General features: G+C 54.3%; 12 protein-coding genes and 1 long non-coding RNA gene across 47 annotated transcripts; 7 read left to right on the top strand and 6 right to left on the bottom strand.

The window, feature by feature from the left end:
* Positions 1–16,180: 16,180 nt before the first annotated feature.
* Positions 16,181–22,182, top strand: sult3st1 (sulfotransferase family 3, cytosolic sulfotransferase 1). The gene is made up of 6 exons (XM_088606474.1): positions 16,181–17,058; positions 18,010–18,212; positions 19,271–19,397; positions 20,251–20,345; positions 20,604–20,784; positions 21,270–22,182. Exons 1-6 carry the CDS (start codon positions 16,905–16,907, stop codon positions 21,401–21,403), a joined length of 894 nt encoding a protein of 297 aa, XP_088462600.1. The 5' UTR covers positions 16,181–16,904; the 3' UTR covers positions 21,404–22,182.
* Positions 22,183–22,451: 269 nt separating this feature from the next.
* On the bottom strand, positions 22,452–33,967 carry eif3d (eukaryotic translation initiation factor 3, subunit D). 4 transcript variants are annotated; one of them, XM_088606464.1, is made up of 16 exons: positions 33,836–33,967; positions 32,482–32,609; positions 32,332–32,377; positions 31,624–31,760; positions 30,719–30,804; positions 30,010–30,082; positions 29,408–29,529; positions 27,429–27,561; positions 26,626–26,773; positions 26,387–26,517; positions 25,773–25,858; positions 25,002–25,131; positions 24,692–24,834; positions 23,722–23,914; positions 23,113–23,212; positions 22,452–22,556 (listed from the first exon to the last, which is right to left on the bottom strand). In XM_088606464.1, exons 2-16 carry the CDS (start codon positions 32,602–32,604, stop codon positions 22,543–22,545), a joined length of 1,665 nt encoding a protein of 554 aa, XP_088462590.1. In that variant the 5' UTR covers positions 32,605–32,609; positions 33,836–33,967; the 3' UTR covers positions 22,452–22,542. The 4 variants fall into 4 exon arrangements, with proteins under 4 accessions (XP_088462590.1, XP_088462593.1, XP_088462592.1 ...); XM_088606467.1 differs by having other exon boundaries at positions 23,119–23,212; XM_088606466.1 differs by having other exon boundaries at positions 29,408–29,523.
* LOC148648680 (protein CutA homolog) lies at positions 33,886–39,719 on the top strand. 5 transcript variants are annotated; one of them, XM_088606482.1, is made up of 7 exons: positions 33,886–34,016; positions 35,864–35,932; positions 36,758–36,906; positions 37,521–37,580; positions 38,106–38,151; positions 39,295–39,344; positions 39,493–39,719. In XM_088606482.1, the coding sequence occupies exons 2-7, from the start codon at positions 35,867–35,869 to the stop codon at positions 39,590–39,592; spliced, it is 471 nt and encodes a 156-aa protein (XP_088462608.1). In that variant the 5' UTR covers positions 33,886–34,016; positions 35,864–35,866; the 3' UTR covers positions 39,593–39,719. The 5 variants fall into 5 exon arrangements, with proteins under 5 accessions (XP_088462608.1, XP_088462606.1, XP_088462607.1 ...); XM_088606480.1 differs by lacking the exon at positions 33,886–34,016 and adding an exon at positions 35,150–35,287; XM_088606481.1 differs by lacking the exon at positions 33,886–34,016 and adding an exon at positions 35,246–35,333.
* A 125-nt stretch (positions 39,720–39,844) lies between these two features.
* On the top strand, positions 39,845–52,735 carry LOC148648679 (uncharacterized). Of its 2 annotated transcripts, none has more exons than XM_088606472.1 (14): positions 39,845–40,608; positions 42,701–42,812; positions 43,461–43,551; positions 43,924–43,978; positions 44,173–44,227; positions 45,183–45,320; positions 45,993–46,121; positions 46,893–46,932; positions 48,191–48,228; positions 48,558–48,610; positions 49,258–49,626; positions 51,094–51,177; positions 51,698–51,827; positions 52,424–52,735. In XM_088606472.1, the coding sequence occupies exons 2-14, from the start codon at positions 42,707–42,709 to the stop codon at positions 52,522–52,524; spliced, it is 1,389 nt and encodes a 462-aa protein (XP_088462598.1). In that variant the 5' UTR covers positions 39,845–40,608; positions 42,701–42,706; the 3' UTR covers positions 52,525–52,735. The 2 variants fall into 2 exon arrangements, with proteins under 2 accessions (XP_088462598.1, XP_088462595.1); XM_088606469.1 differs by lacking the exon at positions 39,845–40,608 and adding an exon at positions 40,982–41,321.
* A 1,102-nt stretch (positions 52,736–53,837) lies between these two features.
* On the top strand, positions 53,838–61,928 carry adsl (adenylosuccinate lyase). Its single transcript, XM_088606468.1, has 13 exons — positions 53,838–54,198; positions 56,601–56,804; positions 57,130–57,174; positions 57,478–57,557; positions 57,643–57,814; positions 57,974–58,020; positions 58,210–58,300; positions 58,514–58,583; positions 58,936–59,083; positions 59,689–59,779; positions 60,243–60,332; positions 61,304–61,480; positions 61,647–61,928. The coding sequence occupies exons 1-13, from the start codon at positions 54,019–54,021 to the stop codon at positions 61,731–61,733; spliced, it is 1,482 nt and encodes a 493-aa protein (XP_088462594.1). The 5' UTR covers positions 53,838–54,018; the 3' UTR covers positions 61,734–61,928.
* A 130-nt stretch (positions 61,929–62,058) lies between these two features.
* On the top strand, positions 62,059–77,011 carry dlgap5 (discs, large (Drosophila) homolog-associated protein 5). Of its 6 annotated transcripts, none has more exons than XM_088606451.1 (19): positions 62,059–62,797; positions 65,401–65,652; positions 66,470–66,678; positions 66,925–66,993; positions 67,689–67,770; positions 67,971–68,063; positions 68,918–69,010; positions 69,221–69,255; positions 69,685–69,998; positions 70,507–70,656; positions 71,025–71,113; positions 71,576–71,736; positions 72,079–72,180; positions 72,285–72,498; positions 72,760–73,357; positions 73,882–73,939; positions 75,117–75,324; positions 76,186–76,244; positions 76,464–77,011. In XM_088606451.1, the coding sequence occupies exons 2-19, from the start codon at positions 65,403–65,405 to the stop codon at positions 76,569–76,571; spliced, it is 2,892 nt and encodes a 963-aa protein (XP_088462577.1). In that variant the 5' UTR covers positions 62,059–62,797; positions 65,401–65,402; the 3' UTR covers positions 76,572–77,011. The 6 variants fall into 6 exon arrangements, with proteins under 6 accessions (XP_088462577.1, XP_088462581.1, XP_088462580.1 ...); XM_088606455.1 differs by having other exon boundaries at positions 65,401–65,656; positions 66,492–66,678; XM_088606454.1 differs by having other exon boundaries at positions 65,401–65,656; positions 66,486–66,678.
* A 1,720-nt stretch (positions 77,012–78,731) lies between these two features.
* On the top strand, positions 78,732–84,467 carry tmem150b (transmembrane protein 150B). Of its 4 annotated transcripts, none has more exons than XM_088606475.1 (7): positions 78,732–78,914; positions 80,671–80,753; positions 81,019–81,078; positions 81,473–81,540; positions 81,826–81,953; positions 82,048–82,225; positions 82,353–84,467. In XM_088606475.1, exons 1-7 carry the CDS (start codon positions 78,870–78,872, stop codon positions 82,553–82,555), a joined length of 765 nt encoding a protein of 254 aa, XP_088462601.1. In that variant the 5' UTR covers positions 78,732–78,869; the 3' UTR covers positions 82,556–84,467. The 4 variants fall into 4 exon arrangements, with proteins under 4 accessions (XP_088462601.1, XP_088462603.1, XP_088462602.1 ...); XM_088606477.1 differs by having other exon boundaries at positions 78,910–79,025; XM_088606476.1 differs by lacking the exon at positions 78,732–78,914 and adding an exon at positions 78,937–79,091.
* On the bottom strand, positions 84,348–144,284 carry sun2 (Sad1 and UNC84 domain containing 2). 7 transcript variants are annotated; one of them, XM_088606459.1, is made up of 21 exons: positions 144,115–144,284; positions 126,533–126,629; positions 124,326–124,400; positions 104,097–104,162; positions 98,244–98,370; positions 97,927–98,057; positions 97,135–97,302; positions 96,776–96,841; positions 96,308–96,437; positions 95,033–95,094; positions 94,798–94,907; positions 94,300–94,479; positions 93,953–94,030; positions 92,779–92,822; positions 92,455–92,605; positions 91,890–92,105; positions 91,417–91,501; positions 90,787–90,902; positions 90,236–90,403; positions 89,552–89,644; positions 84,348–88,595 (listed from the first exon to the last, which is right to left on the bottom strand). In XM_088606459.1, the coding sequence occupies exons 5-21, from the start codon at positions 98,366–98,368 to the stop codon at positions 88,479–88,481; spliced, it is 2,040 nt and encodes a 679-aa protein (XP_088462585.1). In that variant the 5' UTR covers positions 98,369–98,370; positions 104,097–104,162; positions 124,326–124,400; positions 126,533–126,629; positions 144,115–144,284; the 3' UTR covers positions 84,348–88,478. The 7 variants fall into 7 exon arrangements, with proteins under 7 accessions (XP_088462585.1, XP_088462588.1, XP_088462587.1 ...); XM_088606462.1 differs by lacking the exon at positions 104,097–104,162; XM_088606461.1 differs by lacking the exons at positions 124,326–124,400; positions 144,115–144,284 and having other exon boundaries at positions 126,533–126,551.
* Positions 144,285–145,967: 1,683 nt separating this feature from the next.
* On the top strand, positions 145,968–158,119 carry LOC148648674 (platelet-derived growth factor subunit B-like). 2 transcript variants are annotated; one of them, XR_015926422.1, is made up of 8 exons: positions 145,968–147,060; positions 152,299–152,395; positions 153,561–153,635; positions 153,755–153,954; positions 154,077–154,602; positions 154,991–155,124; positions 155,580–157,575; positions 157,698–158,119. XR_015926422.1 is itself a non-coding variant. In XM_088606473.1 (7 exons), the coding sequence occupies exons 1-6, from the start codon at positions 146,998–147,000 to the stop codon at positions 155,113–155,115; spliced, it is 1,086 nt and encodes a 361-aa protein (XP_088462599.1). In that variant the 5' UTR covers positions 145,968–146,997; the 3' UTR covers positions 155,116–155,124; positions 155,580–158,119. The 2 variants fall into 2 exon arrangements, 1 of the variants encoding a protein (XP_088462599.1); XM_088606473.1 differs by having other exon boundaries at positions 155,580–158,119.
* Positions 158,120–169,019: 10,900 nt separating this feature from the next.
* Positions 169,020–178,490, bottom strand: LOC148648673 (G protein-coupled receptor 146-like). 6 transcript variants are annotated; one of them, XM_088606444.1, is made up of 3 exons: positions 178,201–178,485; positions 171,312–171,451; positions 169,020–170,884 (listed from the first exon to the last, which is right to left on the bottom strand). In XM_088606444.1, the coding sequence occupies exon 3, from the start codon at positions 170,834–170,836 to the stop codon at positions 169,874–169,876; it is 963 nt and encodes a 320-aa protein (XP_088462570.1). In that variant the 5' UTR covers positions 170,837–170,884; positions 171,312–171,451; positions 178,201–178,485; the 3' UTR covers positions 169,020–169,873. The 6 variants fall into 6 exon arrangements, with proteins under 6 accessions (XP_088462570.1, XP_088462567.1, XP_088462568.1 ...); XM_088606441.1 differs by lacking the exon at positions 178,201–178,485 and adding an exon at positions 178,028–178,166 and having other exon boundaries at positions 169,020–170,887; XM_088606442.1 differs by lacking the exon at positions 178,201–178,485 and adding an exon at positions 178,028–178,161.
* Positions 178,491–179,567: 1,077 nt separating this feature from the next.
* Positions 179,568–194,591, bottom strand: csf2rb (colony stimulating factor 2 receptor subunit beta). Of its 7 annotated transcripts, none has more exons than XM_088606434.1 (14): positions 194,308–194,591; positions 189,714–189,866; positions 188,774–188,906; positions 188,302–188,474; positions 187,152–187,303; positions 186,711–186,870; positions 186,369–186,504; positions 186,105–186,256; positions 185,440–185,594; positions 183,611–183,866; positions 182,791–182,887; positions 182,281–182,350; positions 181,053–181,159; positions 179,568–180,700 (listed from the first exon to the last, which is right to left on the bottom strand). In XM_088606434.1, the coding sequence occupies exons 2-14, from the start codon at positions 189,790–189,792 to the stop codon at positions 179,893–179,895; spliced, it is 2,478 nt and encodes an 825-aa protein (XP_088462560.1). In that variant the 5' UTR covers positions 189,793–189,866; positions 194,308–194,591; the 3' UTR covers positions 179,568–179,892. The 7 variants fall into 7 exon arrangements, with proteins under 7 accessions (XP_088462560.1, XP_088462558.1, XP_088462563.1 ...); XM_088606432.1 differs by having other exon boundaries at positions 194,312–194,591; XM_088606437.1 differs by having other exon boundaries at positions 182,281–182,347; positions 194,312–194,591.
* A 3,678-nt stretch (positions 194,592–198,269) lies between these two features.
* Positions 198,270–219,750, bottom strand: ncf4 (neutrophil cytosolic factor 4). Its single transcript, XM_088606447.1, has 10 exons — positions 219,338–219,750; positions 218,197–218,281; positions 217,520–217,673; positions 214,054–214,124; positions 213,411–213,538; positions 212,464–212,512; positions 204,429–204,527; positions 202,312–202,478; positions 201,955–202,020; positions 198,270–200,384 (listed from the first exon to the last, which is right to left on the bottom strand). The coding sequence occupies exons 1-10, from the start codon at positions 219,367–219,369 to the stop codon at positions 200,180–200,182; spliced, it is 1,056 nt and encodes a 351-aa protein (XP_088462573.1). The 5' UTR covers positions 219,370–219,750; the 3' UTR covers positions 198,270–200,179.
* Positions 215,140–217,508, bottom strand: LOC148648671 (uncharacterized). Its single transcript, XR_015926421.1, has 2 exons — positions 215,345–217,508; positions 215,140–215,244 (listed from the first exon to the last, which is right to left on the bottom strand). It is a non-coding gene; the product is annotated as an uncharacterized LOC148648671 (long non-coding RNA).
* Positions 219,751–238,607: the final 18,857 nt, after the last annotated feature.

Raw genomic sequence — 238,607 nt, 5'->3', positions numbered from 1 at the left:
CCCCCCATAAATGCATGAAAGGGGTGTAAGAAACGCCCCCATTTCTCACAGCAGGCAGGGGGTTTGCTGCCGAGTCTGGAGGGCTCACCTCCTCACCCTGCACCCTTGCGGAGGACAGCAAAACTGGAATCTGCAGATTCCAAACCAGCTGATCCTGGACGGTAACCTCCGGGAAGGTATCGGAGCAGGGGGGGACGCGGGATCAACCCCCCCGGCGAGTTCGACACTCTGCGCCAGGACGTTCCAGCTCCTGCCTCTTCCCCGAGCTCGACGCGGGTCTTCGGCTCTCGGCTCGTTCGAAACCAACGGTCTCCTAGCAACGCTGTTTCCGACACCTGCCTCTGATCCCTGTTGAATCCATAGATCCGGACCCGGGGAATAGACCAAAAAAAAAAAAGGAAAAAGTGGCGTTGCTTGTGTCCCGTGTCACACACGTGGGGTCTCTCAGATCAGTCATGACCTGGGCCACATGCACGCGGTGATCTCTCGGCGCCAGCGCTTGAACTGGGACGTACAGTACCGAGGCCGGGCTGTCCGACTCCCACTGCCACAGCCAGTGTGTGCATCGCGCCAACAGCAACAGAGCAGGCAGGATCAACTGAGCTTCTCATCTCATTGCAAGTGCGTCTGTGCAGACGAGGGTTATCCAGTTCTGGTCCTGGGGGGCTGCTTCTGCTTCGGTCGCTGGCTTGTCGTTCCAGCACCTCACTTAAGGAGCGAAGCAAGCTCTTTCTGGCTTAATTGGACTAATTAAGCAACTTTTCTGGCTTAATTGGACCAATTAAGCAACTTCCCTCATCTCTTCAGATGCCGGCGCTTCAAAGAGACTTAGAAAAAGACGGACACGAGGGAGGGAAGGGGATCGCGCCCAGTATGTCTTGCGGTTCAGGGGAGGAAGGGACGTCAGGAGGGATCGCGAGTCACCGACAGCCGAGTCTGACTGAACTTGCCTTACAAACCCCATTAATCTCAAGACCCAGCCTGGGGACCCCCTGCCCTAGAGGTGCCACCAGAGTCTTTAACAGAGAAGCCGGGAGCCCGTTCATTTCTCTGGGAGCCAGGGGGGCTCTCCCTGACCCAGCGTTAGTTAGGGGAACATGAAAACCCTCAGACCGGAGGAGAGGGAGCTGAACACGAGGCCAGAGCAGGAATCAGGCGAGGAATTGAGGTTTTTTTATATATAATAATGCAAAAACCCCGTCTATAAACCACCAGCACGTTCCCTCCAAAGGAAAGAGCAATTTTGACAACAAAAAATCTCACCAGTCTCGCTGCAGTTTGTGTGTTCTTGACATTTCGGAAGGGACCGGGTTCAGCGCGTGCCCCACGGTACGTCCTCTGTCTCTGCGTCTGCGTCAGGCCCTGCGCGACACACAAGGCCACTCTGCTCCAGTGGGCACCTTGTGGGCGATGCACTTCCTGCAGAGAGAGAGAGAGAGTGTGTGTGTGTGTGTGTGTGTGTACCAGCGCCTGAAAGTGCGTCGTGCGCGGGCTCTTAATTTAACAGGCGGGAGAGCTCTGCAGCTCAGCTTGATTGGAACTAAATTGCATTCATTTCAAAAAGCTGATAAAAAACCCAGGAGCAAACAGATTTCTTTAAACAGCTGCCTGCGAAGCCGCATTGAAATGGATTGAGCTGGTAGGGAACAGATTACCTTCCTTACCAGCAGCTCCGTCACCCTGCAGCTCCCAGCCAGCAGCCCCACTGGAGCCCAGCAGGGTGAGCCTGGCCAGGACCTGGAGGGGAGACTCCTGGGATCAACTGAGGCTGCTGCTGGGAGAGGTGTGAGTGGGGCCAGCAGGGGGCGCTCACCCTGCCTTCTGTGTGGGTCCTGATGTCCCAGTATAGTGACGGGGACACTACACTGTAAAATGGTGCCGTCCTTCGGATGAGACGAAAAAACTGAGGTCCTGACTCTCTGTGGTCATTAAAAATCCCAGGGTGTTTCTCTAAAAGAGTAGGGGTGTACCTGCCATATCCGACCCTGGTCTTTACCCCTCATGGCCTCCTAATAACCCCCCTCTCTGAACTGGCTTCATCACTCTGCTCTCCTCCCCACTGAGAGCTGGTGTGTGGGGAGCGGACTGGAGCATCATCCAGGTGGGGTACACACTGGGGGTGGTGGAGGGGATCCCCAGTACCTGTGCAGCACTTTAAGTGGAGTGTCCAGAAAAGCGCCATAGAAGTGTAAGCAATTATTATTATTATTATTAACTTAATTGGGCTCTTAACTAAGCCCATAGTTTTTTGCAGGGAGGGGTTCCTGATTTCAAAGCTGTAGTAAGCAGAGAAACAACCCCTCAGCCCACCCCCAAATAAAAACTCATTTCCATTCCGTTTATTTATAAACCAGTAAAACAGCTGACTTTTGCCCCCGATGGTCTTGACGCAAGAGATACAGTACATCTGCTCGCTCCGAGCGCACGCAGGTTTCCCGCAAGCGGCCTGATGTCAATTTCATGAGCGCGCCGCTATGCAGAACTAGAGCGACACCGTCATCTCGATAAAAACAAAAAACAAAAAACAAAACAATTTATCCAGGTGGCAGCGAAGGTTCCTCCTCTGTCTCTTCGTGTAACAACCTTTTCCACCGGCTCTCCGACGGTGGCTGGGGGAAGGGAGGGGTGTATAGGCGGATGCTATCCAATTAACTTAGTGCATCATTTCTAATCAACTTTCCCGGGCGAGAAAGAGGAGAGAGAGGGACAGGACACGGCCCTGCCGGCCTGTCGTCTTCCGAGAAGACAGCATCGTAACTCTTCAGGAATGAAGCGGTGTTTCTCCACCCCCACTCTCCCTCTCTGTTTTTTTTAACCTGCAGAAATCCGTCTCCAGCGCCATCCCACGCGAGAGCCGGCGAAACCCGCTATCGACCGCGACCAGCGGCGTGGGGCGGCAGCCTCCCGGCTTGTAATTCACACCGGCGGAGGGGGGCGGATAGCACAGCCGGCAGGGGCTGTAAATTGCAGCGAGGGGGCGGCCAGCCCGATAAGCAGGCGGAGGCCAGCTGGTTCAATTCACTGCCCTTGGAGGAGGGCGGGGGTGGGAGCTGAAATAAGCGGCCATTCATGATGCCTCTCGCCCCCACCCCAGCAGCGCGTCTGCAGGAGACGTTAACGCTGCTAACTTGTAGCTGGACAGGGCAGGCTTAGGTGAAATCAATAAAGTGTCCCCTCGCCGACAGAGCACCAGGTACACGGGCATCTTACCCAGCGCCGTGAAATGTCCTCTCACCACTGAAGACAAATCGTCTTTAACGGCGTCACTCGTCCCAGAAGAGTTCCGTTCACCTTTTTGTGTGTGTGTTTTTTCCTCTTGGGCTGTGATGTGATGTGGGCGAGTTTTATTGCGGCGTGGCCACAGGTGGGAGACTTGAGCTCCTGGGTGAAGCACACCTCCGAAACCAACTGGGTCCTGCTCCGCTGATTGATTTTAAGTTGCTGTTTGGAGGGGGGGGGGGGGCGGGTGTGTTTTTAAATTTTGCTTTTTGGCTCTATAAAAGGGGCACCGGGATGGGAGTTGAATTTGGAAACCCACCCAGAAGCCATTTTTGAGTTTCAGATCTGCCTTCGTCCAGGTACGCTGCACGAAGTGTGATCAATTGGACCTCTTTTGGAAGCGAAAAAAAAAACACACGCGCGATGGGCGTGTCCCATATGGGACCCCGCCCAATAAGGGCGTGTACGGCACAGAATCACTTCCGCTGTGGGCGTGTCTCATGACATATCGCCTCCCCTTGTTTGGGTGTGTCCGATGTGTAAAAGCTGGTGAACGACTGTGGGAGGGCTTTTGCTACTGTCCTGTTGCTAATAATAATACTTAGTGCTTTTGGACACTCCACTCACAGTGCTGGACAGGTACTGGGGATCCCCTCCACCACCACCAGTGTGCAGCCCCACCTGGATGATGCTCCAGTCCTCTCCCCACACACCAGCTCTCAGTGGGGAGGAGAGCAGAGTGATGAAGCCAGTTCAGAGAGGGGTTATTAGGAGGCCATGACTGGTAAAGGCCTTTTCACAGTATAGCGTCCCCATTTCTGTACTTGGGCATTAGGATCCACACAGCAGCACCCTTAGTTTTTCCCAGGTCTCCCCTCCAGGTATTGGCCAGGCTCACACCCGCTGGGCTCCAGTGGGGCTGCCAGCCGGGAGCTGCAGGGTGATATGACTGCTGGCATAATAAGACACCATCGTCGCCCCCTACACCCACAACTGAGTCCGCCCGCCTTCCACGGACCAGCAACGTTTAAAGATGGCCAGATATTCACAGCAGCCTTTTTTTAAACCTAGGAATTATGTCCTGCTGTTAATAATCTCTCCGTCTGCCCTGCCAGCGCTCGGCATCGATTGCAGAAGTATTGTCGGAAGCCTGAAGGATCGCTCAGCCTTTAAACTGCCTGCCTGTCAATTCACTGAGTCCAGACGTCAGAGGAATGCTTCAACGCCTTCCTAGACAAAGCCCAGGCTAGGTATGTGGTACGCGCTGCTGGTGCGTAAAAGTCAGGATAGCAAGGGGAATCATTTGGGATGACTCATGTCGTCCTGCTTTATTCGGGCAGAAGCAGATCAATACTGGAGGGCACGTCGAGCTCTGTGCCTGGAACCTCAAGAATTGTGCCTGTGGCTGGGGTTGGTTGAGTTATTTTGCGCAAGTGCTACCATCCGTTTCAATAGTAGCGTGCCCAACGGTAGCACGCACTGTCCCGTCTGCAGTACCCAGTATGGAGCAGACAGTCAGTGTGGAGTATAAACCTAGTATTGCAGACAGCTATCCAAACCGAGGTTTCGCATTGCATGCACTGTACAGTACAACACTTTCATCATCCTCAGCGCGGGGAAGTGCTTCTCTCCAAACACCGTGAGAATTTAGTCCCAGTATTAACTGGAAACTGGAAATACCTGGCAGAGTACTCCTCCCAGTAAACTGGCCAGCAGTCTATATATATTTAATTAGCCACCACATTTCTCAGAAATTGGCTGGGGGTGTGTGTATATTTAATAAGGAGCCATATTCCGAATCGATTGCCCTAGAGTCTGTAAATATTTAATAAGGTGCCACATGCCTAAGAAATTGTCCAATTGTATGTACAGTATAAATCCTACAAGGCTGGAGTGGAAATTGCAGGTACTGTCCAAATAAATTAGGAAAATATAAATACAAACCATGGTCACCCCCTAACCACAAGGCATCCGTTTTCTAACTGCTCAATCCAATACAGGACTGCAGGGGAGCTATCCCAGCAAGCAACAGGTGCAAGGCAGGGTACACCCTGGGCAGGACAACAGTCACAGACAGACACACTCACATCTGGGTCCATCTTCCCAGAAGCCAGTTAGCCCAGCAGCATGTCTTTGAATTGTGGGAAGAAACAACTGAATTGAACTGAATTGTGGAGGAAACCATACAAACTCCACGCAGACGCTCCACATGTGTGTGCCTGAGAGTACCCCAATACCCATACATGTGTGTACCTTAGAGTACCCCGATATTCAGACGTATGTGTCTCAGAGTACTCCAATACCCACGCGTGTTTGTGCCTCAGAGTACCCCAACACCCGACGAACAAGAGTTTAGCCCCTAGGTTCCATGTGCTCTGTCTTGGGGCTGGCCTGTAAGGGGTTAAGACATTGTTGCTAAATAATGCACGCACACACAGACTAAATGAACTCCCCCCCCCACCCCCCAGCACACACACACACACACACCCCAGCTTCAATCACTTTGAGGGAATGAGTCATGTTGCTAGGAGACTGTTCTCTGCTAGAAAGACAAAGAGGGAAAAAAGGAAAGGTATTGAGAGGAGTGAAAGGAGAGAGCAGACGCAGAAGGGAGGAATCATGAGGACAGAAGAAAGGTTCCCAAGGAGAGGCCTTTCGGCCCGTCTGCACCTCTTGTTAATGTGTGACTACCTGTTCTGAGCAGCTCGTCCAGCTGTCCCTTGCAACGTGCCCGGGCAGCTTGTTCCACGCCCCCACCTCCCTTTGTGTAAAGGTATGCCTCCCATTCTCTGTTTTAAGTGCGCTAGTCTAAATGCACTTGAGAGAGCACAGTTCACACTTGCACTCTCGGTCCCAAGCAAAGCGCAAAACCTCCCACACTGAAATGCAGGGAGGGTGTGGTCGTACTGGTCATGCAGGTACGTCTGGCTGACGGGCAGGCAGGCTGTCTCTGCAGGAGCTACTGGAATCATGCGAGCCTCGTATAGAACAGCAGGCACAGCAGATGTCAGATCGAAATACATGTGCGCCTCCGTCATCACACATCGCAACACAACGTCGAGCGCCGTATACGGCAATTAAAATCAGGCTGGGAGCTCCTCTTAAACTGGCTCAAACTAAAACTTCAAATGCATCACTACTACGATGGACACTATGCAGCGAATGCACACTTTAGCATTCTCTGGCTGTGTTTACTAGTGTCTAGCATGGACTGAAGTGCTGTTCTGTGAAACAAAAGAGCAAATCACCTTAATTGGACACAGAAAGGTGATGTGGAGTCCAGCCACGGAGAGCCCGTCACAGTGTATCTCGCGGTAATGAGGGGACCGGCTGGCATTTGTTGGCTTCGCACCCAGTTATCACGATCTGCGACGAAGGTGAGATAAAACTAATCTCCGTCCGAGCTGTCCCTCCTGTGACGTGGTGTGAGCTCCACAGACATGCAGGAGGGGAGCCGCACTGCCGAAGCTGATGCCCTGGCCTCCTTCGAGACCTGGCTGGATTCGATCCTTGCACAGGCGAGATGGACTGAGTGGCCTCCTCTTCTTTCTATCTTTGCCTGTGTCCTTGTGTTTCATTTAGAGTTCAGCTCAGATGAAACGTGTCTGACGTTCTTAAAATATCTTAGAGATTGCCAACCGCCTGGAGCTGAGCTTCTTTCAATTCAGAGCCCTGTGTAATCTGAAATGAAACTCTGGCTGTGATCTCCAGGCTGTAGGGGCTCATCCTGGACTGGGACCCTGGCTGTGATCTCCAGGCTGTGGGGGCTCATTCTGGACTGGGACCCTGGACTGTGATCTCCAGGCTGTAGGGGCTGTAGATAAATGAAATACAAATAAATACCAAAATAAATAGAAAATCTGAAACCATTATGTTCAAAGCCCGCATGGCCCATAACTCAAATCAATACTTTTGATAGATGTTGTTTGTTTGAACTTTTGAGCCAGGCAGGAGCTGTCAGTAATCGAACATGATAAGGAGCTCTCAGTGAATTATGACTGCCTGGACCGATGAGCTGTTGGCTGTTATTGTCCCTCTGCAATGATTGATGAAGTAAAAAAAAAAAAAGGACCCTTTAATGTGAAGGATCAATCTCAAATCATTTCTGCATGTTATAGGTGTTTGCCTGCCTTTTTATTGCTTATTTATTTTGTATCTGGCTGCGCGATTCTCCAGAGTCGTCTTTTTTCTCCGTTTCGATTGCTCTTCGGAAATAAGGTCTAGGAAATGAAACATCTTTCCCAGCAGATGCCTCAAAGCAAACACTACACTGAGACCTGAAAAGCTGATTGTGAGCGAGGTAAAGAAGCAGAAAATCAGAGCCTTCAGAGAGACCAAAGGAGCAGGAGATAGCAAGGGGCTCCCTAGGTTCAGATCATTTATAGTAAACAGTGAGTTTCTACTATAAGACTGCGGGAGGCTTGCTGATAAACTGAAAACCCCAAGTGGATCTGGGGGGGAGGGGGAGCGGACCATTCAAGAGACAGGGGAAGAGCACAAGGCCGGGGGCACTTTTTTACAACATCAAATCATACCATAAGAAAAATGCCTTATATTAACAGCAACCCCGATTTCCTTGGAAATATCCCATCCTGACACCGACCATATCCAGCTTTTCCTTAGGTCCTGGGATGTGAAGGGATCAGGTTACAAGGTGGTAATACCGCCACCACATTTGCAAAGTCCAGCACACTGACACAGCCCAGTCACAGGGCTCTAGACTCTTCTAGTCCCTGTGGAGTCCAGCACACTGACACAGCCCAGTCACAGGCTCTAGACTCTTCTAGTCCCTGTGGAGTCCAGCACACTGACACAGCCCAGTCACAGGCTCTAGACTCTTCTAGTCCCTGTGGAGTCCAGCACACTGACACAGCCCAGTCACAGGGCTCTAGACTCTTCTAGTCCCTGTGGAGTCCAGCACACTGACACAGCCCAGTCACAGGCTCTAGACTCTTCTAGTCCCTGTGGAGTCCAGCACACTGACACAGCCCAGTCACAGGCTCTAGACTCTTCTAGTCCCTGTGGAGTCCAGCACACTGACACAGCCCAGTCACGGGGCTCTAGACTCTTCTAGTCCCTGTGGAGTCCAGCACACTGACACAGCCCAGTCACAGGCTCTAGACTCCTCTAGTCCCTGTGGAGTCCAGCACACTGACACAGCCCAGTCACAGGGCTCTGGACTCTTCTAGTCCCTGTGGAGTCCAGCACACTGACACAGCCCAGTCACAGGGCTCTAGACTCTTCTAGTCCCTGTGGAGTCCAGCACACTGACACAGCCCAGTCACAGGCTCTAGACTCCTCTAGTCCCTGTGGAGTCCAGCACACTGACACAGCCCAGTCACAGGCTCTAGACTCTTCTAGTCCCTGTGGAGTCCAGCACACTGACACACAGCCCAGTCACAGGGCTCTAGACTCTTCTAGTCCCTGTGGAGTCCAGCACACTGACACAGCCCAGTCACAGGGCTCTGGACTCTTCCCTAGAGCCGTGCTTTTCCGAAACAATCCCACGTGGATGTGAAGCCGCACATTCCTCGCGCTGCCCTCCCCCGCCGGCCCAGCGCAGAGGCTCCTTGAAAACAGAAGGAAAATGTCAAAATCAGCCCCTCGGCAATTTCCTCTGCACACCTACGTCAACCTAGTTATTGAATTGCGAACGCCTACGGGCAGCCGGTTCATGCAGTTTATGCAATCTGAAATAACCCATATCCCCGGCCAGCCAGGAAGGGTTTCGCTAATGGCATTTCATTGTGTCCGCAGAATGAGGTCCAGCTGAGAGTCAATCTCGCTGATCGAAAAATGTAAATGAATGTCGCCGTTACTAGATCTGTCGGAATATTAAACAACTCACCCGGTGCTTCTAATCAAAACTCCCCTTGTCAGGCCCTTTAAACGAACTCCAAGGGACCCATTCCTGCGACTCCCCCCCACCCCCCAGGCCGGGCCAAGCCTCTGTTATCGTCAGATCGGCCTCCCTCGTCTTCGCTGCTCAATCATCACCGCCCGCGCGGGAGCCCGAAGCGAAATCCGTTCTCGCCCGTCCTTTCGCAAGGAACCCGAACTCCCCTCCAGACCGCAGAGCTAGGAAAGGACAGCTTTTCCGGTCCTGCCTTGCTCCCTTTGCAATCGAACCTGACCTTTGTGGAATACGTTGAGTCGATACATTTTCTGGCAGGGGGCTCAATATTTTTAATCAGGATATGAAAAGAGAAGTACCCCCGAGAGAGTGAGTGTACTGCTACGAGATACATTAATTCTTTACTGACTAGATGCCCGATAAGTGGGAGACAACAGTAAGGGTTTTTAGTCCATTATATAGTAATCCCTTCCATTCTGGAGATCACAGTCCAGGGTCCCAGTCCAGGATGAGCTCCTACAGCCTGGAGATCACAGCCGAGTCCCAGTCCAGGATGAGCCCCTACAGCCTGGAGATCCCAGCCAGGGTCCCAGTCCAGGATGAGCCCCTACAGCCTGGAGATCACAGCCGAGTCCCAGTCCAGGATGAGCCCCTACAGCCTGGAGATCCCAGCCAGGGTCCCAGTCCAGGATGAGCCCCTACAGCCTGGAGATCACAGCCAGGGTCCCAGTCCAGGATGAGTGTTGCAACTTGCTACAGACAAGTCCCCTGTGTATTTTATTGTTGTTGTCTCCCTCCCTGTGTGAAATGATTTGCCTGATCTAACTGTAGCTGCAACACATATGTTTTTTAACTAAAAGGAAATAAATTAGTTTGACCCCATCTGTTATCTCTAAAAATGAGCTCACCTAACAGAGTGGAATGAGTGGAACTAGTTCTGCACAACACTCATTTTTTCATGAAGGGAATTATTCTTCATTCCAGGAAAATAATTACCAGGCCATGTTGTGGAGGCTGATATGCAAGGAGCTTATTAAAAAAATAGTCAATGTAGAGGAACATGATGACCAGTTATAATCCAGTCAGTGTGTCTGCAGCAGGGCTGTCCAGTCCTGGAGGGGTCAGTGTGTCTGCAGCAGGGCTGTCCAGTACTGGTCCTGGAGGGGTCAGTGTGTCTGCAGCAGGGCTGTCCAGTCCTGGAGGGGTCAGTGTGTGTGCAGCAGGGCTGTCCAGTCCTGGTCCTGGAGGGGTCAGTGTGTCTGCAGCAGGGCTGTCCAGTACTGGTCCTGGAGGGGCAGTGTGTCTGCAGCAGGGCTGTCCAGTCCTGGTCCTGGAGGGGTCAGTGTGTCTGCAGCAGGGCTGTCCAGTCCTGGAGGGGTCAGTGTGTCTGCAGCAGGGCTGTCCAGTACTGGTCCCGGAGGGTCAGTGTGTCTGCAGCAGGGCTGTCCAGTCCTGGAGGGGTCAGTGTGTCTGCAGCAGGGCTGTCCAGTCCTGGTCCTGGAGGGGTCAGTGTGTCTGCAGCAGGGCTGTCCAGTCCTGGAGGGTTCAGTGTGTCTGCAGCAGGGCTGTCCAGTCCTGGTCCTGGAGGGTCAGTCAGACACACAGACCCTGCAGGACCAGGACTGGACACCCCTGAAATACAATACGCAATTGGCCGCACACAAAGAGCCACGCACATTCACTCAAAGATGTAGACACACAAAGAATGCAAGGACTGAATTAGCCTCACATATCGCCATGACGACAGCCAGAAGTTAATGCCTTGGCGATAAAAGTCAGATGTGGGGAGGAGGTAAAAAGCTTGTTATCTGTTTGGAAAATTTTTATATATTTTTTTCGATCAGTGGATTAACAGAGATACAAAGCACGGCGAAATGGACTTTGATTTTTTTTTTCTTTCCCCAGCCAATTATCCAGGCGAGCTTTCAGACTGGTTCTATATATAAAATAAGACTTTCAATCTCAGATACAAGAGCTGCAGCTGCCTCCAAAGCGTGCAGGGAGGCTGGGGCTTGACAGCCTCACCATACAGTGAACACAAGAGCATGAGAACTTGAACAGCCCGGCTGGGCAGCTTGCCCCACACTCCCACCACCCTTTGTGTAAAGACGTACTGACTGGAGGATGCCATCCAGCTGTTTCTTGAATGAAACCAACAGCATGGCTCAGTGGCTTGTTCCATACACCCACAAACCTATGTGTAAAGAAGCCCTTCCTGTACTCAGTTTTGAATACATCGTGCTTCATGATCCTGGAGGCTCAAACTATGTAAGACTCACATACATTGGATAGGTGCATCTTGCTAATAATTATGCCAATTATAAATAAATAACAGGGACTTTAATACACCTACATAGGGTTGTCTTACACAGGTTAAAATAGTTTCAATGTAAGTTTTTTTAAGTTTTATGATGTGATCAGTTTTATATTTTTTTTTTGTTCCAGTTTCAAAATGTCCGTTTTTCAGACTGGTGGTGGGGAATCATCCACACTTGGATTTAGATCTCAGAAAGTGAGTTGGGTGTACAGTGAGATTTCAACAGACGTATCATCACATCTGTGAGCACGGATATTGATATTGACACAATGGCACTACAACGTCATTCCATTTTCTAAGCACTTCGTTTAATACAGGGTTATGGGGGAGACAGAGTCTATCCCAGCAAGCAATGGGCACAAGGCAGGATACATCCTTCATGGGTTACCAGTCCATCACAAAACACACACAGACGCACACACTCACACCAGGGCCGATTTTCCCAGAAGCCAATGAACCCGCCAGCGTGTCTTTGGAGTGTGGGAGGAACCCGGAGCTTCCAGAGGAAACCCACGCAAAGACAGGGAGAACGTGCAACGTCCACACCCCAGGTCTGGAATGGGGCGTGAGACAGCAGTGCAAAACCCTGCACCACTGACTTTTACAAATCCAGTTTACAGTCAAGTGTGAACTTGGCTTGTGTTTTATGGCAATGTCTCCATCTAGTGGGGAAAAAACATGTCAACACCAGCTAGACGAGCTCCGCTCCGGAGCACAACACTACACACCATGGCCACTCAGGGCTGGGCTCTACCGCACCTGACTCAGACCTACAGCCTTGCAACATGCTGTCTCTAACATCAGGATACATTAAACACCTTAGTCTTTGGACTACATCTGTGAGGTTTAATTTTACAGGACAATCGATTTCAAAGCAGAAAATCTGAACAGTACATTAGGCTCCTTCAGAAGGTTAGGTGGTCCACCATGCAGCCCCTGTTCCACCAGTGTTGTGCAGTGTGTTATCTTAGCTACAAAACCCCCCTGTCCTGTAGTGAAGACATCTAAAGGACTGACGGAGGCATGCTCAGATAAATTCATTTAGTTACAGCACTGGTTAGTGTTGTGACTGTGCTTTTACTCCAAATGCCTGTGGGGGAGAAAAGCTGGGGAACAACCCGAGTGTCTGCACAGGCCTGCCTTTCCTGGGTACTGCTGGAGCAGTGGGGCTGTCCCAGGTTCTGAAAGAGCTCTGTGCCTGTCCAGGATAACTGTCCTGGGTACTGCTGGAGCAGTGGGGCTGTCCCAGGTTCTGAAAGAGCTCTGTGCCTGTCCAGGATAACTGTCCTGGGTACTGCTGGTGCAGTGGAGCTGTCCCTGGTTCTGAAAGAGCTCTGTGCCTGTCCAGGATAACTGTCCTGGGTACTGCTGGTGCAGTGGAGCTGTCCCTGGTTCTGAAAGAGCTCTGTGCCTGTCCAGGATAACTGTCCTGGGTACTGCTGGTGCAGTGGAGCTGTCCCTGGTTCTGAAAGAGCTCTGTGCCTGTCCAGGATAACTGCCCTGGGTACTGCTGGTGCAGTGGAGCTGTCCCTGGTTCTGAAAGAGCTCTGTGCCTGTCCAGGATAACTGTCCTGGGTACTGCTGGTGCAGTGGAGCTGTCCCTGGTTCTGAAAGAGCTCTGTGCCTGTCCAGGATAACTGTCCTGGGTACTGCTGGTGCAGTGGAGCTGTCCCTGGTTCTGAAAGAGCTCTGTGCCTGTCCAGGATAACTGCCCTGGGTACTGCTGGTGCAGTGGAGCTGTCCCTGGTTCTGAAAGAGCTCTGTGCCTGTCCAGGATAACTGTCCTGGGTACTGCTGGAGCAGTGGGGCTGTCCCTGGTTCTGAAAGAGCTCTGTGCCTGTCCAGGATAACTGTCCTGGGTACTGCTGGAGCAGTGGAGCTGTCCTTGGTCCTGAAACAGCTCTGTTTCTGTCCAGGATAACTGTCCTGGGTACTGCTGGTGCAGTGGAGCTGTCCCTGGTTCTGAAAGAGCTCTGTGCCTGTCCAGGATAACTGTCCTGGGTACTGCTGGAGCAGTGGGGCTGTCCCTGGTTCTGAAAGAGCTCTGTGCCTGTCCAGGATAACTGTCCTGGGTACTGCTGGAGCAGTGGAGCTGTCCTTGGTCCTGAAACAGCTCTGTTTCTGTCCAGGATAACTGTCCTGGGTACTGAAGGAACTGTGGAGTTACTGAACCTCACACATAATCAGTGAAATGCCATGATGCACATAGAGCACTTCAGAGAGACTAAACTTTCCTTAAGTATTAATGGCAAAAGACTGACTACAAACTGCTCAGAGGACCTTTACAGCTGATTCAAAACAGGCCACTAGAGGGCGACACTGGCACGTTCATAACTCACATACAGCAGCACACATGAACCAACAGCACATTTAACAACTAGAGAATAAAAAAACTATCACTAATACATATATATACAACATCGATCCAACTTTTCTCAGTTGAGCTGTACAAAACGTTGTTGCTGAGATGAGGTCGCAGTTTCTTTCTTCTTTCTCCCTCTCCTACAATCTCTTCGGCTCCCTCCCACGTTACAGAGGCTTCTGAACGTAAACCACAGGCTGGAGGAAGAACGAGGAACCTTGTCACGAAAACGCGGCTCCCAGACAAGTCCAGCGAGAGATGTGTTGAAACTGAACTCTGAGCCGTGACTTTGCTGCCAGTGTGCAGCGAGGTGTGTGGTGTGAGCAGCTCAGCCCGTGTCTGTCTGTGACTAGGAAGGAGGAGACATGCTGTTTTCAGCACGAGGGGCCCTGAAGTCCTGATGCTCAGCCCTTGCAGACTTGCGCACTCAATTCAAACGGCCGTTCAGAGGTTTTATAATAGGTGATGAGCCTCACCTTTAGCTCTTCCTATGGTTTATACACAGACTTCTCTTACAAAGGACACTGAGCTGCACCGATTGTATTGACTAAGGCATGAATCAGAACAGGGGGCATAAATTGTTGTTGTCACAAATCTGAGTATGGAGTGGGGTTATTAGTTCCGATGGGTGTGTTATTGTGCATTATGTTTGTACCACTGAAATAAAGGAATACCTTGTGTTGAATTGACACACAAGGACTAGTTCATCAGTAACTTCTATCCTCACACCCTGAACACCAGGAAGGAGCGTTAATTAATAATTAATTAATTAATTAATAATCCTGCACACAAAGGCTTGTTGTGTTGTAAAGTAAAACAATATATAGGACATAAATCCGCTGTCCTTGTTCATATAATGTCTCGGAATACAAAATTATTTAAGCACTCTTAGCTTGCTGCAGCCCAATGCCAAGGTTCAAACAATTTGTTCAGAATTACGTTTTGAAATAACACTGAATTGGACAGAGGGAGTGCAACGACACTCCTCAGTCTGTGCTGTGAGCTGTACAGCAGATGGGCCTCAGAGGATGGTCTCCTGTGAGACTGAGAGTTCAGCAGCACTTCAACAACCCCTGCTCCTCTCTTCCTGTAGGCTGTGCACAGTCAGGGCTCTGGGAGTGTGAGCAGGCTGTGTGTTAGAACACCCAGGTCCCTCCGAGTACTGTACCAGAACATTGTAGCGGCTCAGACACACGGCTCTGCTCCCGAAACACAGGGACGTGATGGTCACAGACGCCTCCAGGAAATGAAGAACAGTGATGAATGACAATATTCCAGTTCCGATTGGCTAAGAGAAACAGCAAGAGCGATACTGAGTTTATACCTTTCGAGGAAGAGGAGTACAGTGATGAAAGTCTCCAGCTTCCTTCTCTACTCTTCTCAAATGAGAAAGAAACGCGAGACTTCCTTATTTCTGCTGTATTGAGATATTGGTTTGACCTCTGTAAATCAAAGCCCTTCACACTGTAAGTGGGAGTGGATCCTGCACAGAGCTCACAAGAGCTGCTCACCCAACTGGACAACTGGCGACGCTTAAACCCCAGAGTGAACCCTGTGTCTCACAATCGTCCTGCTGTATTGTGGACTGAGGAGCATGACAGTGAAGGTAATGCCCTCGGAATAGGCTCACACCTGCACTCACTCAGCCTCAGACACAGAGGCAGATTCTTGGATTTGCAGTGTTGTTAATCAGTCACTGTAAACGAATGCAAATGATGTATTTTTCTTCATTTCTGCCCTATACCTCCATTGTCATAAAAAGGCACTATAATCTTTTTCATTTTTGGTTCATCTGTTTCTTGCTCACCCTGTCAAACCTGGTTTCCTCCCGGTGTGCTTTAGAACTTGCTCGCTTCGCTGGAGCCAGGAGGACTGGAGGAGTGAGGGTGTCCTGTGATCCTGGACAGCTCCCTTTGTAGAGCTCAGGAAACCCAGCTGCGCTTCAGCCCTGAAACACGAGAAGAGATAGAAGACGGAGCTCAGCTTGGATGGTCTCTGCCGGGTCTTGCTCAGCTGGAGGAGAGGCTGGGTTTCTCTTTTATAATTTGTGTTAACTGTATTAAGGTTTTATATTTTGTGAATCTACCAGTCTCAAAAGCTGTGATGAACCCTGTGGCCTCTCTCCAACAGAACCATGTGATTTAAAATAGATGGCAGCTGAAATTATTTTGAAATCTTTTAGTGTGTCTGCAGCAGGGCTGTCCAGTCCTGGAGGGGTCAGTGTGTCTGCAGCAGGGCTGTCCAGTCCTGGTCCTGGAGGGGTCAGTGTGTCTGCAGCAGGGCTGTCCAGTCCTGGTCCTGGAGGGGTCAGTGTGTCTGCAGCAGGGCTGTCCAGTCCTGGCCCTGGAGGGGTCAGTGTGTCTGCAGCAGGGCTGTCCAGTCCTGGTCCTGGAGGATCAGTCAGTGTCTCTGCAGCAGGGCTGTCCAGTCCTGGTCCTGGTGGGGTCAGTGTGTCTGCAGCAGGGCTGTCCAGTCCTGGTCCTGGAGGGGTCAGTGTGTCTGCAGCAGGGCTGTCCAGTCCTGGTCCTGGAGGGGTCAGTGTGTCTGCAGATTTGCAGTCTAGCTCAGTTGTTAATGTTCAAAATCTGTGCATATTTGTCTTAATTTGGACAAACTGAACAACTGTTCCTGGCTTGTCCAGAACTTGTTCTTTACAGAGATCTGGAAACACAGACACAAAAAGCCCTCCAGCTTAAAAACATTACCGTATGCACCTTTTTTGTTTAAGAGTTTAAAGTAATTTGGTAAAACTTTCAAGAATAAAAACTAGAGGATAGATTAAAAAAAAACACATGGGCACAGAGAGGTGAACACCTGATTCACCAGTAATGTGAGATAACTGGTTGATTTTTTATTTCTATGGCTATTTTCCTCTATGATCTATCTTAATACTGGATGTGGCTGTAAACACAAAATAAACTTTAATTGCCAAGTTAAAAAAAAATTGTAATAGGTGTAACATTCCAAAAAATTTTTTTTAAAAAAGGAATAAAGTCACTCCTTCTTCAGTAACCGGCTGGCCACTGTACTTGCAATTTTAAAAAAAACACGTGCTGGGTGGGCGAGGGTGTGTGGAGCCCGGAAGTGGGCTTTGTTTTTTCCTCCGGGAGAAGAGGCGAAGTCCAGGCGTGTTCCCTCAAGACAGGCTGGAAATGGCGAGCGGGTCCGAGCGTATCGGCCCCTACCTGTTCCGCCACAAAGGCTACAACTTCGCCCTCGGAGAGACGACCCCCGAGTACATCGACTCCCTCCAGGACTTCGAAATCCGGGACAGCGACGTCTTCCTGGTCACTTACCCCAAGTCAGGTAGGAGTGCAGCCCGGGCTCTCTCTTCCGGGACCCGGCGAATCCCGAGCCGTCGGGTGACGCAGGAGGGAGTATCAGCTCTCACCGGGGAGGGAAACAGGCAGAATTCAAGCAGGGGAAAAAAAAACAGGTATCCCGTCTACAGTATTTGTAAAATTGTTTTATTTTTTGAGGGAGTGCCGCTCACTCTAAGCTGCTGCTCTCCAGCCTGACCTGTTATCTAAACCGGGTGCCCCTGTCCCCGTGTTCACTGCAACTCCGCCGGCCCGCTCCGCGGAGGAGTCAATTCTGGAACAAAGCCGCGATTGAATACGATGATGATGATGATGATGATGATGGATCTGCTCGTCCAACGCCAATGTTTTCCCCGAGTTAACGAACCCAACCCTCTTTAAAGAGAACAGGCCGTTTTAACATCTTCTCTTTAAAAAAGAAGAGTGCGGAGCGGTGGCGCTGTGGCTCAGGATCTGTGGCTGGAAGGTTGCCGGTTCGTATCCCGCGGCCGGCAGAGGAATCCTACTCCGTTGGGACCCTGAGCAGGGCCCTTCACCCCAGCTGCTCCAGGGGCGCTGTACAATAGCTGACCCTGCGCTCTGACCCCCAGCTTCTCTCCCTGACTGTGTCTCATGGAGAGCAAGCTGGGGTATGCCCCTAATGCAATTCCTAATGCAAGAAATTGTATATGGCCAATAAACTGATTTTATCCTAATCAGTATCTGAGCACACTGTAATTGTAACTGCAAAGGGGAGACCCCCCCAGGCCATATGTAGTCTTCTAGAGGTTTGAGGTTCCCAATCCGGCCTTCGAGGATGTGCAAAGCGATGCAACTTGAACTTTTTCCCATCTTTGAACCTGGATCATGCGATGCTCAGCTGTAGAGGCTGTGGAGGGGTACAGAGGTGAGCCCCGCTGAGCAGCCCCCCCTCCTCCTCTCGCTGTCTCTGTGCCAGGCACAGTGTGGACCCAGCAGATCCTCTGTCGCCTGTTCGAGGACGAGTGTCCCGAGCCGTACCCCACCAACCTGGACCGCATGCCCTGGCTGGAGTACCGGGAGGGGCGCCCCGACTACAACCTCCGGCCCTCGCCCCGGCTCTTCGCCTCCCATCTCAACCCCGCCCTGCTGCCCCGGGGGCTGAGGGAGAAGAGGGCCAAGGTACGTGGGCGCCCCCTGCTGGAGGGGGCCCGGCTGAGCACAGCGCCGGCTCTCTCACACACTTTCTGCACTGATGGGCAGTGTGTGAACTTGTGGCTGTTGGACTGTGGAGACGATACTGCTGCTGTGGCACAAGATTATTCCACTACAGGATTTCTGTCTAGAATAACATTCCATACGCTGACCCATTAAAGAGGGGGGCACATTTCCCATTTGCTGTGTAAGCAGAACCCCACAGCGTTGGAGTCACCAGTGTCTGTGGCAGACTGGTGATATATTTACAATCGCCTATAGAAATATAGGAAGATGAGCTGTCATGTTGCATTAGCTGGGACTGTATCGGTTCAGTCCGCCGACTACACTCGACACTATGGAGCTTTGAGAAGGGAAGAGAGACTGATCACTTAATGAATTATTAATTCATTTTCACGTCCTGCCGATGACTTTGACTTCTGAAAAGTACAAGCTGGAATCTGAAACAAAGGTCAATAGCCTGTGATATCCACTGAGCTAAAAGCACTGGTTCTAGATAGAGGACTTTGTCATGAGCAGATCTGTGGGCAGAGCTTTATGTAACATCCCTCTATTTACACTTGCATAACACTTGATAAGATATGAACTGTGCACCTGTTCCATGGAATAATATAGGCCACAGGTTCAGGACTGCAGACAGAGCACCTGTGGATAATTGTAGAAATAAGCACTTACAGAAAATCTCTTGCGTTTGAATGAGTTCAGTATAATCCTTCCAATGTCAGAGTATAGGATGAACACAAATAGCCTGCAGGTCACGAGCAGGTTTCCCATCTAGAACAAACCCAGAGATCTCCAGGCTGTCAGGGTTCATCCTGGACTGGGACCCTGGCTGTGATCTCCAGGCTGTCGGGGTTCATCCTGGACTGGGACCCTGGCTGTGATCTCCAGGCTGTCGGGGTTCATCCTGGACTGGGACCCTGGCTGTGATCTCTGGGCTGTAGGGGCTCATCCTGGACTGGGACCCTGGCTGTGATCTCCATGATTTGTGGCGTTTCACCCCGGAACACTTGGTTGTCTTGCAGGTTGTGTATGTCATGCGGAACCCCAAAGATGCCATGGTGTCCTACTTCTACTTCTCCCACGTCTGGGCCAAGCTGGAGACTCCCAAGAGCTTTGAGGATTTCATGGAGAAGTACCTGAATGGAGATGGTATATGAGGGAAACTGAGATCGGGTCCTATCTGGCATTGATGGGGTTTCCTGATTTAAGTGCAGAACGAGCCCTGTACGCAAGGCAGAGGCTCAAAGCCAAGCCATGCCTGCCGACTGGTTAGAAGAAACGCATTTTTCACGAACAAAGGCTCCAGCATCTGCCACTGCCTTGCAGTAGTCATCTAACACACGGTTTAGCATTGTGACGTCAACGCTGCAGCAGAGAGAAAAAAAAAGATTTTCTGCTTCCAAAATGACTTCCGGAAACAGAATTATTTTATTCTGCGGCAAAGAGATCTCATCTGTACGATAACACTGTCCGAAAACTTCAAGACCCATGAATTGTATCTGCAGTAGCACTTTCCCATAAATTACAAAGGCTGTGCTACAGTACAGAAGGGCAGTCTGCTACACTCCACTGCACCAGTGTGTACAAATAAAATTCTGTAACTTCCTAATATTATTAGAAATCTAGTGTCACACTACGTATTTAATACGGGTGTGATCACCCGGTCTGCCTCAGAGCTGGTAGCAGCAAGAACTGAGGAGGACAAGAATTAAAAATGGAGAAGTTGCTTTCTTATTGGAGTCTCTCTGAAAAGGTCAAAGGTCAATCCAGTAGCACATTAGTTCCTGAAGGCAACAACCCCAGCCTTGAGGAAGAGACGGGATGGGTCAGCTTTGAGCTGTAGGAACAACTTTGCTGGTCCAGGACAACCGCAGGAACAAAACCTGAACCGTGGTGGCAAAACGAGGGAAAGAGTTAACTCGCTCCTCCTCTGTCGAGATCCACCCTGCGTCAGGGCGGCGGTGAGCGATGCGTCTGAGTCTCGCGCCTCTTCTGTTCGCAGTGGGAGGCTCGTCCTGGTTCGGTCACATCCGAGAGTGGCACGCCAGCCGGGGGCAGTTCGACATCCTCTTCCTGGCGTACGAGGACATGGTGCAGGTGAGAGCGTGGGCGCGCCGCGGGGTCAGGCAGGCAGGGAGCGTGCGCGCGGGCGAGAGAGTCGGGCTGTCGGTCCGCACGGGAGCCAGTCATTCAGTACCGGAGTTCACACCTCCGCTGACTGGGGAGCTGCCTGCGTTCTCTCGAGCTTCAACCAAATCCGTGTCGGTGGGGAAGGCACGGGCGATTCTGGATCGTGCAGCGTGTACAAGTGTTCCTGCTCGTCCCACTGTGAGCCTCCCCCCCCTCCCTCCCCAGGACCTGAAGTCGGCCGTGCGGAAGATCGGCGCCTTCCTGGGCAGGAGCCTGGACGACGCGGCCGTCGACAGGGTGGCGGAGAAGGCCGCCTTCAAAACCATGAGGGACGACCCCCGAGCGAACTACGAGTTCCTGCCCGCGGACCTCCTGCTCAGGGAGAAAGGCGGGTTCCTGCGCAAAGGTGAGACGTCCAGCATGGGGGCCGCCCACGGCCGACGGCCGCTGGAGGAAATCGGTCACCCTCTCCACCCGGACTGTGCGTCCTCAGGCTGGCCTCTCGTCTACAGCCGGGCGCGCGCCCTGTGGAAACGAGGGTCTGGGGAAAGCCCTCTTGCGTTCGGGGAAGTTCTCTTCTTTCGGCAAGAACCAAGGGAAGGGCCAGGCTATCCCAGCCCAAAAAGCAACGAGACGGTTTCCTTGCGTTGCAGAGGCTCCTGGGGCAGGGAAGGCGGGGGTGAACGGTTTTATCTGGGTTGAAGGCGAGGCAGGAGAGGCAGGGGTGGGGTTAAAAGCCCAGTGGGGTTTTCTTAGACTTCGACTGGATCACTGGCGCTAGCCTTTGGGGACGCACACGGTGGGACAGGAAGCTAGGAGGGCCTCGAGGTCCCGTTCGGTCACCTCCCGGATTTGCAAGCCAGCCCACCACGCTCGTCTGTATTTCCGCAGGTACAGTCGGGGACTGGAAGAACGTGTTCACTGTCGCCCAGAGCGAGCGATTCGACCGGGTCTTTCAAGAGAGGATGAGTGACCTGCCTCTGAAGTTCACCTGGGAAATTAAGGAGCAACCTGTCCTTAATTAAGAACAGGCAGCATGATGGAAGGGGGGGGGATTCGAAGAAACGCTCGGACCCCGATGGCTGGGTTGGCTGTACCCCGCCTCACCCCAGTCAAACACAAAATACACAGTCAACGGTCTTCACTGGGTCTCCCAACAATAAGTTTCAGATCTGCTGCAGTGCTGTAATAATTAATAACTCCTAGCACTTCTATAGCACTTTTCTGGACTCTTCAGTCAAAAGCTTAACAGGTAATGGGGAATCCCACCCCCCCCACCAATGTCCACAGTCTAGTGGTTTCTGGCCATAAGCCTCTCAAACAGGACCTGATACAGATGTAAACAAGGGGTGTTTTGGGCTATTTTAAAATGATCTGAAAGTTCCTCTCCTATCAGAGACAAAATAATTCAAATGGCAACAAGGCTTGTATACCTAAACCTAACATGTCCTTGCGCCAGATTCGGCCTCTGACCAAATCTGAATGATCACACGTTTAATTCCAAGGAAGAAGGGAAAATATCCGTGATGTTTCAAAACATGAAGGATGCAACCATCCAGGACTTGGTTTTGCGCAAAAAGGACACATCATTATATCATCACCTGATCATTACCCATCTACCTCAACTCAAGGCAATTAGGCAACATCTTGACTGGAGACAAATTAATTTGATCTACTGATTGATTAGTGTCTCTTTAGGGGAAATGTATTCTGCATATTTACAAGGTCAAGAAGGTATTCAATCCTGCTGATGACGTAATGATCTGCTGCTTGCGATTCACGAATAAACTCATCCTGGTGTAAATGTAGTGTCAGTGAGTTTCACACGTTTACCTACAATGTCCTGAGTGCTCTTGGCGTTTCAGGAAAATGAACCCAACTGTAACTAACAACCGTAACACCAATCCTTTCTGAGGATTTACGAGTGTAGTGCACCTACTTTTTACTGGACTTCCGCCGACGTGTCCAACAGCCGGAGCCGACTAATTTGCAAAACCCCGAGGCCAGTAAAGCTCTGAACGGACCAAAGTGCCATTCGTGCGTCTTCGGAAAAAGACCAGTCAGGAAACGGGCTCTTATTTCTGATCTTTATTGGTTTTGACTCCCCTCCGCCAGCGTACAGCGTGGTGTTGCAGTGGCCCAGGTACCCCTCAGATGTGACTTCTCAGTTTTCCTCATCTGGAGGAAGACATGGGGGGGAGAGAGAAGGAGAGTTTCCAGTTACCACAACAGCTTCGCTCCCACTCTGAATAGAAGCCACAGAAGGATGATGTTACGTGTCTGTTTTTTTTAAATAGACAATATTTCATCTCTGTGGTGCAGTGCGTGGCCTCAGAATTACATCACATTTTCATTTAATTAATAATTCCTTACACTTCTACAGCGCTTTTCTGGACACTCTACTCACAGCGCTGTACAGGTAATGGGGATCCCCTTCACCCCCCACCAGTGTGTACCCCCACCTGGATGATGCTCCAGTCCGCTCCCCACACACCAGCTCTCAGTGGGGAGGAGAGCAGAGTGATGGAGCCAGTTCAGAGAGGGAGGTTATTAGGTGGGTACCCCTCCAGGTACTGGCCAGGCTCACACTGCTGGGCTCCAGTGTGATAAGAGCTGCTGGCTAAGAGCTGCTTTACCTTTTGCTTCAGTTTTACTGGGCAAGAACCAGTTTCCACCACAAACGCCCATACACGCAAAAAAAACACGTCGCTCCACCACCTCCACTTTGACCCACCCTGACCTTCATCCTCCTCGTCCTCCTCCTCCTCCTCCTCATCCTCGTCCTCGTCGGAGCTGAAGGTGCCGTCGGGGAGGCTGTAGATGCGGATCACTTGCTGTGGGCAGACAGGTCAGACACTGAACGCCGGCCCAGGGAGCCGGCCGCGAGCGGAGCAGGGACAGAGCCTTTACCGAGCAGAAGCACCGCCCTGCGGCGCACCTGAACACGGGAGCCGCACCTGAACACGGGAGCTTCACGGTCTGGGACTACGCACGAATAAATAAGAGCGACAACAAGTGCGCCTCAACACAGAGAGATCTAAGAAGGTGGCACGCTCACACGGTGGATGAGCGCCTTAAAACCTCCGAATTTAACAGCCCCGTCCTGGCTGGCCGGTTGAGCAGGGCTGCACACCTCCATTGTGAGCTCCGAACACCCCCCCCCACACCCCCAACCCTGCACCCCGGAATCACACTACCAAGCACGCAGCAGGGCAGTATTTCTCAGGGCCAGTGACACTGGGTGGTTTCAGGTCCCGGTGCAGCACTGCAGGACGGAAAACTGAGAAACGCAGTCGCGCTCCGGGCTCGGTCCGCACGGCGCCGCTGCCCCTCTCTCTCTCACCTTGTTGGGGTCCTTGAGGATGAGGTACTTGCCCTCGTCCAGCTTGCGGCAGATGTCGATGACGCAGCGCAGGATGCCCCAGGCGTTCTCCATGCTCAGGTTGATCTGGCTGGCGAACTCGTTGGGCTTGAACTGCTGGGTGCCCAGGATCACGTGCCGGGCGGAGTCCTTCACGTGGTACCGGGACACGTACCTTCGGAGAGCCGAGGTCAGAGAGAGGGAGAGGGGTCACGGGGAGGACAGGCTCCCTAATCCGAACTCGAATAAAAGCAGGGAGAGGTGGGAGGGAGGGAGGGAGGACGGGAGAATGCGGGTCTCCAGGTGAAGAGATCAGGAACACGGAGGATGGGATAAAAGCTGAAGGAAAGGGAGGCGGACGATCCCGGTCTCGCTCCAGTCCCGAGATCCTGCTAGTCCAGGGGTCTCCGACCCGGACCCTGGAGAGCCAGCCCCAGTCCCACAGGTTTCACAGGCAGCATTCACATCAGGCTATCAAGACCTGGAGCCACTTAATGGTGCTCAGTTACACAGGCCGGCGTGCCCAGTCACGTTACTTTATACATCACTTGGAACAAGAATCAATCAGAATTCCCTTCCCTGAAGCACCACTTGCTAAACTGGTCAATTGCTTAAAGAACTGTTCATAGGTCTTTATATATCAGGTGGTTTAGGATGACCCCTCCCCAGGACCAGGACGAGACTCTTGTGTTTGGGTGACCTAGAAGACTACCTGGATTGGGGCTCACTGGGACCCTGATTTAGGGTGACCTAGAAGACTACCTGGACTGGGGCTCTCCGGACCCCTATGCTGGGGTGACCTATAAGACTACCTGGATTGGGGCTCTCCGGTACCAGAGCGGGAGACCCCTGCGCTCGTCAGTCATTGACGGAAAGAACAGAGGAGGTGAAGCAGGAATGTGGGAATAGGAAGCTTGTACGGTCCGGTCAATCCCGACAAAGTAGGACTCACCCCAGTTTGAGGTACTCGGACCCCGCCAGCATGGCGCAGCAGGTCCAGCGGGCCAGCTTGTAGCTGTTGTTCTTCAGCTCGGTGGCCAGAACCGCGCCCCTCTGGGAGTCCAGCTTCTGACGCCAGTCCACACCGTTGCAGTGCTGCGGGGGAGGGGGGAGAAAGGGGGAGACGCTCTCAGAGGAGGGCCACACGCGCCCGGAGTGGGAACGCGGTCACGCACACTCCCCCTGCGGAGGGGGCCCCAGGCACGAGCCCGGGATAAAGCCCCCGACGGCAGCCGAGCGGGCAGGAGGGGACACGCGCTCACCCGGGAGTCCCACTCGTTCAGGGTCTTCACGTTGATGAAGGACACCTCCCCGTTGGCCCCCGTCATCACCCCGTCGTGCTCGCAGCGGACCATCAGGTCGATGTCGTCGCCCAGCTTCCACCGGCGGTACCTGCGGGGGATCAACCAGAGATGCTCACCAGTTAAGTACGCGTCCAACCGCAGCGACATCTACGGGGTGTGGGCAGCATGGGGCCCTGGGTTCAATCCTGGACCTGGGGTGCTGTCTGTGTGGAGCTTGCACGTTCTACCCACGTTGGTGTGGCTTTCCCCCCCCCCAGTCCAAAGACATGCTGGCAGCTTTACTGGTTTTGAGTGTGTGTGTGCCCTGTGATGGACTGGCCTCCGGTCCAGGGTGTACCCTGCCTTGTGCCCGCTGCATGCTGGGATAGGCGCCGGTTTGCCGTGCAACTCTGACTTGCAAGAAGCACCTAGAAACTAGACGGGATGGATCTGCTGGGCTTTTCTCCCTTTCCACAGCCTGGAGGTGGAGAAACTCCCAGGGCGGCTGGCTAAGCTGGTGCATGATGGCTTACAGAGGCCTGCTTCCTGTATAAGTGCAGCTGGTTCTGTTTTAAAGAGACGTCCTGTGTTTTTTTGCGTGTGTGGGCGTTTGTGGTGGAAACTGGCTCTTGCCCGGTAGAAATGAGGCAAAAGGGAAAGCAGCTCTTAGCCAGCAGCTCCATCACCCTGCAGCCCACTGGAGCCCAGCAGCTGTGAGCCTGGCCGCTCTGCCCGTGGAAGCGGACTCACCTGTACGCTACAGAAGCCACCTCGCTCTTGTCCATGTCCTCCTCCACGAAGGGGTTGGGGTTGGGGAACTTGTACTTCTCCGATCCCTGACACACAGAAGACACGAGAGAGAGAGAGTGTGAGCCATGCGCAGGCCCCCCACTGCCACCCCACCGCCCCGGGACCCCGGCGCATCCGCCTGGAGCCAGTGCCAGCGTGGTAAACACCGCACGGCCGCAGGCTCTGCTCAGGAGCAGGACAGGGCAACCGAAACGGGAAGGCAGACCCGCAGGGGCCCGGCCACACGGCGGCAGAAACGCAGCAGCCGCCGAGGTCAGGAGTACGCTGGTCGCCGGGCGAGGGACGAGTCAAGAGGCACTCCATCCCTCCTGCCCAGGCCCCCCCCCGCGCAAGACCGTTAAAACAAGCGGAGATCCCCTGCGGGGTAACAGGCCGCCGCGACCGGCATTCATAGGGAGAGATCCCGGGCTCCTCCCGGAACCACGGGTTCTAAGGAAGGAGAATCTACCGATTCCCCATCACAGTGTGTATCCAGAGGTGGGAGCCCAGGAAACGCACGCATGTGTGTGTGTGCGTGGCGTCGGTGATCCGGGGAGGGGTCCCCTGCTCCTCACCATGCGCAGGCACTGCTGGGAGAAGTTGTGGTTGATGTAGGTGGCCTCCATGGCCAGGTTGCGGGGAGAGTTGAAGGAGTTGCCCTCGTCCTGGGGGGGCTCGTTCGCCGTCTCGCTCACTGTCAGCAGGTCTGGGATCGGGGGGAGAGAAAGGTCAAATTAGGGTCAGCGCAGTCCCCCCAAAACAAATGCCCCCACTCCCCTTTACCGCGCTCCGGCGGAAGCCCCTCGGAGCTCACCGAAGTCGGAGTTGTCCCTCTTGTCGAAGAAGAGCTTGTTGCCCACCCTCTGGACGATGATGTCCCAGGAGTAGACGGAGCGGGTGCAGCACATCAGGGTGGCCAGGATGGCGTCCGTGGCGAAGACGTTGCCCTGCGTCTTCGCCAGCTGCAACGACACACACACACACACGCGGGAGGTCACTGGCACAGCCGGCAGACTCGAACCCGTCAGCGGGCCTGGTCAGCTCACATGGGCTTGTACAAAATAACCTGCCAACCAAATTCCTATGAACCCTGCGTCACGTAACTCCTTATAATCGACCCCCTTTATTTTCAATTGGTACTCAGACTGTAATGTGTTTGTACAGCTCGCACGGGCTTGTAGAAAAACTTCGGCCCCTCTGCAGTGCAAGCTGTGCTGCAGGGATGCAAGGATATCAACAGGAAACTAAATATCAACAGGAAACATTTTCCACACTTGCTAAAACTAAATCGGAGGAACCTTGGAGAACGGGAGATGATTCGATCTCTGTACAAGTACAGGTTCACCCCGTGCTGAAGACGGAAGAAAAGAAACAACGTTTCGCACCCGAAGAAGGGTCCGCGGCTGAAAGGCTGTTTCTTGTCTTCTCTTCCCAGCGTTGAATGAACCTGTACTTGTTCCTAAAGTCATGTACTATGCCACATGACAAAGGGCCACCACTGCCCGCTGGACGATGGTACAGTATTCACTCCCCGTGTGTTTGACCAGCGCAGTGACAACCCCCCCCCCACAGTGTCTGTGTCTGTGCCTGGGGGGGTAACAGGCAGCCCGGGGTCACCTTGCGGATGACGGGGTCGTCGGTGGTGGTGACGGTGTGGAAGATCCTCTTGATGCTCTTCAGGGGCCTCTCGTTCCGGGTGGTGACGCGGTCGAACGCCTTGTCGTAGTACTCCAGGGCCCCGCAGCACTCGCTGAGGGGCAGAGAGGGGTAAATACAGGGGTACAGGGGTATATACCCTGTCACAGCACTCGCTGAGGGGCAGAGAGGGGTAAATACAGGGGTACAGGGGTATATACCCTGTCACAGCACTCGCTGAGGGGCAGAGAGGGGTAAATACAGGGGTACGGGGTATATACCCTGTCACAGCGGTTGCCAAGGGGCAGAGAGGGGTAAATACAGGGGTAGACACCCTGTCACAGCATTCGCTGAGGGGCAGAGAGGGGTAAATACAGGGGTATATACCCTGTCACAGCACTCGCTGAGGGGCAGAGAGGGGTAAATACAGGGGTACAGGGGTATATACCCTGTCACAGCACTCGCTGAGGGGCAGAGAGGGGTAAATACAGGGGTACAGGGGTATATACCCTGTCACAGCACTCGCTGAGGGGCAGAGAGGGGTAAATACAGGGGTATATACCCTGTCACAGCACTGGCTGAGGAGCAGAGAGGGGTAAATACAGGGGTACAGGGGTATATACCCTGTCACAGCACTCGCTGAGGGGCAGAGAGGGGTAAATACAGGGGTACAGGGGTATATACCCTGTCACAGCACTCGCTGAGGGGCAGAGAGGGGTAAATACAGGGGTACAGGGGTATATACCCTGTCACAGCAGTTGCCAAGGGGCAGAGGGGGGTAAATACAGGGGTAGACGCCCTGTCACAGCACTCGCTGAGGGGCAGAGAGGGGTAAATACAGGGGTACAGGGGTATATACCCTGTCACGGCGGTTGCCAAGGGGCAGAGAGGGGTAAATACAGGGGTAGACACCCTGTCACAGCACTCGCCGAGGGGCAGAGAGGGGTAAATACAGGGGTACAGGGGTATATACCCTGTCACGGCGGTTGCCAAGGGGCAGAGAGGGGTAAATACAGGGGTATATACCCTGTCACAGCGGTTGCCAAGGGGCCAGAGAGGGGTAAATACAGGGGGTAGACACCCTGTCACAGCACTCGCCGAGGGGCAGAGAGGGGTAAATACAGGGGTACAGGGGTATATACCCTGTCACGGCGGTTGCCAAGGGGCAGAGAGGGGTAAATACAGGGGTATATACCCTGTCACAGCGGTTGCCAAGGGGCCAGAGAGGGGTAAATACAGGGGGTAGACACCCTGTCACAGCACTCGCCGAGGGGCAGAGAGGGGTAAATACAGGGGTACAGGGGTATATACCCTGTCACGGCGGTTGCCAAGGGGCAGAGAGGGGTAAATACAGGGGTATATACCCTGTCACAGCGGTTGCCAAGGGGCCAGAGAGGGGTAAATACAGGGGGTAGACACCCTGTCACAGCACTCGCCGAGGGGCAGAGAGGGGTAAATACAGGGGTACAGGGGTATATACCCTGTCACGGCGGTTGCCAAGGGGCAGAGAGGGGTAAATACAGGGGGTAGACACCCTGTCACAGCACTCGCTGAGGGGCAGAGAGGGGTCACCGCAGTCGCCATGGGGACCGGAAGAGCCGGGTCCCTTACAAAACACCCATCATGCCGACGCTCCCATCTGGCTTCAGAGAGAACGCAAACACAGCAAGTTCACAGGGCACCACGTCTATCACGACGGGCGCTGACTGCAACACGCCCTGCGGCCTTTCTCCTCGGTTAAGGAGCAGACATTCAGCTCCACCGAGCAGGACGAGGAGTGGTGTTCTTAAGGGGACCTATAATTTCCGTCACGGAACCAGAGTAAAACCTGTACTGCACCCTCCTCCGGGCTCCAAAACCCCACGTGGCTTCTGCATGTTCTCTGGGGGGGGGGGGGAGAGTTCTGAACGACCGACTGACGTGCAGAAAGAAAGGGAGGGGTCAAGAGAGGGGGTACTCACACGTCGACGGGGTCGGCCACCTCCATGTATCTCATCTTCATGAGGCGGGGGAAGTCCATCTCCTCCTTCACCTCCCAGTCGCTGCGGACCTCCACCGAGGAGTCACGGGGCTTCAGCTGTGCCTGCCGGAGCAGGGCAGCCTGAGCGCATATTCACCCGGAGAGGCCTCCACGCTCAGGCAAAAAACGAACCGGAAACACTCGGGATCGCTCTCAAGCGCAGCGGTCCCTTGCACCAGACTGCTGGCGACCCCCCGTCTTAATCATTCCGTGGGCATCAAATACTACCCGGGATTGAAAAGACTACAACATCAAGAAGCTGTAAAAGAGAACTGGCAACCCCCCAGTGCACCCAAGCAACTTGCGGCAACTTATTTCAACTCTTAAGCTCCGTTTCGCGTTCGCTTGGAAATAGCCTTGACAACTAACCTGCCGCATACGGTCGTAAAAGAAATGACCCTGCATGGGTGCACAATGTAATTCTATCAAGGCACGAGACATTACAGGCCAAGCAGGGGGCGTCGGCTCTCGTGACGTCCCAAGGCCACAGCTGCAGAGGCAGATGGGAATCCCGCTGCAGGTCTGTCCAGGAGCTCCCCTTACCTGTGATTTCTGGTCCCATTTCTGCCGCACGCCGAACTGCTTCTGAAACTTCTTCTGCAGCCGCATGCGGTCCCTGACAAGGGGGTGGGGGGGTTACACAAGAGAGTCAGCTCTCGGCCCAGAACCCCCAGCAGCCCCCCTGTGAATAACCTCACGACCATACCGGGCGCTGTCCTTCTGCTGAAGCCCAACACCCCCAATCCCGCCCCCCCCTTTCCCAAAAAACCGCTCTTCCCTTTTCAAACCCGAAGGGGCACGCTCACCGAGGGTCCCGCCCCACCGTGCAACGCGGACGCTGCAGAACCAGGTCAATTAGAGGAGACGCAGGTTCCGAACCCTGCTCCCTGCCGAGCTCCGCACAGAAGAAACTGTCCAGAGGCTGCAGGAGCAGCTGTGGAGTCGTGCCCAGGGACTTGGCCTTCTGAACCGTCACGAAGGCTGAAAGCCATCAATGTCTGAGGCACCGCGCATCTGGCAAACCTTTCAGAAGGGCTGTCCAGTGCCAGTGGTGGCACAACGCTCAATTTTAGCAATCGCATTTAGCAATATCCATTTACAAGGGCCAATACCGCACTACTCCTCTCGCTGCACTGTAAATGGACTTGCAGCTGCTTGCAAGGGTAACCGTCTGCAGAAACCCTGCGGGGTTCAGCGTTTCTAACACCACCCCCTCCCTCCCCTGTCTCCAGCCAGCTCGGTCTCCTCTCACCTCTCCTTCTGCTTGGCGCTCTTGGGCAGAGTCTGCATGTTGAACTGCATCATGTTCCTGCGGTCCTTGTCACGACGGAGATTCCTCTGCAACACAGACAGGCACAGACTGCATTAGGGACAGGAGCTCTGATCCTCAGGGACGGACAGACAGGCACAGACTGCATTAGGGACAGGAGCTCTGATCCTCAGGGACGGACAGACAGGCACAGACTGCATTAGGGACAGGAGCTCTGATCCTCAGGGACAGACAAGACAGGCACAGACTGCATTAGGGACAGGAGCTCTGATCCTCAGGGACAGACAGACAGGCACAGACTGCATTAGGGACAGGAGCTCTGATCCTCAGGGACAGACAAGACAGGCACAGACTGCATTAGGGACAGGAGCTCTGATCCTCAGGGACAGACAAGACAGGCACAGACTGCATTAGGGACAGGAGCTCTGATCCTCAGGGACAGACAGACAGGCACAGACTGCATTAGGGACAGGAGCTCTGATCCTCAGGGACGGACAGACAGACAGGCACAGACTGCATTAAGGACAAGACCACAGATTCTCAGAGACAGAAGCACAAGCTGTGAAAAAGCCAGACTGAAGTTTAAGGCCGACTTCAATCCTCTTTGACCAGAGGATGTTATTGAGTGACTCTCAAAGTTAGGGCGATGGCCGCCTGCTCTGTACCCACCACGTGGAGCTTCTTCTCTGCTTGGCTTGTCTCAAAAGACGCTCCACGACAAAAAACACGATAACGGATACAAACGGAACAAGCATCTGCTTCCTGTACCGTCACCTCTTCCGGAGACGGACGCAGTCTGAAAGTTGTACTGAGCTACCCAGAGCCCCTCCGTTCCTGCACGCCTGGCAGAGACAGACAGACAGACACACAGGGCCGGCCCCTCGTACCTGCGCGAACCTCATGCGGTTCCTCTGGTAGGCCGTCTTCTGCGTCTTGGCCGTATCCACCAGCTGGAAGCTGGTCTCGTCCTCCTCGTGGAAGTAGGCGTACTGGCTGCCGCCGCCAAACTGCGACGAGTACTTATCTGGGAGACGAGAAGACATGCGCTTCAGTATCCAACTCCGCGAGCACACTGCACTCGGGGGAAGCCGGGGAAACAAAAACACCACCAGACTCCCAGCTGCTCAGCATTCTTCATCCGTTTGAGGCTCCGCAGGCCGCAAACCCCCGTACTGTTTTCACTGCTGGAAGCCATGTCTGCGGCCGAGACGACCTCAAACTCCAGGACGCCCAGCAGGCCGAACCCGAAACAGCCCAGACTGCTCTGCTGTGGGAGTCCCGTCCTCCTCCCCACACTTCCAAAGTGAATCCACAATGGAAAAAAAGATGCCAACGCCGGACAAGAAACTGAGTATTCCAGCTCCAGGTAAGTCTTAACTCATTACAGATTCGATGAGTAACAATTAATATGTTGCTTTCAATATATGTAAACAAAGTGGCTCCAATGCATGGCCCTACATCAGTGCCCACTAAATAACTTCTCACACCTGAAGAAGGCTCCACGGCCGAAACGTTGTGTTTTCTTTCTCTTCAGCAGGGAATAAACCTCTTACTTGTTCCACTAAATACCTTCACACTACAGTCGCACCACTCACTTGTGTATCTTTTGTCTTGGTATGTCGCTCCTGTCCAGTCGGCGACCTGAAACACAGAGGAGGATGAGAGGGTGCAAGCCACACGCCCGCTCCCGGACCCTAAAACCAGGACGACAAGGGGAAAGTCGGGGCGTCCGCGGCGGCACTCACCTTGCCCAGGCGGTCCCCCTTGCTGAAGGGCTGGTAGGGCATGTCCTTGAACTGGTCCGGCACTGCGCACGGACCCCACCCGCTCGGGTTATCCTGGATCACCGGGGCGTGGAACTTCGCCATGATCCCTGGAAAAGGGGGGGAGAGAGAGAGAGAAGGCACCTACAGTCACGGCTCGGTGGGCTGTAGCTTGGAAGCAGACGCACAAGGGGGGAAAAAAAACACTCGATTGTGTGATCTCGGTATTACCCAGTTTAGGAGAAACCACAACACACCCACACCCACCCCCCACGGCCAGGCGCCAGGTCTCAGACTCTGTACAGCACTGTTTTCATCACTGGTCTCCAGGGACACTGTCAACCTGTCGGCTTGCGCAGTGGACTAGTCATCACCGACCTGACACCTGCAGTCGGCCCGATCGGGGACACGACTAGCTCAATGCGGCGATTCGGGGCTCAGGCAGGAGGAGACCCAGAATCCCCCCCGTCCCTCCAGGAGTGCAGCTGCGCCCCCCTGCTTCATCTGGGACTTCAGCCCCATGACTGAGATCCCAAGAGACGGGGCAAGAAGACGAGCCAACCCCCCCTCTCGGGTAGTAAAGTGTGAGGGTGTGAGCCTTCTTCAGCCTTCACACACCTGAAGAAGGCTCCACGGCCGAAATGTTGTGTTTTCTTTCTTCTTCTTTTTTTCCCCAACATGGAATAAACCCCATTAACTATTTCCCCACAGGCGAGGTGAATTACACGCCTCCCCAGTGGCGCTCGTAAACGCCAACAGGTCTGCTAGCAGGCACGACGCTGGCCGTGCCTAATGAATGACGTGTTGTTTTTCCCTGCAGAACAGCTCGATTCCTGGTCTTCCCAGAAACGCAAGACCTCAGCTGTTTCCGGAAGCGGCCTCGTCGACGGTGCCTGCTCCAATTCCTTTACAGCTCCTTTCTTTCTAACGTTAATAACGTCGCAGATCCAAACACCGGTCTGGCGGGGATTGCCGACAAGCGGACACTCCTGTTGCAAGCCTCTCCAACCGGCCCTGCTCCCCCAGGCGCGACCCGGCCAGTTTCCTGCCCGTGCGGAAAGCAGGGGACCCGCTGGATTTAAACCGCTACCCCACCTCAGACTGGACTGAGAGCCAAGAGCCCCTCGTATTCAATAACTGCAGGACGCCACACTTAACTATAGTTAGTACTGACACTGAATTCTTGCACAGACTTCCTGGGTGCGCTACCGCCCCTAGTTAATCTACATCGGCTCAATCCAACAGCGTTATTTGTATGAAGAACAACATCCATACCTTCAATACAGGCACCGACAAACGGGAAAACTCCCCTGTAACAGTTATTGGGGTTATTTACCTCCGTCTCGGTCTTTAACTCTTGGATGGTCTTGAGATTTTAGTCCCCGGTATCTCACAATTCAACACGAAGCTGTGGCGAAACGCCGGCGGAAGACAAGGGCCGTAAAGCGGATCGTACTTCCTGTCGTGGCCGGAAGCTGCTGCTGTCGAACCGACCAACTCCTTTACGACAGTTTCACGTATAATAATAATAATAATAATTGCTTACACTTATATAGCGCTTTTTCTGGACACTCCACTCAAAGCGCTTTACAGGTAATGGGGACTCCCCTCCACCACCACCAATGTGCAGCCCCACCTGGATGATGCGACGGCAGCCATAGTGCGCCAGAACGCTCCCCACACACCAGCTCTCAGTGGGGAGGAGAGCAGAGTAATGTAGCCAATTCATAGAGGGGGATTATTAGGAGGCCATGATTGGTAAGGGCCAATGGGAAATTTGGCCAGGACACCGGGGTTACACCCCTACTCTTTTCGAGAAGCGCCCTGGGATTTTTAATGACCACAGAGAGTCAGGACCTCGGTTTTTTACGTCTCATCCGAAGGACGGCGCCTGTTTTACAGTATAGTGTCCCCGTCACTATACTGGGGCATTAGGACCCACACAGACCGCAGGGTGAGCGCCCCCTGATGGCCCCACTAACACCTCTTCCAGCAGCAACCTTAGTTTTTCCCAGGAGGTCTCCCATCCAGGTACTGACCAGGCTCACACCTGCTTAGCTTCAGTGGGTTTAAAAAAAATCTTATTTTAGTGCCAAATGTAATCTTACAAAAATGTTTTTTAAACTCATTAAAGTTTCAGTATTTTGTTCAATGATTTCTTCTATTTTTTCCATGCACCTGTCTTTTATCAGTATTCAATATCAATATTCAATATCAGTATTTCTCGGGGAAATAACCAGTATTCTTTGGACATGGTGCTGAATACTAATCCCCAGTGACCACTTTTACCCTTAAAATTTGTCACAGATGCCTCCTTTTACGCTTTGTACGTAGTGGTTTAATGCTAAGTTAAGAATAAAACGCATCTAATCCTAAAACTAAAATTCAGTCATTGAGGACTAGAAATAAATAAAGCATAAAGCACTTGGGGGGCAAAATAAGAGGTTATTCACCAATGAATTGTAATAAACGTGCTTTCCTTTCTCTCACAAATATTCTACAAAGCCTTTACCTAAAGGCGGGGAAGAAATGTATTAAGTAGTAATTATTCATCGTTATTTCGAAATCAGTGGGATTCTTGTGACGAAGAACCGTTTTCAGCGACAAGGGAATGTTGTTGTTTTTTTTACTTTTAGTGCGCTTCTTGTTAAATAAAGTCAAAAGACACGAGATATATAAACCGCCGCTGGGCTGTCGGTCTTATCAGCGATGAGAGCTGAGGCGCCGCGACAGAACGTTTTGCTTTGCGGCACCCGTAGCAGAGTCGTGCAGGACCGGACTCCAGCAGGTAGAGGCAGCGCTCAGGACCCAGTCCAGAAACACGCTTTCAAGGGGTGGGGGGACGTACTTTTTCGGATGCAATTCCTAGTGTCTGCGCAGAATAAGCAGCGCTGGTCAGTGTTTAAAAAAAAAACTCGGCGCCAGAAGTAAATTAAAGGGGCTTCTGTAGATTTATGGTTGGCAGTACTTGCTTTAAGGCAAAGTCTTATCCCCGTGCTACTGCTCGGTAGCTGTTCTACCGCCTACATTGAGCGTGTGCTTTAAAAACATTGTTTTTTTTAAATCAGGCGGTAGTTTTATACGCAATTTAAAGAACGTCAAAAATAACGGCGGCAGTGGAGGAATGAAACGTTTATATAAACTTAGTTGCGTGTTGTTCTGTGGGTATTGTAGGTAATAGTTAAGCTCGCAGCACGCCAAACTACTGTACTGTAAATCTGACTTCTCTAGTTACAGACGCCAGAGCGAAGCTGGGACTGGCGCAGATTGCTTTATATGGGAGTCTTAACTGGTTTTGTCTGTCCGGCGCTGAGCTTGGTCTGGCTCAGGTTGCTCTGTAACTGGTCCGGTCTCTCCTGGGCAGGTGATGTTATTCGGACTCCGAGTTCTGGACGGATTGCAGAGCGGGTCAGCGGTCAGAAACACCTGTGCAGTGAGTATCCGAGAAGAGAACTAAATCCCCGCTCTCCCTTGTCAGCAAGCACTGCCTCTCCTGTCTCTCCTGCGTGGCAGACCCTGGCGATGTCTGTCTGGATACTCAATCAGTAGACTGTGCCTGCTCTGGCACTCCTGGGCCTGTTGTATTTAGTCTTTATAGGTACAGGTCTTTAAACAGGTGTAGGAAGAGGTGTTCTTTCCACAGGTCTTTACACAGGTGTAGGAAGAGGTGTGTTCTGACACGCAGTGCAGTCTGTAAGTATTTGGACACTGACAACATTTGTTGTTTTGGCTCTGCACTCCAGCACACTGGATTTGAAATGAAACAAGGACTATGAGATTGAAGTGCAGAATGTCAGCTTGAATTTGTCTGTATTGGGTGGACCGTATAGGAATCACAGCCCTTTTTATACAAAGTCCCCCCATGTCAGGGGACCAGAAGTAATTTAGGTATATAAATCGGTATAGGAAGAGGTATTCTTTCCATAGGTGTTTAAATAGGTATAGGAAAAAGTGCTCTTTATATGCGTATTTGAAGAACATACTGTACATGGGGAAGTGTCTTCTGTAAATACACATTTTAATGGGTATAGCAAAATGTGTTCTTTAAATGGGTATAGGGCAATGTGTTGCTTTAAACAGGTGTCTGATTAGGTATAGGGAAGGTCTTCTTTCTCTAGGCGTTGTAAGAGGAGGGGAATTAGCTGCCCGGACTGGCCAGGGGTTTGAGGACTGTGATTCAGAGTAACTTGTGGGCCTGCGTGTTAGTTTGAGGATGTGACCGGTCCTGGTGCTGTCTCTCTGTCGTCTCTGCCCCCAGGCTGTGCTGCTGAGCCTGTCGATGCTCGCGCTGCTGAGGCCTCTGGGACTGCGCACGTTCTCCATGGCGGCCGAATCGTACGTCTCGGGCACGCACTCCGCCGCCTTCGTCACCTGCCCCAACGAGCAGGTGGCCAAGGACCTGGCCAGGTGAGGGGCTGGCCCGCCCTCCCCCTGCGTCGCGTTTGCTAGTGTGACAGAGGAGGGCGCCGCACGTGCGGGGCGGGCTGTCTTTGCCCTGCTCTTTTCTCACGCCCTGATAAGAAGGGCAGTGTCGCCACCTCTCTGCCGCAGCCCAGCCTAGAGCATGACGGCACCAAACTTGAGTGGCCTTATCCGAGTCCAGACAGCTGAACATACCCGCCATTGACCACTTTCTATCACAAACCACTGAATCCAACTGTGTCCTTGTATACATGTTTGGAACTGCGTATGAAATTGTAACAGGAATGTACACAAAGAGAGACGGCGATCTTCCCCCGAGCGTATTCAGCGCAGGACCCACCTATTTAACAGGCTCCACTAGTGTGGAGACAGATTGCCATTAATACCGTGGGAAGAGTGTCCGATGTCACCACCCGGGACATTACTAATTCGGCCAGTGCAAAATCTCACCCCATAAGTTCACTGCATCTAATTGATGTTGAAATCCGATTTCTGTGCCCCCCCGCCCCCCCCGGCGGTGAAGCTGCGTGGCGGGAGTGGGGTTGCTGTGCCGACAGCTGAGCCCCTGCTTGTTGTTGTTGTCGTTGTCGTCCTCCCAGGGGGCTGGTGGAGAAGAAGCTGGCGGCCTGCGTCAACATCGTGCCCAAGATCACGTCGGTGTGAGTGCGCGGAGTGGGGTGGGGGACAGTGCTGGCGGGGGGCAGGCGTGTCCTCATCCCGGGCCAGAGCCTGTTCTAGCCCACCGTCACCGTGACTGGGACTGTTCCCCGAACGGCGCCGGACAGGGGGGCAAAGGGGTGATTCACCCGTGGGACGACCACAGATCTCCCTGACCCCCCCCCGGGGACTCGATCCCTAGACAGCTGATCGCTCCGTCCCGCCAGCAGACCGGTTTCTGGTCCGGATGTGGGGGGGTCGGTGCTCGGTGCTGGCAGGGGCGCAAGGGCGCAGTGACACGGGGACACCACAGGGGGGCGCTGTGGAGAGTGGTGGTAAAAGGATGAAAGATTCGTGCTGGGCTGGCTTTTCTGGAGCTGCTGGCCGCGGAGTCTCAGGCAGCTTGGCAGTTCCAGAGGCCGCTGGAGTGCTTCCAGAGGAAATGTTATGTGGGGGGGGGCGGAGGCGGGGATCAGCACCTCGGTTTCCGAAAAGGCCTGGCTTTGATTGCTGTCTGTGCGTTCCAGGTACGAGTGGCAGGGGAAGATCGAAGAGGACAGCGAGGTCTTGTTGGTGAGGGTCCCTTCCTGCTCTCCTACTGTGGCGTCTAGTTCCTTGTTTCTAGGGGCGTCTACCAGGATCCAGCCGGGACTGTCCCATGTGACGCCCCTGGAAACCTGCAGCCAAAGCTTTCTGCTCCAAGCGACAGGCGGCGCGGTCCAATCAGAGCATTCTGCAACTCCAGGCACTGTTGTCCAATCACAGCGTAGCTCCAGGCAGCGTTATCCAATCAGAGCAGTGTTGGGTGTCACATGACTTGGGTCAGTTGAGCTCAAGTGAGTGCCCCGTTAAAGGTGGACTCCGCAGAAAACAGTTACACGGCCTGAGGGATAGGGCAGCACTCTATATACAGCTTTTGGAAGATCGGTTATGCCCGGTATGCGTTTTCAGATTTGAAAGTGAATGAATGCAGGAATAATCAGCAGGAGAATAGTTTTGAAAGACCAGTTTCGCTCAGATATTTATGTACTTTCCTAACTTATCAATGGCCACGTCTTGCTAATATAAAGAGAAACAGGTCATCCATATGCCTACGGTGCATAGTTTTGTAATGTTTTTTATTTTTAAGACTCAAGATGGGGTTGGCTGTTGCTGGGATTCAGGACAGTGTGTAGGAGTTGGGCACCTGGTGTAGCTGTGTCTCATGGCACCACCAGGGTGACTTTACTGCCAGCAGACTGCTGGCTCCCATCACTGGGTCACGAGTCGCTTCACGAGGACCGGTGACCGTTAGTCACAGAGGACAGTCCCGGGACGTCCCGACTGGTTTCCGTCTCGCCATGGATTCCTTGTGATTCCCTCTCAGCAGCGCCTCCCTGTGGTTAGCGAGAGCAGATTGGCAGCCCAGCCTGGTCCAGCATCCTCCCAGCTCTTCGGGACCGTGTTCGGCGCCAGGGGCTCGTGGGAGGGGGGTGCGTCTCTCCCGGACGAGAACCAGAGGCAGCCGTCTGCTGGAACAGTGGGCAGGAACCCTCCGCTGTGCCTTCCCACGAGCCCTGGGGTCTCTCCTGCCCTCTCCTGTGTATATATAGCAAGTTAAACCCAATTCTCCTGCTCCGGGTTTTCAAAAAAAAGAAACATCCCCTGGCTCTGGCGCGCGTTTCTCTCCCGGAGGATGTTCCCCTGACCGTTTCCTGTTCCTACTTCGTTCCGCAGATGATTAAGACCAGGAGCTCCAAGGTCTCGGCCCTGGCAGACTACGTGCGGTGAGTCGGGTTCCGAATCGCAGAGCTGGGGCAGAGCCTTCTCCTCTGCCCTGAGCAGGGTCCCCTGCCTGCCACTGTTCCTGCAAGTTGAAAAACGGATCAATACACGCAGTTGTGTGAATGGAGGCTCTTCGTCCATGTCTTGTAGGTCAGTCCACCCCTACGAAGTGGCCGAAGTCATCAGCCTGCCCATTGACCAGGGCAACCCCCCCTATCTGAAGTGGCTGGGAGAGGCTGTACCAGAGTGAGGCCGGCAGCTGCTGCCACCTGCTGGACAGAACGCCGAACTGCAGGATCCCGCAGCACTTCCGCAGTGCCCGTGCAGCACATTACACATGTGACAAACGGAAAATAAACTGGAGTCATTTGATAAGACATCCGAGTATTTCTTTCTGATTTCAAAGTTAGGTGGATGTAACACTTGAATCGTAGGCTGTGCTGGTCGTTCTTCAACAGGAGTATGTTGTCATGAATGAGTCTGAAGCCAGTGCCACACACCTATTTGATTAAGAGACCAGTTGGATCAGGATGGTTTCCTATGCCTGTACAGTTCCTTGGTAAGACTAGCGCATTTCAAGAAGAAACGCAAAATTCTGACTCCTTTAAACCAACTTTTTACCATCCTCGTTCCTTAATAAAAAAACCGCCTGCGTGTTAATAAAAAACATGTTTTGAGTGTGAAGTACTGCAACTTGAGGGAGTCTTCCTGTTCACGAGTCAGGACTGAACACCGCGCTGGGCTCGTAGGTTGGACTTTTACTTTTTCGCTCCTTCCTCTAAGGAGAGATACGGAATAGACGCTCAAGCTTCAACTGGAAGCGCTGTGATTGGAGAGAAGCAGGGAGATGAATGGAGCGCTGTGATTGGACAGGAGCAGGGAGACGAATGAAGCGATGTGATTGGACAGAAGCAGGGAGACGAATGGAGCGCTGTGATTGGAGAGAAGCAGGGAGACGAATGGAGCGCTGTGATTGGACAGGAGCATGGAGTCCGAGGGAGCGCTGTGATTGGACAGGAGCAGGGAGACGAATGGAGCGCTGTGATTGGACAGAAGCAGGGAGACAAAGGGAGCGCTGTGATTGGACAGAAACAGGGAGACGAAGGGAGCGCTGTGATTGGACAGAAGCAGGGACACGGGGAAGCTCTGTGATTGGACAGAAGCAGCGGGTTTGAGGGTTGTGATTGGATGAAAAATGTCAGCCGCTGTCGGAGTGATTGTTTTGGCTGAGAAAACGCTTGAGGGATACATTTTTCTGCATCGAAGGTAGAGAATCTCAGGTTTTCTGGTCTCGCAAGACAGTTGACTTTAGTTCTGTCTGAGTTCTGAATTAAAATAACAGGTCTCATGTTTGTTGTAAAGGCGATATTTTTCTCCTAGTAGTTAACAAGTGTGAAAGGATTCGTAGTTGTTCCCACCTATGCCGGTTCCTCATAAACATCTATATCGAGCTGCTTGGATAGGAACAGTGGAGCAACTCCACTCAACATTCAAATTAACGTTGGAAATGTAAATAATGTATGATTTTTACTGATTAAAGATGTTTACTCTTTTACTGCCCCTGTCACGCAATACCGCGGGCTGTAGTGATTACTCCTGCACATCTACAGCGAAGGGGTGACGCGCGAAGGCCGCCGGGATTGGAGAGCCGTGCCGTCGTCAGTTCCGGTGGGGACGCGCTCGTGCGACGATTCGGGGTGGGAAGCCGCGCGCGGAGGGCGGCGTGAGGCGCTCGAGGGCCGAGAGCGGGATCCGCCTGCGGTTCGTCAGAACTAAAAATCAGACCGTTAACGAGCTGTAAAAGATAAAAAAAAATAACAACAAGGCATCGGATCTCCAGCCCCCGAAGTGTCAAAACCGTACTTGAAAACCGGGAGGTTTAAGCGTTTTCCATTCCCACGGGGTCGGAAGACCAGTGTCGGTACAACAGGATCGCGAGTCTGATTATTCGCTTGTAAGCAACGACTTTAAACGAGCAGGTAATCTTTTATCAGCTTTTTTTTTTTCTCTGAAAGATGACTACGTTGTAGTCTCACTAAACGATGAAGTAAAGGAAACGTTTGGTTTGTGTTTTTTTACTTGCTAGCTGAAGACTACTCTGTCGAGTAAGCGCCTCTGTAGAGACACCCCGGGAGGTCTTTTCAACACGCTTTTCAAAAGAAGCGGGAAAAAAAAAGACCATGAACTACACAAGCTGGTCAGACGCTGTTAAATTCATCCCCCTCACTGTGCGCGGCTCTCGCCTCATGCTCTCCTGGGTTCAACAGGAGTTAGACAGTTTAAAAAGTAGTCGAAACCGTCTGTTCGCTGCAGAAGAGGAGTGAAATCTGATGCGTCTAAGACGACGGTTAGCTCAGGGTCAACAAGAAGCCTCTTTTGGTTGGATACCTGCAGCCCCTGCCGTCAGAGCAGTGATATCTACAGCCCTCCACCACCTTTATAGGTCACTCTTAATCCTCCGTGCGTGTAGGCCTGGCAGCTGCTGTAACAGAGAGCAGAGGTCTGCAGCCTCCAGGTTTCACAGAATCGCCTTCGAAAGTGGGGTGGCACACGTGGTCAGCTCTGCTGCCTCTCAGCGCTGGGGCCCGGGGTTCAATTCCTGGGGTGCTGTCGGTGGGGAGTCTGCATGTTCGCTGCGTTTTCACACAGGTTTCCTCCCACAGTCCAGAGACATGCTGGTGGGTTAATTGGCTTTTGGGAAAATTGCCCCTGGGGTGAGTGTGTGTCTGTGTGTGCCCTGTGATGGACTGGTGTCCTGTCCAGGGTGTGTCTGTGTGTGTCCTGTGATGGACTGGTGTCCTGTCCGGGGTGTGTGTGTCCTGTGATGGACTGGTGTCCTGTCCAGGGTGTGTGTGTCTGTGTGTGCCCTGCGATGGACTGGTGTCCCGTCCAGGGTGTGTGAGTGTGTGTGTCCTGGGATGGACTGGTGTCCTGTCCAGGGTGTGTCTGTGTGTGTCCTGGGATGGACTGGTGTCCTGTCCAGGGTGTGTGTGTCTGTGTGTGTCCTGGGATGGACTGGTGTCCTGTCCGGGGTGTGTGAGTGTGTGTGTCCTGGGATGGACTGGTGTCCTGTCCGGGGTGTGTGTGTCTGTGTGTGTCCTGGGATGGACTGGTGTCCTGTCCGGGGTGTGTGTGTCTGTGTGTGTCCTGGGATGGACTGGTGTCCTGTCCGGGGTGTGTGTGTCTGTGTGTGTCCTGGGATGGACTGGTGTCCTGTCCGGGGTGTGTCCTGCCTTGTGTCCGTTGCATGCTGGGACAGACAACGGCTCCCCCCTGGATAAAGAGGTTGGGAAACGGACTGAACCCCGGGGCAACAACGAGACGCTCAACTGTTCCGATCTCTCTGGGCCCCACGCAGGTCCGCATGGGCGTCACGCGGGCGAAGAGGAGGAGCCCGCGGTGGAGGGGGAGGAGCGACTCGCCGCGGTGGGGGCGAGGCCGCTGGCCCGGCTCTGCGCCACGGAGGAGGGGTGAGGCCTCCGCCAGGGGTCGGGGGTCGGGGGCTGCCGTCTGGGAATTCCAGCCGTGTCGAGAACAGGCTCCGTTTTGTTCCGTTGTTCTCTCTGATCCTGTCCCGCTGCCCGTGCGTCTGCATCGAACCAAGAGCCGGGTGATGTCACTGGGTCGCAGGCTTGATGCCGGCGTTGCCTGCAAAACGATTTGCAACCAAACATGGTTTAATTGCTTTAATTGACTTGTCCTGATACTTTAATAAGGATCCCAATACTGGTCACCTGAAATGGAGGGAGGGGGGTTGGGTTGAGCACAAAAAGTGCTGTTATTCTGAAAAAGTACAACATGTATTGGAAGCACAGAAATACATAAATAAGTTCAGTGTGAGAAAGTGTTTCTTTCTCCGTTTTCATATCCATCTTTTGTTTTCACATTCGAATTGCTTGAATACGCAGCAAAAACAGCAGTTTTGAATTTGCTGTCCAAACACCCACAGAGGGCACTGTTTGTATTTAGGAAAAGGTGACTCGGTGTTGTCCGGCTTGGACGTGCGTCCCTTGTGTTTAGTCGTGAATGGGGGCGCAGAAAGGCTGATGGCCGAGACGTGTGGGGAAAGGAGAGTTAATTCCTGGCTGTCCTGCCCATTGTTCTGGGTCTCTGGGCAGGTCGGAAGGGGGTTCTCTGTGCAGCCCAGCAGGAAGCGAAGCAGAAACTGCAGCTCCCTCCCATCGACGAGTCGTCCTCCTCGCAGCAGGAGTGGGTATCTCTGTCCCCCGCCGTCTCTGAGTCTCTGTCCCTCGCCGTCTCTGAGTCTCTGTCCCTCGCCGTCTAGAGAATCCCTGCTAGAGCATAAAGAATTCACGTGCCTCCAATTATACCCACCGTATATCGGGTATACGGTTAGAAATCGCATACAAGTTGAATAATTATTTCGCTAATTGGACCGCTCGGTCGAATACCGATGTTCACCAGTTTTTCGTAACCCCCCGATTTGTAACAGTATCATTTTTTCAGTTGCTTTCAATAAAAGGATCCTTAAACGTCCCTGTTGTGCTGTGTGAAGTGTAAACGCAGGCCGCAGTCATACAGTGTAAATTAACGCATTTGTAAATAATTCTCATTCTCCAGATTCCTCATCCAGTCAGAGAGATCCCGAGGGCTGTCCAGACCGTCTCCTCAAAAAGTAAGTGCCTTTTACTAATCAATCACTTAAAGTCCGGTCTTTTAACAAGGGGATATTCCGACTGTGATCTGCTAAGAGCCCCTGCGGTATCATTTTTGAGCCCCACCCATGTCGTTTCTATTACTTTGTTTCGTTTTTTATTCTTGGCCTTCCTCGTAAAAGATGATGCCGGTGGTGGTTTTGTCGCGTTTCAGGAATCGCCGGGCGACAGCTGTGCAAGTGGCCCTGTCAACAGCGACGGTGTCTCAGGTGAGCGCGTGGGAGGTGCAGGGGGTCACACAGCTCGAGGGGCACGCTCTGGGGCCAGGCTTCGTGCCTTCGTGCAGTCCTGCCTCTTCGATCACTGGGAATAGGCTGCTGTTCGGGATCTCGCACGCTCAAGCTTGCGGTTTTTCACCTGCCCCTTTTAACTGTAAAGCTGGGTTCTTCTAGCCCTGGTCCTGGGGAGCCCCAATGTACTGAGTCTTACAGGTCCCCCTAAGTCAGGGGTCTCCCCAGCCCTGGTCATTGGGAGCCCCAGTCCAGTGAGTCTTATATTGTAGGTCGCCTGTTTGTAAAAACTGGCAACAACCTGTCAGCTATTGACGCAAGCAATCTGTCCAGTAAAGAGAACCCTGATTCTTGAGGGCCAGTTTCCGGAAGGCCTGCTGTCTTCTGGCTTTTCATTCCCTGGAGCTCTGTTACATATTGACAGAGAGCTAATGATTTAAACGATCAATTTAATTAATTGCAGAGGTCTACTGCAACTATTCTAACCAGGCTCTGAAAGAATTATTTAAACTCTCTATAAGCTAGCTACTGTATATAAATATAGGTATCTATGGCTGTACTGAGGAAAATGTTTTGAGTCATCAACTTTAAAAGAAAAATTCCTGCAAATGTTTTTATGAAATAATTGTCGATCTCTTGATGGGTTATTGAGGTTGGAGCAAAAATCAGTAGACAACAGGCACCGCAGGAATGGAGTTGAACTCCCCTGATTGAGATTTCAATCCTACGTGATCTCTGCATAGACAGATTACCTCTTTAATTGATCACGGCTGAGTTGTTCCTGACCTTTAGAAGCCTGTGTTTTGAGGGTTTAGCCGGAAAACCTGCTGGGTTTGGGCTCTCCAGGACCAGGGCGGCAGGGTCTTTCGAATAAAACGACAGGGTTTGTAACGTGCACGTATGTGTGTGGGTTTTCTCTTCGGCCGGGTGGCAGAAATGGTTCTGCCGTCGGGAGTTTCCACCTTCTTCCTGGCGTGCATGGATTCGGATTCTCCCGGCGCGCCGTCCCTCTCCCTGGTCTCGGAGAGCAGCCTGTCCTCTCCGGAAGTCTTCCGAAAAGCCGACGACCTGGGTATGTGTGGCACCTGGGCGTGGGGTGGGGGCAGAGAGGGAGAAATAAACTGCTGTGAAGACCGAGCTGAAAGCCCGTAGTTTGGTTCGGTGTCTTTTGGTCGAGGGAGGAAATCCTACGGCTTCTGCTGGGTTTTCCTGGCTTTGCCGCGGCTCCTTGCCTTTGTGGACAGATTGCAGGGGTGGCCAGCCCAGGCCCTGGAGGGAGACGGTCCAGCATACGGTCTCATACGGTGCTCTTTAATCGCCGCTGTGTTTGGAGTTCATGGGTAAGGTTCAGCGAGGCCCATGGCTCCTGAGAGCCAGAAGCCGTTGGGTGTTTTCATGTGGAGGGTCTTGACTTCAGTCGCCTCCTTACTTCTTGAACAGAACTAGAATCCCAGGCGTTTGGAAATTGATGACTTGCGGACCTGTAGGACCGGTGTTCACCGTCCCTTCACATTATACCACTGCCCCTTCTACAGTTCCTGTTTAAACAGCGCCCCCTGCGGGAAAGATATGGAAGGCACTGCCCCCTCCCTCTTCCTCCCCAGTGGGGCCATTTAGTTTTAAACCTGCAGGCCTTTGCGCTCCCGATCGATCGATCGATCGATCAGACACAGTCTTTGGAGATGCAGCCAGCGGTTGCCGGGGTTTGTAATGCGTCGCGCTGCCCTCGTGTTGACGTCAACAGGAGGCACGGCCGAGCTCACCGCGGGCGATGACGATCCCTGGGGGGGGTGCAGGAACTCCACCCTCCTGGACACCAGCCGGGCTGTCGCCATCAACATGAGGCAGCCCCCCAACGCCTCGGAGATTTTAGGTGAGCGTTTCCTCAACTCTTTTTCTTAAAAAAAAAAACCAAAAACAACAAGAACTAAGGTGACAGAATTGATTCACTTTTACGCCAGATGTATTTTTAACCATCGTTAGGCACGAATTCAGGTTTTCTGCTTCACGTGAACTCGGACTACACCCGTAATCCCCTGTACAGCAGATCAAGTTTCGTCTACATCGCTCCGGCGTCTGGTGGGTTCAGTTCTGGACCTGGGGTGCTGTCTGTGTGGAGTTTGCGTGTTCCCCCCATGTTCTCATGGGTTTCTTCTGGGTGCTCCAGTTTCCTTCCACGGTCCAAAGACAGCCTGGTAGATTAATTGGCTTTTAAGTAAAAACTGGCCGTGGTGTCTGTGTGCGCCCTCCAGTGGACTGGCATCCCATCTAGGGTGTATCCCGCCTTGTGCCCAATGCATGCTGGGATAGGCCCCAGCTCCCCTGCGACTTGTGCCCAATGCATGCTGGGATAGGCCCCAGCTCCCCCGCGACCCTAAAGTGGATGAAGGGGGTAGAGAATGGTTGGAGAAAACACATAGATTGTGTTCGTGCTGCATCAGTGGTGCATCTCGCAGTTAAATGCAGTTTAAAACTTACTGTGCACAGTCCGACCCGGAAGACTATTTCCTTGACTATTGAGCCATGAACGCTGGCGGTAGCTGCTTCTTCAAGCGATGATGACCTTTTTTCTGTTGCTCTTTTTAGCCATTCCTGTGTTCTGTAACTTGACAAACCTTGATTTGCTTACATTTTATTCTTCAAGAGCTGTCAGCGGGGAGAGAGACTGGCCACTCTGACAACAGGTAATTGTTTTGTTGGTGGGGGAGGGGAGAGGTGGAAAACCATGTCATTAAAATCATTAGATCGTTTTACTCTTAAAAATACCCCGTACAGCTGGAGGTTTCCAGCAGTTGAGATACTGGAGTGTTGTTATTCAATTGACGGAGCCTGCCCCAATGAAAATGTGTGTTCTGCTATCATCTTTTTAGTAGGATAGTAAAATAATTTTGTGCTTTCCTTTGTTCCTGTCAGATGTTTTCCAAAAGCACATTTTTTTGTCTGAGTTGGCATCTGTGGTGCAAACTGTGATGATAATAATAATAATAATAATTGCTTACACTTATATAGCGCTTTTTCTGGACACTCCACTCAAAGCGCTTTACAGGTAATGGGGACTCCCCTCCACCACCACCAATGTGCAGCATCCACCTGGATGATGCGACGGCAGCCATAGTGCGCCAGAACGCTCACCACACATCAGCTATCAGTGGGGAGGAGAGCAGAGTAATGAAGCCAATTCACAGAGGGGGATTGTTAGGAGGCCATGATTGATAACAGCCGATGGGGAAATTTGGCCAGGACCCCTACTCTTTTCGAGAAACACCCTGGGATTTTTTAATGACCACAGAGAGTCAGGACCTCGGTTTTACGTCTCATCCGAAGGACGGCGCCTGTTTACAGTATAGTGTCCCCGTCACTACACTGGGGCATTAGGACCCACATGAGCCGCAGGGTGAGCGCCCCCTGCTGGCCCCACTAACGCCTCTTCCAGCAGCAACCTTAGTTTTTCCCAGGAGGTCTCCCATCCAGGTACTGACCAGGCTTGGTCACTGATCACATTCAGTGGCTCTTTCCGTAGTCTACATGCTCGCATTCCCTTTCAGACAGGGGTGGTTGCTCCAGTCATTTGAAGCCAAGGCTGGTTGGTTTTTACATTTTGTAGTCCTTGTATACGTGTCATTTGAGGGAGACCTGAATGGACCAGTGGGTAATGACGTCACTGTGTCTGTCTGCTGGATGGGTTTCTGTAGGACTTTAGGTCCCGAGTGGCTCATTTTACCAGACAACAGGAAAAGTCCTCGTCTGGCACCCGTCTTGTTTGTCTGGGAAAACACAAATAATGTTTTTGTTTTTTGATGAAGCTTTGAAATACAAGTGGCTTTTATTTCAGCTGCGGCGAAGCGGTCGTGTAACAAATCCCTTGCTTACTAACTTCTCCACTTGTGTTTTTCTGATCCCCAAAACCCACCTTCTGAAAATCAACTGTCGGAAAACATCCAGAAGTTCAGTTCTTCCCACAGCTGCTGCTACAGTGTCAGGTATAAATACACGCGCAGCTGATCGCTGTATTAATATATCCTTGCGGTTGATCTGTTGGGTGAATTTGTTCCACACATCTTCTGTTCTCCTAATGGAAATCGAAATGGTAGCATGGTCTGATTTTTGATAGCTTTGTGAAATACGGTAATAAAAAGCTTAATTGAAGCATCGTCTGTATTTCTGAGACATTTGAGCACTTTATGTTTCAGATCATAAAAGCTAAATAAAACCATTGCAAACCATTGTATTTTAAACGGATGTACCCCTGGGGTCTTTATATACATGTAGCTGTGGTCAATTTGTTTTTTTTTGTTGTTGTTGTTTTTAGGGAAAAGGATTTCAAAATTGCGCCGGCATCGAGACGGAGCTCTTCAGTCTCAAGTAGGCCCAGGTTTTGACGTCTGCCCCGCTGAGCTGCAGCTATAAGTATGCTTAATGGGGGGGTGTCTGATATCGGGCAGCACAGTGGGATGGCAATTAGCACTGCTGCCACATGGCTCCTGGGTTCGGTTCTCAACGTCAGTGTGGTGTCTGCGTGTTCCCCCCACCCTTGCCTGGGTTTTCACCGGGTGGTCCGGTTTCCTTCCACCTCACGTAGACATGCTAAATTGTCCCTGTTTGTGTGTGAGTGTTGAGTACGATGGACTTGCTGCCCGTCCAGGTGTTGTCCTGCCCTGTGCTTCTGGGATAAGATCCAGACTGCAGCGACCCTGTTCCTAGTCAGCCAGTTCCTAACCTGGAGCCTGAGTGGTGAGGAATGCAGTAGAGTCTCTGATTATTTAGCAGAGGGTGTACACACACCCTCTTTGCCAGTGCCACTTACGTGAGGATCTGCGTGCTCCATCTAGTTTCTGAATCTTTTTATGGTGCTTTTTTTCCCCCAACAGTTCTCTCTTTTATTACGGGATCAAGTGATTTTGCTGGGCACGTATCCCGATTATCCGTCTTTCACGTTACGGCGTTAAGCTGGGAGCGTGTCCGCAGTTGTCGAGGTTCCCACGCGCTCTCTGACTCCGCACTTCTCGCAGAACCGAGCCGCCCTGCCTTCCCTGCCTCGGAAGAAGGTCTCCTTCGAGGAATCGGTGAGCTGGAAAATGCCCGGAAGTGCGGCAGAGGCCCACAAGGCTCAAACCACAGCCCGGACCGAGGGGCCGGACGTCGACCGGCAGGCGAAACCTGCGCTCCGGCCTGAGCCCGTCCCGGAGCGAGGCTCTGGCAGGTCGCGGAGGAGAGACCGCGGTGGCGACGCTAAGCGGGGGCGCAAGGGAAAAGTGGCGGGAAAGCCTGTCGGTTCCCGGGAGGAATCTGGGAGGCCCCCCCTCCCGTCTGCTCGACTGAGCCCCGGCCCTCCGGAAAACCACCCCAGGAGCTCCCGCAGGAGAGCAGCTGCGCCCCTGGTAGGCTGTCCTGCGGCACGCGCACCAGTACGTTACTGGGCACCGGCGACTGGGCCGTCGGCCCTGCTCACTCACTGGAGAGTTCCCAGTGACGAAACAGTGCAGATCTGAAGGACCTTGAGTGGGGGAGGGTGACAGCCCTGTTTTGTGTGCTGAACCCTATAGCGTAGACCAAAGTCAAAGCTGGAAGAACATCCCACTCTCTCCCCCACCCCCTCCAGGTCCAGGCCTGCTGAGTTCGAGTCGTGTCGAACTAAGCAGGACAGTGTCCTTGGATCTGTACTGACCAGTAGGCAGGACACCAGGGTTAACACTTCTCTGACGGACAATGGCCTGGGATCTGTACTGACCAGAGGGCAGGACACCAGGGTTAACACTTCTCTGACGGACGGTGTCCTGGGATCTGTACTGAACAGTAGGCAGGACACCAGGGTTAACACTTCTCTGACGGACAGTGGCCTGGGATCTGTACTGACCAGAGGGCAGGACACCAGGGTTAAACACTTCTCTGACGGACGGTGTCCTGGGATCTGTACTGACCAGAGGGCAGGACACCAGGGTTAACACTTCTCTGACGGACAGTGGCCTGGGATCTGTACTGACCAGAGGGCAGGACACCAGGGTTAAACACTTCTCTGACGGACAGTGTCCTGGGGTCTGTACTGACCAGAGGGCAGGACACCAGGGTTAAACACTTCTCTGACGGATGGTGTCCTGGGATCTGTACTGACCAGAGGGCAGGACACGAGGGTTAAACACTTCTCTGACAGACAGTTTCCTGGGGTCTGTACTGACCAGAGGGCAGGACACCGGGGTTAAACACTTCTCTGACGGACGGTGTCCTGGGATCTGTACTGACCAGAGGGCAGGACACCAGGGTTAAACACTTCTCTGACGGACGGTGTCCTGGGATCTGTACTGACCAGAGGGAAGGACACCAGGATTAAACACTTCTCTGACGGACAGTTTCCTGGGGTCTGTACTGACCAGAGGGCAGGACAGTTTCCTGGGGTCTGTACTGACCAGAGGGCAGGACACCAGGGTTAAACACTTCTCTGACGGACAGTTTCCTGGGGTCTGTACTGACCAGAGGGCAGGACAGTTTCCTGGGGTCTGTACTGACCAGAGGGCAGGACACCAGGGTTAAACACTTCTCTGACGGATGGTGTCCTGGGATCTGTACTGACCAGAGGGCAGGACACGAGGGTTAAACACTTCTCTGACGGACAGTGTCCTTGGATCTGTACTGACCAGTAGGCAGGACACCAGGGTTAAACACTTCTCTAACGGACAGTGGGATTTTTAAGTAGTATAGTTGGGTACTGGAAGGCACTGTACTGTGAATGTCAGAGACGAGCTTCTTGAGAAAGCTCTGCTAGAGATGCCAGGTCTGAAAAGATACACATAAGCATCACAAAATACAGATCACAGACTCCACACATTTCCTGCTCTGTTTCTTCCTGCCAGGCCAGTTGTGCTTCAGCGAGTCAAGAAGAGCCTTCTGTCTCTGCGCCGAGGAAACTCAAGCGGATTCCTCCAGTTTACATGAAGGTTTGAAACCTTTTTTTTTTAAAGGTTTAATTAATGTACCTGGACACACACACACACACACACCAAGGCTGATGATCTGAAAAGACAATTAACCTACCAGCATGTTTGTGGACTGTGAGAGGAAACCCATGCGAACCGAACACAGCAGGATCACGCAGACAGCACCCCAGGTCCGGAATTTAACCCAGGACCCCCACGCTGCGAGGCAGAAATGCTGACCTTTGCATCGCTGTGCTGCCCCTAATTAGAGACCCTATGAAACCAAGTAACAGTACTCTAGCTGTACAAGCAGTGACTAACGGCTGGTCATTTTAAAGAGATTGTAGTGAAATGAAGTGACTAGATTTATCGACGCTCGCGTGTTCCGGGTCGTTACAGACTGATGACTGAGCCAGGGTGAGTGAAATCGCTGCTGGATGGCGTTTCTCTGGGGGCAGGCTTGGCCACTCTGGGCGTGGCGGGTAATTCAGGAGACGCGTGTTCTGTGTCTGGAACCGAGTGCGTGTTTATGTCCGTGAAGGTGCCCTTTCGGGAGGAGGCGGCTCAGGTGTGCTGGATCTTACTGGCTCCGGATCCGACCGAGTTCCTGGAACGGCAGGGAGTCGAGGATCCGGCCGGCGTGTGCGAGCGAGCGCTGGCCGCGGGCTGCGGTAGGTGCCGCGCCCGAAAAGGGTGAATTTCGGTCCAGCTTTTCAGACACGGCCCCCGCTTTGCAGCACTTCACTGCCGACGAGGCCTAAACCATGAAAACTGAATTCAGTAGAATGACGAACCCTTTCAGCAGTCAGTGTTAAAACAGACGCCCTTTCCTCCTGCCATGTTGCAAAGACCTGGGGCTGAACTGATGCCAGTTTTCACTGAACAGGGCTTCTTCCTGGTTACATCCTGAATGCTGCTCAGTACAGCGTGCTCTCTCTCACTCTCTCACTCAAATATCGGGACTCCTAATAACAGTTATGTGGTAACGGGGTGGCCTGGCGTAGAGCCCTTTCTAGAGCCCTGGGCCACCCTTGTACCTTTTAAAGAAGGCGTCTTCCCCTATTTCCTGCTGTCCCGGGTCCCTGAGCTGGGTTTGCGTCCAGTTCCAGGGGGTGTTACAGGAGCCAATAGAGGCCCCTTGCCAAGCCAGTGGGGCTTCATACTACCACCAGCAGTCATTCAACTCCACAGGTCCAAGAAGCTCCCAGCTGCCCTCGTACAGACTCGCAACACCCGTCACGCCTGCTTCTCGCTGTGTTTCCGACAGGTGTGTACCTAGAGTACCAGGGCCCGCCCAGCCCCCCACTCGCCACGTGCTTTTTCCCCCACAAACCAGAGAAGCGCCGAGCTGGAAGGAACGACCTGTGAAGATCCGTCCTGTGAAGTGGAAAGTGGAAACGTGATGTGTAGCTTACTTCCCCTGCACCCTAAAACTCTTTTGTGTGTAAAAAAAAACGCTTTCAAGACAATGTGGGGAAAAAAGTGGTCAATAAATTTTTTCGTGACATAAAGCTTTTTGTTTACTGTATCGCAGCACACAGGGCTCAGCATTTATGCAATAAAAATGAGCTTAAAGTAAGATTTCAACATTTAATTTCCACTACGTAACTCAAAGGCTTAATATTTTTTTAAGCATTGCGCCTGATAAGTTTGTTTTCATTGTTTAGCAACAGTGTTAGGGTCTTGGTGCACCTCCTTAGGCTGTGGACAGAAGAATCTTGCATGTAGTTTTTACATGAGGTTTATCCCAGGTCGTTCCTAGTCCCCACGCCAAAATACCATCTGGGAAAGTCCCTTTCCTGAAAAACGCTAGGAGGTTGGCCACACCACAGCTGGGTGGCTTGTTCCACACTCCCACCGCCCTTTGTGTAAAGAAGTGCCTCCAGTTCTGACAGCAGGATTACCCAAGGGGCCGAATGGCGCCTCTTATTGGTAATTATTCTTCGGTTCTGCTGGGCCGCCAGGGTCCGGAGAGGAAGGGTTCACAGCCTGCTGGCTGTGTGGCTGATGGGTGTGACCATGTTTGTGCTAAACCGAGCACAAGCTACCAGCCCCAGTGCTACCCCTGACTCGGTCTTCACCCATAATGCATTGCTCTGGGGTCTGGTGGGTTCAGTTCGGGACCTGGAGGGGGGGTGCTGGCTGTGCGGAGCTTGTCTGTTATCCTAATGTTCGTGTCGGTTTCCCTTGGCCCCGGTGCGTGCTGGTAGGTTAATTGGCTGCCAGAGAATTTGGCCCCAGTGTTTGTTTGCCCTGTGATGGGCTGGCGTCCTGTACTGCGCCTGTCACTGGCTGGCTTCTCTCCAGGTTAATGTCCTTCCCTTGCCTCCACGCGGAGCAATTGAGCCACTCGGTGTTGAGTGACTGTCAGGTGTGCCCGAGACATCCAGGCTACTGAGGGAAGGATGTTGCTTACGAACGTCTTGCAGGTGCATCTGCTACCTGCAGACAGGCCAGCCCTCATCAGTTGTCTCTACCTGAGGGGTAGGGAAGGAGATCGCAGCTTTGCGCTGAGCTGTCAGACACAATTCAGCTAATTCTGAGAAACATGCGGGCGTCGTCTTTATTCAGGTGAAATAGGTGATGGAATGATATAAAAGCGGAAAGAGTTACGTAGTAGCTCGCTACGCTACAGATGTGACCTTCTACCGTATTCCGGGATGTTGACTGGAAGACCGTTCTTGTCGCACCAGCGTATTGTCGACCTCCTGCCGTATTCTGTCGGCCACTGTCGCGAAACTACTTTTTGACCCATGTGAGTTGAGTTATTGAAGGGGGTTGTTGTTTTTTTTTTGGTTCTACTTGTCTGGTTACTGTTGCGGGCTTCAGTCGGTGTCCGGAGAGGCAGCAGAAGGGTGGAAGATGGCGTCGGCCGACGGTGCAAGCAGCAGCAGCAGCAGCAGCAAAGAGGACGAATTCATGAGGTATCGGTCGCCGCTGGTGTCGCGGTACGCCAGCAAGGAGATGGCTTACAACTTCAGCGACAGGAAGAAATTCACCACCTGGAGAAAACTGTGGATCTTTCTCGCCAAAGCGGAGAAGGTTTGTCTGCCCGTGTCCGTGCCGCTCGCTCTCTCTCTCTCTCTCAGCCAGCAGTACCCGTGCGGCAGTGGTACTGTAGCTCTCCTGTGCGGAAACAGCCCTGGCTGTCCGTGTGCCGTCCTGCATCCGACACTCGACCCTGTCTCACCCTCGCAGCCCGGAGTCTGTCATCTATAAACAGCTGCAGGACCGGAGCTCCGAGCCCCAGCCTTACTCCCCTGTACAGCTGTAAAGAGGGAGAGTGCCGGTCGCAGTTGTATCTTTGATCTATAAATACGAGTCGTTGACAGCTAACGGGAAAACGGATCGGTTCGCTTCGGCACTGTTCGGGGGACGGCGAGGCCGGTTCGGGTTTTACGAGGTGCAGCAGCAGCAGCAGGACTTCGGGTATATTCCCGTTTTAACTGTGCGTGCATATTTACTCAAAATAAGCAGATCTGCCGGAAATATCCAGTCCCAGGTATCTGAAAGAGCCTGCAGCTGGCAAGACGCGGGATGGATCTGCTGGGCAGAAGCCCTGTTGCGTTGCCCTAACCCCGCTCCTGACGACCCCACATCCGGTCCGTCTTTGCAGGTCCACTGTTGGTGCAGCTCGGGATCACCTGGAAGCGATCGATACATTTTTCAAGGACACGGTCTTTTAAAGAGAACTCGCGACCCGCCGGGGTGGGGGTTGAACTATGCCGCAGATTTTGGCTCTCACGTGATCTCTCAACGAAAGGGGGCGGTAGATGGGGGGAGGGGGGCTCCCCAGGACTGGGGCTTGGAGACCCCTGTTCTAACCAGTCCAGCCTGCACAGCGAGGCTCTTGAGGAGAGGAGTGTCGTGCCGTGAGCTGAGCAGTGTTCACAATAACGCCAGTCCAGGGTGCTCGGTATCTCGGTATCTCCTCCGTTCACGGTCTCTTCTCAGTCTTGATCTTTGGACCGGATTGGTTATTCGCCCACGACTCCAGAGCTGGGAACAACACCTCATTGCAGAGCACTTCCGATCCATCCCGGGTTTTACCAGCTACCCGGTCAACACCTGTTTCTGCCTATAGGCCCTGATGCCCTGTGTTTGCCCTGCAAGGACACAGACATGCGATAATCTCATGTCACTGTGTAATGAACAGTGTGCATCGGTGCAGGTTGTTCTGAGGGCAGACAGCTGAGGGGGCCTGCGGTCGTCAGGAGGTCTTGATTCGACTCCTAGAGCCCAGAGTGGTCTGTCACAGTCAATCAGTTCAGTGTTAATGTCCCCCACGCGGTCTGTCACATGAGCGCCCTCAGCTGATTTCAGGAGAGGGGGCGGGGGAGGAAGAGGAGGAGGGTAGAGCAGAGCTCGTTGTCCTTCGTGTGGCGCTGGGGGGTCACAGGTCCCCCCCATCACAGCTTGTCGACTCGCAGGCCCAAGGAGTATGGCACAACGCCGGGCACGCAATGGAGCACAGCCAACACCAGGCACGTCCTGTAGCGGAGCATGCAGCCTGGCGGGGAGGAGCGGCCTGTCCGAAATAGCCTCTGTTCAGCGTCACGGTAACCGGAGAGCCTCAGGGCCTCGGGGTCTTCGTATCGGCTTTCCAGGGCCGACAGCAGCTGAAGGGAGTTTCCCTGTTGCGCTGTTTTTAAGAGGGAAGGGAGCCCTTTCTTGTGGGAAGACAGGCTATCGTCTTGCATTAATCCTGCTGTGCCCCTCTCTCTCCCTGGACCCCAGTCCTGTCCTGACCTGTGTTAATCCTGCCGTGTCCCTCTCTCTCCCTGGACCCCAGTCCTGTCCTGACCTGTGTTCATCCCGCTGTGTCCCTCTCTCTCCCTGGACCCCAGTCCTGTCCTGACCTGTGTTAATCCTGCCGTGTCCCTCTCTCTCCCTGGACCCCAGTCCTGTCCTGACCTGTGTTAATCCTGCTGTGTCCCTCTCTCTCCCTGTACCCCAGTCCTGTCCTGACCTGTGTTCATCCCGCTGTGTCCCTCTCTCTCCCTGGACCCCTGTCCTGTCCTGACCTGTGTTAATCCTGCCGTGTCCCTCTCTCTCCCTGGACCCCAGTCCTGTCCTGACCTGTGTTAATCCTGCTGTGTCCCTCTCTCTCCCTGTACCCCAGTCCTGTCCTGACCTGTGTTCATCCCGCTGTGTCCCTCTCTCTCCCTGGACCCCAGTCCTGTCCTGACCTGTGTTAATCCTGCCGTGTCCCTCTCTCTCCCTGGACCCCAGTCCTGTCCTGACCTGTGTTAATCCTGCTGTGTCCCTCTCTCTCCCTGTACCCCAGTCCTGTCCTGACCTGTGTTCATCCCGCTGTGTCCCTCTCTCTCCCTGGACCCCTGTCCTGTCCTGACCTGTGTTCATCCCGCTGTGTCCCTCTCTCTCCCTGTACCCCAGTCCTGTCCTGACCTGTGTTAATCCCTGGGTCCCCCTGTCTCCCCCAGGAGCTGGGGCTGGCCGTGACGGAGGAGCAGATCGCCGAGATGGAGAGCCAGGCGGAGGAGATCGACTTCCCGCGCGCGGCGGAGGAGGAGCGCCGCCTGCGGCACGACGTCATGGCGCACGTCCACACCTTCGCCCACGCCTGCCCCCGGGCCGCGCCCATCATCCACCTGGGCGCCACCTCCTGCTACGTGGGGGACAACACGGTGAGGGGGCCACGCCCCAGATTTGTCCGGGGTTTTCCGGTCGGACTCGGAACCGGCTCCTGGAGGATTCGTGTAGGCTGTAGTTGTCCACGCTGGGTCCAGAAGTGTTTCGGTTCTGTCTTCTTCACTTCACTGGTTATCCAAAGGGACCTGCATTCCCCACATGAAACCTGGAAAAACATCCGGGTCTTTAAGGCTGGGATTGAAGGAACGGAGGAGTTGGGGGGGGTTGTTTCCTAGGGATTGGGGCTGCTCTCCCTTCCCGAGAGCTGTGTTAATATTCCTCTGTCCTCCCCCTTACCCGACGTGTCTCTCTGTCTTTCAGGATCTGATTGTGCTGCGTGACGGTTTCGACATCCTCTTACCCAAGGTGAGGCAGGGAGAGTGGGGGAGAGGGTGAGGCAGGAGTAGAGGGGGGGAGGGAGGGAGGGAGGGAGCGAGCACTGGACTAAGGGCTGGCGCTGGATGTTTTTGTTTTGGGACATCTGGAACGGCCAGTGTTTGCTCGGGTCCGAGGCCACTGTTGCGAAGCTGCGCTAAAGGGCGACAAGGGCTGAAGCAAAACTGGAAGGGTTGAAGAAAAGTAATAAAAATAACCCCTGACCCTTGACCCCCGACCCTCGACCCCTGACCCCCCCCCGCTGGGGCTCTTCCTTCCCTGTTCTCCTCCCAGCTGGCGTGTGTGGTGAGCAGGCTGGCCGACTTCGCGGAGAAGCACGCTGACCTGCCCACGCTGGGGTTCACGCACTACCAGTGAGTACCTCGGCCTCCTCCTCCCCCTCCTCCGCCAAGACCCCGGGCCGCGCGGGGTGCCCTCAGCCGTCTCGCTCTCCCCCAGGCCGGCCCAGCTGACCACGGTGGGGAAACGGGCCTGCCTGTGGCTGCAGGACCTGACCCTGGACATGCGGAACCTGCAGCGCGCCCGCGACGACCTCCGTTTCCGGGGGGCCAAGGGCACGACGGGCACGCAGGCCAGCTTCCTGCAGCTCTTCGAGGGGGACCACGGCAAGGTGAGCGCGCCGCCGCCGTGGCGACCGGGGGAAGACGTTTTTGAGGCCGAGGCGGTTCAGGGCGGCTTTGTGCTCGGGCCCCGGAGACCGACGCGGGGACACGGAGAGGGTGAAACCTGGAATTCAGGCCTTAACTTTGGTGTCCTGACGCTCTCGCAGGTGGAAGAGCTGGACAGACTGGTGACGGAAATGGCCGGCTTCAAAAAGTAAGCGCTCCCCTTCGAGACAGCGGCTGTAACCTGGCGACGAAGCCCTGTTCTGGCTGAGCAAGACCGGTACTCCTTTTAACGGACCTAAGGGCAGAGTCGGAGAGAATCTCCCGGATTGTGCCTGGATAAGGGAGAAGACGACTCCAGCAGACAAATGGAGACTGTGTTTGTCCCCGTGTCCCGCAGGGCGTACCTGGTGACCGGACAGACGTACAGCCGCAAAGTGGACATAGACTCGCTGGCGGCGCTGGCCAGCCTAGGCGCCACTGTTCACAAGGTGAGGAGATTCTCCCATAGGGAACATCGCCACCCGCTGGTTGCTCCATGTAACTGCAGTGCCTCGAAGTTGTGCCCTTGAAAGGGGTAAAAGCTGGCAGGCCTGTTTCTTGGTTGAACCGCTCAGCAGTCCTGTCCTTTAATAAATGATGGCTGGGTCTCGTGTGGTCTTAGCCGGAGTTGAACTGAAGCTTTACTGTTCGCTTTTCCTCAGATTTGCACTGACATCCGTCTCCTCGCCAACCTGAAAGAGATCGAGGAGCCCTTTGAGAAGGAGCAGATCGGTGAGGCCCTGCAGCCGGGGGTGATGAGCTAGACTCCCATCGCATTGCAGCGGACGTCCGTTCCGGGGTTTGAGCAGCGCTAGAGAGGTGTCTGGATTCCGACTGTGTTCGGAGCGAGTTTCCCCAGACGGGGGAAATAACGATTGGTTCAGCTTCTCTTCCGAAGTCCGCTTGCACGAGAGCCCGGAACTGGTAGTGAAACTGGGGTGCAGAGGGTGTCTGATTTGCATCTGTGACCGTATCCAGGGTTGTCTACCTTGTTAGTGCATGTGTTTTCTGTGACCGTGTGGAGTTCTCGTGTGTCTGTCTCCCTGTTCTCTCCATCTCTCCATCCTCTCTCTCCTCCCCCCAGGCTCCAGTGCCATGCCCTACAAGAGGAATCCCATGCGCAGCGAGCGCTGCTGCAGTCTGGCCCGACACCTCATGACCCTGCTGTCCGACCCCCTGCAGACCGCCGCCGTGCAGTGGCTGGAGAGGACACTGGACGACAGCGCCAACCGGTACGGGCAGGGGAGAGGAGGGGAGAGGGGAGAGGGCAGGGGAGAGAGGGGAGAGGGGAGAGGGCAGGGGAGAGAGGGGAGAGAGGGGAGAGGGGAGAGGGCAGGGGAGAGAGGGGAGAGGGGAGAGGAGGGGAGAGGGGAGAGGGCAGGGGAGAGGAGGGGAGAGGGGAGGGGAGAGAGGGGAGAGGGCAGGGAGAGGAGGGGAGAGAGGGGAGGGCAGGGGAGAGGAGGGGAGAGAGGGGAGAGGAGGGGAGAGAGGGGAGAGGGGGGAGGGCAGGGGAGAGAGGAGAGAGGGGGGAGGGCAGGGGAGAGAGGAGAGAGGGGAGAGGGCAGGGAGAGGAGGGGAGGGCAGGGGAGAGAGGGGAGAGGGGAGAGAGGGGAGGGCAGGGAGAGGGGAGAGGGGAAAGAGAGAGAGGAGAGGAGGGGAGGAGGGAGGAGGTAGGGCACAGAGACAGGGCAGAGAGAGAGAGGGGAGAGGAGGGGGCAGTGTCTGACCCCCGCAGTCCGTAATCGCGGCCCGGCTTCAGGAGGGGCGGGTGTGGGCCCCTGTCCTCTCTCCTGCCCCTTTTCCAGCTAATTCTCCTCCCCCCCGCTCTGTCTCCCAGCCGGATCTGCCTGGCGGAGGCCTTCCTGACGGCAGACATCATCCTCAGCACGCTGCAGAACATCACCGAGGGGCTGGTGGTCTATCCCAAGGTAACGGCACCCCGGCTGCCCCCTGCGATGAGGAACAGCCCTGGGTGTATCGGCACACTGGGCGGGCGCGGCCGCCAGTGGTTCCTGGTTCGATTCTGGCCGGGAGGGTACCCTCTGTGTGGAGTTCGAATGTTTCCCCCTGCATCTGGGTGGGTTTTTTTCCCCGTGACGCTCCGGTAACTCCGGTTAAATGTAGGGAAACAACAGCACTTCTTTCGGGGTTTGTTTTAGGAGCGCACACGTGGCCCGTGTTGTTGGGGGGTCTGCTGGACCCCTGCGTGTCGCAGGTCGCTGTAGACCGCTCCCACGCTGCCCCGCCGGCTCGTGTGTCAGCTCAGCTGTCTCGTCCGCGGTGTCAAGCAGGGGTCACCCGTGTCGCTGGTGCAGAAATGTCCCCTCCCCCCCAGATATAAAATCCTGGCCCTCACACCCCGTCTCCCTGCTCTGTTTCGCCCCCCCGCAGGTGATCGAGAGGCACATCCGGCACGAGCTGCCCTTCATGGCGACGGAGAACATCATCATGGCCATGGTGAAGGCAGGGGGCAACCGGCAGGTAGGGCACCCCGACAGCAGGGGGCGCCGGTGAGACCGCAGAGCCTGCTGGGGGCTTGTACACAGAGAGAGATGGGGGTATGGGTATCCCCGACGTCTGGGGCAAGAGCCATGCTGGACGTTACGGTCTGGGATAGCGAGTGGCAGACGGACACGCTGAGGCTGTAGTAGACTGGGAGACACCAGTGAGAAACAGCGCTGGCTCACCCATCAGGGTGTCGGGCTGCCTGAGCGCCTTCAGTAGGCACAGGTGCCGGTTTCTTTCTCAGCCTGCGATTGCTCCGTGTGCAGCTGAGAACAGAGCCAGGAGGAGGAGCCGGTATCGCCTGGCCCCCAGGACCCTCTCCGCATGAGGGGCACAGCTCTGAGACCCCCTCCTGCGCACGGACTGCAGCAGTGCTGGTTTCACCCTTCAGCCACGTGTGGGAGGGCCAGGTGTCTGGAGAACAGGCCAGGCGCAGTCAGAGCTGACCTAAACCCTCTCCTCTCTCCTCTCTCCTCTCTCCGTCTCCATGCTCTCTCCTCTCTCCTCTCTCCTCTCTCCGTCTCCATGCTGTCCCCTCATCTCTCTCCTCTCTCCTCTCTCCTCTCTCCTCTCTCCTCTCTCCTCTCTCCTCTCTCCTCTCTCCGTCTCCATGCTCTCTCCTCTCTCCTCTCTGTCTCCATGCTGTCCCCTCATCTCTCTCCTCTCTCCTCTCTCCTCTCTGTGTCCATGCTGTCCCCTCCTCACTCTCCTCTCTCCTCTCTCCTCTCTCCTCTCTGTCTCCATGCTATCCCCTCATCTCTCTCCTCTCTCCTCTCTCCTCTCTCCTCTCTGTCTCCATGCTGTCCCCTCATCTCTCTCCTCTCTCCTCTCTGTCTCCATGCTGTCTCCTCTCTCCTCTCTCCTCTCTGTCTCCATGCTGTCTCCTCTCTCCTCTCTCCTCTCTCCTCTCTCCTCTCTGTCTCCATGCTGTCCCCTCCTCTCTCCAGGACTGCCATGAGAAGATCCGAGTGCTGTCCCAGCAGGCCGCTGCGGTTGTGAAACAGGAAGGGGGCGATAACGACCTCATGACCCGCATCCGCAACGACCCCTACTTCAGCCCCATCCTGGGCCAGCTGGATGCCCTGCTGGACCCCCAGACCTTCATCGGGAGAGCCCCCCAGCAGGTAGGGCATTACAGAAACCCACAGGTGCACTCGCCTTGGACTGTGGCCTGGGGTCCCCAGGTCTGGACCTGGAGGGCGGGGGGAGTATGTCTCGAGTCCAGCCGGGCTCGTTCCCCCCACGACTGGACCCGTGTGTCCTCAGAACTTCTCCTCTTCCCGCCTGCAGGTGGCGCGGTTCTTGTCCGAAGAGGTGCGCCCCCTGCTGGTGCCGTACCAGGGCAGGATGGGCGAGAAGGTGGAGCTGGAGCTGTGAGCACGCCCTGGGGTGGGGGTGGAGGGGGTCATCTCATCCCAGCGGGTGCCAGGAGGTCCGTCGGCTCAAACGGCGCCCCCAGCGGTCAAGGCTGCCCGATCCGATCCGATCTGCTTGTCCCTTGTGCTGAGGGGGTGTCGCCAGATGTCTTTGTTTGTTTCGTCCAAACCCCAATAAACGAGAGCTGAGTTCAAACCCTCGCAGGCTGTTGTGACTCGGACGCCCCTCTGTGCGTGTCCTCCTCCATCACTGGACACACACCCACCCTGGACAGGACACCAGTCCATCACAGGACACACACAGACACACACACACACTGATTTTCCCAGAAGCCAGTTAACCCACCAGCATGTCTCTGGGCTGTGGCAGGCAACCCACACAAACCAGGGGAGAACATGCAGACTCCACACAGACAGCACCCGGCAATCGAACCCAGGGCCCCAGCGCTGCGCCACCGTGCCTCACTGAGACCTTCAGGTTCGATCCTGAACAGCGGCAGGGCTGTTGCAGGCTGTCCAGCGACCCCCCCCCCCCCGGATCCAATGGGGGAGACGTGGAGCCCCAAGCCGAGCAAGCACGCCCGAGACGCAGGACCCGATGGCCGTAGTGTCTCTAATACCGCATCCATAAATATTGAAGAAATACACCAAACGCTGCCGCGACAAAACAGAATACAGTAAAACAGCAAGAAACCCTTCGACGACCTCGGAAAGGTGCATACAAACGGCTTTGGACCGTGGGGTTTCATTGTATTATTTTTATTTTATCAAACAGAGGACGGTAATCCGATCCAGGGCGCAAAGTAAAAGCAGCTGCGCCCCGACTGGAAGCTTTACGGTAGGGGCGCGCGCGCGCGGCGGAAGGGCGGTGTTCCAGAAGCGGCCAATGACGACGCGGCCTTTCCAGGGTTTTTTTTAACTCGTCCGCCAATGAGGAGGCGCCTCCCCCCCCGGCGGGCCAATCAGGGACGCGGCAGATGTTTCAAAAACTTTGCCCGCCATGTTGTCCTGAGAGAAGTTGTTAGACGGGAAGGCGGCGGTTGGCGGTCTTCGTAAATATATCGGGTAGGTTACGAAAAATAACGAATTACTCTCTCGGACGTTTTAATGGGGGGTCTTTAGGATAAACATTTGGAGGGGAACCACAACCGGGGACACGTCGAAATCCCTTTCCGGCCCTCTCAGTAACACAATTCCGATATTCGTTGCAGAAACACGGATTCTAGTGAGGGCGGTTCACTTGGGTTTTTCCACGATGAGGGCAGCGCTTTCCTGAGGCGAATTTATAAGCAACGGTACAAGTCCTCGGTTGAACGGAGGGCCGGTTTTCAACGAGTGAAAGATAACGATTACGCGTCTCCGGCTGGAAAACCAAAACAAGTGTTAGAGACTTGATTCACCCCGTGAGGGAAATCGCAGTGCAAACAAGCAGCCTGGCACGGTGTAACGCAAAGATACAATAATACGCAATACAATAGCGCAAGTACAGTCAGTGAGAAGTGCAGCAAAAGGGTTTTTTTTAAAAAAAAAACGTGTTGTAGCGCTGTGTAAAATTTCTGGCCTCGGAAGTATTTTTATTTTTAATTGAGTTTGTTGCTGTGTGAATCCCAGCGGAGTCCCGTGTGTCCTGTGGGTTTTTGGTCCCGGGTTAGGGTTTGCGTTTTGCGTTGCGCCTGATGTGGGTCTGGTCCTGGTCTCCTGTCTCTGTCCCCCAAGCCCGTCTTGTGAAGGTGACAGGGCTTCTCCCGCTGCGCCCCAGATCTCTGCGGATCTGTCCCCCAGAGAGGTCAGAGAGCCACCTTTCCCGAGCTCTTTCAAACCCGGCCCCAGAACCTTCTGCTTTATCGAACTGGGTCCGTGTCTGCCCGCTTGTTGTGATTGTGTTCATTCTGCTGCCTGCCCTCCTCGTTGTCATTTCTTTCACTTGATCGGCCGGATACAATTTCTTGCATTAGGAATTTGTCTTGTCGTAAACCCCAACTTGCTCTCCATGAGACACCCAGACGGGGAGAGAGAAGCTGGGGGTCAGAGTGCAGGGTCAGCCATTTTTACAGCGCCCCCTGGAGCAGTTGGGGAGCCACTTTTGAAGGCGCTATATAAAATAGTTGATTATTGTGACAGTGAGACTCACCGTGAAGCTGCGTGGGGGGGCCTGCGTGCTGTTTTCGGTGGTGGTGATGTCTGTAATTTTAGACACGGGTCCTGCGGTGTCCAATGAGATGGTAGGTTGCTGGTGGGTTGATTGGCGTCTGAGAAAACTGGCCGAGCGTGTGTGTCTGCGTGTCCTGTGATGGAGTGGCGTCCTGTCCAGGTTGTGAGTGTGTGTGTTCTGTGATGGACTGGCGTCCTGTCCAGGGTGTGAGTGAGTGTGCGCGTGTCCTGTGATGGACTGACGTCCTGTCCAGGTTGTGAGTGTGTGTGTCTGTGTGTGTCCTGTGATGGACTGACGTCCTGTCCAGGTTGTGAGTGTGTGTGTCTGTGTGTGTCCTGTGATGGACTGACGTCCTGTCCAGGTTGTGAGTGTGTGTGTGTCCTGTGATGGACTGGCGTCCTGTCCAGGGTGTGAGTGAGTGTGTGCGTGTCCTGTGATGGACTGACGTCCTGTCCAGGTTGTGAGTGTGTGTGTCTGTGTGTGTCCTGTGATGGACTGGCGTCCTGTCCAGGTTGTGAGTGAGTGTGTGTGTCCTGTGATGGACTGACGTCCTGTCCAGGTTGTGAGTGTGTGTGTCTGTGTGTGTCCTGTGATGGACTGGCGTCCTGTCCAGGTTGTGAGTGAGTGTGTGTGTCTGTGCGTGTCCTGTGATGGACTGGCGTCCTGTCCAGGGTGTGAGTGAGTGTGTCCTGTGATGGACTGGCGTCCTGTCCAGGTTGTGAGTGTTTGTGTCTGTGCGTGTCCTGTGATGGACTGGCGTCCTGTCCAGGTTGTGAGTGTGTGTGTCTGTGTGTGTCCTGTGATGGACTGGCGTCCTGTCCAGGTTGTGAGTGAGTGTGTCCTGTGATGGACTGGCGTCCTGTCCAGGTTGTGAGTGTGTGTGTCTGTGCGTGTCCTGTGATGGACTGGCATCCTGTCCAGGTTGTGAGTGTGTGTGTCTGTGTGTGTCCTGTGATGGACTGACGTCCTGTCCAGGTTGTGAGTGTGTGTGTCTGTGTGTGTCCTGTACAGGTAGCACACACACACACTGAGAACACCTGTACAGGTAGCACACACACACACACACACACACACACACACACACACACACACACACACACACACACACACACACTGAGAACACCTGTACAGTTAGCACACACACACTGAGGACACCTGTACAGATGGCACACGCACACACACAAGGTAAGGATGAAGGAGGGAGGGGTACTTCAGTTCACGGTGGGTCACAAGGACAGTGCAGCAGACACTGACAGCTGTTTACAGTGGCTCCTCATGAGCCCTCTCCGCTATTGACGCTGCCAGGCTGGTCTCTGGTCACGCGCCGACCCCGGCCTGCCTTGTGCGGCCCCCACAATAGGTTGCTTGCTGGGGTGGGCGCCCCTGAATTGGGAGGAGCGGTGTGAAAATGGAAGGGTGAATGCCGACGGCATCCCCGAGAGGGGGCAGAATCCGAAGGCGGGGGCCCGGTTTTCCGGGGGGGGGCTGGTCTGATGTTGCCTCCGGTTCCCTGCAGCCATGGACGGGGACACAGGGGAATCGTCTCGCTTCGCCCGGCTGTACCGGCGCGACTCCAGCGCGTCTCTGCTGCGGGTCAAGATGGCGCGGCGCCGCTCGCAGTCCCAGAAGGAGAACCGGGAGCGGGCCTTCAGCCGGAACCGCGGCCTGGAGCCGGGCCTGGGGCCGCTGTCCGAGAAGGAGCTCTCGCTGCTGGACGGCCCGGAGGGCGGCGAGGACGGCCGGGCGCCGGCGCTGGCGCCGCAGGGCAGTGAGTCGCGCGTGAACGTCTGTCGGTCCGATTGCAGGGGCTTGATTGGCACGGCCCATGAGTGACACCGGTGTTGCCACAGCAAAACTAATTTCCAATTTTCAGACATTTCCAATGAAGACACAATCACAAGATGTTTCCATACAAACTTGTGGAGCGTTACTGGGAGACGGGCTCAGTGTTCCTCAGGCTGGGACAGGAGGTCACATACTGGGCTGCCAGTTCCACTGAGCTCCCCTCTCCCAGTAGGATTGGGAGTTGTTGTGATTCTGACAGGTGTGGGAATTCTGGGATTAGATGTGTAAATTTGGGGAAGACTGTTTCTCTAATCCCAGGATCTTTGTATCGGTGCAGTAGGAAGTGCACCTCATTCCAGTTTGTTCCAGTTTCTGTCCCTCTCACCCTCTGTGCCCGTCTCTCTCTCTCTGTCCCTCTCGCCCCCTGTGCCCATCTCTCTCTCTGTCCCCTCTGTGCCCGTCTCTCTCTGTGCCCATCTCTCTCTCTGTCCCCTCTGTGCCCGTCTCTCTCTGTGCCCATCTCTCTCTCTGTCCCCTCTGTGCCCGTCTCTCTTGGTCTCTCTCTCTCTGTCCCTCGCGCCCCCTGTGCCCGTCTCTCTTGGTCTCTCTTTCTCTCTGTCTCTCTCGCCCCCTGTGCCCGTCTCTCTCTGTCCCCTCTGTGCCCGTCTCTCTCGGTCTCTCTCTCTGTCCCTCTCGCCCCCTGTGCCCGTCTCTCTCTCTCTCTGTCCCTCTCGCCCCCTGTGCCCGTCTCTCTCGGCTCCTGTGTGACGGCTGTTTTCACCCCCTGGCCTGGCTCTCAGAGGGCGCGAGCAGCAGCAGCAGCAGCAGCAGCAGGGCCGTGGAGGAGCGGAAGAAGATGCTGGAGCGCTACAGGGAGGCCAAGCTGCTGCAGAAGGAGAAGGAGAGGCGGGAGAAGGAGCGCAAGGGGGTGTTCAAGGTGGGGCTGTACAAGCCCGACCCGGCCGGGTACCTGTCCCGAGCCTCCGCCCAGCCCGCGGCCCGGAGCAAGGTCAGTCCGAAGGGCCCTGCGGCCTTCCGTGTGTGCGGGGGCGCGCGTTGGGGTGCACTTGAAGCCAGGCAGTCAGCGGATGCCTTTGAAAGCTGGCCAGCCCAGTGCCCGATCACCTGGAGGGATCCTGTGGTGTGGCGTCGGCCGCGCGATCGTCTGTCCAGGCCCGTCCCGGCGGCCCGCCTCCAGGTGTGGGCTGGCAGGCGGGGATGTGGGCCTCGGTGACGTCCTCCTCTGTGTCCCCAGGCCCCGGCGGTCCCCGCGGCCCCCACTCGAGTGACGCGCTCCATGCGGCAGCAGCAGGAGGCCGGCCAGGTGAGCGCAGAGGGCAGGTCCAGCTGACCTGAACACCGTGAGGCACACTGACCTGAACACTGGGACTACACACACCGTGAGGCACACTGACCTGAACACTGGGACTACACGCACTCTGAGGCACACTGACCTGAACACCGGGACTACACGCACTCTGAGGCACACTGACCTGAACACTGGGACTACACGCACTCTGAGGCACACTGACCTGAACACTGGGACTACACGCACTCTGAGGCACACTGACCTGAACACTGGGACTACACGCACTCTGAGGCACACTGACCTGAACACTGGGACTACACACACTCTGAGGCACACTGACCTGAACACTGGGACTACATGCACTCTGAGGCACACTGACCTGAACACTGGGACTACACACACTGAGATATACTGACCTGAACACTGGGACTACACACACACTGAGATATACTGACCTGAACACTGGGACTACACACACACTGAGATATACTGACCTGAACACTGGGACTACACACACACTGAGATATACTGACCTGAACACTGGGACTACACACACACTGAGATATACTGACCTGAACACTGGGACTACACACACACTGAGATATACTGACCTGAACACTGGGACTACATGCACTCTGAGGCACACTCACCTGAACACTGGGACTACACACACTGAGCTCGTGAACTCACTCTTGTGTCTGTGTCTCCAGGCTCAGTCCAGGCAGGCGGCTGGGGCGAATCCCCCTCAGACACGGGGGGACCCCTCCACCTCAGCCACAGCGCCCCGAAAAGGTGAGGTTCTGGGGCAATGGGGAGGGGGCTGTCTAGTCTGCTCGAACTACTGCAGCTGAGGGGTTTGGGGGTCCCCCGGGAGGGGGGGGGGGGTAGGAGACGCTGGGGTCTTCAAAACGCAGACCGCGGCACCCGACAGGTTAGTCCTGTCTTCCTCTTTCCCTTCATCCTCCCTCGTTCTCTCCCGTGTCGGCCAGCAGAGCAGGCAGCCGTCTCCAGCAGGGGTCCCCAGACCCGCGCGGCCAGCAGAGCGCAGGCAGCGCCCCCCGCAGGCCGGGCCAGAGCAGCGCCTGGTGAGTCTCCTGCTTTTGTTTTTCGTTTTGGCTGAAGTCTTCCCCCAAGATAAAGCACACAGTACAATACAAGTGTACAAGTGCTGAGGTTATACATGCAGTGGAATATGTTGAACGCTTCTTTATTAGCCCTATACAATTTCTTGCAAGTTACTGACCGCTGAATAATTACAGGTCATTTTAATTTGGGCCAGTTAATCTTGGAACTGTTACCAGGTTTTTGCTAAGTGGCGGTTTCTGTCTGAGCGCCGCCTCTGGGGCGTTTTCTCCCTCTCGTCTCCCTTCCAAGAGCGTAGGAGCAGCCTACGAGCGAAAGTGAGCCCCTCGGCCTGGGTCTGGTTTACTTGGTCGTTAAACAGTTCAGTTTGTAGTTGGATCCTAACCAGCTTCTGCTTGAAAGGAGCCAGAATATCGGTTCAGACCTGGGTGGCTTGTGTCAGGCCCCTTCCTCTTCTCTTGCTTTAATTGCTCTTCCCCTCAGTTTATGGATCGCAGGATCTTGCCCAGCTGTTTCTGAAAGGAGACCTGGGTTTTGCCTTCAGCAACATGGCCACTTGTTCCCCACTCCTCCAACCCTTTGTGCACAGGCTTTCCTCCTGGTCTCGGCTTTCGTCCCCTTGATTCCGGCTTGTCCTTCCACCACCCTTGTGCTCTCATGCGCTTGTCTCTGTGTCTCCAAGCTTGCCTGGTCCCATGTTTCCACCACTAGGCTGCACTCACCAAGTCTCTCTCTCTCTCTCTCTCTCTCTCTCTCTCTCTCTCTCTCTCTCTCTCTCTCTCTCTCTCTCTCTCTCTCTCTCTCTCTCTCTCTCTCTCTCTCTCTCTCTCTCTCTCTCTCTGGTGTTGACCCGCAGAGCCTGCAGGCAGCTCCAGCCGAGCCCCGCAAACCAGAGCTACCAGCAGGACCCAGACAGCGCCCCCCGCAGGCAGGGCCAGGGGTGCCCCCGGTAACTATCCTCACACACACACACACCCTTCTCTCAGTCCGCGTCAGAGCACTCTCTCTGAACCTGTTGTGATGTGGCTTAGAATCCAGGTTTCGGGGGATAACTCTCGGCGCTGTGTTTTGCGCCATTCCTGTGCGCTTCACCTCGCGTTTTTCCCTTCGTTTCTATATTTTTATTTTTTTTCTTTCTTTATTTTTTCTTTCCTCCCAGGGAAGGAGCAGCCGAAGGAGGCCGAGGAGGAGAAGGTAAGTGTGAGGGGCTCCTGCTCCCGGTTTGGCGAGGGTGAGACGGAGACGCCGGCGTCTTCCTTGGGCTCTATCCTGGGGCTGGGGTTGTGTCGGGGGGGGCGTTCGAGTCTCGAGTCGCAGCGCAGGTCAGTGAAGGTTTGCGATGAGCTGAATCGTAGTGAAAATGGCCACCTCCCGGAGAACACTGCAGGAGACGCCCTCAGGGTGCGTTTCCCACAGTGCCCCGGATCGCAGGCGTGCCGCAGAGGGTCTTGTAGTCCTGTTCCCCCTGTGTTAATGCCGCCAATGGGGGTTTAAGGGTGCTCATTCCTGCAGTGGCCCCAGTGGCTGTTCCTCCGGGCTGCCAGCAGGGGTTGCTGTGTCAGGTTGCCTCGTGACCCCGGGCCGGAGTCGGCCAGCTGCCCCGCTCGCTCTCGTTGTCCGCAGAAGCCCGGCGAGCTGCCTGGGAGGAAACGGCAGGAAATAAGCCAGGACCCCCCCAGCCTGGGATCAGCGGAGGAGGAGACGGACAGCGGGGCGCCGGAGGGGACCCCGCCCTCCTCGGCCACGGACGCGGCCCCCGGCGCCGCCGGCCAGGCGGAGAGTGTGAAGACGCCCCCGCCTTCCTTCGCCCCCCAGGGCTTCGTGTTCCAGCCCCCCCAGGGCCTGGGCGCCTTCTCGCTGAACCCCATGACGCCCCGCAGCGCCGACGCCTTCCTCACGCCCACCTACCACTGGAGCCCCCGGATACACCCCGCCAGGTCTGAGGCGCGCCCTCCCCCTCTCTTTCTCTCCTTGTCGCTGTGCAGCTGCACGTCTGACAGGGAAGGTGGGGGGGGTGTCCCGTCGTCTTGTCTCGCTCTGCCTCCTTGAGAGCCTCAGCCGTTAAAGAGCACCGCGTTCCCCAAAACCACTGCAGGCGGGGAGAAGATGGGGCGCCACCCCATTGTCACCCAGTTGTCTGCAGCACCCCTGAAGAAGCACTGTTGTGAAGCCTGTCACAACTGGGGGTCTTGATTTCCCCCCAGACTTGTACGAGCTTCAGTCAAACTGACCGCTGGGGCGTTCATCCCTGTCTCCTCCTCTCTCTTTTTCAGCACGTCCTCTAGAAAGGAATTATTATTATTATTATTATTATTATTATTATTATTATTATTATTATTATTATCTCTGAGGATGACAGTCCGCTTCCTGTCCCGTGCAGGAAGCTGGCGTCTCATTTGAACGCCCTGACGTGCGTTTTCTCCTCCCGGTTCTGTCTCCCCGCAGCAATGGTCTGACCCCGGTGTCGCCGGCGGCCCCCGCCTCCCCCCGTCCCGCCGTCCCCAGCCCGGCCCCCGCCGGCGAGGAGCTGACCACCCCGGAGCCCCTGGACCACCCCGTCCAGCCTGCGCCCCAGCACGATGTCCCCTACTTCAGGTGCGAGCTGGAGACCGAGCGGGTCTGGTCCCGGTCCCCCCCGGGAAACCAGTCCCTGAGAAAGATGCGTCTTGTAAGTGTCTGTGTAGCAGATTCCCTGCGGTCCTCCGCTGACCGGCTGGATCAGATCCTTGGATCAGCGAGCTCCTCGCAGGGTGATCGAGAGTCACTGCTGCAGAAACATCTCATGTCATGAAACACGTATCATAGAACGAACATCCCTCAGTGTAGCGGGTGTGGGAGGTGCACTCCCCCCCCGAACAGTAAGTTTTGTGTGTTGTCAAAAGCCAGACGACCCCGTTATGTGCTGGTGGGGGGGCGGAGGTGGTCCGTGACAGCCTGACGGCGCGTGCCTGTCTGTCCCCCAGGGCGGCGATGCGGAGCGAGGCGGACAGGCTGGCGGAGCTCTGTGAGCGGTGGGGCGGGCGGACGGAGGACCCCGCGGTCCCGGAGGAGGGTGAGTCTCGGCCGGAGGGGCGGTCGATAGCAGCCGTCGTACAGGGCCCGTCCGTGACCCGCACACGCGTGCGGCCTGTCGCCAGCTGCACGCCAACGCGCTTGACGGACCCTGCTGGCAGGACCTGTGCGTTACTCTGTACCCATATAGTGGTAGGAGCTGTGAACTCCTGCTGAATTCACGTGCTAGACTCGAACCTTCACGCTTGCTTGAGCTCAGATGCGTCTCCCTCCCTGGACCGAACTCCCATCTCCTGTGCTAAACTCCCTGACAAGGAAGGAATGTTTTAAGTGCTTTCTGAGTCCTGGAGTTTCTTGGGAAAGCTAGCTCAAAGACGGGAGGGGGAGGGTGTAGAGAAAAGTATGTATGAGCTGTGTAGAGTATCCCTGTTCCTCGGTTTCCCACAGCGTCCCGCCTGCCCGTAGTGCTGATCGTCTCTCTCCTCCCCCCCCCCCCCTCCAGTGCAGGACCTGATCCGGACCACCGTGGGCCAGGCCCACCTGCTGATGGCCGAGCGCTTCCAGCAGTTCGGGGGGCTGGTGGACGACTGCGAGTTCGGCCGCGGGGAGAAGGAGACCACCTGCACCGACCTGGAGGGCTTCTGGGACATGGTCTACTTCCAGGTCAGGACAACCCCCCTCTCTCTCTCTCAGTGCAGTGTTCATGTACTGGAGTGTCCAGTCAGTGTGTCTGTATGAACCCCTCTCTCTCTCAGTGCAGTGTTCATGTACTGGAGTGTCCAGTCAGTGTGTCTGTATGAACCCCTCTCTCTCTCAGTGCAGTGTTCATGTACTGGAGTGTCCAGTCAGTGTGTCTGTGTGAACCCCTCTCTCTCTCAGTGCAGTGTTCATGTACTGGAGTGTCCAGTCAGTGTGTCTGTATGAACCCCTCTCTCTCTCAGTGCAGTGTTCATGTACTGGAGTGTCCAGTCAGTGTGTCTGTATGAACCCCTCTCTCTCTCTCAGGTGGAGGACGTCAGTAGGAAGTTCAGCACTCTGACAGAGCTGGAACAGAACAGCTGGCAGCAGGTGCAGAAGCCGAAGCCCCGAGCGAAGAAGACGGCCAGAGTAAGGCAGCCCCCCCCGTCCTGCGCCGCGGCGCCTCCCTTGCTGTGCTCACTGCCGCGGGCCCTGCAGCTCTCGCTCCTCCTTGTCTCTGCTGCTCCCTCCAGAAGCCTGCTGCGGCCGCCCCCTCGAACCCTCCGGGCCCGTCCAGCTCCGCGGCGGCGAAGAGCCGGCTGGCGGCGGCAAAGGCGGCGATGCGGGCCAGGAAGAACGCGCCGGCCGGAGGGGCCCAGCCGGACGCCGCCGCCGCCCCCCCGGACGCCCCCACCGTGGTGTTCGACGCCGGCTTCTTCCGGGTGGAGAGCCCGGCCAAGCTGCACGGTGAGAGCCGGGCTGGGGGGGCCACTGTGTTTGTGTCTGCGGCCTCCTTTCCGACCCACAATCCCCCAGGGTTCAGACAGCGGGGTGTATCCGGGGGAGGTGTTTGTCTTCCTCGGGCTCGTCCCTCTCCTTTGCCGTGTTCTGGGGTTCGGGGGCTGGGGGGTGGTGGGGGGGCTCGGCACTCGTGGAAGTGAACTCTGGGACCGGAGGAGGGATCAGAAGAAAACTGGAATCTCTCGCTCTCTCTCTCTCTCTGGACAGGCTCGGCGAGGAAGTCCTCGCGGCACGGCGCCATCACGGAGAGCTCGTCCGCCGCCGCGCCCTCTCGGCGCTCCCTCTTCCGCGCGCCGGTGGCCCCTCCCCCTGCCAGCCCCGCCCCGAGCGCTGGCGCCGGTGAGCCGGTCGGCCCCCCTCTCCCCCTCCCTGAAGATCAGCCTGCTGCCCTGGAGGCAGCCAGGGCCCCCCCTGTGGGTGGACAGGAAGCCAGCCCTGCCCCGGCTCCCTCCCTCTGTCCTGGGCCTGCAGACGTCCAGGACCCCCAGAACTGCCCCCAGAGACCCGACGTCCCCCAGCCCTGCCTCCCCCCCAGTCTGGCTCTCCCTCTGCCCGCCTCCGGGGGCGCTGGGGCTTTGGCACGAGGGGGGGGTGCCCTTCCCGCGGACGCCAACGATCTGAGCTTCACGCTCTCCCCTGCCCCCGCGCCCCCCGGTCTCGGGGAGCCCAGCTGCCGGGGCGCCCCCGCCGCGGTGGACCGGCCCAGGCCCCCTTCCCCGCCCTGCCTGCCCGCCGCCCCGCCCCCTGCTGGGGAGACTCCTGCGGCCAGCCCCGCCCCGCTGCTGCTGGGGGACAGGACAGACAGGTGAGGCTCCACTCCCGCCCGCTCTCTGTGTCTCGCTGCTGCTCTCCCTTTCTGTCTCCGTGGGCTTCCTCATCACCCTGCGGGGCGCTGTCCCTCCCTCGGCCCCCAGTGTCCGAACCCCTGTCCCTCCCTCGGCCCCCAGTGTCCGAACCCCTGTCCCTCCCTCGGCCCCCAGTGTCCGAACCCCTGTCCCTCCCTCGGCCTCCAGTGTCCGAACCCCTGTCCCTCCCTCGGCCCCCAGTGTCTGAACCCCTGTCCCTGCCCCAGTGTCCGAACCCCTGTCCCTCCCTCGGCCTCCAGTGTCCGAACCCCTGTCCCTCCCTCGGCCTCCAGTGTCCGAACCCCTGTCCCTCCCTCGGCCTCCAGTGTCCGAACCCCTGTCCTCCCTCGGCCCCCAGTGTCCGAACCCCTGTCGCATTCCCTCTCTCTTTCCGCTCCCTCTCCTGTCCTCTTCCTGCTCTCTGCTTTTCTTCGGTCACTCCTGACCGGCGTCCTCACTGTTCTCTCTCTCCTTTCATCCGCAGTCTCAGAGATCCAGCCAGCGCCCTGTTACCTGACTCCCCCAGCAGCCTGCAGTGCGAGGTGAGTGTTGAGCGAGAGACAGGGCAGTACTGGGGCTGTGTCTCACAGGAGAGAGAGGTCAGGCTGTCTGTCCTGAGCCTCATGGTCTGACAGGGCAGTACTGGGGCTGTGTCTCACAGGAGAGAGAGGTCAGGCTGTCTGTCCTGAGCCTCATGGTCTGACAGGGCAGTACTGGGGCTGTGTCTCACAGGAGAGAGAGGTCAGGCTGTCTGTCCTGAGCCTCGTGGTCTGACAGTGCAGTACTGGGGCTGTGTCTCACAGGAGAGAGAGGTCAGGCTGTCTGTCCTGAGCCTCGTGGTCTGACAGTGCAGTACTGGGGCTGTGTCTCACAGGAAAGGTCAGGCTGTCTGTCCTGAGCCTCGTGGTCTGAGAGTGCAGTACTGGGGCTGTGTCTCACAGGAAAGGTCAGGCTGTCTGTCCTGAGCCTCGTGGTCTGACAGTGCAGTACTGGGGCTGTGTCTCACAGGAGAGAGAGGTCAGGCTGTCTGTCCTGAGCCTCATGGTCTGACAGTGCAGTACTGGGGCTGTGTCTCACAGGAGAGAGAGGTCAGGCTGTCTGTCTTGAGCCTCATGGTCTGACAGTGCAGTACTGGGGCTGTGTCTCACAGGAGAGGTCAGGCTGTCTGTCCTGAGCCTCGTGGTCTGACAGTGCAGTACTGGGGCTGTGTCTCACAGGAGAGAGAGGTCAGGATGTCTGTCCTGAGCCTCATGGTCTGACAGTGCAGTACTGGGGCTGTGTCTCACAGGAGAGAGAGGTCAGGCTGTCTGTCTTGAGCCTCATGGTCTGACAGTGCAGTACTGGGGCTGTGTCTCACAGGAGAGAGAGGTCAGGCTGTCTGTCCTGAGCCTCGTGGTCTGACAGTGCAGTACTGGGGCTGTCTCTCACAGGAAACCAAGATGTGAACTACACTGAGTCTCCATTATCTGGATCTGACAGTGATGGGAGTGTTCATTGGATGAGCTAGCCTGAGTTTCATAACAGGATTCCACTGATCAACCAGTGGAATATTTTAATATGAAGCTACAAATGATTTGGGCTGAGTTTGCTTTCCACAGATCCACAGCTATCTGGGCTTGCAGAGTCTTCACTGTAGTTCCACTAGTTATGCTTTTTGCTTGCAGCCATGTGTGCAGGACACTATCTCTTACACTGTGTGTAACGACGGTGTTTACGCAGGCTCTGTCGGGTCTGGATTTTGAGCGGTACCTACAGCCCACAGCGCGATGCAGCATGTCGCCACGAGAAACTGTTGCCATGGAAGTGTCATCCCCGGCCTTACTGCTGCCGATGGATGTGGAGATGGACAGTCCTGTGCCGTCCCAGCTAGCCGGGGAGAGGGAGTCAGAAGAGCAGACAGATGCCCAGACCGAGGACACCTGTACAGGTACTGCACACACACACACTGAGGACACCTGTACAGGTACTGCACACACACACACACACACTGAGGACACCTGTACAGGTACTGCACACACACACACACTGAGGACACCTGTACAGGTACTGCACACACACACACTGAGGACACCTGTACAGGTACCGCACACACACACACACACTGAGGACACCTGTACAGGTACCGCACACACACACACACACTGAGGACACCTGTACAGGTACTGCACACACACACACACACACACTGAGGACACCTGTACAGGTACTGCACACACACACACACACACACACTGAGGACACCTGTACAGGTACCGCACACACACACACACACACACTGAGGACACCTGTACAGGTACCGCACACACACACACACACTGAGGACACCTGTACAGGTACTGCACACACACACACACACACACACACTGAGGACACCTGTACAGGTACTGCACACACACACACACACACTGAGGACACCTGTACAGGTACCGCACACACACACACACACTGAGGACACCTGTACAGGTACTGCACACACACACACACACACTGAGGACACCTGTACAGGTACTGCACACACACACACACACACTGAGGACACCTGTACAGGTACTGCACACACACACACACTGAGGACACCTGTACAGGTACCGCACACACACACACACACACACTGAGGACACCTGTACAGGTACCGCACACACACACACACACTGAGGACACCTGTACAGGTACCGCACACACACACACACACACACACACACACACTGAGGACACCTGTACAGGTACCGCACACACACACACTGAGGACCCCTGCGCAGGGTGCTGATGGGTTCTCTTCAATCCACAGCCCCAGCCCTGCTGGCTGCAGTCCCCGCGCTGTTGCACAGCGTGACCCCCGTCTCCTCGGTGAGTACCGCCAGCCCTGCGCTGCAGTCCGCCTCTCGCCCTCCGGCTCCCCCTGCCTGTCGCAGCTCTGCGCGGCCGGCTGGCCCCTTGCTCTCCTGCAGTGTCTCCACCCCCCCTTTCCGGTCCCTCGCTTTGCTTCTCTCTGCCCGAGCGCTGAAGAGCGAAGGTGAGCCGCGCGTGAGTCTTAACCTCTCCCTCACCCCTCTCGCCCCCCTCCAGCCCAGGAGCAGTGATCCGCTGTGCTTCACCCCGATGTACAGAGAGACCGTGCGTCAGTCGCTGGTCGCCCGAGACCTCATGACCTTCACCCCTCCCACGAGCAATTAGAGTCGCCCGCTGCCCCCCAGTCTCCCTGTCTCCTGCGGTGAGGCCCTGCCAGGGTGAAATAATCCTGAGGCCCCCTAGTGGCCAGGAACCCCAGACGCTGTTGCTTTGGCGTGAGTTCCTGCCTCAAGGCATCCTGGAGGGTGTTTGGGAGAGCAGTGGATGGGATTTTCCTGGTGGAGGTGTGTGGGATCTCCGTATGGAGCCTGGTCTCTGGCCTGGGTTCGCTGGCTCCCCTCTTCATCTCGTACGGAGGCACCGATCTGGAAAGCGAACAGAGGGGGGGGGGGTACTGAGATTTATTTTTCGGCTGGAGGCCACATCGATACCTGTGTCTGGCCTGATGGTATTCTTTCCACGTGCTCGTTCCTCGTTCGTGTTGCTTTGTAACCCCTTTAAAGAAAGCGACCATCTGTAATAACCGTATTAAAGGACTGTGTTTACTTCAGTGTGTGGCGTGCTCTTTCCAGAAGGCTGCAGTTTTGTGGAGACTCCTTGTTTTCTCCAGGGACAGCAGGAGGCACACCCCTCGTGAGTATTTCAAGAATACTGCGTTTTTATGTGCTGGTAGGGGCTACAGTCCAAGTATAGTAGAACAGTCCTGTTGCACGAGGAGCTATAGGACAGGTACGGTAATGGGAGAGTAAGGGTCTGTCGTAAAATGATGTAGAATTGATGTTCACATCAGCGCGTCACGTGCACAAGACGACTCTTATCTCCTCCTCTGGACCTGCCCTCTGCCACCCTGGAGGTTTCGCTACATGAGTAATAAATGACTAAACGACTATGGTTCAGTGTGAAGAGCAGTTCATATTATCGGCAGAATCTTGCGCAAACAGCCCTAAATCACTCGGGGAGCAAGAATTATGGCCGAGTCCAGACTCCATCTGCTGTGCCGTAATGTCTGGAGTAGATGAGACCCAAGTCGTCACCTCGGTACGGTATATAGTGGTGGGGGGGGTAGGGAGTGGGGGCACACTTGTGTCTCTTTTCTCCACTGAAGGCGTGTGACGCGCGCAGGGCCCCGACGTGGATGCCCGCGCGACTGGACCTCAGCCGACGAGACCCGTTTCCGTAGCCGGCGCAGGCCAGGAACAAAGCCACCGGGAAACCCCTTCAAGAAAAGCAGGGGAGATTCCCGAGCGGCTGAGCCGGGCTGTGAGCCGGTCCGTCTCGGGCTCTGGGGGGCGGTTTCTAATCTTCCTGGCTCAGCACGGCTTCCTCATTACCTTCATGGGCGGCTGACGACCTCTCCTCCTCCTGACGCACGCGGGGCTCCCTCGGATCCGGTGTGTGGGCTCAGGCGACTGCGGTATCGTACGCCGAAGGTTTTTTCGGGGATGGCGGGCTTGGGCCCCTCCGGCTCCCTCGCGGTCACTGCCAGTAAGACGACAGCACTGCAGCGCCCAGGAAATCGCCAGCATTTCCAGTTCCTGGCAGGCGTGAATTGTGGGTGTTTCCAGCCAATGATGTGAGCCTGCAGGGACGCCGAGCCCGAGCTCTTTGCCCAGGAAGCGACAGGTGTAGCCCCTCCGCTCCCCTCCATTCTGATCCACCCAGCCCCTGCTGATTGACAGCTCAACAATCAGCGGGGAACTTTAGGCGGTAAAGTTTGCTGACAGACCCTCCATCCAGTGGGTCCAGAACACCAGCCTGTAAGTACACCCAGAGACCCTCCATCCAGTGGGTCCAGAACACCAGCCTGTAAGAACACTGAGAGACCCTCCGTCCAGCTGGTCCAGAACACCAGCCTGCAAGAACACCCAGAGACCCTCAGTCCAGAATATCGGCCTGTAAGTACACCCAGAGACCCTCCGTCCAGCTGGTCCAGAACACCAGCCTGCAAGAACACCCAGAGACCCTCAGTCCAGAATATCGGCCTGTAAGTACACCCAGAGACCCTCCGTCCAGCTGGTCCAGAACACCAGCCTGCAAGAACACCCAGAGACCCTCAGTCCAGAATATCGGCCTGTAAGTACACCCAGAGACCCTCCGTCCAGCTGGTCCAGAACACCAGCCTGCAAGAACACCCAGAGACCCTCAGTCCAGAATATCGGCCTGTAAGTACACCCAGAGACCCTCCGTCCAGCTGGTCCAGAACACCAGCCTGCAAGAACACCCAGAGACCCTCAGTCCAGAATATCGGCCTGTAAGTACACCCAGAGACCCTCAGTCAAGCGAGTCCAGAACACCAGCCTGCAAGAACACTGAGGCCCTCCGTCCAGCCGGTCCAGAACACCAGCCTGCAAGAACACCCAGAGACCCTCAGTCCAGCCAGTTCTGGAGCTGTAGGCTGACACGATGCCACCGGACAGGCGCGGCGCAGCCTATAGGCCAGGAAGTACGGTAAGAGAGGAGTGGCGCACTGTAGCGCTCAGTGAGTGAGAGAGAGCAAGGGGTTAGGAAAGAGTCCGGCTGGATATCGCTCAGTCTGATCCCACTGCCGGAGCACCAGAGGTGAGCTTTTCTCTCGTTTCACTGGTCCTGCAGCTGGATTCAGCCAAACCAGTACTTCAGAAGCAGGTGTGTAGATTATTGTAGACTTCTACAACGTTTAGGATAACAGTCATTTGTTTCGTTACTGGACTTTGGCTTTTATGGAAATATACTTAAATGTGAAACTTCCGGATCTACTGTTGTGATAATGAAGGCAATAGGACTGAATTTTGCTCGCTCTGTCTCTGTTCCTCTCATTCTCTCTCCCTCACTTCTCTCTCTCTGTCTCCTCTCTCTCTGTCCTCCCTCTCTCTTCCTTCCCTCTCTGGTCTCTGTTTGCCCCTCGTTCGGTCTAAAATTGTTTTTCCGGGTTTAATTTGTGATGTCAGGGTGGCTGTTACTGAAAGAGGAATTGGATGGCATTGCACGCAAGTTTTGGTCTGGGTCTTTAACATAAGTGACGCAGGCCGTAGGTGGTCGTAGGTTCTGTGTTTGTTTTCCGCATCAGATCATCGCTCATGCCAACAAGCGCATCTGAGCGGTCTATTGAGTTAAACGTCTGTGGTGCCGGGCAGACAGTGAGCTGAGCTCTGTTAGTGCTCAGGTCAGGCTGTGATGGCGGGTTTGAGCCGGACTGGGAGAGACATTCTGGACCTCTGGAGACATCTGCCAGGGACGCGCAGGAAACAACTGGATCTTCTGTCGCGGCCTGGCAGTTTCAGGGCCTTTCAACACCAGTGTTCCTGCCCTTGCGGCTATGAGGAACTATTGGCAAGCCATCGAAACTCCTTATCTCAGGAGGCCGAGCCCTACTGATAGTGCGGCTCTTGTGTTCAGTTGAGTTACCTGCTCTCTGGTTAGCTGAAGTCTTTTTATCCTTCGCTGGCTGCGCTCAACAGGATCTCCCTATTAGAAGGTCCTCTGTCCTTTAAACTGGGCAGAAAGGATTATTAGGGACAGCCAGTGCAGGTCTGGCGATGGCACCACAGTCCAAGCTGCATACAGACACATTAGCCTAGTCGCACCTAAGATGGGCACCGTTTATTCTGGGCGGCGTCTTCTCTGAGCTCAACGAGCAATCGATGCCTCAATATTCTCAATATTAGGGGTGTTACCCTGGTGTCCTGGCCAAATTACCCCCTGGCCTTTACCAATGATGTCCTCCTAATAACCCCCTCTCTGAACTGGCTCCATCACTCTGCTCTCCTCCCCACTGAGAGCTGGTGTGTGGGGAGCGGACTGGAGCATCATCCAGGTGGGGGTACACACTGGTGGGGGTGGAGGGGATCCCCGTGACCTGTCCAGCGCTGTGAGTGGGATTTCCAGAAGGGTGCTGTAGAAGTGTGATGAATCATTGCTCATTCTGAGTTCCCTGTTCTAAATGGGGCCTGACTCGTGGGCTAGTCTTCACATCCTCTCCCCTGACTGGGACTTGGGGAGCTGAGGTGCTGGTTGAAACGGGCTAAGCTGGGGTCGCAGGTAAGACAACACGGCGCCCCCGAGGGGCCCGAGAGGCTGTCAGAACGATGAACGCCCCTGTGGTTTCTGTTCCCGACACCGACAGCCCGTCTCCGCAGAGAACAGTGTCAGAGTGCTCCTCCCCAGCGACGCCGGACAGGCCTGTGGGATCGAGTCTGGAGTCTCGTGTCTTTTTTTCCCCCCACAGGGTTCCGATCGGGTCAGGATGTGGGCCTGGGCGCTGCTCCCAATCGCCATGGCAATGCTGGGGACTGTGGGATTCTGGGCGGTGTGAGTGACTCTCCTCAGCCTTCGAACCCCGAGCCCTGCTCCCTTCTTCCCCATTCTCCGGCCTCCCGCACTCCTCCCTCCCCCCCCGTCGAGCCGTTTCCACTCGCGCCCTGTCCTCCGCGGTCTCTCTGCGCTGGGGTCTGTCAGAGGATGATGATGATGACGACGACGAGTCAGGCTTCGTCTCTCTGGCGGTCCTGCGGAGCTGATCTCCGCTGCCGGAGAGATGCCCGCAGGCTGCTGACCCTCTGCTGGTCTTTCCCAGGTTCGGGATGGCGGTGTCCAACGGGTCTGTCAATCTCACACGGGAGTTCCCCTACATCAGGTGAGGCTCGCTGGCTGTGACTCGCAGTGTGGCCTGGCTGGGCTTCAGCAGAGTTTCGAGTCCTTTGTGTGGGGCACTCTGGGACCCTTCGGCCTCTGGAGATGCGGAACTGCATCAGCTCACTGAAACGTAGTGATGCATTCCGCATTCTTCCCTAAAAGAGCAAACCTGATCCCAGAATTCCTGCATGATCAGTAATCTGTTTGTACTGGAGATGTTGTGAGAATTGTTTCTGCTGTTTGGCAACACTGTCATGCTAGTAAAGCTCTCTGAATTTGCAGTTTGACTACAGTATACTACAGCTCACTGAAACAATCTCTCTCTCTGCCCCTCCTTCTTATCTCTCTGCCCACATCGTTTGCCCCTTCTCCACCTTCCTCTTCCTCTCTCCCAGTACGTGTGGCACCTACAATCCCCAGAGCTGCATCTTCGCACAGGTGCTCAACCTGGGCTCTCTCATGGGTGAGTCTCTGGGCACTCTTTATAGGTACAGTAGAGCTCCAGGTAGAGCAGTGTTCATGTACTGGAGTGTCCAGTCAGTGTGTCTGTATGAACCCCTCTCTCTCTCAGTGCAGTGTTCATGTACTGGAGTGTCCAGTCAGAGTGTCTGTGTGAACCCCTCTCTCTCTCAGTGCAGTGTTCATGTACTGGAGTGTCCAGTCAGTGTGTCTGTATGAACCCCTCTCTCTCTCAGTGCCGTGTCCTGTGGATATATTGTGGATGTGTGTCCTCTGTCTCTCTCCGCAGTGGTGTGGATAGTTCTGATCCGCTACCAGCAGATTAAGGACTATGGGCAGAGCTCCCGGGTCAACGTGGCCGGTCTGGTGCTGGGTTTCGGCTGCGCGCTGGGCTGCTCCTTCGTGGGCAACTTCCAGGTAGTCGGGACAGGGGAGGGGAAAATCGGGGGTCGGGGGGTGGAGAGTGGGGACCAGTGTTCCAGTGACTCCATCCTGCCTCTCTCTCCGCCAGCAATCCGTGCTGATGGGCGCCCACCTGTTCGGGGCCTTCCTGGCGTTCTTCGTGGGCCTGGCCTATTTCTGGGTGCAGGCGTACCTCACCTACACGGTGGCGCCCCGCCACGGGGGGCGCTGGATCGGCCCGGCCCGCGTCGGCCTCTGCAGCGCCTGCACCGTCCTCATCGTCGGCAGTATCCTTCCTCCCGCGAGCCCGCCTGCGCTCGCTGGGCTGTGGGCTTCCCGTTGCCCCCGTTCCGCACCCCCCTGCCGCGTGTGACCCTTGTGACCCTTGTGACCCTTGACCCCTGACCCCCCCAGTGTCCGTGCTCCACAAGCAGCAGTACCGGTCGGCGGCGGCCGGGTGCGAGTGGGCGGCGGCCATGACCTTCTTCCTGCTCTTCGCGCTCTTCGCCGTCGAGTTCCGCCACGTCGACTGCCACCGGTACCACGTCCAGAAGCAGGCCGTGCCAGCGGGCGGCGCCAAGCCCGCGGAGGTGGCCCCCCAGGCCCAGGCACCCTGAGGAGGAGGAGGAGGGGGGGGGCGTGGAGCTGCTCCACGCGCCGGCCATTCGGGTGCAGGGCTCCATCGTAACCCTGCGCTCGCGAGTTCTCCCTCACGCCTACAGGGGGCGCAGTTTCCACAGCACAGCGCCGGACGGGCGCGGAGCAGCCGAGAGACGCCAGCAGGGGGCGCAGGGCGCCCCACCCCCCCACCCCCCCAGCCCGAAACGCGACTCCTCCCCTCGTCCGCCAGGCGCAACAAGATCCGGTTTGATGAAGTCTAACGAACAGCAGCCATCATGAAGATCGTTAAAGGGAGTCGATGAGGTGCAGGGGCAGGGGGGTGGATTGGGGGCGTTGCTCCTGTGTATTTGACCTGTATTTTCTTGTCTAAGCTCCCCAGCGGACAGCTGGAGGCCGCGGGCTCGTGCAGTCAGGCGGTTTCACTGTCCCGGAGCTGTGCAGACTGTGACATGTTGACATGATCAACGCCCATTAAAAGAGATTCGTGAGGCTGAAGGGCAGTTGCTCTCGGGTGCTTTGGAGGCGCCGCAGTGCTGTGCATCGCCTGTCAAATACACCAACATCTTGTTTCTGATAACCTATAGTCAGGCATTTAAAAACAAAACACATGGACTGGACCCAACAGCATGTCTTACAATTAAATGCCTTTTAATCTATATATATAAGCCCCCAGACTAAGAATTTGTATGTAAAATGGATCTTCAGGGTAGAGTTTGCACAGGTTTTGTATCCGTCTCAGGACGTCTGCACGGGCCCCCTGTGTGCGTCTTGTCCAGAGCATTGGCCGCCTTTGAGCCCTCTTCCTCTCAGCCAGATATGGTAGCAGGCTGGGACAGGATCAATGAGCCCCAGGCTGTATCACAATCCAGCCTGAGGTCTTCTTAAATCAACAGCATGGTTAATATTGAACCAGGGCTGACAGTGCCATTGCTGAGAAATTACTCCTCGGCGAAATTACTTTTACAGGAATCGACACACTGCAGTCCGGTACAGTGAGCACCCTCTTGTGGTGAAATGCTGTCATGACACAAGGAAAGTTGCAAGCGAGTGTACGCCCTGAATGGTTTCGCTTCTAGTCGCAAACTGGTTTGAGAGTCTCATCAAGTTTGTTTTTTTAAATAACCCAGGCTACTGGCTTCACGAACGTGGCTGGGTAGCTAGTTCCAGACTCCCACAACCCTTTGTGTACAGAAAAAGCCTCCTGGGCCGAGCACAGTGCCGTTTCCTTCACTGTAATCGGGTCTGAAAATAGTCCAGCTTCTCCATCGACCACACTTAGCATTTAAACCAAACTGTTGCAGGCTTGGTGTAGGCAAGGCCCTGGCAGCCCTCAGCCTCTTCAGGGGATTAAGGGGGAGGATTAGCTCCTTAGCCACCGGTCAGCTGGAGGTGATCTGTGATCGTGGTGGGGATCCGACAGATCCCCATCTGCCATTCATTGGTCCAAAATCCAGACAGCGGGAAGGACACAGAGCACACGCACAGGCTGTATGAGACTACAAGGCCGTGATGTTCTTAAGGTATTGTTTTGGGATGTAATTTACCTGTATGTGGTAACAAAAATATCCAAAATTTACCACCGATGTTTAAGTGGCTCAAGCAGAGAGCTGCGTCAGGCTTCAGAGGAACAAGTAAAGGTTCACACTTGGCTTTTCAGCCTGGAATAAACCTTTACTTGTTCCACTGACATTTAAGACGTGTAAATGTTACTTTAGGACTGAGAAAAACACACACACACACACACGTAACAGCAGGGGTTGTCTGCCATTATACATGAAAAGGCACAAGTTCCTTTAAGTTTTTTTATTTAAAAAAAATGCAATAAAAAGTTGACCTTCCTTCCATTTTGCATAAGTTAACATTTCATTTAAGCGATAACAATAATAAAAATAAAAATTCTCATCCTAACGTTCCTTGTTTTCAATATATTGCTCAAAGCTACGATATAATCAGCAAAAATATTCAAGAGCCTCTTGCCAGAAATACTGTCTATGTGTAGTCCAGTGTGGTGTGTGTGTCTGTGTGAGTCTAGTCCAGTGTGGTGTGTGTGTCTGTGTGTCTAGTCCAGTGTTGCTCTAGTCCACTGTGGTGTGCGTGTCTGTGTGTGTGTCTAGTCCACTGTGGTGTGCGTGTCTGTGTGTGTGGCTGTAGTCCACTGTGGTGTGCGTGTCTGTGTGTGTCTAGTCCACTGTGATGTGCGTGTCTGTGTGTGTGTCTAGTCCACTGTGATGTGCGTGTCTGTGTGTGTTTAGTCCACTGTGGTGTGTGTGTCTGTGTGTGTGTCTAGTCCACTGTGGTGTACGAGATCAGGGGGTATTTTCTGAGAGGAATCCGAGACGGACACAGGCTGCCCTCTGGCCACAGCTCTGACAGGAAGCCTTACAACAGGGACTGCGCTTCTGTTTGAACTCCAGCCCTCATCGCCAGCTTGCTCCTGGGATTTTTTTGTGTGCAATTTTAATTTCTTACAGTTTTGGCATAAGGTGAAAATTCTGCAGTTGACATCTGCAAAAACGAATCAAGTATTTGTTTTCAAGGCAGGTGTCTCGGATCCTTGCTCTGAAGAGCCCCAGTCCAGTTAATCTTATAGGTCACTGAATCTCCGTCTCTAAAAATGGCAAACATTACTCATTACTTACTGAGCAAATAGGCGGATAATTTGTTTAAGGAAATTTACTTCCATAAAACCTGTGGGACTGGGACTCTCCAGAGCTGGGTCAGGAAATTCCTGAAGTTACCAAAGGAAGAGGGATAATTCACTCTGGTGAGCTGGTACTTTTCTCTCGTCTCTGAACGCACACCCAGAAGTGGGGATGACTCAAGTACCCCAAAATGTACTTGAATAGTTTGGCACCATAAAAATGGGGTAAATGTGCTGCCATTAATCCCAGGGTGATACTGGTTAGGTCCAATGGAAAGAGCAACCCCCTACACCCCAGTACAACAGATTCAACTTGGGTATTAGCCAAATAGCTCCACAGTAAAAAAAGAAGTTTGTGCATCAGTCCTTGCACGTATGATGTTCTACTCTGGCCCAGCATCCTCACCACTGCTGCCCTGATTGCAGTCTTGAAGGATCGATTAGTGTGCCCATGCATCTGTCTCACCGGCCGAACCCAAGCACACTGGCCAGGAGAGAAGCAAGCGTAGCTCGCAGTGTGCAGTGCGGCGCTCTGGGCAAGACACGGTCACTGTAACTGGACTGCGGCCATCCAGGGCACACAGCACCCCACAGAGGAAGAGGGGGGCGAGAGGCTGCAGGCAAGGGTGTTATAAAGACAGCATCGACACAAGCAAGGGGCCGTCGCACTGACGCTGCACGGCACTCGCCAGTCCTCCAGCGCTGCAGTGCAGAACACAGCACTGTGCAAAAGCACTAGGAGCTGGGTTAACAGAGAACAGTGAGTACAAGCACTGACATTTAAACTCTTTCTCTACTGGGTAACTGTCTGACCTTTAACACTGATAGAATAGTTAAAATCACTTTCCGTACAAAACAAAGCACGTGTCGTCAGTTAGCTTCAAAGGGCAGGGCCGAACGACACCAAAAGTGCAATTCTGTGCAGTGACCCTGAACATTATTCTCACTGCTCATCGCTAAGCAACTCTCCGGTGAGACAACTTTTCTCCCGACAAGAAGCGTCTCCAACACCTCTATTGAAGGGCACTAACAGAGCCCCTGCAGGCAGCATAGAACACCCTTTAGAGTATGTGGCATTAGGAGTTAAGGACTCGTTTTTGCTCTAAATTGAAAAACGATTGCTCTCCATTTCCTGAAATAGTCAACATCCGACATGCAGCCCAGTGCAGGTGCAGCAGCAGGTCAGTGGGATGTCCTTCCCTTAACTGGGCTCTTTTAATCTCAAGATTACTAGTGTAGCTTCCGAGCCCTGAAAGAGAACTGTACAGGAGCCCCTGCCAAAACTCTGCGTAACGCTCACAAGCAGGGAGCAGAGTGAAACAGAGCTAATGGGCTGTGGGTTCAAGTACCCACGCAGATAAGAGTACCTACAGTTTAACCGCAAGCAGACTGTGTCAAGCATCACAGACGGGTAACAGCAATATTTTTACGCTTAAGACCCAAAGTCATGGAGCAGAATTCTGCACCGACCCTTCATTCGCCGAGCTGCTCAGCCGCGCAACGGGATTGTGCTTTTCTAGCAAAGCCCAGTGCATCGGCAGAGCTTGTTCATAGCAACTCACTGTAGAGCTCTTGGACACGGTGCTCGCTAGTCAAAGGAGCTGTGCAACAGAATCCTCTCTCTTCATTAAGAAACAAATACAGTATCGCTGGCTTGCTGTCACTTTTGTACAAATCTAAAGCTAATCTAAAACAGGTTCTAATAAATTTGCCATCTACCAGTTCAGACGGGCCCTGACTGAGCAGCACGGCAGTGGATATCTTGTACACACTTACACAAACAAACAGCTGCACAGGGCTGAGCCGAAAGCAGCGTCAGCCACGAGAGAGCCCTTACGATTTACCGCAAACCGTTTCTACAATCTCAGACTCAATACTGGAAGAACGCTCCTAACGCTGTATTTCTATACACATCAACAAGTGTTCAAAAACAGTCCTGGCCAGGAGCTAGGCTGTCGGTGAGAGAACACAGCAGCCACAGCACAGCTCCGTATGAAGTTAGCTGGACGCCGTGGTATTTCTGACCATTTCCACTCTCTCTGCGCTCGGCGGGGCAGGAGGGGGTACCAGGAAACCTGTCGAGTGCATGGTCAGGCATTCATGCCCACTGGTCTCTGAACAGAGTCAACAGGCCTGTTCCCAGGCTTTAGGAATCGTTTTAAAATTTTAAGGATGGCCTGTAACACCTGCTGGACTGCGGCTCCACCACTCGGGGGTAGACAGCCCAGGTACGGACCGTTCTGACAATTCAAACATTACTTTTAAACTTTCCTTCAGGGCTTAAAGTACCTAAAAACTATCTACAAGCCCTTTGTTGTATGTACATAAAAGAACACAAGAGCAAAACAGAAAACAGAATCAAAGTGCAATATATACATGTCCACAGGTATCTACATAAATATAGAGTCCTGCCATCGTCAAATGAGCACGCCCACCCCACTCAAGAGACACGGTCCTCCCCAGTGCTCCCACAGTCCCACTGTGCTAAGACAAGGGTCTGCGTCAGGCCCTGTCTAATGGGCCTGAACCAAAACACCAGGCTGTGCCAGACCCCACTGGGTTTGTGTTCGCTCCGTTTCGTGCTTGGTGTTTGTCCTCTCACCCAGAGAACAAAGGTGCTCAATGTACCACAGCCGGGCTCTGCAGCTCTTGCAAGTCAGACGGTGCCGACAGCCGCTCTGTGGAAAGAGGATTCTTAAGGATCAGGGGTCCCGTTGCATAGAACGCCTTTGGAATGAAACGTATTAGGTTTGTAAAACATTTTCTCTTGGCAAGATACCGACTTTGCCTGATTTGTGTGGCACGAGAGCTACCCGACCTGCAGAGCTGAACAGAGCCACGATACTCAACAGGCCAGATTAGAGAAACACAGTAGCGATCAGGGCAGGGCACACTCTGGCTTGGCAGTGACCGATACCCTCTGCCACAGGTCTGTTCAGATGACCCCCTCCCCCCCCCCGGCCGAAGTGTTAAGTGTACCGTACCCCCTGGCAATGTAAAACTGAAACTACCGCAGCCAGCAAAAGCCTGGAACTGAGAACCACAGTATCAGTCCTGCTCTGTGATACCAAAGAACAGCCCCCTATCCTGCCTTCAGAAAGACTTTTATTTATGCATAGAACTTTTTTTTTTTAAAGCAAATCCTCATAACGTATCAGTGCAATTTGTCTGTGCCCAGTAACACCCCCCCACCCCTCCCCACCCCTGCTCCTCCTCTCCTCTCTCTCCCCGTGCGCCCCAGTCCCCCAGTCCCAGGCTCTGCGGGCCCCGGGGCGGGCTCACGCGCTGGGGGCCTCTCCGTGAACCCGGAAGCGGTAGAGGCAGGTGTACTCGGGGTGCCCCCAGTTGCTCAGGACGCGCAGCTCCACCAGTGGGTAGGCCTCTGGCGCCGGGCCCTAGGGTCGAGAAGGACACAGGAGAGATGCCGGGAGTTCAGAGCAGATCCGAAAGAGGGTTATTTCTTCACGATGAGCCCTCCTGGAGATCAGACTGACAGAGTGATTCCCTTCCTGCCACTGTTCACAAGCACACTTGTATGCTTTTTAAAGCACCTCCTCCATGCACCCTACATGACACTGGAGAAGCACCTATTTTAGGATCAGTTTATTTAGAGCCAGCCTCTGATCCTTCCTACAGAGAGAACAGGGTGCTTGTTCAGCCTGTCTGTCGGATTCTTTGTGACAACAACAGGTGTCTGTACAGCATGTGCTTCACCCCAGTAAATCCTGCACGCAGCAGATCTTACGCAGAGAAAATATCCTACAAGGGAACAGGGTGCAGGCAGCTGAAAGTCCACAGCAGGAGACCTCAGCCCTGGTCCGTTTACGCTTTTATTTTTGCACTCCGGCCTTGGGTGTAGAAAGAGAGGGGTCTCAGTCCAGGTCCTGAGAAACCTCTTTTTCTACAGCCAAGGTCTTAAAGGCAGGGTAATTTATTTCGGTTTTCTGTTTGAGGCATTTGTTTTTAAATGTGCTTTCAGCTCTTAAGAAGCGTTATGGATGTGAACCCGGGGCTGATGACTGGTGACGTCTGTAATCAGCCTATAATTGTGCTTGTCCCTGCAGTAAGACCGAGAGGATCCCCCTCTCTCCGAGGGCTCTGCTCATGTCCAGCAGGGGGGTGTCCTGCAGGCTGACAGCAGCTGGAGAAACGCCTGTCCTCCTGCTCAGACCAGATGGTGTCTCGAGTTTCTCTCCAGCACCAGGACTGAGACACTGAGTGCAGCAGACTTGGCACGTCTTAATCCCAGAACTCTGCAGGGAGACAGCTTCTAGACACCTTTCCTGTATTGGGCTAGCAGGATCAAGTTTTACTGTGGTACTAAACCACCCGATTCTTTGCACTGTCTTACCGGTAAGGTGAATGTCTGTATCGAGTCGCCATCTTGATCATACGTGAATTTTCCCAGCAGAGTCCCTTCCTCCTGCTTTTCATCATCCATTCCCTGAAAAAAGACATATCCTCTCCTCGCTACTGACACACGCCTCCTCTCCCTCTCCAGCCCCCATTACTGACACACCGCCTCCTCTCCCTCTCCTGCCCCCATTACTGACACACCGCCTCCTCTCCCTCTCCAGCCCCCATTACTGACACACCGCCTCCTCTCCCTCTCCTGCCCCCATTACTGACACACCGCCTCCTCTCCCTCTCCTGCCCCCATTACTGACACACCACCTCCTCTCCCTCTCCTGCCCCCATTACTGTCACACGCCTCCTCTCCCTCTCCAGCCCCCATTACTGACACACCGCCTCCTCTCCCTCTCCAGCCCCCATTACTGACACACCGCCTCCTCTCCCTCTCCTGCCCCCATTACTGACACACCGCCTCCTCTCCCTCTCCTGCCCCCATTACCGTCACACGCCTCATCTCCCTCTCCAGCCCCCATTACTGACACACCGCCTCCTCTCCCTCTCCAGCCCCCATGACTGACACACGCCACCTCTCCTCTCCCTCTCCTCTCCTCATGACTGACACACGCCTCCTCTCCCTCTCCTGCCCCCCAGTCCGAGCCTGCGAGCCGGTGAGGGTTCTTACGTAGACGGTGAAGTCTCGGGGCGCGCTGTCAATGCGGCCAGATGGGGACAGCACTTTGGGGATGTGCTCCAGGCTCACGGCAGTTGGGCGGATGGGTGTGGAGAGCTGAATCACCGCGAAGCCATGGGACCCCCGGAACGCCCAGCAATTCCCCGGATTCACATCCGGCTGGGAGAGAGAGGGAGGGAGAGAAGGAAGGAGAGAGTGCTTAGTCACATTCCCAGTGAAATACGGTTGAGAAAGGAAGGATTCAGTCCGTAAGAAGGCAGCAGTCTCCCATGCGCTACGCTCGCCAAGACACACTTCGGATGTGTCTTGTCTTGGTAATGTTCTCCGTACACTGATAATGGACTCACTCCATATATCACTGATCTGATTTTACAGCACTAGTGCAGAACGCACTCCTGACAGGTGTACCTCCAGTCCGAAGTTTAGGGCGATAACAGGCGTGTCAGCTGTTCTTTATGGGTCGAGCAGCTCAAGACTCGCCCTCCCCACACGTCACCTGCGGCCCCGGTCGAGCTCGTTCTGACACGGCTGGGCAGCCTCACCTGGATGATGGTGCGCGGACTCTGGGAGTGGTACCACATGGGGATCCCGAACAGGCTCAGCAGCGCCGTCTTGGTCTCGTACGTCTCAGAGCAGCGGGTATTGACCACACTGGCACCTACAGGCGCGTGTGGGCGCACACACAGACACACACACACACCCGCTGGTTACTCACAAAACGTCTACTGCATGAAAAACAGAAAGTGCATCTGCATGCAGAGTGGAGAAGAGACTGCTGGACAATTACAAAGGATTTAGTCTTCTATTAAAACAGTATTCTTAGAAATTAGCGTTGTACAGATCTGACGACAGGAGTGTAGGTCTAAAGTTACAGAGAAGACAGTCTCTTTCAGTGCTCCACAGATATGGATGACAGGAGTGTAGATCTAACGTAACAGAGTGTCTTTTGGTGCTATACAGGACTACAGATGATAATGATAATCATAATAATAATTCTTACAGTTCTACAGCGCTTTTCTAGACACTCCACTCAAAGCGCTTTACAGGTAATGGGGATCCCCACCACCACCAGTGTACAGCATCTACCTGACCTAACGTTACAGATGAGTGGGACGGCGCGCCTCTCACAACCCTACAGCTGTAGTGATGAGAGGATGCAGCAGTGCCGTTACCTGCAGATTCCAGGGCGTAGTCTGCGAGCCCGATGCCATCCGCCCTGTGCAGAGCCAGGGCCCTCCGTACGATCCTGTGAACATCCTGGCGAAACAAACACCGGCACCCTCACTCGCCATACACCCATCCCGATTTCAAACAGCAAGTCCGTTGTTCTGCCTCTGGCTGGGAACTAAAAGTGCATTTATCTACTCGCAAAACAAAAGCTCTCTGGGTATTTCTTGCGCGGACAGCTGCAGATGAAAGTGCTGGAGACGAGCTGTCAGCAGCTGTTACACACTCTTGGACAGTGCGGACGGTCACAGCCACTCAGAAACAGACAGATGGCAGATGGAAGGGAAGAAGGGTGACACCTTCAACTGGAGACGCGGTTTCAAAGAGAGAGAGACAGGGGGGAGAACAGAGCATTGAAAAACAGAGGGCAGAAGACAGCCAGAGACAAAAGTAAGAGTGGAATGGAGATCACACGGACCTGCAGGGTGACCTCCCCGACGCCCTCTCCCTTGAGGGTCTCCCCAACGCTGGCCCAGGCCCCTTCGCCACCTCTGCCCTGAGACATCTTGGCCAGGATCTTCTCCTCCAGCCGCTGCAGGGCTTCCTGCAGCTCTGGTCGCAGGACCACGGGCACGGCGCCATCCGGTGGGCTGGAGAGGTACTGCGCCAGCCACTCTGCCAGCTCGGAGCGCATCTGAGCGAGAGGAGGAGGAGGAGAGGTGCGGAGTGAGAGGGAAGGAGATGGAGAGGTGGAGGCCGTAGGGAGTGAAAGAAGGGGAGGGCGAGAGAAGGAAGGAGAGAGAGTGAGAGGAGAAGAGGGGATCCACGGGGACAGGAGGAGGGAAGGAGAGAGGAACAGAATGAGCAGGACAGGAAGACGAGAACGATGCGATACTGAAATGCTGACCAAAGCGACTCGGGGGTGCATCAGGGTGTCCCCGTTTTGAGACCGTCAATGTCTGCAGCCGTTTGTCAGTCTGCCCGTGTCTAGGTGTGTCTCAATGTCCCCGGGGTCCACCTGTGTTTCGAGGGTCCTGGCGTACCTGGGTTTTGAAGGCGTCCAGGTTGTCCAGCCGGTCTCTCAGCGTGCGCTGCTCTGTGTGCAGCGTGGTGAGGTCAGTCTGCAGGGCCGTCAGCTCCTGCTCCAGGCGGGCCAGCTTCTCCAGTGCCCGGGCACTATCCTCCGACTGCCAGCTAGGGGGCGACAGAGAGCACACTTCACACCCTGTAACAGGCCGGTCGTGTGACACACTGCCGCCCAGCATCCTCACCGCCTCCCTCCGCCGCCCGACGCCGCCATCAGATGGACAGGCAGACACAGAAAGAAAAGGGAAAAAAAAAGAAGGTGCAGACATCAGACATCTTACCTTTTAAGAGACGATTTGAGGTCGGACACTTCGGCCTGAACTCGCTGAGGGAGAAAACACAGACACTGTTAACTCACACAAGCAGACAGGAGCAGAGACACACACACACAAGAGACTGTGAGGGGGTCTGTCTTAAAGACCTTAAAATCCTCAAAGGCTTGGACAGCTGTCAGCCTTAGGGACTGTACCCAGCGCCCAGCAATGACACGGCGAGCAGGGGGCACAAGCTCACACCAAGAACAGTTGTGTTTATGACAGAAAACAGGAGACACTACGTTACACAGAAAGCTGTGGGCGTCTGGAACAACCAGTCCAGCCATAACGCTGAACCTGATCACATGGAATCATTCAAGAAACAGCTGGAGGAGGCCTCTGGGATTGATGAGCTACTGAGCCACAGCTGGAGGTATATGGTTCTGCACGGGCTCTCACTCGCTTGAGTCCTTCTGATGCACGCTGCTGTGCTAATGCCGAAAAGATCTCTGGCACCATCACAAGCTGCAGTATACGCGTGTGGTTTCCACTGCTGTAACAGCTGTGTCTGGCTGTTATGAACACAGTTTCGTTCGGGTGAGGAGGAACGAGCGTGTCCTTTATCTTTCGATTCACACTGATCAAAACAGCCCAAGCTGACATAAACATGCACGCTCATCCCATTCGCCAATCACACCGGACCCCTTGCAGGGGCTTCCTGACAACGAACAAGGTTTGTTCCTCTGTGTACATCTATAAAGCTAAACGGCTAGTTTGGGTACTACAAAATACAAATCTGTCATGGAGTGATAAGATGAAGAGAAAATATTGAGTGACAGGAGCAGAAAAGTACAAACTAAGTCTTAATAAAATGGATCAGAGTACAGTTCACAGATTTGGTGCAAATCCTAATTTGGGGGAGGCGGGTGTTATAGTTTATTTCTGTTTTCTTACGAAGATGAGACTGCATCTTGAGCCGCACTCAAATATTCAGAACTCGATAAAACAACTCATACTTCATCAAACTGACATTTTCACTCAGGCTGAAAACTCTGCCACAGAAAAGCAGAAGGAACTGTATATTAAACTACTCTGTACCCGAATGACTGATGATAATGAGGATTCAATGCTTAAAATGGGTAAACACTTCATTATCACACACTACACACTGAAGACAGGCTGGGAACTCGAGCCGGCGTACCTCTGACAAGCGCTGCAGATTCCCCACGGTCTCTTTCCGCATGGTCTCTCCATCCTGTTTGAGTTGCGCGATCTCTTTCTGTGAGCGAACAGACAAAACAGGCGCTAAGGCGCAGAGCCAGTCAATTTCTCCGGTAGCCTCTCTCACTCTCTCCAGATCCCTCCCTGCCTCGGACACGGAAACGGCCACACTTCCCTCCCTCTCTCACCTGCAGCCTCTCCCCAGCTCTGTCCGTGCTCTCGTGCGCGCTCACACTCACACTCACACTCACACTCACACTCACACTCACACTCACACTCACACTCACACTCACACTCACACTCACACACTCCCTTCCCCTCTCTCACCTGCACGCGCTCCCTCTCCTCCCTCCAGCTCTCCTCCCTCTCGGCCAGTGTACTCTGCAGGACTGCGGCGGAGATCTGCTGGGCTCCTCCCGCACCTCTCGGCCCCTCCCTCTCGCTCTCCCTCTTCATCACTTCCAGCTGCCCCTCCAGCGCGGACAGCCTTGCGAGAACGCCAGCGTCCTGGGACCGAGACCGACAGGGAGACGCCGTCACACACTCGCCCCCACCCCCGTCGGACTGCATCAACTCCGACAGCCGACGCACAACATCCCTGTCGCTACTATTGCCTGGGTCTGAGCTTTGCAGTGTTGATGACACACGTCCAGCATCAGCGGCTTATGACTCTGAGCAAATGTAAATGAATGAAACGGCAGGCTGGAGTTTTTTCCCCATCCGAGAGCCTTAATCGAACCTCCCCGCCTCGATCCCAGGCGGAAGACCCCCACGTGCGGCGACCCGTCCTCGGGCCCGGCACTGGCTCCGGGAGACACAACCCACCTGGATGGCGCCGACGCCGGCCGGAGAGTCCACGGGGTCCACAGGGCGAGGGCTGCGCGGAGCCGTGCCGCCCGAGGAGAGGGCCAGGAAGGGGTACCAGTACCACGCGCCTGTCGAGAGTGAGAGAGTGAGAGGCGTGGCGTGGCGTGGCCCGCAGAGGGAGAGGGAGAGGCGTGGGGCGACCCACGGAGAGAGAGGGAGAGGGAGAGGGAGAGGGCGAGGGCAGGACACCTACCCAGAGCCAGCAGCACCAGCAGCAGCAGCAGGGCGATGGTCTTCTTCACTGTGCCCGTGTGCCTGCCGGGAGACAGAGCACACAGAGCTGTCAGCAGCGCCAGGGCCGGAGCACATGCTAACCCTGGGTCCTGTGACTGTTCCAGGCAAATACATCACCTCAAGTCTTCACCTAATAAAACTGTTTCAATTCTTAGCGTAGCCTTAATAAACGGCAACAGATCCTGTATAGCTAAGTGCCCTTGGACGAAATGTCAAACAGTATCTTTGAATTGGAACCAATAAAGAAACCAGTCCCTATCTGCCATTTCAGTATTCCTGCATTAATAGAGAGAGAGAGCCTTTATTATCCCCTAGGAGCTATAAATCCTGACAGCTGTATCTTACGGGAAGTGTTCTGGTCTGCTGTGATGCAGTGATGTGAGGTTATGTGGTCTACAAGAACAGTTTGAGAACAGTGTTATTCCTGCTAATGTATGTTCATCGAGAAAAGACAAACCTGGAACAGACTTGATGCATTACAGAGCTTACACATTACACAGCTGAAACTGTGAAACACACAGACATTTTCCCTTAACTGGGGCAGAGTGACACCAGCAGCCCAGAGGCAGCTACTGAAATCAAGGTCATGCGGTTCAGAAGCAGGAGTCTCTAACACGATTATCGATCTTTAATCACACATCAGCACCACCTGGAATCGTCCTGAGTCACAGGGGTCAGGGGTCGTCGAAGTTCCACCGGGAGCTGAGACCGCCCAGGAAAACTAAGCCCAGCCTCCCCACCCCCCCAGACAGTGACAGAGAAATACTCTGAGAGATTAGACACACATTCCTCTCACCAGTAACAAATCTAATCCCACACTTACCAGAATCAGGACAGCTTCTAGTCCCACTGCGGGAGGGTGGAGGAAACCCCATATAACCACAGACAAAAGAGAGCAAGGAGAAAAAACAACTGCTTCTCCGAGCGGAGACTGTTGCTATTTTAGGAATTTAATTGAGAAACTGGGATAAAGCTCTCTATCGGTTTAGAAACTGTGGCAGAGGACACATTGCTGCGTTGCTGGTGTTGGGACTATAGGCGATTAAGAAAGAGTGTCCTGTGTTTTCTGTATCAGGCTTGTTTGACTTCTGAACCAGCTGTCCTGTGGAGGACCTGCTGAAAATGCCCGCCCCTGGTCATCTTCATATCAGTGACCAGGGGCGCACGCAGCCGAGTCTCCGGGGGTCTCCGCCCCTCTCTGCCAGACCCCCGGCAGCGGCGGCCCGCAACTGACCTGGTCAGCAGGAACACGTCCAGCAGCGACGCTCCCGTGGTCAGGCTGTACCAGGCCGTGCCCAGCCACCAGTACAGCATCGCCAGAGCTCGGCCTGAGGGGCGCAGAGAGCAAGAGGGATTCAGACAGGCTGGACTGAGAAGACATCCGAGTCTCAGTCCAGCCGCCGCTGGACAGATCTGATGATGATTCTGGCGACGACGGGAGGGTCAATTCACAGCTACAGGCACGACAGAACGGGTTTCTTTACGGTCAACTACCATTTAGGGAGGATTCTGACTTAGAGGCATTCAGTCAGGCATCTAAGTCACCAGCTGAGATCCGCAGATGGCTCCTCAGCCAGGCACAGACACCACACGCGGCTCCCCCTCTCGTACTGGGCAGGAGCCCCGCGGCAAACCCAGCCGCTGGTGGAGGGAAGCGGCGACCCCGACCAACAGAGCCCCGGCGGTCGTGCGGCGGGCTTACCTGGCGACAGGAGGAGATCCTTGACCCCCAGCTGCGGCTCGGTGTCCGGGTGGGGCTGGGCTGGGCCTGAGACGACACAACACAACACGGCGTCAGGCACGGCCCCGATACCGGCTCTGCACGCGGGCCGCACGGCGGGAGAGCGCGTCCTAGAGCAGGGGGGCTATACCGATACATCCCTGTGGCGCTACAGGACAGCTCGTCCGGTCTGTGGCCGGGCTGTAGTAGTGATGACGCCGGCCTGTGTGCCGGCACTCCCTCGCCCTCTCATCACGAAGGTGGTTCCACGTGACGGACGGCTCTCTCCTACACTGTAACTCTACGCCCGGTCAAGAGGACCTGGGAGCCTGCTGGCTTACCGCAGCAGCCCTCCTCCGAGGACGAGTAGCCCGAGGAGTTCCCGTGCCCGTCGGCTGCCGAGAAGCGGGAGCTGAAGCCGGGCTGGCTGTCCGGGCCGGGCGAGGAGAACTTGCTGCGAGAGCTCGCCCTGCTACTGCTGCTGAGAGCCCGCAGACTGGGAGCAATGCCTGAGACAGGAGGAGCACAGGGGGAGAGAGAGGAGGGGAGAGGGTTGGAAAGGTGGACAGGGAGAGAGGAGGGGAGAGGGTTGGAAAGGAGGACAGGGAGAGAGGAGGGGAGAGGGTTGGAAAGGAGGACAGGGAGAGAGGAGGGGAGAGGGTTGGAAAGGAGGACAGGGAGAGAGGAGGGGAGAGGGTTGGAAAGGAGGACAGGGAGAGAGGAGGGGAGAGGGAGGGAGAGAGGACAGAGGGAGGGACAGAGAGGACAGAGGGCAGGGAGAGAGGAGAGGAGAGGTAGGGAGAGGAGGACAGGAAGAGAGGACAGAGGAAGGGACAGAGAGGAGGGGAGAGGGAGAGAAGTGAGCAGAAAGAGGGAGAGGGGAGAGAAGAGGAAGGGGTGCAGGAGGGAGAAAGGAGAGAGGTGGGCAGTGGGGGAAAGGGAAGAAAAGGAGGGAGAGAGAGCAAATAGCAAAGAGAGTGACGAGGATTGAGAGATGAGAAAGACATAGGGAGAGGGAGAAAGGGGGATAAAGACACAACATGAGAGAGAAAGTTATCTCCCTGACTATCTCCTACTCCAGCTCAATAAACAACATCAACACTATGATCACCATCAGGCACGGCCACACCCACCCCAGTACTCCTCGGCCCTGATTGGCTCCTCGCTTGCGTAGCTGCCCAGCGATTCGCTGGAGGCATTCTCATGGGCGAGGCAGCAGGAGGAACTGACCTGGCGCCGGCCGGCGACCTTCTTCTTAAAGATCCTGCGACAGAGGGCAGACACACGGGTCAGACGGAGGGGGGAGCCGTGCAGAACGGAGAGATTCGGGCCCAGAGCGGCGGGAGAGACAGACAGAGACAGACAGAGACAGACAGAGACTCGAAGTGGCCGTCCAGGAGAGGACGCAAGCCGCGGGAGGCTGGGGCAGACCCGGGAGACAGGCGGGTACCTGACAGGACTCTCTCGGTAGGAGATCTGGCCACCGTTCACGGAGCCGGTGGAGCTGGTGCTGGCCCCATCGTCCTCGGGCTGGTAGTACCCCCCGTCCACCAAGCGCCGACTGCGCCTGTTCATCCCTGCGGGGAGAGGGGCCCCGTGTTACCGAGGGACACGCAGGGAGGGCAGTGGCCAGACCCCAGCAGCTCACACAGTGATCAGTGCAGTGCTGGGTATGCAGCCTCGAACATGCCACTGGGCTATATCACCACACAAGATGCACAGTACCAACTAACCTAAACCTAAACCAGGAGGATCGTTATTCACTTACGGCCTGGGCCTAATTTGTAAAAAAAGAACAGGCTGAAGCCCGAGTAAGTTTCCCCGCTTTCCCGCGGACACACAGCGAGAGCAGGGATAAGAACCGCAGGATGTCTCTTCTCCTCCCGGGCGACGCTGGCGCTGAATTACTGCGCGTGCCGGTGCCTTAGCTCCGTCGCGCGCACGCCCGGGTGCCAGCTGCAGCGAGGCACACCTTTGCCACACACCAGCCCCGCTCCCTGTCGCCAGGACGGGGGAACTGAAAACAGGCTGGGGAGCGATCCGGAGGCACTGGAGAGGCTGGTGGCCTCCTACTCTCGAAACCCGCCCCCCCCCCGAACAGCTCGAAAACCTTTCTCTAGGGTTAAGAAAAAGGTCTGGTCAACCAAACAAGAGAAGTTTAACACACAGCATTCACGCCCTTCAGAAATTAGTTCACGACAGGACATGTGGTCTAACTGGGCGTCATTCTCCCCCCCTGCATCCACCAATAAACCTGTAAAAAAAAATTCACACCCTCAAAAACGCCACACTGTAGGCATAGAGATGCTTGCTTTTTGTTTTCTTAATCCTCCCTATCGGAAATGCACAAAATACAAGCGAGCGAGTGGCAGGGTTGGGTATGTGCCGAAAACCCAAGAGCTCTTGCACACTCCTCTACAGCTGGGCAGAGGGGAGGGGGGGCAGGGGGGCTACTATTGCTTTTGCCCCTGCAGAAGACGGGCAAACAGATACAGGTGGGCAAGTTCGCAACATAAGTAAGTACCATTCCAAGCAGTCAAAAATCATGTCCCCTGCAGAAAAACCCATACGCGCGACCTCAAGTGCTGCATCCGGGGGTACGGGCGATTTCAGAGGCTTGTCTGTTGACGGGTTGCGACAGAGGCTTGCGATCTCTGCAAGGTTTCGGGGCCGGCCAGTCACGGAGACACCGCGTCAGCTGGCCCGCTGACCGTGGGAAAGCCCGCCCAGCTTCCTGCTGTTCGCAGCCAGAGCGTCGCTGCGTTTTCTCACCCAGGCCCCGCCGCTCAAGATAAGAATCCGCCTTGCGAACGCACTGTCCTGCTGAAAAAAAAACCCACCACACTCGCTCTTCCCTGGGTTTGGAGCAGGACAGCAACGCCGATTTACCCAGATCACCTGCAGCTCGATCCCGCAGAAGACGAGCCGTCTCACCTCAGCCTCCTCCTCGGCGTCTCGGGCAGGGCAGGGCACAGGCACGCAGAGCGAGGGCGCGGCCCGGAGAGACAACACCGCCCCCTGCTGCAAACCCTCCAGGAGTCTGGACCCGCGCCATTCCGGCGGCGCACGGTCAGTTCTGCACTGCCCCCCCCCCGGAACGCCTGGACCCAGCGGGCTCGAGCTCTTGGACCCAGCTGTTCTCTGAACCGGAGGGACCAACAGATGCCTCCTTGTGATGCTCTTACTTCTTCCCCGAGCACCGGCAGACTCACAGCCCTCGGGCTGCCTCACCCTGCCGCCTGACACGCAGGCCACTTCCCCTGTGAGGCCCCGAGATCACATCTACCGCGCCTGGGGGCCGGAAAAGGAACTTCGCAATACGAGAAGCAGAAGGAACTACACCACGGCCTTCTTACTCTTGTGCAGCACAGGATACAGAAGCCCTAGACTGAGACGTTGCAGACAGGGTCAGGGGTTACACTGCATCGGCATTACAAAACGTTCAAAGCACTCGACTCAAAGCCACTAGTCGCGTTTTTGTACTGCTCCAACAGATTTAGTCGCTTGCTTAGAAATCAAACTTGTCATTCAGCACATCTGTGTCATTCACATATCACTGCACAGCAGTGTGTGTGTGTGAGGGGTCTACATCTCGAGTCTGACACAGGGGGAAGGTCCACACAGCCCGGCTGTGTGTATCAAGCCCCAGCTCAAAGCTCCTTTCTTTGATTCTGTTTCTGCTCTATACTGTGCGCTGATACACAGGAACAGATGCTAAAAACCAGAACACAGTTTCCAAGGCAGGCCAGCCAGACTGCTCCAGCTGACTTCACATTTGCTCTCTGTCCTCAGGGAGAACCAGGAAAACGTGGTTTGGGGATTACAAGAGCTCAAGAGGTTTAATTGAGCTGATTACCGTCGATTCACGCGAGCTTGTTTACCCCCTCATAAGCTGAATTGATTTTTGGGGGGGGGGGGGACTCTTGAAACCACAGACCAGGGGTGTCGCTGGGATCCCCGCACTGTCTTTCTTGACTCGGGGTACAGCCGCTAGGGGGCTGTTGCTCCTGGGCAGGAGGGACGAGGGTTTGCAGGAGATCGGCGGATGCTGGGGTCACGCCTCCCTAGAGCACCTCTAACCCGCTGCCCCCGCGGGGCCTCTCGGGACACGAGGTGGGCCGGCTGCCTCGTTAGCTAATCGGCTCTAATTAGCAGTGAGGGCTGGCTAATCACTGCAGAGCCCTTTCCTTTCTGCTGCCCGGCTGGAGCTGCCAGAGTCCCAGGGAGAGGATCTGAGCTCTCTCTGAGCAACAGCAGGGGCCGCTGGTGCAGAATGATCACTGTGTGTCTCCCAGCAGGGGCCGCTGGTGCAGAATGATCACTGTGTGTCTCCCAGCAGGGGCCACTGGTGCAGAATGATCACTGTGTGTCTCTCAGGAGGGGCCGCTGGTGCAGAATGATCACTGTGTCTCCCAGCTGGGGCCGCTGGTGCAGATTGATCACTGTGTGTCTCCCAGCAGGGGCTGTTGGTACAGAATGATCAGTGTGTGTCTCCCAGGAGGGGCCGCTGGTGCAGAATGATCACTGTGTGTCTCCCAGCAGGGGCCGCTGGTGCAGATTGATCACTGTGTGTCTCCCAGCAGGGGCTGTTGGTACAGAATGATCACTGTGTCTCCCAGGAGGGGCTGTTGGTACAGAATGATCACTGTGTCTCCCAGGAGGGGCTGTTGGTACAGAATGATCACTGTGTGTCTCCCAGGAGGGGTTACTGGTGCAGAATGATCACTGTGTGTCTCCCAGGAGGGGCTGCTGGTGCAGAATGATCACTGTGTGTCTCCCAGCAGGGGCTGTTGGTGCAGATTGATCACTGTGTGTCTCCCAGCAGGGGCCGCTGGTGCAGAATGATCACTGTGTGTCTCTCAGGAGGGGCCGCTGGTGCAGAATGATCACTGTGTGTCTCTCAGGAGGGGCCGCTGGTGCAGAATGATCACTGTGTCTCCCAGCAGGGGCTGCTGGTGCAGAATGATCACTGTGTGTCTCCCAGCAGGGGCTGTTGGTGCAGAATGATCACTGTGTATCTCCCAGCAGGGGCTGCTGGTGCAGAATGATCACTGTGTGTCTCCCAGCAGGGGCTGCTGGTGCAGAATGATCACTGTGTGTCTCCCAGCAGGGGCTGTTGGTGCAGAATGATCACTGTGTATCTCCCAGCAGGGGCTGCTGGTGCAGATTGATCACTGTGTGTCTCCCAGCAGGGGCCGCTGGTGCAGAATGATCACTGTGTGTCTCCCAGCAGGGGCTGCTGGTGCACAATGATCACTGTGTGTCTCCCAGGTGGGGCCACTGGTGCAGAAAGATCACTGTGTGTCTCCCAGGAGGGGTCGCTGGTGCAGAAAGATCACTGTGTGTCTCCCAGGTGGGGTTACTGGTGTAGAAGAACTGCTGTGGGTCGCCCAGCTGGGGCTGCGGTTCAAAGGTGGGGGCGATGTGGGTCAAACACCTCGGAGTGAACTGGAACCCCGCCGCGGGCTGCAGCTCTTCGTGACAGCGAGGCACGCCGGCCCACTTCCGGGGCAGAGGCGCAAGCGTGGAGTGACAGCATCCTCCCGACTCGAAACCACGCCACCGCCGCAGACAGACAGAGCGCGCGGGGGGGGGGGGGGGGGGGGTGAGCGAGGGAGAAAGAAAGACGCAGGTGGAGAGAGAGAGAGAGGAGAACAGAGGAAAACCACTGAAAGGCTCCCCCTTTCGATAAAACGAACACTTCACGGGTCCTCCCCCCAAAAATAACCGGCCTGCTCCGTTTCCTTCTTCTTTCTCAGTGTTCGATGACAGCCGGAGCCCGGCCCGGGACGGTGACGCTGCACCTCACCTGTCGGGGCGCCTCGACAGCGCGGGCCTGCCATCGGCTTGTGATCACCCTTCTCTCCATCCCCCGCCCACTCTCGGGGGCGATGCCTTCCTGCCGCCCCCTTGCGGGGAGGCCCGGCTGACGTGCTTTAACCTCACGTGCTGTAGCACCCTACGCATGGCGGTGTGGGAGTGGAGTGGGCTATATGCGAGTGCGAGACTGTCCCCCTCGAACCCCCACACTGGCACGCTCATCCGAGCCGCAGGGACAGCCCCCAACCCCCCCCCCCCCCCTCGCGAGCGGGCTGTCCCGGGACACGGGCTGGTCTGGCCACGTTCCTGCAAGACCACGGGACAGTCAGGCCCCTGGCCGAGCGCCGACCTGGACACGCAGGAGAGACGCACACCTGCAGCAGCTGGTGCGTAAAACGAGCCACCAGTCCAGGTTTGTTCCGCGCTGGGAAGAGAAGAAAGGAAAGGCAACGTTTCGGCCGCGGGTGAGCCACACCTGGAAGAAAGCTCCACAGCCGAAACACTGCATTTCCTTTCCTTCTCTATTCAGCGCGGAATAAACCTTTACCTGTTCCTTGGCAGCCTACGCAGATACCTACTCGAACTACTTCTCAAACTACACCAGCTCCCAGTTTACAGGCAGGACACCAGAAGGCGGTTTTACCCTGTAATACTGTTTCAGTTCAGTCTCTCCCTCATTTCACTACCATGGACAGACAGACCTTAGCGAGCATCTCCAGTTAATATTCCTCAGTACAAACACAACACTGGCTACCAAGTCTCGCTTCGATCATACTCATCGCAGGAGGCTAAACAATCGAGCGCACAGCTTCAGTTTCACCCTGGCCTAGATTGATCGAAATCAATAATTGATTGATTGATTGAAAGATCCGGCTTTGTGACAGGGCTGCTACCTAGTTTCACCTCCTGGCTAATTAAGGTGGCAGATAACCAGACAGAGGGAGCGATGAGGTTCGAGTGGTTTCTTGTCAGGCACACCGATGGACAGGCTGGCGGAGGACACGAAGACCAGACAGGTAGTCTGACTGACTGACTGAAGGACAAAGACCGAGGCAGACACAAAGCCGAGCGTTTCAGCGGCCCCGTCATGCTGCAAGTCCGGTGCAGTCTGCACGTCCCGGCGGTCTCCCATCCACACGCCGGTGAAATACCGCAGGGCAGAGCCGACTCCGGCCGGATCTCGGGACTGCACGGTGGCCGAGGGCGTGGTGGTGGTGGGGGGGGCTGTCCGGAACAGGACTGGGGGGGACACGGCGATGCCGCAATCTAGCGATACCCGTCTACCGAGCCCACCCCACGCGTGTCGGTGCGTGTCAGCGGGGGAGCCCGGCGCCCCAGCCCGCAGAGATGACTGGACCGTTAGCGGGCCGCGCCAGGGCTACAGCCCACCGCAGAGCTGCAGAGCCCCGCTTTTAGAACCAACACCCCCCCAGATAAACCCCCGCGGCTCCCGAAAAAGGTCCAGTTTAAAGAGGGGTCCTACCTCGTGTCGTGAGGAGCCTGTCTCACTTCTTTGAAGCAGGTCCCGCTCCTGAAGAAGCGACCGTTACTGTCGCACTCAGCCGCAGAAAAAAACAGACGGATTATACTTTTTAAAAAAAAAACGAAAACCAAACAAATACGGCAGTAAGTACACCAGACCCGCTAAGCTTGCGGGGATAGTGGTGTGCTGCTGCTCTTTTTAGCTTAAACGCTTAAGCTCCGCAGGACTTTCTGATCATGCGTGGGAGCCCAGCCCACCGGGAGAGCGGGTGGCCCACAGCACGCAAGAAGCAGGTTCCTGGGGGTCCAGAAAGACACCACACGCTCTCGGTACGGAGGCGAGAGAGCCGCCTTCCTCTGTCGGAAAGGAAACGCAACACTACACGTCCGTGCCCGAGCTCCGCCGCGCGGCACTGACACGCCACTGCAGCTCCGCGCGGCCCGCAGTTCCGCTATTCCATTGCTTTGGCAACCGCCCTAGCAACGCCGGCACCGTCACAGGCGCGCTCCCGGGCGTCGCCGCGCCCGTCACAACGACCGGACCCTTTCAGGCCCGGCGCCCACCGCGCACAGCGACCTGCTCAAGCTCCGTGGCTGATTCATGGGAGGCGGTATCTGTCAATATTCCAGCAGGCACTGCTTTCTGCCTCGCTCGCTCCTGCTGAGCCAAGGAAAACACTAGCGAGGATGTTTCCTTTCCGTGCACACATTCCTCAGACCTCCTCTCTCGCAACTCTCATACCGGGATACAGGGGTTTCCAGTCCAGGGGCTCGGGACACACGCTCACCGACCGGCCTGCTCGCAGGGCTTCATCTCCTTCTGTGTTTGTCTCCTTGTCGTTGGGTCCTCTGTGTGTTTCTCCTGTACTGTACTGTGGGGCGGGGGGCAGTGGGACATCTGACGCATGCCGACAGTGTGGTAAAAATCCAAAATTCACTCTAATGTGTGCAAATCTAAAAATGCGCTGACTTTGTCCCCTAGACATTTTAACCTGAACGCAGCATTCCCATCCGTCTGCTGTCCAACTGCTTGTTCCAGGACAGGACTGAGGGAGAGCCAGAGCCTATCCCAGCAAGCAACGGGCACAAGGCAGGGCACACCCTGGACAGGACGCCAGTCTCACAGGGCACACACACACACAGACAGACAGACAGACAGAGCAAGGCCAAAACCCATGAGAACACAGGGAGAACATACAGACTCCACACAGACAGCACCCCAGGGACTACTGCGCCACCCTGCTGACCTGTCATATTTCCCTTCACGGTCAATTCACACTGTCTGCCGTACGTGCGCTCCTCAGGAATCCGGGCTCTGTGCTCGTACATCGGCATCCTTGCCCTGTACGTGTGCCGAGGCACGCTGCCATGAGCCCCTGCTGACAGGGCCGGGCCTGCAGCTGCTACAGAGCTACGCAGAGCGAGGTCACTTCCTCACCTGGCGGTCTCATAGCAGCACGCTGCGGTCGATTTCAAATCGCCTCACTGAAGAAAAAAAAGCACTCTGCAGGAAGGGGCTGAGAGGAGCCCTAGTGGACAGATAACAGGCTGCAGGAGCCCGGAGCCCCGTCAGGTCTCGCACACCCTGACGAGCAACGCTCCGGCTGGGCGTCAAGGGTTCTGTTTTTCAGAAGGGCGAGGTGGGGGAGCTGTTTAACACCTGCACACCTGAACAGGTCGATTTCACCCCCCTGGTCACTAGATGTCACCCTGTGCTCAAGATTCAACGGTCTTGCACTTCCATTCCTGATCCACAGGGGGGGAGTATCGATACGCCTTCCGTACGTGGATGAACATTCGTGTCCCCGGCGCTGGTAATGAGCGTCCTCCGCATTTTTATTTGAGGCCCAGGGTGATGTAAATTTATCTTCCTGATAGTTCCTAAGGATCAGGCTTCCGCATCCGCACACACCTATGAAAGCTTTGTGATAAGAGGAAACTGCACGCCCGCCCAGTTCCAAAAGCACCGTGTTCGCTGCCTCTCTGGGCCATGTGAACACACGCTTGGGGAAGTCGCTGCAGCTCTGTATCTACATGCCTTTATTCCACACCATCCGTGCCCAGCAGCTTGCTGCCGTGTTTTCTGCAGAAGCAGCACGAAGTCATGCACAGTCCGATTGTACACTACCGTTCAAGGATCGGGAATCCACACAGGCTGCGGCGTGGCTCTGTCAGTACCTACAGGTGAAACAGCTGAATTCCGTCCTTGCAAGCACCTCCTACAGCTGTTTTGAACCAAAGGTGGCGAATACGGGTTTCATTAACCTCGCGCCGGTCCGCTATCCCAAAATATTAGTCAATATTAAAAAAGAAAAAATAGTCCCGCTATCTGAAAAATGTGATGATTGCTTGACATAGAAATGGGTCTGGGATGTAGAAATCGGATTAGAATCAAGGCACCAGGTAGGAAAAATAGGGGAGCCGGCCCTTGGGGGTCTCCCTTTCAACCCCGTGCGGACAGGGCCCAGTGTGGAAAAGGACTCCCACATCCTGACGGGGACTGACTGAGCTCCTGGGGGCACACTATCCTCCTGCTCCTGTCCCACCTGAGCTCTCACCTACATATTTTCTTGAATTGTTTCACTACCCCACTGTAAAAGTTTTAAGATGGCTTCAAGGTGTGCCACAGGTAACTGTGCAGTACAGGCTGCAAACTGTGTTTCTTTCAGCTGTCAGTTAGTTGACCAGGTTCAGGCAGACACGGAAAGGCCCATACTGCATGTACGACAGCGTGCCTGGACGATCAGGGACCTTGCGCCTACGGTTTTCCGACGGCGTGTCTTCCAGGCTCCTTCGCAGGACCGCCTGTGACTGTGTGCCTTGGAGCGTGGCTGGCTTCTCCGGGAGGAAGACGGCGCGCGGGTTTCTCACCGCCGGGGACACAATGAGGGGCCGAGGCCCTTGGATCGTCTCGCGCCGCGCACCTGTCAGCTGTCCAGACAATGAGGTGAAGAGGAGGGGTGGGGGGAGGTAAAAAGATCGCCGGCCTGTGATCACGCCAAGGGCTCCTACAGTCCATGAGCATGGAGTTTGTGACAAGCACTGCAATGTCGCCTCGCTCCCTGCCTCCCTCTCTCTGACCCCCCCCATGCATGTTGCATGCTGCTCCTACATCTCTGCGCAGTAAGAGGACGGCTGGAGCTGTGTGGAACTGTTCTGGAGACCCCACTTCGGGGGCAAAGCCCACTCCCACCCCCACAGAAAACCAGTTCCCACGCTGGACAGCCTTGCCGCACGCCAGCAGGGTGCATCATGGGGGGCGTACCGGGCAGCAGGAAAGATGGTGATGTTTTCTTTGAGGGGATGTTGGGATACCACTACCAATATGGCAGACAGCTGGATCAGGGCACTGCTGGGGAGCCAGCGATGCCGAGTTCAAAGACAAAGCCAACGCCTGATCTGTAGGCTTCGCTGGAAATAAGCCACAATAACCCCCACACACACACACAAATACTCTCTTCCTGTCTATGGAAAAACATTTTTAAAGTCTCACACGTACCATTTTCTCTGCTAGTGCACACAGTTAGGCACAGAGCTCTTCAAATCCAGCTCTTCAGAAAGTGCCCTGCGTTTTTCCTTCAAAGAGAGAAGCACATCAAACAAGGGGTGCCCGATATCAGAGAGGGTTTTTTTAATGGAGAACTTGCTCGTTTCTCCCCTGTTTAAAGCCCTAAATTAAAAGCTACATCTCCTAATTCCATCTGCTAATAACCTTGTTTAAAGACCACACAATTCGAGCAAGTTCTAATTAAAACTCTCACCTCCCCTGCTCCGGGATCTTTCACCGGAAAGCGTGAAAACAAAACATGAAATAACCGTCAGTAAAGGAATTCTGTTTTCTGATTAACGGGCAGATCTGAGAGCCTATCTTTAATTTACATCCTTTTTAAAATAAAAAAAACGTATTCTCCATCAAAAGCCCTAATCAGATATCATTTGTCTCTCTGATGTCTTAAGTGATGTTTGCTTAAGGAGGAATGCAGATGAATTTGCTTTACTTCATGATTATGAATTACAATGCTCTAAGCATAATCTATTATGACAATCAAGCTATAAATTCTTCTGGTCCCTGTGGAGTCCAGTACACTGACACAGCCCAGTCACAGGGCTCTAGAGTGTTACATTTCTAATTAGATTTGCTCATTATTTTGTTATTACCACCCCAATTGGAATACATAGCTGTGAATTTTGTACTCGCAGCAATGAACCCATGATTGCACACATCGGGGAAGAATGAGGAAGTGGAGGTGGACTTCTCAGAAGTGACCACCCTCGAGCCACTTGACGATGGAAACAGGAGGGGTGGAGGGTCAGCACCGACGGCACCACGTGTCCGCAAGCACCCTTGAGGCTACGGGGGTCACGGGCCAGCCAATCCCACCCTCCCCTTGGCGGCTTTCAGCCAACTGGGAGCCACCAGCTGCGGACTCCAGGCCAGCGCCGGCCGGTGATGTCACCCCAGCTGGAACCCGTGATCGGTGAGCTCAAGCAGCAGCTGAGACAGCTGGGAGCCGTCAGGATCTTGAATCCGAACCGTGAGCTTGCGTCGTAGCCCTGATGCACGCGTTTCTCTGACAGGACTGGGCGGGTAGCGCATGGCTGTCCTGGAAGTACCTCTGTGACTGACGGCAGGCTGGCTTCCAGCTGAGGATCGTTCCCCTCTGCTGCTGTACAAGTCTGAGCAGCGCCCTGCTGTGCCCTCCTATCCCTGCCATGCAAAATGCGTTTTCACAAACCCAGGCTGTGTGCCTGAACAATGCAAACTTCGCAGCACTACAGAGTGCATGTTACTACAGTTGCAATCTGAACTTTAATACTGGAGAGCAAGTGAGATATTTCTATGTGCATTTGTGACCGTACTGTGTGGATAAAGAAACTGAAAAGCTTTAGGACGCGCACACTCTGAATTTAAAACGGTGCTCTGTGGTGTTCTGCTGCATCTTAAAAATCTCTCATTTGTAATTAAGGTGATGTGCTTCTCCACTTGCAGTTTGAACTTTAATACTGCACAGTCACTAAAGCATTTCTATTCCCACTTGATACTGTGACTCTGGTTTTTTCCAGGGATTACAATCGGAGCTTTAACCGATGGATGCGAGACTCATTTCGAGGAATCGAAGGCTCCGAGGTCGTTGTGTTTCTGGAGGCAGGGGGAAACCTGACAAGTCTCCGGTTCAGTGTGGAGCTGTAGATGACAGCTCGACACCTGATCTCCCTGAAACATCGCAGTGAATCACTTTCCAAGCTCAGCAGCCCGGCTGGGATGTATGAGCCACACATCACACTCCTCTCCGTCGCACGCCTGCAGCGAACAGACCCAACTACTGCCCCTGTACTTTAAGACGTCCTCATGCTGACTTGCAGACAATTTAAAAGGCCGGGACAGAAGTGCTACGACTTCTCCAGGGTAGTTGGCCAGTCTAATTAAAGCAAAAGAAATGAAGGGAGTGAAATGACAACCAGATGACACGTCTGACCTCTGAGTTATACACCCGTGGCAAATGTGGTGCAGGCCCGTGACTCAACACCAAGCTCACAAGGGAGCACGCACAAACACCGAGGGGTGTGGCACGGCCTGGCTCTGCGTGCAGTGACGCAGGGCCTGAGCCCAGGCAAAACAAGGAATAGCAAACACCCACTGGAGCTCCTACAGAGAGGCGCGTGCCCGTGGGGGCAGAGCAGGCCTGCGGTCAGGCGGTCTCTTCTTCCCACCCCGAGGCGCATACACGTTGGCGGGATTCGCGGTGCGAGAAAGCCTCCAGGCCTCAGGCCTGCGGTCTGCGCCGGGGGGGGGGGCGTGTGTGTGTGTGTGTAAGCGAGAGAGGGCCTGGACAGCGCACCCCGTGGAAGATGACTGCGCATCTCCCTTGCCGGGGGGGGGGTTGGTGTTGCAGTTTCAGTGGCTGGAGTCGGGGCGAGCGTCAGACAGAAAACAGAGAAGGCTCTGAGGCCGGGGGTCGAGGGTGGCCCCGCGTGTGGGCCGGAGGAGCCCAGTGGTCAGCAGAAACAGAAGTGTCCGCACGCGCCGAGCGCTTTCTAGTGCTCATGGGAAGTAAACCCAGGATATGGAAACCACCCCCCCCCCCACAACGCTTGCAATTTCTTCCTCCCCCCCCGGATCTCTTTCTGAAGGCCCGTCTTGTTGTTGAATAATATGGTTTTCTGGGGGGACGTAATTGCCTGTGCGTGGGACTGCAGCTCTTCTGCAATGTGAATGGGGCCGCGCCAGGAGGGAGCGTGGGACCCGGAGCCGTGATCTCATGCAGCTGGCACCGGGCACGGCTGCCCTTTCAACGAAAACTGCGAATGCCGCTGAAATTCCAGGCGCAGAAAAGGCCCTCTTTTATACAATAAAAAAGATACAGTAAATGGCGCTCACACACAGAGGCACAGACAGATATATATACAACAATGGCCAGAGCCAGACCAGACCAGACCACACCAGAGAATGGCTGTGGGCCCTGTAATTAAAGGCCATGGCAGCTACTGCCTGACCTTTTTCAGTATTGTGTGCCAAACTATTTCTGGCCTTGGAAGGAAAAGGGAGCGGGAGAGACAGAGAGAGGGGGAAGGACAGGGTGCCAAGATTGTCCTTCATCTCCGACGAGCTCCGACGGGGAACGGAGAAACACACACACACACATACACACACACGAAAGTTCTGTTCGCTGGTGAGAGCGGGAATCCGTGATGGGACAGTACCCAGTTTCTACCGATCGGCGCTCAGTGATCTTGCACTGCCGGACCGGAACTTAAAACCCAGCCCGGCGAAACCAAAACGCATCAAACTGCTCTGCAAGGAGAGTCTCATCGCCACCCGTAACCGAGTTCGAGGCAGGTCAGCAAGGAAGAGGGGAAAAGACAAGAGAGGGAGATGAGGGGAGGGATGAATAAAATCAGTCAGGACACTGGTACTGGAAGAGTATTCTATGGCTGAGAGCGAGAAACAGACGGGCCGATAAAACCCACAGGACACACAGACAAGCAGAGCAATGAGCCCAAGGAAGAGAGAAGAACGCACCTCTGAGAGAGGCAGAGGGTGACTTAACTGAACTGGGTGCGGGCGTGTCCAGCACTGCGCTGAGCCCGAGACAGAGCCACCGAGCACGAGGGAGGACGACAGACAACGGACACTGGAAACAGATTGCAACGGCTGCTCAGAGTGTCCACTGTTACTGTACACTCACACCGACAGCTTGGCGAGAGAGAGAGACACCATCCCCTCCAGAGAAAGTCGAGGTGCCTTAATTGTATGCAAAGGAGCACTGATGCACCCTGCTTGTGGGGACAGTCCAAGCCCGGCTGCTGGGATCTGAAAATCTTCCTCTAACACCGCGAAAGGCTAAAAGAGGAGAGGGGGGTCACAGGGGAAGATCTGTGTTGGATTTCTGCGCCCGATCCGGCCTGAAAAAACGGAGCACTGTCCCACTTTTTTTGGACGCCTCCCAAAATATGAAAAGGTCCCGTCTGGGCAAGGGTGTGTCCCGCTTGCTTGGGACAGCATGAGAATAGGCCATTGTTGGAAAGAGAAGAGAGAGAAGACAGAGGCAGGAGGGGGGGGGGGCACTCTAAAATGTTTAAACAATGCAGCCCCCACACCCGGCTCTGAGGCAGAAGCCTGACGCACAAAACCCGGGGAAATCTGGCAGAGCTGGAGACACATTAACGATGGAAAAAACTATCACTGCGCGAAAGGGCAGCGGTGGGATCTGTAATCACTGCACTGGGGCAGCGAATTGTTCCGACACAATAGAACAGCTTCGGTGCGCCTGGAATAAGTCCCTCCAAGCATCGCTGTCCGGCGGTGTCCCGATCAGAAGAGGTGCGACTGGCTCAAGAAAGTCGGTTTCCGCTGTGGTCTCCCAGCAAAGCCACGCAGAAACGAGAGCAAAGCCCCCTGGACGCAAGACTGCAGGCTTCAAACCAGAGGAGGCCATGTGGCCAGTCTAGCTCATCTGGTGGATGGCAAGTTATTGAGCCATTTCTTCTAGGGATCCCAGTAACATAACTGGGCAGTTTGCTCCAGACCCCTACCACCCTTTGTGCAAAGAAGTGATTCCTGATTTCCCCCCTGCTCAAGCTGATAGAGATATTTTACCCTCTCTGTGGAAGGCATTCCACGGCCCAGGAATTTAACTTTTCTATTGTGCTTTTAACTGTTTCTAGAGCGGAAACGTCCCTTTTTTGTAACATGGCAATTTCCCTCAAATGACATTCTGCGATTTTCCAAAAAACATCTTAAGACTTTGCCGTCAGTCTAGAACAGCAGCAGTGTCCACTTCGACGTGAGACCATGAGAAAGGTTAGAAATGAGAAGAGGCCATCTGGCTGACTGCAGCTTATTCTTCCCAAGGGTCCAGTCTAGTCACTTCCTAAAGGATCCCAGGGATTCTCCTTTAACACCGTTGTCGGTCCCAGATCTTTCGAACTGCCAAGTTTCATTAAGTGGCCAGAATAAGGCAGTTCACCTTGTGAAAAACCCCCTCAGGGATCCTCACAGCACCTCTTTCTCAAAAGTCAATTTTATGAGCACGTTTCCTCAGCTTCGGTCCTCACGGAGCTGCACACAGGCAGACACAAAGCAAGCTGAACAAGTGCCAGTTACAGGGCACCCTTACAAACAGCCCCAAGACAGAAAGAGACGTCTGGCCTGAAACACTGATTGCAGGAACACTTAAACTCAGTTCAAATTTCATGGATCTGCTGTTATTTTAGGAAGGGATTAGCAAAATGGGAAATGCTGTAGCCGATTTGAAGAGGTTCAGCCCGTACTCAGGACAGCTTTAAGTATTCATCCAGAATCAGACCTTAAAAGCATGTACATCTGTAACTCTGGTTCCCTCTTATCCTTAAGCAAATCACAATTGTAAATGAAGAATCTGAGATGTTTCTTAACAAAAAGATATAGATACATATGATTTGATGGCACGGACATAGATACATATTAGGATTCAGGCCTGAAACAATTTTCTACTTGGAAACATTTGAATATTTGAAACACTGTAATTAGATTACAGTCTCAGACCAGCTCAGCCCATATCAGAAGCAATTTCTCCTTATTCAAGGACATAGATTAGACTTCCCGTGTGCAGAGGTGTGATCCATTTTACCTGCTGTAGGCTTCTAATGAAACGGAGCTGTATGTGAATACAATGTTGTATTTTTATCCTATTAGCTTTTATTTTTTTATCGTATTATTCACACTAACTGGGCAATTTCTATGAGCTTGAAGTCAACAAGCTTGAAATGCAGCTGGGGATGACAGACTCCAGAATAATTATTATTCATCCAGAGCAGCAATGACAAACAGCTGGTAACCTTGGAATACCCATTCCATTCAGAAGAAGACACGTAGTGGTACAGGCTTTTCACACTCGAGTCCAGAACAGGAGGAACTACTTGCTCTAAAAATACTTTGCGAGTTAAACGTTGGTGTTGCGCAGCAGCGTTCGTTTACTCTGCAACATACGAGCGAATCTGGGAAATCCTGGAAGGGCTCCAGCTGCCGTGCAGTAGGGGTAGGATTTGTCCCACCACCAATCCCCTCCGAGAGCGTATTGTCCTTATCTCCCATCATCACGGAGGCAGGAAACAACAGGCCCAGGAGCTCGGGATCACAGCGGGGAAACGAAATACCATTATCAGTCAGCCCCGCGGGGATCAGCCAGCATTAGAAAACAACTTCTTGCTACATTTTTTGGATCACTTTATAAGAAGGGTTTGTGAGGGCAGAACGATTACACGTGAAGTAACACGTGGCAAAACACGCATGCGCTCCCGGCACACGCCCTACTGTCCCGTTTCAGTTCCTACTCATCCGGTGTCACAACACACGCAGTAGATATCCCGGGATGCGTGTAACCACCCCCGCCGCCTGCGAACACCCCCTTCTTCCCGAGATGGCAAGTGGCATCTCCACACCTGCGCAGGAACGCCACAGGGTGGGCAAAAGCCGGATTGTCCCTCCGGAAAGCCGCGTGGCTGTGGCTGACGGGAATGGCACGCCGTAGGGTGAAAGAGAAAGGGGCCCTGCCTGACCGTGACCTCACCCCGAATCCGACGATGTACCGTCCTCTGTGCAAAAGCACTCTCGGGAAATCGTGGTCCAGGACAAACGAGTGACACCTGGGCGACAGGGGGCCCGTCCCGGGCTCCGAACTGAGGCCACTCACTCAAACACAGGGGTGGACAGGACAGCAGGGAGAGAGCACGGCCCTGGCCATCCCGCCCGTCAGGGCTGCACAGTCTTAGAAAGAGTCTGATTGAGACTGAGCCACTCGGTCTGTCAGTGGGGCATCCATCATTAAAGAGCCCGTTTCATCTCTCGCTCCCAGCTCCCAGCTCCCAGCTATTATCTTGTGAACAGTAATTACAGCCTGTACATCTACACAGCTGTTTTGCTATTTTTAAAACGTACACACGCATGAACGTTTTTTTTTTTAACTTCAAAAAACATCTTTCGAGGCTTCAGAAACGCCGGGAGGTGTTTTGGAAAGCCCTCCGGTAAAGCCCGGGATAATCTCGTCATGATTAGGGATCCTTCTCCTGTTTGTGCAAAACCATCATCCCCGCTGGAGCCCTGCCCACACTTTTCCAAACCTGTGCCAGGGACGGATCGTTTTTCCGGCCTGCTGCCAGAAGCAGGAACAAGACGATGACCACAAGCACGCGTCACCAGCCCAACCTCGTGGCTGAACCACCGCTGTTTGTGAAAACTAGTATAAACTGGGTGAGCGACTGAGTGCCTCACAGACAGAAAGAATCCGTAAGAATGAATAAACACCATGCAGGCGGTGTGGATACAGCGCACTGACGCACACACACGCACACACCCTGCAGGTACGTCTATCTTGTTTAGAGCAAACTAAGCAAACTACATTCCAAGTTTGAGAATTAAAAACATGAATGCGAGCTCGGATTCAAAATGCGATCACAAAAATCAATAAAAAGATACAGAGTGGAGATGCTTCATGTTGCAGAGTGCTAAACGGTTAGGTTTGGGCAACAGCAGAACGCAATAAGTTGTGCACATAGCACATTAAGTTACACCTATACACGATGATCACTCCAGTAGGTCCTTTGTGTCTTTGCTTACTTCTAACGCCCTGCTCACTTACTGTACGTGCTTGTCTTCTGCATTCGAGGATTCTGACCGCGTGAGAAAAAGCAGGCCGCACGGAGCACCGTGTCCGGTGTGGTAAGATAATGGGACAGACGGGATGCTGTTCTCCTGCCCAGCGGCTGCAGGAACCTCCTGCGCTTCTGTTTGTGTTGAATTACGTGCCCGTGTGATGTGCAAACTGTCGCCCTCGACTCTCTCCCGGAAACACGTGGAGCACCGAGGAGCATCGAGAACTCCTTGCAGAGGTCGCCACCCCTCCACACTCGCGCTGCCAAGCCCCCCCACCGGAACATCGGCCACATCAACAATACGCCTGACCCCAGAGTGGCCTGGTGGCCTGAGCCACTTACATTGTTTAAGAACGGCCAAGTTTGGAGTGTCGTTGTGATGAATTATGACCGTTGTAAACAGAAACAAAGTTGTTTACTTTAACTGTCAAAACCCATGAAATGCATCTTTTAAGTAGATTCTGCAAGGAATGCAGGAGTCTAGAGCCCTGTGACTGGGCTGTGTCAGTGTGCTGGACTCCACAGGGACTAGAAGAGTCTAGAGCCCTGTGACTGGGCTGTGTCAGTGTGCTGGACTCCACAGGGACTAGAAGACTCTAGAGCCTGTGACTGGGCTGTGTCAGTGTGCTGGACTCCACAGGGACTAGAAGAGTCCAGAGCCTGTGACTGGGCTGTGTCAGTGTGCTGGACTCCACAGGGACTAGAGGAGTCTAGAGCCTGTGACTGGGCTGTGTCAGTGTGCTGGACTCCACAGGGACTAGAAGAGTCTAGAGCCTGTGACTGGGCTGTGTCAGTGTGCTGGACTCCACAGGGACTAGAAGAGTCCAGAGCCTGTGACTGGGCTGTGTCAGTGTGCTGGACTCCACAGGGACTAGAAGAGTCCAGAGCCTGTGACTGGGCTGTGTCAGTGTGCTGGACTCCACAGGGACTAGAAGAGTCTAGAGCCCTGTGACTGGGCTGTGTCAGTGTGCTGGACTCCACAGGGACTAGAGGAGTCTAGAGCCCTGTGACTAGGCTGTGTCAGTGTGCTGGACTCCACAGGGACTAGAAGAGTCTAGAGCCCTGTGACTGGGCTGTGTCAGTGTGCTGGACTCCACAGGGACTAGAGGAGTCTAGAGCCTGTGACTGGGCTGTGTCAGTGTGCTGGACTCCACAGGAACTAGAAGACTCCAGAGCCTGTGACTGGGCTGTGTCAGTGTGCTGGACTCCACAGGGACTAGAGGAGTCCAGAGCCTGTGACTGGGCTGTGTCAGTGTGCTGGACTCCACAGGGACTAGAAGAGTCCAGAGCCTGTGACTGGGCTGTGTCAGTGTGCTGGACTCCACAGGGACTAGAAGAGTCCAGAGCCTGTGACTGGGCTGTGTCAGTGTGCTGGACTCCACAGGGACTAGAAGAGTCCAGAGCCTGTGACTGGGCTGTGTCAGTGTGCTGGACTCCACAGGGACTAGAAGAGTCTAGAGCCCTGTGACTGGGCTGTGTCAGTGTGCTGGACTCCACAGGGACTAGAAGAGTCTAGAGCCTGTGACTGGGCTGTGTCAGTGTGCTGGACTCCACAGGGACTAGAAGAGTCTAGAGCCTGTGACTGGGCTGTGTCAGTGTGCTGGACTCCACAGGGACTAGAAGAGTCTAGAGCCTGTGACTGGGCTGTGTCAGTGTGCTGGACTCCACAGGAACTAGAAGAGTCCAGAGCCTGTGACTGGGCTGTGTCAGTGTGCTGGACTCCACAGGGACTAGAAGAGTCTAGAGCCCTGTGACTGGGCTGTGTCAGTGTGCTGGACTCCACAGGGACTAGAAGAGTCTAGAGCCTGTGACTGGGCTGTGTCAGTGTGCTGGACTCCACAGGGACTAGAAGAGTCTAGAGCCTGTGACTGGGCTGTGTCAGTGTGCTGGACTCCACAGGGACTAGAAGAGTCCAGAGCCTGTGACTGGGCTGTGTCAGTGTACTGGGCACTATAGGGACTACAAGACTCTCGACCTGGGCTGTGCCATGAATAATAGAAACTAGAGCACTGTCAGTTGTACTCAGTTTTATAAATGAGTCTATACAGTACCTCACTGTGCAACTGCAGCCACTGACATTGAACCCAGAGGACAACTTCAACAAGGTAAATTAAGAGGGAGTGCAAGAGCAAGATGTTCTTCTTTACATCAAGGTTGTAAAGGGATCTGGAACAAACTGCCCAGCTATGTTACTGGGATCCTTAGAAGAAATGGCTCAATAAGCTGCCACCACAGGAGCTAGACTGGCCACATGGCCTGCTCTTGTTCGGAGGTGATCAGGTGATCACTGCCCCAAGTCCAGGTGGCTTTGCTCTTGTTTCCGCGTGGCATTGCCACGCAGAGACGATCAGGCCGAAGCTCGAGCTGTGAGATCAGATGTCAGAAACACTTTGTTGTTGTTGTTTTTTTTTTTTATAAGAGCGATTTTCAAAAAGAATTTGACCTTTTATGGGATGTCAAACCGTGGCATTTCCCCCCCCCCCCCCCTTTTTTAAGATTTCAAAAATAAAGCTATAATAATAATTATAATAATCACAATAATCATGAAAAAAAACCAAACAAAACAAAAACCAGGACCCGGGTGACCTTTGCAGTCTAATCTGGTGCTGGAGGGCTGGGAGTTACATGGGGTCTATTGTGCTGGAAGCTGTTATCAGCGGCCACAGCTTCCTCCTGCTCCGAGCCCGAGAGGTAGGGAAGAATTCCTCACTGGAAAGCCTGCGCTGTCTGGAGCGCGAGCACACACACACACACACAGCCAGCTCTAACGTCACAGCTGGGCCTGAGCTCACTCTGCAGGAATGCAGCTTGAGAAAGGGAGAGAGAGGGAGGGAGAGAGAGGGAGAAAGGGAGAGAAGGAGCAGTATTTCTAAAAGGAAAGGGGGACGCAGTGAATCACGCGCCTTCGGCCACAGGCGGCGCTGCGAGCGCTGACAGAGAGGCCACAGCGCGGTGACGAAAGGGAGTGGAAAAAGCAGAGCCGACTACCAGCGGTGTCCCCCATGACTTGTGAAGGACACCAGAGCGACGAGCTCTGCAGAAGGGCAGGCCGTCACACTGCTGTTAAAGCGCCGACGAGTCCAACGGGCTGCACAGAGGTCTGACTCGCCGCAGGCCGGCCTGACACGGCGGGGCTCGCGGTGAAGCTGAAAGGCAGCGTGGGTGAGGTGTGGGCGCACGCTGTCGATAAGGTGCTCCGGCCACAGGTCCACCGGGATTCCGACCGGTGCGTTCGCACCTGCGCGACGCAGCAGGGGCGATTCGCGCGCGCGTGTGTGCGTGTGTCACACGCCATCCCACGGATTGCTGTCTTATTTCTGGGACCTCCGGTGCCACAGTGATCTATGGGATCGCAAGGATGGGAGGACACTGCACTGTTCCCTGGGAATGTTCTCCAATCAGCTGTCCAGGTCGCATGAATTTACTAGAACACACAATCCACCCTGAACTGTAGCAGGGGTAGGAGGATGTATGTGTTAACATGTTCTGAAACGTTTAAGCTGCAAAAATGTACTGGAGGGCGTCCTTGGGATCCTCATTCCAGAATATCATGCAGAGCAGCGCCCTTCCGAAAGACAGTGGCCACACAGCTCCGGGTTCGACACAAAGGACCTGCCAGGGGGTTTCTGAAACTACGGCTTCTCATAAACCTTTTACAGCACGGCTTGCAGAAGTTCTCAAAGGTGATCACTGTTCATGCGTTTGTCCTGTAAAAAGCTCAGCAAAGCTGTAAAAAAGTCACAGTAAAATTAGAGCAGAGTGAACCGTATACCCTGCCTTCACAATCCCGACGCAGAAACTTGAGCAAGAGCCACAGTTCAAATGGAAGCAAACACAACAACTAAAACTAATCTCAGTTTTAGAAATAAAATATGATTACCTGGAAAACAGGCGGCAATGTGCTGACTCTGCCAACCACGGTTTTAAAAACTGCAGCTCTTGTCAGAGTAAATATTAATAAGAGTCTGCAAGTGAGAGGAGGCCATGCAGCCCATCATCCGTGTTTGCCTGCCAGGAGGTAGACAACCTGAGCGTCTTGCCCAAACGTTTCCTAATAAAATGATATGGCTACGGTTTCTGAAGAAGCGCAGGGCTATTTTGTTCTCTGCTTTGCGTGAACTCACTCTGGAGGAATGCGATTGGAAACACAACAAGCGCTGCATGCGCGCTGAGAGAGAGGAGACGCGGCGTTGTTCACCCAGCGGTGGACTCCACGGTGACTCACGCGCCCAGACCCAGACAGAGGGAACCGGGACAGGGGCGTGGATGCCCAGGAGTCTGATAAGGACATGAAAGAGACGGGATGAGCACACTTCAGCCTGGAGTGCAGAGGTGACTCGCACCTGAGCACAGCGAGAGAAGATGCAAGACAGAGCAGTCAGTCGGGGCCCAGCTGACACATGGCTGCTCACAGACAGCAATCGCACAGGCCAGCAAACGTGGTCAGATCCAAAAGTGAAAGGAGACACATGTACAGGGAATAAAGAGCACACCTACTCTCACGCACAGACACACCACCCAGCCGAGGCCCCAACATTACACTAGGTATTCGACAAGGTGCCTTTCTTCACTTTCTCCATGGCAGCGACCTCCAGCCCTTCTCCAGCAGTTTCCAAAGACCGGGAACAGTTCGGCCCTCAATCACACGGGCCATTTTTTTTAATTAAGCACTTAGGAGTTCAAAAAAAAAATCTGGATCTGATCGGGATCTTTAAAGAGCAGGTGAATCAGGGCGACCGATAAGACGAGGTGGATGGCGCACAGAGGAGGTGTGGTCCGGAGGAACACCCTTACAGAAGGAAGAGAGAGGAGAGCTCTTTACACACAGAGAGCCCCAGGTTTCAGGTTTTAAGTGCTAGAAATGCACAACTGTCTAAGTAAAAGAATGATATTCTGTTGATTACATAATTAATTAGATTAATAAAAGAAAAATGAACGGAACGGGCTCTCCTTCAACCTGTGACTCATTCAGTTTTATCTCCCCCTAGTTCACCCAGCAGGACCGGCTGGACGGTGATAGCAAACACCCTGGTATAAAGCATTTCAAAAAGAAACACACATATTCTCTAAAAACACTGCAGAAAAAAATAACCTGGCGCTACAGTAGCGAGCATATTAAGGCAATTTCCCAGTAAATCCTGCTTCGAGAAATGTAAAAATATTCTGGCATTAGAGATTTCCAAGATAAATCATGTTTTGATGAATGTAAGGTGATGGCAGATTATCATTTTTTACCTTAGACCAATCTCAACAGGAACAAACTTGCCCCTCTAATTTAACAAGAAATGAACTCGTCTGAAAGAGACTTCCTGAGCTGTTAAACCGTGGCTGGGAATTAACTCGGGGACGTACGCAGCTAAGGACAGGCAGACGGCTCTCACACCGCACACACAAACTCACACGGATGGAAGAGCCTTGTTCTGGCAGCTGTGTTGCCTGGAACAGGCTCAGCTCATGAGGCAGAAGAGGCATCTAAGCCCAGGCCGACCGCAGACAGCCACAAGGAACAGAAACAATGGGATTTGGAGATCTGACGGCGCAGCAGCACAATGCAGGTAGTGTGAACTGCGCTCCCTGGAAGGCACAGCTAAGACAGCACAGACAGGAGAACAAATAGAGCAGGGGCTTATCAAAGCCTTTCTTTTCTTGCACAAACTGTAGCTTAACAATTGAAGTGTTTACATCAAGACCCAGCACTTCTTACTTGCGACAATACAGTAAACACTGCCCTGCACCCAGCCAAGACTGGCTCGAACCGTTACAGTCCGCCCGGTTTTTGAAACGCCCAGCCGCAGATATGCCCACGTTGGCGCCCCTCACCTCCTGAGACGCCAACCTTGCCAACCCAATAAATGTAAAAAAAAAAGATTTTATTTCTTAAGCCACTCTTATCCGACTCTGAACTCTCTTCAGGTTTATTGACCCCTCCTGGCATGTGATCGGCTTGGACGAGGGATCTAACCGGGGACGGGGGAGTGAACTCATATCACTGCAGCTCGCTGCAGCCGAACTCATATCACTGCAGCCACTGTGATACCTGGGATTAGTGGACTGACAGTGCCCTTCTGTGGCTTTAGTGCGGAAATCTTTGACAGACAGTTTTTGGTTCCTCGGGACAGACAGAGTCAGGGCTGTCCTCAGCCCTGTCAGGCCTTAAGCTCTTTTCCCCTGTTGCTGCAGGGGGGGGTTCCCTGTTAACCATTAACACAAGATTAAGACACTGGCATTCCCTTGCAGTGAACTCACAGATCAACAATACTTTTGCCAGGAAGCCCAGGAGACGACGCTTAACCCCCGCAGCCCTGTCAAGGACAGACACACACACACACAGGCCCGTGTCTCCCCCTCACCTGCGTGACTCACGGAGACCGGGGGCAGACACGCTACCCAACACACAGACAGGAAACCACGCCGTGCTCCGCCGGCTGCAACACGTGAAGCTGAAATAACTCCGCGTGGAGTGGCGAACGCAGAGCTGTGCCGAGCGTTTCCCTGCTTTCCGCACAAGCGTAGGTATCACGAACAAGGCACCTCATAACTAGCACGTTTGTGCTTGGAAGTGTTATACATTCTGCTTAACCCCCCATCTATACACACACAATACCATTTTCTAAAAGTGTGATGGGAGAGACTCGTCACAATACAATGGCTGGTAGGTCGGTTATGGATCTGAACTACGTTTCCTCTGCTCAGACAAACAAGGTGGTCACACTTCCGTCACAGCGGCTGTCTGTGTCAGCTGTCTAACAGGGGAAAAGTTCACTGCTCCTTGCTCCCGGCCATCAATGACTCTTTATGCGGAGCCGAGCTTCAGTCCTATGGGGGACTCGCTGTGTTTTTTACTGCAGCAGGACTCCAGTGCCTAGCAACAGGCCTTTCTCCCTCATAAGCTGATCCCATTGTCCAGTGTCTGGAGAGTGAGTGGGAGACAGGGAGAGAGTGAGTCATCTGGATGCCACTGGGGGACAATAGCGCCCTACTGTGGAAGGGCAAGGAATGGCGGGGGGGTGGGGGGGGGTACAGGAGGTTTTGTGGGGATTGCATTGTACTGATGAAAAGGCACCGAGACATTACTTCATACATCCCACACTATGGCGGTATTAGTAACTCCTGCTTCACCAGGGGGCACAGCCCATTCGCAAGCTTCCCTGAACACCCACCGCAAAACACCTCCTGACCGGTTACACACCGGTTTGCACACCAGCAGACGTGACAAAGCGCAAAGCCCTCTGGAGCTGGGAGGCGAAGACGGCCCCGATGACACACATCCCTGCAGCTCGCCGGCCCTGCTGGCCGATTCAGGGTCTCCCGCGTGAGTGAGGTGTGACAGGGAGTCTGGCCGTGTTACACCGCATGGAAGGGAGCCGCCAGATGAGGGCCGGCCTGGCTGATTTCCTCAGGGAAAATAAAAACAAGGTTTTCTTTCTGAAATCCCAGGTTCCTGGTTGGATATGTATATATAACCCGTTTTGCTTTTGCAGCCTGCGTTTTTTGGGGTTCGTTTGGGACTTGCGGGTCGCTGAGGGATGGTGTGCAGGGTGGGGTTCAGGCGAGACTGCAGTGTGTCCCCTTGCTTTCCGCTGCAGGCCTGCCGTGTGAAAACCAAGGCACGCTCAAGTGGATGCCTGTCTGTTGCCTTCAGCTAAGCCGCGTAACAGCTGGGACATTTTAAAGCGGCACACAGACACCTACAGTAGATATAGCTGAGCACACCCGTCTCCCAGTCCTCCCAGTTATCTTGGACTGGTGCTCCTTCCCACATCCAACACCACGGCGTCCCCGATCTCGCCGTAGGGCTCTCCAGGAGGAGCTCGGCAGGAGGCTCGCTTATACTCTGGTAAGCCCTTCCAACCTGCACAACCTCTCTTCCCCTCTCTTTAACTCTCTCTTTCCCAGACTGCATTCCTGCACAGTGAGTTCATCCGCCGAGGAGAGAAAAATACGGTACTGCAGCAGCTTAGCAGAAATTCAGAAGAAAAGCGCAAAGACAAAACGGGACATGCAGACAAGTCTATAGAGAAGAACCTACGTAACGACAGCTACATTTAAATAACACGTTGGTGTTCCTGAGACACCTGCATTGCACTTTCTACACCAGCACCACTACTGTACTTGTCTTTATTTCAGTTTTATTGTACTTGATCAGACTAATCACAGCTGCTGTACCCTGTTGGACCTGCCTGTACTGTAAAACTTTGGGAACTCTGCCGGACGCCCTGTGTCACACACGACTCTAAGCAACCTGCTATCCCAAAGCCAAGGTCTTCGAGACCAATCCTGAATTTAAAGTGCTCGTGTCTCTTACGACTTAAAAACTGACCTACTAGGGGCTCAAGCTGCGAATATAGCAAAGGTACAAGCTGCCGATCACAGCTCCTCGAATTAAGACGCTTCAACGTGGAGAACTCATCTCGGAGAGCCTGGTTTTGACTGGTTGCTGACGACACATCTTGCTTTGTAATGCGTCGTTCTAAGTCACATAAGCACACCCCGAGATGTTAATATCGGCCTTTTATGTGAGCGTCTGCATCAGGCTCTGAAGGAGGTACTCCAGGCCCTCTTGTTCGTGTCTGCTCCATATTGTGCCCGGTGGTGTGTCCCACACCAAACACATGATCAACGACTGTCGTTTCCGCTCAAAGGACAGATCTGTCAATCTCAAGACCCTGTGCATGACTCTTTCATGACGGAAGAGTGGGAAGAGAACGGATGAGCGGGAGAGGGGGGCAGAAAACGCGGGATGAGCCGCAACGTGCACACCAGGAGAGAGAAGTTCCCAGGAGCGCGATGCCTGTGTTGGCATGCGTGCCCAGTGCCCAGGGGATGGGAGCTCAGCTATTGTGCTCATTCGGAGTCTAATGGCCACAGTGCGTTAATCCCGGGGCGTCCCAGTGCGCCTACTCTGTGGCCTGATGTGCTCAGCTCTCTGAAAAGTGTGGCTGGGCCTGAGCCAGTCAGCCAGGAACAGGACTGCATCAAAGCCACAGCTCCACTGTGTCCCATTGTTCCCAGCCCCTGCTCAGAGGAAACAGGGGCTGCGCTGTTATTGTTGGACTGCAGAAGGAGACACGGAGAGAACGTTTGGAAAAGCAATTTGTACCTGAGTCACTCCGGATGGGAATGATGCGTTTTTTTTTTCCGACGGGATCAGGAATTCCGAAGGACAGGGAGACACCTGGGACAGCGAGCAAACAAACAACAACAGGCTGGTAAAAACAAAAAACAGGATTCCGAAGCCTCAAGCCCTCCCTCACATTGCTGAGAGACTCATGTAATCTGGTCGGTCTTGTACAGCCCACCCCCATCAGTCCCGTCAAGAAACTAAAGTCAGTCTAACCACCCAGTGACAAATAAGGGGAAAAAGAACACTCTTAAGTGCTAACCTCAACTGCCCTCTTTCTGGAAGAACAGATTTTAGAAACAGATGACTAAACATCCTGATCTACCCTACGCGTGCCCAGTACCCATGATGACCCAGGCTCGCGTCTCAAAGAAAAGGCGAAGATAAAAAACCACCCACACCAGTTTAGATTTCACTACACTATGGCGGGCAAAAGCCTTAACAGGAGGGTTTGCTGAGAATGGGAGCACCCTGCCCTGGAGCTGGAGTCAGAGCCTTCTAGCTTTCAGTCTGGCTGAGCTCTCAGGTTTACAGCTCAGTGTTCTGCATCCCCGTCACGGAGCACAGCCCAGGGGTCTGATCCAAACGCTCCCTTCATAAGGACTTGACGCCTCTCTCCGTAAAGAGCCCTTAACTCTCTAACATGTGCTCACCTCTTTAAAATGAAAGCCTACGTATGATCCGCACACGCAATGCAGAGCAGAGCACCCTCTGGAGATAAACGGCCGGGGGCTATTTGCACCCCCTGGGGGGAAATGGGCAGCGGGGCGCGGGGCTGGTTCGGAAGTCTCTGACCCGGCTGTGGAAGGCACGCGGTGCTGATGCAGTTAATGGACCCCGCGCGGGGTTCTGGACGCAGGTCAGAGAAGACGTGAACCGGGAAAGCAATCGGTACGACCCAAGCCAAGCCGCTAGACGAGAGACGCAGTCGAGGACAGGTTCCGGATTCAAGGCCACTTGTAATATTAGGGAGAGCAAGAGAGGTAGTGCCAGGCAAGGCGTTCCTACGGAGCTACCAATACCGAGCAGTGAGACGAGAGCGGGAGAGGGATGTCTGGGCGTGGAGGGTGCGGTAGCCAGCGAGCTGTCCTGATTGGTTAACGGGTCTGATCTGGGGCGTTCGTGGGGACCGCCTCCGGCTGGTGCTTGATTGGGGCGAGACCGTGTGTGAGGAGGACCCCGGCGAGCAGCGGGGGGCGACAGCTGAGCCCGGAACGGTCCGAAAGGCCCCAGGCGATGGGGGGGGTGAGCTGGGGGAACGTCTTGGCTAGGGGGAGGTTGTGTCAGCCTGACAGTCGCAGACATGAGGCGGCCCGGTTAGTCATGAGGGAGCGTGTGGACTGGAATACGCCGCACAGCCCTGGAGCAGCCCTGTGGGTTTATTACACAACCAGCCCCTGCTCTCACACACCTGGCTCCTGCGCACGTCCGCCGGCTTCAGCGCCTGATGTCAGTGGAAAATACAGGCAGCCGAGGTCTCTGGCTCCTCAGGTACTTCTGAGCAGGGCTGGTATTCCCCTGCCTGAATCACGAAGGTGGTGATGTAAATCCCTTCTCAGATCGGCAGGTTATTTCTCCCTAACCCCCGGGAAGCCCAGGGTCTCCGCCTGGAGCAGCAGCAGTGGGTCCGGACACCGCGGGTCCCCGGGGAAGCGGCGAAGGCCCGCGCAGCTGTCCTGGAGCGCTGCCGGAGCAAGGAGGGCTCGAGGACGCCGGCATCCTCCCCCCCCCCCCCACAGTGGCTGGCTGGGGACCCTGCAGACCCGTGGCGCTGACCACTCGGTGACCGATGTGACACCAAGCAAGCCAGAGACCCGACCTTGAGTCTGCTCTGCCGCCCCTGTGGCTGTGTCTTCACATACGCAGGGGGGCTTGTCTCGGATCGTGAGAGATTCCTCTGCACTGAGGAGGGAAATGTCCCCCCTTGCTTCCCTGCCCCAGACCTATTCCTTCCCCATATTTACTGTACAAATAAATTGGGGGCTCTTTATCGGGACTAAGCGGAGCAGCTTTTGGAATCGGACCTTTTGAGAAGGGCTCTGCGCTCCTCGGTGTGTTCGGCTGTAAAACTGTTACATTCTTCCACAGGGCGTGAGAGAGTGATACGAGAAAAGAGGGACTGAGAAAGTGGAGAAAGAAAGGGATGACTTCATGGTTTAGACAGATACACACAGAGCTCCTCCTACCTTCAGGCGCTACTCCACGAGGACCTGACAGCTCACCGAGAACCGTGGTACCCCAACACCGTCTTCAAGGCAGCTGGATTCGGGGGCTCTGGAACTCCTTCCCAGCCCATATCAGAAAGGCAATAAAAAAACAGCGGATTGTGGAAAACTTTATTTGTGACTTGTCTTTAATGTAACTCTGCAGGATTTATTTTTAGTTTTCTACATCACCCTGCATTGTCCAGGGATGTGTTAGTGAATCTGTATTTTCTACAACGTAATTGTTATTCCTCTACGACAGAAAAATAAAATTGGTTTGTATTGAGACTGAGAACTGACAGAGTAAAGAAACTAAAAGTTCCCGTGAATATTGCACTGACATCACTCAATGTCGTAACTTCTCTATCTGTTTATATTGCATAATATCTATTCATGTGGAAATCTCGGATTGTTACAGACTCTTAAGATATTTATACTCTTGATTCTCCATCATTGTGTGGTACAGGGCTACCCATCTTGTGGCTCCTCCAGTCTGCTCCACTGTTGGACTTCCATCTAACCAGCTCCATAACTGCTACACAGCTCCTTCTTAATGCCAATTAACTAATTAAGGAGCTGGCAGGAGCAGAATTCTGAGACGGAGCGGACAGGGAGCTGCAGGCTGAGTAGCGCCTTTCGGCTTCTATCTCACGTGCCCAAGACGAAGAACGAGAGCTGCAACGATGAAAGACGGGGTTCATTCTAAAGCCCGCTGAAAAACATACCGCCGTAATGAGTACGGTATCATCGCGGGACGCGTCAGTATTATCGCTGGATTCGTGACACGCACCGGCAGTCAGTGGAGCCGGGAGCCGGTGACAGATGCGCGCTCTCCCGGCGGGACAGATCGAAAAGGTCCGTCCCCGACAGCGGCGCGGGCTGCAGAAGGCTTGTAGAGCGGTCTGCGAGCGAGGCCAGGCGCCCCCCCCCTCCCCTCCACCTCTCTCCCTCTGCCCGGGCCTGCCTCGTGGCCTGCGCTAATTGCCGGGTTGCAACATATACTTTTCCCCTCAGCAATGCAAATCTGCAGGTGTAGCACAAAGCACTCCCTGTCTCTCGGGCTGTGCGAGTGCCAGTTCGGGAAGCGTGTGTAAGTGTTCGAGACCCGAGGAAAAAAAAATACTACAGTTACTGCAAAAATTCTATAATAACAAGGTACGGCACCCCAAAAGCTATAGTTAATGCGCTTAGTTTTGCATCCAGTACGAATTGTTGTAATTACCTTATTCACGCGGAAGAAAAACAATTCAATTAAACTGTGAGCTTTTGTCCGCACATCGCATCGCAGGGAGAGAGAGACAGAACCCTGCAGAATCTTTTCGGGACACTCCACAGTTTCATCATTCCGATTTTTTTCAAATCTGAACCAGCAGTTTGTTTTTTTGTCTCTGGACTGCCCCTGTGTTGTGTCCCGTGTGCAGTGGACTGATGTCCTGAGCGGGGTGTAGCCCCAGCTGCCAGCCCAGAGCATCTGGGTCCGGTTCCAGGCGGGTTCTTCCCTCCCCAGGAAGAAGGAGGAGTCCGGAACAAGCTGCCCAGCCGTGTTGTCAAACCAGAACATCCATCAAGAAACAGTCGGATAACATCCTGGGATCAATTCACCAAACCGACTAGACAGGGCTCACGTTCCCCTCTTGTTTGTCAACTTTTATGTTCTTATGTGTCTAACCAACAAAGCTTCACCAACAAGCCTTTGTACCTGCCCTGGCCTGCTCTCCCACGGGCCTTCAAGGCCTGATCCCCGAGTAGTCCTTCCCACAAAGCACTGTTAGAGCCAGGGAACGCCGGCGAAGGTGGTCAAGACCTGAATTTCTTTCGGCTTTCATTCGTTGGGTTTAGAGACTGAAAAAAGTCTCCAGGCTGCAGAGGTAACATTCAGACACCTGAAGAGGTGAGTTTTCCAAGCGCTGGAGGCTCCCGAAAGACACAAGAGGCTGCGCCTGCACCCCGAAGTCTATGGCGAGGTGACCCGGTGAAACTAATAAGGGGGGGCGCCGGAGTTTCGCTCGGTTGTCTTCCGCGGGAACGGACGGGGGGCGTTCATTCGAAGAGCTGGAGGAGCTGGGGTGAGCACAGGGACTCGGGGGTTCGCCGTGACGCAGCCCTGCCGCTGAGGCGGCGAGCGGGTCTCAGTGGGCTTCGGAGAGGGGCCTTGATCTCCCCCTGGGCCTGGAGCGGCTGGGATTAATGGGATTGTTTCAGCAGCCCAGCTGCAGGGGCTGGGCATTGGCAGGACTTTAAAAGGCTGAGGGGAGAGAGGGAGAGGGAGAGGGGCAGAGCTGTCATACCTGCAGTGAAAACTCCCACTCCAACCACTACAAACACAGCGCACACAGATATGATCTTCCCACAGATCTGCCCTGCGGGCTCTGTACTCACAAAACCCCGGCAGGCGGCCTCAGCACTGTATTGCCTCAAACGCAGAAGGAACCCTCTCTCGAGACGACTAACGAGCTGGAAGCAGCACAATGGGAATCTCTTCAGTCATGACATCATTTTAATTACATCACTCCTGGGGAACAGAGTATCAATAAACAATACATATCTACTGCACTTCCTTCAGAACTGTATTAGGAAGAGAGAGCTAGCACCGAGCTCTGGAACTGTACGTACACCCACTGTAACCTGGCTTCACCTGTACCTAAGGACCTGTACCTAATAAACTAAACAGCAACCAGTCAGACATTAAAAACAACTGATAGGCAGACATCCACAGACACTGCCTGGCTGCTTTTAAAGGCTTTTGAAACTTGAAAGGCTACTTTCAGGGGGGATGACTGTACACATCACACGTGTCACCAGCGAACTTCAATGGGACCCGTACCTATTTTTGTCAAATGTATATAAACACGGCTTTCATGTACAAGTATGTGCTGGGGGAGAGGGCTTCTCACTGTCGCCCTGTGAACACTGAAGACGCTGCAGGGCCTGTGGCTTTGTAGGCCCACTAGCTTGTTCCAACCTTTCTCTCGCACAAGAAGTGGCAGTTTTAGTCTGAGCAGACTCACGAAGCGCCACGGAAGCGTCAACGGTTCGATAGGCTACTCATGGCTGTTTTTCCCAGCCTGAATCCCATGTGAACGGGCATTGACTGGACTAAATCTGCCCCTGCCAGCGTAAGCCTTCCAAGGCCAGAAGGCTTCCCCACGCACGACGCTGAAACGATCGCTGTCAGACGAAGCGGGGCGCTCCCAGCCTCCGGTTCGAAGGGGCAGTCTAGAAAAATGGAAACGAGTCCACCTGGAGAGCTACAGGTGGCAGAAAGCCCGGGGTCACGGTGGGCCGAGTGTGCCCCAGCCCCCCCGCGCCGCTCGGTGAGTCGGCCCCGAACCGCAGCGGGAGCGAGGCGCTGGGCATTTCCTCTGACGTTGCTCCGCAGTGATGCGCCTCCCCCAGCGTTCACATGGGCCTCTTCCGCAAGCTTCAAACCTCCCACAGATCCCAGCGTTTCTACTGCAAAAACGGGAACTGATCTGCACGTTTCAGTAACTGAGCTTCCTAAACTGACAGGCAAACCCAGAAAGAACCAGGGTCCCTCTAGCAAAAACACATGTCTCGTTTTTCTGTGGAGGGTTAGGGTTGGAGTTGGAGATCCTAGAGGCTCCCGGAAGAACTTGGGGGGACACCAGAGCCGACTATAACCCCCACGAGCAGCAGATCCCGACTTCTCACCCTGGGATCCGCAGCCCGGAAGCAACGGGACAACAAGGAGAGGTGGAGGGACTTTCAGCAGAGGCCCAGGGTCGAGATGGGACCCACCTGCAGCTCCTGGTCTTCCCCTCTTCCTCAGCAGACGGGGGGGACTTCCACACGGCCGCGCGGTATTAATATCCGACGAGTCGCGGCCTGAGCTGTTTGTTCCGCAGCAGGGAAAGAATTACCTCACCTCTCCTCCGCAGAAAGACATCAGTAAGACAGAGGCAAGGATGCAGAGGGGGGCAGGAACAGGCCGAGACACCGCGGGATGCTCCCAGGCTTGTATACAAGGACACATCCTCACGCTGTCTGGCTCCCGACAGCCCAGAGACAGAGGAAGACACAGTCACAGACTCAGAAAGATCGGCCTCAAGTGACAACACTAAAGGAAGGAGAGAAAGTCTCGTTTTGGCAGAACAGAAGTCTCGCTTGACTGAGCCCTTTACCGAAGGCGGCAGCTAAATGCTTCTCTGGCATTATAATAATGCCACACTGGAAATTCACAGGTGACCTTTATAGGCTTCCTGGACTATAAAAAACGAACACAGGGCAGCTTCACAAACTCCACATTCACACACTGCCGGACATAAATAAATCGAAGGCAGGGAGCTTTATAGTGAAGCAGAGGGGCAGTGCAAGCCATCAGTAAATAAGATGCAGGATTAAGGCACACGAGCAGCACACACTGCAGGCAAGGGGCTTGAGAGGGGAGAGTAGGTTGGCTGCCAGACTGCCAGCTAGCTATCGAGGGCTTTAACTTGCTGTCCTCTGTGGCCTCTGACAGAAGCCTCCGGGGGCTCGGTCTTGCAGCCGCACGCTGGAAGAGAACCCGAGCACAAGCAGGGACGACATCGGTGCCCGAGGGTGGTCGCCCAGCGGGGCCGGCTGCCGCCGTCGCCCACTCCCACACAAGCAAACGCCACCGCGAGCCGTGAAGCGTGCCCCCGAGCCGGGTGAAACCGAACCGGCTGATCCCGTAAAGAACAGGAGGAAGCCGGCGAGGATGTAAACTCGCCCTTGCGGTGCCAGGGTAGACATTCCCCGGGGCTGGGAGACAGTAATTGCTGGGTGCCTAAATCCAGGCCATCATTACCAGATCAGGAACAGGGACTCTGGCACATACCTCGAAACAATCGCACAGACGCGCGGGCTGGTGTGTGTGTGTGTCCAGGCAACCTGCAGCCGGGGCCTGCAAACTCTCCCTTCGGCCACAGCTGGGGCTCCTGCGTCAAGGGGCGTGCCCCAGCAGCGGCGCAGATGAGGCGCGCTTACGATGACGCACGGCGAGCATATGCACAGCTCCGTCGACGGACTGATCTGCTGGCGATAGCGCCACCCCCCCAAAAATTAAAGGGGGAACTTAAATCTAGCCACAAAGTTCTCACAGCTAACGCGCTCTAAAGAGACACTTGCCTTCTTCTCCTTTGGTCAAGTTACTCCTTATTCAAGGGCAAGTTCAGGAACTGACCTTACATGATGCGTGGTGATAAGATGGGGGATATCCTGCCTTTGACAGCTGGGCCAGCATCAGCCTGGAGGCCCTCTGGATTAGCAGGTGTCTGTGTCCTACTAATATTGCACCAGCAGGGACCTAAGTAGTTCCCGCAGAGCCCAGCTATGTTAAAAGAAACATCCCAAGGACAAGAGAGCATAAATACAGCAGCAGGAGGCAGAGAGCTGTCTTGTGCACCTAACGCAGGGCCTGATGTATACGATTATGCCATACTTTATAGCGTGAGTATTTATCTTCAGATAGATTATTTAAAGGTCTCTCTGTTCTCTTGAGTTTACTGTGGTTTAACTTGCTCAGAACGCACATGTGCCGAGGCGTGGTGATACAGTAGACACAAGAGGCACGGTGAAATCTGATCCATACCGTGGTAAACAGGGCGCGCTGCCAGACCCACAGGGGTTGCTCTGCAGCGATACTGGATCTTGCCAGGCTCTGCACTCAACGAGCTCTGGTCCCAGCCTCGTTAACCCTCGTTACACCTCAATTCCCAGCTGGGAAGACAGTCTGTGCCCATACGCTTTGGGGAAGGGAGCGATACTGTTACTCAGCTCTTTCTCTGTCTCAGCTGGGCTCCGGTCTCTAAACGCTGGCCACATTCCTGAGATTCCACTCCTTCTCACTCTCTCTCCCTGCGCTGTCGACAAGCCTGAGCCGAGACACGAGAGCACAGCCGCGCCGCAGTGCAGTGTGGGAGCGCTTCCTCTCCCTGCCTCGGCTGGCTGAATAGTGGGTTTTCTAAAGCACCTGTACGCCAGGTGGAAAAGCTGGAGACACAGATCTGTATCAGGGACAGCCAAAGCGGGTCCTAGAGAGCCCCATTCCAGCTCAGATTCGCAGGCCACCCCCGCGATCAGCCCTTCCACACGGACCACTTGAGCAGTTCATTGATTGAACTGATTAAATTTGCAACCACCTGGAACGAAAAGCTGTACAGGTACCCTGCAGACCCTCGGTCAACCCTCCTGTCATCGCAGAATGAACGGCCTCATTAACCGATCCACACGTTCAAAAATGTAACACGAAGGCAAACCTATAAAACTGGGTTTATAGGTCATCGATTTCCGGGACACGTCATCTGTGATCCCTGAAACAGGCAATTTTTACATCGTTTGGAACAAAAAGCTTAAGACCATGCAACCCTCAGGATGCAGAGACCTCGTAATTGAGCCAATCACGTGCTCTTTGGATCAACAGCTAACCAGTGTTCCTTGTAAACTAGTCTAGGCCGCACTCTCATGCTGCCCACAGCAGCACGCTGATCCTGCATGATGTGTCAGATTTGAACTCCGGGAGCCACAAGCCTGAAAGGAAGCAGTGAGGATGGGGGGGGGTGGCACCTACCCACAGGAGGTCGAGGGAAAAAAAATTGTGCTGTTTCATTCATTTTTGTTCATTTGAAGAGTCAAACGGCAAGGCGGCAGGGCCCGTCACGTGCCAGTGTGGAACGACCTGAGCGCTCACCTCCCTGGCCACCGCAGCTGTGCGCGGAGAGGATCTGGGGGGGGGGGGGGGAGCACGAAGCCGGAGAGGGGGGGTAAGACGGCGAAGGACACAGAAACGCCGGACCCGTCCTGTCTCCGCCGCCGCGGCCCCAGCGTGGGAGGAGGGCAGCGGCGAAAGGGGCCAGACAAACGCCCGCAATCAGCTGGGGGAACAACCACCAACAAAATGAAAACAACAGTAACTGGCGATGTGAGGTTTTAAGACAGAACAAAGAAGCCGAAGAACAGGAGGCGTGCAGGCGCACATGACCAAAGAGCCGTCATGGGGCTTAAGAGAAGGGGGAAGACAGTCCCCCGACAACGGTATCGCTAAGCAGTTTCCCTTACAGCTGGGGGTCTCTCGCCCCGGGGAGCCCCCATTCAGAGGGCCACCACTAAAACTGTTCATTTTCAAGGCCTGGAACAATTTCACTGCGATTTGCTCAACGAGCTAATTCACCCCTCACCAGGGACACACATATCGGAGGACTCCTCAGCCCTCAAAGACCAGAGCTCCTTCATGCGCACGCACGACCTGCTGTAAAGGAAAACCGGTCTTTCAAACAGCAGAGTGACCGATAGGACTAACAGGACGGAGGCACCAGGCTGCAGTGCAGAGTGGTGGTTAGGAGCTGTGGGTTCAGATGCTGGGTGGGGCAAGGGTGAATTCTCTAAGACTGCTCCAGTAAATGCCCCACTAGTTATCCAGGTTGTCCACGAGAATCTGTCAGCTGACTCATCTGCCTAAATAAAGGTTTGATGTCAAATAATTTCCTGTTATGAACGTTGAAGCCGCAGAGGAGGCATTTCTTAAAATTACCAAAAACACCCCCCCTCCTTTCTCCTGCACCTCCTTTCTTAGAAGGCTATGAAAAGAGCTGTGGTCATGGGGCGATGTACCAATCCTGAGCGTGCTACCTTCAGGACGCCCACCCCTCCACCTCGCTGGCTCTCCAGCAGAGCTCCTTCTGAGAAGGCCTGCAGCAGGGCCTGGTCACTGCACTTCTGGAGAGTCCCCAGGAAACGGAAACACCACCCCCTCTTCCCCAGAAAAGAGGTAGTGTGACAGGGTTCTCACAGAGATGTTTGCTTTCACAACTGCGCAACAGAGTGCACGCTGGTCCATGTCTCAGTGAGTGGATCATCAGAACGTTCTAGATAAGTCGACATTGGTGCAGAAAGCCTCAGTACAGAGGGAGATTATGGCAGTCGCCCGCACACCACGCCTGTTTTCGTTATTTAAGTTTTTCGTCTCCCGAAAGGACTCTGTCCTTTTCAAATTTCCCTTTTCAGGGGTGCAGAAAGTAGAGCAACAAGATGTTCAGCTTATGCGTACACTGTTTTTGTCGTTTTGTCGTTTTCAAACACACCGGCGATCGATTCCCAGATTTGTGCCACTGATGCAAACAAACCAACTTGCTCTAAGAGGGTTGACGCCGAAAAGGCCAAGAAAGTGCCAAACCTGCTGTTCTGAAAGAGGCCAGCCCCTTTGTCATAGGGGATTTAAGACTTCTGAAAGACCTGAGGCAGTGACATCACTGCTCCCAGCACACAGTGAGACCAGTTACACGCGAGTCACACTTCATCAAGTCGGCTCAGGACAGAACACATCTCGGAAGTCACTGATGCAGAAAGGTCGCTAGAATGAACACTCACACTTATTGAATCTGCCTGAATTCATCTTGATACACTGTTGCTCTGCACAAAGAAGCAAAACTGCGAAGTGTTCTCCAATCTGGAGTGCTATATGGTTTATACCTGTAGGGTTAAATGAGCAAAATGGCAACATATCTACATTTTAGAGAAAATGAAAACAGGAAATCCCTCTTATTATACACCCATTATAAAGATTTACCTAGTGAGTGCCATGGTAAAAGCACAGTAAAGTGTAGAATATTTCCAGTAACATCAGGATAAATCTTTGAGGTATGAAAAAGTCTGATACACTTTACGGGAAATCATGCTGAAGTTAGATATACATATAATTAAATCAATTCACAGTAAAATCAAAGGGATACATGGTTTTAACTTACTCCTCTAAACTGACATAAGGGCTTAGATCACTCCCCAATTCCTATTTTAATAATAAAGCCTCTTTCTTAACATGGGAATTCCAAAGATAATAACATTAAAGCCCGCGACTTGAACACTGTGCTCTCCACCGTCTCATCTTCACTGAAAAGGCTTACTAGAGATCAACTGTATGGAGGGCCCATTAATCACTTTCTCCAGTGTTTCTGAAAGGAAACCGCAAAGGGGCTGTTAAGAAGCACAATATTCCTAACCCATGGGAGAGCTCCACACCCCCACTCCAGAAAGGGCTGGTGGTTGGGAGCCTAGGGAATCACATGGCTCCCCAGGTGTCTTACTCTACCAAACACAAATCCCTCGGACAAAAACCCTGAGGAACTCTTGCACTTTTCCGCCGGACTCCGTCAACAATCCCACAGGAAGCCGGTTCCATCTGTCTGAGCCCGCGGGTTCTGGACGTGTCCTGCAGGAATGTTCCTGCCGGTCTGTTGTGTGCGGGCCCAGCGCCAGGCTGGGGACCAGCGCAGGAACTGAGGGCCCCGCGAGGGGGACAATCAAGCACACACATCTTCCTTAGGGAGCTCATTGAGTCGCAGGGCAATGACCTGTTTCTGTCCCGCCGCAGTGTAATACCGGCCAGTATGTATCCATTCCTGCTACTGTCATAACAACACCAGTCTTGTACATGATCCCTTCTGCATCTAGCCTGTCTTGCTGTTCTGTCCCACTGACACACAGTGGGCTCTACTCTTCCCTGAGAAGGCCCTAGTGCATCAGCCCCTTGTATGTTTTTTTTCCCCCCGATCATTGCAAACCTTGTCAAACAATTAACCAACCATTCAATCAGGGCTTCTTGTGCCTGCCCTTTCAAAGCAAACACCCCATTTACTGTACGTCGGTGGCAGAGACTGACCCCGCTGCATTCAACAGCCACGGCCTACTTCTGACAGCTGTTTCTGTGGGACGCCGGTGAAGAGATCTTTTGTGTTGCGTGGGCACAGTCCTGGGGTCAAGTCTGGTTTGAGCGTGCTTCGAGATTTTTCAGCCTCGTCCCCTCGCACGATGTGCCAGAATGCAACTCTCTCTCAGTCCTTCTCCTCCACCCCCTCTCTCTGTTTCTTCATCTTCTCTTGAGGCTCTGGAGAGACTGGCCGCACAGTTGAACAGCATCACCCTTGCATCCTCTCTGTCCTCTCCCCCTGCCTGTCTCTGACTCCTTCTCTCTCTCTCTCTATCCTGTCGACCCAGTGGGAGTGCGTCTGTCTGACCCTGGGGACTCAGCACCAAATTGACTGAAAGTCGTGTTAAAGCGATCAGACTCCATGCTCCCTAGACAGACTGAGAACACAATTAGCTATTGCAGTAAATTCAGTTGTGAAAGGAAGTGTCCTGTTGCAGGAGTCAAACAAGCTCAGGCCTGAAGAAAAATGGCGTAGGTACCACTACAGCCTCTTTTTATTTTAAAATAAAATAAAAAGAGAACTTTTTTAGTACGGCCACATTTTGTGGAGAGAGAGGGGGAAGCTTAATCACTTTGGCTTTCACAGAGAGAAAAGCCACTTCCTGCGATATGCAGCGCTCTAGATTACACCCCACCATCTCCCCGAAATAAAACTGTGACGTTTTATTTAAATTTAATTTACTTTAAGGTTAAGGACGAATAAGATCAGAAGCTGTCAAGCAAGGTTGGTTATTGTGTTCAAACTAAGGACTTTAATTTAGGATGTTAGCTCCCTAATGCACAACAAATGGTTTCACTACCAGTAAAGTCCCTCTCTCTAGTCCAGAGAGCAAGTTTTGTTTGCTGAGGTTCTATGGCTGGAGGTCAGTTCCTGTCCGGTTAACTGACCGCTTGGCCATGTAGTGTGGAACAGTTCGACTGCAGCCTCGTGCTGGTCAGTCATTCATTCCACCTCCACATGAGCTCCAGCCTTTTCTCCATTCCGGACAGAGATGACCCTAGACTGGCCCAGTATGTCTCTAACATGCAGGCTCCTGGCCCGAGCTCTGCTGTGATGGTACTAGAAGACACACCGCAGTACCTGAATAAACAACGCATTTTCATACCCGTCCTCTGCGAGGCAGATCAAACCGAGGTCCTCACTACTTAGTCATTAAGAATCCCGTGGCCCTAGTAAATGCAGTAGAGGTATTAACAATGGCTAAATCTCGCTGCAGGCCTGTACAACCCCGCCTTCCTGCAGATCCCTCTTGATTCAAATGCTGAAACAGTTTTTCCCTTCTCAGCCTGATCTGCCGATGCTCTTTCTCCTCTTGTGCATAAACTGATCTGGGTTCTTTGGGGACAAAATGTACCATACAGAGCCAAGGATATCTTATAATACAGTACATATTACACTGCATATAATAATATGTTCCGGTCTTCAAACTGTTTCTTCTTCTTCTCTTTAGGCTCTGAATAGAATGACCACAGAGCTGAGCAGCACATGTAAAACCCATTGACAATTTGTTTCCCTGTGATAACCGGTATGTGTAAGCATTAATGCAAGAGGAAGGACAGCAGGGCTGCATTGTTTTGTCAACGGTACAGGAAGCTGAGACATAGCTCTATATATACACACGGGGGGGGGGGGAAGAGAGGCGGTTGACAGGGAAAATTAATAATAATGGTATTAATAACATGTCATGATGCTGATAGATATAAATAACACAAAGATATAACAGTATATACAGATATAGACCCACAGATGGCTATTGCATGAAGTTGCAAGAAAGAAAAGTAATGTAAGCCTCAGGAAACTGGCTAAAATTTGAAGACCTGTATCTTAATGGACTTATAACATATTTTTATGAAGGAAGTCTTGAATTTACACACCTGACTGGGCTGTAGATACTGCTGTCCCTCTCCTCTCACACCCAACCTGAATTCACACACTGACACACTCCTGACTGGACTGGGGACACTGCTAGAGACACTGCTGTCCCTCTCCTCTCACACCCAACCTGAATTCACACACTGACACACTCCTGACTGGACTGGAGACACTGCTAGAGACTCTGCTGTCCCTCTCCTCTCACACTGCCCCTGAATTCACACACTGACACACTCCTGACTGGACTGGAGACACTGCTGTCCCTCTCCTCTCACACTGCCCCTGAATTCACACACTGACACACTCCTGACTGGACTGGAGACACTGCTGTCCCTCTCCTCTCACACTCCCCCTGAATTCACACACTGACACACTCCTGACTGGACTGGAGACACTGCTGTCCCTCTCCTCTCACACTGCCCCTGAATTCACACACTGACACACCCCTGACTGGACTGGAGACACTGCTAGAGACACTGCTGTCCCTCTCCTCTCACACTGCCCCTGAATTCACACACTGGCACACTCCTGACTGGACTGGAGACACTGCTGTCCCTCTCCTGTCCCACTCACCTTGAATTCACCCACACATACTGAGACACTAGTGTGTTCGTATACACACCAGCCAATTGTGAAATGCATCCTGCAGATCTACCACTGTCACCTCTTGGGGTAAAATATTTATTAATTTTATAAATACATTTATTACTGTAAAAAGGTGATTAATGAAAATGTAGGCTAGGTAATTATTTTAAGATTTTAAGAATGGAACCAAGATTTCCCTTCTGATAAACCCTTTCAATTGTCCCTTTCATGTGAGGAAATGGCGGGCAGGTTTTGAACAGAGCCAGACCCTACAGGGAATACACGTCTTACATGGTCCAAAAACAGGAAGCACTGTCAGAGGTTTTCCCTGTGCTGCTCTGATCTGCCATGACTTTATATGGCTATTCTTCTCCAGGCCTCTCCAAGCACTGTCAGGGGGACTGCTATAGCAGTGACAGAAAGGCGGTGCTGGTTAATGAGAGCCCGGAAGACGACTGAAACTGCACATGTGACCACATGTTTGGTGCCTGTTTCCTCAGAAGCCCAAGTGATGGATTTGGCACATGTAATTTTTGGGCGGGTTGGGAGGCCACTAGCTCCTTGGGTAAAACGTCTGAGCCACTGCCCAGGACCTCTCGCTACGTGCCAATCCCAATCAACAGACACAATGCCCTGAACACCTCCCTTGTCAAACAAGGTGTTCAGACTAAAGCAATCCATTCAGCATGATGATCTATTAAAGAAATCCATTCAGCACTTTGATCCATTAAAGCAACAGCAGCAGCTGCTCAAGACCTCAAGGCAGAGGCACACTGTGTCATGCTCATCCCCTGGTTGGGCCCGGAGTGCAGTTCACAAACTCACGGGCCTCCCTGGACCGACTCCTGCAGCTCATTGTGCAGAATACCGCACCTGTAAACCACACTGTGCATCTGGGGGCTGTCATATCACGGGCTTGAATTCCAGTTCAGCTCTCCCATGAGCTGAACAAGCTGGGTTTCTGGCTTAACTGGACCAACAGAGCAGAAAACCTGCAGACAGAGCAACCCTCCAGGACCAGAACAGGACACTTCCTTTCGTATAAAGCTGTGTTTTTTTCCACCTGAGAAATACAGCCAGACAGCCCGTATCTGTGGAAGTCAAACTGTCTGAAGGATCTGCATGACTTGGCAGTATCCAACCACATATCACCTGTTCACTCCCCTCCTCACAGCTTTCACACTGACCCTTCTGGGTTTCTGAGTGCCTCTGCTGCTCGTCTCCATTCTGAGGGCGACAGGGCCTGGAGTTGCTGTACCCCAGAGTTCTGGGACACCACCCCAGAAGAGGTCAGGGGCTCAGCGACATTGGGGGCTTCTAAATGTAGCCTAAAAACCGACTTTTCCACAAAGGCTTTTTGAAATTTCTTCACTTTCTGTATCAGCTTTGATATCTTGGCTTTGCAATTTCCTTTAGTTTTATTTTGCGCAATACGCTTTTTACATATTGCAAAGCGCCTTGAGATGACTGCTTTTTGAACCTTTTATTTTAGCGACAAAACAGTTTATGTGTAAAATATGTATATATTTTATATATATTTTTTATTCTGTATATATATATTTTTTCTTCATCCACCCTTTCTTTCAGTGCTCAATGGCACTGTTTATAGAACCTTTAAGATCAGCCAGCAGAGATGTGACTTCTGTTAAATACAGAAATACAATTGGAGATGACTGCTTTGAAAGGCATGTTTATATAAACAGCACAGTTTAAAAAGGACCCATCTGCAAAACAAAAAAACTGCCACAGCTCAGCTTCAAGACTGAAAATTAACTTTGGAGCTCCAGCAACATATTCCCCTGCAGTATTTTCATACAATTATTCTCAGTTGATAGGTGAACCCTGCTAATTAACTACTGCTTTGAATTCAGGGACTCCAAACCCTGGTTGTAGGAGCCCAAATCCAGTTTTTAAAGATCAGGAAGAATTGGAAGGTGTTAATTAAAAAGTAATGCAGTATGTTGAAGGAGGTCTGTAAGGTGCTGTATTCTGAATTATATTCTAATTAATCTCTCAATTTCTTACTTTAACAAATATCCAGTTTATTGTATGGTGGGTTTTTTTTTTTGTCTTTGGAAAATGAAGGATAAACATTTAACAGTGAACTGACCAGGAACAGAGCTGCACAGGCGCTCTGAAGGAAAGGCAATGAATGGACCCAGGCTGGGTCGCTCTGCTGTGGTTGTTTTTTTTTACATTCCCCTGACAAATGCGACAGGGGCATTGTGTAACTTGTTAATGAGGTGTAAGCCCTGTGCACACAGCGATTGTTCACACAATCTTTTTTTAACCACGCGCACTGGGGCCATTGTTGTAACCGAGTAGAGAACACAATGGAGGGTCATTTTCACTCCAGGTGATGTGTGCGGTACACGAGGACTCCAGGTTTTGTAACCAGCATGGGCGTGCAGAGAACGTGTGGCCAACTGTGCATCGGCACACGTACCTGCACTGCGGTGTCTGGACCAAGGCTGTGGGAATCATGGACTCAAGTCGTTACACAGAGGGTGGCGGGAGCGTGGAACAATTCGCCAGGCCACGCTGTGATACTCTTGGCTTCTTCCAAGAAACAGCTGGATGAGACCCTCGGATCAATAAGCTACTAGCAGCCATATCAGCTAAATGCGACGACTGGCCTGCTCTCATTTGCAAACTTGTTCATGTTCTTAAGAGTCATTAACATCAGGAACCCCAGCTTTAGGTCCAAATCCTAAAAAAAGGAAAAGGTTCAGGAATTTGCTGTCGGGCGCACAAGAACTCAGGAGCAGAGCCATCCACCCTTCAGCCGTAGCTTGCTTTTCATGTCCACGGCCAGGACCCCCACAGCAGAGCCACCCATCTCTAGCCTGTAGGTCTTCGCCTGTACTGCAGCAGCACCGCCCTGGTTCTCCAAATCTGTTTTCATACCCCTGATCAAAAATCGCTGAAGTAGGTCAGCTCTGTAAACCCAAGAGATACTAGAACTACAAAATGACCCAGACACGTCTATCTTAATTTCGCTGTATAATTGAGAATAATAATAATAGAAGAGTTGAGAATGAAAAATTACACTTTTTAAGTGTCATGTGTACCTTAAACATGCTCGTGCGTCTTTCTTAATTTGTGATTTAATTCATGTCTAAAGGAATCTGGGCTGTCTCGTACCCCCAGAAAAGGCATTTCATAGCCACAGGGGGCGGCTGCACCCCAGGTTGAAAACCACTGCCTGAAACACTGCAGCACTCAAGGTGAGCAAAGAATACCAAAGTCTGAAGTCTCTATGGTTACTGCTATCGCTATGTGTGTGTGTGTGTGGGATGAACCTAGAGCCCACAACTGTACTGGAGCTGTTTATAAAGATCCAGAAAATGCAATGGTAGATCAGCCAGGAAACTAAATCAGGAAAACACAAAGGCCTCATCTGAGCCTGTTACGGTGATGTAATCCTGGTTACGGTTACAAGGAAACTGGTTGCTCCCACAGCAGGGCAGCGTAGTGGAGTTCACCGCTGTCTGGGGCTGGCACCGTGACCCACGGAAACGCGATCGAATTCCAGCAGGGCAAAGACTGCACGCATTCTGGGCACAAGCAAAAATATGAGTGGTGTGGTGAGTTGGAGCACAGGCACAAAAGGGAAATACACAAGCAGGGCTGAGCCAAGCAAGCGAAGTTCATGACTCAGTAAAATACAGTTCAAGAGCTCGAAGGGCTTGTCTGGGAACAAGGTCAGAGCAAAGCCGGGTCGAGCACCCGAGCAGAGCACGAGACAGGGAAGTGGGGATCTAGAGAAGTGCAGGACTTGAGAAGAACCGAGCAAGCGCGACCGTGGGGTGGGGGGGTTTGGGGGGCACGCCACCGGCTGGTGCGAAGGACAGGTGGAAAGAGCGGGTGAGAACCGAGCCAGCGCACAGCGGTCCGTTCTCAGAGCTAACCTATTAATCCTCCTGACACACCGGCCTCCAGAGGACTGATAGCCAACACTTTATCTTAATGGCTCCTGCTGCTGCGGCCTTATAAAGTCAAACCACTGCTGCACAACCACCCCTGCGCGAATGAAAAGCTTCATCTTAAGACATATAGCCGCAGAGGGACTGGCCTGGAGAGCAGCTCACACTTTTCTGACCTTGAAAGACCAGGCTGGGGAAAGGATGGAGGGGTAGGAAGGGGGTGGGGGATTGGTGGTGGTGGTGGGGGGGGGGGATCCGTTTTCCATTTGGAAATGTTTGTGCGCTCTCCCGAACAACATCGCACCTGGCCGCTCCCTGGACACACAGGGGGAGAGAAAAAAAAAGTTTCCGTGAAAATATTGACGCAGCGCCTCCATGTTGAATTTCCATTTCCTCCGGCCCCGGGAGCGGTCCCGCCTCTCCCGGGAACGAGGGGCAGGCTGCGTTTCCTAGCCCCCCGCCCCCAGGCGGATTCTAGACCCCAGACTCCGCTCCACGGGGGTCTCCGGCACAGCGCGCCACAACAGCGCCTCTGCCCACCAGCAGAAGGGACTCAACCCGCAGGCTGGGACTGGGGGGGTGGTGAGAGGGAGAGAGGTGATATAGGGCATTAAACCGCTTCTCTTTGGGCCCGAAGAACAAAGCCGAAGCATGTGGGTGGGTTTCCCTTTCTCCCTGGGGAAGCTTTGACGAAGGCTCAGCAACCCGGGCAAAGCTCCGGGCACAACACGGAGCACGCACAAACACCGGCTCCGGACAGCCGCGGAGTCACTTTGCCCAGCAAAATCTATAAAGATTCAGACCGAGAGAGCAGCTACGATTATCCCAGCCATCTTCATTAAAATTCTTACACATAAAATGATTCATAGAGCCCCCCCGCTTAAAAAAACACTGTAAATCAGAGGTTTTTCTTTGCAATACAAACAAATAGATGTGAACCTTTTTAACACTGCATAGCAATACCTTTTGAGGTTTAAAGTTCTGTTCTTGGAACAGAATAATTAAATTGATATGGAAATGCAATCAGAATGCTGACCAGATGGTTGTTATATACAGGCCGTTAAGGACAGTGGATATTAAATTGTGACAGTAGGTGAGACATATTTATAGTGTCATTAAGAATGTCTTCAATTCACCCCGTTTGTCTTGCATACATTAAGTCCTGGGAGTCCCCATTACTTGTAAAGCGCTTTGAGTGGAGTGTCCAGAAAAGCGCTTTATAAGTGGAAGCAATTATTATTATTATTATTATTATTATTATTATTATTATTATTATTATTAAATACCACACCAGCACTGCGTGGGCCGGTTTCCACAGCAGACACATCATTCCCGAGTCTAATTCTGTTTAAATTTACCGAACCAATGCAAAACTCGCCTCTCCCCCAGCAATTAAATGAGTGAACCCCAGGACAGCGGAGTCAAGCACGCTGTTGGAAGAATACACGTCAAAACGCTTAAAATTAAGAAGATAAAAGACAGCAAATATGGCGCTTACCGGACGATTTTCGACGTTGACGGAATGGCGTACTTCGTCGTGTCGTGACTTCGATTTTGATACTCGGAAACGCTTGGTAACAGTTCATTGACAAGAATTTCATACTTGAAAGAGCTGTCCAAACTGTAAAGAGATAAAAACGTCCGATTTCAGCGGGATTCGTCACCAACGGACGCGGCTCGCACGGGATTGTGGGGCGATATCGTCTTGCCCGGGTTTTTTTTTCCCGCTTAAAAAAAAAATGTACCGGTAAATTTGCCGATAAAAAAATGACGATTTTCTGCACCGGAAATCGTTGAAACGCGTTTCGGCTGACGTTATCACGTCAAACGTGAAGCAACCGAGTTTTTTTTGTTGTTGTTGTTGTTGTTGTTGTTGTTTTTGTTGTTGCTGCTGCTGTCATTTCACAGCGGGTAGAGTTTCTCCAACTAGCGAGTGAAGTCAGGCCGAGGAGGGGCTGGACTGCACTCACACAGACGGAGCTTTAGAAAATGGTGAACCTGGGTTTAAGGGACTTGTCAGGCGGCTACAGGTGTTTCTTCACCGCGAGGAAAGCGGCTGGATAACCGGACTTTGATGTGACGGGACGGGGCTGTGGTCCAGGGGGACATTCCCTTTTTCGGCTGAGCCGGTCCGGTCATTCCCCCCCTCCCTCTCCAGGTCAGTCCTCCTTCTTCCAACCCCGACTGGCCCGTCCCAAATAAAAACTCGCTTTCTGTGTCTACAGGAGCGGTCGAGCCGGGCTCGCAATCACAGCCCTCGTTCAGTAGCTTTTGTGTGAAACCTTGAGCAGGGGAGAGGGCACAAGGCGGGGTACACCCTGGACGGGACACCAGTCCATCACAGGGCACACACACACCCTGGACGGGACACCAGTCTATCACAGGGCACACACACACACACTGGACGGGACACCAGTCCATCACAGGGCACACACACACACTGGACGGGACACCAGTCTATCACAGGGCACACAGACACACCCTGGACGGGACACGAGTCCATCACAGGGCACACAGACACACACTGGACGGGACACCGGTCCATCACAGGGCACACAGACACACACTGGACGGGACACCAGTCCATCACAGGGCACACACACACACCCTGGACGGGACACCAGTCCATCACAGGGCAAACACACACACCCTGGACGGGACACCAGTCCATCACAGGGCACACACACACCCTGGACGGGACACCAGTCCACCACAGGGCACACACACACACTGGACGGGACACCAGTCCATCACAGGGCACACACACCCTGGACGGGACACCAGTCCATCACAGGGAACACACACACACTGGACGGGACACCAGTCCATCACAGGGCACACACACACACCCTGGACGGGACACCAGTCCATCACAGGGCACACAAAATAGAGGGTAGAAGATTACATCTCAAGAACCTCTGATATTGATCATCACATACAGGAACAAAATGGCATAGGTCGGTTTTTCTGGAAGTGCTTCAAACTGACCTGAACTCGTGCACCAGGGAAAAAAAAGTACTAATTGTCATGTATCCGTTGCTTTTTTTAACCTGAACGAGATGTGTTCGTATATGCTGTTTTGGGTATATGTCTATATTAATGTGACGTGGTCTATTTTGTGATCCTCCGTGTTTATCCCGTGAAAAGAAGACTGAAGTTCTTGGAAGTGGAAATCGCTCTGCGCCGCTCCACCTGCCGGCGCTGCTCGCCCTTCCAAGACAATTACTCAGCGGGGCGGCGAGGGGAACTTCCCCTCCTCCTCCTCCTCCGCCTCCTCGCCCCACCCCGCTCCCCAAAAAAGGAGCGGCCGCCCTCCCTCGAAGAGGTGGGCGCGCAACAAAACAAGCGCCGCGGCCGCGATGCACAACAACAGCGCAGCCCAGCACACGCGCTCACTCGCTCCCTCCCTCGCTCGCGATCAGGCCAGGCCGACAGGCACACGCGGCGGCGCGCAGGAGCCCGCGAGAGCTGGAAAACGGCGCAGCGCCGGACGGGGCAGCCGCGAGGCACCGGCTGGAGGAGCGCTCGGGCGCGTGCCGACGAGGACCGCCGGTTTCGGCTGTCGTTGCTGCTGTCGGGTTTTTTTTTTTCTCCAAACTTTATGAAACTTTCTCTCCCGAGCTGGATGAATAACTGCGTTAACGTCGGCGGGTCACATCTCTGAGCTTCGCAGGGGCTTGAAGCGTCCGAGCCACGATGACATTCGCCAGCTGTCAGCGGTAACACGAGTGGATATATAAATATATGTACTGTATACAATTACGTCCTGATTGCCTTTTTTTTTGCTTTTCCAACGGAGACCCCGCACACCAGTGGTCGCCTGTGTCCGGGAGAGCTGTAAGAGGCGAATTGTACAGCACCAACACTGGATTTATTGACGCTCTCTTCGTGAGCGCCCCTGGATCAGCACATCTGAAGGAGGAGGAGAGCGCTGGGTGAATATAAACACGCTTCCCGAAACACAGAGACCAGAAGAAAACAAACCCTGTGATGCTGTCTTCTGACAACGCAGTTCGTTAAGGACAACGCTGGGGAGTAAAGCGCTCGAAACTAACAACACATCGCACTACCTATCTTTCTTCCTTCAACACCCCGGGACGTGTGTGTGCAGCCGGGCGGGCAGGGACCTCTGGACGACGCTGCTCTTGGATGCTCCTGATAAGGGATTAACAGAACGTACTCGCTTTTTTTTTGGAAAAAAACACACACGAAGGCGAGAGGAGAAGAGCGGTGTTTTGCCCCGCCGGTGACTCTCGCTCTGCTCCGCGCGCCGCCCCCCCGCGCGCCGCCGTCCCGAGCCCGGAGTCGCCGAGGAGCGGGTGGCTCGTGTCGCTCTCAATGCTCAGCCGGCTCTCGCGGCGACCGGCAGCTGGGCGGCACGATGCGCTCGTGGGGTGTGCTCCTGTTCCCGGCGTGCTGCTGGCTGCTGTGTGCTAGCGCCCAGGTGAGAGCCGCGTCCCCCGCGCCTGCTGTCTGTCTGCTGTCAACGTGTCACGGGAGAAGGAAATCACGGGGTGGGGGGGGCAGTCGGTGCGCAGGAGGGGTGTTTTTCATCTCGACCTCCTGCGCACCGACTGCAGCAGGAGCGGCGTGCTCCCCAGTCCGGTCTCGCGGGGTGGCGGGTGCCCAGAGCACCTGTCCTCGCGCTGCCGTCCCGCGCGGCTCGGTCCCGCGGGGGGGTTCGTGGCCCGGGTCCTCCGTCAAGACGCTGTGCAGACGGCGTGTCGGTGGCGTGTGTGTGTGTGTGTCTCGGGTGGGGGGGTGTATTTACAGAGCACCCCGCCGTCTGCCCCGCTGTACAAACACAGGGCTCCAGACGCCTCTCGCGCTCAAGTGCCGGGGACGGGGGGGGCTCCCACCGCAGCTCGGCCCGGAGACCCCGGAACAGGGGCCGGCGGGGGGGCGGACAGAATGACGTGTACGAGTAGGAGCTGCGGAGTGAGACCTGGCGTGTAGCTTGCAGGGGGCGAGGGGGGTGGAAGCGGGGCCGGCTGGGGACGCGGCGCGACAGGCGGCAGGTCTCTCTGCTCTCGAACCCGTGTCTCTCCGCGCTCTGGGCTCTGGGGTCCCGCACGCAGAGCCTGCAGGAGACCTGGCTGGCTCCGGCTGGGTCTGTGGGGGGAAGGACAGGACACCCCAATAGAGAGAGGGTGCACACCCATCAGGTGCTACTTCCTGGGAACACCCCCTCACGCATCCAAAAAAAAACAGGGAATCACCTTCCTTCCTGCAGGCTGTTCCATGCTGCAGAGATCCTAGCGTCTCCCTCAGGCAACTGCATGAGCTGCCAGGCTGTCAGGGCACACGGCTCAGGGTTCAGGGCACAGGGCACAAGGTTCAGGGCACAAGGCTCAGGGCTTAGGGCTCAGGGCACAGGGCACAGGGCACAAGGTTCAGGGCACAGGGCTCAGGGTTCAGGGCTCAGGGCTCAGGGCTCAGGGTTCAGGGTTCAGGGCTCAGGGCTCAAGACACAAGGTTCAGGGCTCAGGGCTCAGGGCTCAGGGTTCAGGGTTCAGGGCTCAGGGCTCAAGGCACAAGGTTCAGGGCACAGGGCACAGGGCTCAGGGCTCAGGGCACAGGGCTCAGGGCACAGGGCACAAGGCACAAGGTTTAGGGCTCAGGGTTCAGTTAATTGACCATGTGCACAAGTGCAATGAGAGGCTTATTTGCATGTGTGCTCTAATGCAAACACATTAAAGAAACACAGCCTACACACACAACAACAGCAGCAACCACAACAAAGTTAAATAACACTCAACATGCAAGGCAGCACACCAGACACCTCACCTGTGTCTCACTGTGACAGGGGCACACGAGACACCTCACCTGTGTCTCACTGTGACACTGGCACACCAGACACCTCACCTGTCTCTCACTGTGACAGCGACACACCAGACACCTCACCTGTCTCTCACTGTGACAGGGGCACACCTGACACATCACCTGTCTCTCACTGTGACAGGGGCACACCTGACACCTCACCTGTCTCTCACTGTGACAGCGACACACCAGACACCTCACCTGTGTCTCACTGTGACAGGGGCACACCAGACACCTCACCTGTCTCTCACTGTGACAGGGGCACACCTGACACATCACCTGTCTCTCACTGTGACAGGGGCACACCAGACACCTCACCTGTCTCTCACTGTGACAGGGGCACACCTGACACATCACCTGTGTCTCACTGTGACAGGGGCACACCAGACACCTCACCTGTCTCTCACTGTGACACTGGCACACCAGACACCTCACCTGTCTCTCACTGTGACAGCGACACACCAGACACCTCACCTGTGTCTCACTGTGACAGCGGCACACCAGACACCTCACCTGTCTCTCACTGTGACAGCAGCACACCAGACACCTCACCTGTCTCTCACTGTGACAGCGACACACCAGACACCTCACCTGTCTCTCACTGTGACAGGGGCACACCAGACACCTCACCTGTCTCTCACTGTGACAGCGACACACCAGACACCTCACCTGTCTTTCACTGTGACAGGGGCACACCTGACACATCACCTGTCTCTCACTGTGACAGGGGCACACCTGACACCTCACCTGTCTCTCACTGTGACAGGGGCACACCAGACACCTCACCTGTGTCTCACTGTGACAGGGGCACACCAGACACCTCACCTGTCTCTCACTGTGACAGCAGCACACCAGACACCTCACCTGTCTCTCACTGTGACAGCGACACACCTGACACCTCACCTGTCTCTCACTGTGACAGGGGCACACCAGACACATCACCTGTCTCTCACTGTGACAGCTGCACACCAGACACCTCACCTGTCTCTCAGTGTGACACTGGCACACCAGACACCTCACCTGTGTCTCACTGTGACAGCGACACACCAGACACCTCACCTGTCTCTCACTGTGACAGCGGCACACCAGACACCTCACCTGTCTCTCACTGTGACAGCGACACACCTGACACCTCACCTGTGTCTCACTGTGACAGCGACACACCAGACACCTCACCTGTGTCTCACTGTGACAGCGACACACCAGACACCTCACCTGTGTCTCACTGTGACAGCGGCACACCAGACACCTCACCTGTCTCTCACTGTGACAGCAGCACACCAGACACCTCACCTGTCTCTCACTGTGACAGCGACACACCTGACACCTCACCTGTCTCTCACTGTGACAGGGGCACACCAGACACATCACCTGTCTCTCACTGTGACAGCTGCACACCAGACACCTCACCTGTCTCTCAGTGTGACACTGGCACACCAGACACCTCACCTGTGTCTCACTGTGACAGCGACACACCAGACACCTCACCTGTCTCTCACTGTGACAGCGGCACACCAGACACCTCACCTGTCTCTCACTGTGACAGCGACACACCAGACACCTCACCTGTCTCTCACTGTGACAGCGGCACACCAGACACCTCACCTGTGTCTCACTGTGACAGGGGCACACCAGACACCTCACCTGTCTCTCACTGTGACAGCGGCACACCAGACACCTCACCTGGCTCTCACTGTGACAGCGACACACCTGACACCTCACCTGTCTCTCACTGTGACAGCGACACACCTGACACCTCACCTGTCTCTCACTGTGACAGCTACACACCTGATGACAACAGTCGCTACAAGGAAGGAGGGCAGGAACGTGCGTAATTTAAACAGCAAGCTTTTGTTTGATCAGAGGGGAAATCATGATTCAGCATTTCGTTTCTGCACGTCAGCTTCCTTGTGAAACGTGACGTTAAGGTCTGCAGGACGGGCGCTTTGACAAACACGACTTTGGTGTTAATTCTTGCAGGATGGTTGCCCTGTGCAACGTGGCTCGGCGTTTATTTTGGCGTTCGGCTCGGCGTTACTGTCTGTCCGGCCCCCGGCCCTCTGGCTGTGCCAACTCTCCTGCGGTGACCCCGAGGTGTGGCGCCCAGGGCGGGGAACCCCTACTTCCGAAGCAGGTCGTTCAGCAGTGGGGTGCGTGACAGGTGACAGGGATCCCCGATTCCTCCCCTCGTCTCTGCCCTGCGCCTGCTGTGAGTGACAAAGCCCTGGTTCCGGGAATCCCATAACCCAGGGGTAGCAGGGCCGGATTCTGGTGTCCGTAGGCCCTAGGGACCTTCGCTCCGCAACGTGCAAAGCGAGGGGTGAACGCCAACTGAATGACGTCGATGGGCGTGACGCACTTGAGACCGTTCTAACGCTAAACCCCGAGACGGAGGGCACGAGCCGAGCGCCTCTGGTGACACCTCTGGGTTCTGGACCAGCCGCTGGAGAGCGCGGGATGATTGATCTGGATCTCGAGTTGCAGCTCGTTTCTCGTGAGTCACCCGTGTCTCCCTCCTCTGTCGCCCCGTGGGAAACCCGGCACGGAGGGGTACCAAGCCATGGCTGTGGGGATCCCCCAGACCTGCTGGTTTTCATTGTGCCCGAGCTCTCGAGTTACGGGGCACGTTTGAACACTGACAGGACACAGTGACCAACAGACTGACGAGACGCAGTGACTGGCAAACAGACTGACAGACATAGAGACAGACAGAGACAGAGACTGAGGAGACAGGGACCCACAGAAGGACAGACACAGAGACTGAGGAGACAGGGACCCACAGACGGACAGACACAGTGACTGGGGAGACAGTGAAAAGAAGGCGGAGAGAGAAACTAGGAGAGACAGGAAGAGAGGATCGTGTGTGTGGTCTGCGTGCCTGATTGCCGCGCTGTCTTTACTGTGATGAGGTTTTTACAGGCAGCAGGGTCCCTCAGCGAGGGGAAGGCTGTCATTATGAGGTGTCCACCGCCTCCCAGAACAGGTGTCCAGTCCAGCGCTGCACAGGCAGCAAGCAAGTACCGACACATCCCGGGGGCCAGAGCCCCCGTGCGGCATTGCCATTTCAGACGTGACACCTGACGCTGCGCACGCCCCCCTTGGGCATCACAGTCTACCTGGGATGTCCCGGCCCCGTGCTTGGAGAAACAGTCAGTCCCGGTCACTCCAGCGGTCAGTCAGGTCCCGAGCAGTGAAAATGAGCGTTGCTCTGAGCTGGTCCGGGTGTCACGGGGTTTGGGGTGGGGGGGGGGTGAGAGGGGCGTGGGGGCAGTTCCTCTATTCGTGTTTGTGTGGCTTGTTTGGTGGTTGTCGTGGTGATGTGGGTGTCCCAGAGTCACGCACGCGCGCACACGCACGCACACACACACACAACAAGCGCTGCCGAAGACAACATCTAGAGACCAGGGAGGGGAAGGAGGGGGTGTCAAACGAGGCTTTCATCTTTTCAACAGTTTCTTTTTTTAAATAAAGCCGCAGAGCACGCATTCCATCTGGGTGCTCCCTGTTTTCATCGGTTTCTTCTGTTTTTTTTCCCTTCCCCTCTGGCCCCTGGCTACAATAATTCTGTCCCTTCTTCCCATCCAAACACAGGCCCTCTGTCTCTTTCCGCCCACCACACTGCACCCCCCTTCTGCCTCTGTCTGTCTCTCTCTCTCTTTCTCTGTCTCTGTCTCTCTCTGCAGCCGTGACAGTCTCTCCCAGGGTGTGTCTGTCTCTCTGTCTGTCTGTCTCTCTCTCTCTCTGCAGCTGTGACAGTCTCTCCCACGATGTGTCTGTCTCTCTGTCTGTCTCTGTCTCTCTCAGCAGCTGTGACAGATGTTTCTGCAAGGACCTCACTCCTCTGTTTCTGTCTCTCTCTCAGGGGGACCCCCTGCCCAGAGCTCTGGTCGAGCTGGTGCAGAGCAGCTCCATCAACTCCATCGAGGACCTGCGGCGCCTCCTACTGACTGACTCCGTAGGTAAATCTGCACTGTCCCCCTGATAGAGTCTCTGGCCAAAATAGTAGGACCCCTGCCAGCACTCCCACCTAAACTCCCCCCCCACCCCGAAAAAAGACCCTCTGGGGAGGGTCCTGCATGGGTCTCCGGTTTCCTCCCCTGTCTCTGTACCCCAACCCTGAGCCTGATGTCAAGGCTACTGCACAAGGCCACAGCATTGTTCTGTAGAGAACGCAGAGCATGGCACACCCCCTGTACACAACACCTACACACACACCCTGCATACACAACCTACACACACACACACCCCCCACACACTCACTCTACACACATTCCCCCCCCTGTGGACACAAGATAGGTGTTCTCTCCCCCCGTCTCCTGCTCGGCCTGACTTTTCCACTCGCACACACATTCTCCAGAAAAAGACACGGATTAAAAATAGCCAGTTCCATTGTTCCTGCGGAACAATCTCCTTTGTGTTTGGGGAACAATGTTTTCTCTCTCTGGCACACGCGGGGCCGGGGGGCTGGAGGTGAGGGAGGCGGTCTGGGCAGCTTTTTATAGCTCAGGAGAGAGGAGTGGAGGCAGTGCGGGCAAGAGGTTCGAGCTCAGAATGGGAGAGAGAGAGAGAGGCAGTGTGAGCTGAGAGAGAGAGGCAGGAGGAGAGAGAGAGGCAGTGTGAGCTGAGAGAGAGAGGCAGGGGGAGAGAGAGAGGCAGTGTGACCTGAGAGAGAGGCAGGGGGAGAGAGAGAGAGGCAGGAGGAGAGAGAGAGGCAGGAGGAGAGAGAGAGGCAGTGTGAGCTGAGAGAGAGAGGCAGGGGGAGAGAGAGAGGCAGTGTGACCTGAGAGAGAGGCAGGGGGAGAGAGAGAGGCAGGAGGAGAGAGAGAGGCAGTGTGAGCTGAGAGAGAGAGGCAGGGGGAGAGAGAGAGGCAGGGGGAGAGAGAGAGGCAGTGTGACCTGAGAGAGAGGCAGTGTGACCTGAGAGAGAGGCAGGGGGAGAGAGAGAGAGGCAGGAGGAGGGAGGCAGTGTGAGCTGAGAAACAGAGGCAGAGGGAGGGAGGCAGCCTTGGAGCCTGGGCGCCGTGAGTTGGAGGCAGGACCCCCGGGGGTCTCGGCCGGAGGGCTGTGGGGAGAGACTGTGGCCGTCCGCTCACCCTGCCCCCCCTCTCCCTCGCTCTCTTCCAGAGGACGACCCGGACAGCCCGGCCAGTGGGGGCGCCCTCTCCAACAGCACCTTCAGCCGCCTGCCGAGGAGCCTGAGTGAGTGCCCCCTCGCTGCCGCCGCGCCGCGCCCCGCCCCACCCCGTGCCCCGCCCCACCCCGTGCCCTGTGCCCCCTCCCTCACCCTCACCCTCACCCTCTGCCCTCTTGCTCTGCAGTGCTGGAGGCCGAGCCCGCGGTGCAGGCCCAGTGCAAGGTGCGGACAGAGGTCATGGCCATCACCCGCGGCATGGTGGACCGCAGGAACGCCAACTTCCTGGTCTGGCCGCCGTGCGTGGAGGTGCAGCGCTGCTCGGGCTGCTGCAGCCTGCGGGGGCAGCGCTGCCTGCCCACCGCGGTGCATCTGCGCCACCTGCAGGTCAGTCGGCGGTACTGCGTCATCCCGCTATCCCTCCCCGCTCTCGGCGGCGCTCGTACCGCCCTCTGCGTTGACCCCTGACCTCTGACCTCTGATCTCTGATCTCTGGGTGGGGCCAACAGGTGGTGAAGATCGAATACGTCAACAAGAAGACCAACTACGGCCGGGCGGTGGTGTCGGTGGAGGACCACCTGGCCTGCCGTTGTGCGTCCACCGCTGATGTGCCCCGAGCTGCCCCGAGGGAGCCCCAGCACCAAGCGCGGCCACGGCAACCGGAGTCACGGCAACCAGAGACACCGCAACCGCATCATCAGCAGCAGCAGAAGCAGCAGCAAGAACAGACACAACCACAGCACCACGATCCTCATCACCCTCCAGAAGAAGCATATCGGCAGCCACCAGAGGAAGAGCAACACTTACACCGACAGCAGCCAGAGGAACATCACCGGCATCAGAAACAGCAACACCAAGAGCAACAGCAGCAACTGGAAGAAGAGCAACACTTACACCGACAGCAGCCAGAGGAACATCACCGGCATCAGAAACAGCAACACCAAGAGCAACAGCAGCAGCCAGAGGAACATCACAAGCAACAGCATCACCAAGACCAACAGCACCCCAGCAACAGAACTACAACACACAGGCCAGGTAACCCCCCACCACTGCCTCCACACACACACACACACGCCTCTTCAGTCTGCCTGTCTGACTCGGAGACAGGAGAGAGGGAGCCCTATTTATAGAGAGCAGGAACATATCGCTGTGCTTGCGTCAGCCTCATGCGGGCCGGCCTGCCTCTGCGTCATCGAGCGTTTCCCGTCTGCCCTGGGCTTTCTGAGCACCTGTCTGGCCTCACCTCGCTCGGCCCACCTGTGCGGGGCTGTGTCTTTCCCCCCCCCGGGGGTTCCCGGTGCCAGCTTAGTGCCCTGGTACTGAACGCTCATCTTGCCCCACCCTCACACCCTGGCAGCCACACGAAATTCACCCGTCTCCCCTTCCTCTCTCTCTCTCTCTCTTTCTCTCTCTCCCCCCCCAGGGACAGCGGCCCCCCCGGCGACGCCCCCTCCCGCTCGGCAGCGGCCGCGGCGCCCCCACAGGAAGAGACAGCGCAAGACCCGGCACGGCCTGACCAAGGCAGCCATGCGGGCACTGCTGTTGTAGATCAACCTGGTGAGCCCCTCCCTGCACGGGGAAGACACACCGCACTCCCGCGGCACAGCAGGCCGATCCCGGTCCGGGTTCTCCGTACACGATCCAGGCTCTGGTGCTCACACGGCACTGCTCGTTGTTGCCTTCCAAGTACATCTGAAAAGATGTATAAAGTGACAATGATTTTATACAAGTGATGCTACTCTTCATCCACACTGCGCGCACAAGATTCTGCAGCTGCGGAAACCCGGAATGGCGCAGACCGCTATGCCCTGAGCAGTTTCCCCATCGTTTGTCTGCCTGTGTCCTATATCGGTATCGTCTGTGTCAACTTCTCTGTCTCTTTAAAGAGTGTCTTTCAAGGCAGCTGCATGCTGGTTTTATTGCAGGGTCCTTTCTCATTCTCCCACTCTGTCTCCTGGGGAAAACCCTCTTCTAACGCCCCCTGCTCCCCTCTTCCCTCCTCTCTCCTCCAGGACCTTGCAGAAACGGTTCCTGACGGCACATCTGTGAGAACAGGAGCAACCAGAGAGCTGCCTGAAAACGGGACCTCGTGGATGGACGATATTTTGAAACTTTCCGTCTCTGTTTTTAAATGACGTTATTATTTTTTTTTATTATTGCTGTTGTCAAGAGTATATTTTTATATTGGAAATGACTTGTAAAATGGTTTAATTTCTTAATATTATTATTATGATGATGATGATGATTTGCAGCGACAACAGCAGTAATAATACAAATAATAATCAGGCGAGTCGTTGCGACAAATGGTTCGCAATCCTTTCTTTTTCGAAAATGCACTGAACTACTGAAAATGATGCCAGCTGAAAGTATTTTCTCTCTCGGGAGTTGGAGAACTGCAAGTCCCATCAGGCACTGCAGCAGCGAAGGCCACGCCTCTTCCATAACAAGGAGTAATCTGATTGGGCTGGACACTGGATACGCACCAATGAGGAGGGGGAGGTGGGAGGGGCTTGCCGTGATGATGTCATGCCTTCTTTTCGAGAAAAGAGCTAATGACATGGAAGAGAAAAAAACATCCACTGGATTCCACTGCACCTCGGAGACTTTGGCTCCACCTGCCCAGGAATGTGGGTTAAAGGGATCCGACACAAACGCCTGACATCTCCAGCACCGGGGTCAACTACGTCTTTAACCATTGATTAAACGTGCACTCGCTGGCCAAAATATTGGGGTCCCCCCCTCCCCTCCCTGAGTCAGACACACGTTGGACCTCTTGACACCTCGGAGGAGACACGGCCTGTATTGCGAAAAGGTTGGGGAATTGGGGGGCCGAAGCCGTCCTGGATCCGGCGGGATGGACTCCAGCTGAAGCCGGCAGATGGGGGGGGTCAGCGAGTGGGATTGTTCCACCTGCTCCCAGTCCAAGGCGTTGTTCCGGCCGGCCAGGAGGGGGGGGGGGGGTCCCCGTTTCCAGCCGCGAGTGGATTAATCATTAGGAAGACCTCCTGCGAGGGAAGGGATGGGGAGGTCCCCCACCCCACCCCACGCTCTGCCTTCCCCTGTGATGTGGGGGCGGCCCATGCTGTGACCGGTCTGGCAGGAGGTGGGGGAGAGTGGCTACTGCGCCCCCTGCTGGAGAGGGTTTGAACCGCCGCCGGGTGAAACAGGAAAGGACATCTGCAGGGAGGTTCCTCCCGCCTCGTGGGCAGGCTCGATTGTTTTGGTTTTTTTGGGCAAAACAAGAAATGCGATGTCCTTGTGGGGACCCTGGGGTATGAAATCCAGGGGCTACTCTTCCCCCCCCCCCAAGACCTGATCTGGACGTACATGCAGACACCCCGTACCGATCGTACGCCTCGACTGCAATGGATTCTGAATGTATATTCAAAAAACGTCACAGACACCAGCACAGAGAAAAGTCAAGGACGCAGGACAAAAGAGTTCTGTGACGTAAGACGATGGGTTGGGTTCCTAAGAATCCATTGCGCTTTCCTGGGGAAAAGACAAAGCATAAATAAGGAACAGATCAAACCTTGTGTATTTCGGCCGGGCTGCCACTCTCTGGGGCTTCCAGCGGTCTCAGGCTCACACCTTTCCCAGCAGGCCTTGCACACTGCAGGCTCAGCCTGCGATTGGCCTGCTGCCCTGCAGGAAGGGGCGGGGCAGGAAGTCCTGCCCGGCGACGCAGGGACCGCTTCTGGGCTCACCTTCAGGTGCTAGTCTGTCAAGTACTACTGACTCCACTCTCACTTATTGTATCGTCCTTAATTCTGTAAAAAAAAACAAACCAAAACACTTTGCTTGCACAATGCGCAGTCAGTACTGCACAATGGGGATGACACTGGAAAATGCAAAAGATTTGCATAGGACTGGGACCAGCACGAAAACGGCATGGCTTGTGTGTGTGACAGAGGAGAAGCCCAGGCAATTCTGAGGAGCAGAGAGGTTCACATACACAGGGGCTCCAGTAAGAGTCTGTACTCCAGCTGTGTGTGTGTGTGTGTGTGTGTGTGTGTGTGTGTGTGTGTGTGTGTGTGTGCACACAGGGGCTCCAGTAAGAGTCTGTACTCCAGCTTGGGTGTGTGTGTGTGTGTGTGTGTGTGTGTGTGTGTGTGTGTGTGTACACACAGGGGCTGCAATTCCATTTCCAAGCAGACTCCTACTGTCTCAGAACCACTGTGTCTGTGCATCTTGAAAGCTGTGTCATTTTTCTCAAGACTGCCCTTCGTTTTTCTTATGCACACGAAGCCACACGTCTCGTCCCGCCCGAGTCTCACGGCTGTCAAGCTCCCAGTCTGGGGCTGTGGGGACGCCCCTGTCCCCTGTCAGCACAGCAGGGCTGTGGGTCTGCAGAGGAAGGGGAGGAGCACCGAGATGCCTGTGTGTGTACCATGTCTTCACCTCTCTGTAGCTCACCTGCACACCACACTCTATTGTCATATTTAAGTTATTTAATAGGGGAGTTTTATATTAAATGTAATTAATTTTTATTATTGTTATTTTTATTATTAATGTTATTTTTTAATAAATATGTAACAATATGAAAAAGAAAGGAGTATGCTTATCTGGAGGGATGGGACATTGTTTCTGGGTTGGAGTCACACAACACACACTGGAGAGACGCCTGTTCAGAGCAGCTGTGATCCATTCCAGGTCTGACCAGCCCCGCAGCCTCTTGTAGTATCTGGACTGACAAATAATAAGCATTCCTGTCACTTCTATAGTGGTATTCTGGACACCCCACTCACAGCACTGTACAGGTCATGGGGGTCCCCTCTACCCCCACCTGGATGATGCTCCAGTCCTCTCCCCACACACCAGCTCTCAGTGGGGAGGAGAGCAGGGGGATGAAACAAAGGCTTTAACATTATTCTAGCTCCATAGGTGCTGGAGTGGTTGTCTTGTACACAACAGCTGGCAGCTGGTGAAACCGGAGTGGATCAAAGGGCAGGCTGGATCTCCTGTACTCCCGGGCACGTAGACACCCTGCAGACATGCCCCCAGCCTCTTCCAGAGCCAGGACAGGGACAAGGGCAGGGGGTGGGGCTCTTTCACCGTGCCAATCCAGCCCCTGCAGAGAGGGATCAGGTGGGTCAGCAGGTCACCCAGCGGCCCCCGCCCACTGACGTGACCCCCGCCTCACCGCGGGGGGGCTGTCCGCAGGGTCAGGTCACACGTCCGCGGGAGAGCCACATGGCACCGCGGCGCCGCATTCGGCAGGGTGGCGCGACAGCTGCTCGGAGAGGGGGGGCCCGGGTGTCCAGCCCGCACCCAAACAAGCCAGGAAGCAGGGTGGGGAGGGGAGGGGGTCCGCCTCTGTCCGTTTCTCCTGGGGCCAGGGGCCAGGGGCCAGGGGCCGCCCCCCCCGCCTGCTGCTCGCCTCAGGAAACAGGGCAGCCTGATGGAGCCCCGGAGCTGCTCTTCCGCAGGAAAAAAAAACGGATCCGAGGAGTTTCCACCTGGCATCGAGACGTATACGCCCGACCGCCGCTATCCCGGGAGTGGGGGAGCGCGCGGGTGCGCCCCCCAACCCCATCTCTCGGGCCCGGGCGAGGGGAGAGTGTGAAGACGCACAGCGGGCCGAGACGCTGCAGGGCCTGCAGACCCGGCGGGAGCCTGGGCTCGTGTCGTTTCAAAACGCCTCATTCCACAAGTCTCGAGGTCAGACCGGCGGCGGTATCCGGGGCTCCGATTCCCCGGCCACTTCTGCAAATCCCAGGAAGAGTTTCCCCGGCCTGACTTCCCCTGCGTGACGGCCGAGCAGCGAAATGCAGAAGCGAAACACACAGCACCCGCCTCACACACACACACACACACACACACACACACACACACACACACACACACACACACAGCACCCACAACACACACACAGCACCCGCCAGGCTGGAGGAGGGAGAGACCAGCCCCCACAACACACACACACACACACACACACACACACACAGCACCCGCCCCCCCCACAACACACACACACACACAGCACCCACAACACACACACACAGCACCCGCCCCCCCACAACACACACACACAACACACACACACAGCACCCGCCAGGCTGGAGGAGGGAGAGACCCGCCCCTTTGACAACACACACACACACACACACACACACACACACACACACACACAGCACCCGCCAGGCTGGAGGAGGGAGAGACCCGCCCCCCTGACAACACACACACACACACACACACACACACACACACACACACACACAGCACCCGCCAGGCTGGAGGAGGGAGAGACCCGCCCCCCTGACAACACACACACACACACACACACACACACACACACACACACACACACACACACACAGCACCCGTCAGGCTGGAGGAGGGAGAGACCCGCCCCCCCCACAACACACACACACAAACACACAAACACACATACGCCGCTGGCGTTCGTGATCGCCCTTTCGCAATCGCCCCAGAGGAGCTGAGGCAAGGGGTTTCAGAACCTTTCCTCATTCGGAAGGACACGAGCGGGAGGGGGCCAGCCTGCCACCCCACCCTCTCCCCCGGGGGGTGTCCCAGCGCCGGACTGGGGGCCCCCGGTCCAGCAGGCTTTGACCACAACACCTTCGAGATCCATGGAGAGGGTGATCTGTTACAATAAGGAATTCGGTGATCATTTAGGGCTGAAATTAAAGTGCTCTTTGCCCCTCAGGGATCAGAGTTCTCTTAACCGAGCAGATTGCTTTAAGACCTGTAAGACTGGGGCTCCCCAGGACCAGGGCTGGAGACCCCTGATTTAGGGTGACCTGTAAGACTCACTGGACTGGGGCTCCCCAGGACCAGGGCTGGAGACCCCTGACTTAGGGTGACCTGTAAGACTGACTGGACTGGGGGAGCTGCAGATCACTTGGATCATGTAGGATTTGCTGGAGGATTTGTAGGATTTGTTTCTCCTGTGGAGTTGTTATTCCTCTGCGTCCACCTTCGTGGAACTTGGGGTGCTATTTTTTTTCTCCAATGGCCAAACCCCTCTTTCCCCCTCAGTCCGGTGAGCACACGACCAGCTTGTCCTGTGGTAAAGACTCATGAGATCGGGGCTCTCCAGGACCAGTGCTGGAGATCCGGAGGACACCCAATAAGACTGACTGGATTGGGGCTCCCCAGGACCAGGGCAGGAGACCCCCCTGCTCAACCTTCTCCCCCCTCCCTCTAGCTCCCTTCCAGTCTCCCCGACTCCCATCCCTTTCCCGATCTCTACCCCTTCCCTACCGTCCCTCCACGCCTCCTCTCAGTCCCCCCCTCCCGTCCCTCTGCTCTCCCTCCCCCCACCCCGGAACCACGAGATCCGTCCTGCCCCAGCAGGAGCCGGTCCTGGGGGGGGCAGTTTTCCTGTGTGCGGGCTGCGCTTCTGCTTTCGGATTCCCTTCGGGGGGAGACTCTGGAGCACCAGCGCAAAGCCCAGCTCCGCCTGCGGCACATGTACTTCTCTCATTCCCCTGGAGAAAAGGGGGTTACTGAAGAGAGAACTCGGGGAGCTGAGTCATGCCAGGATGAGTCCATCACCCTCCTGAAGGCCAGGAGCTGGGCTTGACTCCAGAGGCTCTGCAGGGTCTGCTGATCCTTTTCAACATTCGCCAGCCGGCACATAATGCAAGAGGGGATTCCCCAGCCCTCCGTGCCGACTGGGTGGGCACTCGGTCCTCAGCCAGGTCCCAGGAAAAGCGTCCAAGGTCACGCCAGACAAGCTGGTCACCTTGCACAATTTACACAGTTCTGTCCTGACTGACCGAGTGTGCGCGGCCTCGGGTCCGTTTCATCATCGAGCTTTGACTGCTTTCATCGGTTTCTCTTTGGACTCCCCTGATGACCGACAAAGGGATGAACTGGCTGGTGGCCTGAGGAGGTGACCAGTGGACTGTAGATCACCAGGTGTCAATGTTAGCAGGGGTGTGCAGGAGGTGACCAGTGGACTGTAGATCTCCAGGTGTCAGTGTGAACAGGAGTGTGCAGGAGGTGACCAGTGGACTGTAGATCTCCAGGTGTCAGTGTGAACAGGGGTGTGCAGGAGGTGACCAGTGGACTGTAGATCTCCAGGTGTCAGTGTGAGCAGGGGTGTGCAGGAGGTGACCAGTGGACTGTAGATCTCCAGGTGTCAGTGTGAACAGGAGTGTGCAGGAGGTGACCAGTGGACTGTAGATCTCCAGGTGTCAGTGTGAACAGGAGTGTGCAGGAGGTGACCAGTGGACTGTAGATCTCCAGGTGTCAGTGTGAACAGGAGTGTGCAGGAGGTGACCAGTGGACTGTAGATCTCCAGGTGTCAGTGTGAACAGGAGTGTGCAGGAGGTGACCAGTGGACTGTAGATCTCCAGGTGTCAGTGTGAACAGGAGTGTGCAGGAGGTGACCAGTGGACTGTAGATCTCCAGGTGTCAGTGTGAACAGGAGTGTGCAGGAGGTGACCAGTGGACTGTAGATCTCCAGGTGTCAGTGTGAACAGGAGTGTGCAGGAGGTGACCAGTGGACTGTAGATCTTCAGGTGTCAGTGTGAGCAGGGGCGTGCAGGAGGTGACCAGTGGACTGTAGATCTCCAGGTGTCAGTGTGAACAGGAGTGTGCAGGAGGTGACCAGTGGACTGTAGATCTCCAGGTGTCAGTGTGAACAGGAGTGTGCAGGAGGTGACCAGTGGACTGTAGATCTCCAGGTGTCAGTGTGAACAGGAGTGTGCAGGAGGTGACCAGTGGACTGTAGATCTCCAGGTGTCAGTGTGAACAGGAGTGTGCAGGAGGTGACCAGTGGACTGTAGATCTCCAGGTGTCAGTGTGAACAGGAGTGTGCAGGAGGTGACCAGTGGACTGTAGATCTCCAGGTGTCAGTGTGAACAGGAGTGTGCAGGAGGTGACCAGTGGACTGTAGATCTCCAGGTGTCAGTGTGAACAGGAGTGTGCAGGAGGTGACCAGTGGACTGTAGATCTCCAGGTGTCAGTGTGAACAGGAGTGTGCAGGAGGTGACCAGTGGACTGTAGATCTCCAGGTGTCAGTGTGAACAGGAGTGTGCAGGAGGTGACCAGTGGACTGTAGATCTCCAGGTGTCAGTGTGAACAGGAGTGTGCAGGAGGTGACCAGTGGACTGTAGATCTCCAGGTGTCAGTGTGAACAGGAGTGTGCAGGAGGTGACCAGTGGACTGTAGATCTCCAGGTGTCAGTGTGAGCAGGGGCGTGCAGGAGGTGACCAGTGGACTGTAGATCTCCAGGTGTCAGTGTGAGCAGGAGTGTGCAGGAGGTGACCAGTGGACTGTAGATCTCCAGGTGTCAGTGTGAACAGGAGTGTGCAGGAGGTGACCAGTGGACTGTAGATCTCCAGGTGTCAGTGTGAGCAGGGGTGTGCAGGAGGTGACCAGTGGACTGTAGATCTCCAGGTGTCAGTGTGAGCAGGGGTGTGGTGGAGGTGATCAGTAGTCTGTAGATCTCCAGGTGTCAGTGTGAGCAGGGGCGTGCAGGAGGTGATCAGTAGTCTGTAGATCTCCAGGTGTCAGTGTGAACAGGAGTGTGCAGGAGGTGACCAGTAGACTGTAGATCTCCAGGTGTCAGTGTGAACAGGAGTGTGGAGGAGGTGACCAGTAGGCTGTAGATCTCCAGGTGTCAGTGTGAACAGGAGTGTGCAGGAGGTGACCAGTGGACTGTAGATCTCCAGGTGTCAGTGTGAACAGGAGTGTGCAGGAGGTGACCAGTGGACTGTAGATCTCCAGGTGTCAGTGTGAACAGGAGTGTGCAGGAGGTGACCAGTGGACTGTAGATCTCCAGGTGTCAGTGTGAACAGGAGTGTGCAGGAGGTGACCAGTGGACTGTAGATCTCCAGGTGTCAGTGTGAACAGGAGTGTGCAGGAGGTGACCAGTGGACTGCAGATCTCCAGGTGTCAGTGTGAGCAGGGGTGTGGTGGAGGTGACCAGTAGACTGTAGATCTATAGGTAGATCTATATTGTGAAAAGTGCTGAAGATGCAATTCGTGGATTCTCCAGTCCTAATAAGACGTCACACAATTCAAGTAAAAAGTCTCGCCTGGCAATCTGCTACTTTCTTCACGGTACAGGAACGGGCAGCAGCAGGCCAGGCCGAATGTCACCCCACTGGAGAGCAGCGCGGCGCCCAGCCCGGGCTCCTCGCTGCCGCAGTGTGCTGTGTGGTGCGTGTTTTTCAGCACCGAAGCTGTTTACCAGGGGACCAGAGGACACACAGCCCAGAACAATGGTGCTGGAGTGAGTCAGAGCAGAGGAATGTCAGGCGGGCAGAATGTCACTCACTCCACTGTGGAATGTCGACTGGACTCCTTATTTACTGCTGATAACGCATGCATGCCAAGGTCGCCCATTAACCTGCTTCTTTCGAACGCCAAAAAAACAAGAGAGCAAAAGAAAGCAAACTTGTTTGTTGCTCCCTCTCTCTCTCTCTGCACACTCACATCTAACATCCCCTTCCCACACATACCGCCTCGCGCTAATAAAAAAACTGGATCACCTTGGCAATTCTTTGAAGCTCCTGCTCGGACAGGAAGTGGGTCCTAGCGACTGCTCCAAAACACAGGAAGTCGAGCTGCATGCCTGGAATTCCAACATTGTCTGTGGAGTGCGGGCTACTAACAATGAGTGCAAAGACACACACGGGGCTCGCAGCGGGCTCACAGCGGGCTCACACTAGAGATACACTGGGTGCACACACTTGGCACACACCAGAGACACATCGGAGACACAGCGGGCACACACGGAGGCTACAGACTGGAGATACACTGGGTGCACACACTTGGCACACACCAGAGACACATCGGAGACACAGCGGGCACACACGGAGGCTACAGACTGGAGATACACTGGGTGCACACACTTGGCACACACCAGAGACACATTGGAGACACACCAGGCACACACAGAGGCTACACACTGGAGATGCACTGGGTGCACACACTTGGCACACACCAGAGACACATCGGAGACACACCAGGCACACACAGAGGCTACACACTGGAGATACACTGGGTGCACACAGAGGCTACACACTGGAGATACACTGGGTGCACACACCAGGCACACACAGAGGCTACACACTGGAGATACACTGGGTGCACACACCAGGCACACACAGAGGCTACACACTGGAGATACACTGGGTGCACACACCAGGCACACACCAGAGACACATTGATGTGGGAGCTGCTGAAGTTCAGGGACATCCCTGCCGCCGTCCCCGGAGACCCTGTTCCCACAATCCCACCTGCCGGATCGAGCCAGGTTTGACCCCCCCCCCATCTCATTAAGAGCAACACCCCACCCTGGAGACAAACGCCGGGATACCGCTCGGCTTTGCACCCTCCTCCCCTCCTGCTCTCTCCCTGCCGTCTTGCCCGCCGGTCTCCCGGATTCAGACTCGGAGAGCTACAGTGCGTTCGTTGTATCTGCTTTGGCAACAACATGTACAGACGCTTGCAGAACTCTCTCCCTCTCTCTCGGTCTGCCTCAGCCCTGCCGGGACCAGCACCACCAGGCTGACTCCCCCGTTATCAGACTACAAAAACACAGTGATCCTCAGCCAGCAGCTCCACCACCTGCAGCTCCCAGCCGGCAGCCCCACTGGAGCCCAGCAGGGTGAGCCTGGCCAGGACCTGGAGGGGAGACTCCTGGGATCAACTGAGGCTGCTGCTGGGAGAGGTGTGAGTGGGGCCAGCAGGGGGCGCTCACCCTGCGGTCCGTGTGGGTCCTAATGCCCCAGTATAGCGACGGGGACACTATACTTTAAAAAGCTGTTGCCCTTTTGATGGGACATAAAACCGAGGTCCTGACTCACTGTGGTCATTAAAAATCCCAGGGCGTTTCTCAAAAAGAGTAGGGGTCAAGTCTCCCCTGGCCTTTACCCCTCATGGCCTCCTAATAACCCCCCTCTCTGAACTGGCTCCATCACTCTGCTCTCCTCCCCACTGAGAGCTGGTGTGTGGGGAGCAGACTGGAGCATCATCCAGGTGGGGGTACACACCGGTGGGGGTGGAGGGGATCCCCATGACCTGTCCAGCGCTGTGAGTGGGGTGTAAAAGTGCTGTATAAGTGTAAGAATTATTATTAATTCTCCTGTCTTGTCCTGTCATTGTCCTGCCTCACTCCTCCGGACCTTCAATGAAGCAATCATCCAATTAACATCACCTGATTGACAACCCCTTGCATATCTGTGCGGGGCACAAACAGACGAAACCGGCCATTCTATTTTTATTTTTTTTAAAAACCCGAGCGAGGTACAGCTGATGAGAAACTCCTACAGTACAAGGAGCAAGGATCAGGCACAGCAGTGCGCCCAGCCTGGCGGCGTGGCGAAGGCTACAAGCCTTCTTAGCCTGGTCCACAAGAGCTGTTCAGAAGCCGACTGGTAGCCAGTGCGAGGAGCCAGGCTCCGGGGTAACGCGAAAGCCACTGTCCCGTGGCAGCGGGGGGACTGTGGGAGAGCTGTGGGGGGGACACTGCCGGCTCCGCCCGTTTTAACAAGAGAGGTGATAAATATCACCCTGCAACTCACAACTGGCAACCCACTGAAGCTAAGCAGGTGTGAGCCTGGTCAGTACCTGGATGGGAGACCTCCTGGGAAAAACTAAGGTTGCTGCTGGAAGAGGTGTTAGTGGGGCCAGCAGGGGGTGCTCACCCTGCGGTCCATGTGGGTCCTAATGCCCCAGTATAGTGACGGGGACACTATACTGTAAACAGGCGCCGTCCTTCGGATGAGACGTAAAACCGAGGTCCTGACTCTCTGTGGTCATTAAAAATCCCAGGGTGCTTCTCGAAAAGAGTAGGGGTGTTACCCCGGTGTCCTGGCCAAATTTCCCCCCTGGCCTTTACCCCATCATGGCCTCCTAATAATCCCCCTCTATGAATTGGCTACATTACTCTGCTCTCCTCCCCACTGATAGCTGATGTGTGGTGAGCGTTCTGGCGCACTATGGCTGCCGTCGCATCATCCAGGTGGATGCTGCACATTGGTGGTGGTGGAGGGGAGTCCCCATTACCTGTAAAGCGCTTTGAGTGGAGTGTCCAGAAAAGCGCTATATAAGTGTAAGCAATTATTATTATTATTATTATTAAATCTCCAGGACGGTTACGAGACACAGCTGTTATTTTTTGCCGCTCCAGATGTTGAGCAGCGGGGTGGGAGAACGCCGGTGTCAGGATCCCCATAAATCAGGCTTCCGCGGTGTCATTCCCTCTGCCTGTCAGCACAGGGGCTGGAAAACCCCCCGGGATGCCTGGAATACTCCTGGCTTTCAAGATTTGATTGCTCTGAGCTTTGAGGTTCAGCAGCCCAGGCGATTCTTCTCGACCGCCTGGGTGCGCGGAGCGTCTGTGCGCTGGGGCGCTCCAGCAGGAACAGGGGGGGCGAGACTGAAGACGGCCAGCGTCTCTGGACGGGACAGACTGGACGCCTGACGCTGCCTCAGTCCGCTTGGGCCTCTCAGAGCCTCGCAGGGAAGTCGCCGAAATGTGGTGCTGGGGGGAATCAAAAAGTCAGGCTGTGAAGTCGGCATGGTGGGGGGGCTCGAGATGTCGAAGGTGGAACTGGACAATGTTATCGTACAGCAACGGTCCCGAAAGGCCAAGGTCATACCTGGGAACAAGGAGAAGAACTCGAGCCCCATCTGGTGGTCAGACTGCGGAATCGCACCTCGATTGTCAGTCGTGTAGGTCCGACACCGCCACCTGCTGGCGACTGTTTGGTTGTTGTTTTGGGTTCAGTGCAAGTAAGTCGATGCTATTCTGTTGAGGACCTGAAGGACCACTTTAATCCAGACCACTAACTTCCTGTCGAATGGACTTTGGCCTTACAGCTGATGAGACGTTTTGCGCCAGTTACAACACTGCAGCAGTTATAGCACAGTTAAAGTTGCAATATTATGCGATTTGAAAATAATCACGTTCTTTTCCCTAAACTCAGTTCCACAAAATCCGCAGGTAAACGTACAGTACAGCCGCTTTTCTTCCGAAAGGTATTTAAATGATTCCCGCGCTGGTCCTGGTGAGCCCCAGTCCAGTCTCATAGGTTACCCTAAACCAATAAATAAATGAATTAAGCGAGTTAATCTATTCAATTAAGAGAACTCTGGTCCCCGAGAGTGGAAGAGCACTTAGATTTTAGTGCTAAATGACCTCCAAATTAATAAGTTTAACCTCTAAATCTAACTGATCACAATAAAACCATTCCAGGCGTTTATAAACTGGTGATTTAAAAGTGGCCTACAGTATACAGCTCGCTGGGCTGGCGCTGCAGATCTCTGCCCTACAGGACACAACATGATTGGTGTTTTTAGAACAGGGGTGTCAGACTGGCAGAGGGGCTGCCCTGGGGTCACCTCCTGAGCGGCGCTCCGTGTGGAGTCTGCATGTTCTCCCGCACTGCTGTGGTGGTCCAGGGGTGAGGGTGTGCATGTCTGTGTCTGGAAATGGACTGGTGGATGATCAGTCTTTTTGTTCCACTCTTGAGCAGTCCAGTCGCTTAATTACAGGCCTCGTCTAGAGGACTTTTACACTTTACTCCAAACCCCACCTTTAATGAAGTGGAAATTATCTACAAAACATCCGCGACTCCCGTCCCAGAGGACCGTTCTGGCGCCCCCTAGCGTCCCTAGACGGCTGGGACAGACGGGTTCAAGTTGTGTACCGGGCACAAGCTGCGTGTTTTTCTGAAACGTTCGCTGAAGAACAGCAGGAAGCGGGAACACGCATATATATATATATTACAGATAGCGAAATATAACAACTTTAAACAAATGCCTCAAAACTCTTAACAACCCGTTTCCACCCTACCGCCCTTCTAAACAAACCGTCTGTATTTCGCAAAAACGGATATATTCAGACAGGCCAGTACATTTTAAAGCTTTTTTTAACCTTTCTCCTGATCTGCTGGTTTAGCAACCTGAATCCGAGAGGCAGGAACACGGGCAGTCTTGTGAAAACAGGTCAGAAAGTCACTGGTCTCCACCATCTGACGTACACGTTCTCATTCATACCTGTAGCCATTTTCTTACTTAACACCTGATTGTCTATCCAAATGTTTTTGAGTACTGCTGTTTGCTGTCGTGTTTTCTCTTTGAACCGAGCACCGGTTTCTGCTGCAAAAACAAACGGATACACTGCGGATAAAGACTCTCTCCCTCACTCAAATGGTGAGTTTGAACCCGCCGGACCGAAGATGGCTGCTGGTAGCACAGACCTGCCTCGCTGCGTAGGGGGGTCAGTCAACCCTCCGACTTCCTGCATTCCCAAAGGAACTGGACGCTGACCACAGGCAGAGCACAGAAGGACGTTTCTCATTCTTCAGGGAAGAGTTTGGAAACCCCGCGCCACGGCCAGGACCCTTCGACCCCGCCCGCCGTCAGTGTCCCGCCCCGTCACGGACACTCACACCACGCGTGGGCAGCATGCGGAACCGGAAGGCTTCTCTACCGGCTTTCGCGCAGAAGAAAAGGAAACCCGATTTTTCCCATCGTTTTAGTGATTTATTGTCCTGTACATGACGACCAATATAAACGTTTTCACTTTTTCACTGTTCACTTTTTTAGAGACTGTACTATATATTGTCGTGATCCGACTCTACTGTGTCTGCCCTGACGGCAGGGGACTGTAGCTGTGTGCCGTTGTCTTGATCCGCCTGTACTGTCTGTCCTGTCCGCACTGGACTGTAGCTGTGTGCCGTGGTCGTGATCCGCCTGTACTGTCTCTGTCCTGTGGGCAGGGGACTGTATCTGTGTGCCGTTGTCGTGATCCGCCTGTACTGTGTCTGTCCTGTCGGCAGGGGACTGTAGCTGTGTGCCGTTGTCGTGATCCGCCTGTACTGTCTCTGTCCTGTCGGCAGGGGACTGTAGCTGTGTGCCGTTGTCTTGATCCGCCTGTACTGTCTGTCCTGTCGGCAGGGGACTGTAGCTGTGTGCCGTGGTCGTGATCCGCCTGTACTGTGTCTGTCCTGTCCGCACTGGACTGTAGCTGTGTGCCGTGGTCGTGATCCGCCTGTACTGTGTCTGTCCTGTCGGCTGCGTGTGTTCTAGTGTGATAAGGGCACGACTACCTGGCAGCTGGTGATGGACATGTGCCCAAGGCCCCCTTACAGAAGAGCTCTTTCGCTCCCTCAGGAATCAGCGTCACCGGTGTCCAGAGCTGTCAGTCCCTCTCCAGAACGAGGGCCGGCAGAGGTGGCAGGCTGGGTGTCCGCTCAACATGATTGTTTGACGTTTTCAACGCAAAGCAAAAAAGGTCTAGGACAGATAAAGTCATTCGCATCACAGTGAAGGTGCAGGCTATCGACAGGGCAAGAGGAATCAGACTTCCCCCGGCTCACACAGGGGCAGTGCCTCGCAGAGGGGGTAAGTGGCGAGCGATGTGGGCCTTGGTCCTCCGGAACCTGTCCCAGAACTGGGGACGCAGGGTGAGGTACAGCACTGGCACGGCCCAGCCACTGGCATAGCCCAACACTTCCGACGCCACTTTAAAAGCAGCCCAGGTCTCGGGCTCCGCCTCCCGGGGGCGCCCGCCCCCGCCCTGCAGGGATTGGAGGAGGTCGAGCAGCAGGGAGCAGTGATAGGGCAGCCAGAGGAGGAGGGTCAGGGGGGCGGTGCCCGCCAGGAGGCGGAGCAGCTGGGGCTGTGGGCGGGGGCACAGGAAGGGGCTGGGCTCCTCCTCCTTGTGCAGCCGGCCAATCAGGACCAAGGAATAGACCGCCGCCACCAGCGGCACCAGGAAGCCCACGAAGAACAGGATGGCATCGCCGAGCTCGCCGGTCTGGAGCCTGGCGCACTCCAGGGGGCTGGGGGCCAGCTTGATGCAGGCGTAGGACAGCAGAGACGATAGGCTAGCCAGCGCCGAGCCGCCCCAGAGGAATTCGCAGACGTGGCGTGGTTGGTAGGCACTTGAGAGTTGCACACTGGCCAGCGAGAGCTCCACAAAATAGTCCAGCCCCAGCAAGACAGCCGAATAGACGAACACCAGGGATGACACGTTGAAGAGGACATACAGGGCCAAGCAGGGCTGTCCGCTCCAGGCCCAGCTGCCCCCCAGGAGCCTCCAGGTGCTCACTATAGCTAGCACAAAGCTGGCCAGCGACATGTTGGTGAAGTAGACGTCGGGCAACATCATGGACGCCCTCTGGCCCAAATTGACGCCCAGGACCAGCAGGTTGAGGGTCAGGGCAAGGGGCACAGCGGTGAGGCAGTAGGCCGAGGGGGGCATCCAGGGGTCGTGGGTCGGAGGTCGGCTGCTGTTGACGTCAGAGGGGAGGCCCTGGGCCAGGCAGGTCCACATCTTGGAGGAGAAGGAGATAGGGGGACGGGGGGGTTCATCAGTACCAGGCTGATTCAGGGGGCGGAGAGGGCAGAGAGAGAGAAAGAAGGGACAATGTGAGTGGAGTTCTTTCTAGTCTGTCCCCTCCATCACCAGATACTGGCAGCAGGGCAGAGTCGGGGAGACGGGGGGAGGAAGAGGGGAGGGCAGGACGGGACACAGAGGCAGAGAGGACGGGCGAGAGACAGCGAGAGGGGGACAGAAGGAGAGACGGACAAGAGCAGAGGCAGCGTGCGCCTGGACCAAGAGGGAGGCCAATCCTACCATCGCAATCTGCTCCTCAGACACTTTCCAACAAAACAATACATTCGGTCCAAGCACGTACGCCCCCCTCCTGCGACAACACACTTCCCACACGCAAATAAACATCTGAGACCCCCCCCCACAGAACTCCCCTGCCTGCTTCTCCCATTAAGAGGTTGGGGTGGTGCAACACCTTTCCTGTTTGCTTCAGCAGCTCTCCGGTGGAGGATGGGTCGGGCTGCTGGGATGTCTGGCCTGTGTGTTCTGCTCTCTGGACTGGCCCAGGGGAGGGTCTCCGGAGTGCAGACAGCTCTTCTCCCAATTCAACACGAGCTACAGATGGAGACCACAAAGACTTACTGTCGATTTCTTGAGCAAGAGAGAGGCAGGGGGAGACCGTCCTGCTGTCTGTCTGTCTGTCTCCCAGGGGCCTCTAGTACTTCTAGAGATCAAATACATTCACACAGAGGATGTTCTCTCAGATTATCCTTCAGGCCGCCGGTCACTGGGCAACACCCAAGCAGCTTGAGGTGAGAATGAAGACGTGGTATACTGGATTTGCTAGAGCATGCCAGTTGAGAGGGTCTATCTTTTCCTATAGATAATGAAGGAGATACTTTGTGGTAAAAGTACAGTCACTTTGAGTAAAGCATAGCCACAGTCTTACAGACTAGACCATCACAATCACTGTATTCCACACTATACCATCACAGTCACACTATTCCGGAATACACTGTCACAGTGACAGTCTTCCAGATACAGCGTCACAGTCACACTATTCCAGATACACTGTCTCAGTCACACTGTTCCAGATACACTGTCTCAGTCTCAGTATTACACACTACACTGTCTCAGTCTCAGTATTCCTGATACACTGTCACAGTCACACTATTCCAGATACACTGTCTCAGTCACACTATTCCTGATACAGTGTCACAGTCACACTATTCCAGATTCACTGTCTCAGTCACACTATTCCTGATACAGTGTCACAGTCACACTATTCCAGATACACTGTCTCAGTCACACTATTCCAGATACAGCGTCACAGTCACTGTATTGCGTTGTGTTATGTCCTTGTGTTTGCACTCGGCTGTGTTTTGCCACAGTCGCTGCTGTGAGTGAGTGGTGCTGCCCCTGGTGAGGAAGTGGCCTGCTTGTGTTGACGCCGACGGTGTCTCGCACTGCGCAGGAATGCGTCCTAATTACAGGAAGGATGTCCCTTATTTCCTCACTCCCATTCCCTGTCCTCATGTCCCCCCCTCTCTATTCCTCTTTCTCGTCCAGAGAGCGCAAAGCCAGGCGGGTCTGTCTGTTTAGAAACAGCGGGAGAGAGAGAACGAGGACAGGAAGTTATTTTCGCTTGCTTGCTGTGGGGTGTCCAGACAGCTCTAGCAGAAACAGAATGTGCTGCTCACCAGAGCTTAACCCCTCACCCCTACCGCAGACCCCTTGAGAGGTTACTCTGGCCTCCCAGGGCTGAAAACACAGACGTGCTGCTGCCTGCTGAACTCTCAGGGCACTGAGATCACAACAACCGTCACTGCTTGTGTTTCTGATATTGACACAGCAGCATCCTGTACTCCTGCTGCCTCTGCAGCTAATACTAGTGATGCAGAATGCTGCTACTGCTACTGTTACTGCTGCCAATACTACTGTTACTACTGCAAGTACCAATCCTGCAACTACTGTTACTGTTACTGCTGCCAATACTACTGTTACTACTGCAAGTACCAATCCTGCAACTACTGTTACTGTTACTGCTGCCAATACTACTGTTACTACTGCAAGTACTGTTCCTGCAGCTACTGTTACTGCTGCCAATACTACTGTTACTACTGCAAGTCTACTCCTGCAGCTACTGTTACTGTTACTGCTGCCAATACTACTGTTACTACTGCAAGTACTGTTCCTGCAGCTACTGTTACTGTTACTGTTGCCAATACTACTGTTACTACTGCAAGTACCAATCCTGCAGCTACTGCTACTGTTACTGCTGCCAATACTACTGTTACTACTGCAAGTACCAATCCTGCAGCTACTGTTACTGTTACTGTTGCCAATACTACTGTTACTACTGCAAGTACTGTTCCTGCTGCTACTGTTACTGTTACTGCTGCCAATACTACTGTTACTACTGCAAGTACTGTTCCTGCAGCTACTGTTACTGTTACTGCTGCCAATACTACTGTTACTACTGCAAGTACCAATCCTGCAGCTACTGTTACTGTTACTGTTGCCAATACTACTGTTACTACTGCAAGTACTGTTCCTGCAGCTACTGTTACTGTTACTGCTGCCAATACTACTGTTACTACTGCAAGTACTGTTCCTGCAGCTACTGTTACTGTTACTGCTGCCAATACTACTGTTACTACTGCAAGTCTACTCCTGCAGCTACTGTTACTGTTACTGCTGCCAATACTACTGTTACTACTGCAAGTACTGTTCCTGCAGCTACTGTTACTGTTACTGCTGCCAATACTACTGTTACTACTGCAAGTACTGTTCCTGCTGCTACTGTTACTGTTACTGCTGCCAATACTACTGTTACTACTGCAAATACTGTTCCTGCAGCTACTGTTACTGTTACTGCTGCCAATACTACTGTTACTACTGCAAGTACTGTTCCTGCAGCTACTGTTACTGTTACTGCTGCCAATACTACTGTTACTACTGCAAGTACTGTTCCTGCAGCTACTGTTACTGTTACTGCTGCCAATACTACTGTTACTACTGCAAGTACTGTTCCTGCAGCTACTGTTACTGCTGCCAATACTACTGTTACTACTACAAGTCTACTCCTGCAGCTACTGTTACTGTTGCCAATACTACTGTTACTACTGCAAGTCTACTCCTGCAGCTACTGTTACTGTTACTGCTGCCAATACTACTGTTACTACTGCAAGTACTGTTCCTGCTGCTACTGTTACTGTTACTGCTGCCAATACTACTGTTACTACTGCAAGTACTGTTCCTGCAGCTACTGTTACTGTTACTGCTGCCAATACTACTGTTACTACTGCAAGTACCAATCCTGCAGCTACTGTTACTGTTACTGTTGCCAATACTACTGTTACTACTGCAAGTACTGTTCCTGCAGCTACTGTTACTGTTACTGCTGCCAATACTACTGTTACTACTGCAAGTCTACTCCTGCAGCTACTGTTACTGTTACTGCTGCCAATACTACTGTTACTACTGCAAGTACTGTTCCTGCAGCTACTGTTACTGTTACTGCTGCCAATACTACTGTTACTACTGCAAGTACTGTTCCTGCTGCTACTGTTACTGTTACTGCTGCCAATACTACTGTTACTACTGCAAGTACTGTTCCTGCAGCTACTGTTACTGTTACTGCTGCCAATACTACTGTTACTACTGCAAGTACTGTTCCTGCAGCTACTGTTACTGCTGCCAATACTACTGTTACTACTACAAGTCTACTCCTGCAGCTACTGTTACTGTTGCCAATACTACTGTTACTACTGCAAGTCTACTCCTGCAGCTACTGTTACTGTTACTGCTGCCAATACTACTGTTACTACTGCAAGTACTGTTCCTGTAGCTACTGTTACTGTTACTGCTGCCAATACTACTGTTACTACTGCAAGTACTGTTCCTGCAGCTACTGTTACTGTTACTGCTGCCAATACTACTGTTACTACTGCAAGTACCAATCCTGCAGCTACTGTTACTGTTACTGTTGCCAATACTACTGTTACTACTGCAAGTACTGTTCCTGCAGCTACTGTTACTGTTACTGCTGCCAATACTACTGTTACTACTGCAAGTACTGTTCCTGCAGCTACTGTTACTGTTACTGCTGCCAATACTACTGTTACTACTGCAAGTCTACTCCTGCAGCTACTGTTACTGTTACTGCTGCCAATACTACTGTTACTACTGCAAGTACTGTTCCTGCAGCTACTGTTACTGTTACTGCTGCCAATACTACTGTTACTACTGCAAGTACTGTTCCTGCTGCTACTGTTACTGTTACTGCTGCCAATACTACTGTTACTACTGCAAATACTGTTCCTGCAGCTACTGTTACTGTTACTGCTGCCAATACTACTGTTACTACTGCAAGTACTGTTCCTGCTGCTACTGTTACTGTTGCCAATACTACTGTTACTACTGCAAGTACTGTTCCTGCAGCTACTGTTACTGTTACTGCTGCCAATACTACTGTTACTACTGCAAGTACTGTTCCTGCAGCTACTGTTACTGTTACTGCTGCCAATACTACTGTTACTACTGCAAGTACTGTTCCTGCAGCTACTGTTACTGTTACTGCTGCCAATACTACTGTTACTACTGCAAGTACTGTTCCTGCAGCTACTGTTACTGTTACTGCTGCCAATACTACTGTTACTACTGCAAGTACTGTTCCTGCAGCTACTGTTACTGCTGCCAATACTACTGTTACTACTACAAGTCTACTCCTGCAGCTACTGTTACTGTTGCCAATACTACTGTTACTACTGCAAGTCTACTCCTGCAGCTACTGTTACTGTTACTGCTGCCAATACTACTGTTACTACTGCAAGTACTGTTCCTGTAGCTACTGTTACTGTTACTGCTGCCAATACTACTGTTACTACTGCAAGTACTGTTCCTGCAGCTACTGTTACTGTTACTGTTGCCAATACTACTGTTACTACTGCAAGTCTACTCCTGCAGCTACTGTTACTGCTGCCAATACTACTGTTACTACTGCAAGTACTGTTCCTGTAGCTACTGTTACTGTTACTGCTGCCAATACTACTGTTACTACTGCAAGTACTGTTCCTGCAGCTACTGTTACTGTTACTGTTGCCAATACTACTGTTACTACTGCAAGTACTGTTCCTGCAGCTACTGTTACTGTTACTGCTGCCAATACTACTGTTACTACTGCAAGTACTGTTCCTGCAGCTACTGTTACTGTTACTGCTGCCAATACTACTGTTACTACTGCAAGTACTGTTCCTGCTGCTACTGTTACTGTTACTGTTGCCAATACTACTGTTACTACTGCAAGTTCTGTTCCTGCAGCTACTGTTACTGTTACTGCTGCCAATACTACTGTTACTACTGCAAGTACTATTCCTGCAGCTACTGTTACTGTTACTGCTGCCAATACAACTGTTACTCCCGCAGCTACTGTTACTGCTGCATCTAATTCTACTGCTAATACTACGGCTGCTGCTCTTTATAGTTGCACACCACTACTACTGCTGTAGTTACTAAGGCTCCTGCTACTCTAACTACCCCTGTTCCTTCTGCAGCTGCTGGTGCCTCTGCAGTTATTACTAAGTACTGCAGCAGCTACTACTAGTGCTATCACTACCGCAGCTTCATCTACTAAAGCCCCTGCAGCTGCTCCTGCTGCTCTCGCATCAGACTGTAACACTGGAGAAGGGGCAGGAGCCCTGGGTGGGCAGTGAGGGCGCCGAACTGCCCCCCTCCTCCCGCTCCGCCCTCCTGCGGCAGGTCTTGTGGGGGCTCGGGGTCGAGCTGGGACGGAGGTGCCTCCAGACCTTCGCCAGGGCTGTTATGAGCAGACGACACCCTGCTCCCGTCACGTAAGGCTCTGCCCAGGAGCGCGCGGCGACGTTGTTGTTGATGTGCTGTGATGCCCCCGGAGCCCCGCCAGCGCCGGGACGGGGGGGGGAGTGTGACAGGGGCCAGAGGGGGGGACAGGGAAAGTCAGATCTACCGTTCGGGCACTGGGGGGCCGTCTGGCAGCTCAGAGCCCGGGGAGCCCAGAAGTGGTGTGCTTCGTGCGTCTTTCCGGTTCCCTGAAACTCCACTCTCCTCCCTCCCTCCCCAGTGTCTCCGCGCTCTCATCGCGGGACTCTATTGTTCTCGGCCCTGCAGCCCAGTCGTGCCGCCCAGTGCCGCGCGATCACACCGGAAACCAGGGGACACTGTAGATCACGCCACTGCGCGCGTTTGGATGATTACCAACAAGCATTTTAATATGCCGCCTCTGCGTTTGGCACGTCATAGATGCTGTTACTAACGGCAGACGCAGGGCGTATCAAAAAAAGTGACATCCCATCCCTCAGCTTTCTAACTGTGTTATCCAGTACAGGGTCGTGGGGGGGGGGGGCATGAGCCAATCCCAGCATGCACCAGGGGTACACCCTGGACAGGACGCCAGTCCATCACAGGACACACACACACTCACACACAAACACACACTCACTCACACACACACACACACACACACACACACACACACACACACACACACACACACACACACACACACACGCGTCTGGAAGCTATGCCAACCCCCTGTACCACCATGCCAACCCGCCTAAAGTGATCATTCCGTTCCTGCTGGGAATGACCAACCAGCTGAAAATAGATCTGATCTTGCATAAATAGCACAGTACCCATCGTCCTGACAGCGGACCGGCTCTTCTGTAGCTCCGTGGGTACTGTGTCGGTTTGCCCGGTTCTATCGCTGTCGTTTTGTTACAATAAGTATCGGTGACTGGTTGAGCCCCCGCAGACGCTGAGCGGGAGATCAGCATACAGGCGCGCCTGCACAAGGCGGAACAATTTCTGCGTCTAGTCCGGGACTTCTGACGGTGAGAACCGTCCCACTGCGCTCCCTTCGCCGAACCAGCTCCGCGCCACGGGATCGATCCGGTGTGACAAATAAAATAAAATAACTGAAAGAAACCTTCTGCGCCGGGGGAGGGTGGCAAGCGCCTTCACTCGCGGGGAGTCAGTGAAGCCCCGCTGCTAACGGGGTGTCGCCTGTTCGCTCCGTCGGTGCTCCCCCGAAATCCGGACCCTCGTTCTCTCCTGCCCCACTCCTCGGTCTCCCCTCCCACGCCGTGTCTGCCCCACCCGCCGGCTCCCCTCTCGCCCGCTCGCCTGAAGGAGCCCCCCTCCTCCTCACCTCACCTGTTTCTCCGGCGCGCATGAACTCCCTTGCTCGAACGCCTTCTGTCGATTAATGTGTCGTGCCCCTCCGTGTGCGCGCCTGAAGACTGTGTGCGCGCCGTGTGCTCAACACAGCAGCAACAGCCAAGACGATACGTTTGAGATGAGGGTGCGCGCTCCGCACTTTCACCTACCCGTCTCCTCCTCGCACCTGCGACCCGCCCGCCTCTCTGCCCCGCTGCCCCTCCGCCGTCAGTCCCCGGGTGCTGCGGTGCTGGGGTGCTGGGTGCCCTCCGTCAGGACCCCTGACCGGCGTGAAGGTCGCTGCGGGGCCGGCCCGGACTCCGCGCTGGGACGGTGGGTTTACCTCTCCCTCGCCGCTCTTTACCCGGCTTTACCGTCAACAGCCGACAAAAACCTTTTCCTCCCCGTGGGGCTGGACCCGGGAGGGAGTATCGTTCTCGGCGAGAGGGGATATCCGGGCAGTGCGGGAGGAGGAGGTGGAGAGAGAGCTTTGAAGCCGAGCTCTGTTTATACATTGGAAACAGGGACGTGAACAGAGCTGACCCGAGGTCCAGAGAATACAGTGTGTATATGTATGTATGGGGGGGGGGTGAAAGTTAATTAAACCGGTAGCTAATTTCAAGACAGGCAGAAAGAGGCCGGACTCTCTCGGAATCTCCCATCCGGTGGCTGTCCACATTCACACCCACTGCCCCCCGGGAGAACATGCAAACTCCACACAGACAGACAGTCTGGGATCTGTGGGATCGACCCCCCCCCGGGGACATGAAGAGCTGTGAAATGTCTCGTCGCGCTCAACAGGAATATCCACACAGACGTCACCACCTGGAGGACAACGGGAGATGTTTTGTGCACAGAGGCACAAATTCACCCATAAGCCTCTGCATGGCTTGGCACCTCAATACCTGTCTGAACTATGATCACCCTGGTCCCCACCTCGCAACCTTCGCTCTTCTAACTCTGGTCTCCTAACTGTCCCCCAAGCCCGTCCACACTCTAGGGGTGACACAGCCTTCTCCTGTTCTGCCCCCAAGCTCTGGAACTCTTTGCCCAAGGATACCAGAGAGCCACCTTCTCTAAACTCCTTCAGATCCAGACTCCAAACCCTCTTCTTCAGAAAAGCCTTTACTGAACTAGTTCTGTTCTTCACCCTCTGCTTTTCTCAGTACCACCATCCATGTCTCCTCTGTGTGTTGTCATTGTGTAGTCTTCTTATTTATTGTTGTGGTCATAACGTAAACCCATAAAGTGCTTTGAGAAGCCACCTTTAAAGGCGCTATAAAAAAAAGGTTGATTATTATTAAATTCTGTGGGAAGAGGGAAGAGCGAGTGTTCGTGATCTCCTGGGCAGTACAGGGAGGGACACACACTATCCTGGCACAGGATCGGGGCGTTTGAAAGCATGTGAGATCATTCTGTCCCCCTCGGTCTGCGTTTCCAGGCCTAGACGGGAGCCCAGCAGTGTGAGCCTGGCCAGGATCTGGAGACCCCTGGGAAAGCTAAGCTTGCTGCTGGAAAAAAAAAAGCGCCGTAGAAGTGCGAGGAATTATTCTTGTTTTTATTGTGCAGCAACGGAACCGACCACCCCCTCGCCCCCCCCCAGCCCTGGAAAGAACAGACGCAGGCCCCCTCGTTTTCACGCCCGAGGCGCTGGGGCGATCACCCTGCGTGGTGCGTCGTGCGCGTGGAGTTGGCTCGCTGACGAGCAGGAGCAGCAGGCGGTGTGTCTGCCCGCCCTGGTGCTCCGCAGTCCCAGGGTGCCTGGCCCAGCGGGGCGTTAATGCTGTGCTCTCCCCGGAGCTTCCCGATGGATTCTCCGGGCGGAGGGGTGGAGGGGTGGTGTTTTCCATGGGACGAGCAGCTCAGTGCAGCGGAGGTCCCGAGCTCATCGGAAGTGTGGGGCAGGGAGGGGGGGCTCTTACCAGGCCCCCCCCCGCCGGAGTTCTGCCGGTTCGTTCGGGAAGAATCCGGCGGCCCTTCGGCCCCGTCTCGACAGGCGGGGCCCCCCACAGCTCCAGGGGCCCCCAGTCCTGCTCGCGGCAGCCGGGCTGGGCCAAGCGCACGTAGGGGCTGTCGCCGATCAGCGCCAGGGCCTGGGCCTTCCCCTGCGCCGCCTTGCCTGGGGGGCCGGCCTCCTGGGTGGAGGGGCACCCGGGGGTGTCGGCCGTGTCCCAGTCCTTGCCACTGGGATCGGGCAGGAAGCAGTAGTCGCCCACCTGCTTGAGGAGCAGGGTGGAGCCCCCGGCCGGGGGCGGGGCGAAGGGGGAGGGGCTGTAGGCGGGGGGCGGGTCCATGGGGAGGGCCCCAGTGGGGGGTCCGGCCGGGGGGACCTGGGGGTACCCCTCGCTCTCTTCCCGCGGGGGGCTCTGGAAGGCCACCGGCACCTCCACGTAGCCCTGCGACGCATCGGGCAGCAGGCTGCCAGACGGCGGCGCGCCCGCGGGGGAGTCGAAGGGCATGTAGTCCGAGGGGGAGGAGGAGGAAGAGGAGGAGGAAGAGGACGACTGAGGGCACAGGATGTAGGGGCCGCAGAAGTTGAGCGCGGGGCTTTCGGGGCCCTGCTGGAGGATCGGGCCCGTCCCGAAGTCCTGCGCCCAGGTGGCGTGCTGGTAAGGCCCGCTCTTCGTGAGCTCTGGGGTCCGGTCCGCCTTCCGCGGGCCGTCGGCGCTCCTGAGACAGAGGAGAAGGTCAGGACCGAGCCCCTGCTGGTCCGCAAGAGGGTTCACCCAGAGGGCCGCCTCACGGACAGGCCTGACAGCACAGCGACAGGCGGGGGCAGCTGTTTCACATCTGAAGCTGTTTTGCCCCTTTCCTCAGGAAAGAAAAGGGGGCTGCTCATCGCACCCAAAGGGGAATTCATTGCTGCCCCGGCAAATCCGGAACTCGAGAGACCCTGCAGGGCTCAGCTCGGCTCTGGCCTGCTGATCGGAAGCCCGACTGGGCGACACAGGGGGCCCGGGTGCTCCAGTCAGCCCCATGGGCTCTGAAGAGCAGGTGGCCCTGCCTCAGGTGGGGAACTCACTTTGTGCTGCAGAGGGGCTGCTCCTTCTCCTTCTCCAGCACCTGCACTGTGCTGATGCACGTCCGGTCGAAGTCCTTCTGGGGAATCAGATAAGCGCCGGGGTACTTCTGCAGGGTACACAACGAAGAGGCAGGGACGCCTGGCTCTGAGCAACCACAGTCACAATCCAGTACTCTGGTGTGAGCAAGTCGGCTGCTCAGAGGCTGAGCACTTTAAGAGGGGGCAGTGTCTCCTGTCCAGTCAGGTGTGTGTCAGTGTGAGAGGAGAGGGACAGCAGTGTCTCCAGTCCAGTCAGGAGTGTGTCAGTGTGAGAGGAGAGGGACAGCAGTGTCTCCAGTCCAGTCAGGAGTGTGTCAGTGTGAGAGGAGAGGGACAGCAGTGTCTCCAGTCCAGTCAGGAGTGTGTCAGTGTGTGAATTCAGGGGCAGTGTGAGAGGAGAGGGACAGCAGTGTCTCCAGTCCAGTCAGGAGTGTGTCAGTGTGTGAATTCAGGGGGAGTGTGAGAGGAGAGGGACAGCAGAGTCTCCAGTCCAGTCAGGAGTGTGTCAGTGTGTGAATTCAGGGGCAGTGTGAGAGGAGAGGGACAGCAGTGTCTCCAGTCCAGTCAGGAGTGTGTCAGTGTGTGAATTCAGGGGCAGTGTGAGAGGAGAGGGACAGCAGTGTCTCCAGTCCAGTCAGGAGTGTGAGAGGAGAGGGACAGCAGTGTCTCCAGTCCAGTCAGGAGTGTGTCAGTGTGTGAATTCAGGGGCAGTGTGAGAGAAGAGGGACAGCAGTGTCTCCAGTCCAGTCAGGAGTGTCAGTGTGTGAATTCAGGGGCAGTGTGAGAGGAGAGGGACAGCAGTGTCTCTAGCAGTGTCTCCAGTCCAGTCAGGAGTGTGTCAGTGTGTGAATTCAGGGGGAGTGTGAGAGGAGAGGGACAGCAGTGTCTCCAGTCCAGTCAGGAGTGTCAGTGTGTGAATTCAGGGGCAGTGTGAGAGGAGAGGGACAGCAGTGTCTCTAGCAGTGTCTCCAGTCCAGTCAGGAGTGTGTCAGTGTGTGAATTCAGGGGGAGTGTGAGAGGAGAGGGACAGCAGTGTCTCCAGTCCAGTCAGGAGTGTGTCAGTGTGTGAATTCAGGGGCAGTGTGAGAGGAGAGGGACAGCAGTGTCTCTAGCAGTGTCAGGAATTGGGGAAAGGGAGCAAACTGGTGAATGAGAAGGCATAGGGGAAAGCGACAGAGGTGAAACTCACCCACATAGCTTCTTTCAAAACTTTGCTTTTCAGCGGAGAGGGGATAGACACCTCCCAGACAATGAGTCTTCTGAAAGAGGGGCAGAACACAGTCAGAAAGCCAGCATTCGTGATGAGACACCCACCCAACGTGCAAACGCTGCTTGTGTCTTTACTTCCTGGCTCTCAGGGCTGCGGGGAGGAGGGGGAAGAGCAGACTGGCTTCTCTGACCCGCCCACCCGTCCAGCCAATCCCCTTGGGTCACGCCACACAAGCTCCATGGCAACATGCAGGAGGCTTAGAGGTGATTGGAGCAGGGGTGTGGTCGTCAGTGACATCACGGCAGGCCTGCCTGTGTCAGGTCACTGCTAAACCCCTCTCTGCCCTCCAGGTGGCGCTGTGCAAACTGCGGTCACTGCGGGGGAGTGATGTAAGCTGGGCTGCTCTGCCTCATTCTGCTGCCGTGATCCACCCCACACACACACACACACACACACACCCCAGTTCCTCCCAGGGTCTCGCAGTCTCACCTGTTGGCCTGCCTGAACAGGCAGTACAGGAAGACAGCCACAGCAACGACGCCCACCGGCAGGATGACGTAGATGGAGGTGGGGGACAGCAACGTGTCTGAAACGAGACAGGAGGCCCGAGACGAGCTCTGTGAACCCGGATCACTCCGGCCCAGGACCAGGGCGCCATCCAGTCACTAACTCAGGTGGGCGGTGGGCTCAGATGGGCGGATATTGTTTCGCGCCCTGCTAACAGAAACACTCCTTCTCCTCCAAAGCGCCGCGGTAAACAGGCGGTCTGTCCCCACTGGCTCATTGTCCAAAGGTCAGAGGTCAAAGGTCACCCCGAGGGAGAGCCGGAGTGGCCCGGGATGGAGATGACCCTGGAGCACTCCAGTGCCGCCCTCAAGAAGTCAAAGTCACCCGTGGGGGTGCCTCTGCTCTGCTGGGGCTCCCCGGAGTTTCGACGCCTGGCACGGCCACTGTGCACTTTGGGGGCGCGTCTGAGCCGCGGGCATCACAGCTCCAGTACGGGAAAGGGGTACAGTCCTTTCCCCTGTCCTTCCATGCTCCGAAGTAATTTCTGTCTGGGGGGCTCCCGGACATGGGGATCCCCCAAGCGGCTCCTGCAACATAGTGGGGGTCCCACGCGTGCTCGGAAAATCCGACAGACCACCAACCCCCCCGCTGGAGGCTCACGCGAGGAGGAAACGCAAATCGAGGCCCCGAAACCCCGAAACCCCGAAGCGATCCAAACCCTGGAAGGAGGTGCGGGCCCAGTTCAGCACCTTCCCACCCGCAGGGGGGCGGACAGGGCGCCCCACCGAGAGGTCATCGGTACCTGGCTTTGTCTTCCATTGCACCGGGGGGCTCCAGTCGGACCACGGCCCAGCGTAGCAGCCTCTGCAGGCAGCGCCGGTGGGCTCCACTCCCTCCCTCAGCTGCGCGCTGCCGGGCTCGTAACAAGCCCCACAGCCACCGTCCTCCGGGTCCAGGCCCATCCGGACCTGGGCGCAGTAGGCCGAGGAAGGGCTCAGGGTGCTGGTCGGGAAGGAGAGGGTGCGGACGCCCTCTATCAGCCTCTGCGTCTTCATTTCCTGCAGGGACAGGCGGACAGGCCAGATTGTCCACTTTCATCCATCCATTTCCTAGAGCTTTATCCAGTACAGTCGTGGGGGAGCCTGGGCCTATCCCAGCAAGCAACGGGCACAAGGCAGGATACACCCTGGACGGGACGCCAGTCCATCACAGGACACACACAGACACACCCTGGACAGGACACCAGTCCATCACAGGACTCACACAGACACACTCTGGACAGGACGCCAGTCCATCACAGGACACACACAGACACACCCTGGACAGGACACCAGTCCATCACAGGACACACACAGACACACCCTGGACAGGACGCCAGTCCATCACAGGACACACACAGACACACCCTGCACAGGACACCAATCCATCACAGGACACACACAGACACACCCTGGACAGGACACCAGTCCATCACAGGACACACACAGACACACCCTGGACAGGACACCAGTCCATCACAGGACACACACAGACACACCCTGGACAGGACACCAGTCCATCACAGGACACACACACACTCACACACACCCTGGACAGGACACCAGTCCATCACAGGACACACACAGACACACCCTGCACAGGACACCAATCCATCACAGGACACACACAGACACACCCTGGACAGGACACCAGTCCATCACAGGACACACACACACTCACACACACCCCGGACAGGACACCAGTCCATCACAGGACACACACAGACACACCCTGGACAGGACACCAGTCCATCACAGGACACACACAGACACACCCTGGACAGGACGCCAGTCCATCACAGGACACACACAGACACACCCTGGACAGGACACCAGTCCATCACAGGACACACACAGACACACCCTGGACAGGACACCAGTCCATCACAGGACACACACACACTCACACACACCCTGGACAGGACACCAGTCCATCACAGGACACACACAGACACACCCTGGACAGGACACCAGTCCATCACAGGACACACACACACTCACACACACCCCGGACAGGACACCAGTCCATCACAGGACACACACAGACACACCCTGGACAGGACACCAGTCCATCACAGGACACACACACACTCACACACACCCCGGACAGGACACCAGTCCATCACAGGACACACACAGACACACCCTGGACAGGACACCAGTCCATCACAGGACACACACACACTCACACACACCCCGGACAGGACACCAGTCCATCACAGGACACACACAGACACACCCTGGACAGGACACCAGTCCATCACAGGACACACACACACTCACACACACCCTGGACAGGACACCAGTCCATCACAGGACTCACACCACGCCCAGTTTTCCCAGAAGCCAATTAACCCACCAGCCTGTCTTCGGACTCCGGGAGGAAACCCGTGGGAACACGGGGAGAACATGCAGACTCCACACAGACAGTAGCACCCCAGGAACTGAACCCAGGGCCCCAGCGCTGCTGGTACCCCCTCCCCCCGTTGTCCACTAGCTTCTTCTAAAGGCTTTCACAGACTGACCACGGTTCTGCACCTCCCAGTGGCCTCTGAACCCTGTCCCCAGCCATCCGGCGACCTTTAACCCTTACCGCCAGCCCCCCCACCTTGTCACCGGCGTCTCTCCAGTAGCGGACCTCGCTGACGAACGAAACGCTCTCGTAGTCTGGGTCCGAGCCCTTCCAGCGCAGGTGGAACCCGTCTCCGCTCTCCTCCACTGTCAGGTTCCAGGGAACCGAGGGCTGGACTGCGAGGGGAGAGACAGGCGGCGGGTTTTGAAACCGCGGCCTCGACGGCACAGCGCCAGGCCAGCAGCTGGAGCGCCTCCGGAAGATCCGAGATGAACACAAACCTGCGCAGCCGCCTCTTACAATTCTCAAACGTGCCACACGGTCTCCACAGACCTTGAGGGCCCTGAACTCGGCTCTGCAGACAGCTTGATGAACACAGCTGCACACGGAGCAGGATCTTTCAGGATCATCCAGGTGGGGCTGCACATTGGTGGTGGTGGAGGGGATCCCCATTACCTGTAAAGCGCTTTGAGTGGAGTGTCCAGAAAAGCGCTATATAAGTGTGAGCGATTATTATTATTATAATTATCCCTGCAGATCACGTCCAGCAGAAGCCTCTCCAGCCCTGTCGTACCGCCAGTCCGCCAGCAGGTGGCAGCACCGGCTCACCCTGGAGCCTGGGCTCGCTGGGCTGGAGTCTAGCCCGAGTGGGCAACCCCCTGCAACGGCCATGACTGCGGACTCACTGCTCTGGGAGCTGGTGAATTCCCGGGAGATCTCCTCGGGCCTGAGGTCCACCTGCAGCTCGGAGGAGTCGTGGGCCGGGAACCGGCAGCGGTAGGCCAGGAGGGGGTCGCTGGGGGGGACGGTCACAGCCTCGGGGCGGCACCACTGCTCCCTGTGCGCGCAGGGGCAGAGAGAGAGAGAGCGAGCGAGCGCGTGAGAGACGGGGGGCTGAGGGCCCGAGGGGAGGAGCGGAGGAGAGACAACGAGGCGCGGGGACCCCGTACCGGGCCGTGGCGCTGGTCCGGTAGGCCAGGAGAAAGGTCACGGAGCTGGTGACCTCCCTCTTGACGTCCCAGGTGCAGGTGACCTCTCCCAGCCCGTCGAAATCACAGCGCAGGCTGTAGGGACCCCAGTCTCCCCCTGCAGACGGGAACACACACACACACACACAGATCACACACAGCGCCGTGGACTGGCCCGCTCGCACGTCCCAGTGTGTTATCCGGTTTAAGATAAGCGCGTGTCCGCTGGACGGATCAGCCTCCGCTGCCCTACAGAACGCAAGGCGTCACTCTGGGCTGATTCCCACGGCCCCCCCTCGCCAGAGCGGGCCTGGCTCCACTTACTGTCTTCGGTCTGCCAGGCCTCCGGGGGGCTCCACTCGCTCCAGCGGCCCCTCCGTCTCCCGCCCGCCACCGCGCGCGCCCGCACCTGGGCCTCGTACCTGCTGCCCGGCGCCAGGTCCCCCGCGGCCAGCGCCAGCTGGGTGCCCGTCACCTCGGCCTCCTGCCACAGTGAGAGAGACGGCCAGCAGCTCAGAAACGGCGGTCGGGGTGCCCTCTGTACCTCTCAGGGGTCTCCCAGCAATGCGCCCCGCTGCTGCGCTGAAAATGACTCTCCTCCGTCTCAAGCCTGCCGGGCCGGTACTGGACAGCGCCAGGGCAGAGGAGCTGATGACGGAGGGTGGGTCATGTGCTTCTCCCCCCCCACCCCGGGGCGTCAAGCTCAGCTACGAGACAGGGGCCCCGGCACCCGGGGGGGGGCGCTCAGGGGAGGCTCGGGCGTACCTCCCAGTCCCGCGGGGCCCGCCGGTACCGCACGTGGAACTCCAGGCGGCCGCCCGGCTCGCCGGCGTCCGGGTAGCCGGTGTCCCAGCTCAGCCGGGCCCCGCCCTCCTCGGTCAGGCGGCACCGGAGACGGCGCGGGGGGGGGGGGCGCACTGAGAGAGAGAGAGAGAGAGAGAGAGAGAGAGAGAGAGAGAGAGAGAGGGACGCTCATCGTGCTGCTCCGATCCCGAGGAGACAGACGTACGCCGGGTTCCTGCAGTGCTCACTGTCACTGCCATGCAATGCCCAGCGGCACAGGGGGACAGGGGGACAGAGGGAGAGCAGCAGAGGGGGACAGGGGGACAGAGGTACAGGGGCACAGGGAGAAAGGGGGACAGGGGGGGCAGGGACACAGGGGCACAGAGGGACTCAGGGACAGGGGGACAGGGGGAGAGCAGCAGAGGGGGACAGGGGGACAGAGGTACAGGGGCACAGGGAGAAAGGGGGACAGGGGGGACAGGGACACAGGGGCACAGAGGGACTCAGGGACAGGGGGACAGGGGGAGAGCAGCAGAGGGGGACAGGGGGACAGAGGTACAGGGGCACAGGGAGAAAGGGGGACAGGGGGGACAGGGACACAGGGGCACAGAGGGACTCAGGGACAGGGGGACAGGGGGAGAGCAGCAGAGGGGGACAGGGAGACAGAGGTACAGGGGTACAGGGAGAAAGGGGGACAGGGGGGACAGGGACACAGGGGCACAGAGGGACTCAGGGACAGGGGGACAGGGGGAGAGGACTCCACCGATCCGGACTGAGGCGAACCGGGCTCAGACCCTGCTGTCTGATGTTTGGGGGCTACGGGCTGGAAGAGTGTCGTTAATCAACGTCTCCCCGGTTGGACAGCGCCCCCAGAGCACCAGCCTGGCGCCGCACTGTGCGAATTTGCGCCCGAGAAGGAAGAGCTCCACCTATCACTGTTCCCACCCTGTTACCGTTACATCCCATACTGTTGCCATCATGCCTAGACGTGCGCAAGACGTCTGAGCTGGACCGAGCAGGAGGGACGACCTCCTTCGGCTCAGGGGTGCCCTGGTCCATCCCGGCCTGATCTCCAGCAGACTGCAGGGTCTGGCCTGCCCGGGCCAGGGCCCGCCACGCGAGAGGGACTCACCGGGCTGCGACAGGAGGGACAGGGCCGTGCTGCTCCCCGCGGCGCGGGCCAGTCGGAACTGCAGGACGTCCGTCACCCCGATCCCGAAAGTGGAGATGGGGAGGCGACACTGCCAGCCCAGCTCCTCTCCGGACAGGTGTTGGGGGGCGGCAGTGGGCACGCACTGCTGCTCGCTGGAGAGGAGAAGGGGAGTCAGCTTTGATTATCATTGTTGTTATTATTATTATGATGTGCTAGGCCAGGCCTGCTCACCAGCGCTATACTGTGAGGGAGGGGGGGTTTCAGAGCCTTGCTCACTTCCTGAGACAGGAAGTAGCACTTTGTATATCGCAAGAGCTCTTAGCCTGTGACTCTCAACACTCCTCTCTTCCACCAGAACCCTCCCTTTCTCATAAAGTGTACCCCCCCGGCCCCCCCTCAGTCTCTGCCTCCCCCGCTCCAAAAGGGGGTCTCTCCTGATCCCCCCCAGTACCTCATGTTGATGTGGTTCCAGTGGTACAGGGACATGGGGGCCAGCCTGTGAGCTGCCCTGCTCTCTCTCCAGTGGCATCGGATGTGGCTGCTGTAGTCATTGTAGCAGCGCAGAGACCGGCTCAGCTCTGGCACTGCGGGGAGAGGACACAACAAAGCCTGATCTGATCTGATCCTGATCTGCAGCGTGGCGGGACTGCGCGCTCAGAGTGGCAGAGGTCTGGGCCGTCCTGGCAGTGTAACTGTTTCTGGGGGGACCAGACTCTGTGTCACAGGAGGCGATTGTCACTCCTGCAATCCAGTGCCTCGCCCCTGCTCTTTCCTAAGCAGTAAATAAGATGCTGTCCTTCAGATGAGCAGTCCTGACTGCTTGGTCACTGAAAAGCCCAGGGCTCTTTCCAGAACACTAATTCATCACTCCAGGCTTGAGCAATCTGACTCGTTGAGCTCCTCCTTAATTTCGCTGGTGATAAGTTCCTCTCGACTCCCCCCCGATGAGCAATGCAGTTGGGCTCCCATTGCTCAATGATCACTGTGTGTCTCCCAAGTGGGGTTACTGGTGCAGTATGACCGCTGTGTGTCTCCCAGGAGGGGTTACTGGTGCAGAATGAGCACCGTGTGTCTCCCAGGTGGGGTTACTGGTGCAGTATGACCGCTGTGTGTCTCCCAGGAGGGGTTACTGGTGCAGAATGACCACTGTGTGTCGCCAAGGTGGGGTTACTGGTGCAGAATGAGCACCGTGTGTCTCCCAGGTGGGGTTACTGGTGCAGAATGACCACTGTGTGTCACCAAGGTGGGGTTACTGGTGCAGAATGATCACTGTGTGTCTCCAAGGTGGGCCCTAGAGCACCAGGAATGGACCCCCCTGCTGTAGCCCATGACTCTAGTCAAGTACCCTTGCCCCAGCTCTGCCCTGTGCCCGTATGAAGGGAGGGGCGTACCAGCCTGTGGCGTGACGCAGGGGGTCAGCCAGGCGAGGAGGAGCAGGCTGGCCAGCGACATGGCCAAGACCGGGGCCATGCGGTCATCTGCAGCGGGGCTGCGTCCGGGAGGTCTTTCCCTGGGCCAGGGGGTCTCCGGGCTGGGGGCCGCGCCTGCAGCAGGAGGAGGACAGGAGGCGATGAGAGAGAGAGAGAGAGAGGTGCAGCTCACTCACACACTGACAGCAGCGACCTGACAGGAGAAACCACATCTTATCTGTGGTGAGCAGAGTAACCACACTGCCAGTGTGATCGGCACTGACAGCTAACCACAGCAGCGCACACACACCCATACACACACTAACACTCACACACTCACACACCCACACACACACACATTCTCTCACACACACACTCTCACACACACTCACTCTCTCACTCACACACACACCCATACACACACTAACACTCACACACTCACACACCCACACACACACACATTCTCTCACACACACTCACTGTCACACACTCACACACACTCTCACACACACTCACTCTCTCACACACTCACACACCCATACACACACACATTCTCTCATACACACACTCTCACACACACTCACTCTCTCACTCACACACACACCCATACACACACTAACACTCACACACTCACACACACCCACATTCTCTCACACACACTCACTGTCACACACTCACACACACTCTCTCATACACACACTCTCACACACACTCTCTCACTCACACACACACCCATACACACACTAACACTCACACACTCACACATTCTCTCGTACACTCACACTCACATGTACACTCACACACACTCTCTCATACACACACTCTCTCTCTCACTCTCACACACTCTCTCTCGCTCACTCACGCACGCTTACACACAGAGAGCAAGAGACCAAATCTTCAGCACGACTGTGCACCGTCTTGCACGTCCTGCACAAGCGCACTCGTGCGCCTCAAGCCACAGCCTGCCGGGACGCAGACGTGCACACGAGCTCACTCAGCACCATCACTCTGGCCCGGAGACCGGCCCGGGCGGCACTGGGGCACCAGGCGGGGTACGCCCTGGGCAGGAAGGATCTGACCTCTCTGGGGGCGCCCTCCGATAACCCCGGCGCCTCCGGACCCCAGCTCCCTGGGCAACCGGGGGTAAAGCCGAAGGAGAAGAGTCAAGAACTTAACTTGAAGCGCTAAACCCCCCCCCGGGGGTCTCCAGCCCCAGGTCCCGGAGAGCCCCGATTCAGCTCGTTTCCCAGAGCACCCCAAAACACCTCAGTACGCCGTTGCACAAACAAGCGCGAGTCTTCGATAAAGGGAACTTTATTTCCTGAGAGCCGATCTCCAACCCGAGCTCACATTCGACCTGCTGGAGACAGCTGGCGTGTTCAGACCCCCTCGAAGTTGAAGGTTTAGATCTACTGAACTGGCTGGGTGTTGGGGACCGTCTGTGGGCTAGGAGCGACGCGGAGGGGCGCCTCTTGAAAGAAACGGCTCTCTGGCGGTCGGCTGGCCCTTCAGGGGCCACAATCGGAGGAGTCTCAAACACCGCAGGGTTCTCAGACGGACGCACAGTTCAGGCATGGGCAGACCCCACGCTAGAGACCGCTGCTCAAGACGAGCTCTGCGTTCTGTATTTCCATTAAAGGGAACTTCTGCATAATAATAATAAAAAGGGAGTTTTTTTCCCGCAGTCTAACAACAAAAAAGGCAGTCTCTAGTTCTGTTTTTTTGGGGGGAATGACGAAAGGCACTAATGCAGGGAAACCTCGGCGTGGAGAACGACACTTGGAGCAGCTGTCGCCCCAATTCACGGCCGACCGTGTGAAAACCCGACCCGCTGGACACGAAGCGCCGCCGGCTCGTCAAGGTCACCGGCCTCCCACGGCAACCGGGTGCTCCCACGCGAGCAGGTCACTGAGCCGCGGCCCGTGACGTTCACGGGGTTTTCCAAACGCCACCGAAGGGATATTTCCCGACAAAAGGCAGGCGGGCCGGGAGTCGGGTGAGGAGGGGAAGGAGAGAGAGCGTCAGGAGGAAGTTATCCCAGACAAAACCTAGAGGCGGCAAAAAAAAAAATAATAATAATAATAAAACGAAGGAGATGTCCTGATTTGGAAATAAAAAGCCCTGGGAGGCGTGGAGCGTAACCGAGATCCCAGCTGAGTCTTATCTATCTCCCGGGAGCGACGCCGAGTTCGCTCCCTGCAAACACCGTGTTTACACGGTGTGCGTGTTCGCTGACCGGAGCTCCGGGCGCCAGGTCAAGAGCTGGCGATCGCATGCCGGCCTTGATGCGTCAGGGCCTTCCCATGAGCGTCCAGACGTGAGCCGGAATAACCGCTCTCCCCACGGTCCGCCACACTCGCAGTCCGCGCAGTGGGCTGGTCCCCGCGGGTACAGACGCAGGAGAGAGCGAGACTACCAGAGACCTTCAGGACTGCGAACTGGCAAACCGCACGACGAGGAGGAGGAGGAGGAGGAGGAAGGCGAACGCGGTTAACCCGGGGCTCGTTGTGGGTCACCCCACAACCACCAGTTTTTTTTTAAGTACGTGCTTTTAAGACTGCACGCTTTTCTAAGGTATCGATCACTGATATATCAGTTCATCTCCCTCGGCCTCGAACCGGTCCCTGAGCGCGGAAGTGTGTCCGGTCTCGGAACGGGGCAGTTCAACAGCAGGTCCGCGGTCCGGGCGTGTACAGGCCCGATGCCTGAAGGACCGAAGGCCCTGTCCTCAGTGAACGTACTTGTAGCCCTACAGTAGGTGTTGCTCTGCTCTGCAGTGTAACTTGAAAGACGTCAGACTGCCTTCCAGAAGTACTTCAGTGATCCTGACTTTTTTTCCAAACACACTTTCAGCCACCTAATCAGCCCAAATTACCCAGTTAACTGCAGGACTCCAGTGCACTCCTCCTCCAAACCCACAGAAGCTCGAAAGCTGTTGTGCTTTGATGCAAATAGTTGTAAGATGTATGTCCATATAGGGATGAAAATAAATTGGTTAGGGCTGTCCAGTCCTGGTCCTGGAGGGGTCAGTCAGTGTGTCTGCAGCAGGGCTGTCCAGTCCTGGTCCTGGAGGGGTCAGTCAGTGTGTCTGCAGCAGGGCTGTCCAGTCCTGGGCCTGGAGGGGTCAGTCAGTGTGTCTGCAGCAGGGCTGTCCAGTCCTGGTCCTGGAGGGGTCAGTCAGTGTGTCTGCAGCAGGGCTGTCCAGTCCTGGTCCTGGAGGGGTCAGTCAGTGTGTCTGCAGCAGGGCTGTCCAGTCCTGGTCCTGGAGGGGTCAGTGTGTCTGCAGAAGGGCTGTCCAGTCCTGGTTCTGGAGGGGTCAGTCAGTGTGTCTGCAGCAGGGCTGTCCAGTCCCAGTCCTGGAGGGGTCAGTGTTTCTTCAGCAGGGCTGTCCAGTCCTGGTCCTGGAGGGGCCAGTGTGTCTGCAGCAGGGCTGTCCAGTCCTGGTCCTGGAGGGTCAGTGTGTCTGCAGCAGGGCTGTCCAGTCCTGGTCCTGGAGGGGTCAGTGTGTCTTCAGCAGGGCTGTCCAGTCCTGGTCCTGGAGGGGTCAGTGTGTCTGCAGCAGGGCTGTCCAGTCCTGGTCCTGGAGCGGTCAGTCAGTGTGTCTGCAGCAGGGCTGTCCAGTCCTGGTCCTGGAGGGGTCAGTGTGTTTGCAGCCGGGCTGTCCCGTCCTGGTCCTGGAGGGGTCAGTGTTACTACAGCAGGGCTGTCCAGTCCTGGTCCTGGAGGGGTCAGTGTGTCTTCAGCAGGGCTGTCCAGTCCTGGTCCTGGAGGGGTCAGTGTGTCTGCAGCAGGGCTGTCCAGTCCTGGTCCTGGAGCGGTCAGTCAGTGTGTCTGCAGCAGGGCTGTCCAGTCCTGGTCCTGGAGGGGTCAGTGTGTCTGCAGCAGGGCTGTCCAGTCCTGGTCCTGGAGGGGTCAGTGTTACTACAGCAGGGCTGTCCAGATCTGCAGACACGCGAGGACCAGTACAGACGCAGAGCGCGCTGCTCCGGGACCTGAATCAGCTCCCCCACCCGAGACGGACCCTCTCGGGCTGAAAAAATCAAAACCCGGAAAAATCAAGTCCCGATTTCGGGGGACTTCCGGTAACTCTCAGACCCCCGCACGTGTCACAAGCACACGCCACGGGGTGAACATCGATCCGAGCAGCTGCGTTTCTCTCGGACGACATGCAGCGCAGAATCAGGCGTGGCGGGCATCAGGAGAACTGTCACGTCGCCTCGGGAAACATCGCCCACAGGAGTTTTACGTTCTGGACCCTGGGCTTTCGGGCTGCGCCGATACCCCGAACACAGTCCGGTTATCGCCGGAGAAAACGGACCTCTTTCCCCCTCCCGTCTTACTCTCTCTCCAGGCGAATCGCGCCGACACGACAGAGAGCTCAGCCACACTAGAAACCCGCAGGAGAGATAACGCGCTCATACCAGGAGAGATAAGGATCGCTGAGGGGTTGCAGGGCAGCCTACGAGCTCCAGCAACCCGAACCCGAGAGCCACGGGATTAAAAAAAAACAAGTTAAGAAGACGCGAGAAAAGCGACACTTCGAGTGTAAAAACAAACGAATTTGAAAATAATGCACCTACTGTACAACAGTTGTGAGAGCAGCCCGGAGACACGTTTTTTACCGTCAGTGCCTCCGTCGCGGTGACGCGGCCTGTGTCCTTTCCTCTCGGTGCGTGTGCGTGGGTGCGAGTCCGTCTCCCGCGAGCAGCGAGCAGCGAGCAGCGCGCGTTGCGCACCAGAGACTGACTCACTCTCCCCCGCGAGTGAACATTATAAACAGCTCCTGTAACAGGGCGATAGTCACGCTTCCTCAAACTGTAACCAGGAGGCTTGCGGGGGGGAGTTCACTCAGAGCGGTTTATCCGAAGTCAGATGATTTGTTGTTTTTCTTCTTGTATCAGAGGCTCTCTCCTCCCCGCTGCGTGCGCTCCGGGGCTGAGCCTCTCCCCGTTCTGGTCTCGGGGGGTCACCCCAGAAAAGCGCTCCTGCTCCTGGGAAGAGGAAGGAATTTGTGGGGGTCGCTGCTGAACCCAAGCCCCCGCGCTCCTCTCCCCGTGTCTTCCCTCCACACGGCGAAACCCGCCGTATGAACACCAGGAAGCTGTCCTCCTGAAGCTGAAGGGCTCAGCTGGCGAAGAGAGCCAGTTTTGGGGAAACAGCACGGGAGATTTCATAAAGGCTCAGCCTTCGCACTCTGAGCGCTAGAGTGAGGTACCCTCCGTCTCCTCCCTGGATTCTCCTGTGTTCAAGACTGAAGATATTTAGTGCATTTGAGCTGCCAGGGTAAGATGCAACTTTAAGGCTTCCAAACTGTGTCAATTTCAACTTCCGCAGGGAGTAAAAAAGTATTGTAGAGCTGGTCCACCCCTCCACTTTCTCAGTCTGCTTTATCCAGTTCAGGGCCGCAGGGGAGCTGGAGCCTATCCCAGCATGCAACAGGCACAAGGCAGGACACACCCTGGGCGGGACGCCAGCCCATCACAGGACACACACAATAACACCAGAGCCGATTTCCCCGATGAACCCACCAGCATGTCTTTGGATTGTGGGAAGAATCCCTTGTGACTGCGGGGAGACCATGCAGACTCCACCCAGACAGCACCGCAGGCCCAGAATTGAACCCAGAGCCCCAAGACCGCAAGGTAGAGATGTTGACCCCTGAGCCACCCCGGTTCAGAGATCATCTCAAATGGAAACATCAACCTCCTGTGACTCGCAGGGTCAACAGGTGCCCAACCCCAGCTCGCCCCACTCGTGAGCTCAGGCTGACCTTTGACCTGCTGGCCTGGCCCCGCCCTGTCGGTGACAAACCGGCTCTGAACGGACGGAATTCCCCGCCGGGGCCCGCGCCAGCCTGCCTGGGCTCTTCCAGGGATGCCTTTGTTTGGCAGGCAGTTCCGAGAAACCCGCTCAGCCCTGCCAAGCCCGGCCCGCAGCCTCCCGATCCCCGTGAGCAGACGGGGCCGTGCTCGAGCAGGAAACCAGCGCGCAGGAGCCGCCAGGACAGGCCTGCAGGAAGCCCTCTGAAGGAGCAGGCGTGCTGTGCCTGGTGTTGTTTTGTCTCCCTGCTGCGCTGCTGCCCCCCCAGGCCAAAACTCAGCTGAGCTCCGTGTGCTCCGAGACCCACAGGACAACACATCTAATTTATTTTTTTTAATTGAGAAGCAGGAGCAGAGCGGGACCAGGCACCTGTATCTGAGCTGCAATCAGAAAGCAAACGGCTTTTTCACGGTGCCCCCTTTTCCAGCACAAGATACAGCTGTGTCCGGGCGGCCTCGAGAGACGTCCCCTCGTGCAGAGAGCAGGCAGAATTAAATTAGCACTTCCTGTGGTGCAGCATGGTAAGACAGAAGTGCTAAGTGTGGTAAAGCCACACTTAGCAGCACAGAGAGCTGTGCTAAAAACAACAGAGACATTTTTGAAAAAAGGCCTAATATCTTGCTCATGGAAATCCCTGTGCCTACTGTATGTGTCGATCAACCTTCAGTAATCTGTCTTCCTGTGCCTTATCTGTTCATCACCTCTTCATCTGTCCCACTGATCTGACAGTGTTTCATCTCTCGTCTGTCATCTCTCCGAGACAAAGCGCAGTACTGAAACGGTTTCCTTCTGACCGCGCGTTTCACAACAGCTGCCAAGAAAAGTCCCCCCACGCCCATATCCGTTCCTGAAAGGGCCAGCCAAGCTGAACGTGCGAAAGACAGACAGACACGGAGCCTGAAATCGAGGGCCTGCTGGGTCCGTTTAGCCAGTGCCAGTACAGTCTGCTGCACCCCCAGCACGGGACAGGCAGAAGCAGGTGGGAAGCCTGGGAGGTAGGCCTGGGTTTATGGACGACACCACGGGAGAGACCGAGACATACTGTACAACACACAGCGAGGGTACGTCGAGGAGGAGCGGCAGGGTGGTGCCGTGGGGTCCTGGGTTCGAGTGGGTACCATGGATTGGTCTCCCTCCTGCAACACTCCAGAGACGTACCTGTACCGCCCTGCTCACCTGGTGTCTCCGAATCCCCCCCCGCAGGTATCCGAGTACATTACACAGAGCACTTCAAGACATCTTCTTAGGGGTCTGGACCCTGCAGTGGTTTTAGTCACAATCTGGCGTTTCCTAAAACGGGGGGCCTCCGGGTGGGCGCCTCGAGACCCCGGGACCCTGTCCGCAGCCCAGCTGTGTCTGCGCCTGCGGACGGGAATGTGCGCTGGATCAAGCTGAACACGGAGGAGGAGAGTGTGTCCGGTGTCCGGTGTGGGAGCAGCTGGGAGTCCGTCCCGAGAGTCCCGGACAAGTGTCCCCTGGGAGCCCGCGCCACTCTTCAGCCTCAGTGCTGGTATGAGCTGATGGTTTGAGGTGAAATTTCCATTGCTGCTGCTCTGGGTTTTTTTTTGGCAGTGTTTCACTTTTGATTGTACTGTTCCTGCACTGAGCCTGTATTTTCTTTTGGGGGGTATTTTCGTGTTTTCTTGTCATTTTGTGTATTTCCTGCAAATGAACTGCACTTATGTGTTTCACTGTGTGTTTTGGGACTCCTGGAGCTTTAGAATTCTCAATGGCACCACAGGCCCGGTCACTGCCACACTGCCAAGTGGATTATATATCCACACGTATGTCTGTTACACGGCTGGGACATTTGAAGGAATCAGCTCCCTATCCCCTAGAATCACTGACCAGGAAAAGCTGAGTCACAGCAGAAGGACTTTTGACAGGAAAACGACGTGTTCAACACTAGCTATCTGGCAGAGGGATGGGGGATTCGGAGGGAGAGGGAGGGATTCAGAGGGAGAGGGAAGGACTGGGATACAGAGGGAGAGAGAAGGATTCAGAGGGTGAGGGAGAGATTGGGATACAGAGGGAGAGGGAGGGATTCAAAGGGAAAGAGAAGGATTCAGAGGGAGGGGGAATCAAAATGAGACACGAAGATCATGGGACGAGGTTACAGAAGGGAAGGAGGGCAAGGGAAGATTTATACAAAATTTCCTGTTCTGGGCTTTGTTGAAAATTATGCTACTGATATTTTTTCTTTAAGCAATGTGGCAAAACCCAAGCCTTTTGCAGGCTGATCTTTCCTTATCTACAGTACATCAGCCACCACTGCAGGCCCGGATTTCCTGACTTACTAAACATGAACTTTCACAAGGTGGAGAAGGTCAGTCAGGAGCCAATCAGATAAGGCAGACAGAGACACGCGTGTCTGAACTCCCACAGACGAAGACGAAGACTCGAGAAACAAAGCCTCCAGCTTTCGCGTGTTAAGGGAACTAAGACGAAGAAATGCCATCTGAGACCAAGGCAGACAAGCGAGTCTCCAGCAGCCGCTGGTGATGGCCTAGTTCAAGCCCTCGTTTTGGTCATGTATAGGGCAAACGAGGTTACCGTCGCTAGGCAGTTCAAAGACCCCCCCCCCGATTCTGAACACTGTAACAGAAAAGGTACCAAGGACATCCTTTTACATTGGGTTCTGAGCTTCCGACAACTGACCTGGTACCTGTTTGAGTACCACCACAGCCCGACACGTGACAGAAAGACACACTCACCAGGTCACACTTGTGCAGGTATTTTTATTACTGGCGTTGTAATAAGTCTATCCCAGACTGGTCGCACAGTAATCCAGGGGTGGGTACAGAAGCACGTCCTGCACTGCGTCACCACTGTCAGCTCTAAAGCAGAGGTGTCAGACTCAGCTCCTGTAGGCTCAGCTCTCGGATACACACCCGGTCTAATTATTTAATTAGCAGCAGCATCGTTAAGAGTTCTCACCAAGCTTCATGGTATTTTATAGGGATCTATACTCTTTGAGTTAATTTTTGGAGTAATCAGCTGTAAAAGATCTTAAGAAAAATCCTTCATATTTAATATTCCAAGAAAACAATTAGGTTAATTGCTTAAATGACTGCTTAGGTTAGACTAAAAACCAGAGGACACCAGGCCCTGTGGGATTCAAGTTTGACACCCCTACTCTAGTTCCAGAATCCAGCAGGTTTTCCAAGTGTCTCCAGATCTCCTGCAGCGGAGGGCTGTGGAGCAGGGAGAAGCTGGTCCTGTCAGGCCCAACTTGCACCCGTTTCCCTATTCTCCCCCGCGAGAAGGTGTGTACCGCATCAGGAGACACGGAAAACCTGGAACCTGGACACCGTGGACCGGAATTGAGAACCTGTTCTTTACAAAGGTATAAAGGCAAAGCGCAGGAGAACAGAATAAACAAACTCACATTTCAGCTTTGGCGGCTACTGAAGAACACACACAGCTCCTGTAAGAACAAGCACACCGAGTGCACTGATAGTCTGAAAAATGACTTGGGCTCGTAGCTGGGCTCTGCTCATCCGATTCTTCTGGGAGCAGAGTGGAAAACAGGAAGATGGGGAGCGTCTCTTCAAGGAGGTGGCTGAACGCCAGCCACTGTGCACTCATTTTAAAATAAAAAAAAAAGAATTAAAATATCTTTCAATTTAATTGCTCATCTCAGTAATTGCTTTTTTTCGGTGGTACCATTGGCTTTTTATTACCTGATTGGCCTTATTAAGAGCACACATTTGTATTAATTTATTTTAGAAGATGCTGGCAATGATAACTATCGAGTTATTTGCTCCACATTCGTCTATACATTACACCAGTAAAAAGATGATTCTCCCAACAGATCTTAGTGTTCCTCCCTCTCCCTCTGTGTGGAGCCCTTCCTGCTGCAGGACTGTTATCTCCTCTAAACCTCCTCTGCAAGGTGTGGGCAGAGCGTGGAAGCAGCACTGCAGCACTTTCTGCTGCTGTAGTCGGCGAGTCTGCCCTGGGCAGCCTGTTCACATCTCCTCCTCTTTGCTGGTTTCGGGGAGGTTTGCTCTGTTCTCAGGGCTCTCTCAGCACGCTGTTTCCGAGAGTTTACCAGCTTTGAAGACACTATGAAAACTCTCAAGCTATGACCTCAGCCAAAGGCAGGAGTATTACTCACACCAGATTCAAACTCGATAACACTACTCATCTTAGTACACAACAGCGTGTTGAACACAACCTTCTTTGACTGCAGATTGTACACAAACTGTACACACTGCACACCTGGTGTATACAGAGCGTATACCCTGCACATCTGCTGGAGTATACAGCCTGTACACACCTCTTATTACAGACTGCATCAACACTGCACTGCTGGGGTATACAGACCATATATACACACTCACACTCACTGCACACCTGGGGTATACAGACCGTATGGACACACTCACTGCACACCTGGGGTATACACAGTGCACACACTGCACACCTGGGGTACACAGACCACATACAAACACAGACTCGCTGCATACCTGGTCTATACAGCTGTACAGAGTGCACACCTGGTGTACTGATTCTTACTGGAGCCCCTATACATGTGCAGACAAGCGCCTTTGAGCAATGCAGAAGACAGAGAAGCTGGCAGACTCTCGGGACCGCACAGTGTAGCGCCCCCTCTGGCTGGGCGCTCAGGGCGCGGTGTTGTAGACGGAGAGGTCGGAGGCAAGTGTCACGTGCAGCTCCCAGGGGAACTGGTTGACTGGCCGCCTGACCCCAGCTTGACCTTTGCTCTCCGACACCATGAGTTTCACATCCGTGTCGTCCAAGATGCGGATCAGGTCCCCTTCCGGGTCACGGTAGTTCAGCGCGATGTCGTGCAGACTGAACACTTCCCTGGGGGGGGGGGGGGAGAGAGAGAGGGGGGAGTGGTGCTGGTACAGAGTGGCTGGACTGAGCCCTGAGAACAAAGACGCCCTGGCTGACTGGACACTACGGAAGGGGGTTCCTGAAGGGTCACGGTTATTGTAAGGGTGCTCCGAGAGCTCTTTCCACACACCTGTGGAAGTTCTCCCGGTTCAGCCTCTCCTAACGACCAATGCTCTGTTATGTCTTTGTTCTGAGCGCTGGACTCCCTCCCCTGGCCTTTCAAAACGGGACTCTTGCGCACGGACTCCTGCAGGCAAGTCGGACCTGTACTGGACTTCACCGTAGCAGGCAGCTGGGAACCCCCCTCCAGGCCCTGTGCGTGTGGCCCTTTTGGCCAGTTCTCTCCCTCCTTGCGTGCCACCAAGGTCCGCCCCCTCACGCTTGGTGCCAAGCTGAAACCGGGGCTCAGACGCATGCAGGCGCTCCGCGGATATTCTGCAGGAAGTCGGCCTCCCGCAGTTCCTCTCCAGGCCAGCTGACATCAGCTGTGCGTCAGCTGCTTCCAGGGAGCCGAGCGCTTTCGGACAAGGTCATCACTTCGCAAGATTTCTCAGAACTCTGGCGGTTTTGCTGCCAGTTTTTTTTTCTCTTCTCTTGCTAGCAAATGGTAAAAAACGACAACAACAACAAAAAAAAGCTGTTCCTCTTTCCACTGCACTTCTGTGCATCGCGCCCCCCCCCCCCCCCCCCCGGCCCCAGGGGGAACTGAAAGTCAGGGGGTAAGTGTGCGGGGGAGCAATTACTAGCGTCGCGCTGGCCTCCGCTGCAGAACGCTACCTGGACTGTGTGATCCACCTGCAGGAAGTGTTACGGGATACATTCTCCTCCAACGCACTCCCCCGTCCAGAACACAGTGACAGAAAGCACTCTGAGCCTTTCCCAGTCTCCTTCATCACTTTCATTGTGCGCTTTTTACTCATGAACGTCTCGGCACTTCGGCAACGCATATCTGCTGGACTCTTCTGTCACAATGCTATTGTTTTTCATGCAATTGAAATGTAATACAGTTTTTAAACACCTTGTAGCTTGATCTTGTCTGAAGCTAACCCAAGCCGGGCTCAGTCAGTAATGCTAATTATATCTTTAACACTTTAATACTATTTAACAGGTATGTGTAAATCATCAATTGGTTGATTGACTGATTGATCAATTAATTGAGATGAATGCCCCTGCACACATCTTTCTTTATCTTCTTCCTCTTCTCTGGATGGGCTCCATCCAGCCCTTTTCATTCAAGGTGTATTTGCAGAGGGTCATAGTGCAGCTCATTTCAGCAGCACTGCCAAAGTGTAGCCCGGTCTCGTCAGGTCTCGGAAGCTACGCAGGGCCAGTACTTGGACTGGGACCCTGGCTGTGATCTCCGAGCTGTAGGGACTCATCCTGGACTGGGACCCTGGCTGTGATCTCCGAGCTGTAGGGACTCATCCTGGACTGGGACCCTGGCTGTGATCTCCAGGCTACAAGGGCTCAATCCCAGGCAGACATTTTATTGTAAAACATGAGAAGAAAAGACGCAGCAAAAGCTCAGCTGCCATACCTCATCCGTGTGAGCAAGTCTTTGTAGGAAGGCTGCACAGACAGGTCCTCTTCAACACAGACATCCCTGAAACACAGACACACACAGACAGGTCAGGGGGCTGGAGAGAACTTCTCCATCCAATCACATGCTATCAAATCCGTCCCTATAGCCATCTCTCTCAGGCACTCTGCGTCACTCTGCGTCACTCTGCCTCCCTCCCTCTCACAGCAGGGGTCGGCCCTAAGGGTAACAGTGCAGATCTGCGCCCGACACCCCGACACGGAGCCGCCGAGCTCCGGTTCGAGTGGCACCCTGCGGAGCGAAGACGAGGCAGACCCTCCGCCTGGCCAGCGTCGCGGCCTTGGGCTCACTGACCTGAGCTGCTGGCGCCGGCTCTCGTACAGATGGCATCGGAGGCAGCTGGAGCTCCCTGGGCCCTTCCCAGCCTCCCCGCCCTCGTCCGAGTCGCTGTCGTCGGGCAGCGGCTTGATGATCTTCACAAAGGAGCGCGGGAATATCCCCGTGACCTCCTGCACCGTGCCCTGAGGGAGGAGCGTGGGGGAGAGGAGGGGCAGGGAACAAGGAGGAAGGAGGGACGAACGGGAGGGGAGAGAGGAGAGAGGGAGTCAGGAGTCAGGAGAGAGGAGAGGAGAGAGGAGAGTCAGGAGAGAGGAGAGAAGAGAGATGGAGTCAGGAGTCAGGAGTCAGGAGTCAGGAGAGAGGGAGTCAGGAGTCAGAAGAGAGGGGGAGTCAGGAGAGAGGAGAGAGGGAGTCAGGAGTCAGGAGAGAGGAGAGAGGAGAGAGGAGAGAGGAGAGAGGAGAGAGGAGAAACAGAATAAAAATGGTGGGTCAATCCAGATGGAATAACCAAATGGCCACTACAGTCCAGTGCACCGAGAGGGACAGAAACAGCACCTAAAGGCCGACTGGCTGCAGGGGCACCACAGTGCTCTAACAGTGCCCTGAGGCAGAGGAGGACAGCACGGCGACGCGGCGAGGGGCCGCGGGGAGAGGGAGAGAATCGGACGGCTGCGCGGCAGTGGCGGCTTGGGTTTTTGGTTTTGGTTTCACGGAGGACATACGCAAAACCACGACCGCTTCACGTGAACGCTGAGCTGGTCGATTCTTATTTACCACGAATTCAGCAAAAGAGGTAGTGGTGGTTTGGGGGGGGGGGGGGGGGGGTGCTGCGTTAAGAGAAGCCTGGGTTGCGGCTTCCACCGCCACGGCCGAGCAGTTTGTTCCACACTCTCCCGCCACTCTCTGCGTAAAGCGCTGCTTCCCGTCCACTGGTTTTAAATGCACTTCCTCGTAGTTTCCACCTGAAACTCTGTCGCCCGCCCACAGGAGCCCGCGCCCTCTTCCGTGTGATCTGTGCCAGGCACCGAGAGATACTGGATCTGCCTCAGCAGTGTGGCAGCCTGCCCGTCCCTCTCCGCCTTGCAGACAGACAGGCAGAGGCCTACCGGTGCCTGACTGCAGCCCAGGTGGTTACCTCCTCACCCCACCCCCCTCCGAAACGAACAGATGTGAGGCGAGTCAGCAGTGCTTGAGTAACACACCTGACTGCAGTGTGAGTCTCTGTGTGTGTGTGTGTGTGTGTGTGTGTGTGTGGCAGGTGGTATTTCTTCACTGAGCTGCACCTGCACCTCGTAACTACTGATGGCAGCCTGCACCTTCAATCAGAGAATTCACCGCAAAACCTCGACCCCCTCTTCTAGAGTACATTAGTGGAAATTACAAAACAAATGACATCTACAGTATATGTGCTTGGAGTGCATCTTTAATTCATGTAATGCAGAGCCACAGGAAATGAGGAGTGTGCGGTACGATCCTGTTTCGAGTCAACTTCTTCCTGGCCTGCCTTTATCTGGCCCTGCGACCCGATACAGCAGCCAGCCCTGTTGAGGTAATGACCATCACCCTGAGTGGTGGGACCTGATCGGCTTGCCTTGAGTATCGGAGGATATCCTCCTCCCTCTCGCTACTCCTCTCTCTCTCCTCTGCTGCTCACTCTCTTCCCTCCTTTTCCTTCCACTCTGCCCCTCCTCCCTCCTCTCTCTCTGCTCCTGAACGTCAGCCCCGCCTCCCCGAACTCCTCCCCTCCTCCCTCCCTCTCCCATTGTCCCCTCCTCCTTCTCTCCCCTCCTCCCTCCCTCCTTCCATAACTCCCTCCTTCCCTCTCCCATTCCATCACTCCCTCCCTCTTCTCCCCTCCTCCCTCTCCACTTCCCTCTGTCCCTCTCCCTTCTCTCATCTTTCCCTCCCGCTCCTCCCCTCATCCCTCCCCCCCTCCTCCCCCCTCCCTCCCCTCATCCCCTTTCCCCTCCCCCCTCCCCCTCTCCTCATACGTCTTCTCCCCCCTTCCCCCTTCCCCCTTCCCCCTTCCCCCTCCCTCCCTCCTCCCCTCATCCCTCCTCCCCTTCCCCCTCCCTCCCTCCTCCCCTCATCCCCCCTTCCCCCTCCCCGTCTCTCCGTCCCCTTCAGCTCACTTCCAGCCAGTCGGCGTTCACCCTCCTCAGCAGGAAGATCACCTCTCCCGCTCGGAAGCTCAGCTCCACGCGCCCGCTCCCGCTGAAGTCGAACAGAGCCTGCCAGGTAGGACGGGGAGGGAGAGCAGGAAGAGGGGGAAGAAGGGAGAGAGGGAACGGGAGAGACAGACAGAGAGTGTTACACTTGGGAGTTGTACTCGGCCTGGGACACCGAACGGCTGGGCCGACCCCTGTCCTGCCACTGCAGTGTGTGTGTGTGTGTGTGTGTGTGTGTGTGTGTGTGTGTGTGTGTGTGTGTGTCTCCCCGGCTCACGAGCATGTACAGCACATCTGTGAGGGAGCTGCTGCGTGCCTGTCTCCGCAGGGAGAAGTGGCGGGCGAAGTCAGGTTAATGGGGCGGCGTGCTCCCGTTCACGCTGCAGAGCCGGGGTGCATGTGAATCTGGGGAGCAGGGGGTTTCGGGATGCACGCTTCTCTCTCTCTAGTACTGCTCTGCAGCCCTGTCTGCCCGGCACAGAACACATGCCACCCTTCCCTTGTCAGACACTGGAGAGCAAGCACTTGGGCTGGACGGGCCACATGCTGCTTGGGGCAGCTCTGAGCCCACCGAAGAGGGTGGGCCGGGCCTTTTCAGCGAAGCGCTTTGCTTTCGTTCGATCTCTCCTCGCCTTGTCTCGCTAGCACAGAAACGTGGGGGTTAATGCTAACCCCGAGTGGCGTGTTCCCCAGCTCCTCGCGTGGCGGTCTGGCGCTTCACGGACATCTGGGAGATCGGCAGGGAGGCGCCGAGGACGGTGACTATAGTATAGCCTCTGCATCATTGACACAGAACTCCCGAGAAAAGATAGGAGAATCTCCCTTTCCTACCCTGCTGGGTTACTCCACTCCAACACCAGCGCAGAAGTGTGCGGGGTGCAGAAAACACTTCCCTCTCACTGGGGGTCCGATGAACCTGCGGAGCCCGTCTGCAGCACGGTCTGCGCCCCTTTTCGGTTCCTCTCTGGGGCCCCTGCCTCGCCGCCTGCCCTTCGTTTCCGAACGGAAACTGGCACAGGCGACTCCCCACGTGAAGACCGAGCAAGGCCTCCGTTTGTTTGGGGGGGGGGGGGGTCCTGTGAGTATTTCTGCAATCACTCGCTGGCCAGAGAGCGATATTTCACTGCGAGAACAGCCAGGACAATACTCTCCGGCAAGCCGCTGTGCAGAAAAGTTGCAGCTGCAGCTCTGATCTGCCGACGTCATCATTCCCGTCGCCCTCCGACCCCCGACCTGTGAGAATAGCCAGCCCTTGACCAGGGGCCCTGCTTGTTTGCTTGTTCTTCTCGTTGCGCAGTGCTGCTGGCGTTGGGAAACAGCCGCAGTATTGCGAAGGTGCAGGAACTGTTGCAGAAAGAGAAGGTGGCAGCTAACTGACATGCGAGAGTGAAGGGGGGGGGGCGGGTTAAGTGCAAAAAGAGTAGAAAAAAACCTGCAAACGAATTCCCATCAGAGCAAATTTCACACAGGTCGGACGTGGGTTCGAACACACGGCGGGGCTTGTGTCTCCCAGAGGGAGCATGGGTGTCTGGTCACCTGCAGCACCTCCTGAGTGCCTTGCAGATGCAGCGCTGTTCCCCCTCTCACAACCCGCCACACAGACACAGAGAGAAAGTGAGGGCAGATCTTATACGTTTCTGCTGGTTATGACACCAAAACGCCCTTCGCGGTACAAGAAAACACTACGGGTTCATTCCTGGAAAAACGCGCTTCTCTTGATCACAGTCCTTGTGCTGCATGAATGTTGCTGCGTGCAGGAAGCTGGACTGTGCAGATCGGGTGATGATGGTGGGCGTGTTCACCCCACGTTTGCAGGATAAGCAGGGCTCAGGCTCCCAGTTCATGGGGTGCTGTAATCTGAAACTATTAATGGGGCAGTCTGGGTTCTCTTCTTACAGTGATGAAGTGACCAGAAGTAAAAAGTAAAAAAAAAGTAAAACTGCATATTTGATGAGTGATGTATAACGTTGCAGTGCTGGAGAAATTCCAGCGCTCATGTACTGTGGTTTATTTTAAAGGTCGCTATATTGGTTAAAAGCCGATGATGTCAACTAGTCTGTTGGTGACCTTCAAAACGAGCCAGCCACTGCACAGCTGTGCACCAGAGGAGAGAAAAGATTGGATTTTCGGTAATGGTTTTGCTGGGAGAGAGTGACCCCATTTCGCAGCGAAGTCGCTTATTGCGACTGCCCCTGCAGACAGAACCCGGAAAGAAAAATTGAAAAATCGATGCGTTCTGGAAAGGGGATCAGTCAAAGGATGAAGATGTGAAACGGGGACAGAGAGAGTTGACATGGATCGGCTGCTATTTCAAACTACGCTCAGCCAGCAAAAACCTGGGGATGCAGATGGAAATGCAGATTCTTTCCTGATTCTGCACTTTTCTGTATACGGAGAATTATTAATGCATGGAATAAATTGGCGCGCTGGGGCTCCTCAGTGCAGGGAGAATGAGTAGCTCTGATGGGTCTAGTGCTCTGCTCTCATCGTGGACGTTTTCCTCTCTTGCACACTTGAGCACCGGGACCTCACATCCTGCCATTCCATGTGCATTGTAGCAGCACAGTCGTAGGTCTCTCGGGGTTCCAGAGCCTTTAATTTGGCCACCGCAGCAGACCTCTGGGAAGTCCAATTAACCTCATTATCGGCCCCATTAATCCATTAAGAGCAGAGCAGGCACAAAAACCCGGAGATACTGCGACCCCACAGGACTGGAGCTGGGCACCACCTGTATATATGCAGGAGTTGCAAATAATAAGGCCCAGGCTTTTAAATGGGCTTTTATGAATGTGGACCGAATCTGTAAGGATTCCTGTAGGGAAAGACACAGTTCTCAGCGTCCTTTAAAATAGGCGTGTCTTTGCAGAACTGAGGTAACCAGACTTTACAGCACAATTCATGCAGATTTAGAGCTGGCTGGAATGTTAAACCGACGCTACAGACAAGCCAGACCAGGGGGCTCTCTGCCGCATTCCACACATCTGATGATAAGACTGTTAATTTCAAGATGCGCATCAAACAAACCGCTTTTCTTGAGGCAGGCAGGACAACAGCAGTGTCTGCCCCAGTCCCCCTATCAGATCAGGAAGACTGGGTTTCGTTAAGCACGCTCCGGATCTGATAGCGGGATCATTAATGTGTGGTTATGGATGAGACCAGCCCAGGTTTCTTGCATCATTCTGGAGGCTTGGTGACAGAAAGCTAATCTGAAGTAACTGAAGAGAGGTGCTGAGGTCTCTGGCTATTAAACAAGTGGCTGCATATCACTGAGCGATCTCTTTCCCATTACGTCTGATTGATACCCCGCTCCTCCTAAGACACTCTTGCGAAGGACCGCAACCTCAGCCCCAGCACAGCCTGCGTCCGCATTCGAAACGAACCCCCTCTTGCCGGTAGCAGGCCAGCCTGGGCGTTAGAAAGACGGGCGCGCGAGATAACACCGGGCAAAAAGAGGAGCATGCACTAACACGACAGGGCCTGACGGAGATGCTCAGGGAGAAAGCTGTCGTAGGAAACTGGGTAACTCTGCCCAGTTTGGGGGGTCACTGTTGCATGAGGTGGTGAGCAGGAAATGGGGTTCCCCACAGCTTTTACTATGCTGCCTTGGGGGTTTGGGTGTTTCCTCAATTCTTTGCCACTTTACTGCACCACTGTGGTTTTATACTGTGATTTACCACAGTAAGCCCTCAGGCACTGAGCTGGCCAGGGTGGCCAGCTTACAGAGACGCAGGAAATGAATCTCTGTCCGAAAACCCCCAAAGCACAAAAGGTGCGTTTCAAGATCTTGTTTGTGTTGCACAATGGAAAGGGAAGATGCCAAGACCGCGCCCTGCCTTCCTCAGGAGGTGACAACGCTGGCGGGGGCCCCCCCAACCTCAAGCCCGCTCCCAGCCTCCCGTCGCTCAGCCCCGCTCTGTAGAAGAACAGCCATAAAAAAAACACTAGAACTGCGCCGTGGCAAAGCGCTGGCGTCGGCGGAACGCGACTCTGAAAGCGACCGGCGCTTTCAGGACCGGCAAGGAAAGAAAACCACTGCGCTCTCTAGTGGGGCGATGCCATACTGCCACACTGAAAAGCCAGGGCGACACTCCCCCAGCCAGCACCTCCTAACCCCCCGTGACTCTCCTGGGCTGGGGTGTGAGCACTAGAATGCACAACTGTCTACTCTGCACAACCGGCCTGGGCCTAGCCTGAAATTCCCCTCAGCATCCTCTTCCTCGCCTCCTGTGCTGAGCAGGAGTGCAGCTGCTGGCGCAGACACCCAGGGCTCACCCTGGAGGGCGCTGCACATCACTAGGGCATGAAATACCCCCCCCCCCCCCCACCACCACCACCTCCTGCTGCTTGTGGGTTTTTTTGACTCCACTGGGGATAAAAAAAAGTGCTTATATCAGGGTAAGATAATATTATCCATAGCGCCATATTTTTCTGGTGTCTGCGTTTGTCTGCAAAATTGCTCAGTCGGCACAATCTGCGCCCGCTTCAAACGGATAGTCTCTCGCCGCAATTGGACTCCGCTGACCTTGCGCCTAGCGCCACAGCGACGACTACCGCATGCACGCGTGCGCGCACACAAGCACACCCGGGCGGCACTGCTGCAGCGAGCACTGCAGACCCCGCTAATCCAAGACTGCAGAGCCCTGCATGCACACACAAGCTCGTCCCCCTGACTGCTGCTCTGTGCGGCAACAACGCGCCGGTCCTGACGCTCGACCAGACAGCGCGCGCGCGTGCGTGCGTGCGTGTGTGTGTGTGCGTGCGTGTGTGCAGGAGGCTGACGTCTCCTACAGGACGCACACACAGGACGGTCTGAGGTCGGCTCTCAGCACCGGGCTATCAGTTCAGACCAACCCGGTCTGGCCGCACAACAGACGGCACAGAACGGAGGCGAACGGCGCCGAAGAGCCGCAAGCTGCCGCGCGGGAGAGCCCCTCTTGGCCGAACCAAGCGCACGGGGGACCGCGAGAGCAGGCGGCACATCGGGGCGCGCAGTTCACCCCCTAGTCGGTCCCGCAGGACACTTTTGCTCCTGCCGCCATCCGGCCTGGAAAATCCATCTGCTTCGCTCTGCCGCGGTTTCCCCCCTTAACTGTTTCAGTCAGGCGGGGCTACACCCCCTCAATTCCAGAGCCCTGAGCCCTGAGCCCTGAGGTCTCCCAGATACCCCAGAGGAGAGGGGGTGTCCCCCAGAAGAAAGGGGACCCTTCCGCCCACTGCGGTTTCAGTCCAACGGGGTGGTGGAACAGCAGGCCTGCATCTCTGTCTCTATGGAGCCGAGATCCCCAGATCCCCAGATCCCCAGATCCCGAGATCGACAGCTCTGTAACCGCAGAAGCCTCCTGCCCAGCTCTGAGTTTCGACTGGGGGGTTTAAGCCACTGACAGGGGCAGAAAGAAGGATGCAGCCCTGGTCTACACCACACCCTGCCGAAAGCTCTGTTAAGAGGAAAAGATATCCTGAGAGCTTATTTTAGATGCTGCATGTGTTATAATATAATAATAATAATATAATGCCAAATGCATTCCACATATAATGATATCAACACATACATAATCACATTCGAATACACCCGAGGACCAGAGACTTACGCTTCGTCTATAAAATTGGCCGCCGGTCTGCCTGAAACACAGGATGATGAAGAATCACACATACTGTATGGCACCTAGGCAGATTTTCAGAGAACTGATACAATTCTGATGCATTTCAGTTTATTCTCCCTCGTTTAAAACTGTTTAGTCTACAAGCGCACGGTGTGCAGTATCTGAAACGCGTGGCGTGGCGTGGCGGGGCTGGGGGCAGAGGAGGAGGAGGATCACGCCCCAAGGAGGAAGAGACACTGCAGAGAACAGAACCTCGTCTCTTTCAGAAAGGGCCACCTTCACCTACAGCCCTTTTCCGAGCCTGAATTTCATTCTTCCAGCTAGCGTTCGCCTCGAGGGCTTCTGCAGTACTGTGCCAAAAACAGGCTGACCACACTGACCAGCTCCAGAGACTGACCGTGCTGTCCAGCTCCAGAGACTGACCGTGCTGTCCAGCTCCAGAGACAGACTTTACTGTCCTCTTAGAGACTGACCGTGCTGTCCTGCTCCAGAAACTGACCGCGCTGTCCTGCTCTAGAGATGGACTTTATTGTCCATCTAGGGACTGACTGTCCCGTCCTGCTCCAGAGATGGACTTTATTGTCTTTCTAGAGGCCAAGCACGCTGTCCAGCTCTAGAGACTGACCGTGCTTTCCTGTCCTGCTCCAGAAACAGTCCATTTCTAGTGTATATGTCAGTCTCTCTCTGTGTTCACCCCAGCGCCAGAGACTGGCCGTACAGCCCAGCTCGAGAGACTGACCATACAGTCCTCTCACAAAACAATTCTGTTATGCCCTGGGGTTGAGAACAGGGTCTCCAAGTGTTGCGACTGAAGGGGTTAAGCATGAAAAGAAGGCCGTGCAGGTCTCATTTCTAACCTGCCAGTGGCTCGCAATCCTCCAAAGCTGTTTCTGCCCCCCTATCGCCGATGCCGAGAGAATATAAATCACCCGGTCCTTTTCTGGTGTGTTGCGAGCTAATCTGAGACATGCTAGGAATGGTAAAACGACAGTCCCTGACAGTGATAAGCTACTTCACCTCCTTCGGCCAGACCACAGAAGGGACACAGAGACGTTTTTCACCGACCCAGACAAATCAGCCCTAATTCAATCCCACACCCTCCAATCAGATCACCGGGGCACTCCTGCGTAGTTTCTGTAAGGGGAGTACAAGGACAGTGGGACAATGCTGTGCAATTCAATCACTGGCACAGCCCGGCTTGTGATTGGGACCAGCATGGGACAGGACTATGCTACAAGTCCTGAGCTCAGATCGTCTGCATGTCACCCTGTATGCGTGCTAGTCTGTCTCTGTCATTTCCTGACTGCATGTGTGTCAGACAGTCTCTGTTTCACTCAGAGCAAGTGCGTGTAAGTCACTTTCTGAGTCACTCAGACCGAGTGTGTCTGTCGGTCTCTCTCTGCGTCACTCAGACGAGTGTGTCTGACGGTCTCTCTGCGTCACTCAGACTAAGTGCGTCTGTCGGTCTCTCTCTGCGTCACTCAGACTAAGTGTGTCTGTCGGTCTCTCTCTGCGTCACTCAGACTAAGTGTGTCTGTCGGTCTCTCTGTGTCACTCAGACTAAGTACATCTGTCGGTCTCTCTGTGTCACTCAGACTAAGTGCGTCTGTCAGTCTCTCTGTGTCACTCAGACTAAGTGTGTCTGTCGGTCTCTCTGTGTCACTCAGACTAAGTACATCTGTCGGTCTCTCTGTGTCACTCAGACTAAGTGCGTCTGTCGGTCTCTCTCTGCGTCACTCAGACTAAGTGTGTCTGTCGGTCTCTCTGTGTCACTCAGACTAAGTACATCTGTCAGTCTCTCTGTGTCACTCAGACTAAGTGTGTCTGTCGGTCTCTCTGCGTCACTCAGACTAAGTGTGTCTGTCAGTCTCTCTGCGTCACTCAGACTAAGTGCGTCTGTCAGTCTCTCTATGTCACTCAGACTAAGTGTGTCTGTCGGTCTCTCTGTGTCACTCAGACTAAGTGTGTCTGTCGGTCTCTCTGTGTCACTCAGACTAAGTGTGTCTGTCGGTCTCTCTGCGTCACTCAGACTAAGTGTGTCTGTCAGTCTCTCTGTGTCACTCAGACTAAGTGCGTCTGTCAGTCTCTCTGCGTCACTCAGACTAAGTGCGTCTGTCAGTCTCTCTATGTCACTACCACACCTGTCTTGTAACTCTGGATGGTAGGTAAGGGGTCTAAGACTGTATGAATAAGCACAAGAGTCCCCAGCATCATGTTTTTGGCTGTGTTGAGTGGATCGTGCCACTCTTTTTGGAGGTTAAAAAAACGATGCAACAGTCACCCCACAGGTGTATCTATCACAGCGGCAACTGCTCTCCCCTCCTCCCCCGTCAGTCACAGCTGTCCTGTATCAAAACTCTTTGGACCTTTTGTTTTCGGAAAAGAGCTGATAGACTCACCTCAGCTCTAGGACTTGAGAGAAAGTCTGTCTTCGGTTTCACAGTTTTCCTGTTAGGGAGAGACAACAGAACATCACATACAGTACAAATGGAAGAGCAGTCGATACAAGGTGTATTCTAGATTGGCTTGCTAGCTCTCCACATTTCTCTTTGAGCCGTGAGCAAAATACAGTCACTACTCTCACTTCTGGGAGGAAAACCTCTTCGTCGACTCCGACACCTGTCACCTGACCTCTCTGAGGCTGAAGAGCTTCCCCATCTAAACCGATTTGCTATCAATTCATTCACTTTCATTACCTATTCAAAATATTGTCCCCTCTTTTTGATTTAGCCACGCTGGTACGGATATGTATTTTTAAGCTTGGGAGGAAAAAGTGGGCTTCAAAAGGTAGTTGGCTAGGTTTAAAGGGTAAAGAATGTGGACTGAATTGCTGAGCGCTCACACAATTTGGACAGACAAACAGGTTAAAATGAGTATAATCGAATGTATAATTGAATGTGCTCCTTTATACAGCCAGAAATTTTACAGATAAAGCCTGAGAGAAGTTCTAGTCAATGACACAACAGATTCAGGGCAGAAGAACAGTTACAGCCGAGAGGAGGCACTATTGCCCATCCTGTGCATTTGGTCGTGAGTAAGCATATTGATGCTGTTGAGGATCTCATCCAGATGTAAGCAGCACCTGGCATTCGAACCCACTGGGGTGCACTGTGAGTGTCTGGGGTGTACAGTGTGAGTGTCTGGGGTGTACAGTGTGAGTGTCTGGGGTGTAAGGTGGGAGTACAGTGGGTGTGTCTGGGTGTACAGTGGGTGACCACTGGGGCGTACAGTGGGAGTACAGTGGGTGTGTCTAGGGTGTACAGTGGGTGTGTCTGGGGTGTACAGTGTGAGTACAGTGGGTGTGTCTGGGTGTACAGTGGGTGTGTCTGGGTGTACAGTGTCCTACACTTTTCGTGTGGGGGGCCTCAGTCTCCTCAGTGCCCGCGGGACATGCTGGTTGTCAGACTCCCTCTGGTAGAAGAAAATCCTGATGAGGTCATCCAGCAGGACCCAGGTGGGGAGACACAGCAGCTTCTGAGTCAGAGGGAGGGATGGAGAGAGAGTGAGAGGGATGGAAACACCAGCAGAACCAGGCAGACACAGCAACGTCTAACACAAAGGGGGAGATGTCCTGTATTCCTCTCCGCGAAAACAAGCATCCACCGTACGTGACCTGCGCCAGACTACACTAGTTTTTCACTTGCGCACGTCCGTCTGTAGAAATTCGGGGCATCTGCAGCAGCGCCCCGGCAGTGATGGTCCCGTTTCCGAGAATGAACCCCGAAGAGCTCGCTGTTCTGGGGAGCTGCTGACTTGCGATGTGTTCAAAGTCCGATGTCAGGCAGCAGCGAAGGCGGGGTAAGGGGTACAGCCCTGGGCTAGCAGGTTCAGATCCCAGACGGGATGCTGCTGTTGTGCTCCAGAGCAGGGCATTTCACTCACAGAGCCTGAGCTCTTTAAAAGGGGCACAGAAGGAAGCCTGCCTGGGATTAGAGTGTCCGAGAAACTGAGGAAAAGCCAGGGATATTGAGGAGCAGCAGGAGGGTTACCTTCACATAGGTGTTGAGCTCAGGGATCCTGGTCTCCGCGATCTCCTGCTTCTTTCCCATGAACACCTTCCCTGGGAACAGAAGGAGAATCTGTCCAGCACAGCAGGCAGCACCCAGGACAAGCCAACGCTAACGCAACGGCCACCTACTTTAAAGAAAAATCGAATCTTTAAATCTAATCTCAAAATCTTACTGAAGTGTTAGAAGAGTACATAGCGGGACACACTGACGAATACTGAGCCGAAATATGGGACCGACGCCAAACCACAACCAGGTTTAACAATTATAACCCATGGGGCGGCACTGTGGCGCAGAGGTCGGCATTGCCGGGGCCAAATTCCTGACCTGGGGAGCTGTCTGTGTGGAGTTTGCATGTTCTCTGCGTGTTCCTGTGAGCTTCCTCCAAGTGCTCTGGTTTTCTCCCACAATCCAGAGACATGCCGGTAGGTTAATTGGTTACTGGGAAAACTGGCCCCTGGAAGGGGTGACTAAGCGATAAGAGCAACATGAACACCATGTAAATGTTTCCTTAAAGTAATTAAGGGGGTAAATGACACGCTGAGGTTCATTAAAGCTAATTGTGAAACGTTACGTCAGATTACACTGGCTTTTCCTCCATTAATCAAATTCAGAGCCATTAGAAGTCTTAACGACAGATGACCAAGCGTTTCTTTTATTTTTTACGCATCTGTAATGGAGGCCCTGGCTAATTGAATGAGACCAACTTTTAACACTGAAAGCTCAATTATTGATCATCTTTATTTAAAATATATCTGCATCAAAATACGTTTAGAAAAATCAATTTTTATGAAGGGTAATTGGCCCCAGTGGTACTGCGCTCTAAAATTATCTGTACTCTATCTGCATGTGTACTTACTTTTACTGTAGGCAAATAAAAATGTACTAACACTGTAAAAAGCATCTGACATCATGCAGTTATCTAAGTCTAGCTTTAGATTCTGGGCAGCCTTTCACTATTCACAACCAGCACTGTAGTTACCAGGACACAAACTGACTGGAGACACTGCTGTTCCTCTCCTCTCACACTCCCCCTGAATTCACACACTGACACACTCCTGACTGGACTGGAGACACTGCTGTCCCTCTCCTCTCACACTGCCCCTGAATTCACACACTGACACACTCCTGACTGGACTGGAGACACTGCTGTCCCTCTCCTCTCACACTCCCCTGAATTCACACACTGACACACTCCTGACTGGACTGGAGACACTGCTAGAGACACTGCTGTCCCTCTCCTCTCACACTGCCCCTGAATTCACACACTGACACACTCCTGACTGGACTGGAGACACTGCTAGAGACACTGCTGTCCCTCTCCTCTCACACTGCCCCTGAATTCACACACTGACACACTCCTGACTGGACTGGAGACACTGCTAGAGACACTGTTACTGTTAAAAATCAGGATGACAGCCAGCTGTTTCAGATCATTAGAGCTAGAATGAAAACCCGCAAACTGGAATACTGGAATTCTTGGACCAGGATTGTGTCAAGTCCCTGTTAGGGTTAATCGCTTCCCCTCACCTTTTATAACCAGCTGTGCATAGAGAGCACACACAGTCAGGTAAGCTACTGTAAACACAGAGTGACTGCGTCAGCTGAGACCATACGGCAGTCCTTTAATTCAGCACCTCTCTCGCAGGCTGCGGACACATTGAAAATAGCACTACAGTGCCACCTCCTGCAAGCAGAGCGGACTGCGTTCGGCATCACTCACAGAGCCCACAGAACAGGGCTTCTTGCCACAGAAGACTTTTATCACAGAGTTTAGAAGACTTAAGAAAGGGAGGGACGAGTGCACCACAGGCCAAACGCTCTGCCTGGATATCCAACGCACGATCAACAGTCCACAAGTTTTACACTTAGTTTGCCGTTAACAACTGTACACAGTTAAACTCTTATAAACACGCAGACGCAGTAAGTCTTCTTATTTTGGCAATTCAGCACTTTTCATATAGTAACAATGTCATACTGAGAGATTCCTTTGACCTCGTGAAGGAGTCGTGAAATTTTGGTTTGCTAGCTTTTGAGGAACGAAATGCTTTCACAAACCAAGAGATGGGTGTGCACAGTGTGTGTATCAGCTTGTGAACTGCAGGGCTGAAACGGAAGTGATACCATGTGATGAGTTACACCATGTGATGATGATGATGATGATGACAGGGAAGCTGTAAGACTTGTTTCTTATCAGCCAGAGTTTTCGTGTTTTTAACTGGGGAACAGAATCAGAAAATGGCAAAGTCTGCAGGACAAAACATAAACGCCCAAAACACAGAATAGTTCTGGCTCCATATCAGAGATATAAGACCAAAAACAGATGGTGAATGATGTAGTAGGGGCACATGGGGAGGCCCCAAGAGGATTGTTCTACTTGCTCTGAGTGACAGACAGCGGCACAGCCCAGACTAGAAACAGTCCAGGTACCAGGACCAGGACCAGTAGCAGACAAAGCTGCTATAACTGCTGGATCCTCTGGGCCCGGGTGTGAAACGGAGCAGACAGATGCCTGCCCTAATGTGGCCCTAGACTCCATTTGATAGTAAAAGTGAGACTTGGCCTCTCTCCTCGTTGTGACAGCACCTGCTTCCTGCTTTCACTTCTCTTACGGGTGTCGGTGGAAAACAAAAGACTAGTCATCTGACAGATAACCCAGGGCTGGGCTTGAGCGCTCTGTCTGTATCGGCAAACACTGGGGAGATTCCACACAGCTGAGCGTTGATTCGTTTTCATTTTAATTATCCTGTTATGTCATGAAAACCACCTGGTTTTCACAGACATTTTACATAGACAACACAGGCATTTTATTATATTTCAGACACATAAATGGCACAGTATATAAATGTATTTCATTTCTAAACCCACATGTAGAATAGCTATCCTAATTTTCTTGGAGGTTCTCAGGATATGTTAATATTTACTCTGAATGACTTAATTGAACCGATTATTGTCTTAACTAAATCACTGCTGATTTATGGATCTACAGACGCTAAAACTACGAAGTTCCCTATAAATCCTCTAGAGCCCTGATTTTTTCCTGATTTAAATATCGTTTCATGACGTGCTTCTACATAAAGGTGGTGTAGAGCAGGGATGCAGGGCCAACTGATTTCAATCAGCCTTGAGCTCTGTCTGGGTTCTGAAGGAAATGGGGCGCTGCCTCTCTGGGGTCCCCAGTAAAAGACAGGATGGGGTGGCCAGGTCCTCGCACACGCCCTTTGACCCCACAGCTTGGGGGGGACACGTCCTGACAATCACGCAGACTGTCGGCAGCCTTCGCTTAAAGCGCAAAACAAGAAGATGACAACTCCTCAGGGGAAAAAAAAAGCGTCTCGGAAAAACACTGAAAACCCGGGTTTATACTTTTGGGGGGGGGCTTGTTGCAGTTCTGGAATGGCGGCGCTTGTGAAACGAAAGGTCAAAGGTCGCAGGGCGGACGGCTCACCTGGCAGGGTGGGCAGGGTGCAGGTGTAGGTGGTGCTCTGGGCCTCGGGGGCGAACTTCTCCTCCAGCTTCTGGTGCAGGGCGAAGAACTCGCTGTACCGCCGGTAGATCAGGTACTTCCTGCCACCCTTGGTCTTCACCTCGATCACGAACACCTGCCGGCGAGGGACAGGAGCGGGGGGGGGGGTTACACAATCTCACTCGGGATCACAGCGGGAATGAGTGAAGTTAATCAGCAACCCCCCTCCCCCCACTCCTCGCTCTCAGCCCTGAACACCCATGGCCTTCTGCTCCTCGTCCTGAACGAGCTCTTAGTGATTCGCCAGGAGCCTACAGCCAGGAGATCACAAGCAGGGTCCCAGTCCAGGATGAGCCCCTACAGCCTGGAGATCACAGCCAGGGTCCCAGTCCAGGATGAGCCCCTACAGCCCAGAGATCACAGCCAGGGTCCCAGTCCAGGATGAGCCCCTACAGCCTGGAGATCACAGCCAGGGTCCCAGTCCAGGATGAGCCCCTACAGCCCGGAGATCACAGCCAGGGTCCCAGTCCAGGATGAGCCCCTACAGCCTGGAGATCTCAACCAGGAAGGGTGCTCTTGGAGTTTTAGTACAAGCGTCAGTCTTTCTGTGCGTCGGTGACAGGATATCGGTGTTAAACCGAAGGAACTGTAAGACTCACAAAGTAGTGGGTGAAGCCTTTCCGTTCTTCAACGTCCGCAACGGTGGCCGAGATGGGAATGTTGTCTGGGAGCTGGTCAAAATCACTGGGAAGACAGAGGCACACTTGCTGACACGTCGCCCTACGGCATGTGGCTCAACAACAGCGATCTCTTACCTTGGTCTTGGAAGAGCCCCAGTCCAGTTCATCTTCTGGATCATCCTCAATCACCTGTTTCCTGAACCACAGAGACAATCCAAACCCAACACACACCTCCTACAGACACACTCACACTGCCTCACTGAACAACACATCTCCTACCCTGGTCCTGGGGAGAGCCATCCAACAGGACCCGTTTCAGCTTCCACTAAACCACCAATCTCTAAAGACTGCAATCAATGGAGCAGGTGGATTGATCAAATGAAGCAACTTATAGGATACAGCTTTTGAAATAAAACTCTCAACACCACTCAACCCTCCAAGGGCCAGATGTCTGTTAATTAAAATAATAATTGCTTACAATTATACAGCGCTTTTCTGGACACTCCATTCAAAGCGTTTTCCAGATAATGGGGATCCCCTCCACCACCACCAGTGTGCAGCCCCACCTGGATGATGCGACGGCAGCCATAGTGCGCCAGAACGCTCCCCACACACCAGCTATCAGTGGGGAGGAGAACAGAGTGATGAAGCCAATTCATTAATGACCTCAACTGCCTGCTAAACTGATCAATAATTCACCGGTGTCTTTAGAATTTCAGGGGACACCTGGGGACGGCTTCTTTAACCCCTGTTCCACACACACCTGGCACTGGCACCTGACACTACACCACTGATATCACCTCCTGGTCCTACAGGGCAGGCAGCCCTGCCCCCTGGATCCCATTCCGAGCCGGGTTCCTAAGGACTCGGCTGGGATCGCCTGTCCTGCTGGTTTGTATCTGTCACCACTGTAACAAGAGACAGGGCAGCGTTTCGGCTCCACAAGCGAATGACTGTGGGCTTTCCCTGCCGCGGGTTTCTGGTCGAGGACGTCTCGGCCCGCGGCGCCCTGCCGGCGTCAGACACACCTGCGCGGGGGGGGGCGGACTGACACTCGCTTCCGGATTCCACGCCACAGCCGGCCGCGGGTGGGCGGGCGAGCGAGCGACCTTCGCCTTACCTCTCGTCTCGGAGCTGGCGGGGCAGCGACATGGCGAGGCCGGGAGGGCGGCGGGAGACGGGGTGCGAGTGGTCCGTCTGGCCGGGGGGTTCGGGTACGACTGAGCCCGGAGCAGGGCGGAGAAGCCGAGCGCTTCACTCGCTCTCTCTCTCTTTCCGGCAGTACCGCAGGCGCAGGAAACGAAAGTATCTCAAAACGGTTAACCTCGTTGGCTGTTGTGCAAATCACAAGTCACTTCTGCCTTTTTTTTTCTCTCACTCTTCTCCATTCCTGTTCTCCACCTTCCCCCCTCTTTCACGTCTCTCGCAAGTTGCTTCACTGCCCGGGTCACGGTGGGGTGATGTGTAAACGCCCCCAGTAAAATAAGATAAGCTCAAGCCCCGCTGAGGCGTTGTTTATTCCGGACAGTTCTAACGCCAGACGCTCGCCCGCGCTCAGGTTCGGGTTCGGGTTCGGCCGGACCCGCAGAGCCCCTCCGGCAGATACCCTTCACAGCCCCGGCCAGCAGCATGAGGCACCAGCGAGGCCTGTCCGCCGAGGCCGGGGCCTTATAACGAGAGATGCGACCGTGCGTAAAGCGAATTAAAAAAAAAAACAACTCGAGAGAGATTCGTTACGATTGCTTGTGCGCTGCGGGGAAAAACGGCACAACCCTTCCTAAAAGACCAATTCAACCCACGCAGAACGGGGCAGTGTTTGTTGGTGGGCCTGCTGGGGCGAGTTTAGGAAATCTCGGACCCAGTGCCGACAGCGCCCGGCGACAGGAAACGTCGAGAAATGGGGACCTGCAATTTTCCCGAGCCTTGCCAGTGCGTTTTACTGGGAATTTGGGTGGGCTGTCGTGAGCTGCGATTTTTAAAACTGCAGTTAATCTGTTAAGAGCTCAAAGGTGGATCCAGGTGGATGCTGCACATTGGTGGTGGTGGAGGGGATCCCCATTACCTGTAAAGCGCTTTGAGTGGAGTGTCCAGAAAAGCGCTATATAAGTGTAAGCAATTATTATTATTAAAGGGCTGGAGCTGGAGGGTCGCTGTGTGTTTGAATTACCCGCGAACATCGTCACTCTTCATCTTAAAGTTGTTGTTGTTTTTAAATCTGGGGCTATTAAAAGAAGGCGGCGCGACTTCCCCAGTGACAATGCGGAAACTCGGCGCTATCCGCTCCTGCGACGCCAGACAGGTAGCAGCGCCCTTCTCCGCCAGCCCGCTGCTGCAGCGCCTCGGGCGCGGTCTCGTCGGGTTTCCCCGCGGCGGCGCGCCGTGCGGGAACACGTGTCCCGGCGCCGAGTGCGAGGAATGCGCTCAACAAGCCCTCGGGGACGCGCTCGGCGGCACATCCCGACTTGTAGATGACGCCCGACCTCTCGCAATGTCGCTGTGTGTGAAGAGAGCTCGGGAGCAGCGGAAAAAGACAGCCGTCAAGAGCCACCGATGACAGCCGAATCCCCTCGGTAGAAAACGATAAGGGGTTTTAAAACAGTCCTATATATACAGTATGTCAAACACATAGAGTGCATACTGTTGGCTGCGTGTTTAAACACTGAGCACGGATTAGTCTGCCCTGACTGCAAAAACTTAACTTCTATTCGTCTTTCTTTCCCAGAACGAGGTTGATCCAGCTCAGTTTATTTTTTCCCGTTTCAAGAGTGCACCTCTGCTCAGAACGCCCCTCATTATTCGACCGGACGCGGAGACACGCGAGCAGGGTCATCGTATCGCAGCCCGAACGGCCCTTCCTGGGCTCTGGGGCGCCCAGCCCACAACGCCTCTTCCTCCCATCTCCGAAGAGGCTGGTCCGGCAGGCCGGAGGTGTCAGGCTTGCAGGTCTTTGGAATGAGGTGGAACGGAGATGCGTGTGGGTCTTATCAAGACGGTGTAGCTGTCCACCCATTTTCTAACTGCTTGCTTTGTGCAATCCAGGGCTGAGGGGGAGCCAGAGCCTATCCCAGCAAGCAATGGGTGCAAGGCAGGATACACCCTGGACAGGACACCAGTTCATCACACACACACACACACACACACACACACACACACACACACACACACACACAGTTGCTCTGGGGCTGATTTTCCCAGAAGCCAAATAACCCACCCGTGTGTTTTCTTTCTTGGACTGTGGGAGGAAACTGGAGCACCCGGGGGAAACCCATTGGAACACGGGGAGAACATGCAGACTCCACACAGACAGTAGCACCCCAGGAACTGAACCCAGGGCCCCAGCGCTGCGAGGCAGGATGCTGACCATTGCAACACCACGCCGCCTAAATGGGTCATCCTTAGTAAGTAACTCTCCACTGCTGAAGGGCAGTGTTGAGCACAGCGGTCAGCGGAAGGATCTGATGAAAGGGGCCGCTTGTGCACAACTGAATGAACACACAGAAGCGTTCAGGCTTTGTGTGACTTGCGGGCGTTTCCCCCACACAACGACGGCTCCAGCTTTGATTACGGCTCTGCCACCGACATCGGCCTTAACACGTTAATTCCATGCAGTACAGTGAAGAGTGGCACCCGTGAACCCGGGTGAGACAGCGCAGCTGGAACAGGAGTTCAGAGGGACTGAGATCACCAGGGGAGCCACAACTGGCTGCCCTCCCGAAGGGGGGGAGGGAAACACGGGACACGTCTGATCCCGGCCGGCTGCTCGGAGGAGTGGGAGAAGCGGGCTCGAGTCATTCAGGAATGCCGAAGCTAGCTAGACATGCTGCACATAGCGCCCCCCCTCCCCCCCCCAGCCGCCCCCCAGCCCGGCTGACTGGTTTCGCGTTTCCCGCCGGTAACCCAGCCGGGCCCGGCCCGGTGCACCTGTTCCCTGATTTAAGAGTGCATCTGCCACGGGCACTGCCGAGCACGTTCTGCCCCGTCTGTACCCCCCCCCCCCCCCCAACGCACACGCAGGAACACAGGCCCGGGGCAAACCACCGCATCACGGCAGCCCAGTGTCACTGCCGCGCACCGCACTGGGAAAAATCTTAACAGTTCAAAACTCAAGACTGTTTTCGCTCAGCTCTCCTGCAGCAAGCGCACTGCAGAAAACATGAGGTCAAACAGGAGTGCCCAGACAGTAAATCTAAAAAGCGTTTTTTTTGTGTTGTTGTTTAAAGACAGAATGCTGTGTGTTAAAACAACACATAAGAAAACTTTATGGTTGTAACGTTATGCTTAAACACCAGGTTGCAATTTATCTTTAAATGAAACTTTTATTCCTCTGCATGTAAGTGGGCTCAGGGGCTTGGATACCAGACTTCACTACATCATTTTTCTTAGCGTATCTGTCAAGAACTTCTGAAAAAACAACAACTCTTGATTCAACTCGTTTTGTGCTCATTATCTCGTACTTGTAATATTTAGGTGAACTCAATTTCTATGAGTTGACAAGTTTCGTTTTCTCAGGCGAAGCCACATTTTCTTTAAACGAACACATCAGTTTTCCAAAACAGCTGGCTGAGGGCTCCGAGTGCGCTCTCTCCCCGTGTCTTTCAGTCCTCCCTCTGTGCTGAGAAAGAGAAATTCAATAGGGAGAAAAACAGCAGTCGAAATCAAGACCTCGCCGCCAGTGGCGCTGTTCCCCCAGTCACCACAGGGAGGAGCCTTTGAACCACTTTCCTGTACAGGCGGGCCAGCTGAGGGATTCTCCTCTCTGCTGCACTCGGAACCTCAGTGGAAGTTTCTGCGGCCCCACTGCCCTCAGTCTGAAGAAGGATCTCCTATATGTCAGTGTCAGGGCTCCTGCTGTGGCCAAGTCTTCTTTCAGCCTTGATGCTTCAAGGCTCGGAAAAGGTCCTTTTGTTGGATGCAGCCGGAGCATCCACCCACTATCAGAAAGCCAATTATTCCCGGCAGGGAATTATTTAATTCTTGGAAGGGTTGGGGGTTGGAATACACCCCGGGACTGGATGCCAGTCCATTTTGGGGTGCCCCTCTACGGGGACGATTCCTGGACCCCCGGCTCACCTTATCGGCATGCGTGTGGCAGGTGGGGGTCTGGTACTGGGGGTCGGTCTCCCTCCCCAGAGATGTACGGTTCGTTCCCTTCCTTTGCTCCCTTCCGTCACAGAAGGGCTTCCATCTCTGGAGAGCGAGGGGCCGTCACATGACCAGCCAGTAGGACCGCTCCGGCACAGGCCTCTCCTCTCCATCCCGGTGGGAGCCTTCCTACCTCATACCGACACCAGCTCCCATCTGAGACTTCCCTTCTGTAGGCACGGTGGCGCACTGTAAGCACCCGGTTTTCGAGTGTCTTTCCTTGATCTGGGTCTGTCTGGGAACCTCCTGCTCGCCCGCATCGGAACCAGCTACACTCACAACCTAACACCCCACCCGGGGACCCCTGTCCCGGACTACAAAAGGGTATGCGTGAGCAGAAGAAGTAAACAAAAAAAAACCCTGAAAGGCGAGTTAGCCAGAAAGATGAAAAACAAATACAGAACACCAAGCCCAGAGCACTCAGTCCCGCCTCGGCACCCTCTACACACATGGCAGCAGTGTCTGACTCAGTTCACAGCGAAACAACTAGCAATGCAGAAGACGTACAAGGGTCAAATTCTTTCTTTCGCATAGTATTTGCTCCTGTTACGTTGCCTGCAACTGCGCAGGCCCCCATTGCTGCGCACCGCGCTTGTTTTGGACAAACGGAAGTCTGCGCGAGACTCTACGTCTTCAAGATGGCTGCGGGCGAAAGGCAGCAGCGGACAGAGGAACAGGAGCTGAAAGTTCAGCATCTCTCCCTCTCCATTTCGCCCCTGCCCACCCCCACGCCTGCTCTTTTCCTTCACTTCCTGTAATGGAAACTCCTTCACTTCCTGTAATGGAAACTCCCGCGCCGTCCTGCAGGGGGGTGATCTTCATACTTGGGTAGCTGGTGGCGGTACCATTCTCTCCATGACCGGACTGCAACTCTCAATGCGGGAGGACCAAGCAACCTCTTCGGCAGACTGCAATCAGTCATGTGCTTCTCCGTCTCTTGCAGTGGGCTTCCACAGGAAGACGGGTACACAGAGAGACCTGACTCCGACACGTGACTCTGAAGCACTGGGCCTTGCTAATAAAAACACAGGGCGAGTCTGCATGTTCGTTCCGTTCCGGGAACGAAAAGCAAAAAAGCCGGATAGTTGAAGAAGAGATGGCACCTGTGCCTGCACACGCATCTCTCGGTTCAAACTCCATCCCCGCGGACAGAACCGTCTCCTTCACCCTCAAACCCTGTCCTGCCAAACTGGCGCTGAGTGGAAGACCCTGCTCTGCTCAGAGTGCGTGTTTTAGAATGAGCCCACGAGCTCTGGAGAGTAACAGTAGTAAAATGAGCACCATGGTGTACTAAAACACACAGCATGGATGGCAAGACTCCTGCTGCGGAGCGAACTGATCCAGTCCAGGTTTTACCAGCCGTAGGCTCTTAAGCATAAGCCAACACCAGGAGCTGGAGCTTTCATGACTGTCACTTTACTTCGACGATGTGCCGAGTCAGAATAATAATAATAATAATAATAATAATAATAATACAAATATGTGTCATCGCCTCCTGTCCCCCAAAACACACAGATCGAAATCCCGATTCCTGCACATGTCCTGCTTGACTCCCTCAGGCACTCCTCTGTGTTTCTGCAGGAAAATGAGTCCTGGATGTTAGGGCCTTGGGATTAAAGAAATACTTGAAGGTACTGAGCCCCATATTCTCCAGTAGTTTTTTCCCAAGAATCCTGCTGGATATTAACTGCTGCCACTGGTAGGACTGGAAACACACGTGAAAGGGGGTTTGGCTTGGGAGTCTCGAGTCCGTGCTCGATTACTGTACAGCCCTCGGTGAACTTTTCAGGCGTCCAGCTGGCAGCGAGGGGCAGTGAGGGGTTAAGTGCTCAGGCCAGATTGTGCTGAAGCAGGGCAATTGCTGCCTGGGGCTGGCTATCTCAAGACCAGCGCGCACTAATAATAACACTGAGCTCTGAGGAGGAGAAATCTGAGAGCCCCCACTCACCTTTGCCAACGAGGAGAGAGAGGGGAGGGGGGGTAGCATCTGAGGCAGGACAGACAGAGAGAGAGAGAAGGGGGTTGCTGAAGGAGATGGAGAGCTTACTACTTTGTAGCTGCTGTGGACAACACACTGCCCAGGGCTTCATTCTCTGCCCGCACCCTGGCACAGACAGGGAATGCTGTTTCTGCATCAAGTGCATGAAAGCCCTGACTGTTTCATGACTGGCCAGTAATGAGACAGAGCAGGGATAAAGGTCGACGGCACAGAATACAGGGAAAGGATACGGAAAAAAACAGAAAAGATGACTCAGATATTCCAATGAATGGAAGTACACCACAGATGGATTAGGTAAAACGATGCCTAGGGGAGTTCAATAACTGTTGTGTAATGTGCTAAGGTGAATGCACATCTCTACACAAGTTACACACTGCAGGTCTGGTGAACACAGACTGTACACACTGTTATCCCACTGTACAGAGACAGCACACTGTATATCTGGTGCAGCCAGACTTGGTCCATGTAGACTATACACACTGTACACATGGAGCATGTACACTATACTCACTGCACACCTGGTGTAGACAGACTGTACTGTACACATGGAGCATGTACACTATACTCACTGCACACCTGGTGTAGACAGACTGTACTGTACACATGGAGCATGTACACTATACTCACTGCACACCTGGTGTAGACAGACTGTACTGTACACCTGTGCACTATACTCACTGCACACCTGGTGCAGACTGTACTGTACACATGAACACTACAGTCACTGCTCACCTGGTGCAGACAGACTGTACTGTACACCTGTCCACTATATTCACTGCACACCTGGTGTAGACAGACTGTACTGTACACCTGTGCACTATACTCACTGCACACCTGGTGCAGACTGTACTGTACACATGAACACTACACTCACTGCTCACCTGGTGTAGACAGACTGTACTGTACACATGAACACTACACTCACTGCACACCTGGTGCAGACAGACTGTACTGTACACCTGTACACTACACTCACTGCACACCTGGTGCAGACAGACTGTACTGTACACATGGAGCATGTACACTATACTCACTGCACACCTGGTGTAGACAGACTGTACTGTACACCTGTACACTATACTCACTGCACACCTGGTGTAGACAGACTGTACTGTACACACCTGTACACTATACTCACTGCACACCTGGTGCAGACAGACTGTATTGTACACATGAACACTATACTCACTGCACACCTGGTGCAGACAGACTGTACTGTACACCTGGTGTTTAGCTAGAATATTGGCTCTTACTAACACTCCATGATGCCCAAGCAGCTAAATCTCTAATTTATATTATATTATATTATACTATTTATATTATATTAAATTTATCAGAGAACTGATGAGGGCGTCATCTCATTGGGCTGATGTCAGTCCAGTACAGTCTCCTTAGTGGGCAGATGCCAGCACATGTGCACTAATAAATCAACCCAGTGCAAACCAAATGGACCATTTTCAAAACCTCTGGTTCCTGCGCTCGGCCTTCTGAAACTTCAAACAGAGTCTGCAGCTCATTTGCTCAAAATGTGAAAAGGCTATTTCTGTTGCCCCATCTCCCACTTACCAACTGCTTGCAATGTTGTTGCTGCAGTGTAAACCATGCTTCACAAATCTACCTTGTCAATGAGTTGGTATGACAACCAGCCTATATACGGTAGTTAAGAAATATAAATAGATGGATCATGAAAGTACAAGGTGTCCTGCTCTTTTGAATTCTTGGCCTTTCATCATCAAATGCAAGACCCTTTCTTGTGGTCAAACCTGAGTTTATAATAGGGGAAGCAAAATGTTCTAATAGACAACAGGCCAGGTGTTGGTACGTTTGTAACGAATTACAGAAGGAACCTTCCACCTGTGACTCCAGGGTTAGTGTATAGATCAGTCTGTGGTCAGGATTAGGGTTTTGTTACTAACATGCAACTTATCTACAGTACAGACTGCTTATTATCACAAATGTGTCACTCTATTAAACTTATAAAATATTCGATGTATAATTTTTTAATAAATGGCATTTTCACATTTCCCTAATGTGAAACATAACCCTTTTACCTTACCTGTAATGGAGAACCTTTAGGGTCATAGTGTGCCTACTTTTACAGTGGCCTCATCACAAGGTTTTCCGGGGAAAACTGAGCACAATGAAAAACGCAAAAAACTGAGGAACCCGATTTAGAAGAGAAGGCCAGAAAAAAACATGGTGACGGACACCTGAAAACCCCATATGTACACGAATAATTCCAGTGAACTTACCTGAATGTACTTCAGACGCGCAACTGTGTTGGCACGTTAATTAAATCTAAGTTTAAAACATTTTCCAACGTTGCAGGTAATGTCTGAAATGTACTTTCTTTACATTTCAGCAGCGCTGAAATCTGTTCTCCTGGGGCACATTGTGCTGGCGTCCCTGCTCTGAGCTGGGCAGGATGTGTGTGGCGAAGGGCACTCACAGGACCAGTCTCTCCACTGGCGACTCCAGAACTAGAGAGAAAACACATTCCTGACTAGGGAGGGGAAACACATTTTCTGAATGACCTTCACATTCCGAACATTTCCTGAATCAGATGATAATGTGAAACTGTTGCATTCCCATTTAAAATCAAACAAACTCCAGGTAGAGGTAGACGTTTGAATACCTGGAAATTCTGGTACCACCTGCCCCTGCCCTGCCCCCCTCCCAGAAAACAAGTAACACGAGCAGCAGCCTGCCATCTCTACACTACATCACTGCCATCTCTACACTACATCACTGCCATCTCTACACTACATCACTGACATCTCTACATTACATCACTGCCATCTCTACACTACATCACTGACATCTCTACACTACATCACTGCCATCTCTACATTACATCACTGCCATCTCTACACTACATCACTGCCATCTCTACACTACATCACTGACATCTCTACATTACATCACTGACATCTCTACATTACGTCACTGCCATCACTACATTACATCACTGCCATCTCTACACTACATCACTGCCATCTCTACACTACATCACTGCCATCACTACATTACATCACTGCCATCTCTACACTACATCACTGCCATCTCTACACTACATCACTCCCATCACTACATTACATCACTGCCATCTCTACACTACATCACTGCCATCTCTACACTACATCACTCCCATCACTACATTACATCACTGCCATCTCTACACTACATCACTGCCATCTCTACACTACATCACTCCCATCACTACATTACATCACTGCCATCTCTACACTACATCACTGCCATCTCTACACTACATCACTCCCATCACTACATTACATCACTGCCATCTCTACACTATATCACTGCCATCTCTACACTACATCACTGCCATCTCTACATTACATCACTGCCATCTCTACACTACATCACTGCCATCTCTACACTACATCACTGACATCTCTACATTACATCACTGACATCTCTACATTACGTCACTGCCATCACTACATTACATCACTGCCATCTCTACACTACATCACTGCCATCTCTACACTACATCACTGCCATCACTACATTACATCACTGCCATCTCTACACTACATCACTGCCATCTCTACACTACATCACTCCCATCACTACATTACATCACTGCCATCTCTACACTACATCACTGCCATCTCTACACTACATCACTGCCATCACTACATTACATCACTGCCATCTCTACACTACATCACTGCCATCTCTACACTACATCACTGCCATCACTACACTACATCACTGCCATCACTACATTACATCACTGCCATCACTACACTACATCACTGCCATCTCTACACTACATCACTGCCATCACTCACTATGGCGCCGTGGCTCGTTGTGTAGCGTGTTGGTCTGTGTTCACTGACACTAGTTTACGGGCGGTGAGGGTCTGGGTTCAAGACCACAGATTGTGGAGACTGGGGCGGTGTGGTGGCATTATGGCTCAGGATCTGTGCCTGTGGCTGGAAGGTTGCCGGTTCATATCCTGCAGCCGGCAGAGGAATCCTACTCCGTTCGGCCCCTGAGCGAGGCCCTTAACCCCAACTGCTCCAGGGGTGCCGTATAAATGGCCGACCCTGCGCTCTGACCCCAAGCTTCTCTCCCTGTCTGTGTGTCTCATGGAGAGCAAGCTGGGGTCTGTGAAAAGACAAATTCCCAATACAAGAAATTGTATCTGGCCAATAAAGTGATCTTAAACCTTAAGAAGTTATCCTGTTGGGCAACCTGAGCTACTTCATCATGGGCACCAGCTCTGCTCTGGCTCTGCTCAAGCAAGGCCACAAGGATCCTGCTTGTGTTGCTTGGTATCTGACTGTGTGTGTGTGCAGGGCGTTACAGCTGTGGAGGGCAGTTAGATGTCAGGGATGAGGTGAGGGATGCTCAGGCTATAGGTGGGAGACCCACAATGTGAGGGATCTTTAAGGGCAGAAGGACCCCTGGTGTCTGCATGGTATAGTTACCCCTCACATCCCCCCACCCAGGCACAGACACCTATAGATGTTAATCCCTTGGCAAGGGACCCACTGATGTTATTAATACCCCCCTTCCCACACCCCACCTCTCCCCACGTCAAGACCGACTTCGGGGAATGTTTGGGAATGGAGGGAATTTCAGGAATGCGGAACGATGCGTCTGAGTCATGTGTCGGGGTGGGGGAGGTCGGGGGATTCCCTTTTCCGCAAGCTATCCGTCACGGTCTTAATGGGGATCGATCGGGGGGCACGGGCAGACAGACATGGTAATGCATCCGGCATAAACACGGGCACATGTGCACACTCGCTTAATCCAGCCTCTCTCTGCGGGTCTCACTCCGTCTCTCTCTCTCACACACACACACACTCGCATACGCACAGCTGGCCCCGAGCCACTGGCTCACACTTGCACCCACGTGGACTTTCCGATTCCCTATTCCCGATTTCCCGGACCACTACCCGCCCGCCGCTCGCCAGCCACCACACGCCTCCTGACCTGCGTTTTCGTAAACCACCAAGATGCTCTGTCTGGGCCTCGGATTTACCAAAACTCTGCAGTTCAAACGGGGGGGCAGAGGACACCGCACGGGCAGGCTCTGCTCTGGAGACGGTAGCAGTTCAGGAAAGTCTGGAAGACTCTTGTCTTTGAAAAAAGGACCGGGGAGGGGGGTGAGCTCGTTTCCACGGCGGTGTTGAGATACAGGGAGGTCCCCCTTTATGAGTCGCCCCGCTACGCGTCGTTTCGCACGGACGCCACTGATGAATTGAGGAGCTCGACGCAAACAGTCCCCGCGCTTTGCATCATCTCTCAAGGTACCAAAAGCAGGCAAAGTAGGTGGTTTGAGGATTATTTTGCCCCGGACATAAAGAAATACATATACAGTGCCTTGCGAAAGTATTCGGCCCCCTTGAACTTTTCAACCTTTTGCCACATTTCAGGCTTCAAACATAAAGATATAAATTTTTTATTTTATGTGAAGAATCACCAACAAGTGGGACACAATTGTGAAGTGGAACGAAATCTATTGGATTTTTGAAACTTTTTTAACTAATAAAAAAATGAAAAGTGGGGCGTGCAAAATTATTCGGCCCCCTTGCGTTAATACTTTGTAGAGCCACCTTTTGCTGCGATTACAGCTGCAAGTCGCTTGGGGTATGTCTCTATCAGTTTTGCACATCGAGAGACTGAAATTCTTGCCCATTCTTCCTTGCAAAACAGCTCGAGCTCAGTGAGGTTGGATGGAGAGCGTTTGTGAACAGCAGTTTTCAGCTCTTTCCACAGATTCTCGATTGGATTCAGGTCTGGACTTTGACTTGGCCCTTCAAACACCTGGATACGTTTATTTGTGAACCATTCCTTTGTAGATTTTGCTGTATGTTTGGGATCATTGTCTTGTTGGAAGATAAATCTCCGTCCCAGTTTCAGGTCTTTTGCAGACTCCAACAGGTTTTCATCCAGAATGGTCCTGTATTTGGCTGCATCCATCTTCCCCTCAATTTTAATAATAATAATAATAAACTTTATTTTATATAGCGCCTTTAAAGGTGGCTTCTCAAAGCGCTTTACAGGATGACAATAACAATAAATAAGAAGACTACAACAATAAATAAGAAAATTTCACAAGACAGGACACAATTATGATTACAACAATACAACAGTAACAATAGAGGAGACCGTAGAAGATGGTATTAAGAAGAGCAGAGGGGTGAAGAATGGAACCAGTTAAGTAAAGGCTTTTCTGAAAAGGAGGGTTTTGAGTCTGGATTTGAAGGAGTTTAGAGAAGGTGACTCTCTAATATCCTTGGGCAAAGAGTTCCAGAGCTTGGGGGCATAGCAGGAGAAGGCCCTGTCGCCCATACAATGTAGACGGGCTTGGGGGACAGTAAGGAGGGCAGAATTTGAAGAGCGGAGGTTGCGAGGTGGGGAGTAGGGCGATAAGAGTTCAGACAGGTATTGAGGTGCCAGGCCATGTAAAGCCTTGTAGGTGAGCATGAGGATTTTAAAGTCTACGCGGAATTTGACCGGAAGCCAGTGCAAGGACTCCAGGATAGGAGTAATGTGAACACTTGCACTAGACCTGGTCAGGATTCTGGCTGCTGAATTTTGGACATACTGCAGCTTGTTCAGAGTAGATTTAGATACCCCAGGGAGCAGAGCATTGCAGTAGTCAATTCGAGAGAATACAAATATGTTGATTAGCTTTTCAGCCACAGTTAATGATAGCATAGGGCGTAGTCTTGCGATATTTCTAAGGTGAAAAAAAGATGTTTTGACAGTATGCTGTACATGTGGGTCGAATGTTAAGCCAGAATCGAATATAACCCCAAGGTTTTTCAATTTTGATTGGAGCTCAAGTACAGAGCCATCTACAGACAGGGTTACAGGACTGGCTTTACGAAGTTGATGGGGGGTACCAATAAGCATGACTTCAGTCTTGTCACAGTTAAGATGAAGGAAGTTTTGAGTCATCCAAATTTTTATGTCAGAGATGCAATTAGATAGAATAGAGACAGCCACATCAGTGTCGGGTTTGGTATGGATGTATATTTGAGTATCGTCAGCGTAAAAATGAAAGCTGAGGCCATGTGATCTTAAAAGCTGACCAAGTGGGAACATGTAAATGCTGAAGAGCAAGGGGCCCAGTATTGAGCCCTGAGGGACACCAGACTTGACAAGACCAATTTCAGACCTGTACCCATTGAGAGAGACAAAGTGACAGCGATCAGTGAGGTAAGACTTAAACCATTTGAGGGCAGTGTCAGAGACTCCAAACACAGTCTCGAGACGAGAAAGCAAGATGTTATGGTCAACAGTGTCAAAGGCAGCACTGAGATCAAGAAGGATGAGTATGGAAAGAGAACCAGAATCAGAAGCTATTAGGAGATCGTTGGTGACTTTGACTAGGGCGGTTTCTGTGCTGTGAAGTTGACGGAAGCCAGATTTAACCATCTTCCCTGTCCCTGCTGAAGAAAAGCAGGCCCAAACCATGATGCTGCCACCACCATGTTTGACAGTGGGGATGGTGTGTTGAGGGTGATGAGCTGTGTTGCTTTTACGCCAAACATATCGTTTTGCATTGTGGCCAAAAAGTTCGATTTTGGTTTCATCTGACCAGAGCACCTTCTTCCACATGTTTGGGGTGTCTCCCAGGTGGCTTGTGGCAAACTTTAGACGAGACTTTTTATGGATATCTTTGAGAAATGGCTTTCTTCTTGCCACTCTTCCATAAAGGCCAGATTTGTGCAGTGTAAGACTGATTGTTGTCCTATGGACAGACTCTCCCACCTCAGCTGTAGTTCTCTGCAGTTCATCCAGAGTGATCATGGGCCTCTTGGCTGCATCTCTGATCAGTCTTCTCCTTGTCTGAGCTGAAAGTTTAGAGGGACGGCCAGGTCTTGGTAGATTTGCAGTGGTCTGATACTCCTTCCATTTCAAGATGATCGCTTGCACAGTGCTCCTTGGGATGTTTGAAGCTTGGGAAATCTTTTTGTATCCAAATCCGGCTTTAAACTTCTCCACAACAGTATTACGGACCTGCCTGGTGTGTTCCTTGGTCTTCATGATGCTCTCTGCGCTTTCAACAGAACCTTGAGACTATCACAGAGCAGGTGCATTTATACAGAGACTTGATTACACACAGGTGGATTCTATTTATCACCATCAGTCATTTAGGACAACATTGGATCATTCAGAGATCCTCGCTGAACTTCTGGAGTGAGTTTGCTGCACTGAAAGTAAAGGGGCCGAATAATTTTGCACGCCCCACTTTTCATTTTTTTATTAGTTAAAAAAGTTTCAAAAATCCAATAGATTTCATTCCACTTCACAATTGTGTCCCACTTGTTGGTGATTCTTCACATAAAATAAAAAATTTATATCTTTATGTTTGAAGCCTGAAATGTGGCAAAAGGTTGAAAAGTTCAAGGGGGCCGAATACTTTCGCAAGGCACTGTATATTGTGAAGAGCAAAATCTTAACATTCAAGTTCTTCTTATATTAGAGAACGCTGCTACGCCTGACTCGATTATCAATCGCTCTGCCCCAATATCGAAGTTGAGCTCTCACCACCGCGCAATGCGTCTCTGAGCCCACCAGCGCATCAAGACGTGAGTGAGGTGTGATCACTGACCTTATTTGCACGGACAGCGCATGGGAAAGGGGCTGCATGGCGGTGCAGGGGTCAGCAGAGTTCAGGGTCCCTGTTCAACTGCGAACCTGGGGTGCTGTCTTTGTGGAGTTTGCATGTTCTTCTCACGTTCGTGTGTAATAAATTTCGCAACACATTGCTTTATTCAGGAGAGTAACCTGTAACTTATAACAGTAGTCTTCCATGCTGTGTTTGGTTAGCTACGAGTTTAACACACCCCGCTGTCTATCTTAATGCCTCTGACTAGCTGGGAACAAGCCTGGACTCGAGTATTTCCACATTTTTGGGGAACCAAAAGTCTAAACGATTAAGGTAGTGAAATAATTGAGGATTTAGGGCTCAGTTGTAACGAACAGCAGCAAACACAGTGGTCTCCAGGGATCTGGGTCATAGACAGAGAAGCTCTTCGCCCCTTGTGGCACACAGTACACAACAGGGGTCTCTATCTCTCGTCCCAGAGAACTGCATTCCAGCAGGTTTTACAGTTCGTCTTGGCACCATCAGTTTGCAAAGACTTGGAACGAGTGAGCTTTTGAATAAACCGAGTCTCGATTGGCCGACTTCGGGCCTTGAGACTGACAGGACATCGGTATTCCCATTTTAAAGCGATCTCTAAACTGCTCGGTCAATCAAATCACGTGCTTCAGCGGGCGATGTGGAACTGCTGGCCTCTTGCGGAGGGTGAGAGGCGGCGGACAGTACGCGCCGGACCAGGGCAGGCAGGACAGAGATCCAGGGCTTGTTTCCAGCATGGGCCTCACAGCACGGAGCTTGGGTGTTGAGCTGCCCTTCCAAAATTTCACTGTGAAAAGTCCTGGTGCCGTCGTGGTACAGCGCAGTCAGAGCACAGTGAGGATTACTGAGCCCTGGGCAGGGGAACAGAGTGGCCTCCTGATCCCCATGCAGCCTGGGCCATGTCAGGTCTTGGCAGCGAGCAGCTCTTGTGTACAAGCCCTCGGACAGTCCGAGCCCATCGCCCCTCTTTGAGTCTACCTCCACAGACATCGGCACTCCCCGGAAACCCCGCAGCCCACTTCAATCCTATCCACCGTGCAGGCAGGTGAAAAACCCCCCAAAACTGAGAGCTGGCACTCCATCAGTATGTTTTGGTCCTGTGCATGGTGTCGACTCAGGCTCATAGGTTATGTAAGTCATGTCTGAGACAGCTCATAAAGAACCTGGGGACCATACTAACTACTGGAGCACACACAGACCGGACAAAAAGAATAGACCAAAATGTTTTTTGTTTTTTTTTTAGCAAAACCTCTGAAAAAACATGTTTACCCCAAGCACTCCAGCCATAATAATGACGTTGGTAGTAATAATCCACTAGACATCAGTATACATGGGGATTACGTGGAGGACAAGGAAGCAAGAGGAGAGGTGTAAAAATGATGGGAATGAGTCTTCCTGGGCGGCACAGTGGCGCAGTGGTCAGCATCGCTGCGTCCCAGTCATGGGACTCTGGGATCAGCTCCTGGGGTGCTGTCTGTGTGGAGTGTGTATGTTCTCCTCCTGTTTGTGTGGGTTATCTGGGTGCTCCGGTTTCCTCCCACAGTCCAAAGACATACTGGTAGGTTAATCGGCTTCCAGGATAGACAGTGCTGGGATAAAGTGGTTAGAAAATGGCTGGATGGACAGGACTAGTTCTCTTTTTGTGTGTGCGTGTGTGCCCCACACCCTCCTCCCGTATGGCACTGGTAGACAGCACTTGCTGGAAAAACCCCAGCCCATTTCCACCTGGCCAGTACCGGCGATGCTCAGCCAGCTAGCTGGTCTGCTGCTCCTTAGGCAATCGCGGTCGATCAGCTCTCGGAGGAGCCCAGGGATCCCCGAGACCTTCCTAGCAGGCACGCTTGGCAGCCTTCACAATCGCTATTATTTTTTCACTTGCTCGTTTAGAATGTGAGATGTGGGGAAAAACTTCCACTTTCTGCAAGACATGTAGTGGCTGACACGGATGACTAAGGAGTTCTGAGATGAGGAAGGTTCTTTATCGGAGACATTTTTGCAGCCCGTGAAGGAATTACATCTTCTGTTGTTCTCGCACCAGTGAACCAAGAGGAAGGGAGAGACGTTAACTCATCAGGGAAAAATGGAAAAACTGCACTTTCACAAGAAACCAGTTTGGTGCAACCCCTCCATTTGTGTTTATTTGGGTTTAACATTATTTGCTGCAGCAAACGTAGCCTTGGTATCACCCAGGGGAGGGATGAAAGTCTTGATGGAGGAATCGAGCCCTTCCTATTGACACAGACGTCCAGGACTCGACAGGCACGTGTTTAAAAGAAGGGGTTTTGTTCCCAAGCACTGCTGACTCTGCCCTAACCTTCAAGACCTGCTGACCTTCCAAAAAACGAAGCCTGAAGGGAAACCGATGTCCATCCAGCTAAGTTCCTCTTTCCTCCCGAGATCTGCCAGGCGTGGCGGCCTTGTGTCTTCAGACTATCTCAGGTTGCCAGGCGGTGTGTGTCTGTGTCTGTGTGTGCGTGGCGGCGGGGGGGGGGGGGTGTTGTGCTTAGAAAATGCCCCTGTCAGTCCTGTATGCCCTCCTGTTGAGACCTTAGAATTCCCTGGCACACTCCCCTGCCGCCCCCCCGTGCCCCCGAGGCTGCAAGCGACACCAGCCAGGAGATTAATTTAGCCCCCCTCCTTGGCCGTGATAGAGAGGCTGATAAATTTAGTGTGGGGATGAAAGCTGGCTTGCAAGGATGCGCAGAGAGCCTTAAAAGGATGCCCCGAGTCGCGCCCGAAGGAGCGAAGGAGGGAGAAGAAAAAAAGATCTCGAATTGAGAGGAGAGGAGCTGGACAGTCGGATGTGCTGGAGCGAATGTCTGCTGAACGTCACCCCCCCCTCCCCCCCAAAAAAAGGGGCGATCTTAGAGAGTAACCGCCCTTCCTAGAGGGGGGTGGGGTGCTGAAAACAGGGGGTTACGCTCCACCTGAAAATTGTCCCCGCCATCAGAGCGGTGCACCTGTGTGAAATATCCTGCCACCGTCAAGCAACCCGACAAGGTCTCCTTACACTTAAAGGTCGAAGGTCATCTAGCTGTACTACGCTTTCAAAGCAAGGGGCATCTGCCGCGCCCCGCTGGGCTGCCCTCTTCCCAAAGAGCACATCCTGGGTGCTGCCTGCCGTCCCCCACCGTTTTGGGGGGGGGGGGGGGTCGAGCGCTTCCTGGTCTCCGGGCTGCTCCTTTCCTGTGAGGTGTGCGCTACAAGCCGAGGAGCCAGAAACAGGCCGGGAGCGGGTAGACCTTCCTGTTGCAGAAGCTGCGAGGATGAGAACGACCAACTCCTGTCACTGGGGGCCACAGGGGGCCTCCCGTGCGACTCTTTCCCCCTTCCGGGTTCCATCGCCCGACTGAGCTACATTTCCTCCCCGGAGGTCGGGTGCCCCGTGATTGTGTTTCCAGGTGCTGGTCGGAAAGCACGCGCAGAAACCCTGCGGGGCTCCAGGAGAGCTGCTGCTCACTCCTCCTACTTCCTTAGCAGAAGGGCTGGGGTGGGCTGGGCAGGGCAGGGCAGAGCAGGGCAGGGCAGAGCAGGGGGTAATGGTTTTGGGTGCTTCTGCACCCTGGGGCGTGTGCGTCAAGTCAGTCGGGTTCATCCCCCGTTACCGATTCGGCCGGAAGCGCAGGGCCTATCCAGCTGCACAAACGACCGGGCGCAGCTCAAACTGGTCTGCTTACCGGGCAGAGGCCCCGTGCCCGGTCGCACAACAGACTACTTCCCTTCCTGTGTCTCCCATCAGCTCAAACCACCACAGGAAATACCTGGGGAACCGAATGCCTTCCATCCCACTTTGTTCCCCGTTTGCCGAAACGGTGCCGGTCCGCACAACGCAGCCGACTTCAAAATGAATTTTGGCTACTGCACAAATGGGACGGCTCCTTAGACCCTTGTGTGCAGCGCTCTCTTCAGTGTGGGAAGTCATGAGTAGTACGGGCACTGTCTCCTCTCTCTCTCTCTCTGGCATGATGTTGCCACAAGTCCTGCCAACTTGAACAACAATAAGTCCTGAACACAACAAATATCGGCTCTCCCTCCCTCCCTCCCTCTCGGCTCCTCCTCCTCCTCTTCCCACCCTTGTCTCTCTCGCCCTCCCTCTGCGACACACATGCATTTAATTTTCCCCGAAGGCGAGTTACCGGTAGGACAGCACCTCGAGCACTCTGTGCGGTGTGGAGAGGGGGTTAGGGGCTCTAGATGGCTTTAAAACCCCCCCAGCTGGGCAGGACATGGTTGCTGCTCCGCCCGTGTCCAGACTACTTTACCTGGGGTGCTCCAATGCACACAGCCACACAGACAGGTACCAAACTGGCACAGGAATAAAACAAGAAACTGTAACCTCCGGAAAGCCACTTCAGACAGAAGCACAAGCCAAACTGGCAAAGCCAGGGGAAAGGGGTGGCTGGATGGAAGCCGGCGGTCCTCAGCTCTGGTACAAGGTGGCCTGTAGCAAGGCAAGTGTCCTAGGTCTACCAACCCACCGTGGAGTTTGCATGTTCTCCCCAGGTTCGCGTGGGTTTCCTCCCACAGTGCAGAGACACGCTGGCAGGCAAAGTGACTTCTGGGAAAACAGGCCCGGGTGTGAGCGTGTGTCCATGTGTGTCTGCCCTGCAATGG

The sequence above is a fragment of the Lepisosteus platostomus genome, chromosome 14 (genome assembly GCF_059453375.1).
Source record: "Lepisosteus platostomus isolate fLepPlt1 chromosome 14, fLepPlt1.hap1, whole genome shotgun sequence".
Classification (NCBI taxonomy): domain Eukaryota; kingdom Metazoa; phylum Chordata; class Actinopteri; order Semionotiformes; family Lepisosteidae; genus Lepisosteus; species Lepisosteus platostomus.
This window is presented reverse-complemented; position numbering and strand designations above follow the sequence as displayed.

Coding starts and splice junctions, on each gene's coding strand:
- LOC148648680 (XM_088606482.1), top strand. CDS start 35,867: ATGTTATTCGGACTCCGAGTTCTGGACGGATTGCAGAGCGGGTCAGCG. Junction 38,152..39,294: donor AGGACAGCGAGGTCTTGTTG/GTGAGGGTCCCT, acceptor TTCGTTCCGCAG/ATGATTAAGACCAGGAGCTC. Junction 39,345..39,492: donor GCCCTGGCAGACTACGTGCG/GTGAGTCGGGTT, acceptor CATGTCTTGTAG/GTCAGTCCACCCCTACGAAG.
- LOC148648674 (XM_088606473.1), top strand. CDS start 146,998: ATGCGCTCGTGGGGTGTGCTCCTGTTCCCGGCGTGCTGCTGGCTGCTG. Junction 152,396..153,560: donor CCTACTGACTGACTCCGTAG/GTAAATCTGCAC, acceptor GCTCTCTTCCAG/AGGACGACCCGGACAGCCCG. Junction 154,603..154,990: donor AACTACAACACACAGGCCAG/GTAACCCCCCAC, acceptor CTCCCCCCCCAG/GGACAGCGGCCCCCCCGGCG.
- sun2 (XM_088606456.1), bottom strand. CDS start 115,234: ATGCAGAAGACAAGCACGTACA. Junction 97,303..97,926: donor CAGGGCCGAGGAGTACTGGG/GTGGGTGTGGCC, acceptor CTCCTGTCTCAG/GCATTGCTCCCAGTCTGCGG. Junction 95,095..96,307: donor GACGTGTTCCTGCTGACCAG/GTCAGTTGCGGG, acceptor GTCTCCCGGCAG/GCACACGGGCACAGTGAAGA.
- adsl (XM_088606468.1), top strand. CDS start 54,019: ATGGCGTCGGCCGACGGTGCAAGCAGCAGCAGCAGCAGCAGCAAAGAG. Junction 57,558..57,642: donor CTGGGGTTCACGCACTACCA/GTGAGTACCTCG, acceptor GCTCTCCCCCAG/GCCGGCCCAGCTGACCACGG. Junction 61,481..61,646: donor TCGGGAGAGCCCCCCAGCAG/GTAGGGCATTAC, acceptor TCCCGCCTGCAG/GTGGCGCGGTTCTTGTCCGA.
- tmem150b (XM_088606475.1), top strand. CDS start 78,870: ATGCCACCGGACAGGCGCGGCGCAGCCTATAGGCCAGGAAGTACG. Junction 78,915..80,670: donor CCTATAGGCCAGGAAGTACG/GTAAGAGAGGAG, acceptor TTCCCCCCACAG/GGTTCCGATCGGGTCAGGAT. Junction 82,226..82,352: donor CACCGTCCTCATCGTCGGCA/GTATCCTTCCTC, acceptor TGACCCCCCCAG/TGTCCGTGCTCCACAAGCAG.
- ncf4 (XM_088606447.1), bottom strand. CDS start 219,369: ATGTCGCTGCCCCGCCAGCTCCGAGACGAGAG. Junction 213,539..214,053: donor AGCTCAACACCTATGTGAAG/GTAACCCTCCTG, acceptor CCTCTGACTCAG/AAGCTGCTGTGTCTCCCCAC. Junction 212,513..213,410: donor AGGCCCCCCACACGAAAAGT/GTAGGACACTGT, acceptor TCTCCCTAACAG/GAAAACTGTGAAACCGAAGA.
- csf2rb (XM_088606434.1), bottom strand. CDS start 189,792: ATGGCCCCGGTCTTGGCCATGTCGCTGGCCAGCCTGCTCCTCCTCGCC. Junction 186,871..187,151: donor GGGCCCCGCGGGACTGGGAG/GTACGCCCGAGC, acceptor TCACTGTGGCAG/GAGGCCGAGGTGACGGGCAC. Junction 183,867..185,439: donor ACAAGGTGGGGGGGCTGGCG/GTAAGGGTTAAA, acceptor CTGTCCCTGCAG/GAAATGAAGACGCAGAGGCT.
- eif3d (XM_088606464.1), bottom strand. CDS start 32,604: ATGGCGAAGTTCCACGCCCCGGTGATCCAGGATAACCCGAGCGGGTGG. Junction 25,859..26,386: donor CCCAGCAGTGCCTGCGCATG/GTGAGGAGCAGG, acceptor TCTGTGTGTCAG/GGATCGGAGAAGTACAAGTT. Junction 23,915..24,691: donor TCCGAGTACCTCAAACTGGG/GTGAGTCCTACT, acceptor GGCTCTCCGAAG/GTACGTGTCCCGGTACCACG.
- LOC148648679 (XM_088606472.1), top strand. CDS start 42,707: ATGGGCGTCACGCGGGCGAAGAGGAGGAGCCCGCGGTGGAGGGGGAGG. Junction 44,228..45,182: donor CAACAGCGACGGTGTCTCAG/GTGAGCGCGTGG, acceptor GCCGGGTGGCAG/AAATGGTTCTGCCGTCGGGA. Junction 48,611..49,257: donor ACGGAGCTCTTCAGTCTCAA/GTAGGCCCAGGT, acceptor CACTTCTCGCAG/AACCGAGCCGCCCTGCCTTC.
- dlgap5 (XM_088606450.1), top strand. CDS start 65,403: ATGGACGGGGACACAGGGGAATCGTCTCGCTTCGCCCGGCTGTACCGG. Junction 69,999..70,506: donor CCCCGGATACACCCCGCCAG/GTCTGAGGCGCG, acceptor GTCTCCCCGCAG/CAATGGTCTGACCCCGGTGT. Junction 70,657..71,024: donor CACGATGTCCCCTACTTCAG/GTGCGAGCTGGA, acceptor TCTGTCCCCCAG/GGCGGCGATGCGGAGCGAGG.
- sult3st1 (XM_088606474.1), top strand. CDS start 16,905: ATGGCGAGCGGGTCCGAGCGTATCGGCCCCTACCTGTTCCGCCACAAA. Junction 17,059..18,009: donor GGTCACTTACCCCAAGTCAG/GTAGGAGTGCAG, acceptor TCTCTGTGCCAG/GCACAGTGTGGACCCAGCAG. Junction 20,785..21,269: donor AGGCGGGTTCCTGCGCAAAG/GTGAGACGTCCA, acceptor GTATTTCCGCAG/GTACAGTCGGGGACTGGAAG.
- LOC148648673 (XM_088606441.1), bottom strand. Junction 170,888..171,311: donor TGCTGAAGCAAACAGGAAAG/GTGTTGCACCAC, acceptor CGCCCCCTGAAT/CAGCCTGGTACTGATGAACC.